This window comes from Lonchura striata, chromosome 1, assembly GCF_046129695.1.
Source record: "Lonchura striata isolate bLonStr1 chromosome 1, bLonStr1.mat, whole genome shotgun sequence".
NCBI lineage: Eukaryota > Metazoa > Chordata > Aves > Passeriformes > Estrildidae > Lonchura > Lonchura striata.
Window position 1 is genome coordinate 17,266,541 of NC_134603.1, and position 288,358 is coordinate 17,554,898.

Genomic DNA, 288,358 nt, shown 5'->3' on the forward strand with positions numbered 1-288,358 from the left:
AAAGTGATCCTATTACATGCCCAGTTATCTGAATCCTTGTCTAACTTGTGCAATCTCTTCGCAGTGTTGGTGATCTTCTCACTCTTATGGTTATCACAAAGGGATAAGACTGTCAGTGCCCTGAACAATGACTAACTATATAACTCTCTTGAGGCAAATAAAAAAATAATTATTTTTAATCTTTTAGCAGAGATGTCTAATTACAATATGAACTAAAACTGAATTTTAAACAGAGAGACAGAAAGAAATGTGTCTAATAGTCAGATAAAGAATTCAGATAAAACAATTAAAAATAATTAAAAACCCTTGGAACCAAATATTGCATTTCTCTTTCCTGTTGCATCTTACAAGACTTTACTCAAATCACTAACTTTAAATGACTTTAAAAATAGCAGTAGAAGTAGCAATAGCAGTAGAAATAGAAAAGATAGCAATACATTGTGTATATGTACTGGTTTTCACTGTGATAGAGTTATATTTTTTTCTATATACCTAGAATGGGGTTATGTTCTGGAGATGTGATGAAAACAATGTTGATAACACAAAAATATTTTAGTTTTGCTTAACAGTCCTTACAGAGCATCATAGCCCTTTCTATTTCTCACATCACCCCACCAGTTAGTAGGCTGGGAGTACACTAGAATTTGGGAGGAGACACAGTTGTGGGGAAGAAGGGGAAATAGAGGAGGTGTTCAGAATTAAAGGTTTGTCTCCCCAAGTCACTATTATGCAAGATGGAGCTTTGATTCTCTGGAGATAGTTGTCAGTGAATTCCTTGGATTTTCTTGCTTTTGTGAGAAGATTTTTTTTTTTTTTTTTTCATATTACACTGTCTTCATCTCAATCCTTGAGTTTTCTCACTTTTACCTTTCTGGTTTCCCCCCCATTGCACCAGGGGTGAGTGAGCAAGTGACTGTGTGGCACAGAGTTGCTCACCAGGGTCACATCACAACTACAGAATAACTTCTAAAGTCTTTAATTTAGATTTCTGATGCCATAGTAATGCGTCCCAACCCTGAGACACCTCATTTCCATGGTCACACTCTAGCACCAGGAGATTCTGGCGCTGTATCAAATCCAGAGGTTTTTCCCAGGTAATCTTTAATACTAAAATCTCTCAGGAGAGAATTAATGTCATTCACACCGACAAGAGAGTGTCCTTCTATAGCCTGCTTCTCTACTGTTCCGCTTATTATTTTATTGAACAAAGTTTAATATAAAACTGTACAGCAGATAGATAAAGAGCAATTAGGTCCTATTTGTCACAGGTGACTAGACTTGGATCTAGTCAAGGCAGGATCCTGCCTTGCCTGACAGGCAGGATCCTGACTGACACAAAATTAAGACTTTCTTCCCTAGTTATTCTAGTGCATTCTACCCCATGGCACACCTACCACACCTGAGAGAAACTAGCTACTCACACATCACGTGTTCTTGAAATTTGATATCCAAACAAAGGGCACACAAATATATATTTACAATGCTCACATGTCAGTAGTGTTCAGAAATCCTGTCATAAGTGTTTCCTGTTCTTGTCTCCAAATTTTTGCATAGAGAATCTCAGAATCACAGAATGATGGGAAGAGACCTCTGGAGGTCATCTGTTCCAGCCCCCTCAACAAGCAGATCCTCTAAAGCATGATCTCCAGGACATATCCAGACAGATTTTAAATATCTCCAGGAATGGAGAAGCTACAAATTCTCTGGGCTTCCTGTTCCAACTATATTATTCTTCTTTTATTTTGTTCTTGATATACAGATAATACAAAATTTAGATTCTATGCTGAGTAACACAATTTAAAATCCATGTATGGCAGTGCATAGAATTTATCAGCCAATTAAAAGCTTTGTTTCTTCTGAAAATATACTTAAGGGATCCTGAATCCAAACACATAAGTACTTCAATATTATTTGGGGGGTTATATCACTTATGTGCAATTAGGACATATTTAGAGGCTTAATGTTACAAGAATTAGTTACATAGAAACACAGAACCATAGCATCGTTTAGATTGGAAAAGACCTTTAAGATCACTGAGTCCAAACATTGGCCTAACATTGTGAAGTTCACCACTAAACCATGTCCTTAATTGTCTCAGCTACACATATCTTAATTACCTCCAAGGATAGTGACTCAACCACTGACCTGAGCAGCCTGCTCCAATGCTTGGCATACGCAATACAAATCTCCTCGGGTGCAACTTGATGCCATTTCTTTGTGAGAAAAAGGGCCATGGTCATCTTTCAAAACTGGACATATGAACGTTTTTAAAGTACCTCAAAATGTACCTTTGAGTACCTCAAAAATTATTGCCTAAGATTTTTTCTTGTTTGTGTCTAGTCTGTTTTCCTTCTATTTGTCACATAGTGCTGAAATGTAAGCAAACAGCCTCAATCATGCAATATTGTACACAACCCTGCTATTTAGAAAGTGCATTTTGTTAAGTGTTTGATTGTTAATAATGAGTAGAACTTGTTTTAATTTTCTCTGCACTCTGGAGTCATATAACTTACTCTTCTCATTCTACCAGGGACAAAAGTCATTCTTGCTTCAGGTGATATTAGAAGCTACTTAATCATTTCATATGCAGATTAAATACTGCAGTACAGCCTTCTTCATGCCTAGAATACCAAATAATTAAATGCCTAATCCATAACTACTGCATCCTCCAAATTGTCATGCAAAATACTGAGTTGCCCTGCCTACTACTTCTGGTAGTGCCTATCCATTATTATAGACTCTTTTATATAATTGCATTTGTATTATTGTTTATAATTACATTGAAAAAAAAAGAGTTGGTAATTATTTCTGACCTTTTTAGTGAAGATTGTCTAATTCTTGGAGCATTTTTGAGTGATTTTAGGGGTGTTTTTTAGTGCGATCCTTCTTTTCCAGATTCATATGTATGCTAAATGTCCAGCATTTTCTATCACCATTCTTTTTTTCTTCTAATCAATAAAAATGGATTATTAACTATAAAAAGGCTTTATGTTCGGTTTTCATTCAAATGTAATGCAAAACTAAATACAAATACCTGTAAGATTTTGACATTTATGTCAAAGTCTACAAAGTCCTTCCTAGGTGAATGGTAGTTCAACCAATATTAGAAAACATTGAAATGATGAATTTTACACTTGCCATTGTCCAGTCAAAGATATACAAAACAAATAGCAATCATTTGCTATGAAGTGAAAATTTATCAGCTGTTGCTAATACTACCTCTAAAATTTACAGTCTTACAGTAAACTTATTTTTATATGTTTTATTAATAAAAACATTTATACATAATATTGCAAAGAAAAATATTTTAAAAAAATATATATCATATCAATTCCTTAAGACTGCTGAAAGAAAAAAATCTCAATGGCACTCTGTGACCAGATCAGAAATCTCGCAAAAGTCATATGTTCTCTGACATCAAAATACTTTTCATTTGCAAGTATCCAAATGTCAATACATATATCTGAGTTTGCTCTTTTGGGAGTTACCATATTACTCTTAAGTAAATCAAACATAGATTTCTTTATCCTAAAAACATTTCAAAAATTATTTTCCCTGGAATGATTAAATGCACATTTATGAAAGAAGGTGATGATTTAGATTATAATTAACTCAGCATAGTGTAAGACACAAGATCATTTCTTTATGAAATCAGCACTTGGAATTTTATTTAATAATTTAGACATTCAGGTAAGTTCTTTCACATAATACTGCAAACCATTAAATACTAGAACTTTGGTTTAAAAAAAAAAAAAAAAAAAGAAAGAAAAAAAAGCTTTTTTGTTGCAGTTTGAGGGACAGTTCTAAAATTTCAGTAATATCCAGTGCAGTATAAAACACGCTGTTATGAAATTATGAACTTGTTTCATCTGAACAGAAAACTGAAAGGCTCAGCCTTACAATTTCATTCCCTAATTCAACCACTTGTTTCTTCTGTTTCTGTTAACTTGGCAATTAGGGAATTGGCTTAATTACAAAGTGCAAAACACTTTGGAAAAATTGTTTGGGACCTTTATGACCTTCTAGTGATATTTTCAACCTATCACTCAGTTATGATGGAGGAGAGAAAATCTGTTACCTTACTCTCATTGACTACTGGAATTTTGGAATAATCATATTACTAGATGCTGTGGTTAGAAAGCAATAAATAGCAAGAAAATATTAATATCTCTGTAGGCAGTAACTTGGGGAACACTGATTATTAAGTTTCTTTCCTTTTCCCATTTATTACAGCAATCCAAGAAATTGCTGTCCTTGTTTTAGGGGCTTTAGGTGCTTATCTGTACTTATTCTATCCCTTTATCACTGTTCCTCAAGGAATAAATAGATACAAGATACCATCTATTTTCAGTGAGAGGGATCTGCTAAAGCAGAGGTGAACAAAGTCCAGAATTCATTGGGAGAACACACTCCCAATGAGTGACAGTCACAGACACGCTTGCACTGACCCTGGACTGGGATGAAGGGTCCTCGGGAGGGCTGGGCTTCTTTATCCAGGCAGTCACATCTCACAGATGTTCCTGACCTCAGACTTCTGTATCTTCCAGGCTGCCATGTCAGGGACCTTCTGGAAGTTGGGTGCTGCCAGGTCGAGAGCTTTTTGGGGTGTTTGCCTTAAAACATCCCCATCAGACACCATCAGTTTTGCCAGTGTTGGACAGTTTCCTCCAAGCAGTGTAGCCAAAATTTCTGGCCAGCCCTTTCTGCTGATTCCCCCAGCAGTAGCCAGGTCATCCTCTACTCACACAATCAAACTACCCATCAGTTCCAGCACTCTTCGGTCATATGAAATTAGAACATGCTAGAATTTTCAAGGGTAGAAACACCAAGGGCTCTTAATGAAAATTGGACACAGAGAATAAAACTTGTTCATGAGACTGATCCAGCTGCTGCTGAAGTAAAAAAGAATTTCCCCATTGATTAAGAAGGGTCCTAGTTACTTTTATCCCTGTCTGGTAAAGTTTGAACATTATGTTTCCCTTAAATAGAGAGAAAATTTGTTATATATATGATTAAAACTCCAAGAAGGCACATTATTCAAAGGAAGGGACATAGATGGAGAAAGTTAGAAGAAATTATTTACTCATTCCTGGATACAAGTAGAGAGAAGAACACTTTTCTATCAGAGAGAAACAAATATGTTATTTTCAGTTTCCTCCAGACTCAGTGATCATGTATGCCAGCTCCCAAGACAGATATTGGTCCACCTCTGATTGACTCCTGAAACACATTTCATCTCTATAATGAAAACAAAAATGAAGCTATGGTGCAATCCATTTGTTCTGGTTCCCTTTATATTTTCTTAGAATTAGCCTGGTAAAATTGCCATGTTCAATATCTAGACAACCCTCCCTATAAGTCAATATCACTCACAAATTTTTGTTTCAGAAATTGTACTTTGGTTGCAGAAAAATAAAGCTGACTACATTGATCTTTGGTCTTGATCCTGTATCATTTTATTGAGTGCTGAAAGGAAATTATATTCTGACTTCCATTGGAAAAGTCTGAGCTCTGTGATGCTGCACCCAAAGTGGTGTACTCCCTTTTCAGTATATATCAATATACTATTTTCACTTTTTCCTTTTCTGATACTTTAAGTTCGTACACAGAATTTTATGTTCATACATTCCTCAAAGATTTAAACCTAGAAATGGTGCAGATTTAATGCAACTAACGCAAACTTCTAACAAAGAGTATATTCTTAATGCACAGGAAGAGTCATGTTCCAATGACAGGGAAATTATATTCTTAAATTCATGGTTGTTGTACTTACATGATTATCCAGTGTATATTTTCTCACTTGTATATCTGTGTGAATTTAAGAGTACAAAAAAATTGAAGTATGGTTAAGAAAATACAGCAATTCTTATTTCTAAATGAAGTTCATTAAGTTATTACTACATCTTATTTTGAGTATTCCTCAGTACTTTATCTATTTTCAATATTAGCCTTCATTTTTAGCATAAGTTAATATCTGCATTGTTTTACATTTTGTATTATTTTATCTACTTGCATAATTCCACAGATAAAAAAGAAATATGAAGTAAAGAAGGAGAGGTTTTTCTTAAACAGAGTTAGAGGTTATGCTTAAAGTTAGTACACAAATTCATGTGCTTTTTGCAGGCCCAACTGTGAACTTAATTTATATATATTTTATTTGTAATTATCTGTGTAGATGGGATAAATTGCTTTTGCATATAAATAGGCACTTAAGCCTACAGTTACCTGACAGGCATGTGCAATCAGGGTAACTGATCTTGCAATTGCATGCATCTACAATGCAGGTCAATAAAATTCAGTTAATTCTCAATAATGTTTTGATATGAGAATCATATACATATACTTTACTCAAGTAGCAAACTGCCAAAAATAGAATATACCTGAGCTGCTTTTTCTGCACTGCCTTGTAAGGACAGGCTAAAATTGTTGCCCTTTAGCAGCACAAGGCAAAATCAATCTTTTCTAAGAGTGATGGCAAAACACCCATAAAGTCAGGAATTTTCTTGATTTTAAAAACTACTTTATCTAATAAATAATTTGATGAACCACTATTTCAACCTTTCCCACTGAACTTGGTGGTAAAATCCACAAAATTTCTGTGTGTACTGTATTTCTATTTCCCCCTTCAAATGCTAATTGAGAGTAAGGGAAGTTTTAAATAAATGTCTCATAAACCTGCAAACTATTCTTATTGCTGTTAGCATTGATTAAAAAACATAAGTTAGAAAAATTAACTTTTAATATGCTGCCAATAGCTAAGAGATTAGCTACAGAAGAGTTTCTCCAAGATATTTCAGGTTAATAAGCATTTCATTAAAAAAAATAATAGGTTCTTCAGAAAGGAAATATAGCTTCAGGCTGAGGGTTCGTCTCCACAAAACTACATTTTTTATAGATTATGTTTTCTTTGAATAGTGTGCCCAGTCAGATCACTGGGGACAGATCAAAAGGAATGAAAAAATATGACTTGTAACTCACCTTTACATAATCTTCTTCTCAGAAAAGTCCATTTTCATGTTGTTTTTAAATAACCTAAGGGCTCTCCCTTCTGATGCTAGGCTGCAGAGGCCATTGAGGAGAATAAACATTGTTCAGCAAGCAGCACAAGATAAATGCAAACAAAATATGTACCTTTTTTTCATCTTAGATGCTGATAGAGGCAAGATCCATGTGTCATGTCAATCTACTGCATGAAGTATGTATTTTGGAGACTTAAGCACAAATAAATTTGATGAAACTACAGAATATTTTTAATATTGTGTATATATCTATCTATCTATATCTATATCTATATCTATATCTATATCTATATCTATATCTATATCTATATCTATATATCTATCTATATCTATATCTATATCTATATCTATATCTATATCTATATCTATATCTATATCTATCTATATCATCTATATCTATATCTATATCTATATCTATATCTATATCTATATCATCTATATCTATATCTATATCTATATCTATATCTATCATATCTATATCATCTATATCTATATATATATCATCTATATCTATATCTATATCTATATCTATCTATATGCATGCATATATATCTCTATATCTATATATGTGTAAGTCTTACCACACATTTTCTCCTTCCACAAAAATGTATGCACAAATATTCACCTGTAAAACTGTCTATACCCCAAGATCCATGTTGGAGCTTTAACTCATCTTTCATACACCTGGGAAAAGGTAATTCCTAGAGCATATGAACTCTGGCCACATCTAGACCTTCCCTACGTGGTCAGAGCTATTGTGCATTTCACTGTTATCACAGAAGTGAGAAAGGAAGGCTAAAACATCTGGGAAATAAGCTCATACACATGGGAAGAACAACATAGTGCACATACTTCCATTAAGGGGATTCTAGACAGAAATATGCTACCTCTAGTCAGTGAATAAACACCAAAAAATTACCAGAAGCATGATGTGCCTGAACCACTTAATTCTTTTTTATACATTTTAAGCCTTGGCGGGAGTCACAGCATAAAGGTTTGTTGGGCCAGAGACTAAACTTTTTTGCTGAAACATATGATGCCTTCGGTAGCATTTAATTTGGTTTTTTTTTTTTTTCTACAGGGTCTACTAACTTCATGACTAGTCATTCTGAAAGGCCACTTTCAAAGAAATCTATAATTCAAAAACAGATTAAAATAGTGTTATAACATGTGAAAAACAAGAATATGAAAACCATTTGCTAACTCTAAGTTCAACTCACTACTGCACTGTTGGATATAGCAAGAAATTCTTCCTGTTGTTCCCTGACACTACCACATGAGAAGTCTAATTCCACTTGATGTCTTCTGGACAAAATTTAAAAGTAAAACCTTGTTTCTTCTTTCCTACAATGGATATAATTTTTTTTCCCATCATAGACATTTTTTCCTCAGAGTGCTATTTCCTAGGGAATAACACTTTTCCCAATGTTCCAAGAGTCCAAAGAATCCAACTGAGTATATACTCAACTACATAGTAAAATGCCAAGAAATTGATATTTCATTATTTTAATGAAATAGTGACTTTATTAAGTCAATATTCCAGCTATGGGACAATATCTGACCCACTCTTCTTTCATGCCAGGACTTGCATTCATCCAGGATTAGTTTATTAGTAACAAACTGACCCATCTTACAGTAAAAAATCAATAGAAAAAGCATGTATGTCACACAAAGCACCAAGCATAAAGAAACAAAAATTATTTTGGTGATGAAAGAAGCTGCATATTACTAATTACAAAACAAGTACCCTGGCAACAGACAGAGGGGAGGGATGATACCTCTTCCTCTCATTTTGGAGCTAGTCATGGATCATCATTATATGTTGATCTTTCCTGTCTCACATGTTCTATAAAGGCCTGAAAAGGAAATGTGTTTGTACATGAATAACAATTAATTTATTTTATAGCCTATTTCACTTTGTTGTCAGCTAATTAAATTGTGTCACTGAACCAAATATGATTGATTGTTACCTGCAGCTGTTCCCTTTAAATCTGTCTACAAATAGCTTCTCCAAGATGGTAAGCATTCTGACAGTCTCTAAAATACAGTCAGCAACAGAAACAGACAACCATTGAAAATTTAATCTTAACAAGACTTCTACTAAACTCAGGGGGATTCCATTTTTAATTAGAAACAGAATGCCAGACTCTGAGTAGCTAGCTTAGCAAAGTTCACTAAGTAACAGTTGATTAAAAGACATAAGGTGGACAGCTTTATTTTCCCTCTAAGAAACCCAACAGCTACAAAAATTACTTCCTTCATAAGATATATTTAGTCATCAAAATGACAGGCTTGTCAGACCTATGGCAGATTACCTTTTTTTTTTTTTTTTTTTTTTTTTTTTTGAGTTTGTTTCCTACTGATGTGCCAATAAGGAGAACACACTGCCAGGGAATTTTGTTGTGAACAATATCTTTTATGATGGTGTGATGGGAAAACATGCACTCTCAGAAATGTTGCAATGACACAAATCTGAAAACAGTGATTCACCAGTGGTGGTGCTGCCATTCAGACAGACCTTGAGAGGTTGGAGAAATTCATATTGTAGAATCTCATACAGTTCAACAAGAACTACAAATTGAACAATCATAGAATTATAGAATGGCTTGGGATAGAAAGGACTTTGACATGGGTAGGGATGCCACCCACTAAATCAGATGGCTTGGGGCTTCATCCCAACTGGCCTTGAACACCTCCTTGGATGGGAAGTCTGTTTGAGTGCCTCACTACTCTCATAGTAAAGAGTATCTTTCTAACATCTAATTTAAATATCTCCTTTTTATTTTAAAATTATTTCTACTTGTTCTCTCACTACATATAATTGGAAACAGCCCCTCTCCATCTCACCTATAGGGCCCCTTCTGGCACTGAAAGGCTGCTATAAGGTCTCCTCCTATCCTTCTCTTCTCGAAGTTGAAGAAGCCCAACAAGCTCTGACTGTCTTCGTAGGAGAGATGCTCGAGCCCTCAGATTGTCTTTGTGACCCTCTTCTGGACCCAGTCTAACAGTTCCATGTCTTGTTCTTAGGACTCCAGGGCTGGACACATTATTCCAATGGTGCATAGTGAAGGAGAGAATTTCCTTCTTTGACCTGCTAGCTAACCCTCTTTTGATGCAGCTCAGGATGTGACTGGCTTTCTTTTTTTGAGTGCATGCTGTTGGCTAATATCCAAGTTATCATCCACCAGTACCCCCAAGTCCTCTGCAGAAATTATCTCAGTGAGATCTTCTCAAAGTCTGTACTCACATCTGGAATTCTCCTGACCCAGGTGCACCACATTGCACTTGAACGTGTTGAGCTTCATGAAGTTCTTGCCCACTTTTCCACTTTGTTTGGGTTTCCCTGAATGGCATCCCATCCTCCTGTTGTGTCAACTGAACTGCTCAGCTTCATGTTATCAGCAGACTTACAGAGGGTGCACTCAGTCTCACTGTCTGTGTCATTGATGAAGGTATTGAACAGTACCCATCCCAAGACAGAGCCTTGAGGGACATAATTCATCACCAACCTCTACCTGGACACAGAGCCACTGATCATAATTTTCTCTTTTGATTTTTCCCAATCCTCTTCATACCCTTCCTAATAAGGACAGGAGTCGTCTTTGTGGTTCATATTGACCTGTTTAAATTCTGAAAGATAGAGAAGTCGATCACACCATCCACATTTCGCCATAGCACAGTTTAGCCTTCTCTGCCAACTGTGGACAAACACGTACTGTTGTGATAGCCTCTGTGAAATTAGTGACATTTGGGGTAGGGAATGAACAGAGAGGTGATAAAATATATTGAAACAGAATTTTTAATTTTTGAAAATAACTATCAGATGAGGCCTCCAATCCTTGATACAAGTAATTGCACAGTTTGGACACCATTAATTGTTCACAATACCTAACAGGAACCAACTGGTAATATCTTTAATATGGAAAGGTGAAAGTTTCAAAAGTTTCCCTCTTAGTGCAGATACAAAACAGTATGATTCCTGTTCCATTTATTCTGGTAAATGTAATTCCTGTTTTCATACATTATAAATGATGTATGGAGACTGACTCTACATACCAGGAAATAACAATATTAGTAATGAAATGTTAATACTGTCATCTGTCTTCTTTAGTGTCTAGCTGAACTGGAAATGTAAATCAAATATACACATTGTTTCTCAAAATACAGAGTTTTCACAAGGTAACTATCTTAATTCTTGGTTATGTTTCTTCCGTATTTAGTTGAAGAACTCTTTGTCTATATATGATAGCTTTTACAAGAAAAAATTAGCTAAATCTCATATTGATTTAGAAGCTTGCTAGATCCTTATCTATCCAGTACTTACTTACCCAAAAGAAATTCAGACCTATAGCTTACTCATATTAAATTGTACTGTAATCCTCAAACAATTCCCAGTGTTTAGCAGTGGTATTTCCAGAAGAAATTATCACTACATAACTGAAAAAAAGCATAATCATGCCATTTTATGAATGCTTCTTTTACTGAAAATTATTCTTTTGTCAAAGTAATTGCCATTTATAATGTAAATAATTGTCTGCTGTCACTGAAGCAACGATACTCTGATTCAGAGTTGCATGTGTACTCTGTGTGTACAAAGTTATATCCATCTCTGCATTTAACAGTCTTTATACAATGTGGAGAAAAGGTAGATTTCAGGTCTGTGGAAGTAAACACTAGGTGTTGTAGATGTTTAAGCCATTTTTGAGGTGTCTTTACACATCTGTGAGCATGTTCATAATAGGAAGGAGAATAAACCTATCTTAGGTGCAGTTATGTAAACTTGTGAGATTGAGAGTAGTTTCAAGGCTGCTCTTTCTGGCAGTGAGAAAGCTAACAAAATAAAAGAACACACAGATTGTAGAAACAATGGTAAATTATTTCCAGACTACCTGGTTCCTAGGAATGTATGACCCTACTTACTCTATACTCTGCTCTGTTCAGTCCATGATTATGTATAAATAGCAATTTTTAAACAAGGAGTAAACAAGTGAGAAGCAGCCTCTGGACAGTTAAATAGATCATGCCACCAGCAATTTCAAAGCTGCGTAACTGCACTGGAGTACTTCTTCCCAAAATGCATACACGGCATCACTTTCAGTTCACTAGTTCATTTATTTGGTCTTGTATTTTTAACCTGACTTCTGTTTTTCTGTTTCATGTACCTTGAATTTGAGCTCAGATGTTCTAACACAGAAAACCTATTATCTTTTGCATGTACCTAAACTTCTGTAGGCATCCCCAGAATCAAAAGCTGAAAGAGGGACTCCATCATCCCTGAAATTATAGTGCAAATGCACTTTTCTCAAGACTAGTGAGCTTTTGTCTAGAAAAAAAAAAACAACATTGTTTTTTCCTGGGGAATATGAAGAGAGACATACCTACATAACAACTGAACCAGAAAGCTGTTTTGAAGATCACAGTATTTAAAAGAAAGATCTATGTTGCTTGCCCATCTGTGTGCTGGTTTGGCTGGGGTAGAGTTAATAGAGCAGTCTTAAGCTGCATCAGGGAATATAGGTTGGATATTAGAAAAAAAATTTTTACAGAGAGTAATAAAGTACTGGAATGGTCTGCCCGGGGAGGTGGTGGAGGCACTATCTCTGGATGTGTTTAAGAAAAGACTGGACGTGGCACTTCGTGCCATTGTCTAGTTGAAGTGTTGGACTTTTTTAGGTCCTTCCAGCATAGGGATTCTGTGTGATCCTGTGTAATATGGTTTGAAGTAGCTAGTATGAGGCTATGAGTTGGATTTGTGCTGAAGTAGTGTTGATAACACACTGGTGTTTTGTTACTGCTGAGAAATGTCTATATATCATCCAGGCCTCTTCTACCTCTCACATTGCCACACCAGTGTGCAGCAGAGAGGCAACACAGCCAGGAGAGCTGACTCCAACTGACCCAAGGGATATTTTATACCATATGTCATGGTGCTCAGCATATCAAAGTGGAGAAAAAGAAGAAAGGAAGGGACATTTTTAGTGATGGTGTTTGTCTTCCCAAGTAACTTCTCTTTCCTGGAGGTAGGACACCTGTCTGCCCATGGAAAGTGATGAATGAATTCCTTATTTTGCTTAAATTTCTTGTTTTTCTTTGCTTGCATGCATGGCTTTTGCACTACTTATTAGACTATCTTTATCTCAACTGCTGAGTTTTCTCACTTTTATTCTACCAATTTTCTCCCCATCTCACCATCTCAGCAGGTGAGTGAGCAAGAGGCTGTGTGTTGCAGGCTGGGATTTGACCACAGCAATCTGGTTTTAAACCTCTCTCAGAAAAGGTCAAAGATTTACACAGTGATTTTTGCAATCAGCTCATCACCCTTTCAAATAAAAATACTTATTTTTCTGCTCTTGGAAATACTGTTTCTTTCCCTGAAGGACCTGACAGTAGATTTTTTGGTCTGTTTTGTTCTTGGTATCCCCCAACATTTCTACAAAACAACAGGCTATGAATCTGAACCTATGGAAATGTCCTTCCACTGACTAGAAAATAACACTCACAAAATTATTTCCTGTGTGCATTTTTGCTTTATTTCAATGTGTCTGCATTTTGCTCTTTTCAGAGCAATTACTACCTTTTTCTTCTTTCATTAGTTAAAATAATTCAGAGCCACAGAAAATATGTTAATCCATATTGCATTTTCAGTAATCCTCTAAGTCTGTATTACCTCAATAAATATATATTTTATGTTAAAGTCCAGTTTTACAATGGCTGGCAGTTTTGAAGCTAGCGTTTCTACACAAAAGAAACAATTCAGTAATTTTGTAATTGTTTTAATTCTTGGAAATTTCAAAGCTGAAGATGACTCGTTTGTCTTTTTTTAATATTATCTGGGTCCAAAGACTAACTTATTTCTTTGACATCCTACAGTTAGTCAGTGGTGAAATGAAATAATTATGACCTCAAAATTTAATAAATTGCAATAATCTGTTCACTAGATAGCACTGCATCTCCTTTTAAACTCTAGATATGTTTTATAAAGATGGTCTTTGCTGTGAATGTTTCTAGATAATAAAAGTTCTTTCCTCTATACTGTCCCAATGACACTTAAAGATGCATCTGTGTCCCTAATTAAGCAATTATATCTCTCAGATAAGTTCTTACCAGGTCATTGAAAACCATGGCCATCTGATTAGGCACTGTCTGAAATGGGCTTATAATGCCAGTCTTAGAGACCTAAATGAAGAATTATGAATTAAAAATGTATTGGTGACATTCGGAAAATAATTAGGAAGATTATTGCAGGACAGATCACCATTTCCACATCAGTGCAGGGTTGCCTTATAGCAATACCAAATTTTATGTGGTCATTGGGATAGTGAAGTCAAGTAATACAGAAGAAGGCAGAGATCAGTTCTTTGTCTTAGCTGTGAGATTGCCTAACTCGATATTTTCTACTTGTTCACTTTGCCTTCTTTTTTTTTTTTTTTCTGATTTATTAACCTTTCATTTATCTGTATATTGCAAGTTCCCTTTTGTTTTGTTTGTTTTTTTTAACACTAGGATATAGAAACAAATTTGTCTTGTTTTCTAATTTACATTTATTATTATGTTTTATTGTCTGTTTTGTCTGTAACCCTATTTTTATTTTCAATAAGAATGAATTTATGCTGAACTGATAAAATCTGCATATGAATGTGCTGACTTTCAGTTAACACCGCAGTTTTGACATTTAGGCTTTGCAAGCGTAACCATATTGCTTATTGTTTGGTGTTATTTCTTTTTCTTGCATCCTGTAATTGGTTATTCCACATAATTTCCTGACCTTTTTTTCAATTTACATGAAAAATTGTGATCTTGTCCTAGTTTTATGCATCAAATACATGAAGTCCATATTCATCCCAAAGCTGGAAACCATAGAAAGAACTAAATATTAGATTCTAGAAATTTGTGGTTCAAATATACATTAATAATTTAACCTTTTATTTTAATTCCCTTTAACTAAGTGTAAGGCTTAACAGTTAATAGGTAGTTGATAACTGTGAATCATGTTTACAGCGTGGAATTATATAGTACTATTACATTTTCTTCAGTGGATGTAGAAAAGTAGCAGCTACAGTAAGAGGTAAATAATGAAGGAACTGTAATAAATCAAAATTCCATGATGCATGATGTCTAAGTGTAACCAGAATAATTCTTTTACTAGAATTACTTTTAAAAATCAAATAGAGAAATTTTCCATAAAATGTTCAGAAGATAAAAATAAAATATTCTTTACTCACCCATTTAAAATATTCTTTACTTATCCACAACTTACTACTGAAAGGTTTCAGTCTAAGAAACATAGGATTGACATTTTATTTTTTGCGTATTTTAATTGATTGAATATTGTCTGTCAGGCCATGAAATATGTTGAATTTATATGATTATATAATTTCAATACTTAATTTAAAGTTTTTAACATAGAAATGAAAGAGTTAATATTTTTAAAATATGTATTATAGATGTCCTCACTCTTGTTTCACCAGATTTCTATTTTGTGGAAGAGAGGCTTTTGAATCTCGTTCAGAAGCACTCAGTGCAAAATTAAAATTAGAAATTTCCCTTGGAGAAAAATTAATTCTATTTTTACATAGTGGCCTCATGATATTATTAAAATGTTCTAAAACTGTTTTGTTCTTAGGTTACTAATTTAGGTCTATTTTCCTAGGTGTATTACTGAAACTCTTAAAAAGTCCTGACTAACTTCTTTAAACTGTTCCACCTTGCATGTCTACAGGTGTATAGAAATTTTTTACCATTCAGGTCACATGTGTCTCAGTTTTGCCATTAAACTGGACAAAACACAAAGAGTTTTAGTGCAGAAACTTTGGTTTCCTTAACCTCTCTGTAACAGTGTCCTACTTTCTAGCCAGCATGCAACATTTCCTTCATCCTTTCTCCAAATCTGACTTCAGTTTCTTTATTGAACTTGATTTATTTTCTTCATAGTGGCAAAGCTTTCTTTAAAGAGATGGATAGTGTTTATTTATGTGAATCAGACTAGCATATATCTAAAGGTGATGGCATATTATAGAGGGAGAAGAGAACCAGTGCAATCTCCTTCATCTACTTTCCTGAGGTTGAATTTTAAAATAATGCTTTTGAAAAAAAGGTGTTATTCTGATTGCATTTTTAAAATGTAAGTTCTTTCAAAGGGTTATTACCCTTCTTTGATAAGTTTTGTGGCAAAAGGGCAGAGCACACTCAGGCTGGTTGGGATTAATTATCTTTAAAAATATTCTAATTACTCATAAGAGCGATATAGAGAACCGTATTAGATCAGACTTCAAAAACCCTAAATCCCAACATTGGATGATATGTTTAGGTTTAGGCATTTGCAATGGGCTGTGTAGAGTTCAAGGTATTCCAGAATCCAGCTCATAATTGGGATAATTTAATATATATCTCCAATAAAATATCTACATATTGTTTCTGAAATTTTAAAAAAAAGAAAAATAAAATGTAATATCATCATAAGATAATGCATCTGTTTTATTCCTTTTGTTTTATAAGAAGCCACATTTGATTGTTAAGTTATATCAAGACTAAATATTTCTCTAAAAAAGCTTTAGGTTCTGACAAATTTTTCCATTATACATACAAATATATATTTTTGTACAAAAAGATGAAATAATAAAATGCACATGGATTACTGAAAATAAATATCAGGAAAGCTCAGCAAAGGTTAGTCATGGCCCTGAGTGCCCAGGATACACTGAGAAATGACTCCTTAATGACATAAAACAGAAACAAAATTTCAGCCTTATTGATGTTTAACACTAGTAAGAAAAAAAACCTCAACATTTAATATTTCTCTAACCTGCTCATTTGAAAGACTGTGCAGACATCATAATTACATTGCCCAACTATAGGAAAAAAGCATAATTATGATCATGCTTATCTAGCACCTTTCTTCCAAGCATCTGAAGTTCTTTGTAAACAATAACTAATTAAATATGCCTATAACTTCCTTTCTGGTGCAGACAACAGAAACAGTTCCCTTTCTTTATAAATCTCTTTTATTTAATGGTGACAGGTGGGAAGTAGACAATTTCTTCTGATTAATGTTACATCAGCAAGTTCATCTTTCATGCTTTGTCATTTTAGGTGGCTACACAACCACTGTTTTTATGCCTTTAGCACATCACACACAAAAACATCTCTGGGACTTCCACTGTCCTTTGTAAAAAGCTGTTTTGCCTCTTAGACATGTAGCAATTTTCTGTATTAAATTCATGTTTTTGTTTGTTACCTCATTTTACAACAGTGGAATGTGATAGAAAATCTTCATTTGATCATCTGTGATGGCATTCCCATAAAAATCTAAGAAAACAAAACACAGTTTTAATGCAATATAAATCTGAGTATTCTGGGCTATTTTTGAAGCTCATTACATAAAAAAAAGAATTTTTACAGCAAAAAGCACAAAAGATCCACAGAAGATCCAGATGAAATAACAAATGTGCACCATGCCCCCACTTCAGCTTTGTGACCTTTCTACAGCTGGGCAGCATCGAACATGTCCAGAATATTTTCACCAGGCGACATTCAGTTGAGTCACATCAAAGAACAAAAAAACAGGTAATGACTGCACACGTGCAGTCAATAGACATTTTTCTCTCTCTGCTCTAAACCTAGTGAAGGCAACATGAGAAGAGAGAATTGAGGAGATATAAAGGCCTGGGAAACAAAGTAATGCAGTAAGTGTATGCAAACTTATGACAAATATATCTATATACACATATGTTTTTAGAACATTAATCTATGTCTATGAATGTATATAAACAGACACATACACATATGCAGATACAAATGTATAAATTTATTACTTTATCCAAATATGTAATTAAGAAAATAACTTAAAAAAAGATAGTTAAAGAGCAAGAGAAGGAAATATTAAAACGTCAGAAGTTCATTGGGTCACCTTAACAGTCTTATTTACCTTTCAGGGTGTATATTGTCTACTTACTGCAGTAGGTGGCTTACATTTTGCTCTGAAAATTTATGTCCTTTTAAAATTTCACCTTGATTCTTCTGAGATATGTTGTTTGTCCCTTTTGTGTCTTGGAACACACCTTTGTAAGTGCTGTAGCTATATTCTGTGAATATTTAATAAAATTGCTGTTTTCTTGAAGGAAAGTTTTGCCTTACGAGCTGATTGCTACTCTAAATATGCAACTATTTTCTTCAAGTCATTCCTGTAGGCTAGAGGGAGCACATCTGCTCCCTTGTAACTGAAAAAAATTCAATAAATGAAGCTTCACAACGCTATATATTTTCCCCAGGATTTGCATGAGATTCCTACAAAAGAATATTAACAATTTCTGGATTTTTCAAAAATAAAATATTCCAAAATGAAAGAATGCATGCTTGAAATATATCAATATATCTGGGTGGGTTTTTTTTTTATTATTATTATCTGTAATGGGATTTTTAATTTTTTTTTTTTTTTTTTGTAGGAAATAGTCAAAAGGAAAATATTTCTATTTAGTCTTGATGTTCTAGTCAACAGAACTAGAAGCCATAAAATGACTTGGTCAAATTTAAAGACTAAGCTAAAGAAAAGTTTAAAAGAAATGCAATGATTACAGACCAAAATTATCCAATGTAAAAAAAATTATATTGGCAGTTTGGTGGCTCACCCAGGCAGTGAAAAGCCTACCCGGCTTCCAGTGAACACTTGGGTGACTTGTAGGCAGGGTTTTTGCTGCAATATTCCACATACCAATCGTTACCAGAGGCAAGAAGCAGAGTAATTAAGACTTGAATAGAATCTTAAAATTGAAGCCTAACTCTGATAGATGTCACCCAGTTTGATAATTCAATCAGACAAGAAAAATAAAGGCAGTATAACCTGCTCTTCTGAGAACTGTTCTGATCCAACACACACCTTAAAAATACTATGAGTGCTTTCAGCAGCAGAATTCAGATCAGATGCAAAATTACTGCCCTTCCACCAGATGCTGTTAATACAGCACCATCATTACAGGAGTGCCCAGACTGTACACTAAATTGGAAGCCATTATGCTGACTACACAGTACATAGTACAAAAGGGTATTTGACTGCCTAAACTGATAGTCTAAACTGCCAGGAGGTGGAGGTAGGAAATAAAGGCACACAAAGAGGCCAAAGACTGCCTGATTTCTCAAATGTGAAAACACAAGAGGTGAATTCTGACCCAGCGAGAGAGATACAAAACAGTATTTTCTCAGGAGCAGAGGTACCACTGGGAATGGAATAAGTGATTGTGCAAATGCATCTCAAAAACTCTGTGTGTCTTCTAGTCTGTGGGTGGTTCACACTGAGCTTCAGTAAAACATGGACAAGGCAAGCTTCAGTTTTCACTGTACACACATTCCCCTGAGCTTCTAAGGAACCATCAAAGTATCCAAAATTACAGTACCTTATGTTCCAACTCAATGCAGGGATGACTTTCACATAATGTAAATGGCCTAAATATGTCAGAATAATAGACTTGGAAACTGACTAAAATTGAAAGATTTTTATTAAATAAGCAGAAATTAATAAATTTTTTATCATAAAATCAGCAAATGATAGCATCATTTAGGTTTGAAGAGACCTTTAAGATCAAGAGACCCAGCACTGCCATATCCACCACTGAACCATGTCCCTAGGTGCCATATCTACATGTCTTTTAATGACCTCTAGTGACAGTGACTCAATCACTTTTCTGCTAGCCTATTGCAATAGAAAATATTTGGTGAAAACATTTTTCCTATTATCCATCTAAACCTCCCCAGGTGCAACCTGAGGCCATTTCCTCTGGTCCTGTCACTTGTTACTTGGGAGAAGAGACCAACCTTCACCTCACTGCAACCTCTTTTCACACAGTTGAAGACAGTGATAAGGTTTCCCCTGAGCCTCCTTCTCTCCAGACTAAACAATTCACTCCTTCAGCTCTTCCTCATAAGTTCCTGTACTCCAGAAACTTTTCTCATTTTGTCATTCTCTCAACACACTCCAGCACCTCAATGTCTTTCTTGTGATGAAGAAAGGCCCAAAACTGAGCGCAGGATTTGAGGTGTGGCCTGACCAATGCCAAATACAGGAGGATGATCACTTCCTGCTCCTGCTGGCCACACTATTGCTGATACAGGCCAGGATGTCAATGGCCTTTTTGGCCACCTGGGCATACGCTGGCTCACATCAACCAGCACACCTAGGTCTTTTTCCACTGGGCAGCTTTCCAGCCAATCTTCCTCCCCCAAGTCTGCAATATTGCTTGGGGTTGTTGTGACAGAAGTGCAGGACCCAGCACCTAGTGCTGTTGAACCCAATTCAGTTGGCCTCAGTCCACTGGTCCAACCTGTCCAGATCACTTGTAGAGCTTTCTTACCCTCAAGCATATCAACATTCCTGCCCATCTGTCTGCAAGCTTACTTGATCTCTGCGTCTGGACCATTACCAAAGTTAGTAAACAGGACTGGTCTCAAATATTAGTTAATTCTGGTTAATTGCTTCTAATTCTAACTATTTAACTTTTCCCTTTTAATATTCAGCATGGACTAAATTACAAATCAATTGTCTGCCAGTGGTTTAAAACAGTTCTGAGGTCTTCCTTGATACAGGAGATATCAAAATAATTAATATATACAATGTTTTAATCTAAGAAAATTGACATACAGAAAGGAAAAAAAAATGTTCATTGTTTGTTTCTGTGGTTTTTAATCTAATGAAAAATTGTTTCAGTTTGCAAGTTGCTAATTTATCATACATGCTAAAGCTGTCAACTGCTAGACTTCCAAACATGCTTAGATTAATCTCTGCATCAATATATCCAAAAAGGTTATTCTAAGTACTTTAGAATGATAAAGAAATTGTGCTCTGCTTTGTTTTGAGAGAAGTTAAGAACAAATATTGTTTTCATAAGTTGAAAATGCATTAAATTAAAATTTGGAAAGCTAATGCAAAAACAAATATACATTCAGGAATTTCCCACTCTTCAAGAAAAATAATCAGTAATGAAAAGCTATGCATACTGAATTTTACTATTTATTATCTTTATATGTAAGCAAAAATGTAATGTTTCTTCCTGAAATAAAGCTTTTTCTACGTTTGAGATGTGGGTGTGTATATCCATTATATACATATAATGACTATAGCTGTTATAAACAATGTTAAGGACATTAAAGGTGAGATGGAAATATATAACTGTTATCATGCATTATAGCATGCATTAAAACTATGAAATAGCTTTATGAAGAATTATAGAAATGGTTGTTCTTTGTACCCAGAAGAATACCAATTTTTTGACCTATTTTGATTTTTGCAGAATTGGAAAGACATTACATTCTTTCAACAGTATTACTTTTCTCAAGGATACTGTGCAAACTTTTATATATGTATTAAGATTTTCCAAATTTTATTCTAGAATAAGATTCATATTTAGTGCTGGCATTTTGATTTTACTCTTGTACCTTATTCTCTCTGCAATCCCAAATTACTAAAGACAAGTCAGTGAGTTATATTACTTGATTTTATTTTTGCTGCAGATCACAATTTTTCCCATATTATCACATTGGCTGTATATTGTCACTACCACGTTGGAGTTGACCAATGCAGTAATATTTCACAAGTTATTTCAACTTACTTTAAATCTGTATGTATTTCTACCTAAATTATTCTTCTTGAAAGTAAACTTAGGAAAATGTCAAAATTGCTCATGTCTGTAAAAATTGTCATAGCTGAGCTCTTCTCAGGATAGGAAATTGATGCAGTTATTGAAAATTACATCTGAAGTGTACTATATAGGATCCTTTTATATGAGATCTTTAGTATGGTCTTTTATGCTAACAGGCAGTGGAATAGGAGCCATATCAAAAATGATATGTTCAAAGGTCTCTTAAACTTAATTATAAATTATTTTAATTTAAACTCTGATAGTATTCAGTGAATGATTTATTAGAGTATTATTAAATGTTCTTCTACATAGTATATAGTAATTTTCTAGTTCATTGCTGCCATTTGAAAATGACGTCAGAAGTTGCTTTACTTATTTCTTCTTCTTAATGATTTATTGTCATGGTTGAAAGCATTTCAGCTGGCTACTATAGTTTCCTCTTTTCTCAGTGCAGTTAAAAAACACCTTGGTGTTTTCTCAGATTATGTTAAAAAAACTATTTACCTTTTTAGGTTCCAATTGCTATAGTTTGTCTAGACAGCAATGGAAACTTCAATATAAATTATTATGATGAAATTTTAATATGTAACACTAATTATCCCTTAATCCTTAGATACATTGTTGACTATGTCACAATTTACAATGCTGGTTAATGTCAAAATCTAAACAGTGTGAGAGAAAACAAAACATTTGTAAAGGATTCTTCATACTCTTATCTTCAAGTCAGAATAGAGCTTCAGCTCCTAAATACTGAATCACTTGTTAAAAAAATCTGATTTTTGCATATTTCAATGCAGCATTAGCTCATTCATTGCAAACTTGATTTTCACTTTTTTCATAATTTAGCTATGTTACATATATATACATACATATACATTTAATGCTACTACAACACCAGAAATCTGCCTAAGGATGGGTATTAAGAATAACCTCTCCTGAAGCAAAGCCAGTCTAATATAGTACTCAACTATCCTTGCCTTTAAAATATTATTCCTAGTTTCTAACAATAAAGTCCTTTACTACACATTAGTTCTTCAGCAAGTCTGAATCAAAGAGAATGCAAACAAATAATCTTTCTTATAAAACATTAATTTAGTCATTAGAATTGTGGGGTATTTTGTTGGTTTCCTTTTTTATTTTATTCAAGAAACCTAAAGAGTGGCTTTGTAAAATGATCTAATGGTGCAGTCCCACCTGTCAAAATTAAAAATAGTCCAAGAATTTTTTGAGCACCAAAATCACAAGAAAATATAATAGACTTGCTAGTAGTCTTTTATAATAGACTTGCTAGTATTCTTTTACGAAAAGTTATACCTCTTATGCACTTCAATAAAAATGAGCATACTCAGTATGATGCTTATGTCATACAAAATTATGTGATTCTTGCATGCATAAGCACATCAGAATATAAAATTATGATGCTGAGTCTGAAAAATCTTCATATTTTGAAGACTAACCTGAGATAATTTTTCATATCATAGAATGTACAGAATAAGTTGTTAAATATTTTAAGATAAAAAATATTTTTCAGGAGGAGGGTACAAGAAAGAAAGTGGTAGAACCTGGTGAAGAGGAGGGAGGAGAGGGGACATGGAACTGTTTCTGCTTTGAGATCCTCCATTACTGAGCTGCTGTACAATTAATGTTAACATTGAAAGATACAGGCTACCACTCCCTTCAGGAACCCTAATTTCTTACCTTAAGGAAGATTAGCTTCTCCTGAATGATGGCATGATTTTTTTTTGTAAATTAAAGACTAACTACTGTTTCTGAATTACATCTGGATCTCTTCCAGGAAAAAGCAACATATCAGAACTGGGACTGATGCCATAAATGCCTGCCCGACATGGAGTAATTTACTTGCAAGTGAAAGAACAAGAAATAATCCATATGATTATAGATAGTTGATTAATCTTCATGCTGGAAATACTCACACATTTTGTTTCCTTGGACATATCTAATTTTAGGGTATTTAGATAGTAAGCAAAGCTCTACTATGTTTCAGAACATCTCCCATTTTAAGACGTGAGACTTTCAACCTGAGAAGCCTGGAAGAGATTCCTCGTCAGATGCAGAGGGGTACAGTCAAAAGATTAACCTGGAAGCATGCAGTTCATGAAATTATCTGAAAAATCCTTTCAAACTAGAAATTAAATACATTTTATTATGTCATTTATAAGTTATAATTAATTAATGAATTGCCAAGGAATAATTAATCTGAAAATACAGCTATTCCTCCCTTATACTTTAACTATATGTAAAGTAAATATAAGAAATATACAATTAAAAATAATATACTTAGCCTGTTGTCTAAAATCAGTACACTGAATTACGAAATGTAAATCAACAAGCACTAATACTAAGTAATTGCTGAAAAATTTCCTGTCACTATAGAAGATCAAATCACCTGTGGAAGAGCTCTTGTACTCAACAGGAACAGGCATTAAAGAAAAAGGTTGTTTTTTTTCAGCATACATTAATATACATGTCACTGGGAGACTTTGAGCAGCACATACAAATCCTAATCTTATTAAAGACTAACAGGTTCAGTTCTCTTGAGTGGTGTGGAGTGCTGTATGGAAACAGATAATTCTTTTCCTTGTCACATTCTTCATAAACTCTAGACTTGAATCAACCACTATAATCTTGCAGTTTGTTCTCTGGCTTAATGGGGGCCTAATGAAATTTCTGATATAATTTGTCAGTCCTGCAGCTGTGCTATACTAAAGCATGCTTTATTTAAATATTCTTGATATAAAAGTTCCCAGCAAGGGAGAAAGCAGCAGAATTTTTGAGATGTTATTGCATTGGCTTGGAAAATGTAGTTAAATTTTTCTGCCAAGTCTGAATTTATCTTGCTTATCTTGAAATGATAGAATCATACTATATGCTTGTGATCTAGAATGAAGACCTTTCTATTGCTTTTTTTATTTCTTCTGTAGGATTTTGCAGGCTGTGATCATGGCCTCACCCCTTCGTTTTCTCTTAGATTTACTGAATAGTTTGAATAGGTTGAACTTTTCTGATTTATTTACTCCGAGCCTAATTGACCCATCTTTAAAATGTGATAAAAATTCTCACATTGCCAAGTAATGCCCATATTTTTCAACTAATTTATAACCTGCTTGTCAGTAGATAATATACCAAAACATTAACAGTATAAAAAGTACAATTCAGTAATACACATGACAATAATTAATCCACATCTATATTTAAAAGTGGAGAAACAATCGAAACTCTAAATTATGTTTATGCATAAACACACCCCTCTACATCTTCTCGTGTATTTCTTCATTTTCCTTGCATGTATAAATATATATTCTTATATTTTCACCATACACCATATTATGTCATGGCACAGAAAACATTGTGGTGATTTCAAGTGATTTGTAGATGGTTTGAGAGGCAGCAGCAGTTTTATAACTTTATGGCTACATTTAAAAGTATCATGTAGGTCTCTAATCACTGTCCAGTCTCCCTATTCAGTCTCCTGAATCCTACTGTAGCAAAATAAAGGATATTAATCCCTACCTTAGCATTAGTATTTAGGTGTGCTAAAGTCTTAGTCTGCAAGCTGTGGTATGTTGAACTTTTAACTAGTTGACTTAAAAGAAGGCTTGGAGTTGGTTAGAGCTGGAAGATAAGGAAGCAAGGAAGGTTGCTACACTCATCAGAGAGGCTGCAGCCTTAAATGTAAGAAAAGAAATGGCCTGCCTACAGGTAGTGAAGGATTGATTCAATCAGGAATGGACTTCAGATATTCATACTGGTTGGAGCTGTAATGAGAGAGGTGGGAATTTAGATTGTATGGTAGAATTGTACAGGGATTTCTTTGTTCAGGATTCATTTCTGGAGAGACCCAGTTAGAGGTGTTTCTACTGCTATATTACTCAAATAAATTACCTTACTAGACTTAAAGCCTGAGACTGGTGCAGCATAGACTGGAGAAAATTCTTTATCACCTACATATTTTTGTCCCTCACAATTTCATCTAACCCTTGCAAATTTTCCACTTACTTTTTCATGTGAAAACATCAACATCTCTAATTAATCCCAAAGATATCACTGAAATTATTTAGCTATCTGTATACCCCATGACATCAATGAATGTGTCATAGCTACTGGGTTCAGGTGCATGCTCCATGTGTGATTGAGATCACTCCTTCCATTACTTGCCTTCCTTGAAAAAGATTTTAGCTCCCCTTGGCTCTTTACACCTCAGACTTTCTAATCTGTTGATTCTTTTTTTCCTTTTTTTTAGGTGTAATGGGAGATATAGAGTCTTGGAGAATTTAGCAATATGGAAGTTGATATTAGCAATATGAAACTATGGAAAGGGAATAGCAGACAGAAGGGCTCAAATACCTTGCTAGAGAGATCCATGGGGAAAAATCCATATGCTACAGCCTACTAGCACTTCTGGAAAAAGGACTTATAGTAGCACTTTGTTGGTACACTTAGCAGGGGATCTCAAGCGGAGTTACAACACTGAGAGAAGCCAGTATAATTTGGCAGAAATGTCTTTGTATTGTCTAAATCACCTATATCTGGATTTTATGCTTCTGCTATGCTACAAATTGAAACATTTTCTTTTTTCTTTACTTCTTTGTTTGATTAGAAAATGGATATTCCTGATTATGTTCTGAACAGCTAAAATTCCTGATGTGAGATTAACTGAATTCCTTTTATCCGAGTATAAGAGGGAGGGCACCAATCTTCCTAATATTAGAAAGCACACAATATAAGGGTATGCAATTTAAAACACATTAGCAGCTGGATATTTCCCAAACCTCCATTGAACTGTCTGTAATGGAAGAGCACTGTGTAATAACCGCTTTCACTTGCTTGTGCTCTGTATGACGGCAAATCGGAGGAGTGTTTTAAAGTGAGTCTCTGATAAGTACAGGATCTAGATTATAATCAAATCTTTTGATAGGAAGTTCAATAATACAGTTAAATGACATGACAATTATGAAGGATAGTTCACTTCAGGAAAAAGAAAGAATAAGTTTTCTTTAAATTTTGAATAACCTATGTTAAATCTTGGGAATCTGGTATGTATATTAAACAAGAGTTCATGAAAAAGCAGGCAAACCAGATCCTTTGACATAAAACTTCAGACATTATGTTTTTAGAGTTTTTCTCTTGCTTCTAATTATTTTCTCAACTTGCAGGTAACAAGTGTTCTACCAAGGCCCATCATTAATTATTTGAATTACAGAATGCATTTAAGAGATATTTTGAATGTTACCCAATGTTACCCATTGATGATTGCAAAGGCTGAAGCTTGTAACCAACAAACCCATTTTAGCAATCCAAGATCATTATCTGTTTTCAGAAAAAGTCACAGAATTTCTGTAGTTGTCTTCAGTTCCTGAGTCACAAACCAGAAATGAACACTAAAACAGGCAGCTAATATGACTTTTACTACTTCTGGGACATAAGCTAAGAAAGAAAATCAAGTGAGATTTGAATTTCTGTTCCTGCATGCACAGGCACCAGATTTACACTTATGGAACAGAGCCAACAATTCTGTGATGGAAAACAATTTAAAAAAATAACCAACAACAACAAAACCAATTAGGCAAGTCATCCTCACATTCTTAGGCCTTTCTTTAAAATTAAAGTGGCTTCTGATCATCTTGCAGCACCTAGTTTTCAATCATACAAAATTCTAGTGACTTACAGATGCCCTAGAGGTCTTACGCCATCATTTGTTTTTCTTGGACCTATTGAAGGCAGTAATAAAACTGATATTTTTGAGGAAATTTTTGGTGTTCTTCTTTGCACTTACATGTAATTTGAAGGAAATAGAGTCTTGCTGCCTTTTCTTCCCTCACCTATCACTTGCATGCAACTTTAAATCAATTGTCTCACTAACAGCCACAAATGTTTTTTCACATTAAACATGTCTATGTACTTTAAAAATAAATTAAAGCTCAACATGTCTTAACTTTATTCTTTCTTTTTTAAAAACTATAGCCTTTAACTTCATCCCAACACATATTCTTGCATGTAAAATATACATAAGTATTGCTAAGCAACGCTTAAGAGATGCTGTTTTTAGAAACTTCTGCTTATACAACAGTGACTCTTTAATATTAATCATGCAAATTGTAATGATGTTCTTCAATAGAAATGAAATTTTAGCCTTTTAATGACCTTTATAGACATTTTTATGTCAGCAGCAATCATCTGTGCATCAAGTTCAACCACATCTGCATAAGGCAACTTTATAAGATCCTACATTTAAATCAAAATTAAATCACCAACAGTGACTCCACTAGTATCACTCTAACATTATAATGCAGTGGCAATTTATTCCTGCTTGCCACTACTGGCAGAGCTAAGCAGCACAAAAATTATGAGACAGATGCACAAGTAATCAGTTATGTCACCTTATTGATGCATTCATGATTATCCCTTAATGAGGCAGAATTTCTTAAGAGGGAGTACTTGTCCCTAATTAATGTTTCTTCAGATGCCAGACTTGTTTGTCTTATACACCTGCTTTCCTTATATGACCTGCTAGCCTTAATTACTATTTATAGGTACAGTGGAAAAGCAAAATTCATGTAACAGCAGTGGATAAAAGATCCTGCATAGAGGAAAACAGACTTTGTAATAAAATAAAATGAGATTTTGAGATGTGACTGTGGTCTTAATTCAAACAAACAAACAATTAAAAAAAAAAAAGGAGGAAAATACGATGTAAGATTTTAATGTAAAATAAAGAATTGCCAGCCTTCTAATGGACAAGTGATGGCATTTGAAAAATCTATTTCTTGGTTTTCTTTCTCTTCAAAAGATGTAGCATAATCTACCATGTACTAAATTTGTTCAGCTCCTGTTAATACTGACTGGTTAGAAGTCTGATAAAATAGCCATGAAGTCTGGTGGGGTGGAGAGAGGGCAGTGGTCAACAGCCCACTAACAGACTGGAATCAGGAAGTGACTTGAATAGAGTGGAATCCAGAGTCCTGTTATATCATAGAATTCCCTATATAGTATCTCCTCCCATGAGAAGGGGCATATCTTGACATCTGAAATGAGATTCAAAACAATTCCTTATCTAAAAGAATGAAAAGTAAATTTGTTTTGTTTTGTTTTGTTTCAGTGCATGTGTGGGGACTTTTTTTTCTCTCCAAGATTTATAATATATCTATGGGTATGACCGTAGAGAAAAACAAGTTTTCATCTTCAAAGCCCAGGAGAGAGCTCTGTATTTCTTTTAGAAATGCATTTATTAAGACTGTGATCCCCAAATGCAGGAAACCAGCTCTTACTATTTTATGAAGCTGTCATGATAATTTAGTTGTAATTACTGTCTTCTCTTTATGCCCTGCCATAGAATGTGCAGTTTTGAAATACATTTTGATGTTTTTGTTTGTTTTTTTTTTTTTTAAAGAAATTTAAAGCTCTTTTGACCTTAATTATTTACTTGCTATGAAGGCTTACTGGTTTATCCAGTTTCCTATAACATGTCACCCCAACAATTTTATACAGATTTATACTTGCTAGACTATAGTATTTATATGATAACCTAATGAAAGCAGTGACAATTCATATTTCACCTCAAGGCAAAAGAAAAATTTTATCTGATTCCCTGCTTATCTCTAATGAACAAATTGGCAATCAATAATCTTTCTAATGTTCTCATAGAGTATTCATAATAAATTTTAAGTGGTTGTAGCAAAAGGAATTTCTGTCATTATTAGAGAAAATATACATGCATGGGATAAGGGTCTTGCAAAATATTTGTTCACAATAATTCACAATAATAGAAAAGCTGGGAACTGGATTCAAAAATCCTTGCTGGGTGTCCTTCAACTCAGCTTATTCTGTGATTCTATGAACAGTTGGCTGGACATTGGAGCAGCTGATCTGAGTGCTAGGTCATTCAGCCTTGTTTTTTTCTAGGCAACTTTTAAAAAACCTCTAGTGAGAGAAACTGCATAATCTCTGAGCAGCCTGTTTCTGCATTACTCTCTAGGTTTTCTTTCTGTTTGTTTTCATTTTTTAAATGTATGGTCTGAACTTCTCAAGCCACAGTTTATGGCTGCTTGCTCTTGTTATATCATCCAACACAAATTCCTATGAAAATTTGCACTGAGAATGAATTTCAGTTTTGAAATACAGACCTAACACTTGGATGGGCAAACATAAAAGAAGAATTCGTGGTTTTTTGTTGCATACAAATTTTTTAGAACTGTAAGGCAGAATTGCTTGTGGGTCTCTGTGTCAACAATAGGATTTTGAAAGTAAAAGTGCAATAACAGTAGAGTTTTAGAACACATTTTGACCTCTCAGGAGCTCCCCTTCTACCAGAAGTACAGTCTGATCACCCTCAGCAAGTTCCTTGCTCGTAAAAACAGCAATGAAATTCACACTACAGTGATATGATCAGTAATTAGTATGCACCTGCTGGCTTTGCCTTGGCAATTCGTTATCATGAAGTTATCATCAAAGTCATGGTGTGCTGATTACACATTAACTTTCATACATTACCAGTGGACTAGTGAATTGATGATATATTACTATAGAATGTCAGGTAAGCACCAACAGTAAAATATAAGAGATAAACTTTGTTGTTTATTGTTTTTGTCAAAACAAGATAACTTTATAACCAAGAAAGACACTAGCACAAGCATTATGCTCTAAACATCCTTCATCAATGGACATTGGATATAAAATTGAATATGGACCAGAAATGTGTACATTGAAAATAGTATGGCCAGCAGGTTGAGGGAGATGATTCTTGCCATCTACTCTGCTTTCATGGGACCCCACCTGGAGTACTGCATTCAGATTTAGGGAACTCAGCACAAGAAAGACCTGTTGGTGTATTCAGGGAAATGCCACAGAAATTTTAAGATGATTCGAACACCTTTCCTATGATAATAGGATAAGAGGGTTGGAGTTGTTCAGCCTAGAAAATGCTCTAAAAAGATCTTAGAGCAGCTTTTTAATATACAGAATGGGCTTGCAAGGAAAATGGACAAAGACTTTCACCAAGGCCTGAAGTGACAGAACAAGGGCTACAAGTTTTAAACTGAACTAATTTAGAGCTCTGAAGTCATGTTGCCTGGCATAGGTCTCTGAGAAACTGCATTTCATAATCCTAAACGGTTTCAGAGCAAATTTCATAACACCTTTCTGCACCACAGCACCAAGCCAGGGCCAATGGGGCCAGGGCTGCAGGTTTTGGTGTCCAGTGAATCTGTTTTCTTCCCCTCCAATGCAGCAACATCTGAGAACTTCAGCACTGATGCCAGCTGGAAAGAAACAGGGAAACCTACACTGCAGGTTTGGCACTGCCCCAGACAATGCCAGCACTCCCCATTCGCCACCAGAACTGCTTTGTAAGCTCCTCCCTTTCCATTTTTGTTCCACAAAGAAGGTTGGGCTGAGCAGGGGTTCTCTACCATATTGTTTTTATCTTCTGATCCATGTGATATTCCAATGCAGCTGCCATTTTGGGGAAGGAGCTTCGCTGGCATACTGCCTTTGTTGTCTTTTCCATGCAGTCAGCTGTGGTAGCTGCCATCTTGGGGGAGGGGCTTACCCGCCATCTTGTTGTCTTTGTTCTGGAGAGTCCATAGGGTTGAGCACCTTTGTATCTTGCCATTTTTACTGTTACCTTCTTGTTGCTGTTTGAGCTTTAGCAAACTGTTTTCACATATATCTTGCATTTTAAATCTTCTTGCCTAATTGATGAAAGGGAAGTGATTAAAATTGTAAAGGGGAGGTAACTAATTTTCAAGTGTCCACCCATACAATTGTCTTAAACTAAGACAAAGAATCAGGAATGAGCTCTATACAGCCTGGTCTTGAACAGCTCCAGGGGCTGGGAGTCTACCACTTTTCTGGGCAATCTGTTCCAGTGCTTCACCACCTTTCTAGTAAATGTCTTCCTAATATTTAATCTAAACCTTTCCTCCTTCAGCTTAATGCTGCTGCCTATTGTCCTATCATTACATTACCATCTGAAAAGGCCTAATCCAGCCTTCTTTTAAACTCCAGAGTTTAAAAGCTCTGGAGACTAGAGTCTCCCTTTCTTCAGGTTGAACAGCCCCAACTCTCTTACCCTGTCTTCCAACCCTGTAATCTACTTCATGATTCTCCTCTGAATTTGTTCCAACAGGTCAATGTTTTTCTTGTGATGAGGTCTAATATTAACCCAAAATACACAGATCGAGAGAGAGAGAGAGAGAGAGGGAGAGATGCGTGCAAAGAGAATGATTTATAAGCAGAAATGCAATCTTAGCAGTCCAATTCAAGAATCATTACTAGCCTAGATCTACCTACAAAAATTCAAGAATAAAAATCTAAATAGAAAATAATCAATAAAGGAAAATTTTCAGTAATTGTAATAATAACAATTAAAATTGTAACACACACTCAAAGTTTTTGTCCTTTTTTCTCAGTGTCCTCTTCACTATTCAATTGTTTGCCTGGGTAATGGAATCACAGAATTATTTAGAATGGAAAAGACCTCTAAGATCATCAAGTCCAATCATTAACCTAACACTACCAAGTTCACCACTAAACCATGTCCCTAAGTGCCACTTTTTAAAAATACCTCCAGGTACAGTAACTTGCCTACTTGGTTACTCAGCTACCTCCTTTTTATGTGTGTTCCAATGTTTAAAAACTCTTTCCATGAAGAATTCTTTTTCTGGTATTCAATCAAAACCTCCCCTGACACTTCTGGACAGCATTTATTCTTGTCCTATTTCTTGCAATCTGGGAGAAAAAAATCAACGTTCTCCTTACTACAGTCTCTTCTAGGTAGTTATGGAGAGTCATTAGATCTCCTCTCAGCCTCATTTTCTCCAGGCCAAGCATTCACAATTCTCTCAGCCAATCCTCATTAGACTTGTGCTTCACCATCCTTGTTGACCTTCTTTAGACATTATTCAGCATCTGCACTAGATGGGGTCAAAGTGCAGCACCTGGCACTTCACTTTATTGATCATATACAACTGTACGCAGCCCATCAATCCAGCCTCTCCAGATCCCTCTGCAGAGCCTTCCTACCATTCCAGCAGATCAATAATCCTGCCCCATTTGCTGTTGTCTGCAAACTGGCTGAGGGTGCACTCAACCCCGTCTTCCAGGTCATTGATAAAGGTATTAAACAGGACTGGCCCAAATACACTTGCGAACAATCACCTGCTGAATCTAACTCTTTTCACCACCATTCTTTGGGGTCAGCCATCCAGCCAGTATTTTCCCAGTGAACAGTAGACCTGTCCAAGCCAGTGACATCATTTTGGTGGTAATGAAGGAATCACAGTGAGCATCCAGAATTTATTGCTGGAAGGAAAATGATGTTCATAGTGATGGTTCCTTTTTCTTGGCATGGGATATACTTGGGGTCATGTTTGCTAATATATTTTTATACCTTTGCTTTTTCTTTATCATTCTGCAGATCTACTTTGCATTCAAGTTCACTAAATATTGTGTCTCTTACATCTGTTTTTTTTGTTACCCATAACACCATTTTGTCTAGCTCCATGCCTGCATGATATTAATGACCATGACTGAGTTGTCAAAGCTGTATTTTGTGCCTTGACTTCTGAGGACTCTGATATTGTACCTGTGTTTTTCTACACTGAGTCACTATGTTAGAATTTAAACTATTCCATTCTGTGTAAGGTGCTTGCTGCTGTTTTTTACTTAGAATGATGGTTGTACCACACTAAGGCAAATAAAAGTAAAACAAATTAGTTATAGACTCTCATTTGGACAAACTGTTGTCACAGCTAAACCAAGTAAAACATGATTGCAGGTGGATCATAGCATTAAAAAGCACAACTTTTAAGAATTGGCCCTGAGGCCTAGCAAATTCAGTACAGAGGTTAATGGCCCATTATGGCCATAGAAATATATAGTTACACTCTGTGAACCTGTATTTGTTACATTTTTATTTCAAATTAAGCTTAATGCAAGATTGCTTCATCAGCATGATATTTGTTTCTACAGTGGAGTAGGGAAGTTCAATAGTAATCATGCAACAAGGAACAACTTCTGACGATCATTATGTTTTCAGCTGCTGGATAAGGTGTTGGAGAAATGCAGCTTATGCAAAGAAGATTGCAACACTTCCAATACCAGAAGATATCATAATTCTTTCAAGTTACACCCCTTCCTTAAAGTAACAATAGCTGTGATCCTTTCTTCTTTATAACAAAAAGAGCAGTAGGTTTGTAGTGATAATAGCAGTTATCTTTACATGTCCAATCAATTAGCAAATATAACAAGAAATTAAAGGATTTCCTTATTTAAATATCATGGACAGGACTATAATAAGTTTTCAAGCAATAATTTTTCTGAACTATATCAGTGCAAGTCCAAAACATAGCAATATGGAAAGTCAATAGAAAAATGAACAGTTATAATTCATTAAAATTAATTTTGGAGAATTGAAGTGAGGTTAAGAAGATACTGTGGAAGACACATTTTCTGCATAGAGGGTCCATTAATATGCATTTCCTATTAAAATATCTCAATATATAGCATTGAGTACTGTTCAGAACAAAAGCAAGGTGCATTAAAGATGACAATAAAAAAAAAAAACTTGCATCTTCTGACAAATAGTCTTACAAATTCTATCAGGTTCTGAAGAATACATGGAGTATGAATGTAATTCCTAACACTGTCTGGAAAACTTAATACATATTAGTATTTTTTATAAAATTTTTGAAATAATTGGAAATATTTGTCTTTTTAACAGCAAAGATAGTCTCTTCTGTGGTACCTACTACTCTTCTGGGCAAAACATTTTGTGATACCCTCCTTACCCAAGCACTCACATTTATGTCAAAGAAATAAAAACTTATGTCCTACAAAACTGAGGACATAAACTTGCTTAAACCTTTCTGCAGTTTCTGAAGGAGATGCAGGATGAAAAACTCTGACCAAGTTCTACAGGATGCTGAAGACTTTGTCCCACCAGGCAGCGAATTTCCTTCTCTGCCCATTACAGCACATTATAAATTGATATGTTCAACACTTCATGTCACTCTCTCCATCAACAGCAAAATAAACTGAAAATTAATTCCTAACTCCCACTTCAGCTTTAATGTACGAAAATCTTTGCTTCTAATCAACTTGTTTTTGCAGACACAAGTATTACGTGAAGATCCACTCCATGCCAATTATATTTTCCATCCTTCAGTGAGACTACAGCTTCATCTGAAATTGAGAATAATTCAGAGGAATAGTTTATGAACAATATTTCTCTATAAAAAGTCAGAGAAGAGGGAAATTATACCATATTTATACTTCAAGCAACCCTAGCCAGTTTAAAGGACAGGTATTTAGTAAGCATAAATTATGGTTAATGAAGCAGCTTATTTTTTGTCTAACAACCAAACCAATTTTTAAAAATAGACTTTATATTATTTAAGACTTCAGTAACAGATAAGGCTTCCTAAATAATTTAGAAATAGAATTGAAATAATTTTACAAGCCTCGATGTTTTTACTGAAATCTACCCAAATATAATTATCTTTTTCTAATTAAAGTGTTTGAAAAGTGTAGATTAAGTCTTAGAAAAATATAGAATTTGAGTTGCATCATTCCTATTAGATGTCTTTGACATTTACTATGGAAAAGACTAATCTGATAACCCATTATGAAAGTAAAGTTTGGTTACAGCAAATCAATAGTTTGCATAAAAACTGAAGGAATTCTCTAGGAAATAGTTGAGTCTGTCTAAATTCTAATTAAAGCTTTTGTATATTCTTGGGGGTTACATGCAGGAACAAATTAACTGAAACTAAAATGAACCCAGCCTGGCATAAAATGCATAAATAAAAAGGTCATTTTCCAAAATCACAATTTAAACCAGCCAATGTTAGAGTACTTACATTAAAACTGTAAAGTTTAAGATCAGTTTTCCAATATTTCACATGAACAACAACATTTGCTATAGGATGCATAATTCTCCTCCATTTACTACTACCTAAGGTGTGAGTTGTGTCCTTACTTGCCGTGCCACTTTGCTGTTCAATTAATTTGTACTCACTTTCCCTGTGTTGGAAGCAGCTATGTGTCATGGCATGCCCATAACACTCTGGGTGATAGTGTTGGACCTCTCTGTAGAAGAAATGTATTCAAGAGTCTCAGTGACACATTGGAGTTTTCAGAAGTTTGTTGTCTTTAAACCAAGTACGTAATAATCATAAAGTCTGTGAATTAGAAGTGCAGAATTACACTTGCAATGTGGTACTAAAAGTTAAAATTAGACTATGGTCCAAGGTTACGGCCGCATTGCTTTAAGCCACTAACAGGAAAACTGCAATAAGATTTTTAAACAAAGGTCAAAGATTACATTTTTTCCCTGTTATATGTTGTCCACTGATGTAGTCATCCAATTATAGAAAGTCACTAGATTGGTCAGGCTGCATAATACAATATTTATTTATTTTACTTCAAGATTCAAATTAAGAAAATCTATGAAAAACACAAAGAAAGTTGAATTCATTAGTTTTAATAATAATATAATAACTTAAAACAATAACAGATAAATAATAACAGATAAATAAATTTATCAGGTAAATTTATTATTCTTACGAATGTTTATCTGTTTAAATATAAAGCACTAGGTTGCACCTGAGCTTATACATATTTATTTTTTACAATAAGTTAAAATGGTTGTCAAGTTTTTATGCTTTTCTTCTGCCTTAATGTTTTTAAGCATTGCACTACATTTTAGCCAACAATAATTGCAAAAATGGTGACAATTTGTAGCAGTTTTCTGTCTGAAACCACATTGTTCTTCAATCTACTTGAACACTTCAATGGTAAGAAAAACTTTTCTGGCTTTTTTTAATTTACAGATTTTGTTATCCCAAAAGGTAAGAACCATCCCTCTGAAGTAGGCAGAATGTTTTGAATGATACGTCAATCATAATCTTTTTTTTTTTTTTTTTGCTTTTTTGTGCTCTTTGGCTTAGTTTTTTTTTTGTAAGTATGAAAGGAAATACATATAATACACCATAGTTATAGCACTGTTATTTTAATTTGAGGGGCTAATGATGGAAAAACATACCATAGAATTTCCTATGGCATTTTTATGAATCTTTCCTTTAAATGAACTTTTCTTGATTTCTTTTATGCAATGTCAACTGATTTCCATTGTATTTTTAATATATTTTCTCACCTTACTGTCTTATACATGAAAGACTTCATGTCCTTTTTCCCCAAAATGCAATAAATATTAGATGACTGTCAATACCTTCAGAATAATGTAGACTTCCATTCTGAAAGACAATTCAAGCCCATTCCATATGATTTTTTTCAGAATTAGATTCAGATTAGAGAGTCCAATTTGGTTTTGCAAAGCTTTTTCTTTTCTATTATCTAACATTAGAATAATTGCAGTGTTTATTATTTGCCTCCTTTAAAAAAAGTGTTATCAAAAAATATTGTTAAAGAGCTGTGAACAGATGGACAATAATGTAAGTTTGATAAACACTGGTAAATGTGGATGCATTATTTTCTTTTGTTTACAACACAGAAAAGAAAAAAAAAGGGAGGTGTAAAACAAAATATTGCTTGGTTTGTTTGGTGTTTTTTTGCTTTTTCTCCTCTCAGTTTTAAGTTTTGCTTTTTAGTTTCAATTCCAAAACTATTGGTCCTCTTCTGAAACTCATATAAAATAGCTGGAATCTATTAGTGTATATATATTTACTTGAGTTTTAAGATACAGTAATTTATTTGTGGACTTTGGGAAGTGATACCAATTTTCAGTTTTTTTTCCTTCTAAGGACTATGACAGCCTTCATGCTTTTCCATTTTGTGACAACAGCTAAAGTGAGTTCATTATTCCTCTCTTATCACAGCTTTTAGAGGAACAACTGGGATTTCTCATACACAATAATATTCTTTTGTTAAAAGGCTATTTCTTATTAAGGAGAGTACATGTATTTTAATAAGAATGAAGAAGCTCTGACTTTGAAATAGCCTAAGGCACTGAAGTGCTTTGTGACTATTTGGGATGCCAGTAGCTTCACAGACTGAGAAGTGGAACAATTTCTGGTTTCCCCAAGGCTTCACTGTCTGAAGACTTGACCTTCTTCCCACCTTTAAGTCCTGCTGTCATTGTGTAAAACACTACAAAGTACAACAGTTATTGCCAAGGTGAGAAGCATTTTAAGTCATAATACCCCCTTGAAAAGTGATTCAACCCATATAATTATATTAAAATTACTGCCATTGCCTAATATTGATTCTGAACTAAAAGTCAGAAACAATTTATAGATGTTCTTTCTTACAATCTCTCATATCTTTTGCTGTAAAACCCAAAAAGCACAAAAAGGACCACTATTCTACCCAATGTCAGATACTATCTTGGAAGGCATTTTCACACGTCTAATGCTTTTTGCTGTCTGAACATGCGAATGGTTGAAAATAATGACTTCTAAAGCTGTTATTGTTGCTGAAAAACATCCTTGGTCTCACAATTTTTTTATTCCTGTATGCTCTAGAGAAAAAAAAAAAATTGCAACAAAACCTGTGTATGAGTCCCTGCGTATGCATAATATAGGCATGTTTGCTTATATATGTCTATATACTATATTATACCTAAGAAATTATTTACTAATACATTTCTAAGATTCAAATGAAGCATATTGAAATTTTAATATTTAATCTTCTTTCTGTAGTTATTGTTAACTCTCATGGTACCGATTAAAACCATTACAAAATAAACTAATTCTGGATACCCAATATAACAGGTTATATTGGGTATCTAGAACAGTGTGTAAATTAAATAAAGAAAACTGTGTGAACATTTGTGTGTATATACAAGCATATATCTCTATTTTCCCCTTCAGCTTTGTAAGAATCCCTCACTTAAACAAAATTTTTTTGGTAATATCAAAAACATTTTTTTCAAAGGTGAGCTCAGCTCAACTATTAGTACATCTCTCACAGAAAAGTGCAGAACAAATATCTTTTTGTAGTCTCTTGGAAGAGAGGAGTAAAGCCCTAAAGGCTTTTTGGAAGAGTTTCGGTGGAGAAAAGAGGAACATGACAGGCATCATCCTTTTTTCCTCAGTGTCAGTGTTTTTGTGCCCAAGGAAATGAGGCTATGCCTGGGCCTTGTCCGGAACGCTAATCACACGGTGACATGTGTGTCATTTCTGATAGACTAATATTGAGCAGAATTCCTTTGTGAAATTTCTAAATGAGACAGGTCGCGTCAAATCCCATTAATCAGAAATGTCATTTATTGTTGCTAGTATAGAATAGGGAAATGCATTAATAAATTATTTTTATGGAATGCACAAATCTTCACTTTTGAAACTCCTGAGAAAACAGGGATAGCTCTAAGTGCCTGTGTACTCCTATGGCCTTTATAAAACAAAAATCAGTGGAATCATCATACTTTTTAGAAAGAAAGCAAAGATCACTATTCCTTATAAGGCATCAAAACATGAAGACTCACAGTAAAAATGCCACACATTTGAAAGTTAAAGCTGGTTTTTGAGCTTTTAACTTTAAGAAAATTGATGAAATATAAAGGATGGTGAAATCCATTTACATTTCATTGAGTAATTTTTCATTTTATCATAAAATATTACAAATGGAATGTTGCTCTGATTCTTAAGATTTTCTAAAGCCTTCTGAGTTTACATTCTTGTAAAGAACTTTCTCACACAACTTTCTGTAAACAATCTATCGTTTTACATTCCTCCATAGAGGCAGAAAAATTTGATGTACTAGTAGTTTGTCCAATGTCATTGGAGAGGTGGCACATTCACCCTTCAGTCCACTGTCACCTTTGGAAAAGTATAAATGCTGGAGTGAGAAAATAAACTTCCTCTTATTCCCCTTTACAATAGCAGCAGCTTGTGTCGTGCTTTCACGTGTCCTATATTGACAATGGAATTATAGGGTAAAAATCTTATTCTTGTTAATATGGTGGATGATTTAAATACTAAATTACCTTTTATATCATGTTACAGAAAATAAGCAAGAATGTAATAAAAAGTAGAGTGGATGATGATTGATTCCATAGAATCTGCTAGAAAGATAAAATCATAGAACATGGAGGGGTTGGAATGGACCTTAAATTTCATCTAGTCCCCATGCCCCCTGCTATGGGCAGGGACAAATCCCACTAGACCAGGTTGCTCAAGGCCTTATGCAACCTGATTTTGAACACTGCCAAATGTGGGATTGGGGTGTCCACAACACCTCTGGGCAATTGTCTAATTACCAGTGAAAAATTTCTTCCTAATATTTATCCTAAATTTCACTTCTTTCAATTTGTACCCATTACTCATTTTTTTTATTTATGCCTTTTCTGCCCTAACATCATAAGGTAAACAAGATTAGAATGATAAAAGCTGTTACCATTTTTTGAAAGCCAACCAGGTGAATTTATGGCAGAATGACACATGATGTAGGGCTTCAACACTTTTATAAGTTTGGCAAATTAGAATAATTGTCAAGAATCCCCAATTAGAAGTACAGTTAATTAAGTAATATTCTCTCTTTCCCCTACTGAAGCCTCTGCCCTTGCTTATAGCCCCACACTGTTTATATCCAAATACAGGGGAAAGTGACATAGCCTTAGTCCACTGAAGAAGCAAGATGAGAAGAAGATTCCAGTAAAGTGTTTGTCTAACAGAATACTGGATTTAGCTAAGAAACTATATAACTATACAACAATAGTCTATAGAGCTAAGAATATATGAAAAACATATAAAAAGCAAAAATCTTTTGGCATCACTATCACTACAGTTCTTGATGAAAGTCCCTCTCCAGTTCCCCTATAGGCCCATTCAGACACTGGAAGGCTGCTATGAGGAAGATTTTTTTATCCAGGCCAAGCAGCCCCGACTTTCTCAGCCCATCTGCTGAAATGTTCTGCTCTTCAGAGCAGGGGGCTGCCTAGCACAGAGTAGATCAGGGACCACATGTCAGCCAAGCCAGTGTCTGGTTTGTTTTCCTAAACTGTATATTCAGTCACTGGATTAGAGGAATAGAGAAAAGAATGCCTGCCTATTCTTTAAGTTTTTTGTCTATGGCCCTTGTCTGACCCTTTTTTTTTCCCTTTTTTTTTTTTTGATCAGATAATCACAGTTCTAGCAATGGGCAGAAAATAACTAGATTTTCACCTTTCTTTGAATATGTAGTAATATGTGAGCATTTTCTTATATGAGTATTTAATAGACTAAGTGTTGAAAGAAACTAAGCCTGGTTTTCCTTCATTAAATACATTTTTATATTTCATTATCACTATGTCATAGCCTTCTTGAATTAAATAAAGACATCTTGAAGATTTTACAATGAGAATTTTAACATGTTTTATATTCACTCTTCAAACACTGACAATAAAAGGAGTAACAAAATATCACTATCTCAGATTATTATTAATTTTGTGATGGACTAAATTTTTCTTCTATGGCACTACATGCATTTCCACAAAATTATACAGAGATGCCATAAAAAAAAATGAAAAGGAAATTTTAAAAAATCTGGAAAATAATTGAGGTAAGAAAAACATATATGTCCCTTATATTCAGGTACTCAGTTACCCTTTGCTCTGGTGGATACAGCAGTCCCTGTGAAATTCAAGTCCTAAACTACTTGTGTCAATACTGTCAGTGTCTACCAGGTGGACTCCCAAAGTCTGTGATAAGTGATCAGGTAGTGTACAGCACCATAATGTTAAACATTTCTGTAACACATGACTTGATAAGTGACTATGACAATAACTTTTAACTATAGATTCTGGGGTTTCTTTTGTAAATATTTTTCAGCACGTATAAATAATGCTTCACCACACCCACCAAACTCTTTTACTTAGTGGTGAGAACCTAAAACTACTGAATATTTCAAAGCTCATGTCTATCCTCCTTTTTGTTAATATATATGCTGATCAATAGAATTTTGTAATATTTAAGAAAGGGCAGGACTATTCCTACCTATTTTTACAAACGCTTTATAGATTTCAGGTTTTGGCTAAGCTTGTAGAAGGAAGTAAGAGAGCTGTTCTCTTTGCACCATCATGAAGTATAAATTATTTTCTGAAAGATAAGCAAGTTTTAGTATTCTTCCAAGGTTTAACTCCAATGTACACTTTTGTCAGTATTTTTTCCTCTGCTTTATGAACAGAAAGAAAATGGAGAATGTTAAGGGAAGGCCTACTAATTTTTTTCTCTGCTTAAACATCACAGTACTAGATTGTTTTTTTCATTTAATATTTTAATATATGGTAACAGTTATTGTTTAACATCTCAAGAATATGTAAGGGAGCAAGGAGTACAACTGTCATAGGAATTACACAAGTGGAGGAAAAAAGATAAAGAACAGAAAAACAAAGGACACGGTAAAGAATTAAGAATTAAATGTGTTCATTGAAATCAATACAACCACCTATACCTTAAGAGATAAGAGCCTGTATCAATGTCTTCCTTTAAGAAAGCTAACTTGATCAAAGCATTGGAGTGGTGAGGGTTAAATGTTATACAAATACTACCTACTCCACCTGAAATTGTTTCTGAAATTAGTTTGAGTACGACTTGTACAATGTAAAGACATTTCCCTGTGGGCACAGACTTATACATAAGGACTGCAAACCAACAAGAGCAATCCATAGTAATATATGTACATCTCTTTATCTTGGTAAAAACAGACAAAACTCTCAATTTACCAGCTAGCTTCAAGTGGCACAGAAAATTATGCATTTCAAAGAAAATGTCTATTAGCCAGGGGAAAAAAATAAAAAATGAGAGGGAAAAAAAAGATAAGAGTGCTTATTTTAGATATAAGGAGTTACTATTATCAGGAAGCACTGTTGTCACTGATATTAATCTTTTCATTTATTTATTTAGCATGAATTCATAATCTGGCTGACATTTTAAGTAAGGTCTCTACTGTGTCTGAAATAATCAGTTTGTTCTGCATGGCAAAACTATTTACTCTTGTTATGTTAAAATGAATCACATTAAGAGAATCTGACTTCAGCTGGCAGTTAATTGAGATCAGGGATACAACACTGATAATCGTTTTACAAATGAGTTCCCTGTATGCATTCAGTTCTGGCTCTCAGCTCCTAGCAACTGTCAGGTCTTTTGTTAATAGATCCTTATCAATGGAATTTTTTAGACTACATCCCTGATTAAATGAACATATCTGTTACTGTGCTTACTAGTGGCCTTATTGAATGAACAGTTTTTGAAAATCTTAGCATGCTGTTAAGATTGCATTTGACCTGAGATAAAGCAATAAGATTTTAATAGCATTTTAACATTAAAACAAAGCATAGCTTGCATTTGATTATGTAGCAAGTAATATTTTATTGCCAGACTGATTAATAGGAAAGCCACTTGTCTTTTAGAAACAGTGTAAGTAAAACATTTGAGCACAAATTGCAGCTCATGGAGATCCATGCAGTTATTCTGGTTATTTCTGATTACAACAAGATTTAGTCACTTTGATCAATCAAGAAAGAAAAGACACCATCCATCTGATAGTTAGACTAGAACACAGTTCTAAGTCCCTTTCAACTATTCTATTCTATTCTATTCTATTCTATTCTATTCTATTCTATTCTATTCTATTCTTGTTTCATTATGTGCACATCAGTTGTATATTCCTTCTTAGTAGACTATATGGATCTGCAAGGGAAGTGTTTAACAATAAATGGCAACAGTACTACAGACCAAGCAATCATGGTCACATTAGCAACTCAAAATCTTTCCTTATATAGTGTACACATAAATTTAAGGACACTGATATTTGCATTCATAACATTATCTTTTATGCAGTTTGATATGCAGGAGTAAAAAAAAATACAGAATATGGTGTATCTTTAATAACCAATGTTAAAAAATCTTGAATTATCCATTTTAGCTCAAAAAGTAGCATTAAAACAGTGTTTACTCATAAAATAGCCCAATTCTTTCTAAAATCAGATGCTTGTGTTGAATTAATTTAAAGAGTTAGGACCCACTATGAATAGTCTGTCATTAGTTGTGGATGATTCAGTTGAATTGCTTTCTGCCTCTTCAAATGCAACAATCTTCAAGTATCTTAGAGTACTAAAAACTTGCATCCACTTGCAGAGCACACATAGAAATCCTCCTTTCTGTCTTCACCTGCACTATTAACTGCTATGTAGGACAGCTATATTTTACCTGTTACAGCACTATGGATGCTTTCTTGAAACTTTCTATATGATTTTGTAATATATTGTTTCATGGAAGTGCAAGTTGGTGGCATATTTAAATACACTTCTGTCACCCTGCAAAACTTTACATTCAATCTGCCATTGTAATGAAATACTCTACTCATCCTGATGTAGTCCTTGGGTAATATTACACATAAAAATATATATTTTGGATAAGTCCTTGAAATATTGGCACTTACCTGACTCAAGCATTCTTCATATTTTTTTAGTGTAGCCACTCCCTGTTTCATAAAATCTTTCATTTTATGTCATGAAACCTCAGGCATAACTCAACAGGAACCATGCAAAATGTTTTTATGGCCCATACTGAAAGATTTACTGCAAGACTATTAATAAAACCAAATTGCAGTTTAGCCAACTACTACTTAGTCATTCATATATGTTTTCCTATCAAAGTTGTATCATTTGGAATTAGATTTTTTTTTGGAAACAAAATTCCTCAGTATTAGTAAGTATCACAAAGATATATTGCATGACAAAATTCTAAGCAAAATTAGGTTGCGCATTTTCACAACAATACCCGGAAGTCTACTATGGTATAACACAGTTATATACCAACATTTCAGAACAAAACTTCCTCTCTGCCCCCTCTTTATTTCAGATGTGTGATGTCTTCATTTCAGTCTGAAATGTTCCAACAAAATTTATTACATTTATGAAAACCAGAAATAATGATAACCATGGATTTGTTTTTGAGATGATAAACAGCTGATTATATATTAGACATATATTCCATGTGCCTTTTTTTTCCTGTGCCATAACAATAACAAAAGAAAAAGAAAAAAAGATGTACTACTGCAAGCATCTATTACTTTTTTAATCTATCATTTTGTTCTTGGTTTTTAGATTAAAGTACAAGAATAAGAGTGGTTTTCCTTCATTTTCAGAGCACTAAGCATACCCAGTGCTACCATTTTCCTCTAAGAATCTGTATCCCCATATAAGTGGACTGATTTGGAAATAGAAGCCAAAGCAAATAGACTTAGTAATTTCTTGTTAATCCTCATATGAAAGTAGTGCCTAATATTATGAAGAATTTTTCTAGGGTTATTCAGAAAGGTAATTTTTATACAGGCATATTTTTAATCTTGATATTGTATATTACATATGCATAGAAGTAGCTTACAGATAAATAAATGTTAGTTTTATCTTGGCTTAATAGAGTAACAAATTTGATCTAATCCTAGAAAAGGCTGAGTCCCTATGTTTTCATTTGACCAGAATGGAAATAGAAAATGCTCAGCAACAGCCCCTCTGTATAAAGGATGTTTTAAGATGGTAAAACATCTACTAAAATTTCTCCTTCCCCTGCCCATATTTTTCAGATTGTTGGCATATAGTTTTAATATAAATAAGATGTTATTTTCTGAGGACATGCAAAAATGCAAAAAGTTTTTTGTTTCCCTGTTTAGAGAGTTATAATGTGAAAAACATTTAAACAGTATTTAATTAGAAGATTATTAATATTATGAATTTCAGAACATGACTGTTTCATTAAGTTCAGATTAAAGGAAAGAAAATTGATGTACAAATTGTGCTTATTTTTCCATAAAAACACAGTTATCAGATCACTACAGAAGTCATCACTGTGTATAACATGTCTGTGGCTTCCCCTCCCATGAAAAAAAAAAAAGAGAAAAAAGCCAGTCTGTGTTAAACCAACACAAGTAGTCGTATTTTTGCTGTTACATATGCAGTACAATTCAGAATCATCTGCAAGTATCTTGAAATTAGTTTTCATCCTCTGTTATGATGAAAGAACAAACTATCATTCCTTTAAAATTGACCAAATGTAGAAATTTTGCAGTTGAAACAAGTAGAATCATGATCAATTACTTGTGGTTTGCCTCCACATGTGCTGTGTTGCATAGCAATCCAGTTGTTAGAATATTTATCCAGAAAGATGTGTTTAGCTTTCAATTTGACAGGAATTATCCACTGAGCAGAACTAGGTTCTACTCACCAGAATGCATGCATGTTTTATAAATACCAACTGGATGAAAACAAAAAATAAAAACAATACTGAATTCCTAAATGTGAGATTATTCCCAGGCTAGGCTGAGATTGTGCAAAACACAACTACTGCATCAAAATAAAAGGCAAACACTCATTCCCCTTCCTCAAAGAAAGCTAGAATAATGTCATTTTACAATATCAAGGGGAAAAAAATACAATTTTTAACAAAAATGAAGTCATGTATATTGTCAACCATAATTAAAAAATCCTCTCACCCAAATCCAAAAACAAATGAACAAATATACAAAAAGCCAAAAACCCCCCCAAAATTCTAAACACCAATTATCTTCCTGTGATTAGCACTTACTGTAAGCACTTAATATCTGGGTTGATACTTCTGCTTTTTAAGACTTTGCTGAGGAGACAAATTTCTGCCATACTATTAAAATATGAATGTCTATTTCATATTTAATTCTGACACAGATGAGAAATATCAGAATTAATAAAAAGCAGGTAAGCTAAATCAATATGGCAGATATCATCAAATTTGTAAATAGGACAATCGCTTACATGCATTTGTTATCTAAATAAGAAAAAATATTTTCAAAGCCTATGTGCAAGGATAGAACATTTTTCATGTAATAGTGGCATTTATTATTTACAATTTGATTCTTTGATATGCATAAAAATTAAAAAAAAAAATCCTTAAGTCCCCTTGACAGTCCCTTTGTCCTACCAAAAATTACCATAACTTATAAACTCTGAATGTCTATAATAAAAATAATAAAAACAACAAATTTTCATCTTCTGATTTGGCTCAAAAATAGATTGACTTTTTGGGAAGTGTGAAAAAAGCAAACCTCATTTAAATAGCCTCTAGCATCTGGTATTTGTTCCTTATGCTAATTGCAATTGTACCAGTACAGAAGAATAACTGAAAGAACTTTAGTGCTGTGGTCTTATCAATGTTGGTCATATTTTTCTATTGTAGCAAATAGAAAAGGGTCTGTTCTGCTTAATACATATGCACAGATATTCTTATAGCCAGAAATATCTTTTAGTGAGGTAATTAGGTAGATTCAGGACCTTCTAAAAATGTATGGCAATTTATACAAGTCAACAAGCTTTCAGATAGTCTACCAAATTATATAAGTCTTTAAAAGAAAAAAATTATTACTTTAATTCATGTATCTGTGTCTGCACTGATGACTAAGGTTAATCATATAATCTTCTTTTAGCTTTTGCTTATCAAGTGTTAGCTTCAGAAATAATTTAGCTGACCCTTCAGTTACGTGGTTATTTTCTTCTCTTGAAAATTCTGTTGAAATGGTAGGAATTAAGTTAAAACAGCTGTCTTGCCTTTTTTAAACAGCAGATGCCTATACTGACTAAGGATATGGCCAGCAAGAGCCCACATCTTCCTGCACCTCATTTTCTAACTCATTTTCTCTTACCCTTAAGTTGAGACAGTGCTTGAGAACCCTGTTATCTTTCTATGTTTAGATATCTGCACATAGTTGTTTTCATGTGCCCTTGGTGTCTATGCTCCCACAATGTCAATGAATATTAGGGCTCATTTAAGTTATTTACTCATATGTGTGTAGTGCAATCCAAGATATTCCATAAAATCCACTGTGCTCCTGGACACTGCTGTAGAAGAACATTATTATCCCCTATGTCCTTGTACCTTTTGCCAGATATATCAATGTCTTGATTACTCTAAGTCATCAGAAGTGATGCTGGACATCTATCTTCAGTGAGCAGAATTGTTCTGCTCATCAATGCAGTGAATGAAACTGGGAGAAACTGCCTCTTTGTAGCAGAAATTGTAAGGGAAGTAAAAAAGCAGATTTGTAAGAATGAACATATGAACCACAGAAATTTTCTTTTGGGAAGGATTTTCTGCTTCAAACATACGAAAACTCAGACTTCGAATAAAGTCTGCTTTAAAATGATAACTCTGACCTTCAGTAATTATGAAAAGGAATTGAACTCTGGTTTACCATGAGTATTTTTTCCATCCAGTAGATCCATTTCTCGTATCATTAGAGTGTTTATACTGTTGTCAAATCAAGAGGAACTGCATCTTATTCACACTAGGATTTTTTAAAAATAAATACTAAATGCAATGACTGAACATTTTGTAAAATTTTCATTAATAAATAAGATTCCAGACAATAAATCTTATTTACAGCCTGATTTATCTGATTGAGCTTAAGCAGATGATGTTCTACATGTTCATTTGTATCTGTGATGGGTTGATCCCAACCAGCAGCCAAATACCCATCTTGCCATTCACTCATACCCTTCTACCAGGTGATGGAGTGATAAATAATGATCACAAACATACTTGGTTCAAGACAAGGAATGTTAATTGAACAAGCAAAGTCACTTTTGGAAGCAAAAGAAAATAAGATTTCTTTCACTATATTCTACTGGCAGGAAGATATCTAGCCATTTAACTCAGCACATGGACATGTTACCCAGGAAGACAAACACCATGACCAAAAATATTCACCTCTTTCTTACCCTGGCCTGAGTATAACATCACACAGAATGGATCACCCCATTGTTCAGTTTGGGTCAGCTGTCTTGGCTATGTCCACTCCCAGCCTCTTACGCATTGCCAGGCATCTGAGAGGATGCAGTGAAAGGGCCCAGAGGTAAGAGTGATCCTGAAATTAGTCACTGTATAATAAAATACAATAATTTAATATTTAACATTTAAATATAGTATCATATTATATAACATATCAATATATAATAATTTATTATATAACAAAAATATTTAATAATTCAATATTAAATATTTATTTCCATTTATTTTAGAAGTTTCATCTTTTCATATAGACAATTGAAAAGCTTATGAGCTATAAATTACTACCTCGCTTTCAGTCTTGTGAGTTAAAGTGGAAGAAGGATTGCTGTTGTTTCTACCTATTAATAAATTGTTCAAGTCCTGAAATTGTAGCATGCTAAATAGGAAAAGTAAGAAAATAATAAAGGTAAAGAGAATCTCAGGTAGCTACTTTAATACGCAACACAAAGGCAACTTAAATTGTGTTTGCTTGAATCTCTATCCCCAGGAGAGAGAAACTGAAGATAATAATGAATTATGTTTTCTTTTCTACACAGCTTAGAAAAGTAGGAAAGCATTAGCATGAAATCTTCCTAAGCCTTTAATTGTCAATCTTTCTCTTCATCTTTGTATTATCTATTGAATCATTAAGCTGTTTACAACAGACATCCCTTATCCCTTATCTGCTGGCAGAGAAAACTTTCCTGGGTTCTGCTAGATTACAAGCCTATGCTGCTGCTGGTATCCATTCCTGAATGCAAGTTATGACTTGCTCACTTGTGTTTGAGCTATTTTCATCCAAATCATGTGTCTAGGTTCACTTGTGACTTACCACTGTCACATTCATGTCACATTTTGGCAGAATGAACACATTTTTCCAGTGATCCCTTGTGTCTTCACTCCCACTTATAAGACTCTCTCCTGACATTCCTTCACCTGGTTTTTCTGCTGAAAACGACATGGGAATGTAGAAGTAAAGCATTTTTGTGGATTTGAACTTCAGGCAAATCTGTGGTAAGATAAGCCTGGTTTTTGGGCTATATTCTGGGAACAGAACCAAAGTTCATTCTAGTCTTGCTTCATCTCTGTTTCAGGTGATAGCATCTCGAGTTGGCAAATGAGTTGATGCACTCAAGTCTTTGAGTTGGCATACTTGTTTTGTGGACTGGAGAGCAAAATGAGGCCTTGAGTTAACATGCTACTGTAGACATAGCCATCTGAACTACAAATCAATAGAATCAAGCTATTTTCCCTTACTCTAACGGGCTTTAAAACATAATCAGTTATTCTGGTGGCTCTACAAGAAGTGATGCTATTTTTCTGTTTATTATGAAAGACAAAACACCTCGTGCAGAACCTCTACTCAAGGTAATTACATTTCTTCCATAAAACAGCTGGTCTTCTTAGTATTTTATGAACAGTTTAGGAAAAGTACACAATAATGAACAGTTGTCCAGACATAAGTGGTACTAGCTATATACATGCATGACACTAAGAATGTCTTCTCTATGAAAAATAGAGTTGATTGCTGTTCTCCACAGGAGTCTCTTCTGCGTTTCCTTATTGTGTTAGAATGAATAATGTAAAGAATCTGTCAGAATGATTTACGTGCTCATCAGAACAATCTGACTGTAGCTAATTATCTTGTGCCTCATTTCTTCTATTCAAAGAGAGGATGTGAGATAGGTATAGGGAGAAACTACAGAGATTTCTCTGCAGCAGAATTGAAAACCTTAGCTGTTAACATTTTCCCTTTATATTTGATGGTCTACAAAAACAATACAATTCCTATGTAGAAAGCTGTGTGTAGATTTGCTATAAACATATTAGATTAATTTTCATTAACTTTCTGGAACTTTGGATAGCTTTAATCAGTCTCCATTTCCAGCTCCTTGCTAGGTTTTCTATATAATTTTTTTCCTTTGCCCATTTGTTACACCTAAAAGCAGGAATGTGCTGCCACTGAACAATCATTAAGATAATGATTCTTCTATTTGTAGTGTCATTCTACTATTAAAAAAAAAAATGTAAGTAGAAGACCTGCTATATAGCAATATGAACAGCAAGTAAATAATTTCAACCTGCTGTGACCAATAAATGAATGTCTACAATAGAAGGCAGCTCTGAGGTAGAAAGATGAATTTAATACAGATATGACCAGAAAATGGCCTTTTTTCTAGATAAAAGGTTTCATCAGATGAGTGATCTACTAGCTGCATGAGATGACCAAATCAAGCAGTTATATCAGTCAAATGAATCAACCAGTTCTGTAACTGTTTGTCCCTGAGTTTACCAGAAGATTGCAAATATATTCCTGAGTTAGTGAGACCAGCATGGAAATGTAGATTTCTCTCTTAGATTTCTCTCATCTCAAAATGTAAGAAGTGGACAATGATCAAAAGGAATTTTTAAGAAAGCTGTTGTGGTTTAGCCTCATCCACAGTCACTTACTCACTCCCCTCTGTGTCAAGATGGAGGGAGAATTAGAAAAGTGAATTTTCTCATGGGTTGAGATAAAGACAGTTTTTCATAGGCAAAGTGGAAGTCAAACAAGCAAAGCAAAGCAAGGAATTCATTCACTGCTTCCCATGGCAGGCAGGTGCTCAGCCATCTGCAGGAAAGCAGGCTCCATCACGTGTAACAAGGACTTAGGAAGACAATTGCCATCACTCTGAATGTCCTCTCCTTCTGCTTCTTCCCCCAGTTTTAAATTCTGAGCATGATGCCATGTAGAATGGAATATCCTTTGCATTCAGGGGCGGGGGTGGTGTGACAGAAAAGACCTTGACTCTGTGTAAGCGTCAGTCATTTCCCACCAAGAACAAAAATACCCCCATATTATCAACACCATTTCTAGCACAAATCCAAAAAATAGCCCTATACATACTAACATGAAGAAAATTACCTAGGCCAAAATCAGCACAAGAACAATAGGACCAAGCTTGTTTCAACTCACTTCTTCCTTCCTGACAATCAGGCTGCTCAAACTCATGGCAGTGAGTTTGCAAAAGATAGCATATACTGGGTATCACATTTGTATAACAAATCAGCTGTATATTTCTATTCCTGTACTATATTAATTGTAATTTGTACTTGCATTGTGGTACAAGTACTTTGCTCTATCAATCATCTATATCCAAGTCCTGTGTAGCATCATCTAACCTCAGGAGAGTAAACTTGGTATTAAACACTGTCTTATGTAATCATACTCTTATCAGATCATAGGATCATCAATTTTTGGAATGGATCTTAAAGGTTATCTGGTTCCAACCTTCCTACCATGGGCAGGTACAGCTCCCACTAGGCCTTATCCAATCTGGCTTTAAACACTGCCATGGTCGGGGCATCCACAACTTCTCTGGGAACATGTTCCAGTTCTCACCACACTCACTAAAAACATTCTTCCTAATAGCTAACTTGAATTTCCTCTCTTTCATTTTGTGCTTATTACTCACTGCTCTATCATTACATTTCTTGACAAATACTTATAGCAGTTCCCAACAAATGTCTAGAAGAACCTGCTCACATAATATTAGACTCTGGCACCTGTTTGTTTTAAATAGTACTTACTACTGTCAGCACTAAATTAACAAAAAAGAGCACTGATCCTGAACAGCAAAGAACATATCACACATGGTTAATATGTAATAAACTGCAGTCACGGACTACATCAGTTGTAAAGGCAAAAAAACCTATCTTTGCCATACTTCTATCAATATCTGATTCTGGAATTTAAAAGTCTGATCTGATTTAAATTCTTAGTATATGCAATTCAGATTACAGAATTTCTGATATGTATAGTAGTAGGATTAATAATCAATATGATATACAACTGATTATATAAATATTAATGACTCTAGGTTTACAGAATTTGTACCATGGATGACTTTCAAATTCAGCTACCTACAAAAATTTAGCACTTACCTTTTTATGTCTCACAAATTGTTTGTAATTGTTTTGAATTAGGTAAAAATTGATGCTAAATGCAACATGACTACACCTGCCAAAACAAAGTTTAAGCCTTTACCTTAGTACAAAAGATTTACAGCAGGATATTTCTGTTGTATGATTTAACAGTATGAACATGGACTGCCATCAGTAAAATTTTCTTAACTTTGTCATAATACTTATTTTACTATATATAGTTTTTCATTCCCCAGTACTCCTATATTTTGCTCCCCAGTAATCCTATATTTAACTGATTAAAAAGTACACTAAGAGAAATTAATGGGGATAACATGAGTAATCACTTTGTCTTAATGAATATTCTCACTATTGAAGCTCACTTCTTCTCTACTGTGTTTATTGAGTCTGATTTGGCATATTTCATAGATGGGAGAGAAAGCAAAAATTTTTCTTTATGTTACCTACCTAGCATTGTGGCCTACATTAATATATTTCCTGGTTTTTACTAGTTTTAAGGGATCTTTACTGGAGTTAATTGGCTATTTGGAAACAATGACATAAATTCAAATTGCACTGCCAGATGGAGGAAGGATTGAGAATTGGGGTGTCTAAGCTCAGCAGATGATTCAGATCACCTACTGGTCGTATCTGCGAAATCCTTGAGGAGCAAAAGCCTCAAATTGAGGTGTCAGCATTTAAAATTTCCTTGCCATTGTTAAATAAGTTGACAATTCACTCCCTTCCACAGAAGACCCCAAGAGACAAAGTTCATTTGGTGTGTACAGACACAGCACACACAGTGGCAGGTAAACATTGAATTCAGACCAATATTCCATTTGAACTATCTATGCATTGGAAAGAAATGTGTAGACATACTCCAGGGACTTCTCACTACTAGCACCTGACTCTACTGCCCTGGTACTGTTCACCCTGACTCAGGGATGGATGGATGGTGCCATGGCCTTGTATATGCACCTGAAAATAAAATGTTCTCTCTCTCCATGTCTTCTTCCATGATGCTATTTAAAACACTGTCAGTGATTATAATCTACCTTTATTTGTGATAAAAAGACCAGTCCAATTCTAATTTATTTCTATGCTGTGGTCAGTCATTCTTCAAACCGTCATACATATGTATGCACATGTGTTATTTAATAGAAAATCTCTAAATATTAGATCTGCCCTACCATTTAACATTTTTAATATTCTGCTATTTGGATATTTTTCTTGTACATCCACGTTGCAGTTCCTGTTCTTGCTTCTGTTACACTGTATTTCACTTATTTGACAGATATTATATTTATTTAGAATGGATTGCAATTTTAACATCCATTAATTCTGTACTTTCATGATATTTGGTTGAATGTTGGACTTCATAATCTTGCTGTCTTTTCCAATCGGATTCTGATTCTTGAAAAATTTATGTCTGAATTTAAACATGTGCTTTTCTCCTTTTTAAGCATGAGTCATTTCAAGCTTTGACTAATTTCCTTTGTCCATCTCTGTCTTTTAATATAAATTAATTTGGCTGATTTTGCTTAACCTGCAGCCTTGTATTTGGATTTCGAATTATTCAGCTGCACATATATATGCATATATGCTGCATGCATATATGTATGTTGCCTTTCTTAATGTCACTTCCATGTCTCATTGTGTTTACATTTTTTATTGTGCCCTGAAATTTCTACTGTTTAATTAGATATTTTACCAGATCACATTAACAAGACTGACTTTGACAACCTCCTCTATTTTTTTTTCCATACAATATCCTTTAAACATTTTTTTATCTATTCAAATTCCTATTACACAGCATTTCTATCACCTGCATGAGATATAGATAATTCCGGCCTCTCTAAATCCCACAGAAAATTTTACCTCATTCTTCAGCTGAATTTTTCCTGTTTCTTATAATCAAATTGCCATCTGAGCCTATAGAAGTCTTATACAATATTTCCTATCATTCCAAGGACTGGTGAACTGCAGCAACCAATTGGCTTTAGGTTAATCGGAGTCTACTACCAAGTTTTTTCTTCTATTGCATATACTTGCAAAATGTTACTTCTCATTTCTTACAAAAGCAGAAATAATTCCACAAACAAAAATTGTAATAAAACTCTAAAAAAATTATCAAACCTCTTTTTTTTTTTTTTCTGTTTTTCAGTGTACAGTTTTCTACTAACACAAGTGTTAGAGCATACAAAAAGCATGGACTGAAGTGGTCCACAGCATCTTGCCTTTGCTTAAGGGGGTAGCTCTGATAGCACCTATCCTGACCACTGGAAACTTGTTCTCAATGCCTGTTTATTCTCTAATGGCTTTGGGTCCACATCTACATGGGAAAAATGTCCTAAATGGGATTCTGAAAGGGAAAGGATGGACCATTCTTAAATCTTCCTTGTAAAAATCATGTCTTTTTGTTGTAACAAAGCAAGAATATATAAAGCTGAAAGGTAAATAAGCAGGAGTGTTCTAGCATAGTTAAAAGGAGATGTCTTTAGTAGGTTTCCTGGGTTTTTTTTCTGCCATTGAACTGATATCTAAGCATCATCTCACCTATACATACTTAATCCTTATAGGCAGTCAGGGGCATGTTGTAATAGGATGAGAATTACCAATGAACTTGAATAACTTGCTATTGTGATTCAGAATCTGGTAAATTCAGTTGCCTAAAGATATGTATTTGGATAAATACAAACTGTATTTATGTTGCCTGATGTTATCCAAAAACATCTTCACACAGTTGGTAGATAAGAAATGAAGAAATTAATGAAGTCTCTGGACCACAGGCTAGAGTCCAAGCAGATACTATGAGTATCTCAAATGATGTGTAGATTTTGGCAGCTGCATACACCTAGATTTTAACCCATATACATATATTTTTAGATAAGTAGCTTTTAACAGCAGATCTCTGATTTTAGTGTTCTTCATAATGAAAATGAAAGAACCCCAGCTAAGAAATATTAATTTTGCTTTTGCAACAGAATACCCTTTAGAATTATGTCTAACCTTGACTTAAAAGGCTGGAACTGTGAGAATACATCACATCCCTACATCAGTTAAACAATGATTTATTACCTCCATGTTAAAAGCCTACTCTTGTCCAGTTTCAGACTCTTAACTATCAAATTTTATTAGGCCTATTTCTATCAATTTAAAGGAGAACCTGACAACAAAAATACCCAAACCAGCAAACCTGCAGCATATTTATTTCTAGGCTATCATCTCGAAAGTTCAAATGTCCATGCATAAAAGAGAGTGTGATTCCTTTTTTTAACCTCCAGAAAATTTCAGAACTGTTCATATTGTGAAGGAAAACATTTTCCGTAGTCCTTAGCCATATTTCCTTAGCAGTCCTCCTTCACTGCCTTATAGAAAGCAAGATTGGACTTTAGAATCATCATTGGACATAAATTTAGGACAAATAAAAATTGTGCACTTCATTAAGTAATCAAAATAAAAATCAATGCATAAAATGAAAAAAAAAGTATTCACAATTTTATAAAAAACAGTTTTCATAAACATTTTTCACATTATTCTCTTGAGAGAAAAAAATAAAATAAAAATTTTAAAAAGCAGTAAAAACAAATCAATCAAAAATACAAAACAACCTAATCAAACTGAACAACTCCAAAAAATAAAAAGGTATTTCAACAAGTTTTCATTAATTTTTAGTATTTGATGTGCAAAGGAATGAAGACTAAAATAAAAAGGACAAAACTAACGCAGGAATTTAAACACTAATGCCACAAGTTTGCCTTGGAGGCCTTGGGATCTAATTAATACTTAATTACATTACATAGGAAATCAACAGAGCTTTCCAAGGTGATAAAGACCAGAGCTATCCAGTATTATATTTTTATTCATTTTATCCTAGTCACATTCAGATGCCTTATCATGTTAGGTGATTTTTTCACTCACTAAAACAAAAGCAATCTGTAACAAATGGCAAACAGTTTAGGAATACAGAAGGAAAAATAGGTGGAGAAAGACTGATAAATTAATATTGGGAAATTAATATTGGGACTGAGGAAATGAAAAAACAATATTAATTACAGTTAGGTTGGCCTGAACAGCCTCAGAATGGACACAAGTACATTATTTATTATCCCAGAATCACACAGAATGTTTGGGATTGGGAGGGGCCTGTGGACACCATCCAGAGCAACCCTGTGCTAAAGCAGGTTCACCTAGAACACAGGTTTATGTCCAGGTGGGTTTTGAGTATCTCCAGAGAAGGAGACTCCACAACATCTTGAGCTACCCATTCCCATGCTTGGTCACCCTCAAACTAAAGTTTTCCTTCATCTTCAGACGGAACTGCCTGTGTTTCATTTTTTGTCAGTTGCCCTCCATTCTGTCACTGGACACCTCTGAAAAGAGACTAGTACCATCCTCTGGGTACCCACCTTTAAGATATTTGTATGCATTGATGAGATCCCTGCACACTCATCTCTTCTCCAGCATGAACAAGCTGAGCTCTCTCATTCGCTTTTCACATTGTTTGCTGGCAGTGCATAAGAGATTAGCTAAGTGTTTTGTTAGAAATTTTGAAGGAACATTCTTTTAGTTTTGGTTATTCCCTGGTTGAAGAGAACCATACAGTAAAGCATAAAATAAATACAGATATCAGAAAAATCCAAAATGCATCCTTATTTCTAAAAAGAAAAAAAAAAAATACTACTTTTACATGCAGACATTTTGAAAATGTCATGGAGGCACCAGTGGGCTCTCAAGATAGTTAATCTGTCCATTTTCCTGTGTTTATTTACTTACTGGATGTAAATGCATAATTTTATCTAAATATCTAAAATTGCAAGGTAACTACAAGGTTTTATGATTGTGCTTAACAGGATACAATCCTCTATAAAACAAATATAGAGCTAAAATATTTTCCAAGATCTGCATATATAATGACTTTATTTCAGAGGAATATAAATTATGAGTATTAATCAGAGTTTGCTCCTTAATACTTTAACTTATTAAACACCTACTTCACATTTCCTTAAAAACAACATTAGGATTATGCAAAATATTAATTATGGCCTAGATTACCATTTCTATCAAAGGTGAGGAATAATAGGATTTGTAGATATGTATTGAAATTAATTTGTTTCTTTTATGTTATTTTAGTAGTTTATTGATAAGACAAAAGAAAATATCCAGCGTATTCAAATAAGTTTTAATATGACAGGATCTGTGAAATATCTCTGAGTCTCACATTATTTTCAGTTCTTTGGGATTTTCATAGAGGAAGTGAGGATTCTGCTTTTCCTGTCATCATTTAGTTAAAAGCCTCTAATAGAAAAAATAAAAACAGAACCAAATTGTCACATTCTCTGGTTTTCTATACAGCAAAGATCAACTGGAGTTCACATTTTAACAAGGAGCAGGACAGACTATTGATCTGCTCTACAGGAAACAGAGTAGATAAGTGACTGATGCCATGGTGGAGCAGTGAGGATCACTCCATGGATGAGCCCAAATAATTTTGTTGTATTTTTCTCTTCTAGTTGTAAATCTTACAGTCCTGTTCTCTATGTCACAAGGTTACAACTGTTTTACTTTTACAAAGAAAAATATCAGGCCCTTAACTGCCTGAATTTTTTGCCATTTTAAGTCATTATAGTGCTCCTAGATCTCCCAGATCCAATTCTTGATTTTATCAATAAAAATATAAAAGCTTGCCACAAGTCAGCCTAACCAGGATGAGAGCATTAGTTTTAATATAATTATAAAGGATGTGTGGATTTTGTGTTCTAGAATATATTATTGAATTCTGGAGGGAAATAAATAAATGATTTTGACAAACTCATGGGTATCTAGGGAAGTACACTGCCACTGCACACCAATCCTTTTAAAGTGTTTGAGCATTTCAGAAGATTTAAGATTTTGTTAACTTCATATGACCTCTGAGCAAGATGCAATAGGATTTTTCAGTATTCATTCACAGGACTTACAAAAAACTATTTACTTCTTACTTGAAACTTAACTACTGAAATACCATTAGTATTTTGTAAGCTGGTGTAATTTTCAGTGACGGTCAGCAAGCATCACAGAATAACACAGCAATAATAACAATCTGAAAGGCTTGTTTGATGTTGGATGAGTTTTCAATTGCCCTGAAAGTTTCTGTCTATAATGCATATAATTACAGGATATTTGAGGTTGTAAGGACTCTATTGATATCACCTAGTCCAATAAACCAAGCTGAAGCAGAGTAGTTTCAAGAAGGTTCCTCAGTGTCATGTCTGGATGAGTTTTCAATATTTCTACTGATGCAGACTCCATAACCTCCCTGGGCATCTTGTTCCAGTGCTTAGTCATCCCCTCCATGAAAAGTATATTATTGTGTATATTCATGTTTTCCTAGTTTGTGTCCATTACTTCCTGTCCTGTCACTGGGCACCATTGAAAAAGTCTGTCTCTATCTTCTTTGGTTATTTAAATAGAGGGATGAAAACCCAGTGAGCTTTTCTTTCTTCAGACTGAATAATCACAACATTCTCATCCTTTCCTTAAATGAAAGATGCTTCAATCCTTTAATCATATTCTTGTAATGAGGAGTCCAGCACTGGACATAGTAGCCTGGGTATAAGATAATTACATTGCTTTAAAAATTATTTATTCATTAATCAATTAATAAATTAATCCCCACAGTCCATCTTTCCTTACTATATAGAATAATTCAACCTCAAATTAAAATGCTTCACAGGAACATCATATATGCCTACTTATATTCTTGTATTTTTTTTCCTTTTCCAAATAGATCTGAATGCCCTGAAATATCTTAAATGTCAAAAAGATATAAGTTGTTGTTCTAAAGCATTCATAAAATGGAAACTTCACATCCAGCAGAAATCCTTTGTCAGTACTTTGTTTTGGTTTATCATTTGGTAGGTCATGTTTGAACCATATGCTTACTTAGACATAGCTCTCTTAAAGGATAGCACCTCTTTTCACCAAATCCTGTCTCACTGACACTGAAATAGACAAGTAAATATCTTTGTTTTTCTCAAGGTACAAGATCTCCAAGGTGACAGTGGAGAGTGCAGTAAAAGTTAAGAAATTACATTGACATATATGAATTTATGAAAGCACGAAAATCTTGGCTCTTTTTTTTTTTCAATGTATTTAGAATTCTGATTTACAGTAGCATGTGCAAGCAGAGTAAATATATTAATTACTATATCTAATTAGTTGAATTAAGGGTGGGAAATAATCATGTGCTAATAAATGCAAGGATGTAAATTTTGAGGAAACCTGTGGAAAAGGATGCTTCCTCTTACATGAATTTAAATTCCAATACTGTGCAATCCCAGTCTCAGACATATCACAAAGATTTTCAAATATTTTTCCCCAGATCACATGAGTAGCATTAAATGTTGAAATCATCTTGACTTCAGATATTATTAAGTGAATCAACTGGAACATTTATCATTTCCATTTGTAATTCCTGATTTAAGGTAGTTCTCCTAATATTTTTTTTATTGCAGGCAGACACAGACATAGATATTTACTATGGGTATAGGAAAATAAAAGTGAGCATATGTAACAAGTTTTGGCCGTTTGCAAAAGCAATGTTATAAACACCTTTTAATCAACATTTGCAGAGGAAAGGCATAACAGCTAGTCAACTACAGAAGCCTTCCTAGGTATAATTCAGTATTTCCAATCACTGTAAAAGGCTGCCATCTACTGGAAAATATTTAATTAAATCTTAAAGCCATCTTTATGACTGTCCATCAAATATGAGAATCCTCTTATTGTCAATGAAAAAAAAGACAGTCCTTTGATATTTCAAGATGGCTCTTTTTGGTCCTTGAGATTAATGATTAAACAATTTGCATAGGACATGTGATTTCAGATGGTAGAATAGCAAAAATGAAGAACTAAGATTTTACATTGGCTTTTATCAGAGGGCATAACTTAAAATTAAATACATGACTACCTCATGAGGAAATTATTTAATGTCAGATAAATTCTAACTTCCTTCAACCTGAAGGACAGATAGTAATTTTTTTTTATAAAATGACTGTGATTAATTATAAAATGTTTAGTTAGATTCAATATTTTGCAGTCAGATAGTGAGCGTTAGTATCTTCCAGAAGTCTTTGAAAATGACATTTAGAAAAATTTAGACATCATTAAATGAGCAATATACAGACTTTTTAAAGATTACTTAATTGGCAAATATGTAGCACTGCATTTCCCCACTTTTGTTTTCTTCTGGTGAAGGAAAAGGTGGTAGTGTTCTGGAGATTCCCCAGGTCAGCTCATCAGGTGTACAGAGACAGTAGAACCATGAAGTTACTTGGTCCCTTTCAAGACAGAATTATTTCTGTGGGTTCTTGGACCTATTTATTAATAAGAATGATGCTTGGCTCTTTCTTATCATAGCCAGTGTCAATAGGGCAAAGCAATAATACCACATGCCACATACAGTCCTTGAATTACTCCAATCTATATCTGTCCCTAGACATGTCTATTCACAAAGGTAAATGAAAAAGAGAATTCTCTGGGTTGGGTACTCACTTGTTTATAGCCTCCTGTTTTAAAACTGCGGTTATCAGTGCTATCTAATAATTTCTTTTCCTAAAGCAGCTGGACACTTAATCCTGAACATACTTAAAAGGAAATTTATTAAACCAAAAAGCAGTACCAATTAGTTACTATTAAATGAAAATCATTTAGCAATTACGTTAAACATACCCAAGTTTTACAGAGTATAACCCTAAGTAAAACTGAATTTCAGTTTTTCCTTGTGTATCAAGAAAAGCAGATCTGGGGATAACTACTGACCATTTTAGGAAAAGGGGAAACCCCATGGGAAAGACCTCAGTTTTGGTGTTCTAGAATTCTTTTTTTAAATTATAGTGTAAACCTCTGTACTGTATTTGCTTTATGTCTGAGTCCTTATATATTGTTTTGTTTGAGTCTGACTATTTGCTGGATTAAGCAATCCTTTTCTCAATATTAAGTTTAGCTGATGAAAGAAGCAGTCAATTTGATTTTAATAATTTTTCTGAGAACAGATAAGTGTTTTTTCATGCTTAAGACATACCAAAAATTGAAGTCCTGCCTTTAAAAGAGCACTTTAACAGAAGCTTAAATATTTGCTTTGAAAACGTGCAGAAAATATAATTAGAAAATCACATCTACAAAGGTTTTGTCAGAGAATTTTTTAATGGGAAGATATTTTATCAAAAATTGTATTTTGTCATCAATATTAATGGTATTTTTGAAATTTATTCATCTTAACAAAGATCTAGAAAGAGGGAATTTACATGCAAAGGAATGCATGTAAATTGTCTTTTGTTTAAAAATAAAATTAATCCAAAACAATTAAACTCTTATCCAAAAATTATTGACTTACATAAAAATCAGAACTGGTTGAAAATATTGCATTATATAGTCCATTAAAAATGTAAATACAAAATATTTATAAACAAAGAATAAAAACAAGAGTTTTAAAAGTCTTTTAATAAGTGGTAGATTTCACACACACATGGAGAGAAAGTGCCACAAATAGAAAATATGATTTATGCCTAAGAGCTACTAATCTTGCATTTGCAAATATAAAAGAAAACATGAGAGTGAACAATGTTAACTATTCTCAGGCTGCAGCCTTAAACTTTGTGTTTTCTTTCGAGTTCTGTCATTACCCACAACTTCTTTGAGCAAGCTGTTACAGTGCCTCATCATCCTCATAGTAAAGAATTTCTTGCAATATCTCAGCTAAACCTACTCTCAGTTTGAAGCCATTCCCATTGTCCTGTCACTACATGCTCATGTCATATGTCTCTCTGTAGTTTTCTTTTGAGTTCCCTTCAGATTCTGAAGGCTGTAGTTATATCTCTCTTAAAACTGAAAAATCCAGACTGAACTAATCCAGTCTTTTGTGGGAGAGGTGCTCCAGCCCTATAATCAACCTTTTGGCTCTCCTTTAATTTTTTAAGGCCAGATTGGATGCATCTCTGAGCAACCTGGTCTATGGCAGGGGTTGGAAAAGTGCACCTATCAATGGCAGGGGTTTAGAATTAGGTGATCTTTAAGGTCCCATCCAACCCATACTGTTCTATGATTCCATGATTATCTACTGCTAGAAATTTCTTCAGAGGAAATATTGGACCATTACATGTAAGAATTACTAGGAAGAATGCAACAGAGACAATACAGAAAACTCTTGTGAAAGAAGAAAGTCTGCAAAAAATCCAAAACAAAACAAACAAACAAAAAGCCTGCCACTTTAAAAATTTTACATATGAGAAAAAATAACTGGAGACCACAGAGAACCAAACCTGTCAGGCTCTCAACTTTCCTGCTGAGATGGAGTGTGCTGACATAACTGCCTTAATATTTAAAGCTCTCATCTCTTCTGGCTATTGATTTGGAGAATAACTCATGCAACACAGATATATGCTGTAGAAGTCTGCTGAAGAGGTCTGCATACCATGTGGAAAATGTGACTTTCTTGCTGCTAACACTAACTGACACTGGTGACTGGGAGAGACTGATAAGATTCGCTAGAGGGAAAGAGAGTTATTATACCAAAATAATAGGATTCAATTGTTGGCTCACTTGAATCTTACCCAGTCTTGACAGAAGTAGCTCAACACAGTTTATAAACAGTTTAGAGGAAAAAACAGGGAAACAGATGTGCTCTTTCTTACAAATGACAAATACACTTCATATACTAGGAGATTCTGAACTAGTTGCAACAAATGCATCTGGATTCAGTTGCTGCTACTTCTACATTATGTTAGAGATATTAAAATTTTTCATCCTAATCAAGTGTCTCAGCCCAAGGAAATAAAATCTATATTTGCTCCTGTACTTTTATCCCTGATTCTTATACCAGTACATCAACATTTTTTTCACATAGGAGGGAAAAAAAAAAAGTATTGAAACAATACACTTATCCTCAGAAAGCATGATCGTTATATGAAGCAGACTGCTCTATGTAACAAAGAGATCAAAATGAATTTAGGTGTAGAAGGATTATATTCTAGGACAATTTACAGGCATATCCTTTCTGAATCTGTCTTTGAAGAAGGAACAATGAAGTCTGCTTTTCTTTTTGGTTTAGTTCCATTAGTCACCAGTATGGCAAGATCCACAAGCATAAGACTGCCTTTTTATAGCAGATGTGATAGTAACCAAGTGAAACCACTGTCTTTTAGAAAGATGAATTTTACAAAAGCCACATGAAATATCCCAGTTTACTGACAGTGTTAGTTAGTGACATACTCATCTGTTGCCTGATTATTTGGGAAGATTATTTATTTGGGATATATTTTTTCTAAGCATTGCCTCCTTCTCCCTCCCTTCAGCAAGTCCTGCTGATACTCTTCTTAAACCTAGTGAATATAGATACTTTCACAATCTGAATTCAAACCAGTTTGAATCATTATATTCCTGCTGATAATGGATGTAGCAGATGCATCTAGTGTACATGACAATTATTTTAGTTCCTCTGTAAAATCCCTCTGTATCTGGCAAGAAAAGTAATAATAACTTAAAATTCTAGTTAATATTAGTTTTAGCATTTTAACATTTAAATCTTCTTACAAACTATAAAACTCCACCAAAAACAAACTGCGAGATATAACCACTGTGGTCTAAAGAGAACAGGATGTGGGAGGTGAACATTCCAAATGCAATTACAAAACTAATGGCTAAATCAAAGAAATGTGGCCAGAGTATTTAAGAAATAATGCTGATATATGATGTTTGCAATAATAATAAGAATATGTTAACTTGCTTTGCAGACTGAAAGATATCACAAATTGGCCTTTACAGTCTTCCAACAACTGGATTGATTTTAATAGATTTTCCCTGTGAGTGCTGTAGTGACAGGTGTTAGATATCTTTACATTTTCATTGATATGGAGAAGAATGATACACTAAATATTACCTAAATTGAAATATTGCCTTAAAGTAAGGTATTTGGTAAATATCTCCAAGATATGTAAAGATTTTAAATACTTACAAACATGAAGAGCAAATGATCTAAAAAGAATTACACTGGAAGATCCTGAGGAAAAAATAAACAGAGAAAAAAAAGTAATTTTATGTGTGTCTGTTTAACATGTTAGTAATGTAGAACTGCTTACAAAAAAGCTATGATAATTCTAAGAGTCTTCTTGTTTAAGTATGAAATGGAAATAATAATAATGGAATTTGTAAATATACTCCTGCAAAAAGCATCTGAAGTTGAACTTAAAGCCCTTGCAAACATTTATTTGGACAATATTAATTACAGAAAAGGGAATGTCTAACTGCCTATTTTTTTTTTTTTTTTTTTTTTTGCATGAGGTCAGAGTGAAAATACTGCAAGAGATATTCACAGTTTCTCTTCAAGGTTAATTTTCCAAGTTCGTGTTGCAGATCACTTGGGCACCTGCACTCAACAGCAAATTACTTTTGAGCAATATTTCTCATTTTTGATATGCCAATTAATTGATGAAGCAAGTTTCACTACTACTAACTGTTCTTGACAAGGAGTGTTTTTTATTCAAGCCAAGACACTACTGTTTAATTTGAAGGGGCTGTGAAATACTTTACTCTCAAGGAAGACCTAGCTACTCATTTTGGAATTCAGTTCTGGATGAGGTTAAACCTAGTGGTTGAGTAAGAGAGCCAAAGGAGTAATTTCTTAAACTGAGATATTTTTGTGTGCAATTGTTAACTCGTCATTATTAGTTCCCATTTTCCTTGAAGAACAAAGGAAACAGAACTACGCAAAGGTCGTTATACATTAATGGCCTTAACAAACCAGATAGGAGGGCATATTTTATACCAAAAGTTAAGATGTGGGAGGACATTGTGACATCTCACTCCTAATAAAGAAGAAAGTGCCTAGAATTTGTAAATGCTCATGGTCAAAAGGAATGGTAGAAGTCCAAGGATCCAGAATCAGAAAGTTCTATTGCTAAATTACACACTTGACATGGAAATTGGCTCACTATACATGGGAGGGAGGAAGGGAGGAGAAGGGAGGAGAAGGGAAGGAGGGAGGGATCACCAGTCCTGGTTCCAGCATTACTCCTGCTGATGAGATGTCCAGCACCCTAGCACCACCTGGGCTTGGGGATGGATATTTTCTTATGAATGGGTTTCTCCACCCTAAGGATATGTTCCTCACTTTCTATGCAGACTAGTTATTGTGCTCAGTCCATTCTGGAAAAACGTCAGAAGTTCTCAGGGGTCTCTTGTAGTTTAGATCCCTCTCTGCCGTCCATGCCTGTTTCTTGGCCTCATTCCTGCTCTTGTATTATTTTTTTACTGTGTCCCTGTGGATTAGAACAAAGATGTTTGTTGTAGAAGTGCTGCTGTACATCTACCTGGCCCCCATCTCCAATCAAAACTCTGTTTTTTTATCATGTCATGTTAATGCCAACTGATCTCAGCTCTATTACCAACAATTCTTAACTGCTATAAATGTCCTTGATTGGATTTACAGCCATCTGGCTATTGAGACAAACAAATTAGTCCCTAATTTTCTGTGACTCTACAGACATGCCTCCAAGATAACTGGTAAAACCAAATATAACAAGAAAATTATTTTAGGTAAAATACCAAGACTCCACTTTATTTTAAGTTAAAAAATAAATTAGAGTGTTGCCTGGGAATAAGGAATTGGGTTCAATTGTTGAAATTGCTGTAAAATCAAGAGCAAGCAATTTTTTCTCATGCTACTTTTTCAAACTACTACCAAGCATTCCTGGGACTTCAAGAATAAAATTTTTTTAGCTGTTCAGTTTACTTACTTGTTTCAGATCATCTGTTGACTCCCAGGGACAAGATTGAAATAACTTCAGCACAGCAGGCACAGTGGGCAGGAGGAACAATGGCAAACAAGTTCAACATGTGAGAATCATACCTATAAAGTTCCTGGGGAGTGTTCGTAGCTACATCGTTTCTAGAAGATTGATTAACTGTGGGAAATGGTAAACTGCCTGGAAAAGCACATGCTGTGGAGGCAGGATTTTCAAAGACATATTTCTGACACCAAAGAGACTACTGTACCAAAGCACTGCATTGCAGGTCCAAAGAAAGCAGATTGTTTGAAGATCATAAGCACATAAGTTTGTTCCTGACAAACTATAAAGAAAGCATTCCATGGCCAGAAAATACATTTTTAGGTTTTTTCCCCCTTCTACTTTTTTGTTGTAACCTCATCATTATTTCCAAAATGTGTCAGTTATGTCATTTAGGCAAAGAGTCTGAACATTTCTAAATTCAGATAGATTTTCAAGGTAATGCTGATATAGAGAGGAAAATTATTTTAGCTTTCAGTTGTATAACCTTCATCTGTCTTTGTAATAAAGGAGTAATAATAGTGTTTCAGTTTCTGTTTAAAATAGCTGATAATATTTAAGAATATATATTCACATGTTCTGTTTCTTTCTATTGAAACACTTCTTAGTTATTTGAACTCATTGAAAAGTTTGTTTTAAAATAAAATATATCATGGGTTATTAAATCTCTTTTAATACCATCTTTAAACTCATATCTCAATCAATCATAATAATATTGTCAGTCTACCAAATACCTCAATGATAATACTGATATTTTCTAGGGCCATTACAGTTTTAATATTTCTCAATTTTATGTTCCAGTTGTGTTTTAATCCTAGTCAACAACTCAGTGCTATGCAACTGCCCACTCACTACCCTCCACATCTTATGTGGGATGAGGAGAAGAACTGGAAAAGAAAGGAAAACTCATGGGTTGAAATGAGAACAGTTTAGTAATTCAAAGAAAATTAACTACAAAAATGCTACAAGCAAGATTAATAAATATTAAAAATAATGAAGAAGAGCAAGGGGCAAAACCCAAGAGAAAGTGATGACGCCTGAAGCTCACCACCCATTGAGAGATGCCCATCCTATCTGCAAGCAGTGATTAGCCCCTCCCAGCCAACTACCCCCAGTTTGTATACAGGGCACAAATCCATGGCGAGGAACATCCCTTCGGTCTGTTTGCATCAGCTGTCCCACCTCTGCTACCTACCACCTTCTTGTGCATCTCCAGCAGACATGAGGCACTGAAACATCCGTGTTTCAGGGTAAACACTGCTTAGGAACCACTGAATCATTGTGTTATCTACATTATTCTCACACTAAATCCAAAACAAAGCACTGAACCAGCTACTAAGAGGAAAACCAACTCTATCCCAGACAAACCAGGAGAGTTGCTCATATATAAGAAAAAAAGAATTGGGCAGTCACAGACAACCATTTAAAGCACTCTCTTCTGTTCAGGCAAGGTCAATACAACCTAGATCACCTATAGAATGTTTTGTGATGTTTACATTTTTTACAAACTTGGTTTCTCACTCTATTTATCCTTTCTCTTTTTACTGATATCATTCAGTTCTGACAAACTTTTGCTATAAATTACAGTTATAACTACTTTGTTGATCTCTGTTTTCTCTTAAAAAATAAAATTATAATTAAGACATCTATTAAATTAGGCACCTTCACAGCCAATCTTCAGCCAAGTTTTAATCTACTCTGTTTAGCAGAATGTAGACAGATTGAGGATGCTACATGATTTTATGTCACATTTAATTCTTTCTATTTTACGCCTTTGTTTTTTATTTTTTAACTAATTTCTGGATGACAAAATATGTGATACCTACCATGTTGTAGTATTCTGTTGTACACAGTAAGAGAAACTCACTTCAAAATTAATAACACAGGCAGACAGTGAGAATTAAAAGAGAGTGAAGTAATTTACCTGTCAGAGGCCATAAATTAACTTTTTTAACACTTACCTAAAAACATCATGTTTTTTAACTTTTTTGCCTCTTAACTTTGTTTTTCAATTCTGAGATAAATTAAAGCCTCTCCAATTAAATCAAGTTTGTCCAAATAAACAGAAAATTGAATAACGTAGAAGTGAAAAAGCACAACAGATTGAAAACTGTTAATTTTTATCATTTCTTGAATAAATCATCATTGTAGTTTTAGACAGCTGCAGGGCAGCTACCCTATTGTGTTATAGTTTCGTGACCAGCCTCCAGAAGTGTGTTGCATCAGAAGCTCACATTATTTTCACAATGATGTCATAGTTTTAAAATTGTGAAATGCCATTATCTAGTAACAATAGAATTAAAAAAATTTGGAATGACTACACTATTCAGAGGTTATATTGCAAAATTTATTACAAATCAGAGAAGCAATTAAACTCTGTATTTCTGTGTAGAAAAATTTCTCTCCTGATATATGTGGGAAACACTCTTTCAAACACACGCCTGCTCGTTCTTTTAACAATTTAGTTTAAGTTAATGTTTTAGGTAAATTGTTTTATAAACATGAGACTAAACTTGATGTTTCCCCCCTCTCAGCCCCTAAATTATCAGGCTAGCCCAGAGATCCGAGGCTTTGAGGGGAGGAATATCAGGAGAAGGCAAAAATTTCCAAAAGAGGCTCTTACCCCAATATAGGTTGGTGCAGCTCTCTTTATTCTGTGATGTCCATGTGGAGAGCAGGGCAAAAGAGGACAAACAGGAAATGTCAGGGGTCTATATAGACTTTGGACAGGGTGGGCTTCCCTGGCTCTCCACCAACCCCGTTGGGGCAGGAAGGAGGGGTCCAGGGTTATCTGATCAGAGTCACAGGGCCCTGGGGAAGGGGGAACAGAGTGCCCATGAGCACACTGTAATATAAACTTAGTTTGGAAAGTTATGTTTTCCCAAAACTATGCAATTTATCTTTTTATTCTATGCTTTTTTCTATGAAGAATGTCATCATTCAAGCACTAAAAAAAAAAAAAAAACCATAACCCTCAACTGCCCCTTTTCCAAATATCATGAATGAAGAATAACAATGTTGTTAAGATTTTTGACTAGAAACTGATTAAGCATCAGAAAATTCAGGACCATTTATATAAATATTTAGCCATAAATCATGAAAAACCTCTTCTGTTTCTAAAAAATAAAATTTTGTCTTTTGATTTCTTTTAAAAATAAATACCCCACATGACTAACTCATTAGAAACCAAACTAAAGCAAACCCAGGATAACAAAAAAATTCTTAATAATACTCCAAACTGATATTAGTGTTTATGCTTTTTCTGAGAAACATGGTAAAATGGTGCATATGTCTACTTGTCTCACATCATCTTCATATAATTTTTTTTTTATGAAGCCATTTTAAAGGGAAGACAAGGTTAAGTTTGAGTTCATCTTGGGCACCACAGAGTGACACTAACCTGCTATCCCTTTACCCCCACCATCATTTACCATCTGTTTATTTGCAAGGCATCTTGTAACTAAGGAATGAGATTGTCCTTTATAGGTGCTGTGCTTGAGTTTTACCCGGCCCCTCAACCCATTAATGGCTACTATTCAGAGGCAGCTCTTCACAATCTATCCTTTCCTTAACATAGAGAGCAACATTTCCACCTCTCCTTCCCAGGCTATCTCTTCTGAAAATCTTGTGGCCCTAAATTGAAGTGCTCCCATCATGTAACTCATTCCACCATGTTCCTGTAATAGCAAATAAATATGAGTTTCCTAATTTCACCATGGTTCCCAGCTCCTGTTCATAACCCATCTGTGTACACTGGTGTGGTGGCACTACAGATAGGCTCTCGGCCTCTTCACTTTTTGGGAGGTATGCTCTCTAATTGGCTTGATTTTGAGTAATGATTTGTAACATATATTTTTATTTCCACATATACAGAGTATATAAAATTTTGTTTCAGCTACATAAAATTTAAAGTTTTAGAAAAGCTCTGACTTTTTACTCTCTCTGTCTTTGGAGAAAATATTTCAATTTGAGATGTAACAAAGGCACATTACAAAGAAATCAATCACAAGAAGGTAGATTTCTAGATTTGACTCTATTCACATCTCTTGTAATAAGTGTTTATTCTGTGCTTACTATTATAGCAAATCACTGACTGGTGCTAAAGTGTAGGTACTTAATGAACAGCAAAGTACAGTTCTAACTATAAGTGAGAGTTGTTTGAGATACAGGAAAAAAAGAAACACCAACAAACTAACCAACCAAAAAAAAAAGTGCCAAAATTTCCCAAACCAAAAAACTGAGAAACAAGAATTAAATGAAAATGAAAGAACAAATCAAATTGAGATCTAAGTGACATAAGAATTTAAGAAAGTTTTCTAAAATATTACAAAAAGTGAATTGCAAGAAGGCCGAATAAGCAATGCTTCCATCCTCATGCAGGCATAAGTATATTCCTTGCAAAAAAAATTAGAGTGCCCATAGAGTACCCTTGGCAAAGAGAAAGCTACATTTCAAATTTACAGTCATTAAGCCATCTTTCATTGTGTCTTTAGGGTATCATAAATATTATTTTAATAGATGTTTCACATGTAATTGAAAAAACAGTGATTCAAAAGGGATAAATTTCTACATGCAGCTCTCTTTTTAGTTTATTTCCCAAGCTGACTATGCTGCCAGAAAAAGTTCATGTAAGTTATATTTCTGTAATGAAAGTCAATCTTAAGAAAAGGATGCTTTTGTACTAAATTTAACCTTTATTATATGTTCCATCATCATGAGTGTTTCCAGTTCTCTAATCATCTGTACTGAAAGTCAGACATAAATCCAAAAAATTGACCATTAAAATTTCACCCTATTCCCTGTAGGCTGATCAATATTCTTATCACAAGCAATGCTATTTCTATACCCTTCCCAGGCATTAAAATTGCCCAGAAATATTTGTGATGTATAGACAGAATCTGCAGTATTATCCTGGTTCTGGAATGGTATTCTCCAATTTAGCACTCCTTCCCCTCCACTTCCAAGTGGAAGCACAAAAGGCAAAGATCACAGCTTGAGATAAGAACACAACTGGAATCAACAATGAGGGAAGACAAAAACAATGACAGCAACAATATTAATACAAAAGGTTTTAGACAAATTGTTTACATGGAAAAGCTACAACAATAAACAAACACTGACCTGCTCTTCACCACCTTTTCTCCTGACCAGTCAGAACACCCTTCTCCTCAGAAGAGAAAGTCCCTTCCCCCTGTCCCCATTATTGGCATGAGGTGATAAATGAATAATATCAGGGTTCTGGCCACTCCTGGCTATTTCAAAAAATTAACCATGTCCTTGCCAAAACCAGGCCAAATATTCACTAATCATTTTATTTTATTAATAAGTAAAATAAGAGTAAGAAAAGAATATACATAAGGAGCAGGGTTTTAGTGGTTGAGATTTTATGTGACAATGGAAAAATGTTTGAAATAGTCAATTTATTTTTATCAATCCTCTAAAATTCCCTGAGTCTAGTTGTTTAATTAATACAAACCATTGTTTCTATTTGCACTAAAATTACACCATTCCTTCTTTTATTATTGATTCCATAGATATTGCTCTCATTTATACAGTTTTTTTTTTTAAATATTCTTAATATATTTTATTTCTCTTCTATTATTGCAAAAAATCTCTGCATTTTTTCTTCCCAATCAGGTCTGGTAATTATGGAAGAAAATACAACCAACATTTTCTTTACCTAGTGATCTGGAAAAGAAGTTCTTCTCATTCATAGAATACATTTTGGCAACAGTGAATTTTCAAAACAGTGATATCAGAAACAAAATATTTTCATTTTAACCTGATTAATCTAGCATACTTCCTATTACCTAAGATAAATTATTTAATAATAGAAAAGAATTAACCCAATATTTTACAAGAACAAGGGAGATCTCAAATAAGTCTGTGAAACAAGACTCACACTAAATGATCCAAAACTAGTTGATATAGCATATATAGGAGGTATTTTATGCTGCAGTATAAAGCTGATAGCCATGTGCAAAAGTTTCTATATAAGAAAAAAGTGTTATCAGATACAGGGAAAGAATAGGAAGGTATGGATACCTAATGCTTCCTTATTTCTTTCACTTCCACCAGAAAATGAATGCAGTCATCAGAATTTAACAGTTTATTTAATTAAATAATGATTATGAAGCCAAATGTAAGGTGACAACAGTACAAATTATTTGGGAAAATGCTAAGGTTTATAGGCAAAGTGCAATTTCCAATTATTTAAGTATGTCTTCCACTACATAGCCCAACAAATAAAATAAGAGTCCAATGAAACAATTCCTGATTGCCAGTGGTATAAATGATTTTCCAGCTGACAAAAGGTCACTTCGCTGTAAAAGTGAAAGGTCAAAATTCCCAAGAAGAAATGTCATTCATGCATTGGAAGGACATCCTTAAATGGGAAGAAAAAGGTTTCTTCTCATCCACTTGTCATACTGTAACAAGTCATATAGTATCTCATAGATAAATCCAGCTCATGCACCAAGAGAGGTCTTAGGACATAATGTCAGTAAGGTTAAAAAGACAGAAAACTTGGTTTTTACAGATGTATTTTCCTTGAGTTCTGCCATACTCTACACAGACCCTTTCTGCCACCTAATTGATTTTCTTTGTTTCTAACGTCCAGCAAAGAAAAAGATCTAAAACATATAGCTGTACTTTTGTGCTGATGGTCTTGAATAACATTTGCTCATGATACTACAAGATGTGTAACTGCACCATGGAAATAACAGGAATCAGTTCTGCATGTTTAACCAAAACTCAGTGGTGTTTCTTAGAGCCTGATATGCATCATCAAAATGCTTTTGCTCCACTTATACTGCTAGCTGTGGTCAACTGCAGTCACCACCCACGTGGTTAAATTGCATGCTCCTTCAACATGAACATTACTATTTTCCCCTGGGAGATTCCTATTTTCTTTAAATATGGCAACATTCAAATATTTTGGAGCATATATTTTCAGAAAGAAAATGGCTTTTAAACTTTTATTTCAGATGTAGATGAGTCTTCTTTTAAAACTTATCACTGCTTTTTTTTTTTCCAGGCATAGCTCAAGTAATCCCTAGTAAATTTTCTGCCACACATAAGTTTTCCTGTCTGATTTTCTGATTCCTCAGGGAATAAAATCAACATGGAAATAATAAAAGAACACACACACACACACACACACACAATGCTTCTCTATATATATCTATATATATATCCATCATTATCTATATTTTATTTATAAATATATAAAAGCATGGATATATTTTATATGTATCCTTTAATACATATGTAAGAATTACCTACTTGTTATTAAAATAATTTTAATAATGACAGTGTGAAATGTACAGGTGTTTCACACTTTGTATTCAGCCAATGAAGAATGCTTAAAGTAATGGCATTTCTGGTAAGCTTAGAGTTTGCAGAACTGGAAGTCAGAGAGATAGAAGCACTCTCCCCACTTCCCAAAGCAGTGGTTCTCTAAATTAGTCAAGTAATTTACAGTCTCAGATTTCTGATATTTTTACTGGTTGTGTTGGGTTTATTTTTGGTTGAGTTTTTCATAGAGTTACTGTAACACGGAAGAAAAGACATTGATTTCCCCTACTGTACATATTTCTAAGTCTTTGTTATTATGTTATTATATGAAAAGCATTGCTTTTCATTTCTATTTTTTTCAGTTTAACCTCTTTAATTTTCATTTTTACTACTAGGTATTCCATTAGTTCCAGCAGCAGTAATTTCTCACATGCATCTTGATAAGCTACTAGCTATAATCTAGAAAAAAATATCAATAAGTAAATGATCAATAAGTAAATATCAATAAGTAAATGAGAATAAACTAGTTTATTTTAAAACAAGAAAAAATTGTATATTAAAATAACTGTTTTCCAGTTTCTACAGAAAATGAAATTTATTTTTTAAGAATCCCAAATAATCAGAAAAATGTGGGAACTCAAAATGTCTCTCAGACATTTTTAGAGGTTCCAGGCCTTGGTCAGAAGCATTCTAGACCCTGGCAGACAGCTGAAAAACAACTGTGATTTTGAGTTTGAGCCATGGAATGAATTACCAACTTTGGAGGTGGAACGAGCAGTCACAAAAGGTTAGATAGTATAGTAAAAGTAGTTACAAAGTAGAGGGGAAATTTTTTTAGTATTGTACAGGGGGGTTTTAGCACATGTACAGGGGGGTTTTCACTTTGTACATGGGGGTCAGAAGTTCTAAGATGGAGGAAAGTGGGCTGAACCCATCCTTCTTCCTTCTTCTTCCTTACCTCCATGTTCTTGGTGATGTTGGCACTCACAGATTGGTTTAGAGTAGAAAAACACTTGGCAACGTAGGTAGTAGGTATTGGGGAATAATTGTAAACATGTTATACGTAATATATCTTATAAAAGATAGCAGCAACCCTGGGCGGAGAGAGAGACGAAGAAGACAGCAGATAGAGAGGATGTCAGGGTGTGTGTGTGCCTCTACCCAGGCCACTGATCAAATAGCCGCAGTCCAAGAACATAATCTGTTAGATAACTAGCAATAAACTGCCTTGAGACCGAACAGCTAAGCCTGCGGAGTTTTTCTTTGGAAGCACGGGTTGGAGGAGGAATTTCACCACCACATGTGGCCCCAAAACAAGGCTGGGGTTCTTACAGAAAAATATTTCATTGCACTCATTCCCTAATAGTTTCATGGCAACAAAGATGAAAATATTTATAAAAACTTAGATTTATCCTTTAAAAGATCAGATTCAGGCCAATTTTGATGAAATCCTGTAATGTGATATTTGCATTCAGTCTCATTCAGTTAGCAAGAGCATTAGCCTTGCTAATAAAAATGATGCTTGGAAAACAGTGTAAATATTTGTATTCTTCAAAGTGTAGATAAAAAGTCACATTATGTCATTGCAAATACTGTACACACTTGTCAAAACCTGCAAAAAACTGAAATTAGTATTTACCCTGTTTCTTTTGAAAACACGACCATAACAAGAAAGAACGTACAGCTTTAAGTGAACTTAATGATTCTGAAATAATGTTTGGCTTAACACTAGAAACAATATTGTGCTTTTTGCTTGTTTGAATCATCTTTTGGTTTTAAATGCAGATTAAATTCAAAATATAGTTTCAGCTGTTACAGCTTGAAGTTTTTTTAGAAACAAACAGAAGAGGAAATCTTAAATGTCTGATGAATCACAATTTCTAATAATTTTCTAAGAGAAAGTTATGAAAGTATTCAAATAGGGCATAATATAGAAACTGATAAAAAAATCTCGATTAAAAAAATGCAACTCCCCATACAATCTCCAGAATGACTACTTAAAGTTGATTCATTAGATGCTATTGTAGATCCTAAATTCAAGTTAGAGGGTTGTAGAAGAAGAGAGATTTTTAGACATAATGATTCTTCATCTCCATGTGTGTTGTGTTTTGACACTGGCCAGATGCCAGGCATCCACAAAAGCTGCTCACCCACCCTCCCCTCCAACTGGGCAAGAGGAAATACAATTAAGAGTTCGTGAATTGTGATAAAGACTGGGCAAAAACACTCATCAATTACCATGAAGGGCAAACCTGGGTCAACTTAGAGATATAAAGTGAGAGTATAACTAACAAGATCAGAGTAGATGTCACAATCCGCTCATGCAGGGTGTTGTGATGGTTCGTTAACTGATCCCAAAAGTGCAAAAAGGCAAACAGCAGGGGACTCTAAGTTTAATCACAACAAATGCACCTTTATTTTGGTACCAATTGCAAATGTGATAGAGGGGACTGTTACAGTGCGCTCCAGCTATGCTTTTCCCCATTTCCCAGGACCCCTGTGACTCTGATCAGATAAGCCTGGTCCCCTCCTTCCTGCCCTGACGGGGTTGACAGAGAGCCAGAGAAGGTCTCCCTGTCCAGAGCCTAGATAAGTCCATGACACTTCCTGTTCGCCCTCTTTTTCCCTCTCATTCCCCCTGGATCTCATGGAATAAAGAAGCTGGACAACCACATCGGGGATAGAGCCTCTTTTGAATCTTTGCCCATCTCCTGATGTTCCACCCCTCAAGGCCTCATATCTCTGGGCTGGCCTAATAATTTGGGGCTAAAAGAGGTAGAAGCATCAGGGGACAGAAAAGAAAATAAAGAATAGAGAGTAAAGAGGGGAAAGGGAAATAGCTACCACTCATCAAGATGAGGTCCCCAGTGGTCCAGCCACATGGATTTGTTCTGCTTAACTCCAAATCACGGTCATCCATGGGGGTTAACCGAAGTCTTGGTTAATTCAGGTGTCATTTATAGTCCTCTGCCACGTGGGGCGAGCAGGTAATGGAGAAATGAGTCTATTGAAAAGTGGATACAGACAGTCCATGTTCTGAAGCAGGGCAAGTCAATTTCAGCAGTGACCGGCACCCATTGTTTTCTTGGTCCACCAAACACACCTCCAGACACCACTCATCAAAGAGCCTGCTTCAGTCAGGCCAGACCCCATCGTGATAGGGGTCTTAGTCTCAGTCCTTGGGAGGGAGCTTCAATCTCCGTCCATCATGGTGATTGTGAAGCAGATGAGGGGTCCTCCATGGGAGGTCACCAAAGTTACCCCAGAATATTCATTTGGCCAAGAGGTGGGAAAATTTTTGTGTTGAGCAGGTATCATGAAGCAAGTGCCAGCATATAGGGCAAGTCACCACTTGGCAGTCCTTCGCTGAAAACAGTGTACTGTGGAGGCAAATACAGGCAACCTGCAGGCTGGCAAGCATCCACCTCTAGTCAGAACTGCAGCTGGGGGTTTCTAGGATCTCATTCTCTGCCATTGCAGCTATCATGAGGCAAAGAAAATGAGGATGGGGGCTACAGACCATCCTCCACAGCAGGAAAATGAGAAGTAAAAGAAGTCCTTAAAATACCTTTTTACTCCCCCCCTACAACCCCTCTCACCTTTCCACTGATAGTGGAGAGAGAGAGGGAATGGGAGTTTTGGTGGTTTTTCTCACTGCTCAGGGAGAAGATTAATTCTCCTACTGCACTGTGGGGTCCCTCCCATAGGAGATAGTTCTTCATTAACTTCTTTAACATAGCTCCATCTCACAAAAAGCAGTCTTCTCAAAACTTCTGCAGAGGCCATCCCACAGACAGCAATACCTTTCAATCTGCTCTACTATGGGTCACTCTTCCACAGGGTGCAGTCCTCCAAGGACAGGCTGCTTCAGCCTGGAACCAAGGGCTCTCTCTCTCCACTGGGTCTCCCGCTAGACCACAGTCTCCTCCAGGCATCCACCCACTCCGGCATGGGCACGTCTCCATGGGCTGCAGGTGGATCTCTGCATCCCCCGTGGATCCCCATGGGCTTCAGGGGCACAGCTGTTTCACCATGGTCCGCACCACAAGCTGCAGGGGAATCTTGGCTCCAGTGCCTGGAGCACCTCCTGCCCCTCCTTCTCCATGGACCTTGGTGTCTCCATGTTGTTTTCCTTCAAAAAATCTCATTCCACTCTTCTCTAGCTGGGGAATTACAACTGTGCCACAAACTTTGTTTTGATTTCTTGTTAAATATGACAGTGTGTGACAGAGGCATTACCACCATCTCTAGTTGGCCCAGCCTTGGCCAGTGGCACATCCATCTTCAGAACCATCAGGGATAGGCTCCACCAGACATGGTGGAAGCTTTTAGCAGCTTCTCACCAAAGCCACCTTACAAAGAAGCCACTGGCTGTACAAAACCAACACAAAGCACCTTAGCTTAGCTTCCAGGAGGGTCTTTTCTGTGATCTTCCCAGGCACAAAGGTGAGACTGACAGGTCAGTAGTTCTCAGAGTCCTCCTTTCTACCCATTTAAAAGATGGATACAATGTTTCCCTTTTCCCAATCTCCTGGGCCTGCACCTGATTGCCATGACTTTTCAAATATCACAAACAGTGACTTGGCAATAACATCAGCTAATTCTCTCAGGACTCTGGGATGTATTTCATCTAGTCCCGTAGACTAAAGTACCTTCAGGTTCCTCAGGTGGTCATGAACCTGATACTAGAGGGTGAAGGATTTAGAGTTATACAAAAGCATAGGGAATGACATCTGGACAATGGAATATAGAAAAAAAACCCCAGTATTTTATAAACATTAGAAAGAATCATACCACTTTGAGACTTAAAACATAATTGTTTGAGATCCATTTATCCTTTCCATATTTCTGCCAAGACTAGGGAACACATGCCAAAGCCTCAAGCTTTTGTAAAGAGGATATGGACTTCTGTCTATTGGAATCTGCCTGATTTTTATTTCAATAGAAGGCTAAGGGTTTTGAGAATATACACAGAAAAATCACTATAAAGTGTCAGAAACTGCCTAAGTTAGAAATGTTGACAAAAAGGTGATAAAAAGGTGTCTTTAGTCACTTTACTGTCATCTTCAGAAGAAATGGATCACTGACATAATTCATAGTCTTTGCAGTCATCCAATGATAGGATCCATTCCCGTCTTTAAACTATCTTTTTAGTGGTTGCCACAACTGTTCAGACTATAGGGGAGTTTGGATTAATTTTTATCTTTTGTGTAACTTGATAGGATCTCATCTTCTATTTCTCAAGTATAGCAAATACTTTCAGTAGCCCAAGAATATCTTCAGACATCAACATAGTAATGAGTAGTACAGGATGGCATGTGGAAAAATTATGTTTGTGTAACTTTGCCCATGTGGTCTGGAAATCAGCCGTGAAGGGAGGTGGGATAATTTGTGTAACGACTTCTGTGAATGACATTTCCAGGTAGCAGCTGGAATTGCTCACCCCACTTCTCTTCCTGCAAAAGTTTCTGCTACAGAAGTTCTACACCTCCTAAGAAAATAAAGCTTCCCCTTCAAACAAGTGAAGAAACTTGTTTCTCCAAAATTATTTGAATTTGCTTTACATTAACTCAGTGCTTCCCTTGAACTGTCTTTCTCCCCTTCTCTTTGCATAGCAGTGAAGAAACACAGGAATGACTTCATAACACAATGTTAAGAGAGAGACTCATCTGCAAGAAAATATTTTTGCTCTATTCGTTCCTGAAGTGAATACTTAAACATCTGATGATATATATGCACTGGGTTAATGACTAAAATCCTTATGTCCTTATTTCAGAGTGAAGTGTCTAATTATAATGCTATATAGTGTTTTCTTTTGCTTGCTAAATGAATATTGAATTAGTTTTTCTTCTGAAAGAATAAAAGTAAGCACTCTTCCCACTCTCCCTCTGCTTTGGGATATTAGTTTATAATTTAGAATATATATCTGGCAAAAAGAAGATTTCTCTAGGCAGAAGATCATCTGTTTCTCCAGATGCTTTCTAACCACTGAACTATTGGATTAAGGAAGAAGTGCAGAGAAGTGGAAATAGGGCATTTTACATTCCTGCATTTTTATACTGAGTTCCATCTGATGGTGGTTTCTGAGAAAGCCTATGAGATCAATTTTTGGAAGCAAAAATGTCAAAATAGTGCTCAAATCTGATCATATTTAGGAAGACTTTGATCTCTCTAGTCTCTTCTTACAGTCAAAATGGTGAGATAAATGTCGGGTGGGATAGAAAATGGGCTGAAAATTGATGGGACTCTTATGATTTGTTCAACATTCAGTTGTCACACAGTTGGCAGACAGCACAGTGCTGGGGCTAGCACAGTTTTAGTTTATTAATTATCCTGGAGGGTAGGACAGAATGCAGTCTCATCAGTTTCATGGATGCCACCAAACTGGGGGAGGTTCTTTCAGTATACAATTCACTGAAACATAAGTTATTCTATATTCTGATTCTGTGAGTTCAGAAAACAATGAATGATAACATAGTGAAGATAATGTCTGACAGGCTTGATTTGTCATTTGGCAATGGCTGCATGCAGAAATTCTGGTACCAATTATAAAGGAATAAATTAATTTTCACTAATTTATAAGAAAATAGCACATTTACTAATATTAAGATAAAATACAGCACTCCCATAGTAATAAAAAAATGTACTGAATTACAGTTTATTTCTATTATTTGGTGGTGTGTCCTACAGATACAAGGCTCTCAAAAAAAAGCTTGGTAAACAACTAAAACTAAAAGCTTGGTAAAAACAACTATTCTACTCCCTTTTAGATTGGCATAATGGTTTGAATGTTGTCCAAATAAAATGTTAGCTATTTTAATTTATATCTTTGCATTAATTTCTTCCAATTTCAATAGGTGAAAAATCACAATGCATTCTGCTCCAGAAATGTGAATTTTCAGTTTTCCATGTGGAGAAATTGGAAGATGTCTAGGACATTCCTTACTGAAGAGTTCAAAAGTAAATAGTGTTCCATTTTACTCTTCTAGCATTAAAATTCTAAATAATAATAAAGTAAATCAACTTTCAAAATTAAATTTTATGTTTTTCCATATCAAGGAACATATAAACAATTGTGAAATAAATTCATTTAGAGGTAGAACTAGATATTAATCTAGTTTCAATCTATTAAACTAGATGCTGAAGTTCCAAACTTTAAATAATTTCCCTCCTTAGAAACTCTAACACAGTATTTTAGAAATATTTTTGTAAAAAACCCCCAATCTCTATGACATATGAAATGTAGCTTATATGGTTATTTTGCTTATTTGAATTTTTAGTTTGGGCCTATGGATTTACTACAGTATCCTTAAACAGAGAGAAATCACTAAACAGATGCTCTTTGCCAAATATGTTGGAAAAATATTAGCAATTCAGAAACACCTAAAGGCAGCTAATAATCCAAGCATTTTTAATAGCAATGAATAATTCCACATCTGATTAAATGCAGCAGGGACACTTCAATCATATTTTCAGCGTGTGTAATTTCAAACAACAAATTAGCCAAAACAAAAACATTCTGATGAGCAGAAATAATTTATACTTTAGGGGCTTTCTCTACTGTATCTTCACAATTCAGATAAATTGCTATGTAAAACTGTGCTGCTGGGGTGTTATGCATCCAACTGACAATACATGGGTTAGAAAAAGGTAAACCTTATGAACAAAATAATAGAAATTAAACCTTTGGTATTTCAGAAAACAGAAAACAAAAATAGAATTAAAACATAAGCTTTTTTTTTTTTTATTTTGGAGACCTAATCAGGGTTATTGCTATTGCTTTCATAAGAGACAGAAGCAGCCACTGCACTTCTATCTTATTGTGTTAGCATAGCTTGTTACTAAATCAAATATATTCTTTGGGCTTTTTTCTGGAATGCTAGAGTTGCAAAAGGCTGTGGGACCACTTGTGATGTGTTCATGAATTTGCCATAGAATCGATTAAAATGGAATTTTTTTCATAAAATCAACTGCAAAACCCCAAACACAGCTCTTACTTGCTTTCTGTAGTGATTATAATACAGGAGCCAATGAAGACTTACAGCTAAAATAAAAAGTAATCTTCTTAATACTTAAAATAAAGTCAAAAAAGACCCACTATTTTATAAATGTCTAAATTATTTTTAATTTTCTCTTCATAGCTAGGAGACCAGCCACAAAACATCTCACAGCCTTTGCTGCCTGTACTTGTAGCAATCTAGTGGCCCAGAATCTTTACAAGAAATCTGTTTCTTATGACTTTGTTGGAACTCCAAATGTCTCTCAGACATTTTTAGAGGTTCCAGGCCTTGGTCAGGAGCATTTTAGACCCTGGCAGGCAGCTGCAAACAGCTGTGATTTTGAGTTTGAGCCATGGAATGAGTTACCAACTTTGGAGGTGGATCAAACAGTCACAAAGGGTTAGATAGTATAGTAAAAGTTGTTAGTAAGTAGAGGGGAAAATTTTTTAGTATTGTACAGGGGGATTTAGCACCTGTACAGGGTGGTTTTTACTTTGTACATGGGGGTCAGAAGTTCTAAGATGGAGGAAAGTGGGCTGATCCTGTTCTTCCTCCTTCTTCTTCCTTGCCTCCATGTTCTCGGTGATGTTGAAATTCATAGATTGGTTTAGAGTAGAAAAGCACCTTGTAATATAGGTAGTAGGTATTGGGGAAAAACTGTGAACATGTAATACGTAATATATCATATAAAAGATAGCAGCAGCCCTGGGTGGGGGGAAAGAAGAAGCAGACAGCAGACAGGGAGGATGTCAGGGTGTGTGTGTGCCTCTGCCTGGGCCGCTGACCAAGCAGCCTCAGCCCGAGAAGACAATCTTTTAGATAACCAACAATAAACTGCCTTGAGACCGAACAGCAAGAGCCTGCGGAGCTTTTCTTTGGAAGCACGGGTTGGAGGAGAGGCTTTACCACCACATGAGACCCCAGACCAAGCCCGGGGTTCTGACATGACTTATATCATCCAGATAAGAATTGAAAGTTTCTATCTATAAAAACTCTCAGCCTTTTGAAATTCTTCTATACCTGACAGGAATGTGTTTTTAATTTTTTTCATTAAAGAAATTCTGCACCTGGTTATTGGAAAGCATCATCTGTAAGATACTTCTGTACCAGTAAGCGTGACTGTAGTACTGATTTAATTACATTACTACACATAGGTCTATTTCTGAGCATTCTTATTGTTCTGAAATAAATATAGATAGAGCACACTTGCTACTGGAAGAGAATCAACATCTTGTTTATCTAAAAAATGCATTAACAGGCTTCCAGGTTTTCTTAATATTTCTGAGAACATATTCTTGGGAAAAAGCTTCATAATAAAAGAATGTAGTTATAACTGATATCATAAATTTAGTTCAGTACCATCCGTAATGCTGAAAAAAGGCAAGGATAAAAGTGAAACAAAAATAATACAATAAGTTTCTTCCTAGTGTTTAAGAAAAAGAATACTTTTTACATCAGACCACTGTGGGAGTCAACTTCTTTTTGCCAGGGTCAGGATTAAATGCAGGAGACAGTATTTCATGTTTGGACTTAGATGTTTATTAATTCTTATCTATATTATAGGCTCATAAACCATGAGTTCTACAGCACTTCACTCTAACAAACTAAAAAGGAGCCATATCTCTCTCTCTACAAAGACTCTTAAGGATTATTTGTCCAATCAAGAAATGACACCTAATTTTTTTTTTACTTTTGACCCAATAACCAACCACCTATGGTCCACAGTGCAGACCTTTCTATCCAATTACACAATACCATCCAAACCCATGAAGAAAAAGGTGAAGAAGGACTAGCCTCTGCCCTAAAATCTCCATCTTGTTTTATATATATTAATATATTCTAAACACGTGGTTTTCCACAATGTGATATTACTAACTTCTATTCAAACACATACCTATAATCCCAGTTCTATCATTCAATTTTGGAAGCTTTCTCCATGGCCTCAGGTCAAATGCAGTGTTCTCCTGGGGGTCAGTGTCTGTCAGCACAGAAAGTCTAAAATTCTCAGCCAGGTTCTTTCTCAGCCATGGTTCCAACAGACCATGACCTGTAAAAATGGGTCAGACCTGAAGCTGTTCAGATCTTGAAAGTATTTAGGAGGTCTTTCAGAAGAAAAAGAAACTAGACTCTTTATTTTGTGAAAAATATTAAGATGTCTGAAAAGCTAAATTTCTAAAAAATATTTTAAGCTGAAATACATGGGAATGTTTCATCTTTTGAAAAGTGTGACTACAGGCTACATGTGGCTACAAATATGTGGCAAAAAAAATAGATAATAATTGTTTATCCTACATTTTTCCTGTGTGACTGTGTATATATGCCTGTAAAACCTTAAGGCTATTCTGCTGACTTCAGTTTCTCAGTATAGGTATCACTATAAGTATATTCTGTGTTTGACTACAACAGATGTCAGCACCTAGATGTACTCAAAACATAAGGCATATTTTCTGCAGTTCTTGGGTTTGCATGGTCAGAAGACACCTTACTATATGAAAGGTATTAGCTACATCTACTTTGCCGGTAATACTCAGAATTATATTTTCATTTACTGATCTCTTTTTATGTACTAGGATAGCAGCTAAAAAATGCATGTATTCTGTTCCACATGGGCAAGCAGACATGTTACACACTAGACACTGCGAGTTGTTTGATTTATATAGGCAAATCCCAAATACATAATGGTAAAAACAGTCTGCTTTTGTTTTGATAAGCTTAGTGATTCATACCAATATCACATAAGACACAAGGGCTAGACAATTTTAAAATTTCATTCATAAAGTTGTATTTTCTTCTAAAATAAACTAACATCTGATAGGATCATCCTATTGGACACTACAACATTTATTTTACCTAGTGTACAAATCATTTAAACATCCCCATTTCTTAAGCTTGATTGAATTTAAATATTGCTTGGGGTTCATTGTGTCTTCAAGACAGAATGTGTAATGATCAGATAAAAGACTCTCAAAAACAAAACTGAAAAGCCAGAAAGACTGAAAAGCAGAAACTAGAAAATAAACTAGCAACCAAACCAAATTCTGTTTCTGAATTAAAGGAAAATGTAATGACAATGGCAATTCAAAACATTACCTCATTCCTCTGAAAGACTGAAACAAATACCAACAAACATGGGAAGATAGAATAGTCTCAAGAATTTAGTAATGGTTCTGGACCTTAGGTAGCTTTGAGCTACAGAAAAACAATAATGACAGAAGAATATCAGCCTTGATCTCACAACAGATACAATTTTATGTTCAATAATTTTTTGTAAGTTTTATCATACAGAATGTAAGCAGATTTATTTGCTTACCAGCCTTTATGTGATATATTTCCTGACCTCATAAATTAAGCAGTTGGATTTTTTTTTTATATTACCCATCTCTATTGAATTTCAGAAGAGTGTTAGTAGTCTATAATAACCACATTAAAAGTTGGAAAGAGCTGGCCTCCTCCAGATCCAGAACATGGTCAGGGCAATTCCAAATACAAATACAGACAGAGCAGAAAATGGATTAAGACCATCCCTGAGGACAAGGACTTCTGTGGAGACAGTAGTGAATGAGAAGCTCAACATTACCCAGCAATGTGCACTTGCAGCACAGCAAGTCAACCTGTCCTGGGCTGCATCAAAAGTGGCATGGCAGAGGGATGTGATTCCTCCCCTGTAATTTGCTCTCAGGCAGCCCAGCTGTAGTACTTTGTTCAGCTATGGGGCCCCCAACATTGGGTGGACATGAACCTGTGGTATAGAGCCCAGAGGTGGGACACGAAGATAGTCAGAGGGCTGGAGCTCCTCCCATATGAAGACAGGCTGAGAGTTGGCATTGCTCAGCTTGAAGTTACCTTGTGGCAGCCTTCCACTAGCTAAAGTGGACTTTACAAGAAAGCAGGAGCGGTACTTTTTGCTAGGACACATTATGATAGCACAAGAGGGTATGAGTGCAAACTGAAAATAGGTATGCTTAGATCATATATTGAGAAGAAATCTACTGTTTGGGTGGTGAGGCACTGGAACAGATTGGCCAGAGAACCTGTGGGTGTCCTATTCTTGGAAATGTTCAAGGCCAGATTGATCAATTGGCTATAAGCCATTTGATCTAGTGGAAGATCTAGTAGAAGATGCCCATGGCAGGCAGGCTGGGATTAGATGAATCTTCAGGTTCCTTCCAACTCACACCCTTCAACAGTTCTGTAGAATAATGTTCACCTCTATGAAGATTTATCATATATAAACATGTACTTCTATGCATTACTTAACAACTAAAAAGAGGAAGTATTCATTAAATAGAAGTTACTCAGACAAAGAGGAAGTACAAACACTTCCATGTGAATGCAGATGCAGTCTACAGAGTAATATCCTTTTCTCAACAGCAGCTTCTGCTACAGATGCCTTTGTTTCTATGAAACACCTGTAAGATACTTCTATGTGTTCCCATCATGACAATTTAGAATACATTTATTGCTTATATAGATCTTGCCTATCAAGTAGTAGACACCTCATAAATATATTTATTCAGCTTTTCTTTAAAAATATCTGAGATAATTTTCATGTAGCTTTTTCAGCCACCATGTCAGTGTAGTACAAGTTCCATGACAGTGCTGTAATACAGCTTTCTGGGATTGCCTCATTTGCTGCTTGGAATATTGTGCTACCATACTTATACTGATAGCTGTACCTGAGAGATCTCATTTATGTCTGGTTCTGTCCACACAATATGCATTTTCTCAATTTCTATGTAGACAATACCCTCAGAGATACATCTTAATTGAGGCAGGGTACCGTGTTTGCTGAATTTAAGTATTCATAACCACCTATTCCCCCTGTAATACTGTAGTGTAGTTCTAAAAGCAATTTATTAAAGCCCTCAGGAAGAAAAAATATAGGCAAGTTAATATTCCACAAACCCATTCCTGTGACCCAGTCTTATGTAATGCAACTGTTCCTTGGGGATTATGAATTATTCTTCATGTATTCACTGACTTTTGATACTGTTTTTCAGTAAAAATTCCTTCTTTTCTACCCAAGACCTCTTTAATAATAAAAAAAATTCCATCTAAAAAAGAAATAAAATATATGCTTTAAAACACTATGACTATAATCTAAACATCTCCACATGATAGTGTAATGTAATTTGAAATGGAAATAGAGGAAAAAAAAACTAAACATGCTCATCTTGTATTAATCAATAAACTTTACTAAACAGAACAGTTTGTATATACAATAATAATATTAGCTTGCCAAGAAAGACATCTTCCTTAAAAAGTGATAAAATGAGGACATTTAATGGAAAGGCACTGAAACAATTTCTATAATTCTGTTATTGCTAGTAGAAATATATACTGTAAACTTACCTTCCACAGCTAACTTCTTGTCTCCATTATGTTGTATGCTGAAAGTCTTAAAAGGTCAGTCTGTGTTCATGCTCATTTGTCTTCATTCTCATTTACTTCTTTGTTTTACATTCTGAAAAAAGAGTCTTCAAATGTTTTCCTTATTTATTTGCTTTACATCATCAATTCCACAAAGTAAAAGTCAAGTGCCAAGATAATAGATAATCAAAGGTGATTGGAGCAGAACACTGTCTAAGACTGGTAAAATACAAGTCTCTGTTGAGGTAATAAAAGCCCTAAACATGGTTTTCAACTGGCATAATGTCTAGAAAAACTGAAGAAATAGAGGATTATAGTTATTCCGCAATAGCTCCACTCCACACTAATCCATTTTTACACTTTTTCCCTGTTCTGGTGTGGGTCCTTCATGGGTAATGGTTCTGACAGGATCCTGCTCTGGGTCTCCATTGGTTGCAGCTTTCTCCAGCCTGCTCTGGCATGGGTTCCTTTATGGGCTGCAAATGGATATCTGCTTCACCATGGTCCATGGGCTGTGAGGCAACAACTTCCTGCACACTGGTCTTTTCCATGATCTGCCAGGGAGTTGGCCCTGAAGATGGGAGTGTCTCACTCCCTTTTACTCCTTTGACCTTGGTATGTACAGATATGTACAGGACTGTTTCTCCCACATTTTTTTTCACTCTCTCAGAACTGGTTTCTTAAAAATATTATCACAGAGATATTGGAAGTATTACTTGAGCTCATCTGTGTCATGCAGAAGAGCCACTGGATCTGACTTTAATCAGATGGAACCGGCTGTACTGGGATGGGGCAGCCCCTCTCCTCTTTTTTCAGATGCCAGCCCTGAACTGCTGTCACTGCCAATACTTGGGCAAATAAACCAAATACAAAGGCAGGGAACAAAGACCACAGCTCAGCAACAGAATCTGCTGAGGACCCCTATTTCAGAGGAATCAGGCAGATGTCAGCCTATGACAGAGCTTTCCTTATTCCTAATACTTTGTTTTTAGGCTTAATTACATGTTACCTAGAGAAATGATGAACAGTAGTACAGTTATCCAACTTTTTTGATAAGATTCAATTAGGGACTCTCCAGTAATGGCTCTAAAGCTCCAGAAATCTGTCACTGAGTCCTTAAAAGTGGCTTACATTTTTGTGGGTTTTTTACATACCCTGACTTATATGCAAGAAAGAAATAATGACAGGATATTCTCAAGAGATCAAAACGACAAAAACTTTACTAGCAAACTTCAGAAAATCAGGGAACTCTGGCAAAAGTTTAAAGCAATATTCAATCAACATCAAGTATTTCACAAAAGATTAATTTAGTAAGCTCTAAGCCCATTCAATTTAGCAAGTTCTAAGCCCATTCAATTTAGCAAATTCCAACCTACCTGAATTTAAGTTACTCAAACTTCATGAAGAATGAATTGGAAGAGAGATAGAAAAGAACGAATATAGCTGCCCCTCATGTTTCAGCTGATGTAAAATCCAAGGGAAGGTTGGCTCAAGACATGCTTGTACTGTTCTTCGGCTCAAATACCCTTTTCGGCTCAAATACCCTTTTGCTTTCCTGGGCCCTTCCCCGAGGTGGGACTTCTGGTCTGGTGTCCAGTCAGGAGCTGGGTTAGATGCTCCAGGGGACGGTGATGAGCTTTGCTTGCCAAAGAGCAGGGCTTGGTGACCATCACAGAGGCTGGGATGAAGACCCCAGTGGGGTGGGTTCTGTGGAGAAGACATGAACTCACTGCAGCAAGACCCAACATTCACATATGTGCCTGAAAGGTTTCAAGCCCAAAATCTGCTCCCAAAATCTCTTACAATGGTAGATCACCAAAATTGTTTGAGCATTAAAATATAAACCATGTCTGAATTCAGAAGTGCACAGCAAACACTATTTATTTGTGAAATTTGTCTTTTGCCAAGTCTTGCATTTCTGATGATTTGGTAACACAGCTAATTGATCTCAGAAGCATTTCAGCTCTCTGTGAAGTTCATTGGAGTTGTTTAAAGAAGGAATATGTTGAGACCATTTTTTAATTTTATTTTTTAAAACAAAGATTTATCTCCTTCCTTCCTTCCTTCCAACCTTCCTTCCTTCCTTGAAAATGACTCATTTTCTTAGACAATCTTTACCTGAAGTTCATCTTCCTATGAACTGAAAGGATCCAGCAAACAAAGTAAATTCATACCTTCAACAGAAGAAGAAAAGAAACTATTTTGAGGACTGACCAGGAGGCTGCAATGGTAATGTCTGATTGCACAGAGTTCAGCCATGATTCTTTCTCCTTACTAAGAACTAGACTGGGCAGCACAGAAAGAACACAAATGTTTCTTTTATTTCAGTTCACAAAGCTGTAGTTATAAAGTAAGTACACCTGATTTATATTTAATCAGCTGAATTTAATTCTTTCAGTCAAGAGTCAATGATATGGCTGGAGGTTTTAAATAAGCTTATGCTTCTTAAATAAAACTAAAAGATGCTATATATTGGTTGTCCGCAAGAATACCAAGTTTTAACATATATTTCAGTCATACACAGGAATATTTGTAATCTATTATAGTGGATGAGAGTCAATGCAAATTTGACACATTTATTCACCTAAATTTTGGATTTGAGCAATTCAGGTCAGTTGCCTTGGTAAAAGTTATTCTCATTGGAGATTTTATCTGGCAGGTTCTACAGAAGACGGATGCTGTCCTGGACTGCCAGCTGAAGTTCAGTACTTTCAAAGACAATAGATGCCTACCTTTTGTTAACAGGGTCTGCATCTAAATAGGAATCAGAGCCTTAAGTCAGTTCATGTCAGTTGCTTAAAGACAAACATAAATTGCCATTGTAACAGCAGCAGAGTATTCAAACCATCTAGATAGATGTATGAATATATAAGTCAAATATGGTACAAAAAAGAGATTCACACTAGGAAGATGCCTAGAATTTTTGATCTACATTTACAGACCAGATAAGAACAACTGTGAACATTTAAATAGTGACATAAGTCTGTGTTTGATACACTGAACATGCAAAGCAATTGAGCTCATTTTAAAATACACATCACTTCAAATTCCACACTTAATTAGCTGTATTGAGAAATACTGTGTGTGCTAATGGGATTAACCAGCTGAGGAAATACTTTCAGAACCTTCACCAGCTGGTTCTTCAAGGAGATGAGGACATCTCTACACAAAGGGCAAATTACCTATTTTAACTAACAACACCACTTTAAAGCCTAGCATGAGTGACATGCAACATCGCTCAAAGTGAGACTAGTTACTGCAGAATTTTTCTAGTTAGATGTATGTCTATTATGGATAAGATAACAATGTTTATGTGAAGTTTGATCAGCTGTGGTACATGTTGATAAAAATTCTGAGTTCTCAAGCTGTTTTTCAGGCCATGATGTTGTTCCTTAGTGCTGCGCTATCACTTGTTGAGGTTAGATTTGAATTTTCCTTTCCACTGCTTTCTTCTTCCCATATTTCTACAGGGCTATTCTTCACAGTCCTTTTTTATAAGATCTCAGCTTTTATGAAGAACTCATTTCTATCTGGAGCTGTATCACTCACACCAAGTGCAGGTGACTCTGAATTCTGTTTTAACTACAGTGGCCTTCAATGCTGCCTTAATCCAGTTAATATTCTTCCTGCTTTAATACTATGAGTGACAAAAAATGTAACAACAGAGAAGACAATCAGCCTTCAGAAGAACTAGCTGCTAATTCAGAAAAGTGAATTTGACTTAATGGAATTATGGCAAAGGATTTATGTCCCTGATAAAAATACAGCATGATCTTAAGAATTTGGAATAAAAGAAAATCCCAGGATATCAGGGGTAAAAATGTTTAATCTTTAGGCTTCTCTTCTAAGTAATTTAAAATTTCTACTTTCTTTTGTAGGGTCTTAGGTAAATTGCTCAAGAAGCACGACTGATATTCAGTCTTCTAAAAGATGCTTAGGAATTGTAAAGAACATTTATTTTCAACTATCATGTCTCTATTGGCTCTGTAGTTTCATTCAGAGCTCTTCCCTTTTTAATCTATGATAAAATATCAGTAAGACTGATCCCATAAAGATAGTGAGTTTCAAAATCTGTTAGTCCATAACAGCTAGTGCTGGGGCACTCAGCTTTATGTACAGGCACTGGTGCAAAATAAGAGAAGGAAGCAAAAATTCTTCAGTCTTTTCTTTTGAGCTATGTAGGAAGACTGATCAATAATCTACCCTGTATAAGCCACAGCTCAGTGTTCTAGTCTAATTAAAAGACAAAAAAATGTCAGGCAGACAAAAGCAGGAAATTGACTGAAACACATGCTAATGTTCATCAAGGGAAAATATCTTTTTAAAACCTCTTGCCAGCTTTCTTCTCTTTACTCATTTTCTAATTAGGCTTCTATCACAAAGAATAATGTCTGTAAATTTCCATGGTGCCAGAAAAACTGCAGTAAAGATGACACAGAGAAACATAAACATATTGTCACACTATGCAAAAAAGTCAATAATCTCAGAAAATATATTGGGGAAAAGCAAATCCAAAGAAAAGACACAAGTTAATATCATCTCTCTCTATGACCTGGAGACCATAGGAGCAGTAGAACAAAGGAATATGGGAAGCAATGAACACAGGATATCATTTTTGTAGAAAATCTTAATGGTTAAATTTTGAAAATATTTTAAAGACTCTTGTCTATTTACAAGAATGGTAGTTTAAATAACAGAAGTTTTTGATGACAAATGCTGTATCATCTAATAAGAATCCCACAAGTACTCTTACCGCAATCCAAAATACTATTTTGTACCTAGCCTAATGATTATTTTTCTTCTTTGAATGTTTCATTTTATTCTTTGATCCTTATATTGTACATTCCTGAAGTCAAACATGGACAACTTGTTTCTTTGATGTCTTTACCCACCTATAGAGCAGCAAGCTGACATTTCCAGTAACCAGCAACCTGTATTTTCCAATCTAATACACACAGTCAGAATATTGTGTCTATGTGACTCAGTAAAGAGATCAGCATTTCATTTTGTAGCAGGTGCTGATTTTATTGATTCAATTGGTTTATCTGTACCTTTGCAATGTAAGAAATATGAATGTCCTGCTACACTGTTATAGTTAATGAGGAAGCTGAACTCTACATCTGTTTAATACACTTTGGAAGCTGCAAACTGCAGGGCTGAGCAGAATCACAAGAGATAAAAATATTGAAGATGTTTGTATTATTGTTGAAGTTTCTTGCCATCTGAATTTTCAATATTTTTTGGGGATTCTTATTATTCATCAGTTCAATATCCCAATCAAGTACATGCTTCATATTTTTACTATATTATTGTATCTGAGTTTCATAGTATGTTTGAACTATAATAGTTTGCAAAAATTTAGACTGTTCATCTAGTCTATTTAGAATAAGTCAATTTTAATTTGTATTAAACAGGTCTTTGATAATGAGATCCTTTTCAACATGTCTTTCCATTTCCCTACAGTCCTGTAGTGCCTGACAAGGATATTTTTGGCAATTATGATTTAATTAAATATTCCCTAAAGAGTTGTTATATACAGCAAAGTCATATAAAAAACTGACAGCCCTTTAAAATCAATACTCTTAGAAGACATAATTCCCACAATTCTCATCAAAGTCTTGAAAGAAGGCTTTGATTTTGCATGGATTATAATGTGGGATGGAAAGTTAAATTTCGTTGTTGTTTTCACAGTCTCCAAAAATGTCATTTATAAAACTTATCAAAACTTACTATTATCAATAAATGTAATCCTAAAGAAAGTTTATCTTTCAACTGTACTTGTATTCAGCCCTACGTTCTTATAGGATAGGAACTGTAATATCTACTTGTTGACCAAACTACACCAACTAAAAATATTTGAATACTGTCACCCTTTTTTCACTGAAAATACATTTTTGGACCATGAAAGAGAAGGTAGAGCAGAATGAGTATGAAGTATCAGTCTCATGTAAGAGTGTAATAATCTAAAAGTGAAAAACACCTCTAGATTTTAGTTAATTCTAAAGAGTAGTCCCAAATGATGACTAGCCTTTGCTTTTTCTTTATTTCCAGCGAAGTTTGTCCTTTTAACTTCTCTCTTCCAATTTCCCAATCCATTTTGTAATTTCAATTTCTTTATACTGATACAATTGCTTTTCAAAAAGACAAAAATCATCTGAAACTCTAAAATGAAAAATGTATGTATTCCTCTTTAGTGTGTAAATACAAACAATGTATGGGAAACAAAATGGGGAAAAAAACTAACTGAAAAGAAAAAGGAAATTCATAGTCTTAAACTGTGGGCATACTTTTGTATTATGTTGGGAGTTTCTGCTTATGAAAATTCTACTTTAATTTAATATCAGCTTTTGAGTTTCCCATTGTTAATCTTTTCCCATCTTTTAAGATGTGGTCTTAATTTAAAACACAATAAGCTAGAAGGATCACAAGGATTTGAGGAAGTTCTCAAGAAGACAAAAAAAGTCTTTGCTGGTGAAGTCTAGAAAAACTTGCCTATCAGGAAATTGTCTAATTCCTTCTTAACACTCTTGGGTTGGAGTATTGGGAGATTCCTTTATATTAGTTTGTAATCCTTCCCAAACTTTTGGGTTTCATTTTGCTGAACCCTTGATACAGAATTTCTTGATGTTGACTTAAAGAGATTAATTGCTTTAAAAAGCATTTTTTCAATCTGCTTCAAATTTTATCTTCCAATGTAACTGAACACCCACAACTTCTTATGAACCATTTTGAATAATGTTATTACACCTCTTCATCTACACCACACACCAAACATTCCTGTTCTCTTCGTTACCTCCTGCTCTAGCCTTTGCAGGATCACTGCAATTTTAGCTACCATTTCAAGCAGAAGGTTGCAACGTCACATTTACTGGGGATCTTATATGTTATCCTTATTTAGAGCAGGTGAAAAATGTAAGCAAATTCATGCATTAAGTAAAAAAGGGCAGTAAACATTCAATATCCACACTGACATATCAACACACACAGTGCTTTATGAACTGAGAGGAGTTTCAGCTGTGAGAAAGAAATGGAAGAGAAACAGTAATATTTTCCCACATAGAATCTTCAAATTGCATTTAAAGCACTGCTAATTCTAACAAGAAATGTGGAAGGCTTGGGAATACCCAAAGCTCTGCAAATCATGTTAACACCAAAATATGAATTAGAGATATCTGACAGCTTCTTACATTCTTGTCTATGAAATGTTGCTACCTTAACTCCTGTGCCATAGGTGTATGTGAGGAAGAAGTAAGGACTTTCAAAGGTAACCAGGATTGTGTCTAGGATTGTGGATGGCTCCCAATATCAGGGAATATCTTTACTTCATGGCATAGAAAAGACATCAAGATTAATAATGTTAGTATTGGTATTTGCATCATTTTATGGTGGAGATGAGAGCTGACTACATGTAAGTATGAAGTTTTCAATGCCAAAGGAGAGAAATTTTATTCATAAATTGTGTAAAGTATTAAATATTTTAGTATAAGCATTTGAATAATATAAGTGTGATCCATCTGTCAAGATGCTGAGCTTCCAGAGAGGAATGTAAGATATGTCTAAGCAGACATCTTTAACTGAGATAGTTACTGAGTTTCCTGCCAGCAGAGAGAAATAGGAACATATGGGAAATAAGTCAGCTTAATAAAAATGTTTAAACTGGGTCAGAGTAACTGTCACCTGAACATAGTCTCATTTTACATAAGCCTTTTTTGCATTACTATTTTAAATAAAGTACTGCTGGCTAGAGAGGAGAAAATTTATTTGATTTTTGTGACCCATCAGTTCCACAATTGAGAATTATCACTTGGAGTTGTCTGCAAGCTATGGTAATTTTGCATGAGTCTCTCAAGGGATAATGGACATTCTTACTGTACTGGTATATTTTTGTGTGTTTTTCTGAGGTTTTGCTTAAACCTCAAAAAGCTCATTCCTAAAGTTAGGAATGCTTTAAGAACAACTGCAAGCCTCTATCAATATTTAAATGCTGTTAGCTTCAGCAGTTGAAACTAGTCCCAGTGAACATGTGGATGATGACAGACACAAGACAATCCTATCTCCAAGAACTGAATTTTTATCCTCTTGCCAAAGGGGAGTCTGCATTGGCAGCTTTTCTATGCCAGTGCAGGTGTTTTCCCCTCTGCCCACAGCTGTTGTGCATGACAGATGGATCAATAATGCAAAAAAAGCAAACTCTGAACATAGAATTTAAGCATGTTTGATGGTGATTTCTGAACAGAAAAACAGTTTGTTTATATTATTTTGATTATCTGCAATTGCTTGATTTTTCTGTTTAAGGATTTTAAATTAGGAATAATGGTACAATATAGACTCAAAAGAGGGACTCTTCAAACACTGAGTCGCTGTTGTGCAAGATTACTTTGCTCAAATTAAGATGTACACCATCTGGCAGGTGTCTTGTACCTGTCGTTGGGGATGGAGATCAAAATAAAGACAAGGGTGTCTCAATCATGAGCTTTGTCAGTTTACGTATAACTAATGATTCTCTTGATCCTGAATTTACAATACATTCCCCCGATCACAAAGTATTTTTAAAAAATTTACATATATAATTTATTCTGCTGATCAAGACATTGAATAAAGCTTCAAGAGAAAAAAGATTCCTACTTTCACCCTTTGAAATCCTGTGCATTAAAGGAGACTGCAAAATTTATGACCTTTAGAATATATCTGCATATATAACAGGCAGCTAAATTCTTAAGAAAGTATATGTTCATATTTTTTCTTCTCTCATATCTGAAGATATTTAATAAAAAAAGAGGTAGGAAATTTGTTTCAAGGCTGTAATTTTTCTCGTCCCTCAGAACTCACCTCTACTATTGTAGGTATCAACTATCTTGTTACACTAGTTGAATAAAAACAAATGCATATAATCATCTTTTATGCTTATAAAAACATATGAAGAATACAAGTTATATTTGAAAATCAAATTCCTCCCTCTCTTGAAAGATTGGCATTGCTAACAATGATAGTGTTTCTTTTCATAGATCCATTTTGATTTTCTTTAAAACTGATGTGTCAGGACTAAGAAAAAAGCCAAATATCCCAGGAGAAATGTCAGTAACACTTTATTTCTGTAAAAGTGTTCAGTAACACTTTTACTTCTTTTATTCTCTTTCTGTCTTAGTTGGTTAAATTATAGTTTGATTTTTTTAAATTCTTTACTGTTCTAGAATTAAAAGTTTATTTGACACTAATTTTATAGTAAAATCTTTGCACAGTAAAATTTCAGTTCCTCTCCATATATTTACTATTTTCATTAACAGGAGAATAGAAAACCACATGAAATTCCTTTTGTTTGATGCTCAAAAGCAGGTCCTGATCTTAACCAACAAATGCCTGATTTCAAACATAACCAATCAAGGAAAAAAAAATATAGCTGTTTTCCAGAAATGTATGCAATGCTTATCCTCATCTATCATTAGTAATTTTGTCTTTTTATTTTCACTGAGAAAATATTCTTGATTTCCATTACTTGTGGCTATCCCAACTCATGATGCCCCCAGACATGGGTACTGTATTTTACTTTCCTCCTGTGGTGCTTTAAGAACATTTACTTCATCACCCTTTGCATCTTGCAGCTCCTGAGTGCATCCTGTTCTTTTGCATCCTGTTTCCTCACAGATGTTTTCTTAATATCTTAGTTTTTTAAGGCTTCTCGTGTTCTCAACTGTTCTTTGTCTTCTATATTCTTCTTTAGCTTTCTTTTCTGCATTCATAACTGTAGAAAAGTTGCAACTATCCTCAATTTATCAGTCTTCCCTATTTGATTTCTATGCATATTTATTTCATATTATTTTCTCTTTTTGCAGGACCACTGCAACAGCTTCCACTGATTTAAATGTTTGTAAAAGCAAAATAATTTGGACAATATAACCAAGTAAAAGCATTTCATGATGTCAAGAGAAGTTTTCTGTCAGTTAGTTTATGGGGTTTTTTTCCATGGCAAATTATGCCTCATAGTTGCATGTATTATTGTATTTCTCACTGACAAAATCCATATTCATAACAACCTGATTATAGACAGGTCGACTAGAGACCAGCTTCCATCTCAAAATATAGTGAAAAATGTGAATAATTTTTCTAGAAAAGTTCCATTTGTTTTACTTCAACTATAAGTTTAGGTGTGGAATTTGCTGTTTAAATAAGCAAAAGATGCAAAAAAAAAAGGTGTCATATCAACTGAAATATAAACCAACACAACTAGCATGTTATTAATGATAAAGTGACTTGTGTGAAAAATTCTACCAAAGCTACCACTAGGTTATCAAATCAAAGTAATGTATAGACTTTAATGATAATGCCTTTGAACTATGTGTGCTAAGGATAAACAGAAACCTGAACAAACCAAGCGTGCTAAAATCATGCTTGTTCTGCTGATCTAAAATTAGGGAGCATCAGCATATAGACCCATGTTAAATTTTGGGAAAATAAAAAAAAAAAAAAAAAGAAACAGTACTGTTTTATAGTGCAATTAATAAAATATTGGATTTTTATCCAATAGTCAAAAAGAACCAGATAAAAATTGAAACAGCAATTCATGCAAAATGACATATGAGTAACAATTCTCAAAAATAAAGAAATGCTTGAATACATCACTGAAAACTAGGAAAAATTTACTCATATAATATTTTATGTACTACTATAGTACAATAACATTACTATGTACCCAATCCTCTGTGTTTCAAATGTGGAAAAAATTTCCAAGTTATATAAGAAATCACATAGACCGAAGGTTTTCAAGAGAAGGAAGAATGAATATATTCAAAATATGAATACACTTTGAGCATCATGATGTTGAAACATAAATGCATCTATTGAGATTACAAGTTAAGTTCTTTTGATGAACTATCTTTGCATTTCACTTAAGAGGGAATAAGAAATAGCAAAAAAAAAGAGCTAGAACTTCTGATGTAATCACAGTTCTTTGTGGTAGAAATGAAGAATGCCATTGCTGATCAAAGGGTGAAAAGAAACAAGCCCAAAAGACTACTGCTGCTTGAAGGTTATAAAGCTGCCCAGCTCCCAAAGACAGGCAATTGATGCAGACAATAGCAGAAATGTGATCTTACACATGTGATTTAAGGCTGAAAAGACCACATGTAAAATGATGAATATCTCATTGTGGAATCTCTAAGCTGAGGATTATCATGACTAAATAATTGATCACTTGTTCATGTTCTCTTTGTAGTGAAGGAATCCATGTGAAGTAACAGAATGTCACCAGAAGAGACTAGGAGAAACTTATCACAGACTATCATAGTCAGGTTAGACCATTTATGTGCGAGCTGTAATGCCTAATAAGTATATTACATCTAAAATGTTCAGAGTGGGTATTTGTTCAATGCATTTTAAGTGTCTGATTATTAGGTTCTTATGTGAAGATAATGCCTGGATTCCTTGCATAATCAGCAAAGAGTAGGAGACAAACCAGAGTGAATTGAATCAGTATATTGGAAGAAGGATAACACTGTTTTCAGGAAAACCTTAGATAACTAAAATCTACTAGAACTAACACAGGATATGACTGAGGCTTCTTTTGAGAATTTTTATTACCACTTCAATGTTTGCCTCAGATTTCCTAAATTACAATAAGGTGCATGTGCTCCTTAGTGAATTTAGCCTTATGGCTTTAATTAATATACAGATCCTTCACAACAAATTCCATACATAGAAATATATAGGGTGTAATTCCAGCACTTCTACCTGTAGCAGATAGTGCTCCTACTAAATTTACAAGGGTGCTTTAGATGTATAATTCCAAGCACCCATGTAGTAAATTTTGTTGAAAAGTTATTTCTGTATTCTCTTAGAAGAATTTTGATGCTGTCCTTTACCCACTTTACACATATACTTCCAATATATCTCAAGGCATGATGGCTGTGAAGTGTGTACTTCAGAATGGCCAGTCTAAACAAGGAGACACCTGAGCAGTCACACAGGATAATGCCATTTTAGAGTACCTTATTCTCTTCATTCTCAGTTTGGAGATGCCAGAAGGGGGAAGTTCAGTTGAGCACTTTTATATTTTTATACAAACATTATACAAGGCTTAAAATTCTGCTTGTCAGCTAGTTAGAAATCTACGTGTGAACCAACATGCAAAAGTAGGAAAGTTAATGGAACAGAAAATGGAGCTGAAAGATATTAATGCACAAAATGCCTATACTTAACATTCTGCTCTCATCTGCTCCGCTACCTCAGAATTTTACCTTTAACTTTGAATTACAAATATCAAATGTAAAATTGCACAATATCAATCAAACTACAAAGGAGCAACCCTTTATAAGCCATTACATTTTCATTTCTAGGTAATTTTTCAGAACACATTCAGTCAATTGCTTTCTTTACATTTTGCATACTGTGAAAGCAGTGATTAAAGCCACAGACAAAAGAAATATATTAAATTTCATTATGTTATGCGTCTTTTCAAAACTGCAACATTATAGCATATAAGCTAAGCTGAATGTGAGCCAAAAAACATTTAGGATCTATTTTTCTTAATGTTGTATGAGGACTTAACGAGGCAATATTGACTACCTCTACTGTATAAATCAATGCAGACTCAGTAAAAACTCACTTGGAACTACTACCAATAAAACCAGATACTATAAAAAAATGTTTTAAATTTAAAAATTTTTAGAGGAGAGACTTATTCTTTCCTCTCTTTGGCTGTCTGTTTAAATTGATTAGCCTTCATAGCAGAAAAATGTAAGAAATTTAAGGAGCTACTACAAGAAAAATTGTTGCAAATGGAAAACTGCGAAGGAAAAATCTCAAAGAAAAAATGACAAAATAAAAAGTGAAGATTAATCCATTAGTGAAAGACACAGAGAGGTGCACACTGAAGTGATAAGTGAAACTTTGTATCAAATGTGATCAGCTCCCAATTATAAAACCTTGGGGGTTTTAATGGACTTTTCACTTTTCCAAATGTCTTTCCTGAATTATTTTTTTTCTGAATGGTTCTTTAAATTGTAACTATAAAATTATATGTTTTTGAGGACTTTACTGAAAAGGTATGATCATTGCCCATTTTAAAAGGAAACTACAAGAGTGTTTCCAGTGCCTAAGAAACCACAAAACAAAACATAAAAAATTATTTTGCAAAGAGAATATTAAATATTGCACCTCTTAGTTTTTTATCCATATTTTGCTTACATTATAAATTATAGCAGTCATATTCTGAGGTAAATTAAATATTATCTTAAGAAAATAAAGATTTTTAGGCTGTCAATTAATGGGTTTTTTATACCACAGCAAGAAGGAAATGAGAGAAAATTATAGTTCTATCCCATGGAGGTAGTCCCTGGTGCAGACACAAAACAGGATAAAATCAGTCATCACTACAGCAATTGTCTCATTTGAAAAGGATCAGTCAAAAAGCAGCCGGCTGTCATTCAGGCAAAATCTTTGTCATTTTAATCTTGAATTTCTCTATATTTACATTGTAGTTGTTTGAATTTAAGCCTGTTTCATTAGTGACTTCTTACATATGCCAGCTCTAATGAGAAAATTCAATGGTTAATTACTTAATTTCTGTAGTGAGAAACAACATAAATGAGTGAAAACTGGCCAAAGGGGCATTCCAAGACTCTCAGAAAGGGTATCTTCAGCACCTAGACTGCATACTGTGTTTCATCAAAAAGAGTGTGACCAGAAAATCAAAAAGGGTGACTTTTTCCATTCATACAGCACTTGCAAAACAGCTGAAGAATCAGATACTCTTTTGGGACACCTTGTACAAGGCAGGTGTTGACAATCTGAAGAAAGCCAAGTGAAGAGCTTCCAAGGTGATAAGGAAGTCCGGAACACATGCCATAAAGGCACTGATTCAACCATGAAATTAAACCTGCCTTAAGCAAGAGGTCAGACACAATGAGTTTTAGTGCTCTCTTTCAGGAGGAATTTTATTGTGATCCTATTATTTGCAGAATGAAAATCAGATTTCAGATCTTTGTAGACCCTCCAGAGAAAAATATATAGTACCTTGGAGAGAATACTTGCAGGGGAATCCATTCAATGTAGGACAATTCTCCTTTATTACAGGCAAACATTACCAGTTTAGGAAGACTGCAAGTACTGCATTTTGTGTAGTTAATGCCTGTGAAATACTTGTACAAATCATTTAGGCATACTGAAGGAGACTCAGTTCTCCTATGTTCCCAGCATTGACAAGTGCTCATGTATTTCTCATCTGACTTTTGTTGTGGCTCTTATTTCCTCTTTGTCACTCATTTTCTTATCCAGCTTAGCCATGCTTGCAACTTTGACAGTCTGACTGTGCCCAGTCCAAGTTGAACAAGTGAAGCTTATCAGAAGTTACCCCTTTTTTTTTTTTTTTTTTTTTTTTTTTGTGCCTCTGATCACAGAACTTGAACTTTTGTCCCTCTATCTTTTATCTAAACAAACTTCCAAATCCTTTGAAGAACAGCAGCCTCAAGAGTGCTGGTATCAGCCTTCCTCAATCACACATGGCCATAACTATTTTCTCACTGCTCCTTTGTGCATGGTGTGGGAAAGCACTGCTTGAATGAGGCAAATAGAAAAATGTTACAATACCCCTTTACAGGAGAAGCATAAAAAAAAGAAGAGTCTGCTGAGACTCATGCACTTGAAAGGATGTCCTTGAATGATTTAAGAATGGTCTGACATTATGGATACAGCACAATTCAAAGATGAATTGAAGTTAGGTATTTAATGGAAGCTGTATCAGAACTGTGAATAGACTTTTTGGATGAAATCTTGTCTCATTTGGAGTGCTCTTGCTGTTTAAATTGCATATAAGGTATAATATTTTCTTCTGTTTAGTGTTTCATCTTTCAGAATGTGTTGTCAGGCAGCATCTGTACTTCCAAGGTGAAGGTAAACTGCTGTGGACTGTTCATTATTTTCATAATGCCCAGCATCTTAAAGAATTGGCCAGGGCCCTCCTGGAAATGTTCTTTATTTTGATGAAGGGAAAAAATTATAATCATGCATGCAGAAGAGAAAGTTGAACCAATCCTGTCTGTTAATATGTAGTGCACAAAAAAAATCAAAGCAGAAGCATATTATGGGCATCTAAAACAAGGAATATCACTCAAAGAGCCATAGAGGACAAAAACTGTAAAGGTACTGAGGGGAAAAAAAAAGAATAACAACACTGATTGGCAATCTGTGACATGCCAAGTGAACAGCAGGGGTGTGGGAAACAGTGCATGCTTTTTAGAGAGAATTTACTATGCAGATGTAGACCTTCCAGCTGAGCAGGAATGGAAGCAGGAATGTGAGAGATTGATGCAGAGAGCATTACTGAGGATTGCTATCAAGTCTGAAAAATACTGGTAAAAAGAAAGTAAGGAAAAGAACATTTATATACAATCTCAGAGGTCTTAGGACATTAAAGTCATTGTTTAAACTGTATTACCAGATATTACATTTTGGCACTGTATTTATCTGTTAAATCAGTATTTTTGTGGATTGAGATATAGTGGATACAATAATAACAGACATGAAGGTAAATTGAAAATTGCTTGATGGAGGAAGTCTGTAAATACTGTTCAAAATAAATTACTCATAACAGGATGAAATGTAATGAAGTGTTTTGTGTGATCATTTAAGATAAATGAATAAGTTTTAATCAAGATTAAAACATATTCTCTTATTCCTCTTCTTAAGAAAATACCTTATGCTTTTCTTGTATTGCTCATTTTTAGAATTCTCACTTTGTTTGTTGATATGCAGCTTTTCATGGACACTAAATTAAAGTCATAAATATTTATAGCCTTTATCTGATCATACATTCAGCATTAAACTTAATGGGTCAAGATGCATAAACCATTAACATACATGTCTACACAGATAAAGAAAAATTCCACTACAGATATGTGAGTATGCTAAAGATTTTCAGAACACATGAGAAAAAGGATTCATTCTCATTCTTTGCATAAATGAGAAGAAAAATGAAACTTTTTCTTCTGCTTTGTGCTATTCTGAGATAATCATGCCTCTATTTAGTTTTATTAAACACTTATTAATCTATTTTCACCAGGGTGTTATGAAGATATATCAATACAAGGGACTATGTGAATCCAATTTTGTTATTATAAAAATTCAAAGCATATCCTAGAAAAATAGAAGAATATTTTTCTCTGTTTCAGTAGTAGAACTGCAATCACTGCAACCACAAGGATCACTACAGAATATTTCTCTAGTGAGACGTGAGCACAGGTTTTTCAGGGTTAATAAATATATTCACTACAAGTTATTGTCCCTTGATTCCTGTCACAGAATTGTATGAGTCCAGGTCTTGTCTGATTCTGAGAGACATCATGGAATGATTTTGTGTCTCTCTACTTCTCAGGAAAACTTTATTTTCTAGGTACTATTGGACTCAATAGTAGTAGAATTTAACGTGTTGATTACATTAGCAGACATTTGAATGTCTCCAGTAAAATCTTGAAAACCTATCTTATCAGTTACAGCTATTTAGGGTTATCTGGTTTTGTTTGGTTAGCTGTTTCCTGACAATGAATTTAAATATTGATAGCTTTTGTTTCACTGAGAGATATTAATAGATTGTAGATAAAGCATTTTGGAAGCCTACTATTAGATTTTTATTTTAACAAAATATGAATGTGAAACATCTATGAGTTTATATCCAAAAATGAGTAGCTATTCAACCATAGACTGACATTTGGTGATCTATCTAGCTAGCTACACAGTCAAACAATTCATATAGCAAAGTAATGAAACAACAATGGCAATCATAATTTTTACATTTGTGAGACAAACACATACCCATTTCCTGTCAATATTTCAAAGCTGGAAAAAGGTGAGACGTGACATTTCTTACAACAGATTTCCACTCCAAACTTGACTGTATAGTCAAGTTCATCTTATGATGAAATATATAAGGGAAAATCCTATAACAGAGAGGTAATTCCATGTTCCCTCTAACCTCATTTATTGAAGGCATTGATGTAGTGATTTCTGCAATGAATTTGACCATTCCCACAATAGATTTAACCAGCTGTGTCCAGCTGATCAACAATGAGTTGTGTTCCATAGAGGTCTGTATTAGGACCAGTATTGCTTAATGTCTTCATCAGTGACACAGACAGTGTGATTGAGTGAACCCTCAACAAATTTTGCATGATCTCATGCGTAGCAGAGCTGCTGACATTCCAGAGGGACAGGATGTCATCTAAAGGGACTTGGAAAAGCTTGAGGAGTGAGCCCATGTAAAACTCATGAGGTTCAACATGGCCAAATTCAATGTGCTGTGCCTGGATTAGGGCAACCCTCAGTATCAATCCAGACTGGGGGATGAGCAGATCAAAAGCAGCCCTGCTGAGAAGGACTTGGTGGTGCTGGTGGATGAAAAGCTGAACATGAGCAATCACATGCCTGTGTACTTGCAGGCAGAAAACCAACTTCTTCCTGGGCTGCATCCAAAGCAAAGTGGCCAGCAGGTTGAGGGAAGTTGATTCTACACCATCTGGAATACTGAGAGAACACCATCCCCCCCACGTCCGTCCCCCCCCTCCCAGGATACTGCATACAACTCTGGAACCATTAGTACAGGAAAGATATGGATCCTTCAGAGAAGAACCAAAAAAATTATCATAGGGCTGGAGCACCTCTTCAGTGTGAAAAGACTAAGAGAATTGGGGTTGTTCAGCCCAGAGAAGAAAAGGTTCCAGAAGATGTCATTGAAGGTTTTTAGTACTTAAAGGGACTTACAAACAAGATAGAGGCAGGTCTTTTAATAGGTCCTGTAGTGATAGGAAAACAGGTAATGTTTTTTTTAAAAGAGGGTAGATTTAGACTCCATAATTTTTTATAAGAAGAGTGGTAAAACACTAGAACAGGTTTCAAGGAGGTGCCACCCCTGCAAACATTCAAGGTCAGATTGGACAGGTCCCTGAGCAACTGGATCTAGATGAAGTTGTCCATGGTAATGGCAGGGAGATTGGATGAGGTGACCTTTAAAGATCCCTTTCAACCTGAATCATTCTATAATTGTATTATTTAAGTTCAAAAAAACTAGGCTGCTACAACTAGTTCTAAGGCAAAGAGCATATGGGGACAACCAATAATTCCAGAAGAATATAAATTTCCAAGTATGCAATCAATTCAAGAGAAACATTAAACTCTCTGCTTGCCCAGTGTAGGACAATAGAGTCATGTTAACACTGTAACTTCTGCAGTATTCAAGGGGTGGTGTTAGACTCGAAAAAGGAAGTTATGATTTCCTCACTGAGCACAGTCTTTCCTGTACATTTTCTGGGTAATTTTCCCTGTGGCACTCTTTACAACTCCTTCTATTCTAGTTCTTGCCTTTCTTCTCTTTGTCCTCATCTGTAAGGTCACTGAAGTAGCAGAGTATTTTGTACATCTCCAGCTCTATTCAATAAATAATAAAAGTCAGAAAATGGACTTTCTTTTATATCCATTTGCGGAAGTCCATAAATACTAAGCTTTATTACAGGAAGTTGTGGATGGTTTTAAGATTAGAGAGAGAGAGAAAAAAAAGGATATCTGAAGTCTGCCACAGAAACTCATATGTAATCAGAACCGAACACTGAATGAAATGAGTGAAATCTGTACACTGACTTTTGTCATTGACTATAATATCATATACTTCTCAATTGTCTTATTGCTTTCAGGAAGGAGAAGGAATAGCTTAAATTTTTTATAATTCACAGAATTCACAGAATCACTAGGTTGGAAGAGATATTAAAGATCATGGAGTCCAAACCATGCCCTAACATCTCAACTAAACCATGTCACCGAGTGTCACATCCAGTCTTTTATTAAACACATTCAGAGATGGTGACTCCACCACCTCCCTGGGCAGACCATTCCAGAACTTTATCACCCTTTTTGTAAAAAACTTTTTTCTAATATCCAATCTGTATTTCCTCCGGCACATCTTGAGACTGTGTGCTCTGGTTATATCAGTTTCTGCTTGGACAAAGAGACCAACCCTCACCTGACTACAACCACCTTTCAGGTAGTTGTAGAGTGATAAGGTCACCTCTGAATCTCCTTTTCTCCAAGCTAAACAACACCATGCAGAAACTTACAATGAGAGATGTCTAGTTTGGACATGACAAAATGGCATATAAAATAGCAACACAGTTGCCTGAAGATGTACAAAGATGGTATATTCCACAAAGGTGGATTTTTTCTTTTCCCATTTTTTCATTGTTTTTAGTGCAATGACAGCCTAAGAAGTCTGAAAAAAAGTCACTGGTAACTTTTAGCAAGTGCTGCTATTTACCAGTAATAAAACCATGTGGACTATTTCATCAGGCTACCTCCTCTACATACTTATATCCTGGAAAACTCCTGGGCAGAACTGCTTTGTATGTCTGCTGGCTTTGTGGCCAGAGGTCAAGTCTGAAAGCTGAACCTGAAGGATTTCAAAGAAATCTTCTCCTGGGAACTTAACACCTTAATATTTAGGTCTCTTTCATGAATTAGCATTTAAATGTGGGTCAATAGTTCACATCTGAGTCAAGCATGTGCACCATGGAGAACTCGAACAGGCTCACTGCCCCCAGTCATGCTGTTTTGCTTGTATCCTTCATTGTCCATTTTAAGCAGAAATGCATACTCTTCTTGCTGCCTCAAGTATCACAGATTTAAAATAAAATAGCATTAGAATATTTATATCTGTTAACATCTTTAGTACATAATTACCTAATCTCTGAGAAACTTCTGAATAGACTAATCCCACACAAGTTTAAGTGGTATGTCAGTTCTAAAAGAATAAGACCCTTTCATGGCAAGTGATTACTGGTCTTTATAGGGATATTATAGGAATACTACCTTGGGTCCTGGGTAAAATCAGATAAAGGATAGCAATGAAAACAGAGAATAGGCATTAAATGCATGTTAAACATACTTATGTAGCTATTTTCAAATGGAATGTAGATTAGAAAAACAGTGAAGATACAGCAAAGTGCAGAGTATGTCAGTCAAAAGTAAATCCTCTATTTTTGCCAAAAGAAGTTCCAAACTTCCCAAAACTTGTCTTGGCAAAGTGAAGTACAGATTTTAAGAAACAGTTAAATATATCCTAGAATAAAGTGCATAAAAATTAATTTTTAAGTCTGTACCTATCTGTAAATAATTTTGTTTCAATACTCATACATGTATTCTACAGTCTATTTCCCCAATATGTACCAGGAACACTTTGTAAAAGTCAATTAAAACCCTTATTTTCTTCCAGTATGACCAGTTTGGAATTTCCTACTAGGACCAAGTAGAAACCCCACAGCAAAGTTTAGCAAAGGTCACCCCAGCAATGGGAAAGTTTAAGATTTATACTGACACTTTAAGGACATTAAAAGGAAATGGACATACAATAATGAAGATGCTTAAGGCAGCAGAGGAGAAGCCTGCAAAGCCAAGGATTGGGTTGATATATCTTGCACCTAAACAATTGTTTCATCCACTATTTCACCCAAAGAATAGGGTTTTAAAAACCTCAGAATTTAGACTGCATTTTTGTTATTTCAAAAATTAAAATATTAGGAGAAAGATTTAGTGAGAAATACTCAATTGAAAGATCATTATAAGCAGTAATGAACTCTGGTATTTACCAGAGTTTAAATACCTTTTGTTCTAAAAAATTTGTTCAAAACAAACAGGAGACAGAATCCATTTAGTGCAGTTCCCTTCTTATATAATCACCATGCCTGCAAATTTGTTTTACATTTAATTAAATGATTGCAAATTAGAGTTAAAAAGAAAAGTAATTGCCATTTGATTAATATTAAATTAATGGTCTGAGGGAATTCACCTTTGTTTAGATTATGATATTATTAAGAGAAAAATAATTTTCGAAGAATGCTTGATTTACTAGGCATAGAAAATGTGAAAATATCTCATGTAATTAGATGATAAAGACAAAGTAGTATTAAATTGAACTGCAAAGCAAGTCAAGTGGGATATGCAGTGATATTAGTCCAGTGACATAAATTCACTGTTGCTAGGAGCTTTTCTACCAGCCAGAAATATGCTAAGAAAATTAATTAGAGAAAAATCATTACTGAAGACATAATACCACTGATCGTCATTACCAATCACCTAAAAAGGGACACACATAATTTGATAACTTTTGTTATTAATGTGGAAACATGGAGTAATGTTTGCATAATAATGGTATATTTCACCAGTTGCTGTCAGCATCCTTTAAAAAACCTGGAAATGTAGTAAGTTATGAAAATCACTGTCTAAATTAAAATAATTTGCAAAGACAAAATATTCAGGTTTTCCACCCTAGTTTGTTTATTTTCGGTGTGAGTCTGCTTAAATATTTCTCTCATTTAGGTGTGTTTCTTGTTTGCTTAATTTGCTTTTATTAACACACTAACAATTACTTTACAATAATTTCATCTCTGATGTCTCTTTTGCTGTCTTAGAGCAAGATTTTATAACTATTCAAAGTTACAAAGGGAATAAAATTTATTTCCTATTTCTTTGGAAAACTTGGCCCCTATTGACAGACAGGAGTGTAGAAAGTCATCACTAAGGGTTAATGGACTTGCAGCACACTCAATCTGTTTGAGTATAATAAGCTAAATTGTGAGTGGTAACAGTGCACCTACATGATCTCTATGAAAGCTTGTCACAGCAATGGTCTCTGTACTGGAACAAAAACAAAGTCACTAAAGACATTATTCTCAAGACGGATGAAGAATAATTAGATCATAAATAACACCACAATTTTTCCAGAGCATGCAGCAAGGCATAGTAAGAGCACTATACATGTTTTCCTGTAGATTTTTTTTTCCCCATGTGTATACCTCATTCTACTTTTTGAATAAAAGGATCATTATTATCTCTTAGAAACTGTATTCTGGGCTACCATTGCAAACAGTCAGTATATATCCAAGCTTTCTTGCACTCTCTCCAAGAAGGTACTACTATATAATCCTAGAAAAATAAATTATAAAAGTCATCTAGTTAATTCCCTGGAAGTCTTATAGGCCCAACTCCTAGTCAAAACAGGGCTAACTGGAAAATTAGATTAAATTGTTAAAGATCTTGTCTAGCTGAATTTTGAAAACCTCCAAGGATGGAAAGTCTAAAAATTCTTTGAACAACCTGTTTCATGGTTTAACCACTCTTCTTATGAAATTATCCTTACATTCATTGCAACAGGCTGTGTTTATTGCTTGTGGTAATTTCCCTTCAAGTTCCTAAGATGAACAAGGCACTATCTTCTCCAAGCACCCTCCTTCTGCCAGATCGGCCCGTGTCTCACAAACGGGATGGGACCCTGACTGGTTGCAGACTCAGGATTTATTATCTGTCTGTATCATACAAGTAAAATACAAGAGACACAGAGAAACAACAACATCCATGCAAATCCAGATCAAAGACAAGATAGCAGCACTTATACAAAGCCTTTTTCTACATATTCTTTGAACCAATAGCATAAAAAAAAAGGTGTAAAGTCATTATACTCTAACCAATTAGAAAGGACCCACGTGGGTTTAACATCAACAAAAGGAGGACTTCTATGAACCTCAAACAATACACAATAATTTATAATTTAATATTAAAACATTTTCTATCTTTGCAAAGTATATATCTAGGACTTTTCAGATCTTGAACTATCAATAAGTTCTTGTTCTTTCTTGTTCCTTATGATAAATATAAATGTATTCACTTGGTTCTTAACTTCCTAGCTTCCCATGAGAAGGTTTTGAAATTTCCCAGCCTTTCTCAGATTTGTGTCTACTTTATGAGGCCTTTTTGCACTTTCTAGAGTATTTTATCTTTTTATATTCCTAAGGAGAATACATGACACCTCCTGTCCTCCTTAAGTCATGGAAGACTGCAATTGGATTCATCAGGATATAGCAAGTGGAAGCAGCATGCAAGGGCAGCACTAGGGGAGGAACAGACAGTCATGTCACAGGCACTGCCCAGCAAGGCAAGCAGACATCTGGTGATGGTAACCAGGTTCAGCAAGAATACAGGTAGCCAAACAAGTCACTATTGAAAAAGCAGACTTGGAGCCAACTGAGGAAGTGGAGTTCATGAGTAAAAGTCAGGACAGATCTGGAATAATTAACCAGGATTAGAAACCATACATAAATTGCCATGAAAGGCCATCACAATGAAGCAAGTCTGAGGTCAAATCTGGAAGTCAAATCTGTAAGTTAAAATCAGTGACTGAATGAAGGATCTCTAAAGTTGATACAACAAAACTTGGGCCAGAACCACACAAAACTTCAGGTTAGAAACAGCTTTCACATGAAGAAAGGGAGAAGACTCTGATGAGGCTTTTTAGCAGAGGTATTTGAGGCAGCTAGTCTTCTGATCCTTCTTCCAGACTTTCATTGAAGACCTCTAAGGACATCTGAAGCTTCTCAGATAGCCTTGATTTTCAGGGAGCTGGCTCTTGAGTGTAGACTCCCAAATGCCCTTAAGTACTGCCAGTGAAAACTTTCCCGAGCTCCTTACTGGTAAGGTCTAAACAGCATTTCACACCACTACATGAATTTACCAGCTTGGAATTCCACTCACTAGTGCATTCCTACACTTTTTGTTTATTACATAATGGAAACAATTTGAGAGAATGCTTTTGGGGTAATGCTTGTAATGTGGAACTGGTAATGCTCTGGTAATGTGGAACTTAGGATATGCTCTTTTCCTACTCTTAGACCCCCGCTCAGTAGTCCTTCGTTGTTATTTGAGATACATACTTACATAAACAGATAAGCAATCTGTGTTAAGATATGTATTAAGAAATAACATTAACTAGTTTTTTGATCTATTTTATAAATGTAGATACAGTCATCGAAATGGACTTAAAACATCTCAACCTAAATCAATAAATATACAAAGTAATACAAAAAAAGTATTAGTGGAATTTTGAGTAGAAAATGAGGCAAAAGTTTGGCATAATCTGTTTTTCTCCTATAGTTGCAGATCTTTCTATTCCTGTTTGATGATTATCCCAATAGTGACCAGATGTCTCAATGCTAAATGGCATGTATGCACATATACGTGCTATTAAACTTACACAAGAAAAAGGAAGAAATCTGTGGTTAAAGGCACCAGGCAAATGGATTTTAAGACACTTTCTTACAAGTATTAGATAAGGAGAGTTCAGACCACAAAATTATATACCTGTGCATGCATTTTACATAATCATGTGTTTTTACATCTTATAGATATATGAACTTTTGAAGATTTATTTAGGTGCAATAAATTTCTTAGTTAATAAGTAGCAAGAACAATACTGACTCTTTTCCTTTCAAGGAGGTATTCTTTAACATTATAATATTCCATCCAAAAAACAAGCTTATAGCTGGGATACAGTGGTATTTCCAACATTATAAAGGAGCTTTTGTATGGTGTGAATCACCGGTTTATGAGAAATTATTTTTAAATTAATCATCAGCTCTACAATCTTCCTCTGCATACTAAAAATAACTTTTGCCACTAGTGGATTAGGATTATTTTCCATATTATTCCTGTGATACACACAGGCCATGAGAATTACAGTGACTCAGCTGACAGAAGTTGAGGTTTCTCCCCAGTAACTTAAGATATATCTGATCATGTTCCAATAGATTTAATCTAAAACCTTTTCTCTAAGATGTACAAATGACAAATCTACAGGAGGCATTAAAGGCACATCTATATGCAATTATATGGCCCACATGTAATTAAGTGTATCTAACAAATTGATTAGGCAAATTTTAGAATTCTAAGTAAACACTGACTTAAAAATGGTATTTCTACAATGTCCTGTATTGTTTGGGAACATGTGAAGTTTTCATTCTCATCATAGCCAAAAGGAGTGTTTCCATAGATATATAATGGCTAATTCAGTAAACAAAGTACAAATTTAACCTTTATAACATTTATACCTCTTTCTCTCAATTATTTACATAAGAACGTTGCTTAAGACAGACTTCTGAGGCCCATTGAGGGAGCCCTAAAAAGGAGTATTCATAGTTCATTTCTGAATGATGAATGCTGCATTAAGAGGAGGTATTCTTATGGTTTTCTTGTAGGTAGAAAGTGCTCTTTCCTTTCATCATATACACATATTGTCAGTATATGTCAGACTGACATGGACATCTTTCCTTATCAAAGCAGATGCCCACAGGCAGGCACAAGCATACAAGTCAATATAGAAACTTTAGTCATTCAGGAATAAACCTGACATTTTACATTTAAGCAAGATCACCAGGGTCATCCGAAGAAACTAAAAAATAAGTGGAATGAAAACATATATAGGTTTCCTTCTTTTGTATTATAAAAAGTAAACAGTTCAATAAATACATTAATGAAACAGGTAAGACTCCTCTTCCCCTGATGTCTCAAAAATTAGCCACTAGTAATTTACACTTTTAAAATATGCATGCCTGAGAGAAAAGAATATTATTTCTACTTTGTTTTTAGATTTCAGTGCGGTCTGAATTAGAGATTCTTTTCAGCCATGCTAATAGCCTCTGCACTACATTTTACAGTAAATTTCTTCAATTAGTCCTTAATTAATTAGAAAACATACATTAGGGTTGACAAGCATGAAAAACTTCTGTGAAAAACATTCCTTAATGAAACCATGTCCTTATAAGAAGAAATGGTCAGTTTTGCACATTTCTAGGCACTGGCTTAAAAATTCAAATATATGAAAAAATAATGTTTGATGTTCTTAATCTTTATATGCAATTTTTTTCTCAGATACTTTAAGACACATTCAGCCACATGATAAATATAATGCTCATATAATAACTAAAGTTTAAATTCTAATTCTCTAACATTTCTACTTTATTGGAAAGGGTCACATAATCAAAACAAATGTTGATTCCCTCATTCAAAACTCATCTTTTTTTTTCTTACCTATTGCATGGGAAATAAAAAACTACCCTGGTATTATTTCAATGTGTAATTTTACATCATCAAAAAGGTTGCAAAAAGAATGCAAAAAGAAAGGTCAGTATTTTATGTTAGGGTTCTTCAGTCTAATATTTTCAGATATATTCTGGTAAGACTGAATAGTAGAAAGCAGCAATGAAATTGCCACAGAAATATTAGGAATATTGTTTGCCAAATCCATTTTCAGCTGAATCTTTTTTCTTCTCAAACCACAATGCACAAAATATATATTATTGATTTGACTGATTAATATTTTAAACCACTGTGGAAGCTTTTCTGAAAGGCAGATCCAAATAAGAGGTAAGAAAATTTTTAGCTTAACTCTCAAAGATATTTGTTGTTCTAGAGAGATCTAGGAGGGCAAAAACAAACCATGGATCTAGTTGGGAGAATGAGGAACAAACTGCATTACAAAGCTGACATCATAAGCTTTATGAGAGAGAATTGGAGACATAATCAGACATGATGGTAGTTAATCTTAAGATGAGGACAGAAACACTAAATGCAAACAAAATCATCAGAAGGAATAAAAAATGTTTTCATGTAAGAACAAAGTACTGAAGACTGCAAATTTGTTCCCATTGCTTTATCATTTTATTTCTTTGTGATTCTTTTTGTCTCTAAAGTTTGAAAATATTGCTGTCCGATCAGTGAAGCCTTCTGCAGATAGCCAAGCATAATTTTTCCTCCTTCTAAATTTACAGACAGATTTATACTTATTGATGCCAAACAGGAAATATTATTAATAACTCAATGCAGAGAGTGGTTTCACATGTGAATGGCTTCTTTCTTCTCTCTGGGTTGAATCCCTGCTGTGGATATTCTGTTCATGTGACAACAATTTCCTTGATTTTTTTTCCTGTGATATAAGCTAAGGTAGTTGAGTGGTAGTAGTGACATTCCTGTGTAATTTCCTCAGAATTTATGAATTCCTTCTTCTACCAAACCACCTGTAACAACCTGTTAACAGGCTGGCAAAATGAGAGTATTTTGCCTGTTAGGTCTCCCACGTCACCACACTAACTTCTGGTTCAATCCTTCCAGAAAAAAAAAAAAAAAAAATAGGCAGAAATTGGGGAAGGCATGAAAGGAATTTACCAATGATCTAGATGAGTATAAGAGGGAATTTCATGCTGCATCTTCTTTTCCTCTGAGTGTGAGAATGCAAATAACTTAAAAAATCAGAATGTAGACATGGGGAAATTTATTGATAAAATTTTCCTACAGCCTATCTTGTATTGTGTTAAATGTGTATGGTTATTTATACAAGTGACAAAGAAAAATATTTAGAGTCAATGGAAAGACTGTGGCTTTCTTGAAGAATAATAAAGGTAGTATCTTTGTAGATGTTTTGGAAGATTCATATCTAGAAGCTTCACTAAAAAGAAGAGGTACAAAAAATAGAAACCATCTGATATAAATCATCTGAAATATTTGCAGAAAACAATCTGCTTATGAAAGCCAGTTAAACAAAAGACTAATAAGCCTGGATTTTTTATAAGCTTACTATTTTTAGAAAAATAAACAACAAAGTAAACCAAACCAAAAAGCAACTAAAAAAGTCCTCTCTGACACCTATGATGAATAGATACCTAAAACCAAATTTATAATCTAATGTCATGTTTCATAGATGGGAATAAGGGTACTGAATTAAAATGAACCACATCTTAGCATGATGGATAGAAGAGAAATAACTAAAGGTATTAAACTGTTACAACTTTATAAAAGAAACTGTGTTTAACAATACAAACAACTAATTGATCCGTGATGTGCTAGAAGGAGAACAAATTCAGAAGATCAGTTCTGTATGTAATACAGAACAATTGTTTACATGAAACTGAGGGTATCTTCTGTAAGTGTAACTATATTCACTGATAAAAGCATGATTTAGTAGTTCAGGTATCAGATGAAAGGAATGTCTGTACTCTTCCCTAGTTTATAGAAATGGCCTGAAGTAGAATTAAAGTAGGCACAAGATGACCTTGATAGAATACTTTAAAATTCAATATAGGATCAAATTTAAATCCATAGACTGAAGGGCTTATGCTCTGTTACTATTATAACCAAGAACACAGATTCTAAACACTTTTATTAACACAGAGCTTGTTTTGATCATGTGCTGCTTCTGTCAACTGCTTTTTCTCAATCTCATAGCTGAAGCTCTGAGAGCACAAAGCACTCTTGAAAATCATATTTTAGCAAAAAAACCCCAACAATTTAATATATTTTATCTTCTGTAAACTCTGAAGTAAGGACTCTAAAAATATCTTATCTGAAAAACATTTGAAGTAATCAGAAAAATATAAATTCCTGTTACCAAATATCATATATGAACTTGCTGAGCTTGCTACCAAGCCCCAGGATTGACTGACATGGCTTCTCTCAATCAGATCTCTTATGAAGCTGCAAGCATTTCACAGATCCTGAGGGGGCATGGAGTTCAGACCAATGAGAATATCCAGACTGGGTCATTCAAAATTCCCTATATAAGTGAGGGGTTGGGGAAATAAATCTCTCTGTGCCCCATGAACATCTGGAGTGAGTGGTCTCTGTCTCCTTGCCCCTCACTTCCCACACATGACTTAACAAATCACAAATACGTTATTGCTTGAGAGATGTAACATCATTTCCTCCCCTTGTTGAGTCCAAAATTTTTCTACTTTTCACTGTCTTCTTGAGTCATTGCGTTTTGGTGAATAAATTGTCCTCTGCCACTTTTTGCTATGTGATTGCCTGGTAAGATTTTGTCCAGGTCCACCCATGCAGAGAATCTATTTCCCTCAAAATATGAGATACTGGCTAAAACTCATCAAACATTAATAAATCCTCAGACTGCATCTGAATAGTGACTTTGGTGATTCTTTGAAGAGCTACTTACTCCTTTGCTATGGGGAAAAGTTTGAGCCACATCATGGCCCTCAGACGATGCTGCAGATACCTTGCTTCTGCTGTGCTGCTATCGCAAGTGAGATGAGAGTCATAAAGACAGACAAGGAAATACTCTGGATGTTTAAATGAAAGCAGACCTTAATTTTGAAGCTCAAATATGCCTGACTTCTATACAAAATTCTTTCCTTTGAGAAAGTTCCAAGTCATTGGAAGGGTAAAGCCTTAAGTTACCACAGATGGGCTGTGCAATACAGTGGTTGTGCTCACTTAGACAAGTTCTCCCCATATTGTCTTGGAGCCATGGCTAATCTAATCTCATGTCTGAAATTAGATTAAAAACTTGTTGCCAGTCAGCTAGAACCTACAGGTAGCTTTCAACAGATATGTCCATCATTGTAATGTGGGTGTGAGGACACAATAAAAAGATATAGTGTAAAATAGACTGCTCCATTAAACCCAAATAATTGCCATCACCTAGGAAGACTCTGCCTCTACATAGCTGAAAGACATCACAGACTGGGGAAGAAATATCTTGTCCCTTTATTGTTTGGTAGTTCTTAAACATTTCTAATGGTTCTCAGGTCCTTGGCTACTCCTTGGAAACCAGAGGATGGTAAAAACCCAAAGGCATTTGTTTAATATTTTCTCTGAAAGATATTTCCTTTTATTGAGATTGTGACCTTGATGTGATTATCTATGCCTTTGTCACATACTTGGATGCTTTGGCAATTGATGGGCACAGAAAAATATTTCTTTTGTGTTTCATTTGGGCTTGATCTTTTATTTTTTTCAGCTTAGTAAGTGTCTTGAAGAGTCTAGCAATTACCTTCTGATTGATATCCATCCAAATTTCAACATTGCAGATGACAGCCTATCTCCTACAGAAATATCCTTGTTATGAATTGAAGTGTCTAATGGAGTCTAAGTGCATTTTATTTTTAAATGTGGTGAAATTTGGTATACAACTGATCTGTGTACATAAGTATTCAGCAACTAGGAAGTCGAGGTAGATGGCATTGGTCAGTCTTCCCTTGCTGACCATTGCCATCACTCCATCATAGAGGACTACTAAACTGGTCAGGCACAATTTTCCCTTAGTGAAGCTGTGCTATATCTTTTGGATCACCTCCTTGTCTTGCATGTACTTTAGCATTGCCAGGATTTGTTTCAATGAGGAGATTCAATCATGAAACAAGTCATGAAGCAGTTGTCTTCTGGGAAGGTGGCAAAGAACATGGAAAAAAAAAAAAAAAACAAACAAAAAAAACCAGATGCACACATTTTTGCATTCTCTTTGATTTACCTGACTGATTTATTAGGTTAATATACTAATTAGGGAACTCTGCAATATTAGTTAAAAATGGTAAAGACAGAGGTAAATACAGAGGTAAAGTATACATTCTCAAAACATGTGTACCATAGTTAAAACAATTTTGGCAGGCTTAAATTTAAAATAGAGAAATAGTGAAACTCTTTGGCAGTTGACTAAAAAGCAGAGTCACTAAATTGTTTTCTAAAGAAAATGGCAGATTTTAAAATCATGTAGAGCTATATAGTATAAAGTGGTCTTTTTAAACTGCAATTTGAGCATCATAGCTCACAAGATATAGCACTACTTCATGTAAATGTAGATTAAACCTAGACAGCTGTTTCCATAAAGGCTTACAATAATGTTCAATACTTTCATAAGAAAGAAGGAACATTTCACAAGTGATGTCTGAAGCAGAATTTTGGTGATGGTCCTGAAATGGTGGAGGCTTAGCTAAGAAACCTCATTTTAGCCCCTTTACTAAACAAAGCAACAAGCAGATAAGATAATTGGCAGCTACAGTTATAGTGCAACACTTATACTATCCTAAAAAACATTATGACTGTTGCTCTTGACCTTGGCAACTTTTTTGTTGGTGGAGTTATTACTCTGTAAAGACAGAAAAATACATCTATTTATCAACAATTAGAACTTATTATATTCTCTCTGTGTAAATCCCTCCAGTTTGGAGCTGGATGAAAATTGCAGTATTGAAATGTAGGTAAGTAGAAAGGAATTAAACCACTAGAACTGTCAATCTAACACTTCTCACAAATAATACTCATGAAAAAGTAAAAAAAAATTCAGAAAAGGTACACTTTGGTAATATTTTCAAAATAATTTGCATCTGAAATTCCCATTAATATTGTGCTTGATATTAAAAGGTTGATTAAACCCCTCTTTGAAGCCTGTATAGACTTAATGGTAATGTATGTTATGTAATCCATAATTTTAAAATATTGTAAGTAATTCTTATCACGATAATTGATTGTTACAAACATAATCCTCAAATGCAACAAAATAAAAAACAGTTCTTTATATGATTGAAGAATAAATTAAACTGTTTTGTTGCAAGGACACTAAAAAAAAGTTTTTTCTATTTTGAACACTATCAAGCATCTGATCCATCATATGATTTCTTTTTTCCAATCTGCATTTTGTAGGGCATGTCAGACTAGCTTGGTTAACTGAAGGATAATAGCCTCTTCAGTATTGTTCCTGCTGTCAGATTGAGTGACTTGGCTAGAGGGTTGATGCTTTTAGCTCATGTAGTTGATGAGAATGCAAAAGTATTAGTATTGACTCTCCTCCAGAAGCAATCAAAATTTACCTTCCAAATTTAAAGCTATCTTCACTAGACTGACATAAAATGATCAGTGTATATCAAGATGTAGCAATCGTTAACAAAACCTCCATTTTAAAGACTGTGTATTAAAATGTCAGGATCTAAGAGTCTTACTCACTTGGCACAACACTTCACTCCTAAAGTAGACCATGAATAGGCTTTTCAGCACTGCTGAAAAATCAAGTCAGTTGCAAGCTCCTGGCTTAGGAATTTCTATTTGTAAATCTAGTTCATATGTCATCAGCTGGAATTTGACATCCTTCAGGTGAGACTCTACAAATGTGCTAATGATGTTTGACAATGTCTTTGGGAATTGCAGTGCAACTACTAGAGTCTGGATTTAGGCCCAGTTTTACAATTTTGGCCATTATATATCTCACTTTTCTTTAAAGAGTTACGATAAACATTCGCTTCTGTGTAAATACCTCTACATTTTTTACAGTAAAAAAGCACCTTCTTTGTCAGAAGAATTATTACAATTCAAAGCACAACAGCTCATTGGACTGAAAGTGAATCAACAAAGGGAAAAAAAATCTTCAAAACAACCTTACAGAAAGTAAATTGGGTTGCTCAGTTAACATTTTGTATTGTATGTAGGAGTAAAGGAGACATGACAAGGTAAAAATGTTCATCTGGAGTAAAGAAAAAGCTAAAATGACCATGACTCATTTTTCAAAAAGTAAAATTTTAAGAAAAGTTGAATATTGATTTAAAGATTTTGGGGAGTTATCTTAACACCTCTGGTATTCCTTTAAGTCATGTTACCTGCAGGAAGTTTTTTTATGATTTTCACTGAAACAATCACAATAAATTTAATTCAATTATGAAAATATGGGAAAAGCATCCTGAAACATTTTGATATCAATTATTAGAATAACCAGCGTTTGTTGAGAGATTGAAAAATTTATTACTGTGTTTTGTAGTGGTCCTTTTGCTTAAATAGTCCTTTTCTGGAAATTTGATTGTACTTTAATTCAAAATATTTAAACATCTTAGTAGAGAAATCCCTTTAAAAAAGTAACCAAGAAGTCACTTTAAATGCATAGTAATTCACACTTGTTTTCTGGTGATTAAGTTGCTCAACATTTTATTGAAGGAAATGCAGAGAACATATAAAATTATTTTTCTTACAAACTTCACACATTAATGGTTAAGGTTTTGAGTCTGAAACATCAAGAAAGTCTGGTCCAACTTGTTCACAAGTACTTCTCTATAAGAAAGCTGACTACAGTAAAGCTTACACACAGAACTATATTATACTCTATGCCTCTAAGAAAAAAAAGTAATTTTTTTCCAGCTGTCTTTGCAGGTGATTTTTCGCTGGCTTGATGCTCACACTAGTGGGGATGTGATAATTTTTGTTTTTATTTTTAAAAATACAGCTGAAAAAGGGGAAAAAAAATTGTTTTTTGAAACAGCACCTCTCATGGTTCTTCTCTTTCAGTTCTCTCCCACTGAACTTGGACATGGACGGATGTTATCAGAGGCTGGAGACCATTCTTCCCACTGAATTTAGATGTGTCTATGCTGTTTCAGCATGTTTGAGAATATGAAACAGTGGGTGTGGGCTACATTGTGCAGCTTGGTCATCAGACATTCCATGAACATTTATTTTACAGATTTACAGATGCTATTTCAAGTTCTTTGTAGTTCAAGAATGGTAGCTCTTAATCCACCTCTATTTGTCAACTGCCATCAAAAGGAATCCATGCTAGCTGTTCCAGATCTGTTCCAAGACAGAGGTAAAACTATGCCCACCTGCAGCTCCTGCTATCACTGATGTGGTCTGATTCTGGTATGGAATCAGTTTGGTATGCCTGCTTCTAATCTAGCAGGGACTACCTGCCAGGTCTGCACATTACAATGAAACCTCATAATGCCAAATTTAAATTTTTTGTAAATGACTTCAAAGGAATTTGCTATGTCCTCTGTCTTTGTCCTTTTTTTCACCCTACATTAAGGAAGATTAATTTTATTCATCTAACTGTGCCAGAACTGCATTTGGCATTTTACATTTTTACACTTGCTTAATCCCTCTTTAGGCAGCAAAATCTTCTGGTCCTTCCTTTCTGTTTAGAGCCTCTCCATTGTCTGTTCCCACTGCAAACAACTGGAGTTTTTTCGTTGACTAAAACTGTAGTTGTTTTGTGCCCCAAAATAGATTAATTCTTGCATAAGATTTTTAAGCAGTTTAGTCCATAAGAAACTGTCAGTCAACTTCATGTTTTTGCATTGTCTAAATTAACTTTTATGTAATAATAAATATGTGATTTTAGCTGTTCAATTTTATTACAAATTTTTCAAATTTATATATAAAATATTTCTCAAAAATGCAAACTGTTCTGGTGAGGTAAACTCTTCAGTCAGTCAAATTTCATCTTTTCTATTTTTATCCACTAATGGAAATTGTTCACAGTAAGGGATGGTGATATCGCAGCAAGTATGTAAATTTCACAGTACCTTGACCTATTTGCAAAATTGAAAAGTCTGAACAAAATTTGATTAAACATTTGTGGGAACTGACCTTCTCGGGTGCTAATGTTTATTTTTATGATGGCAGCTGTAATTATTTCTGAGATACAGCCACCAGAATATTGCCATTTGCTCTGTGTACAAGAATAAGCCTTTCTGCACTGCAACTCCTATCATAGTGTGCTAAGCATAATGCCAAAGTTTTACCTGAACCTATATTTTCTTTCAGCTAGGGTTAAGAATACCCATTAACTCTGCTCTCATAAATGATTCTTACTTATTATTACGGAAATATAGTGTGGCACAGGAAAAGAAAAAGTCCTACAGCATGAATATAGAGATAGAGTAGCTAAAATGTAGAGAGAACATGTTCAGGATTCTAAATACATATTTAAAATAAATTCTTCACTGACTTGCTGTGATTTCAGCATGACTGCTCTGAATATAAGACAAAGCAGAATTTAGCTGTTGAATTTAGCCATCAGTCTCTTGATAACAGTAGTCAGAAAGCCTAATTAGGGTTTCACAGAAAGGGTGATGGGGGTGCAACATGGTGAAAGAGCCACACTCTTTGAATTTCATATTTAATCTTATTTTTTATATTTCTTAACTTTAATACCCTTGTTGAAGCCTGGTTCTGAAATCTTCTTCATACACTATATTTCAATTTTCTCTAGTCTCTTACTGTAGCTCTCTACCAAAGATCATTATTTTAAGCATTTTTAAAATTTATGGTTGCAGTTTTGATTTTCTTGGCTGGTTTGAATATGTTGCAGTACAGAAGGTTATGAAAACAATGTATGGATAGTGTACATATACACACATATAGTTATTGCATAATACTGATAACATCTGTGAAGGAAACAACAGTAAGAACCAATTTTTTTCTTAGTTCTAAAGAAAAAAATCAAGAAGCAAAACCTTCATTAGCAAAACTGATATTAAAGTTTATGTCTATTTTCTTTTGTCTAGTGCATGACTCATTCCATCTGTCCCCTTTCTTACCTCTCTCTGTTTACAAATTTAGTGTCCTTTTCAGAAATTTGCCATCCAACTATTATACTTACTAAGCTAAATAAATACTAGAAGAATGGCAGCAATACAACACTTTTGTGGAATTTTTAGGAAAGGATGCGTGCAGTAACAATCAAACTGTCAACACTCAATGATGCATTGGTGTGGGAGCTTGTCCTGGAGCAAGCCCTGGGAAAAGAGGCCATGGGTGATACCCAGACAACTTTCAGTAAGCCTATCATGGAGACCAAAGGACTCTGGGTCTGATGGGGAGTGGCCATGCAGATCAACAGCCAGTGATTGGTCAGAAGGCTTCTGGAACTTTATATGAGAGCCTATATATATATATATATATATATATATATATATATATATATATATGTATGTATGTATGTATGTATATATATCTGTGCCAACCCTGCTTTGAGGTCTTCTGATGCAGCCTCTTTATGTTTTGATTTGCACCCTCGTTTGTACCCCTTTTATTTATTTAATAAAGATCTTCAGTTCTGGCACCTCAGTTGCACCTGTATCTTCTCTGTTGCTGCACCATGCAACCACACCACCATCATGCTCCCGAGACCAGTTCCCCATGTGCCCCAAGGATCCCCTGGGGTCTTGTTGCTGACTTATCTCCGGCTGCTCCTCTGCTGGCCACGTCAGAGACCACCGGTGTCCAGAGGCGTGCAACACAACACGTTAGGAATGTCCAAGAACCTGCATAGCTATAATACAGCCCTCTCTTGCACAGCTTTACTTACTGTCTGCTCAGACTATTACCTTTGTAAAGAGATGACATTCTGGGTGCATTCTTTACTTTGTGTCTGCAATGGATGTCATTGCAGTCAACCATGTTAGAGCTTAGATGAGGCTGACCGATCACACAGTGCCTTGTGCATCACCACTAGATTTATATTTACATACCAGTCATTTGGAACTTGTACAAAGCTTATCCTTAAAGTACGCACTACTTTGCTTCTCAAGAACTTTAGAATTCTATTTTAAAATATTTGAATTACTCTTCTGTATTTGTTGCATGAAGAAGCCAGTCTGAAACACTGCTCAAACAAAGAAGACCGGGACTACATCTGTCCTGTATTTATATACATATCAACCCTAATTGATTAGATTACTGCTATAAATAGATTGCTACACGAAAAAGCATGGATGGGTTTTGCTGTGCAACTGTGGCCAGATTTGCATTCTTCTCAATCAATTGGGACAGAACTAAAGGAAAATAGTCACAAAGGTAACAGTAACAATTTGGCAATATATAATGGGAAAGTAAGAGAGATCAACTTGAAAATACCTAACTTATGAGTAAATTGGCAACTAATGCCCACAATCTGCTTTTAAAACAAAACAAAACAAAACAAAACAAAACAAAACAAAACATTGCAAAAGAAACCAAACAAACAGAAACAGAAGCAGAAACAGAAACAAAAACAAACCAAAACAAAGAGCAACTAACTAAAACTATCAACCCTAAAACTGAGACTGTGGCCCTGTGTGGGGAAGCATATTTATCTGATATGTGACACTTTACTGAAGTCTAAACCCGAGATGAAAACACTGTACATAAAAGCCCAGACCATCAAGGATGGGGACACAGCAGGCAATTGATGCAATTATTCTGCTTGGTCAATGGGACCAATGAACAGGAGAGGCTTGGCACTTATTTGACATGAATGTGAAGTGCGTGAGTAAAATATCATTATGAGACAGAAAAATTAACAGAGACAAGCACAAAGTTCTGCATCTACCAAGGAATAACTCGATGCACAAGCACATGCTGGAGCCAGTTGGAAAGTTCAGAAAGGCCCTGGTGTTCTCAATGGGCAACAAGTTGAACACAAGTAAACGAGGTGCACTTGTGATCAAGAAGGCCAACAGAACCCTGTGGTCACTCAGCAACAGCACAGACAGGGTGGTGCAGGGGGGTGATTCTTCCTCTCACTTTTGGTGAGACCCCATCAGAGTTCCGTGTCCAGTTCTGGCCTCTCCAGTACAAAAGACATGGACAAACTGGAACAAGGCGAACAAGAAATCATAAAGATGATTGAGGGACTGGAACATCTTTCATAACAAAAAACAACAGAAGGCTCAACACTGCATAGTCCAAAAAGGAGAAGGTTCAGGAAGAGTTTCACAAATGTCTGAAAATTTCTGATAAGAGGAAGCCATAATCAGAAGCCAGACTTCTCTCAATGAGGGAAGGGGTAATTGAAGGAAATAAAAATACAGAAATTTCCTTTTTTTTTTTCTTTTCTAACTGGAAAGATTTACACCCTAGAACATGCTGTCTAGGCAAGTTGTGGCAGGTTTATGCTTGGAGATGTTCAGAACCTAACTCAATACAACCCTGAGCAATATATAAAAACTGAGTCTGCTCTGAGCAGTGGGGCTGGACTTTGTGATCTTCAGATAATCCTTCCAGCTTCAAATATTTTGTGATTCCATGACAAAAAATAAAAATATATTTTTGTCTCAAATAAAAACTTCTATTCAGTCACTTTGCACATCCTGCTTAGGAAATAAATTTAGGTTATACATTACAATGTGGTATGGTCTGGCCCTTGCATGAAATCTTCAGTGACAGTGTTCCATAAATAATATTTCCAGAATTTTTATTTTAGAAGAAATCTTTTTGTTTTTTACATAAAAGTTTGGTTTTCTTAAACTGTTTCCTTAAGAATTCTCTGAATTAACCCATGCCTGGAGGAATCTGAAGTTTAATAATTCTTGCAAAATTGCATGGCAGATTGTGTTTCTTATGAAATTCAATTTCTCATAAATAAAATAACCTTCTGATTCCTATCCAATTTATATCTCTGTCTAGTACAGGACTTCAGATTTTTGTTATTTTACAGAAATAGTAGCAGAGTGCCTCCAAACTATAAACCTATGAAGGTTGAGCTTATCTGTACAGGCAGCACTTGCATTGTGCCAATTTTGTAAAGTATTGCAATAGCATAAGAAAGCCTATTAATCACAAGGCTTCTATGTGGATTGAGTAGATTTATACAAACTCAGGGCTTTGTTTTCCAATAAAAATAAAAGTTAATCCTATTGTGTTTTGTTTTCAACTTAGGAATTTAAGCAAAATTTAAAAAAATATGTAGCAAATACTCTCTTTACAAATGTTGGTATGACTTTTTATCTGAACTCTACTAAGTGACCACTGGTTATAAGTCTTGTATACAAATCCTCAAGTGAGGAATAACCCATTTGATTATTGACAGGTTATCCTTAAAACACGAAGGACATTACCCAAAATAAGAAAAAAATAATTTGAATATGCTGAAAACTGGAAATCCAGAAACAAAATGATAGAGAGAAAAAGAAAGACTAAAAACAACACCTCAAACGCCTTTCAAATTTAGTCTTAATTTCTGTGATTACCTGATTGCTCTTATCCCACTTATTACACAGTCTTTTCATCTACTCCCACTGACAAACCAGTGGTATTGTTAATATCAGGAACAGGTTTTTCTGCTTTCTCTATTGTCTTGAGTACATCATAGCAAGTGTCATGCTCTTTATTCTCACCGTAAAAATATTTCTATTCATGTTGATCCCATATGTGGGTATATGGTCCTAGAAATTTTCATAATAATTTCTCAGTAGATTCTCAGAAATTCAACATGAAAAATCTTCTAAACACCATTATGGATCCACTCTGTGGTCATTTGTTATGTTTGGAATGTTTTATTATTATTTTACTTGCATTATTCACACATATTTTGACGTTTTAGAAATCCATCTTTACTGTGAATCACAGAGATCAGTCATGTTTTCAGCAGCCATGTCTCAGTTGATGGTAATATCATTGTAATTCATTAAATCTATACCTATTTCTTTTATCTTAGATAAAATTAGATTGCTATAGTAATTATAACTCATATTTGTTTATGTTTAATTTCCATCATTTTTGTAATAAATGAAAGAAAAGCTTACAAGAAAACTTAGAGCTAAACTCATTGCTATTACACATACAGAAAAATTTTTAATGTTGAACCACTTCCAAAAAAAACCCCAAACTAATTAAATAGAAACTTTTATTTATCAATAAACCTGTGAATATAGTTACAAAACTTTATTTACCTCCTGTGATTTGCCGTAGGGTTTTCCTTTGAAAGATGTATTTTGCTATGTGGAAAATAAAGAAAAAGAAAATATGTTCACTTTGGAAACTGTCATGGAAAATATTTTTTTTATAAGTCATGGGATGTAAAGGAGTCATGCAAAATATTTTGTTTATAAATGCATGCTCTTAAAATATTGTTTCAATTATTAAGAAAGCTGGAATTTACTGGATTTATCCACTGACTTTTGCAATTTTCTCCTGTTATGAATAGTATTTTCATAATAGCTGTTTTGCTTCTCCCTGCACATGAAACTGGGGGAAATTCCCCTCCTTAATGAACTCAACTGGATACTTTCTATCTTCTCCAATTCTTATTTTGAACAGAATGTGTCAGAACATAATTTCCTTCTCCAGTTAAAAAACCTGGGCTGACAAAACAGTATTCCCAGTATCTTACACTAAAAAAGATGCCAAAAATCATAAAAGAACAAGGTTGCTGAGTATTCAGAAGGACTTTGAAGCTAAAGGCGAGTTCTCATGCTTAGTCTATATAGATGACTGAATATTGTGGGAGACTAATTCAAGAACTTGAAGCTAAGAAATCTCTAATATTTTGTGTTAAATTAAGAGTGGGTTTTGTCTCTAATTCTTTATTAAGTTCAAATTACAGACATTTCCATTCTGAAATGTTCTTGTTTCAGAATGCAAAATATTCTTATGCTGCAGTACTGAGCAAAGATAATACTGTTAACATTGTCAACAGAAGAAAACCTTTCTCAGTGAGTAAAAATCAGATATCCCTAAGACACCAAGCCTGTATGAAAAAATAATAATTAATATTTGCATTGAGTTTCTTCCTACTGGATTGTGCTTTTCACTACTTTTTTCATATGCTCTTTTAATTTTTCTTAGATTTAAAAGAAAAAATATAACAATCATATGCTTGTTTATTTTAGCCTTAATTTCCTTGACTTATATATAAAATGTGATGAGATATATCAATATGTTAATTTATAAAAAGAAGGATTGATAAAAATACTTTTCTTAGTGAAAAATTTCCATGCAGAAAGAAAGTTTTATTTTTACCATTTTAAAAATTAGGCTTTTTTTGTTTTAATTATTTTTACCATAAAAAATAGAATTTTTTGTTTTAATTCTGTAAGAATAGCACTTGGCGTACAAGTGATAACAATATAAAAATAACCTTCAGAAAGAAAGACATGCCAGCTTGTTGAAAAACAGAGAAATTGAGAAATTCTTCATTTTTTAGATGGGACTATTTCTATAGCTGGAAAGTCAGTGAAGCAGAAGCATTTCCTCAGAAATGTCTTTAAGTAACTTTTCTGTCTTATGGACAGCAGTCATGTGAATCATACATGACAAGCATCGCATCACAGTATGTCAACAGAGGTATGATCAACTTCTGATAAAATAAAAATCTGTTGGAAAAATATATTGAAAAAATACAAATGTATTGAGCCTCATAAAGCACAAGATAAAAGTAGTTATATTTTGAGAAATTTCATGACATCTTATTTATAGTAAAACAAATGTACAAATTTTCCCTTAAGAAAATATATGCAGAATTCAAGGCAGAATCATATTTTTACCAAAAATATTGGTTAAATAAAAGTCCTTAACAGCAATGTAGCATTAAGAAGGAGGCATTTGTTATTCATCCAGACCCACAATAAAATGATTTTTTTATTTGAGCTTGGCAAGCTTTGCTGTTGGTACATACTAAGGCTTTTTATACCTCTGTGTTGTTTCTATCTATGTGATATAGAATAGACTGTGTATTTTATAGCAACTCTGATAAATAAATTCATTTCTACTTTCCTACTAAGACCTTCAAACCACCTCCCAGTTTTCTACTGGATTGAAACAGAACAAAAAAATCTTTTCAGAAACATAGAAAGATCACACACATTTGCCCTTCAGAACTGGGAAAATTGGTACACAGTCTCCCCAGGGAAACAGTCTCATTAAGTTAATGTCATTTTTAGTGAATCAGAAACAATTCAAAAAACAAACACAAACTATTTAAAACATTATCATTCTTAACCTGAGACAAAGCAGTTATTGGAGCTTTAATGAGCATGGATTTGGAACAAATTTCCCCTTTGTTTTGGTTTTTGTTTTTTTTTTTTTATAAAATTTATTTCAATTTACATGCTCATAATCAAGATAAACTGTAAATTCATATGTTTTGAGATATGACAGGTATCTGGAAGATACTGCATTTTGGACCATCATTTCAATGAAGTAGTGGTAGTACCCAAACCCAGAATGACTGAGTTGACATTTCTTCCCTTTTGAAAAATAAAAAATCCTGAGTAAATACTTTTAAATTAGTTGGATATAAGACAACTTGAAAGAAGTGATCAGGGACAGAGGAAGAATGATTTGAAAATGTAGAAAATACAGAAACTTGATAAGAATCCAGGATTCCTTAAGCTTTATCTACTATATTCCTGAAGTTAGTTTATCATTAATTTTGCTGGAAAAAAAAATTGTCTAACTTTTCTTTCATCCAGAGAGAAATGTCAATCCAAACTGGCTGTGCACAAGTGTCACTCAAGCACTGAAGCAGATAAAAGAGGTTATGTGAAACCACATTCCTTCCCCAAACACAAGGGTTGCTTTCTTTCATCTGAATATTCTTGAAATATTTTCATTTCCACCTTATTTGATGATACTTTTGTTTGACTTCAGCTGTGTAAGCCCCCAAAACACAGACTTAAGTTTTAGATTTCAAGTTTTGCTGTAAATTTATTTTACATCTTTTTTTTTTTCTCCTATCCAAAACCAGTTATCTTTTCCATGTCGGTGATGGTGTTGGGGAAATAGGAGAATTAGGAGGATATTTTGGAAGCTTGTACCTTACAAACACATGTTTTATGCAAGCAACAACAGGTTTCTGAGTACTGGCACAAGTACTGTGGATGCCTGGGGCACATTGTCATGTGACAGTAGGACCACAAGAAAAACAGCTCAAATGTTATCATTGAAGTCATTATGATTTTTAAAAAGAGGTGAAGAGAAAAAATGTGGGTGCCCTGAATGTGCTAAGAAATGTCAGACAACTAGATATTTCAAGAAGATGATACATAAACAGAGCCCTGAGATAAATAGTGATCTAGTTCAAAGCTGAGCCTGTAGTATTTTCCTGCCTTAAAAGCTAAGCCTGTATATTGCCAAATGTGTTAAAACCACCATGAATTTCTGTCATATGGATAAAAAAACATATCAATGTCACAACTGTCAGTGGCAATTTCAAAAACTTTACCTTCAAGTCTCGTACTCTTGACTTTTTCATAATTAGGAATTTACCTACCAGTGATTTAAGCTTGACTGCACTCTCTCTGTCACTGTCTATTATTCTCTACTGTTCAAGGAATATTTTGACAGAGGTCAGAGGACCACTCTTGGTTTGTGTATGCATGTTTTTGTCCCTTCTTAAATAATTTTTTACAATTCCTTCTTAAAAGTTTTTTCTTCTCATTTGCTTTGTTATATTTTTTCATCTAGTCCATGTTTAGGATTACCTTATTTCACAGTAAAATTTGAATTTATGCATTTCCAGGGGAAAAAAAAATGTTTACTGCTGTCAAAGTGAGAATTTAGAGAAGCAAAATGAGACACTAAGCAATCATGTCCTTAAATGTCTTGATTAAGCAAGAATTCCCTGTTCTATTTTTTTTTGTGCAGCACAGACATTGGATCATCCTGAGCACAAATTACTGAAAAGAGATTTTCAAAAATGGGATTCTCAGTGTTGAACACAAAATTATTCTCCAAAAACTTGGAAGTGTCCATATTTTTAAAATATAGAATTACTTTTTTTCCTCAAAGTATTCCACAAAGATAATTTTATTAAATATCAGAAACAGCACCAAGCCTGACAGAGTTCAGAAGTGTTTGAACAATCCTGTCAGGCACATGCCGTGATTCTTGGGGATAGTGCTGTGTGGAGCCAGGAGTTGGACTTGATGATCCTTGAGAGTCCCTTACAACTCAGCCTATTCTGTGATGCTGCAACTCTGTGTAAACAAAAAAAAATTAAAAATATTCTTATTAAATATTCTCTCTGTCCATAGAATACAATTTTCCTTTGATAACTTTTCTTAAAAATATTCAAAGTGTTGGTTTCTCACTGTACTCTTGAATGATTTGCATTTAATAAGTCCATTTTTTGATTAACAACATGAACTATAATTTAACAAGCCAAAGGAGGGAGTCCTGAAATGTGGTTTAATAGAATGAAACTGAAAATACTTTCATTAAAAGTTTAAATTATATACACTTGTGTTAAGAGTTTAGAAGAATTCATACTTGAAAATCACAAAAAAAGAGGCCTGTGATGACCTTTATAATGACCTGAAAGAGTAGACATCAAGCTCAGTGGTGCAGTATGTGTGCCTGAAGAACAGGATGCTATCCAGAGGGCCCTGGACGAGATCAAGAATTGGGCCCTTGCAAACTTTGTGAGGTTCAACAAAGGCAAGTGCAGGTACTGCATCCATGTCAGTCAGGGCAACCCCTGGTGTCAATCCAGGGTGAGAGATGAACAGAAACAGACACAAAGCAGCCCTGCCCTGAAGGATCTGGGGGTGCTGGTGGATGAGAGGCTGGACATGACCTGGCCACCTGCACTTGCTGCCCTGAAAGCCAAACATCTCCTGTGCTGCAGCAAAAGCAGTGTGGCCAGCAGGGCAAGAGAGAAAATTCTACCCCTCATCTCTGCTTGCATGGAACCTCCCTTCCAGCTCTGGGTACCCAGCACAGGACATCCACTCGTTGAAGAGAGTCTAAAAGGTCCATGAAAACAATTAAAGGGCTGAAACGCCTCTGCCATGAAATAAGGTTGAGAATTGGGATTGTTCAGCCCAGAAAAGAGGAAGCTCTGAGGTGACCTTTTTTTGGCCTTTCTGTTCCTGAAGGGAGACAACAAGAAAGGTGAAGAGCGACACTTTTCAAAATGCTAGAACAAGGGGGAATGTTTTCAAAATAAAAGAGATTAAACTTGGATTAGATATTAGGTAAAAAGTCTTTACTGGGAGGATAGTGATGACACAATGGACCAGGCTGCTCAGAGAAGTTGGGTGTCCCATCCCTGGAGGTGTTCAAGGCCAGATTGGTCAAGGTGCTGAACAACCTGGTCTAGTGGAATGTGCCTATTCCCATGGCAGATGTCTTGGAACTTTGTGATCTTTAAGTCCCTCCTAATCCAAACTACTGCATGACTCAATGATTCTGTGTAGGATTGGAAAAGATCATCTGAATCATTCAATAAGTTTACTGTAACCATCTCACTCTCCCACAGGCTTTATCTGTTGTTTGTTATTCGGTTAGATTACTTAGGACAAGCTGCCTTGGAGTGAATGTTTTTGGTGCCATGGGGTTAACAATGGTCTGGCATCTCCAAACTGTCAACAAATACCTAGTATTATTAGTTGCTATATTTCATTTTACAGTTAAAAAACAATGTTGCAGGTACCAACCAGATAGTTTCTTTTTATAAGGATCTGCCAGTATGGACAAGTTAGAAAAATACTGACTCTACACAAAGAAACTGATGATCCAGAGTTCCATATCTTTGCCATATAGTGACGAAGGAACCAGGTTAGCTTGGGTCCTGTCAAGAAATAAGAGTTTTCTGGACTGAGACCATTTCATCCCAAGTCTCCAGGATGGGCCCTACAATGCAGATCAAGTAACAGGAGATTTAAAATGCTTAGAACTCCGCTAGTGTTAATGTGTCTAAGAAGGTCTATGAAAAATGCATTAAAGTCCAATAATAAGTAAAATACTTCCTTACAGTTACATTGCTAAACACAGAACCAAATGGTGGTACACAAGAATGAAAGCAACACAGTAATTTGGGGACAAATACCTGGATGAGAGTTGTTTTGAACAGAAAAATGTGTTGAAAAACAAAAATGGGAGGTCCCATTTTAAAATTTTTGTCTCATGTTTCTGAAGCGAGGAAAAGTTGAATGGTGTCATTCAGCTAATCTATAGTTACTTTTGGTTTGTAATTGTCTCCTAAACCTTTAAAAACATTATGAAGTCTGAATACTAGAAGATATAGTGAGTATTTTTATTTCTTGAGAAAGCACAAGGAATGTTTTTGGTAGAAAAACTCTACAAGTCTGGAATTCTATTTGACAGTTGAAGCTGTCCCTGCCACAGCAATGAAATTACAGTAATTTACAATATTGCATTTTGAGAACTTCTCATCTATTTTACTGTAACTCCCACTCAGCTGCTCAGTCACTCACACTCCTTAGTGAGGCAGATGGCACAAATAAAGAGAACAAGAACATGAAAGCCAATGGAGATAAATAGAGTAAAGCTGCTTTCAGAATTGACTTTGGCTAAATTAATTTAGTTATTGCCTATTCAAGGAAGATTCAGATGGGCAAACACTGGAAGAGGCCCCAAACCTGTCAGAGTTAAAGATGCATTTGGACAATGCCCCTAATAGCATGCTTTAACTTTTGAACAGCCCTGAAACAGTCAGGGATGATGTGGTCTGGTAATAATTGTACATCACTTCCAACTGAAAATATTCTATTCTATTCTATTCTATTCTATTCTATTCTATTCTATTCTATTCTATCCTAATAGATTAATGTACTGAGAAAAAAAAAAAAAGTCTTGCCTCCACCCTCCCCCAAGGCTCAGCTTCACTCCTTTGATACCCATTACTCTCTCTTCTCTCTCCTAAGGGACACAGATGGTATGGAGAGGTTATAGTCAGTACTCAATGGTTACTCGCTCTCACTTCTTCCTTTTCACACTTTTCCTCTACTCTGGCATGGGCTCTTCTGTGGGCCACAGGGGAAGCTCTCAGCTTTGGTGCCTGCAGCATCTTTCTGCTTCTGCACCTTGGTGTTCCCTCTGCCATTTCTCATTTTCCCTCTTTTCTCTGATGAATTTGATGTTTCTAGAAAATGTTAACACAGATGTGCTGACAGCTTGGCAGGCAAGATCAGCTGTGTCCTGTGCTGGGCCTTTGTCTGGCGCCCATTATTAACCCCTGACCTCTTCTCCAAGCACCCATCCCTGCTAAAAAATCTTGCCATGGACAGCCAATTCTCATATAAATTTTCTTCCATAAAATGAGAATTATATACAGTCACAACACTTAATTACATCTCAGATCCCATATTTCAGTTCAGATTCAGAAAGAATATTTTATATTAAGGGAAATATAGAAGATAAAAAATGTAACACATCACATAGGATGAGAGAGCAGAATTTAATAGAGAGCGGAATTATTACCATACATCCTACAATCCCCCTTCAACAGCAATAAAAGTAAGTTTTCCATGTCTTCTATAACTTCTGTCTCTCCTATGTAGACAAAACATGTGATGTACAATTGCCATTTTATGTACTTTGACAATGTCTAGAGATGTTCTTGAGGATAATCCTCCCTTTTATATAATTTCGTAGTGGTTTTTTGTCCCATTGGAAATAAGGTCACCTATTCCAGCCAGGAACTATAGGAAGAGAATGTGGTGTGACTAGAAGAGACCCCTTATTGTCAGGGCAGAGGGTAATAATGGTCTGGTATGATGCTCCTATTGTTCAAGAATTATTATTTATAATTGGTTAGAATAATGTCTACTTGAATACAACCATATCAGAAACTTAATTTGGTTTTAGTTTAGTTCTTAAATTCTTATGCAACTATCAAGATGTGGACAGTGTCTGTATGACCTTGATTATAACACTGTATTCCTCAACCCCTCAGATCATGGGTTTTTGATAAATATGTAATGCAGCATTAGCTGAAACAAAGCATGCAAATCACATTTCATTCAGAGTATCTGCTAGAACAAATACTGAAACAAAACACTTGAAAAATTTATTCAAACAGTCATTGAGTTATTAGGAGGTAAAGGTTTTCAGAACAAAGAGCGAGCAGAATACATATTTTATTCTTTGGTAAATTTCAAGACCCATGTGAATTCATATTACTTCTTCAGTGGGATATATATTTACAAAAATGCATTAGGAAATTTTGTTACAAAATAGTGAGATTATGATTTTTTAAAAAATGTGAATACATATTTATCAGATGTCTTAGTTACTATCAGACAGCATCTGTAAACAAGGTTTTAAAAATAAGGACTAAAAAAGTTTATATTAATTAATATTAATTTAAACTATTATCAGAAAATAACAATTTAGAATGCAATCATCATATGAGTTGTACTGCACTCCTAGTGAGAATCCAAATTAGCTTTGAAAATAATATCTGGTTTGGATTTAGAAAGTAGTCAAGATAAAACTGAACTAATAATATAAGTGAGACTCTATCTGATATATGAAAATTTGAGAGTACTAGTTATGAACAGTAGCAAAAGAAATTTATTCACATTATTTTGTCTATGGCATAAATCAGCTTATAAAGCCATTAAAAAAAGCATGTGTCCTGTTATCATATTTATGTCAGCAAACAGTACATTTTCTATCAATTTATACAGTGACTGTCATTGACTGAATAACATAACAATAAGTTCAATACTAAAAGCTGACTAAAGAATTCCTAAAATATACTAAAGCATCACACATACTTAAACGTGCTATTTAAGCTGGGGCATGCTTTCCAGGTTTTTATTTCGGTTTCCAGAGTGGAGCTTGATTCAGAAGCTGGTAGGGTTAGTGGGTCTCACTTACTGTAGTTCTTTGGTGTTTATTTTCTAAAATAAATTTCCACTAAGGCAAATTACGTATACAAAGTACTAGGTTGTTATGTTTTTTCTCCATTTTCTCATTATTCCTAAATGTAACCATTGCTTGATGCTGTATTTTAAGTCATTATGTTCCATGAGTTCTCAGAGAAACTTCTAGCAAAATTAAAGATCAGTAAATAACAGGCAAAAGCATGGTTTCAAATAATTCAATGACTCATCATTGTTATTGACCACAGTCTCAATGGACTTGCCTCCTTTATGTTACTAGCCTCCATTTCTCTTGAATGGAGTGCCAGGGAAATGGTGAAAATACAAGTTCCATTACAAACTAAAGCTGCATGAAGCTATAGATTACACTTAAGATTTGGGGAAGCCATGAAGACTCTTTTGTGTCCTTTAGAATGAATAAAGCTCAGCTAAATTTCCATTGCCCTCAGCATTGCATAGAAGTCACCATATGTTTATCCTTTAATAAAAAGTGTTGGAACTAAATTCATCATAAGTAGCAATGAGCATTTCTGAAGTAGCACAGTGCTCTACATTAGCATTTTCATGGTTTTTTCTTTCTTAAGTGGAGAGTGCAAGCTGGAGAAGGAAAGAAATTGCTTTTGTTGAGCATTAAAAAAGTTATCAGTGAAGATCTTATTTCACAGCCTGTGATATTATGAGATTTGAGAAGGATCAGAAGCAGCCTTTAGTGTATGTAGGAATAAATCTTGACAATTTTCTTGTTTGTTACCTCTTTGAATTCTTGTAGATTATAACAGCCCCCAAACCAGAATGATTATAGTGACTTGTGACCCATGTTTTCAGGATTATTGAATTCATAATTAATTTTTCAAGATAATTGTATAATTGATAAACACATTTACCTGGGTATTGACAAGACCATTCTAAATGAGAATTCCTGGAGGTCAGTAAATTTTTGTCAGTGAGAAATACAACGTTGATGCGCACAACGCTGCCAGATAAATGGGTACAAATATTTTTTTTCTAGATAAAGGGAACTAATATTGTTGCTGACAAAAGCATATGCTTCTAATACCAAAAGTGCTTTGTTTCACTTCTTGGGAGTTACTTCTAAGCTACATGAGCACACAAGAAGGTGGACTGAAAACTGGCTCAATGATTTTCAGAGCAGCACAGAGGCTACTGATGAATGGTTAGAAGACTGGTTAGAGATGAGTCACCAGTGGTGTGTACCCCATGGGGCAATACTGATCTACTGTTTAACACCTTTATTAGTGGTACCTGTCACGATCCGCTTATAGCGGGGTGTCGTGATGGTTCGTTAGCCGATCCCAAAGTGCAAAAGACAATCAGCAGTTTAATCACAACAAATGCACCTTTATTAAGGGCCAAAACAATAAATGCGATAGTGGGTTCAGAAAAGAAATAAAAAGGATAGAGAGAGAGAGAGAAGGGGGGATGGGAATAGCTACCAACACAGGCGGAGTCCTCACTGGTCCGGACGATGTGGATCCGTCTTGTTGTGTTGGGGAGAGTCTCCAAAGTTCTACCTATCCCAGGGGTCCAGTTATAGTCCACAGAGGGAAAGGGGGGGGAGCAGGCAGAACAATGAGAGTCTATTGAAATTGCTGTGGGGGAACAAGTGTATTTACAGAACATCATCTAGGCTGAACAAACACAATAAGGGATAAGTCCATTGAAGTTACTGGAGAAGAACAGGTCAGGTCATTCTCTCCCTTCGCCCACTGTTTGTGGTAGGAGTCTCAGTCTCAGTCCTTGGGGAGAGGGTTCTTGATCTCCGTCTGTCATGGTGGTAGTGAGGCAGATGAGGGGTCTTCAGTGAGAGACCACCAGAGTCACCCCAACAGTTCATTTGGCTTAAAGGTGGAGAGTGAAGCAGGAATTGCAGTAGGCCGCTCGGTGCTGGGTCCACGCTGGGTCTTCGCCAAGTCCTTGCCAACTCCTTGCCAAGTTCTTGCCGGTCCTCGTTGGGAACAGCACGTAACGGTACAGCGGCTACACCTGCACTGTTGCCTTCTCCAAGCCGGAACTGCAGAGGGGGAAGGGAAATCCTGCTCGTGGCAATCGGCAGGCAAATGAGTGAGGGTCTTCAGACGGCCTCTTACACCACCCCGTGACTGACGATTGCCCTCGAGAGATGTTCAGCAGGGTTTCGTAGTGTTGTTGTGAAGTCTTCAGGACTCGTCTAGTGTTGGCAGCATATCCCAGAGAAGGGAAAAAAGGAAAAGGAGAGGAAAAGAGAACAGGGAAAATACTAAAACAATAATTAGTATTAATTGAAACAACAATAAGCAATATAATCAATATTAATAATAAACAATTTTCTAATAAACCAATATAAAAATTCAAATCAGGTTTTCTAAGTGACTAAAACAAATCATCTTCTAATTTTATAATTGCTTTGTGTCTATAGTCTTGGGGATGTCTACAGTATAAAGCACATTGGCCAGGTGGTGTGCATTAATTATAGCTGTCAATTTTGTTAATCGTTTTATCATTCTCCAATTTATGACAAACAAGATTGCTGATAAAGCAAAACCAATCAAAACTAAAATCAAAAGGACAACAATGGGATGACACAATTTGTTCAGGATACCTGTAGCAGTAGGTGACCACCCAAAAAGTGTATCCCACCACCTGTGTTCAGCATCACTTTTCACCCTTTCTATAACCCGATGTATTTCTTGTACATCATGATGAACAGTTACCAATGTTTTCTGTCCGTTCTCCTTGATTTTTCCTAAGATTTCAATTAAATCCTGGTGAAGCAACAATTGCCTCACCAGAGTAAGATTCATTCCAATGGGGGTAGGCAATAGCTTATGAATCAGCGTGTAATTGGACTCTAAAAGTTGATATGAAGTAACTGGAGTTTCAAACGAAAAATCACATCCAGAAATTTTAGTGAAATTACAAGCACAAAAATTTGAATGGTTTTTAGTATCTACTACTGTGTCTTCTACATACACTGTATTACAAGCAGTTCTAAAACATGCACATCCATTTCCTATATATACAAGGAATGTTTTAGAAGTTTTGTTAGGATGGATTTCAAAGTGACAGATATTTTGTTCTGTGTCTAAACAGATATCTTGAGCTATAATTGCATTGCCTTCACAGATGAACCCTTGTTGTTCTCGGACAATACAGGATTCTAAATTAACAGTTTGCCATTTACCGTCAATTTGTCGGGCCCATTCTCTATGCTCGGAAGGATAGAGAGTGGCTCCATCATGATTTAATCCTAATGCAATAATGGGGAATATTGAATGCACCGAGGCATTGCGAATGGTTAACACAAAAGCTGTGGCTAAGTTTGTGGTGGGATCATAAATAAAGTTCACCAAATTCCACCAGGATTGGAAATCTTAATACTATTTAGAATTCCCAATCCTGTTCCCACAACTCCAGTTATGTCTCTTGGCATCCGTGTTTCAGAAGGGTTCCACTGTCGCAACCAGGTCGTCCAACCGTGGAAAGAAGTTTGCAAGAAAGGTGAACAAGCTGGCTGAATTTCAGAGACATTGCTTTGCATTAGCAATTTAACTTGTTTAAGAGACCATGCCGGATTGAACAATATCTGTTGTTGGCCAGTTTCCCTAATTATATATGGTCCAACTTTAGAAATTTTCGGGGTAAGCATAACTGGTGGTTGGGTTTGAGTGGTGGTGGTGGTATGAATAAATTTAAAAGAAAGTCCTTCAGTATTTTTGAACCGAAGACAAACTACTTCTGCAGTTTGTGTTAATGTTAAATTGTGCCAACAATCCTGTACGCTTTGGTGCGTACAAACCTTTTTGTGCTTAAAGAGATCTTTTCACTTTTTCTGCATGCTACCACAATTATTTCAGGCCACAAACACTCAGCTGATTTCTGGCTCTGGGGTTGTGGTAGGATGCAGGAAAGTATTACCAGTTTTATCATGGATTAGGTGGTCTTCATGTCCCTCAGAGTTCTTCTGTAAAAGTAAACACAACAGACTCCTGCCAGCGAGAAGCAGAAAAGGTTAGAATGATGGAATTATCCAGCATGTATTTATCCAATGTTCTTTCCCTAGAGCACCAGAGGCTTTCCATGCACATTCATTCCAAGGGGGTTTTAGCACAAGTGGTACCAGCCCTGTAGTAAGGGATATCCACCAGAACAGTTTGGCCAGGGTAATGTGCTGGATTATCAGGATCATTTGGTGCACAGCATAGGAGTCAGTGTAGATAGAGACAAGAGAGATGTTCTGTACCTTACGTTGAAAAGCACTCCAAACAGCTATCAGCTCCCCAACCCGAGCACTGCCTTCTCCCTCAGTATTAATTAGTTCAGTGAACCAAGAACTTGCCAATTGTTTGGGGGAAAAAGGAGGGGCCATTTTGATTACAGAGGCAGGTGTGTCCTGGCTGCTATCCAAGCTCTCAGTTTCTTGTATTGCCAAATTTTTCACAACTCCATCTGTTATTGAGAAGAAGTGACAGTAATGTTCAATCTGAGCATACCACTTTCTTACCGAGGCCCTCTGGGCCACCCCATCAGGAGGGAGGGTCCCAGTAGTGACTGTCTTAATATCATTGAAAGGGCTTCTCAATACAATTGGTAGTTGTAGTGCAAGTCTTTCCACTTCAATGAGAGCCAGGCTGACCACAAACAATCCCTTCTCCCAGGTAGCGTACCTTTTCTCAGTGTCTCTGAAACCACAGGAATCTCTGCTCAGATTTTGAGGAAAAGGCTGAGAAAGAGATGACTCACTGCCTGGATTCTGAGAGAGAAACTGGGAGAATGTTAATTTTGGGTCATAGCCTGAGTTCTGAGAGGAAAGCTGTGATATGGTTAGTTTTTGTCCACTGCCCCTGTTTTGCAGGAGGGACAGTGAGAAAGTTGTTTCCTTACCCGTGTTCAGGAGAGGAAGGAGAGGCTGAGGGAGAGTTGGTTCGCTGCCCATGTTCTGAGGAAGAGAGGGTGCACTAGGGTGTGTACTGGGTTGAACGGATGGATTTGATTTTCGATAGCGCCAATTAGTTATTATTTTCTGTAATTTATCAAGGGGCAGACCATCCATCACTTCTCTGGGGACCCCCTTTTGGACTCCCAGTGACCACCAATGCTGGCGGTTAGGGTTCTGTTTTCCCTTTTCTGGATTTTTACTGTAAGGAGTCCCAATAGACCGAATCTCTTTTGTTTTCTCTGATTTTTCTGGTTTCTCTTCCGGGGTTTTTACAGGTCCATATTTTCTACAATAATTGATCAAATCCTCTGCAACTTCACCCCATGTCCAAATTTTATAATTACTGCCAGGTGAACTAGCTTGTGAATTTACAGCTTGGAATGGAGAGCAGGATGGAGTAAAGGTAGGACCAGTAGATCCAGTGCGATTAGTGGGGTTACCAAGAAATCTGTCTAGTTTTTCTGTAGGGCTTAATGTCATGATAGTTTTCTGTAAGGCTATGGCAGTAGGTTTGAGGGTTTCTGGAAGCCCACGAATTAAAGGAGTCATTAGTTCAGGCTTCACAGGTAATTGCATTGGGGATTCAAAGCCAGGAATTAATTTCTTTTCATGAATCATTTTCAAACAGGCGGCTTTGTGTACACTTTCTAGGAGTTGGTCGGGGGTGCTGATTATAGCTATAGGATCTCCCCTTTCCAAGGGGTTCGTTCCCCCGGCCCAAAAAGCCGCACGCTGTGTCAGGGACCATGAGTCATGTTTATCTCCTGTTGTTAAGAAGACACCATGTCCCCAGTACCCACTGGCTTCTTGTTCAGTTAGTTTAATTTGATCACCACCAGTGAGGGACACCCGGAAAACATATTCTGTTTCTGATTCGTATGGGAGGCGTCCATATTCTTTTTTAAGCTTAGCCAATTCAGTGGCGGTGTATGGTATGTGTTTGGTTGTGATGTGGGGGTCAAGATCATCATCACTGAGATAGTTATATTCTGTTTTAATTAAGGGTCTTAAGTGAGAGCAGCAATGTTCCCCACAATTATTTACTGCCTCAAGTTCTTTGTGAGGATAAATTTGGTTAATGTGAGGAGTTTCCTTTCCCTCAGGATTTATAGAGGAATCAGCATTAGATGATTTGTTAACGTGTTCCTCTTTTAAGGCAGCTCTTAATGCATAGTTCTCATTTCTCAATGAATGTTTTTCATTCCTTTCTTCATGTAATTGTTTTTGTAAAATTTCAACCAAATTTTGAAGGGAGTCTATTATTGTTTCTTGCTCACCTCTTCGCTGGAAGCGAGTTTCTACAGCTGCCGTAAGACAAGCTCCCAAAACTGAGCATAAGATAGATTTATTTCTGCCGAGTTTGAATTTTGTACCATGTTGTAAAGAACATATTCTATCAACCACATTATCCAAATTAAACCAATTACTTTGTGCCCATTCTTCTCCTCCCGGAGAAGGTTTGGCATTGTATTTAGCTAGTAAAGCATAAAATTCAACTTTACCCTTATCGTTAAGGTTATCACTCATTTTGTGAAGGGACCAAAACCACAGCAGGGAGGTACAAACTTAAGTTACTCAAAGCACACAGACTTCGCTGTGTCGCCCTTCACTTCCCTGGGTGGGTGAAGAGACAAAATCTGCCTGGGAGGCTCTGCTTAGTTTCTTCAAGTTGTCTCTTCCTTCCCAGACAGTCCAAACACACACATAAAACAACAGTGTAAGTTACTCAAAGCACACAGACTTCGCTGTGTCGCCCTTCACTTCCCTGGGTGGGTGAAGAGACAAAATCTGCCTGGGAGGCTCTGCTTAGTTTCTTCAAGTTGTCTCTTCCTTCCCAGACAGTCCAAACACACACATAATCACAACAGTGTCCCGCCTAATGCACTAAGAGATCTTTTGCAATTTCTGAAGACAGTGTGGGTGCTTTTTCACCTAGGCAATGTGCAGTCTGTGGGAAATCTGAATCTTACCCCTTGCTCTCCAGACCATGCTCAGTCTTTTGTACTGGCAGGCTAGGTGCGGCTGGCAAGAAACGTCCTTCCCCTGTTACAGACTACACAGAACCTGCACCCTTCTGCCTAGACAGAAATCCTGTCCGTGACGCCAATTTTAATGTCACGATCCGCTTATAGCGGGGTGTCGTGATGGTTCGTTAGCCGATCCCAAAGTGCAAAAGACAATCAGCAGTTTAATCACAACAAATGCACCTTTATTAAGGGCCAAAACAATAAATGCGATAGTGGGTTCAGAAAAGAAATAAAAAGGATAGAGAGAGAGAGAGAAGGGGGGATGGGAATAGCTACCAACACAGGCGGAGTCCTCACTGGTCCGGACGATGTGGATCCGTCTTGTTGTGTTGGGGAGAGTCTCCAAAGTTCTACCTATCCCAGGGGTCCAGTTATAGTCCACAGAGGGAAAGGGGGGGGAGCAGGCAGAACAATGAGAGTCTATTGAAATTGCTGTGGGGGAACAAGTGTATTTACAGAACATCATCTAGGCTGAACAAACACAATAAGGGATAAGTCCATTGAAGTTACTGGAGAAGAACAGGTCAGGTCATTCTCTCCCTTCGCCCACTGTTTGTGGTAGGAGTCTCAGTCTCAGTCCTTGGGGAGAGGGTTCTTGATCTCCGTCTGTCATGGTGGTAGTGAGGCAGATGAGGGGTCTTCAGTGAGAGACCACCAGAGTCACCCCAACAGTTCATTTGGCTTAAAGGTGGAGAGTGAAGCAGGAATTGCAGTAGGCCGCTCGGTGCTGGGTCCACGCTGGGTCTTCGCCAAGTCCTTGCCAACTCCTTGCCAAGTTCTTGCCGGTCCTCGTTGGGAACAGCACGTAACGGTACAGCGGCTACACCTGCACTGTTGCCTTCTCCAAGCCGGAACTGCAGAGGGGGAAGGGAAATCCTGCTCGTGGCAATCGGCAGGCAAATGAGTGAGGGTCTTCAGACGGCCTCTTACAGTACCCCATGGAACAATACTGATCTACTGTTTAACACCTTTATTAGTGGTACCCCATGGGGCAATACTGATCTACTGTTTAACACCTTTATTAGTGGTACCCCATGGAGCAATACTGATCTACTGTTTAACCCCTTTATTAGTGAGGGGCAGAAGGTACCCTCAGCAGTTTGCTAGGAGTGGCTGGAACACCAGAGGGACCAGTGGCTGCCATCCAGAGGGACTCTGACAGGATGAAAAATGGGCTGACAAGAACTTCATGAAATTCAAAAGCTGAAGTGCAAAATTATACCTGGGAGATCACAAATCCACATGACAATATACACTGGGGGGCACAGAGCTCGAGAGGAGCTTCTCAGAATAGAGCCTGGGAAACCAAATTCAACGTGATCTGAAGGAATTGTGCAGAGTTGAGCCCTTTTTAGTGGTGTTCAGTGACAGGACCAGAATCAGTGGTACAAACAGAAACACGGGGTATTTCTTCTGAACCCCATGAAACATTTGTAAGCATGGTGGGGCACTGGAGCTGATTGTCCAGAGACACTGGACCATGTTGCTCCCTGGAGATATTCAAAAGCCATCTGAACCTTGTCCTGGGCAGTCATCTCCAGGTGGCCCTGCTTGAACAGGGAGGTTTATTGGACCAAATGAATGGCAGCATCTATTCCAACCTCAACCTTTCTATGATTCCGTGTTTCTAAATTTATATTTATGTGGGCAAGACAAGACTATATAAATGTTTGCATTAATTTATTGTTGTAACAGGTATGTCTAAAAAATCCCTTAAAATAGCACAATGCTACTCATCCTAAGTGAAATTTTTCCTCAAATTACTTATGAATATTCCTTTAGAAAACAAAGATTTAAATAGGAAGATGAAAAATTCTGAGGTACATTGCTAGTTTTTGGTCATGTTTTGTGCTTCAGCGAAGGATTTTTCTCCTTTCTTTAAGTAACTGCTATAAATTTGCTCTCTCACCTGTCCCAGCCACATGCTCTTGTCATTCACTGGAAAGTCTTTTACTTTACTTTTTTTTTTACACATGCTTTTACTGGTACTTTACTCTCACAGTATGGTATATTTTCTTCTGTTTTCTTCTCGATTATATGGAGTAATATAAATTGAAAGCAGAATTTCAGTGTGCAAATTAATGCATTATCTGTGCTTCACAACACAACATCAATGATTAAACCTTGATAGAATGCTCTTGGCTATAAATGTCCTTAACTGAAACTTTAAATTATCAGTCATAGTGCAAATTAGGTGCTAGATAACATGGGTGCAGTGTTCACTCATTCATTATACTCAAAAGATAATGCAGACTCAATAAAAAAAAAATTACTAATAGGTGCAATTAGATATATTTACAAATTAAATATTTACGGCTTTTTTGCTTGACAGAGTCTTGAGATATACAGCAAAATACAAAAAAAAAAAAAAAGGATAAAGCTCAACGAGAGGAAATCCATCTTAATTTCTAAGTGACCTGATTTTATAAGGATTAACCTTTCTCATGCAAGTGAACTTGTTATTGACTAGTGTCAGTAGCATATATAGTGGTTAAAATGGAAAATATTCATGTCAGTGCATACATATGGATCAAGCTTCTTGCTATATTTTGGCTATTTTGCTTTACTGAAATATTGACAGGGCAGTTGAAGCTCTTTCCTACATTTTATTCCCTAAGCTTGTACATTGTCCATCACTTTTACAGTCTGTATTAATTCTTGGGTCATTGAAAAAACAAAATCCAAATGTAAATGCTAGAGGTCCCAGTGAAGGGAGAAGAGATTCTATTTTTCTTTTCTTCTTTCTTGATTTCCTTTTTCTTTTCTTCTTTCTTATTTTTATTTTTTTTCCTTATCGTCTTTATTATTCCTTTTCTATATTTTTTTCTTATATTTTCCTGGTGTAGTTTTTCACTTTCCTGCTGTAAAATTTTCTCAAGGGCATGGGCTCTTAATCTCTGAGTTGCACCTTGTATTTTAAAAATAAAACATCCCATTCATTGACTGCTTTGAAAATCAGTATTTTTTCTATTTAGCACCATTTAATAAGAGCAATCATTCAGTTCACTCCATGTTTCTCCATTGCACAATGGCCTGTCTTGAGTGACAGGCTGTCTGGTTCCTTTCTTCATCTATTTTCCATAGTTTTGTTTTCTTTTTCAAGCAATTGTGGAGATAAGGAGTTGATGAATCACAAATCTGATAATTTAGCCACAATCACACATTTTTTCTTAACTATATCTTACCTAAAATGTTTTCAAGAGTCATTTATGTGGGGGACATAAAATGAGTCTGATTTTTCTTATGTAATCCATTCTACCCTGCCAAATAACTGATGGATGTTTTCATAATACTGAAAATTTTGTGCTTCGTAAGTATGTAATTTACTCATTAAAACTATTGGTCCAAATTTTTACTAGTTGTGAATTACCTTGAATAAAATCTCTTAATTTGCACTATCTTTAAGTTTATTGACTAGCTCACTGACTTCACTAAAAAGGACAAAACAATTTTAACTGAAATTTAGTTTAAATCTTCTTAGAAAATCAAATTGTATGAAGGTCCATAGTTTTGCGATTTCAGTATTTTCACTAAAAGGCTAGAGAAAGGTGTCAAACTCTCAGTGACATTCTTCTTGCCATAAAGTGGAGTAAAATATGTGCATGTTTTATTGCAGTGTTTGAAACTTCACAGCATGACAAAAAAAACCTGGATAATTTATTAATGAGGAGATTCAGCTTAGAGACAGAGTATGGCTGTGCAGTGTACCTACTTTATGTGTGCTTTTGCAATAAAATGTAAAACTATTCCTGTGGTATTTTGTCCTTTGCTATTTTTTTTACTACTTTTTTCCAAGTCTTCAGCTTTCATTTATAACCATAGTAAAAATAATCAAACCAGTATCTTGTATGAGGTAACATTCAGGGTGTTCTGGTAATATACAGAATTCTTACAGCATGCCAGATTTTACCCTGAATGTCTGGTGCATGTGTATATGTATGATTGCACAGAACACATCAAATGATTGAAAGACAGCTATCATGTATAGATTTCTGTTTCTGCCTACATAAATCCTTTTAGTCTTCCAAATTTTTTGTTCCTTTTAATTTTCTTTTTATTTCCATTTCCTTACAGCATGACTAAGACAGTTTAACTTTCTCCCTCTTGGATGATCTATTTTGCTATTATCACTTTGCCAGAAAAGTCAGTACAGGTAAGACTGATATGACTCTTCCACAATCAGAGTACAGGTCTTAAAATGACTCAGACATTTCAAATTGCATCAGGCTGAAGTTTGATAAATGAGCTGTTAGTATAAAGTACTTAAGAAACAAAACCAAAAGAAAACAAAAAGCCACACGACAAAACAAAATCAAATAATGTAAAATTAATAAGCTGTATAAAAATATGAAAGAACAAGCATCTAATTAGAGAGCTTCAATTTACCCATACTTTTGACAAGCTATAGAAGTATTTCAGACAGCAGTTTTTAAGCATCCTATTTTTAAGTACACATTTCTTTAACTATTAACAATAATATATGTGAAATTAATAAATCTTTAGAATTTTGAAAGGCTTTCAGTCATGTTTCCTTGCATGACAATTGTGTTTTCTTTCTTCAATTTATGACTTGAAAGGCAATGATAGATTAAAAAAATCACTCTTCCACTTAACAGAGTTCAGAAAGGGCTATTGAATTCCTTAGGAGCCTCATAAATTCAAATTCTTTTTCATGAACTCTATGAATAATTATCTGAATTCTTTTAAAATCACTGTGTATAAAACAAACAGGAATTGCAACAATTTAGAATTATTTCAGTGTTATTATGATTACCTTGCTAGGTATATAGTATTTATAAAATGCTTATTTTCTGGATCATCAGAACCTGCCTATGTCTGATGCCTTAGAGATCCAAGATCTGTGTAGTCTACTAATAAATTCATTGCATATGCCCAAAACAGTTTCCAATAACTTATTCAAGTTTACACTTTTTTTCTATTTTTTTTTCTGTTTCACTGTAGAGCAGTAGATTTCTGTTGCCTCCTTAGTTTTATGATATACCCTTAAGCAGCTGCTAGTATTTCCTATATACTTTATAGAAGGAAGATCAAAGACTTCTTGAAATCCTGAATATGGCCTTGAAAATAGAAACTAATCAGCATAATGGAAACGTACTTATTACTAATATATAGGAGGTAATAATTTCTTAAACAATATTGAAGATTACATTGAAATTTCAAATGAAAAAAATATACAGCTGACTACAAAATATTTATGCATTTTCTTATTAATTTGTGTTTCTATTAAATAGTAGAAATTATTTCATACATAGAACATTAAATGGTAAATTTTACCTATGCCAAGACTCTTCATAGTGTCCTCTATAAATTCAGCTTTCTTTACCTCCCGTAAGATCTTTTCTTTTTGCCTCCCTAAGAAATTTCCTATTTTCCTTAAGTCTTCAACTTTGTTGTTAGCTCTATTCAGCTGACCTCAAATAGCCAATATATCTCTATAACATAAGATTACATAATTTCTTTACTATGAATGGATTCCAAAGAAAATTATTCACAAAAGAAAAATATAACTCATAATTATCTATTGTGCTGGGTGTATGAGCATGTACTAAATCAGAGTAAGCTGCAAGAAGTCTCTTGTTGGGAAGAATGGAAATAAATTAATGACTGAGCTCAAGTAAGTTAATTATAAATGTAGCTAAGTATCTCTGAGAAATTTAATTTGTTCACATTGCTCTTAATCTTATTTTTTCCTACCAAAATTATTTGAAATATTCATAAGGTAACCTGCTCAAGGTAAATTATATACAAAGAATTACCTTCAAAACATAAAAAATCTGGGACTGCTAATCTCCTGCCTAAGAGACCCTTCAGAATCAAACGGTCACAGCATTGTATAAAAATATTTTGTTAAATGGCTGCATTTTCTTTTTAATGCCCAAATTTCAACAATTTTGTGTCTTGCATGACAATACTAAACTTTTACCTCAATGAATTAATGTAATTAATGTAAATATAAGATATTTAAAGTGATAATTGAAGGTAATAGGGATTTGGGATTTCCTTAAATATACCAAAGGCATTAATTATATCCCTTTATTTTTAATGGCTATTTCCCTATATATTTAGTTAGATAATACTCCTTAAATACTAAGAGACACTGCAATAAAAACCAGGGTCCCAAACTGCAGAGTTTTTGGTATGAATTACCAGTGTGATAGACTGATTACCATATCCAGATCTATATATGCGCACTAACTAATTTTCCAGTATGGATTGATTGATTCCAGCAGGATCAGAACTGTATCCATAATTCATAAATTAAGTATAGTGTAAAGTATGTAACAAGAAAATAATTGAGTAATATAGATTCAAAATCCTAGGTTTGGTTGTTAGTTTTCCTTTAAACTGATTTTCAAGAATATTTTGTTAGCATCTCAGAGGAAGAATCAATAAAAAATTTGGTAAAAAAATTTGCTTATAATTCTCTGAGCAATTTGATGGCACACACACTTTTGTTGCCAGCCATGTGTTCTGTCCAGGGAAAAAAATATATGCTGTGAAATCAAACTTCCTTATGCAGAACTTGAAGGAAGACAAGTAGCAGACATTGTAGAGTGGGCAAAAGCCTGTGCTTTGAGATGTTCAGATTAACTGAAAACCATTATTCAAATGTTATAATTAACAAACAATAGTAATATATTGTATTTTTTTTAAATTATTGAATTAAAATTAATGTTTCATATTTTTCTGAGAATTTTTTGCAAAACTTTCATGGCTTATTCAAGAGTTTATTCATGGTATTGTATAAACAAAATTCATTTGATCTTCAGCTATACCTAAATCAAATGTGGTTAAAACTAACCACTTTTTCATAACAAAAAACAACCTTAGAATAACCTTAGTAGTATGCAAAGGTGATATTCAGGAAGGCCAATGACAAAGCCTAATAGATTAGTGATCATTATGTTAACAACACCACATCAATAATTGACACTAAATGAAAAAAAATGAAGTTAGAACAATTTAAAATCCACAAACCTTACAAGAATCTTGGTATAATTGCCATAGATGCAAATATTTGTTACAATCTACATTATGTAGATGGTAACATCTTAATTATGTAGACCTGTGTACTGCATTAGAAATATTTGTCCATTTATCTAGTAAAATTGTCTCTTCTATTACTCAACAATTTTTATTTTGTATTTTTCCCTTGATACTACTCTATAAGAACTAAAGCTTTGCTATTATTTAAGTGTTGCTTCCCTTGAATTACATATTTATTTTTTTACATTTTGTGTGTGTTTGTGTATGCATACATTGATGACATATGACATATACATTGATCTGCATATGACACAGGATTTGTCATACATGGTCTCTGACATTTCTCTTTAATTGCTTATAATAATCTCTTTTCAGAGATTTAGGACTGGTCCTCAGGGAAATATAACTTGACACTTTAGTACAAAATGTCCATCGAGAGATGCTGCCAAGATTCATCTTTTTTCACCAACATTTTACTAATGAATCTGCATGTAGAAAGTCTGAGAGCAATGCCTCCCATCAGATAAAACCCAAATTTGTCCTTTTGATTTTCTAATTAAGTTCTCTATTCATTTGACTGTGATATGCAGATACTGTACCTGATTTCTGACAGTATCCTGATTAAATATGGTCCATCAGCACTGCCTTTCTAAGTAACTACTGCAGTCATTCATATATGCTTCATTAACTTTAGTGTGCTTGTATTTGAAATTTCAGGATGAAAAGAAACCAGACTAATCATTTAGGTATAGTGAATTTTGCCTTAGCTCTCCTCTGTGCATAGTTTAATAACTAAATCAAAGGAAATGGAAGCAGAAACAGCAGTCTTCTGGGTCACTTCCTATTATTTCTTCTTGAGAAAACCATTTATATCATATATGAGTACATTTTTAAGGTCAAGTGATGAGAAAGATGTGGCCTCAGAAATAAGATCATGAGTTTTAAAAACAATCCCTAAATAAGAGGAAAAATAATTAAGACAATAATTAAGAAGAAAAATCAACAAGACTTAGGAATAAACACAAGTAAATTGAGTATGTACAAATTAAAATGGAAGAAAAAATACATGGAAGCTACTGAAGTGAAATTATGGGAGATAAAATCTACAATAAGTCATAGTTGGAATGTTAAATTTATTTTAAAATACAGACAAAATAAGAAAAACTTTAAGTCTGATACTATATGATGTCCAGGCTGTATGACATACAGCAACTGATAAGAACTAGATCATAGTAATAAATAGGAAACAAAGAAACTTTCATTATTTACTATTGTTCCATGTACAAATGAAGTAGACCAATATATTCATATTACATGTGTATAATAAAGCAACAATTAAATACTACTTGAAAGAAACATACAATATTCAGTTATGATTTTTCAGGGGAAATAATGTGCTTATTATGATTTTCAAAATCAAAAAAAGATTTTCAGTTATTTCTCTGTCTTTTACATAAGTAGACAGAAATTGCAGGTGTTTAGTCTTGCCCTTAGTAGTTGATTTTTGTTGTAGAAAAGTGTGAGCTTTTAAGACATGTTACTAGGATCTTTTGCTTGGCTTTTAACCCAAAATATTCCAAAGTATATTCTTTTTATTCCAGACCAGATAATAGAAAAATATCTAACACCTGACTGCCTTTTAAAACTTGGACTCTTTGTCTATTTAGCCACTCACTGTGATATCATAGAATTTCTGAATCATTCAGGATGAAAGGGATCTCTGTGGTCCAGTGTCCTGCTCAAACAGGCTCAGCTGTAAGAGCACACCAGGGTGTTCAGGCAGATCTTGAAAACATTCAGCAAAAGGTGCACAACTTCACTAGGCAGCCTCTTTCCATGTTTCATGATCTTTGTGGAGTAGAAGCTTTTCCTTGTAAATCAGACTGTTTCCATTTCAATTTATGACCACTCTCATTCATTCTTCTATTCCTGCTTCCCAGTAAATAATCTGGCTCTGTCTTCTCACTAACTTCTTCCTAGGTACTGGCAGGGCTACACTGGGTACCCCAAAAACATCCCTTCAGCCTGAACAAGCCCAGCTCACCCAGCTGAGGGTAAATTCTGTAGCCCCATCCAGACTTGTGTCCTTCTACTAAACACACTAGAGTTTATCTAAAGTGAAAACAATTTCCCTTATGTGGTCTGTATCTGAGATTAATAGTCTGAGTTTGTTTTCTAGCCTGAGAACAACTATTTCTACAAAAATTTCTGCATTGCATAACTGCTACTACAGAAACAGATGTAATAAATATCTGCTATGACCTTAATCTGATTCAAATCCATGTAAAATTCTGCATTCTGTAATTAATACATTTCTCTAAGGACAAAAACCTTAGAGACAGCTTTTGCTTCAAGAAAGCCCAGTGCATAAAAAAACAAACATTGCCTAGGAAAGGACATTCCTTATCTCTAATCAGTAACAAATTGTGTGTTTACCTGAAAGACAGAAGCTCAGAGTTATAGAATATAAGGTATTTTATGCTTTTTTATACACTGAATTTTACACTTGTAATTGAGGTAATTTACTTATAATAAGGAACCCTGTGGGGAAAAAAAGGGTAATATGACTATTTTGAACTGATAATGATATTTAAATTCTCCCTCTTCTTAAGAATAATCTTTGAAAGAAATGTAGAAATATAAAAAAAAAAAATTGCCTGATGTGTACCTACAATATTATAAATTGCTTTAGGATGTCTATTTAGACCTTTTTACTGTCTTGCTATTCCAAGACGTTAAAGCCTTTATTTATGGCATTTTTATTTTAGTTTAATTCCTTACTTTGCAAGAAGAAATTAACAGAAACTTTATAAAGTATAAGAATCTGAAAATTAAGAAAGTAGAAAGAACTCTTACTTGGAGACCGGCCAATTTTCCACCTTGAAATTCCCCAATAGAAATGCGTCATAAGATTATGTGAACAAAGCATTAAGACACACAGTCACAGTAGATTTGTGATTTGTAGACTTTTATGTTTATTTCTGTTTTTTTTTTTAAAGCTGGATCAATTCCTTGTTATGATTTAGTTTATAACAATGTGTGCTGGCACAAATGAGATGATGAACATCGAAGAGAAGGGAAGTCAGCATTGTCACCAGCACTTTTTCCTTCTACCAGGTGGGATTCAAAGTTCCCTAATGGTGGTTGTGACAGAGATCATCTGCCTTGGAGCAAATAGGCTGAATTGTCATAGATCTTTGTTTAAATGAGCTCACAGGGTGGAACTGGGAACCCTGGTGGGCCAAAAGGGACATTGACAAGAGTCCTAAATATGGGCTGTAGGTCACTGATCACACCAATTTGATGTTTCTCCTGAGAAGGGATAATGGATTTTTAAAAATTTCATTGTTTCCATGGAAACGGAAAGAAAATCTCTTTCCATGCTTTCTCTAAAATCCTCTCCCTTGCATTCTTCCTTCAGTTCACATACCTTCAGAAGTCTTTGCGCACACTAACTCATCTTTTTCTCTTTCTTCTTTAAAGTAAAGTTTTTGGTCTTTTTAGGAAATGTCTATATTTTCCACCCATCTTTAGTATTTGAGTATACCTATATGTTAATACATACTCTTTATGAGAAATCAATGGGTTTAGATCATGAATCTCATTTGATATCTTAAAATGGCCAGCCCTCAGGCTGAAGACTTTCACTACATACTAATTTACTTTTCATCTGAAACTCCCAGCACGGTGGTCATAACATAGAGTTAATCTAAATTTTTACTTCAGTGTGTAGCTGTTGATACAGAGCTTCTGGATGTAACTATCATTTTGACAATTTTTGACAAATTTTTTGTAGTTCCAGTTATGCTGTCTTTAGTCTATTGTTTACTGTGTATTTAAAAAGCAGCCTTTCAGGATATTTTACCCAATAAAATTAATCAATTTGTATTCTAAAAAGACCCAAATGGAATGAATGAATGAATGAATGAATGAATGAATGAATGAATGAATGAATAAATTACATCCCCATTCACAAAACATAGTGTTATGCCATAAAGCTGGAGGATGTACTTGAAGTGTGGGTTATCTGAAGTAGGTATTTATATGATATTAGTAAACTAAAGTTCATTTTGTCTGAGTAGAAGCTGAGGAGAACTGAAGGAGCCAAACACATAAATCAAAGATTTACTGTCTTACATCTGCTTTATACTGTGAGATATACCTTCCTTGGCTCCTTTTCTATCACAAAAGTTAAGAGACAGACGTGATGATTCAGAATCACCTTGATGCTTTCACTCCTGATTAATAAGCTCTCCTGAGAGCTCTGAAGAGTACAACAAAATAGAGTCTTATGGCCAGGGCTAAGGTCACTGTGGGCAAATTTGTCTGTGAGCACCACAGACTGCTCAGGATGTTGTGGCATGCTCAGGTTCTAGTCAGCATAATTGAAAACTGCTGTAGACCCTGCCTGGATGGTTTTTGTCTAGACAAGGCTGCATGACTCTAATGGGAAGCAGCAGTTAAGACATAGATATGAGCACAAATATTGCTGCAGTTGATGGTCTCAGGACAAGTCTCCAACAGAGAAGTCCAAATTAAAGAAAAAAAAATAGAAATAAAAATCACATAAATCAAATAATTTTCCTATTGAGATCCAGCCTAAATATCAGCAGGTTGTCTCAGTCAAGACAGAAGGGCTTCAGACTTGTCTGAGTAAGTGACACCTGAATATAATTTTGTAAAGTTCAGACGACCAAATTTCATCAAAATTATGTGCCTTTTAGTTGGAAGAATAGTATTTTTGAAGAATTGGATTTAAATTACCTATTAAATCTAGATCTCAGACAGCTCTATGGGGACATTAATCATTTACATCCTCCAAGACAACTTCCAAATGGTCAGACAGAGTTTTGATGCAAACTCAGGCAAAAGATTTTTGTAGAAAAGTGTGTGCTTTGTTGTAGAAAATGTGTGTCATTGAACATTGTATCACTTACAGATAAAGAAAAGTTTTCAGTTGCTTAAATTTGCTTTATTGACTTTGGGTTTACTCATTTTTTTTAATTTAAAAAATGTGGCATCTGAAAAATGTTAAAACTATTTTAGCACAAAAAGAAAAATGTGCAAACACCATCTCATACAAATCAGGTTTTATTAGCTACATGGTTAGAAAGAGGAAAAAAAAGATAGAAGAGGACATTCCAGGTTTTATTACCATGCGTTCTCACACTCAGTCTTTCATATGATGTGTTTATAGACATGAGAAATGCAAGTGAATACATGAATACCACACATCCATATTTTAAAGATGTATTTAAAGTCATAGATGTTTCTGAAGGTTAATACAAGTTATATTCATTTGACTATCAGTTATACATGGTATAGATTATGTATCATGTATTTATATAAATATTTAAAGTAGAATATTTCCTTCTCCCTCTTCTTGGAAACATAGCAAGAATTTTTGCTATTAATGTGTTTACTGAGAAAAAATACATAATTTAAATGCTGATTTACTAATGGAAATCTGTGACACCTTATGGACAATAACAAGTCAAAGGATTTTTTGAATCAAGAATATTATCAATGATTTATTTGATAGAGGCATCCTGCAAGTGGAAGATGAGCTCTAGATGTTGTTACCATAGATTAAAGGAATGATGAAGCAGAACTTTTCAGATAAGGGAAGGGTAGGAAGAAGGCACTAGGGAATGGGAGTGAAAACAGAACTGAGCAGTAGTTCTGAAGGTAAGAGATAAAGTTTTTCTGTTTTCCCTGTCTGTGCTTAGTCTTCTTAAAATGTGAAGTTTGAAATAATTTTACTTGTTTTTTAAGCTTCCTTAACCTTGCACAATGCAATAAAACTTCTGAACCAGCTTTTTTACCCCCTTTTTATCCTCCTCCCCATTCTAAAATAAGCATTCATTGGGAACATGGAGATCTTAGATTTTTGATCTTCAGAATTACATGAATATTGCATTGCTACTGTAATCTTTGGATCACATTTCCAGACCAAAAAGAAAGGAAAAAACCTCAAGAATCAATACAAAATAGAGAGCATACAGATATTATGTCTCTGTAGGGGTGCAGCATGCCTTGTCTGAAACTACCATCTACCACATGAAATAAAACAGGGCAGCACAATTTCAGCAGTCATTTTCAGGGAGGAAACTAAAAGCCTGCCAACAGTAAGTAAGGACATCCATGACACCTGGATGCAATTATATCACCAGAGATTAATCTAAATTAAAATCATCCAAAGCATTGAAAGTAGATCCTAGAGCAAACTTGACAGAGGGAAAATATTTTTTAAACTAATGGTACTTTAATGGAGTAATCTAATCCAGTTAATGTCTAGAGGGTTGTTTCTGAGCCAATTATACAGAAAATCAACAAGAAAACAAAAATTCTAATGAATCATAAATTACAGAACCAGGAAGGATTTCTCTCATTGCACGTATTGATCCTCAGCATTTTCTGGAGAATTTATTACTATTTAATGTGAGATAGCTCTGAGTGATCCTGATGTCCCAATTTCCTTTGCAATCTGAGAGTATTCTTGACTACTTTCCATGTTAATGTCTTTCCCTTTCTTCTTTTTCTTTTCTTTTTCTTTTTTCTTTTTCTTTTTGTATAGTCTGGACATCATTTTTTGTATTTTACCATTGCTTTTTCTCTTGTCATATTCTAAGACTGTGAATAACTTCTTTCCTTGATTTATATTGCTATGATTTAGGATCTTAAATTTCAGGCATTGATCATATCATAATATTGATTGAACCTTGATGAAATGCATCATGTTCTGATCCTTCACTCTCTTTATATTCACAACGTTTATATCTCTCTTTCAAATCTTTAATTTTATTTCCCACTATAGCTGTCATATACTTCAAAGCATGAAACAAAGAGCTCCATATGTGAACACCAACTGTAAGCATTAAAATTTTGTAATATATCATTTTTACTTTACTGAAACACAGCATTGGTGTTTACTTCATGTCAGCATCACAGTGAACACGTGCTTTTTTTTGTTGTTATTGTGGAATTGCTGCTGGATATTTCAGGCTTATTAGGTGTGTATATTTGGCTATGCTGTTTATTACTTTCCCTCTTACCATGTGGTGATCTAGAAGAGAAAGATTATGCAGAAAGTATCTGGCTGTTTTGCATCAGGGCTTGTAGTGACTGCTGCTCTAAAAAGAAATAATTCTCACATCCTGGCTCTGGGACACACTGGCTATGTAGGAATTCTGCCACAGTCAGCTGTCATTTTCATAGAAACAATAGAACACAAGCAAGAAGTCATTCCCATCTCCAGTTAAGATTCAATTCAGAAGGAGGAATAATGGTGCTTTGATATGTTATTAAAAACCTTAATTTTGTTGTTTTTTCTGAGAAAAAAAATCAGGGTTTTAGTAAAGAAAAAAATTCTACTTGAGGGGAAAATTATTTGCTCTTCAGAGAAAACGTCTGTTATTACTTAGTGCATAAAGTATTCTGAATTCAATTATCAGCATAGTTATAAATTTTATAGCATAGAAAAGAAAGAGAAAATATTAAAGGAGGATAAACCTTCTTTTCATATTTAGCCACCTGTTTTGTTTCTTCAAATATGTACTTTTCATGATTACTTGTCATGGTACCTAATTCAGATGATTCACTCCAGATTTTGTATATATTTTGTATAATTATTTTTCTATATTGTTTTGCAATAAAATACAAATAGATGTTTAAGTAACAGAAATGCAGTTCAGAATGTGTTTTGAGGTTAAAGAAAGTATGCACTAAGCAACACATGAAATAAAAATCTAACTTAAAATACAGACTATCAATGCTTTGCTGGAAGAGATATAAAGTATTACTAACAGAAATTCAAATATAATTCAAGATTAACCTAGTGTTTTATATAATAGTATATGCTTGAAAATGTTCTTGGATTTCCTAGAATCATAGAAAGATTTGGGTTGAAAGGGACCTTAAAGATCATCTAGTTCCAAATGCCATGGGCAGGGACACTTTTCACTAGAAAAGGCTTGTTAAACTGAATAATCTGAATCTGCAGAATATACAGATAAAGCTACAATCCCTGATTTTCTTTGCTAACATTATCATCTTTTGAAGATTAGGGAGACAATGTATATATGTTTTCCCATTTCAAGGCTAAAAGAATACATATCTCAAACTAGATCCCTCAAGTTAAAATATTTGGGTTTGGGGAGTTTTTCACAAAAGGGAATCCTAGCAATGTGGGTCTGTAGCAGCTCTGCCTATTTGTGCCTTTTAAAAGATGTGCTTCAACATCCACCCAGCAGGCTTTTCATCCTCTACCACACTTGATTATTCAGCATAGGCTTTACTTCAACCCAGACATTATGAACTGGAGTTTAAAAAGGGGGATGTACAAATCTGTATGTGTGTCTGTGTCTGTGTGTGTGTGATTTAAGATCAGAGGAAGCCCAAAGTAGACTCCTGTTGGTATGCTGAGTGGGGTGAAGTGACTAGACATCCCAGAAGGTTATCCACTCTGCACTGCTCAAATTACTACCCATAGGAAGAGACTATTCCCTTGGATAAATGCTCTTAGCAAAACAAATGAAGTCAAATAGCAACCCTGTTATCATATATAATAATTTTCATGAATATGAGTGTGCTCTCAGTGCTGAGTAATGATTATTTTCATCACACAGATTCTCTTGAAACTCTCCCATTTCCCTTGCTATATTCAACCCTCTAAAAAATAAGATAGAAGCTGTATTTCCATAGCATTTCTGTGTCTCTTTAAAAGCAGCATTGTGATAGCTACCTTCTCAGAATTTGGGTTATGAAATTTTAATTTGAAACATGAAACAGAAGTATTTAGTGTCTAAGCAGTTTTTGAAACAGATTTTTTTGCAAATATTAAGATTAGATTTATGCGTTTCATTAAAAACCTGTCATAAAGACTTACAAAATATTATTTCTAGAAAGGAAGCTGTTTGCCTACTTTTAATGACTGCTAATAATTACGATAATATATTCTGTAAACAAGCAATGATTTATTTTTTTAAACTTCACTAAAAGCGTAAAAGACAAAAATATTAAAGGAGATTACAAAAGTTATTAATAGTTGCTTTTAGATGTAATAGACAATCATGAATCATTTTGATGATTGTTCATTTTGCCTCATGATAAACTATTGTATCTCTTAGAGGGAAGTGTATCATATGAAGAGATTTTTTTAAATGTAATAATAAACTACAGTATAATACTGATGGTCTAAGATACTTAATGGCTCTTCAGCCAACATTTACAAGCATTTACAACCACTTCATCTTGATTGTAAAATCTTAATTGTTTTACAATTTGTTAAGATGTAAAAGAGATATATTGTGTATCTTTGATATGAGATCTTCATTGGTTTGTATTTAGCAGTAACAGAACAGGCCAAAAAGGGTCTAGTTTTCCGTCTTTCTGTTTTACTTTGATTCTTTTTCCCCCACTAAAAAAAAAAGGAAGAACCAGGTCACTTGAAAATAGAAAATTTGATGTTAGAACTAAAAGCAGACTCTATTTGACTAACTTTTCCTGAAAAAAAAAAAAAAAAAAAAAAAAAAAAAAAAAAAGATGACTGTTCTATCATTATTTTTGTTCATATTTCCCAAAAATTCTCTTTCACTCTTAGTGGAACTCTCTGATTAAGCAAAACCTTTTAATGTTTAGTGTCTTTAATTAAGCAAAACCATATAGGAATGCTCATTTATATATCTGAAGATCTTATCAGTCCTGGCAGAATATTCCAGAATGAAAATTAATTTCTAAATTAAAACTTGCTTAATGTTTTCTAAAATTGCTCTTAATTTTTTTTTAATGATGTGTGATACCTAGGAATCATTTTCATTTCAGCTAGAGGAATGTGGATTACTGAAGGCATTTTTATTACTAAGGCGTAGGTGAGGAGGCAGATAACTAATGCCTCAGATTCACATCCTGATTAACACTTCCAATAATTTGGTGACTGAAGCTATTCCAAGCCAACACTGTGGTCTGTAATACAGAAAATTTGGATTTTCCCTGCTCATACTGATATTTTTAAAGGAGTTTGGAGACTTCCTTAAATGTAAAAAGAGTTGCAAGGAAACAAAATTGTCTTTTTATAGTTACTTCTACAGCTTGCAAGTGTAATTTATCTGCAGGGAACAGGAAAGTAGGAAGGTTATTTGATTATCATATCTACTTCCATATTTCCCAAGGTGGTGGCAAATATCAGATTGGTCTATTGAAAAGCACTCCTTTCTCATGATCACTTTGTCTATGACAGTAGGGCTTCCAGCTTTTCTTACTATATTTTCCACCATGTAGCCTTGTATTTCAGTAAGGTATTTCTACATTTTATAGACTATGCAACTGAATTCAGCTCAGAATTTTTATTTTTATATACTTTCTTCAATTAGCCTCAAAGCTAACTCTTAGAGCTTATGGCTTCTTTGACTCAAATAGGACTGTAAGTCCTACAGACTCTTGTAAGACTGTGAGTCAGAATGCCTCCTTTTATTTGCTGTACTGTAGAGGGATTCAAATTCACTCTGAAGAAATTGAGAAGTTCAGCTGAACATCAGTGATTATTTCTAAGAAATAGGTTTTCCCCCTTAAACCAAATAATCATTAATTGCTTGGGGAATTACAGAATGAAAGTTCTAAGAGGCAAAACCAACCCAAATAATATTTTAAAACTCATGGAGGCTTTAAAAGTCTCCATGGCTTCTGGTGTCTGCATCCTTTTTCTCCTGCTTTTCTTCTTAAACCTAGTCTACATGCTTCTTTTGAAATGCACTCCAGGGAAGCTCAGTGCTAAAAGTTAATGGCCACTGGCTGAGGCTTCATACTGTTTCAGCAAAGACAACTCTCTAAAATATGTTGCCTATTCAATTCTAAAGTTTATGGTTAGACAGGCTCTGTTTTCTTCTCTTTTTGCCCAAAGCAAGACTTCAATCCATTCTGCTCACATCAAATGTAATTTGAAAATTTGGAAAGAAAACTGCTTGCATGCAGTAAATAAATACTAAAATTATTTTCCCATTTCCTATATTCTACATTTCCTAAATTTATTTGCAAGACTTAAATAAATAATATATACATCTATATATGGAAATATCTTTCATGGTGCCTTTTAAAATTGATTTTATACTTAAGCACAAAAGTATATATTCGAAAATTAAGAAAGAGTAGTTACATAAAATCATAGAATAATTGCCTGTGTTGGAAGGGACCATAAAGATCATCCTTGAGAAAAGGACACCTTTCACTAGACCAGATTACTCAGACATAACATGAATCTCACACAACCCTTCAATGTCTTCTACTCAAACTGGCAAAGATAAGACCTTTTTTAACATGGAGCAGATACACAACTCCCTTCTGACTGGTCCCTATGATTACAGTTTTGCTGCTAAATGAAGTATGAGGAGGCATTTTCCTAGACACAAAGGCCAATGCCTTTAAGAGAAGTGAACATATAATTTTATAAGATCTCTCAGCCTTCAAAACCAACTAGGAATGTTACTGTCCTAAACTGTGACTGAGAAGCATTTGGGGAAGTGCTAGTTTACACAATCCCAAAGCTGTAAATGTCAAGAACTATTCTGATCATTCATTAGTAAAGAAAAAGTAATTGCTCTGCCCAGTAATTAAGCATGGCTCTGTTTAATTCATTAACCCAGACATAGTTCAGGGAGACAGTGGTACCACCTCTGTTACCCCAATGGGTGTAACAATTCCAATTATGACTGAACAGGTGGACCCAGCACAGGCACCACTTACTAAAGTAAGAACACCTCAGTGACATTGAAGCCAGACTATTTAGCCTGGATCAGCAACCTTAGTAACAAACTGCTGCAGCAATTCATCATATAGGCTGTCTTGAGTCTGATTTACAAAGGAAAGCCTCAGCAGGGATGCTGGCACTTGGCGCTAGATAAAACAGACTGAAGGTGAGTTTCCCTAAAGCAAAACTTCAGAGTGTGAAACTATCCCTGCCTAGCCATTGTTCTCTTCATACTCTTCAGTTCATTAACAGACTTGAGGGTTCACCTGAGCTCTCAATGAGGATGAAGTATTTAATAAATTAAGAAAATTGCAGGGTTTTTCAATTACTCTCTTTTTTTTTTTTTCACTGTGATATTATAAGCTTTCCAAAGTTAGCATCTTGTGTCCAGATATACAGAAAGTATTCAGAGGTGACACTTCAGTATTTTATATATTTATATCTCTTGTATAAAGGAGCTAGATATATGAAGATGTTAAGGGGGTTATTACAGTGTTATAAGGAATAAAAAAAAAAAAGTTGTATTTTATGATTCTTAAGGTCACGCTGGTATTAGTTATATTTATTGGGGAATGTCCCCAGTGGCTGAGGCTGACAGTCACCAAATGGCCTGAATTGATGCTCATGGAGCATGGGCTGAACCAGGGGCTGGCTGCATGCAGCCTAACAGGAGTGAACCTTGGAATGGTCTGACTCCTAAACTGTTTCCAGGAAGATACTCTCTGAAATGTAAAGCAGTTGAATATTTCTCATGTTACAACATAAGAGAGTGAGATGTAGGTATATACCAGTGTACATCTTTACCTGCTGCTACTACTGTTAATCACATAGCAACAGGACATAGTCTAAAACCAAGTAATTTCTCAAGACTCTGAACATGCTATACAGTAGCATTATGGCTAAACACAGAACTCTTTCAGTAACTGAGATATTGTACTTCATGCAATGATAATACATTGCAATGCATTTTAATGTATGTAAACTGAAAAAAATCTCTGCTTTGTTTGTGAGTATAATTTTGGGTGCAAAATAATTAGCTAATATAATTGTCTAGTAATAAAATATTAGTATTTTTCACCTACATTCTCTAAAACAAACAAAAAATTCCAGAAGGAAACAAATTTTAGAAAGGCTAAAATCGATGCATTTGCTGATATCTGTAAACATTTACTTTGTATGAATATATATCCAGTTTTTAAGATTTCTATGTAAAAATATAAACTTTGTCAAATTGAATTTAGGGATCCTAAAAAGTATTTTAAAATGTATAATTTGATTATTCTGAAATACAAACCTAAAACTTAAAATGTAAAATAGTCTAGGTTCATAATCTCATGGGTTTTAAACTGCAAGTATTACATTTATGTAGATCTTCAAGAAGAAAATCTGATTCATTGAACTGAGCCAATGTGCTCAGCTAAACTTCTTATGTTAATAGACTCATCTTCATAGCCAATACAGAAAAATGAGCTTTTTCTAGAAATCATTATAGATTTTCTGCTCTTTCAATGTGCTGAACAACAATTAGCGGGTGAAGTTACCTGTTAAATCCAATCTTCAAGAGAAACACTCCAAATTTATGTTCCTTTATTCTATCAGTAGAATCTTCTTTGGAGAATGTCACCAAAGAAGGCCAGATCCTTCCCACCTTCTGTCTGTAGCAGTATCTTCTGCAGTGTGACTCAGTGGAAGTTGATTCTTTTTCTTCCCACCTTTCCTGTTTCTCACAGCTCAGCCCAATTCTGTTCTTTTACCTGTGATTGCTACTGAAAAAGACTAACTGGATACAGACTAGCAGAGCAGAGTCATTTCTCAGTAGCACCTTAATAGTTCTGATCAACATTATCCTAACATGTTATCTTGACCCTCTGTACAGTTGTCAGTTTGGGAGCACTTTACATCCTCTGTGAAGAAAATTGTTCTTTGAAAAAATTATCATGTGGGTTTTGTTCAGCTGTGTATCTCATTCTTTTCACTTCTTATTGACCCCCAGATCTTCTTATTATAACATCTTAAAAATTATGTAAGAGTTAAATAAACACTAGATATCGTGATCTGATTTCTCTTCATCATTGACAAAGACTACCAGTTGCACAGTAAATGGCTCTCTTTGGTTAGGCATAAATCCCATTTCTTTTTCCAAGATTGTAATACCTACGAATTTAGGAATACCCAGAAGATAATATTCCTTGGAACCTTGCAAGATCTTAAGATGAACCATAAATTTTGAGTTATGTTTTTAAGCCAATGAGTTTGTAAGTGTGTAGGATATTGGATCTAAAAGATTAAGCAAAGGGAAAGAGATTATTTTGTTTAAAAATCTTTTGTCCAAGAACATAAAATAGGAAAAGGAAATAGGTGAAGAACGGCAACAATTAAGAAGTGTATTTTCAGAAATTGAAAGTTGAGATCAGTGATGAAAAGGACACTACATTATTACATTTGCTTTACAAGTAGCTGGTGTCCAAAGTCAAATAATACAACAGACTGAAGATATGGTGTAACCCCTTCAGCTTTTGTAACATCCATGATACTCAGGCAGTTTAATATTCCTTCAAACCCCCTGAAATCTGGGGTGTTATTTCCAATATAGGAGCAATATAAGATTATTCATAATAATTCTCTTTATCTTCATAATGATGAAAAATAACTGTTCTGATATTTAACACCTTCCCTATCAGCTGAAATTTTCCAAGAAGCACTCAATTCAAAAACTGGAGCAGACAATAAATCAAACTGTTACTGGCAATCTTGGTGGAGAGCTGGGAAAATGGAAAACACTTCCCCTTAGTAGTTCCACAAGGTCAAAGTCAAAGCACATTTGGAATATTTACAGAAAATATATCTGAGTACACATTTCCAAAGTCAGATATTTTACAAAGCATTGCTTTCCAGGCCAACATACTTCCCCAAAAAATTTATAATACAAAATAAGCTATTCTCAACTTTGCACAAAGAGTTCTTCTATATGCATGGTCTTTTTCAAGTTGAGAGATATGCCTGAAAAAATTACTCCAAAAAACCAAGTTACATACAAATTCTTTGAGTAAATTTAAAAAATAGTCTGTCAATTATCCTAGTTATTGCAAATAGTTATGAAATTTCTGAATAAGTCACTGTTTTCCCTAATGAGCATAAAACAAATTGGTAGTGAAAATAATTCCATGCTTATGGTAATGAATGAGTTTTCAAAGCTACTAAGAGGTGTAAAAGTAAATAAAGGCAAGTAGGTAAAGTTAGATTTCTTAGAATGCAAAGTTCAGCCCTTTTCACCTTGTTACAGAGAAGATGTAATAGAAGTAGATAATACTTTCTATCCAAGCGTTGATTCTGATCAGGATTCAGTTCTTTCATATTTTACCTAAATATGTTTGAAATGTAAGATGAGAGTTCCTAATTTTTCTTCCATAAATGTGCAGAGAGGAACACACAGAATGAACAGAAAATGGATACATGTTTTCATTTCTGAGAATAGCTATTCATGATATGCCATAATAAGTAACAGAATGTACTACAACAGAATATTAACAATGTGAAGAGACTAACCAAATAATTTATTATCAGAAAGGAAAGTGGCTTCCCAGGATTAGGAAAAAAACAAATGAACTAAAAATTGTATAGTGAGGCCTTTCAGTGTGCCTTCTGAATATTCATCTGTCTCTAAACATTTAATATTGGCAGCATTGAGGAACTGGACCAGTTTGAAAAACTATAGCAATTTGAATATGTTTTAGGCCAGAATACTGTCAATTTCTGTAGTACTCATACATGTTTCGCCAAATATATTTTTCCAATTTTTTTTGCCCAAGTAGAAATGTTAACTGTACTGTATTTAAAAAACAGAATTTTTTTCTCAAGAAATATGTAATAGCAACAAAATCAGAAGAAACAGGTCTGAAAATAGCTAAAAGATGCAGTTTCCTTAGCAACAAAATTTCTCAGATATCCTCTAAGTTCCAAAACCTTTCAAAAACTGGATAAAGCACCTACTGTGTTCATATTCACCCCTCCCTTTTATTCTGAAGCCTTGCTTTGTAATTATGGGTATTTATACAGACAAGTGAAATACTCTCTGAAATTAAGTACTTCAGCCCCTAATAATTTGCCTTACTTGTATTTTAGAGGAGGCTTATAAAAGTGTACAGATTTTTACACAATGGCTGGGAAAAATGGAGGAAACTAAAGAAGATGTCATTTTACATAGGTGCATACACACACAAACACACACACATGTATTTAATGCATATACATATATACATACATTATATCTATATATATTAAATACAGCAAAAATACCCCACAGAAACAAATAAACAAACTAAAAAAAAAAAAAAAAAGAAAAACAACAAACCCAAAGTCAAAGAAATTAAAAGACAAACAAAGATTGATTATCAGAAGATTATGTAGGGCATGGAATAGTAGTAGTAAGGGGCTACTTCATGGCACAATTTTTGTGGGAAAGGACTAAATGTAGCTCACAGGAAACAATGCACAGAAACAAGAGAATTAGCACAGATAAAAATAGGAAATAACTATACAAATAACTCACAGGCAAAGGAAGTAAGATTTTAAAAACATAAAAGGTAAAAGTGATTAATATAAAGTTGATAAGAAAATTCAAGCAAGCATTGCTTTTCTTTTGTAGTTTCCTGCATGTTTTCTGCAAAGTTTGGCTACAAGCCTGTGCTGAACTACAGTTCTTATATGAGCTTTCAGGGAAGACAAGATGAATCTGTATAAGTTTCTTCTGGTATTATCCAATAGTATCCTTACCTCCAGTGCATTGGACAAGAGATACCATGTAAGCCCAGGTTTCTTCCAGGAGGAAGCTCTCTGACAAACAGGCAAGGAAGATTTCCAGGCAGCTGCCTATGTATAACCACAGCCACCACAGCATCCCCGGGGATTAGATAATGAGCAGGACCTGAGGATACTGAGCTCAATCAGTTGACAGTGGGACCAAAATTCCACTTCTTAGGTTACTTGTCAAAGTAGGGTTATTTTTTTTTTTTTTTTGAGAGTGGTATTTAGTTTAGTATTAGATGTCTCAATTTCAAAATATTATGTACAATAAATACCAAGTGATCAGATTAAATTTTTCTGACTCAGTTTAAGATAGAAAATCCCAACTAATATCAGAGATGTGACTGATAAAGATATGGCATGTCTCTTGCTTTCAAACCCTTTCCTGCTGTAGTCAAAAATTAATTGGGAATATTGAAACAACTGACTTGGATATGAGATTTATTTTCTTTCTTTTTTTATCATTTACCAAGATCGAAATGCTTCAGAAAACCAGCTGAATGTTTGTTTCCTTTTTTTTTTTTTCTCTGAATTTTTCTTTAAAAATACCATTAATATTCATCAAATATTTAATTAGAGACAACTTTTTTACTGTATGTGTATTTTTCAGCTCAGAAATTACTAACCCTGTGTCACTTTTTCCCTTTAGTCATTGTATGGAGCCTAATTCATGAAAATTCATGCTGAGGAATGAAAAATTGGCATATTTTCTAGAAATTCTAATTCTACCCAATACCCAGATAATCCTCCTTTTATTTCCAGGATGATTTTTTAAGTATATATACATGGTGAAGCAAATATTTAGGTGGAAATTTTATTGTTTATTGTTTTCTACCTCCTCTCGTCTTTCCCTTGTTGACCCCATGTTTTGCAGAAATATGTTTTCAGTAAATAGTCAGAATTCCATTAATTGCTAGTTGCACAGTTAAAAAGAAATGTTTTCCTAACTTATTCATTTGAACATGTCAACTTGTATTATTTTTAGAACATTCAATCAAAATTCCTTAAAACCAGACAAAATTCAATTCTTTGTAGTCACTGGATAAAGTTATGATTCTTGATGTTGCAATAGACAAAGGATGTGTCTGCACTTAAATAAAACAATTTTGATTAAATCTGTTCTGTTGCAATCTCTGTGACTATTGTAGGAAATGGTTTAACCACTTCGGTCATTTTTTCAGTGACACTGTGAAGCTCAGTTCAGTGCATTTATCCTGTTCTGTACAAACTAAAAAAACCTCTGAGCCAGGAGACATTGACTTAATCCTTGACTACATGGTATATTTATTAGATTATTTTAGGTGGCTTTTAATGAGAAATCAAGAATGTAAAGGGAACTTTTCAACAACATACTTCACTGTTGAAAAGATTTGTTTTATCACCAGTTAATTGAATTTTTATGGTTGAATTTTTTCCATGTCCAAGACAGAGTTTCTGGTCAGAGGAAAAACTGGAGGCAAAACCAGACCTATTTTTAATCTTAACAGTTTCTCATGTATTTGAGCAAAATACAGGTCTGTCTTCCTCCAATGTTGATCTCTTGCCATGTGAGTACTTAGCAGTATCAAAATCTGAAAACGTTTTCTGAAACTATATTCATAATTACCTGATAACATTAATCAGCATATTTATTTTCCCTCATTTTTCTTCTCCTGTTTCTTTGGACTAAGCAGTTGAGGAGCTTAAAATGGGGGCTTTCCCCAGCTGGTACTTTGACTTACTCTCATAGAAACAATTGTCTTTTCTCTCACTTGCTGTTTCCCTTTGATATGTCCCAGCTTTGTTCACTTCAAAGAAAAAGACATTTTAAGCTATATGTTTTTTGATGGGACTGTGTGGCTTTATGAAACAAAGACACAATAGGATAAATTCATCAGATGCTTTCTCCAAGTCAGAGGAATCATATTATTTCTAGTAGGAAGAATTCTCCTGCATAATTTTGTAAGACCTTGACAAGCTTTTAAAGCCAAGTAAATCTTTTGAGAAAAAGTTATGTTTTGCTGCAGTTTTTGCATGAGTTTTACTTTACTACAGGTGGCTGTTACGTGCTATTTTTTTCTTTTTCCTAAGCACTCCTGTGCCTAGACAACAATTTCCTTTATCCCAGAGCAGGTAAATAGAAAATCAAATTAAAAACCATTAGCCTTAAAAATATATATAGGGTTTGCTTTAAGTTTTTATCAATAATATTGGAATGGGTGAAGCCTGTGCTCATTAATGACTCCTTTTAGACCTAATTTCGTCTCTGTTCCTCTCTGGCTTTTGATTTTAATAGAACTTCTGACATAAACTACTGTTCAGCATGAAGAAAACAAATTATGTTTATAGACAACTTTTAATATTTATTTATTTATTTTATTATTGTCCTTTTCACATTGAGCCAATAAAATATATCTGAAAAGCCCCTAAAACATACCTAACTCTATAGCAGCATACAATAAATACATTGTGCACTGTAGATAACTGAAATTTGTGTAATGGGTAGCATCCTTAATATTAACAATGAAGAATTTTCTAAGAGAAGAGAAGCCTAATTGTCTGTGCTGGTTTTGGCTTTGGATAGTGTCAATTTTATTCACAGTACCTTGCATTGGACTGACTGTTTTTTGGATTTGTGATGGAAGCAGACTTTATAACATCAAAATGTTTTTGTTATTTCTGAGCAATGCTTACAAAATGTCAAGAATTTTTCTGCCTCTCGTCCTGCCGCAGTGAGGAGGCTGGGGATGCACAGCTAGGACAGCCAATATCGGTGATATTCCATTACCATACAGTGTCGTACTTATGCATTCCTCATTTTATTTTGCTGGTGTGCACAGATTTTGCCCGACTTATTAAACTAGCTCAATCCATAGCTTTTCTCACTTTTTCTCTCCCAGTTCTCTTCCTCATGCCATCAATGGGAGTGAAGGAGTGGCTATCTGGATCTGAGTTGATGGCTGGGATTAAACCCTGGTATTGTCTGAATTGCCTAAACTTGATAATCACAGACTCACACAATGGCTGACATTGGAAGTGACCTATGAAGTGATACTGTCCAACTCCTTGCTAAAGCAGGCCATCAAGAGCCAGTCACACAGGACCATCCCAGACTTCTTTTGGTTTTTCCTTGGTTTTTTTCTTTGCACACTCTTTTCAGTTTTTTATAAACATTGCTAAGTACTCCCCTGAGCCTTCTGTACTTGAAGCTGAACAGTCTCAGCTATCTCAGCCCTCCTTATTTGAGAGATGCTCCAATCCCTAATTATCCTTGTTGGACTCTTCCATTTGCTCATGTCTCCATTATGGGTCATGAAACTTATTTTTGTGTTTGAAGGATACATCTAAGGCTGACTTTTTTTCCACATTTCCGTAATATTAACTAAAGTTCCCCCTTTAATCAACATTGAAACATTTTCTTTAATGTAAGCACAGATTCTTGTAACTTAGAAGTTGCAATGCTATAACATAAATCTTCTTTTCAGATGTCTTTCAAAATCAAATGCAATACTTGCTACTCTCAGGAATTGCAGAAATCTCTGAAACTTCATAGTAGAAAAGAAGGGAAAGAACTGCGTGTTCTTTTACACTCTCATTAACCACTTTCTTTACTTACCAAATGAATAGAAAAAAAGGGGAAATAACTGCAGCAGTTGGATTTTCCCTTACATTGGAAAACAGGAAATAAACATTGACAGAATTATAAAGAAACACCAATTTGTAAAAGTAAGATTCCTTTCTGAGTCTTTGAACTCAAGTGTCTGAATTTTCAGACAACTCCCAAACTCTCTATATTCTTCTTTGTTTATTTCACTTTCTCTTTGAAACAAGTAAAGAGAAAGAGAAATCTATAAAGAAGAAAGAAGAAAGATAAACTTCAAAAGATTTCCAGTTCACAACATCTGAGTAAAAAAGTACCTGAGGAAGAATCTGAAGGTGGTTTTCTGATGGTGGAATTTTTGTATGTGTTGTTGTTTCTTTTCTTGTAGTTGAAATTCTAAAAGATATACTTTTGTGTTTAAAATATGAAGATGCATGAGGTAAAAGTCATATGACACAATGCAGATTAATATAGCTATATATACATATATATGGCCATATGAGAAGGAAAGTTTTATTTACGACATTTTGAAGATTTACGTTTCCAATGTTTGAAAATACAAATAGGAGAAATGCTTACATTTTTCAGTCTTTGTCTATGAAATATATAGCATTTCTATTTAGAAATTGTTTACTAAAATCCAACATCTATAAAATTTCATTTACAGCATCTAACTTTTTATAATATTGTTAAAATGTAATGCAATTTATGACAAACATCTTCCAATTGGTTTTGTAGCCTGGACAAATAAGAACAAATAAAAAAATTTCCATAGCTTCTTTTGTCTGTGGTGTACTGATCATCAAGTCTAATCTTCTCCCTTAATTTGAAAACATTTTCTTCTACAAATAATATCAGTCATCAGTCAGCTACTATGCCCCTGAGAAAGTTCTGACACTCAATTAGGTTACGACAACATATACATTCAACTATATTATGTAAACTGTTAATGGTTATTCTTGAGTAAATACTGGAGAGAACAGATTTTATGTTTAATTTACAGCACTTCTATGTAGTAAATGAAAACACTTTTCTATTCCAAATAGCAAATCCAGTAATTTTCAGAGTTTCATTCTAAAACAGACTGTGGTTAGCAATAATATTTCACATAAAAATTTATATAAAATATATTTTTCTGAACATCTGGAGCATTTCAAATTTTTAAGCAAACCTCAGCAACAGACAGTCACACTTTTGAACTAAATTGTGCAGGGAATGAGGGAGAGGCAACCCTTACCTACAGCTTGTGAGACAAGGTTATGCACACTATATGTATATTGGTGCTAAGCAGAAAGGGTCAAATGGTTCTAACGCCCTCTGTGATATTCCCCAAATCCCACAAACTCAATGGAGATTCATACCCTTAACTATTTTCTCCTTAAGATTTCCCTGCTGTTTCAATGATGTTCAATGTATTTTGTCTCTCTGTAACTGGAAATATGGGTATCTCTACAGAGGAGGAAAATAACCTCTCTTAAACAAAGATCTCATTGCCTGGATAAGGAGAGATAAACAATTTATTTCATAAGTATTACTCTCCTGAGAAGGCTGCAATTTAATTGACAAACTTAAATTTCTCACATATTTTGTAGGCCAAATAAAAAACCCATAAAGTGTGAGAACCAAAACTTTCATTATTTGTAAGTTTTTTTAAGAAAGAAACCAAAATGGAGAGTTCTTTCATTTTTTTTTCTGGTCTAATCTACAGGTTAGTTATAGAATCCATTAAGAGAGAACTATTTTCACTGTCTGCTTAAAAAAAATGTTTGTTTTTCACTGACTCAAGTATTTGGCAAAATGAAATGGGAAAAAACTTGCTTAATTGCCAAGGAGAAGGAAAAAATAAGACAAACAAGGACAGTCAAGAATTTGTCTAGTTATCTCTTTGGGGAATCCAGGACCTCACATTATACGGAGCAAGCTCTGAGCAGACAAAGAAAAGAAAAAATTTAATTACAAATATCAACCAATTATTTTCCCTCTTGGGCAATAATTTTTGAACCATCGTACTTGTATATATGGGAACAATGGCAAACAGGTGACTTCCAGCCTTTATTCATGCTCCAGATATAAATATATTCCTTTAATGTGTGGAAAGCTGGAGGAAGTAATTTATTTTCCAGCCAAAAACAGTCCTGGCAATTCTTATTTGATTAGTTTCATTAATTGTTAAAAGATAATATGAAGATCAAGGGAAGTATACTAATATCCTAAGATAAATGAGGGAATAAAAATATAGCTTTGGTATCTGAAAACATACCACGGTCTAGTTTATGAAAATATACTTGTGTTTTGTTTGGGGATTTTTTTTTTTTTTAGTTGACTGGGTTTTTGTGTGTGTGTTTGCTTAAGATACAAGGGTCTTTGCTGAAGATATGACTACATAAGGCATCTAAAATATCATTTTTTGTCTGTTTCATAGGATCATTTAAAACAAAAATCTGGTTTTCAAAATTTTGCATATTAAATTAAAAAGTCTGCTTGCTGGAATGTTTGATCTCAAATCAACTGTTGATGATGTTCACAATTATATAAAATTTGAGAAACAAACATTTTGATGACTGAGTTACTATATTTTTGTTTCTTATTAGCTATTTTAGACTGGCAATTAAACATATTTTTTTTAAAAAGCCAGGAAGCACAATAGCTATATGCAAAAGAAAATACACACATGCAAAAAGGGTACAAAAACAGCATAACTGATTCTTCTCACTTGTCATGACACAAATGTTATAATAAAAATATATAAACTATTATACTATTTTATATTGCCTAGAAAGAAACATGATTCCTTGATCAATTAAAATAAAATAAGCACTACACAATAAGTTTTGGAAGCCTAAAATATTATGTTTTTGATATGTAGCCATTATTTTAAAATGTAGACATATAGGAAATTACCCCGTTCTGGCTACTTTACACACTCAATTCACTTATTCTCTCTCTTGGAAATATTAGATGATATATTGCTTTTTGCTCTTTTTGACATCTAAATAGGGACCTATCTCCCATAGTTTAACAAATCTTTAAAACTTACTGATACCATCTCTGTCCACAGCCTTCTGCACTAATGAAATACAGAAGGTTTCATTGGCTTCTAAATAATTTCTATCTTTCATTCTTTAACTGACCTCAAATTAGCATAAACAAATGCCTTTTTTGTTCTTATATTGCAGGATTTAATGAATAACAGTTCTGCACTCACCTGCTCATCACCTTGGACTGGTTGATCAAGGTGGAATTTTGTTCATTGCAGCACATACAGTGTTATGTTTTGGATTGGTGACCAAAACAGTCACAGACACACACCAGTGTTTTCTCTGTTGCTGGGTTCTGCTTACACAGCATCAAGGCCTGCTCTGTTTCTCTTGCTGACCCATAAGCAAGACAACTAAAAGTGAAAAAGAAGTTGGGAGAGAACACAGCTGGCACAGCTGATTCCAAATGACCAAAGAAATATTCCATTCCATATGTACTGTACTAGGCAATAAAAGCTGGAAGAGAGAAGGAAGAAGGGAAGGATTGTCAGAATTATGGTGTTTGTCTTATTACAGTGTTTCTAAACAAGTGGCTGTGCCAGGCTAAGCTGCTGACTGAAGTTCACCCACAAAACACCCTTGCAATACTGTATATGTAATTTTTTCTGTGTTTCTTTCTAAATTATTAAGAACAATACTTCAGTGAAGAGCTAAGATGTTTCAGGCATTGCAATAGCCTGCCCAAGGAAGTGGTGGAATCATCATCTCTGGCATGTTGGATGGGCACGGGGATGAGGCACTTTGGGATATGTATTAGTAACAGAGCAGTGCTAGACTAACAGTTGGACTCAATGATCTAGGAGGTCATTTATAACCTTAATAATTTATGATTCTTGAAGCATTATTTCTCATGTATTACTCTTCCATCCATTCATTATATATACATTTAATTATACATATATATTATTCTGTATTTTTGAATGATATATATCCTGCTTTTTTATTGTAAATGGTTGTTTGCATCCAAAATGTTTAAAGCTCATAAATAATTATCAGATTACAACCATAAATCCTTTAAATTAGAGAAGACTAACATAGGAACAGGTTTCTTCTAAATCTTAGAAATTTTATTGTCCCCACCTCCTTACATCACCTCAGTGGCATTTTATCAGCATGCCACTCTGCAAAAATTCAACATTAATAAATACTCTGGTGATTAAAGCCTGAAATAATGGACTACTATTTATGAGCATGCTGGAAAGTGTCATTTTGCCCCTTTAAACTTTGCCGACACTCTGACTTAATTTTCATGGCTGCTGCAGGAATTATAGCAAGATTGTGAGAACACATGATTTCACATCTTATTTTCAATTAATTGCTAAAAATTAAGATTAAGCCTTTTCACCTTCATCTCAGCTAAAAAAAACTGATAAAAAGCCTCTCATCAATTTCAGTGATGTTCTTCCAAGAGTGTGTCCTTTCATCTCTTCCCTCCTCTGTTGTAACTAAATATATGTATATACTTAACAGCAATTATGAAATTAAGATATAGTCATAATGGGAGTGTTTAAAATACTGAGAAACCAATCCTCTTTAAAACTGAACTTTGCACAAATCTTTTGTTAGCAAAGCACTTTCTTTGAATGGACAATTCTTGCAAAATATTGATCTTTAACACTGTGTGTACAGAACAGTTGGCCTCTAAAACTTAACTATGAGTATACATTATAAAGATACATTATAAAGCTTATGATATATATTTAGAACTGGTGACTGGCTTTCTTGGTAGTTATTAGCCACTGAAGTTAAAATGATCAAGCCTAGGAGCTGGAGAAGTTAGAACTGAAGTAGGAGAGCTACTTTCTTCCTGACACTCTACATATTATTCAGATTTTATAGGAATTTTGGTAGGATGTTCTGCTTATTTGCTTTGTTTTGTGCTTTATTCTTTTGATTTTGAACAGTTTTTGTTACTTGGATGTCTACTAAATATAGGAGACAGATGTCCATCTTTTCTTTACTCCTTTGGAATCCATATTGCTCACTTTGACTATGACTTCACAAAGTCATCATGATTATTGCTAGCAATCTCATAACACCAGTACTCTAGTATTGCTATTTGTTTGGTAAAGTACTTGTTTAGTGCTTCTGTAAATTTATATTTATTTTCAATGCAATCTAATATCAATTAAATCTTGCATAATTCATTTATACGTCTCATGGGTCTCTGTCTTGGCTACACTTCACTCATTCTGTTGTTGGTATGTTTCAGCAATGCTGATTTTTATGCTTGAGATATACAAATCCCTTACTGACTGACAGAAAGACAAAGAATAAATTGTAGAGTTTAAGAATGTATCATTTCCCAGCCAGCATTTGAGACTGAAATACATGTTATTCCAAAGCTATCTTGTTAAGTAAATCTTATTGTAGTCACCTTTCAGCTGCTAAGATAAAGCAGCAAGGAGATACATTAGTCTTACTTCATAGACACTAAACTTTATGACCAGACATCAGATATCTTTCTTTATGTGACATTTTGCCTTCATGTTTTGTTTTTCTGCTCTAAATAGAAGGAAACTTTAGTAGTGAATATTAGTTTTACTGCCATGGTTGCTGCCCTTCTGCTATAGCCTTTTCTTGTGAATTGAAAGACACTTAAAGCAAATTACCTAATGACAACTCTTGGAGTTTCACAATAAACACACATCTTTCAAACGGAGTGCTATCAAATCAGGTTTCACCTCAGAAAAAAAAATTGTGGTAAGATGAATTGTCTATCTATCAGCCTGACTCTTTAAATTAGCTTCTTATTAGTAGAATTATAAAAAGCTGAAAAGTGTTGAACAATTCAATTATGGGTCATGTATCCCTAATGACGTCCATCTGGAAAGAGTTATGAGTTGAACTGTATTAACTGCAGACATCTGTTCCCAGGAAATTTTTTTGTGATTCTATGATGCTCTACCTTTTTCATCATACTCCTTTCTTCTTTCAAAATAACAGCCTAAATTTAAAAAAAAAAAAAAAAAAAAGAAATAAAAAGGCATATTTAAGAAAAAAAAGTCCTGGTGTGTTGAAGACAAACTCTTCCCCAAAGGCTGGTGGAAGAGGAGGAATGAAGCATGAAGAATAGTATCAACTGGTTTCATTTGAATACAAACAATGACAAAACAAATTCATTAATTCAATTTGATTGATAACCTGCAGTTCACAAATTAGGAGGCTTAGAATTCCTATGTGTTTCACCACCATTCTGCCAAATAGCCACACTCTGCTGTGTACTGAAATTATCATTGATGGAACCCCAGGACTTTTACATAAATTTTGTTGATCACAATAATAAAAGGCTGAGGTCCTTTTGATAAAAGAAAATTACTCCAAGAAAAAAACATGTGAGAGAGGTAGATCACCACACAGAAAATTATTTTTAATGCTTTGTTTCAATGCAAATCTTCACAAAAATATTTGTATGTTTATACAGGCTGTGGGATAAGATGTCACTTTTCCTGCATTTTCACAGTGTTGAATCTGTGCAATTCAAAGGGAATACAGCTCCTTCAGAGTATTAAAAATCACATATACACTCAGAAGTCTCTCTGATAAAACTGATGGACAGTAAGGAAGGTCCACAAGACGACACAGATATCTAGCAAAAACATTTTACAACACTTTAAACACTAGAACAACAAAATTTAATTTAACAACCTCTTGAGGACATACTTGTTTTAAAAAATTGATAGAAATGTCATCCTCTAATACCCAAATACTGTAAAAGATAATGGCCCCAGTTATGACCTGCTTTAAAACAAGTGCACTGAAGCATTTCCTGTTGCTGCATGAAATATTTGTAGATAAGCACCATGACTTGTCTATAGTCCCAACTAGAATAAGTCAACAGAGCATTCTCTGATCAGCAGTTCCTGATTTTGTCTTTGTTTGTTCCCCTTCAAGTATTTCTTCTTCAAATTGCATAGGTCAAGGTTACTCAGTGACTCAACTCATGGAAGCCATTTCACCTTTCTTACCATCTTTTTAACCATTAGTTCTCATTGAAAGACTGTCATCATGATGGCTTAGGTACTTAAAATATTTTGTGTCAGATTGTATTCAAGCTCAGGAATGATGGAGCACTTGAAAAATGTATTATGTAAAGGTGGTAAGAGATGTACACATATTTATATAGTTCACTGAATGAATATCAGAGACAGAAGCTGGGACAAGATAAAAACCAGGGCTATTAGAAAGAAACAGCAGCACAAGCTGTGTTGGTTTTGGCTGGGCTAGAGTTAATTTTCTTCACAGTAGCTTGTATGTGGCTGTATTTTGGATTTATGCTGGAAAAAGTGTTGATGATGTAGATCATATAATATTACTGAGCAGCACTTGTGCAGCATCAAGGTGTTTTCTGTTTCTCATGTCATCCCACCAGAGAGGAGGCTGGGGTTGCTCAAGTAGTTGGGAAGGGACACAGCTGGATCATGACGCCAACTGCCTCAAGAGATATTCCCTACCATATGTCATCATGTTCAGCCTGCAAAGCTGCAGGAAGAAGGAAGGGGGACACAACTGGAGTGATGATATTTATCTTCCCAAGTCATGGTTACTCATAATGGAGTCCTGCTCTCCTGGGGATGGCTGAACACTTGTCTTCTTGTGGGAAACTGTGAATTAAGTCCTTCTTTCACTTTGTTTTACCTGTTAAACTGTCTTTGCCACAACCCACTAGTTTCCTTTTACTCTTTTGAATCTTTTCCCTATTCCTCTGGTGTCAGAGTAAGCAAGCAGTTTATTGGGGCAAAATTTTCAGAGTTTTATGGGGTTGAACCATAATATAAGGATATTGCTGAACACCAAGCAAAGTGTGAAGGGAAGTAGCAGAGACAGAATGCAAATATTCAGGAGCATGTCTAGATCTGGACAGTTCAAGTAAAAAAGACTCAGAAGCTGATCCTGAATCAGATGAAAAAATAGACCAACACCAAGAATAAGGTTTAAAGGCTATTAGGTGCCCCAAGTCCTGGAAAGGAGCTTTCGACAAAGTTTCTGCTATGTATTATTATTATGCTGTATTCCATTAATATTATTATTATGCTGTATTTTATGAATACAGCTAAACTCTCTATTCATGGCAACACTAATAACAATCCCTGCACAAAGAAGGAAAGACTCACAGATCCTTTTTCTAAAGATAGCAAAGAAATACGTATTTTTGAAGATAAAATAGTGTGATTCCTTTACTAAGTCTGTGAATGGAGCAAATTTCTATTGCATTATTTTCCCAGTCAAATAGTCAATAAAAAATTGTTACTCTTTCTAAAGAATTCTAACACAATAATTATGCTGAGTGTTTACTAAATAAAAAATGTTAAATATCTATCTATAAAACCATTATATATGCTACAAACTCTTACAGAAATTTTAAAAGTACAATTTTTATGACAGATGGGATAACTGTATGAAACAAAAATATGATTCTGAGATATAAATACAGGATTACACAAAAACAAATTCATTCCTGGCAGAAAGAAGGTGACTGAAGAAAGTCCTGGAACAGTCCTGGAACTTGAAGAATATCCAAGTACTTCTGACTAGGCTCAAAACAAAAGATTTTTTATTCAAAAACTCTATAAAGAAAAAACATTTTTATTGTTATTCTTTCATATAATCTAGAGAAACTTTTTGTGTACTGCATGTTTCTATTTTCTGTCAAGTTCTGTTAATTTATTCTTCACTCATCTACTGATAGGTAACTTGCCAATGCCATGATTTGACCGTGAAAACATACTGGTCTCATTTGCTTCAACATCAAATTCTCAGTCCCAAATCTTAAAACATGTTAAGTAATAGTGACATGACAGAATAATATCATAGTTTAGTCTTAGAGTTTGTGCATAGGGAAAGGTTGGCCTCTGTTTTGGTGCTATTCATCACAGAATTCACCCAAATAGGAGTTCAGTATCAAGTCAAAGTCATTTAAATTAATGTTCAAAATGCAATTATAGGACCAGCTCTATGGTATATGTGTAATAGTAATAAAGAAGAAATCTTGTGAAGGTTATTCAGACCATGAGCTTAAATTAAGTTGTGTGGTTTCATTGCTGCAGGTGATACCTCATTAAATTCAGCAAAGGAAATGAAAAATCCTGAACCTACACAGTAGACTAAGTGCCAACAAGCAAGAAAAGAGCTTGTCAGGAATAGGCCTGAACATGAGTCAGACCAGCAATGTCCCTTTGACACAAAGGTCAGTAGCCTCCTGGGCCACAGTAGAAGTGTTACTAGTAGGCCAAGGCAGATGATTCCTGCTCTCTACTCAGCACAAGTGAGACGTATCTGGAATTCTGTCTTTTGCTGAGCTCCCCAGTATAAGCAAGGCATGGTCAAGCAAGTCCAGTGAAGGGACATAAAGATGACAAAGGGACTGGAGTAACTTACATTCAAGGAGAGGCTGAGCTGGGACTGCTTAGCCTGGAAAAGACTCAGGGGGATTTTATCAGTATCTATAAACCGCTGATGCGAGGGAATGAAGAATGAACCAGAATCTTCTTAGCAGTGCCCAGTGACAGGACAAGAGGCAATTGAAACTGATTGAAACAGAAGAAATTTTATTTAGATGTAAGGCCCAAATTTGTACTGTGTCGATGGTCAAATCCTGAAACACCCTGCCCAATGAAGTTGTGGACTCCACATCATTTTTATTGTTATTGAAAACCTGACTGGACAAAAACCTGAATTCATCTTGCTTGAGCAGGAATGTTGGATTTCCAGAGATGCCTCCCAGCATCACAGATTCTATGATTTTATGAAAATTCATAGGAAAGTTTTGAAATTGCTGCTCTTTTGTATTTTATGCACTTCTCTTATTTTTCATGAAATTTAGATTTTTCATAGTAGGCCTGCAGTGGCAATACATTTAACCTGCCAAGCCAATGCATTCCAAATTCAGGAACATTAAAAGCTGCACTGCAAAGTAATAAGGGCTTATTCTGCCTGACCTCCCTCAAGATCGCTAACACAGAACTAGATCATAAATATGCACAGCATAGCAGATGTCAAGCCTTATGAATACATATAAATATTCATCAACTTATGGAATTTTTAGCTATCCACTCAGAGTTTTTACATTTGAATAACACCAAGTTGGGCAGAAGTGTTCATCAGTTCATCAGCCCAACAGTAGGAAGGCTCTGCAGAAGAATCTGGAGGCTGAATCTATGGGCCAAGGCCAATTGTATGAGGCTCAACAAGGCAAAGTGCTGGGTCCTGCACTTGGCTTGCAACAATTCCATGCAGTACTACAGGCTAGGGAATGAATGCCTGGAAAGCTGCATGATGGGAAAGGGCCTGAGGATGCTGGTCAACAGCAGCTGAACATGTGCCCAGGTGGTCAAGAGCACCTATGGCATTTTGGCCTGTATCTAAAATAGTGTGGCCAGCAGGACAAGGGAAACAATTGTCTTTCTGTGCTGGGCACTGGTGAGGCTGGACCTTAAATCCTGTGTTCATCTTTGAGTCCCTCTCTACAAGAAGGACATAGAAGTGCTGGAGTGCATCTAAGGAAGGGCAAATATGCAGAAGGGTCTGGAGAACAAGTCTTATGAGGGGTGTCTGAAGTTAAACTCCAGGCTAAACTGGGGTTGTTTTGCCTGGCGTAAAGGAGGTCCAGGGGAGACCCCACAGGGATACCCCACAGGATACCCCAACACTGAAAGCAGTCAAGGTGATGCTGGATAGAATTATGAGCAGCCTAGTTTAGTGGAAGGTGTCCCTGTCCATGGCAGGGGCTTGGAACTAGATGATGTTTAATGTCCCTTCCAACCCAGGCCGTCCTATGATTCTATATCAATCTCTTAAAGGAGGTTGTGGCCAGGTGGATGGTGATCCCTTCTCCCAGTTAACAAACAATAGGACCAAAGAAAAGGTCCTCAAGTTTTGCCAGAGGAGATTTAGATTAAATATAAAGAAGAATTTATTCACAGGAAGGGTTCTCAGACATTGGAACAGGGTACCTAAGGAAGTGGTTGTGCCACCATCCCTGAAATATTTCAAAGATGTGTAGATGTGGCACTTAGAGACATGGTTTAGTGGAGGACTTGGCAGTGTTAAATTAGTGGCTGGAATTAGATATTTGTTTCATGTTTGAAAGAGAAGTTTGAAATTTTTAAGATGCTAGTCTAAGCCAAGAACCAAGCTTTAGCCAATTCCTAAAATCCGTTCCTGCATCAATTACAGTGGCGAACACAGAACTGAATCCAAGCAAAAACAGTCATAGCCCATAACCATGAAGTAGATAACTTTCCAAGTACTTTAGAGTTAGAGAGTTTATCTAACAATTGTAGAGGACCTCAGATTTGTGCCCTATACTTAAAGCTATCTGGCTGCATTGGCTATGCATGGCAGTTTTGGTAATGGGGGTGTAATAGGGGTGTTTTTTGAGAAAGTGCTGGAAGCTTCTTCTGTGTCTGACTGAGGCAATGCCAGCTGGCTTCCATGCACATGGTAACTTAGTCCAGAGAAAAAAGGTTATTGCACACAAGCAATTACAGCAGAGAAGAGAAGAGCAAGAATGTCTGAGAGAAATAGCTCTAGCTATGGTTTCTAGCTCTGCAGAAACCAAGGTCAGTGAGGGAGGGGGAGAAGGTGTCCCAGGTGCCAGAGCAGAGATTTCTCTGCAGTCTGCATTGAAGACCATGGTGAGGCAGCTGTTCCTTTGCAGCCCATGGAGGTCCATGGTGGAGAAGAGATTCACCTGCAGTCCCTGGAGCATCCCACACGTAAGTGGATGCCCAAAGTTGTGACCTCATGGACAGCCTGCACTGGAACAGGCTCATGGCAGGTCCTATGAACTCATGGGGAGAAGAGCCCACGCTGGAGCCAGTTTGCTGGCAGGACTTGTGATTCTGTGGGGGACCCATGCTGAAACAGCCTGTTCCTGAAAGACCCCATGGAAAGGGGTCTATGCTGGAGCAGTTTGTGAAGAACTGCAGCCTGTGGGAAGGAAGTTGTAAAATTTATGAAGAACTGTCTCCCATGCAAGGGACCCCCATGTTGGAGCACAGAAGAAGTGTGAGTCCTTCCTCATGACAGAAAGAAGAATCCTCTCTGTGATGAGAAAGGAGAACCAGAGACAATGTGTAACGAAGTGACAAGAATTCCCATTTCCCATCCCCCTGCACTGCTGAAAGGGGGAAGAACTGTGAGTACAATTAAGCTTAAGATATAAAGGACAGATGGAGGGAATTTGGTTCTAAGATTTTCTTTTACTTGTCATCCTACTCTGATTTGATTGGTAATAAATTAATTTAATTTTCTCAAATCAAGTCTGTTTTGGCCATGATTCTAATTGCTGAGTGATCTCTCTCTGTCCTTGTCTTATTCCACAAGACTTTTGATATGTTTTTATTTCTCTGTCCAGCTGAGGAGAGAGATAGAGTGAAAACTGCATCTGTACGCTTAGAAGCCATGACACACCACCCAAACTACGCTTTTTTCAGGATCCAAGGTATATATGGAACATTTTCTAATCAGTCTGTCTGGAGTCTGATGTCTTGAGAAATTAAAGGCCAATTATTTTCTTTCCTATTCAGGCATCTGGATGATTGTGTCTCTGCCTTTTTGTGCATTAACAGATTCACATTAAGTATTGTGTGAAATCCTTATATATTGCATGGTCTCTGGCCTGCAGAGCCTTCTGCAGAAACCATCAGAAGACATGATTACACATTCATCAGTAAGAAACTCTCTTTCTCAGTCCTCTGTAAATTCTAACAGCAGTTACATTTAATATAACTTGTGCTGTGAGTTCTCAGGCTCCCAAAGGACAGACCTCATAGCCAATGTGTACTTTGTCAGCTATAGGGTTATATTCCAACCCTGTCCATGCATCAGATTGAGTCGCAGAACATTCAGATATGCATCACTATAATATCAATATAAATAAATTGTATCTCTCAATTGGTTTAGCTACTCTTTTCCAAATATTTTATTTTAGACATTTCCTTACTGTTCTGTGCACAAAGTAATAAATATCCTTATGAGAAATGTCCCAAAGAAATGGAAGGGGTATTTATGTGTATAGTACTGAAAAATCTCTTCCACTTATTGACAAGAGCTAATAGATGAGGCTCTACAGGGAAGAAGTCTTACTTAAACTTAGCCTGCAACCTGAAGTAATTCTCTAATAATAAACTGAGTGCTTTCTCAGAATGAGAAAGCTTCTAGATCACAATTACTTTAGGAGCTGTCCAGTGCACTTAATCTCATTCTTCCAAAGGGTTTGGAAATGTGCCTATTCTTCAAAAACATATATTCTTAGACAAAAAAATTATCTATTTATTCATCCTGAAGCAATCAAATGTCTGAGCACAAAGAAATGTATCATTTCTGCTGTATGACCGGCATGTTAAAAGCATTTTAGAGGGGAATATGTCAGAGCATATCACAGTTTTAAGTGATATATGTCAGCTGCAGAATATATTTAAAGGTTCAGTGGCACCAACAGAACCAAATCTAATACTGCAGGACAGAGAAGGGACACAGATTTTTACCTGTAGGCAACATTATGAAGATGACAATTTTAGATTAGACTTAAAAATGACCCATTTAGAAGAAGATTTTTGTATAAGGAAATTCTTGATGTGCTTAAACCAAAGAATAACTTAGACACACATAAGATCTGTTTCATTTGGGATCTGAAAACTATTCCCACCACTGAAAATTTAATCAAGACATTTTCTTTTTCTCTGAAATACTTACTATGTACTGACACTCACTTGTGTGCTATTAGTGCAGTGAGTAATGTTCATCTGGTGTACATTCGTCTCACAGGCCTCTGCCTCACCTTGCAAATGGAGTTCTTATTACATGGTTAGCTACTTTCACATAACCTAGTGGGTCTGATTCTTTTAAGAGGTGCTTGATACAAGATAAAACAAATTATTGATAATATTCAGACTGGAATATATGATTACAGACCATTTCTGCAAAATTAGTCCTGATGTCTTCCTGATTTTAATATGAAAAAGAAACTCTAAAGAATGATAAATACACTGTATAATCAGTATTTTCATATGATTTCCAAATTGCTTAAAATGCACATATGTATTTTGTAAACAAATTTTAAATGTAGAACAAAAATTGAAAACAGAAAAAGTGATGCATACATGAGAATGTACTGAGGTAATTTTTATAATCATCTTCTAATCTTTTATACAGTGTGTATGTATAAGACATTTTATTTTATGTTAATAGTGAAAATTTGTGAGTAGATACAATGTGAATTTCTGGAAGAACTTTAAGAAGTCCAGAGAATAATAAAATACCCCCAAGAATAAATTAGTAAAACCTCCATTTGTTTCAATTGTTCATCTGTAGCTCAAGAACAAAAAAAGTATTTTATTCAGATCATTAGAGTTACATGGTAAGTCTGGTAACCCATGAACCATGCACTTAAAAAGGAGTATTTGACCTCCAAGGAAGAAAAAAAACCTTGCCGTCTTTAGACAGATATTTGCCTATTGGAAATATCATGAAGCAAAGAAAAACAACTTCTTAGTCTCTTATGCAACTTCTTGAAGACTCACTCTAAGTTAAAAAACAGCATTTGGTGGACATACTAACAATATATATAATGACATCCAGACTGAATTAAGATTTGATTTAGTAGTAGTTAATTATAACTACTGGCATTTAAAAATATTTGTGTAGATGTTGATTGTGTTGTTTTAGCTTGAAACACAGATGTTATGAAACTTATACTGGTAAAACATTCTCCTTGTGACTCTGTTACAGAAGTTCTCAGATAAAAACACAATGGATTTTTCTGCCTTTGTTGAAATGTTCTTAATATATTCTCTTATTCTTAGCAGCATGGGCAGCATGGGAAAACGAAATATGAAAGAGCTTTTTCTGAAGTCATACTCCGATATTGAATTTAAAAATTATCTTCTCTGTATATGTGTGCCTGATAATACACTGATTCATTCCTACCAATTATTACTATCTACACAGCACACTTTCAAGAAACATGAAGGCTTTTTATGTAAACAAACTTATGTTTTAAAAAATGCTACACATTATGGTACTTATGTACTAAAACAAAAGCTTGTCTATTATCAATGGTTAGTGACATCACATAAGGCCCAATATTTTTTATACCAAATAAATATTTGAGGGGAAGTGGTTTACATTACAAAAATCCTTAAGGCATTTTCAGCAACAGTTCTACTTACAGAAATCACCAAATAAAATTTCATTGCCATGAGACATATCAGTTAGTTCAAATGTAGTGAAACACTGGAAAAGCAAAGTTGTTGAGATATAGGAGCCACTTAAAATCACAGAATTAATGGGGAAAAAAAAAAACAAACCCAAAAAATCAAACAAAACAAAACAAAACAAACAAAAAAAAAAACCCCGCAATTCATGTGTTGGAAGAGATTAATTCAAGTCCCTCAAAAGAAGGACCATTGTAGAGGTAGATCCCATTCCCAAGTTAAAAGTGCTTGGGGTTGTATTCACGCCCATTTTGAATATCTGCAATAAGAGTGATTTCACAGGCTCTCTGAGTAACCTGTTCTAGTGTTTAAAAACACTCATTGTAACTACATTTTCCTAATATCTAATCAAAATCTCTTTTGCTGTACCTTGTCCCAATTAAATTTCATTTATTGTCTTTTATTCTCCTCCTGTTGCTGAAAACCACAGTAAAATCCTTCCTCAGCTTGTCCTTCCAAAAACTGAAGAAACAATTTTTTTCATTATCTTTCTGTATATCACATATTTCAAGCCTCTAATCATCTTTGCAGCCCCATGCTAAGCTTACTTTGTTGGTTTTTTTCATGTGTGTTTTCTGCTGGGAAATAAAAACTTGATGCAGGAGTCTGAATTTACTTTTAGAGTTGTCAAAAGCAGGATACCTGCTGTCTCTACTATTGTTAATACAGTCTATTATACAATGGACTTCCAAGGTGAAAGCTGTCCTTGACAACTCATATTCACCCTGTTGTCCACAGGAAGCCCAACTCCTTTTCTGCAGAGGCAGTTCTCAGCCATTCAGGCCACAGGTGCATGAGATTTTTCATATATTTGCCTTTGCTGGACTTCATACAGCTTCTTTCAGCCCATTTGTGAATCCTGCAAAGGTACTTGATACCAGTCCCGTTCTCTTCTCACAGCCTTTGTTGTCAAAAACACTTTCTAAAGGTCTTACTGTCTGAGGAGCACCACTGTTAATAGTATCCAGGTAGATTTTACACATCTGATCACAGCCCAGTCAGGCCAGCCCTCCTGCCACTTTTCCAATTTGGCTACAAGGAACATATGTGAAACACATGACTAGTCAGGATAAGCAGATTCCACTGTTCACAGAATCAGTTACTAGAGAAAGAAGTCAGGCTCTTCAAGTATAATTTGCCTTTGGTAAATATATGCTGGCTCTTCCCATCAGTCTTTGGTTTTGTCCAGTCATCATGAGGAATGCACATCACTCAAAAGAGAGAAGCAACGGCTTTTTTTATTGAGGGAAAATAATATAGTTCAATAAATTTGATGAAATTTAAGACAGCTTAACAGCAGTTACCAAGATTCCATAACTTTGGTAGCAAGGTTCACCCTATTAATTACTGCATCAAAGAATGATACAAAGGAAAATGAAGTTAGATTTGAGTTAGAAATATTTGCATACAGACCCTTCTATTGAGTCACAAGTTTGGGAGTGGATCCCTCTACCTTCTAAACATACAGAGCATAGATGCAGCAAGGTTCATTCAGTCTCAAACTTGGAGCATGGTTTATGATGAATTGAACTATCTATACAAGGTTTATAATACTATTGAGTAGCTACGTGAATTAGCAATGTTTCCTTAATTCAGCATGGTATCAGTCACTCACCAAGGATCTGTCACAACCAAGGGATCTCTCTGCCTTGCGCTAGGAAATTTCATAACCTCAAGTAAGGGATCTCTAACCATGAGAAACATCCCTGCCCAAGGACAAATTTACCTGGTATGCAGTACAGTTGCAATTCAGGAAGAACTCGAATAATTACCATCAGGAAGGCTTCATCCTGATGGCAGTATTTATAGAATGAAGGAGTTGGATATTAGACAATAGTATAGACAGATAGATGTCTTTATTTTAGCTTTTGTATTTTATTCTGTGCTTCAGTTATCTTGTGGTTTTGGGCTTTGAAATGAACTTTCAAAATATTTTTCTGAGGCATCTTCACTTCCTTGTATGTGAGCCAGGATCTCTCCATCTCACAGATTTATTCCAGGGCATGAGTCCTTTTGCTCATTATTCAATCCAATCCAAAGTATGGCTATGGATCAGGTATATCTATCACAAGCCTCTAGTGACCCTATTTTAAAGTCCTTCTCAATAGGTTAAGAAGCCTATTAGCAAACGCAGTATTTCTCTGCCCATCAGGTGTAACCTATCTTTCCCCAGTAATCCTAATTCTTCAGAGAGAGAGACAGCTATAGTCAGAAAAGCCAAAGTGTGGTTTGAAATATCATATAACCAACCAGGCACTGACTCACTGGATCCATCAGCTCATATGTAAGCCCTTCCCTTTGATGGAATTGAGGCGTTCCTTGATCTGCCATGTTGCATGCTCTACAGCCTATAAACTCCCTTGAGAATATCACTGATGTCAATGTAGATGAGCAATAAGACATAAAACAGAATTCAGATTAACAATTTCTCTTCATTACCCCACACTGAGCTCATGACAAGCCTTAAACTTCACAATACAGAAAATCTGTTTGGGAGATAAATGCTGATCCCTGCAGAAAAATGTCTTCTGCTACTATAATTTGCTACTTTCATTTGGTTCTGGTACATGGATTAGCTGGTCCAAATGTCTTCTCTGAAACCTCTTCCCTATAAAATATCATAGCTCTATACCTGTTTTAAAAGTGCACATCAAGAAGTGAAGAAATATCTTTCTTTTTGCCAGACATCATGACACTCTATGACAGCCATTTCAGGAAAGTCAATCCTCCACTTGTTTAGTGCAGCCATAAGATGTCCATCCTTCTGTATGGTGTGACACATCCTCACTGGGTAAAGCACTAGGCACAGCCCATAACCTGAGACCAGGTCAGTTCCTGCAGCCAGGCCAGGAACTGTCCATTGTTACACAGGACTGCTGTAGTGATGCCCACTCCATCAGTCCCCTCGAGCCTCAGGTACTACCAGCACTCTGTTCCCTTTCTCACAAGCTGTTAAGGGCTTACTTCTCTTTGGCAGCCCTGTTTGCTGAACTCAGTATATCTGACTAATTCAAGAACTACTTTAAAATTTTATGTTAGATGCTTCATTTTTGGCCTTTGTATGTGCTTGTAGTGGACTGACCTTGGCTGGCTGCCAGTTGCTCACTAAGCTGCACTCAGTCCCCCTCCACCAAAAGGACAGAGGGAAAAAACATGACAAAAGTCTTGTGGGTAGAAACAAGGACAGAGAGATTATTTCAAAGTACTACCACAGGCAACACAATCTCTTTAGAAAATTAATTCAATTTATTCACATTAACTTGCAAGAAAATAAGAAAGTGAGAAATAAAAAAAAAAAAGCTAAAATATTTTCCCATAAACTCTCCTTTCTTCTCAACTCTTCAACCTCCTCTCCACCTGGGCAGCCCATGGAGATGGAGAATGGGGACACTTTGTCTCTTCTGCTCCTTTCTTTTCACATTCTTCCCCCACTCCAATGTAGGGTATTTCCCATTGAATGCAGATACTCACAAACCTTCAAACAGGCTATCCTATGGCCAACAGAGCCTCAGTAACTGCTCCAGTTCAGGTTCTTCTCACAAGGTACAATTCTTCAGGAACAGACTGCTCCAGCATGGGTCCCCCATGGGAGAAGTGTCCTGACAAAAATCTGCTGTTTGTGGCCTACTTTCCATGGGCAACAGTTCCTACCAGAGCCTTCTCCAGGATGGGCTTTTCATGGGGTCACAGGGAATATATGTCAGTTGTGTGGGGCCCTTCATTGTCTTCAGGGCGGGTATCTGCTCCTCCTCAGTTCCCCACGCACTGCAGGGCAATCTCTGCTCTGGCATCTGGAGCACTTTATCCCCCGCCCCCACCTTCTTCACCGACATTTGTGCCTGCAGGGCTGTGTTCTGTCTCCTCTTGCACAGATGTTACAGTATTTTTTTAACTTTTCTTAAATATGTTAGCATGGAGGTACTACCAACACCATTGATTTCTTCAGCTTTGGACAGCAATGGGTCAGTCTTGGAGTCAACTGAAATAAGCTTTGTCCAATATGGGAGAGCTTCTGTCATCTTCTTACAGAAGCTGCCTCTGTAGCCCCTCTAAATCCAATACAGCATCAAGTATTCCTGTATCTCTCAGATACCACATATGGACTAGTGCTCTCTTGTTCACCTCAGCATAAGGAGTTCAAACCAGGAAAATAGATGCTAACTGAAATAAGAATCTTTACTGAAATGAAAAAAGCCATTGGTGAATTTTATTGGATGTGCATTCTATGCACGATGCCCAAGTGTACCAGGGAGAAAGACCAGCACTGAGATGCTCTCTAAAGTTACAGAAGTTGCAAACACAGAAAGAAAATTCTACAAACACTAAGACTTCCAGATGTAGGGCAGATGAGTAACAAGATGCATAAACTAGCAAAAACTTGAAAGGCTGAATATTAATGTCTTTAAAGTAGCTTGGCATTCAGTTCCAGAAGTTTAAAACTTCACACACACCTATAGAAAAGTATGTCCAAATGACTTTTTTATTTCTTGTTTTCCATATGGACAGGAAAAACCCACTCTGCCTAAGACACTGTTATCAAGCATAATAATTAGTTCCTCTCCAAAACAATTGGAGATGATGCAAGGCCTGGAAGAATAACTTTGGCTATGTATTGGTAAAATTTAAATAAGGATTGGGAGAGAAAGTTCACAGTGATGACATTTGTCTTCCCAAATAACTATCACTAAGTATCTGTGTTACGTATCACAGAGCCCTGATTTTGTGGAGGTATGTGCTTACTGATAAGAAGTCATAAAGGAATTATATTTTGCTAATTATCATAGTGATTCCTATTATGAATCACTTAAATTATTAGGCAACAAAATGCATTTTTTCTTATGAATATGATTTCATGGAACAACATATTGTTGCATATTAGGAACTCTTGCAAAACCTTGCATAATAGTTTCCTTCTCATCTCTCCCTATTATTTTTTTGTTCTGTTTCAATATGCTACAAGAGGTACATTCCCAATTTTATGGCATTAATTTCTGAAGTAGAGTAATGCATGTGGAAGTTACAGAGTAAAAATGTGCCCAGACCATGAGACTTAAACAAAAAAAGAATTTATACTTTCTTAGACTTCTAAAGTGTTTGAATAATTTTGATTTGTTCTATTCCTTATGCAGCAGCATTTTTCACAACTACAGTATGTTATATCTTCTACTTTGCTACCAGAGGAACTCTGATAAGAAACGCATTAAAATCTAATATTGTATAGGAACAAGGAATTAATAATTTGCATCAAATTTACATAATTTATAGTTTTAAAATCAATATATAAACTATATGGAGTTTTAATAACAAGGAAAATAATCAATTCAAGTACCTTAAAAATTTTTCATGTAGAAATTTGAGTTAGCTACTGATTTAGTTAGGTAATGTATAGACAACACTGTAATTTTAAATAAAGAGAGCCAATAAAAGTACAGAAACTTCATATTACAAAGAGCTAAATAATTGTTATTTAGTTAATTCAGCAATTAAATTACATTTTTAAATTAACTCTTTATTTTAGAATGCATACCAGATATCAATGCAGGATTACTGAAATTTTCAGATGTTATTCTGATTACAAATTCTTTGGCTCTGCTTTGCTGTGGTACATATGGGGCTTCTCTAGAATTAAACAAAGTACTCTTAATGACTTTGAACAGAAGGATAGTGAGGTGCAGTCTCCCTATTTCACAAAAATGCCTATTACACAGCACTAGCATATTATTCGCATCATAGCTTGCTAACCTACATTTCCTTCTGCACCTTTTCTTTAAAATCAAAGCTTCTTTCACTACAACATTGTTATAGTATGATTCCTATTCTTGTTGCATCTTCTTTAACAAGAATGTGTTAAATGAATTCTGAAACATGACTTTTTTCCAGTTACCATTTAATTACTTCTCAGATCTGTATGCATATTTTAATTTACAAACTTAATTCATTCTGAAACTGACATTCAATGATAGGATTTCTAGATAAATTAATATATCAAATCCATAATGATGAATTTCATGCCAGTATCAAAAGCATTTGGAGCAAGATATTCAAATAGATATTTCACTGAAGTAAGAAAGAAACAGAAGAGAATTTTAGATTATTTTGTTATCAAAGACCATTAATTATTAGGTTCAATCTTATTCAGGTTTAAGCATGAAATTTGGGAACTTCTGAGTTTTAGGGAATCACACTTATCCTTGTGGAAGAATTCACTCTGCTAAGATAAGAAAAAAAGGGAGTTGAGAATCCAGATAGGTCTCAGCTGACTGGAAGCTAGCAAATGATTCCCCAGTTTTCAAGAAGGACATGGAGCACTACAAAACCTAGAAGCCTGTTGGTCTCGTTTCAGTGTTTGGCAAATTTATAGAGAAGATAATTCTATGAGGCATTGAAAAACACCTAAAAGGCAATGCACACAATGTTTAGCACAGCTTCATGAGAAAGAAGTTCTGCTTATCAAACCTGATTTCCTTTTATGACAAGGTAACCACTAAGTTAATCAAGGGAAGCCAGATGATGAAATAATTTTGGATTTCAGTAAAGCTTTTGATACTGTTTCTCACAGTATCCTTCTCAACAAAATGTCCAGCACACAGCTGGATAAATATGTCATGACATGGGTGAGCAACTGCCTCACAGGTCAGGTACAAATGGTTATATTAAAAGGGATAACATCAGGCTAGCTAGTCACTTGTGGGGTCCCATTGGACTCCAGCCTCAGGCCAGTTCCCTTCAACATCTTCATTAACAACCTGGATGCAGGACTCAAAAGAATACTAAGTTTGTTGATGACACCAAAAATAAAGCTATTGACTCACTTAAGGGCCCAGAGGCCCTGTAGAGACATCTCAACAAATCAGAGACCTGGGCAACCACTACCAGTTCAATAATGAATTTTAATAAGGGAAAGTGCCAGATTCTGTACATGGAATAGGGCAATCCCGGTTGTGTCTATAAATTTGGGAATGAGATGCTGGAAAGCAGCGCTTTGGAAAGTAATCTGGGGGTCCTGGTCAATGGCAAAATGAACGTGAGCCAGCAGTGCCCCGGCAGCCAGGAGGGCCAAGGGTGTCCTGGGGGCATCAGGCCCAGCATCACCAGCTGGGCAAGGAGGGGATTGTCCTGCTCTGCACTGGGGCAGCCTCACCTCGAGTGCTGGGGCAGTTTTGGGTGCCGCAATACAAGCCAAGTATTAAGCTATTAGAGAGCATCTAAAGGAGAGCAACAAAGATGGTGAAGGGCCTTGACGGGAAGCTCTATGAGGAGCAGCTGAGGTCAGTTTCCCTGTTCAGCCTGGAGAAGAGATGACTGAGTGGAGAAGATTGAGGGGTACTCTTCTGTGTCTGTGAGAAGTGAGAGGACCCAAGGGAATGTCCTGAAATTTTGTCGGGGAGGTTTAGGCTGGATATTAGAAAGAGTTTTTTCACTCATGCAAAACAGCACAAAAATGTGGTTGTGTTTTGTATAGAATGGAAAATCTTTTTATCTGGAGTTGGTTGTAAAAGGGAAATAAAAACCCCCATACCTTCTGAAAATGCATTATTTCTCAAATAATTAGTTTCTGTCAGACAAGAAAATTCAAAATTAAACTCTGATGTTCCTGTATAAACCATGCAGTTTTTGTTTTTGTTTTTTTTTTTTCCAAGTTAAATATTGGCCAAGGCAAGTAATGCTGAGTATAACACCTTGAAGAAATTTACTAATCTGGCATGGGCTCTTCTCTAAGAAAAGCCTTTCAGATTTTGAATAGTTTATGACTTCACAATGGGACATGATACTAAACATCTTTACTTGTGACTTCTCTCATAATGGGTCAATTGTTGGCCTTGTCCATTATTTTGGGGAGAATATTTTCTAGAAAAGATATATATATATATATATATATATATATATATATATAATTATATATCTTAAGTAAAACATGCCATCTAACTTATACCATCAACAATGAAGTTATAAAATGAGAAGCAAGTTTACTGACTGGATATAGGTTCTTGTTTTAATCACTTGATTGACAGGAAAATGTCCTAATTTTGATGATGCTGCGATTCTGTTGTGGACATTATATTTGAAATAAAATAGTTCCTTAAAAATAAATTGTTTCAAAACAACAAATATGATGCCTACAAATGAAAAAAATCATTAATTTTGTAAAAAAACCTGACTAGACTTGGTAAAAAAACTAGACTTTAAATTACTTGTAAAAGGTTACAGAAGGAAAGGAGAATAAGAACAGAGTAGAAATCAATCTTCTGAGCTCTCAGAAACTATAACTTCTTTAAATAATGTTTTTTCTCTTTGATCTAAAAGAAAAAACAGGAAATCATGAAGGGCAGGTCAGCTCTGTTAAAAACAGAAAGGGAAATAAATTTGATCAAATGGGTATTTCTGTTGAACAGGAAGTTTCTCTCAGGGAAATTTAATCAAAAATATCCATGAGAAATCAATATGTAGCTGGAAGTATTTAAATTAAATGAGTATTACAAAAATGTAGTTGACATGGGGAAAGAAAATCTGCAAGTATGGAGGTAGATGGCAATAAAAGCCTCTTGAAAAAAGAATAAATAATTGAAAAATCTTTCTTTTAAGATGATGATAAGCAAATACAATAATTCACATAAATGCAAATACTACAGTATAACGTTAAATTTTGGTACAGTGTTATAATGAATTATTTTATAATATGACAATAAAATATTAAAAATATTAAATATGTTAAAAATATGACAATATGACAATTTTTTTTTTTAAATGACTGCAAGGATAGTCAAATTGAAGACAGAGGAGAAGACTTAAAATAATTGAGGATTGCTTGAGAAAGCTCAAGTTTAAAAGGAATTTAATGAAATTATCATCATTTGAAACATTTTGCTTAAATTGATTGTTTATTCTAAAGAGAAATCTTTAGAATGGCTTTTATATTAAAATTTAGTAGGATTTAAAAAGATAGCTAATAAAGAAAGTTTCTATGATCAATTCAAATCAGTAATCAAGTATGAATTACAATTAAATAAGAAATAAATCTTAAGAAAAAAGCATATCTGTTACAAGCATTTACTAGTGGAATTTAAAATGAGTCAAGATTCTTTTGATTTGTTCCTTACAAATAAAAGACAGGTACAAATTCAAAATTAGACAGATGATACTGAATAATTATCTAGCAGAAAAACCCTTTATTTCTCACCTGAGTCCTGTTATGATCAAATTATTGAGAGACATTTCTGCCTGAATCAAGGTGCAAATGAGGCCATATATTGAAGTCAATAATATGAATTTTATTTACCAGTAAATGTGTGGTAGAGACATAGAAATAAATGAGGCAGAGTCAGGGAGAGGGAGGGGAGAGAGAGGAGGGGAGAGAAAGGAGATTAAGCAGAAGATAACTCCCACATGTAGACCCAGAGGCATCCCCTTGGTCCTCCTTCACTCTGAGCTTCTCAGTGCTGGGGGTCCGAGTCCATCTGCTGGGGCTGCCACCTTTATGCAGTCCCCATTCCAGATGTCCATGGGGTGGTCACAGATGCACTTCCCATAACTTTGGGTCATCTATGTTGACTGGTGATATTTACATTAGCGATTGTTTCCTTTCCTGCAATGGGAATTTTTGTCCAGATGCACTAACCAGGAGGTACTAACTAGATCTTAGATCCATCTGGCCTGAAATAAGCTCCTTCCAGGCAAAAATGTCTCGTCTGTGATTATTTCAAGTTGCTGCTGTGGTATTTTATCTTAACGCAAGTTTTTTCTATGGCCTTCACAGTGCTTTGAGACAGGGAGCTGGATTTTTTATAGCTCCACACAGAGCATTTATGCCAATTTACACCAAAATCTACACTATAGGTAGTCAAAAAAAAAACCAAAACAAAACAACAAAACAAAACAAAACAAAAAAAAAAAACAAAAAAAAAAAAAACCAAAAAAAAAAAAAAAACAAAACCCAGGCAAAAAAAAGAGACATTAAAGGAAATAGGACTCTTAGAGAAGATAATACACCTGTGAAGAGGTTTTGATTTTTTTAAACTTGCCTATTAATTAATAAAGCAAGAATTTACATGTCGTATACACACATTTCAGACATACAATGAAGTTTAATTTAGAAGAAATATCTCAGAAATTAACATCACATTTAATTTCTTGATAATAAATTTTTAATAAAAAGAACTGTTATGAAAAATAGTAAGTTATTGATTTTGTTTTATATGGATGGGGTGATGAGGAACCAGGAGAACTTTTCTTAGGCACAACCTTATTTAATATGCTCATTTATGTTCCAGAAGATTTACAGGACACTGCATGAATGTGATTCATAAGTGATGGTAATAAAAGGCAGAACACTTACAAGAAAGATAAATTAACAATTCCATAGAGATTAGACATATGAACACAGATTTCTTATGTAAGTAGGACCAAGTGCAAAATATTAAACTAATGTAATTCATACCTCACAAAATTAAAGAAACTATAAATTATTTAAGAAATTATTCAAGAATGTAGAAAGGATATTCAGACAGTAATTTTAAGGATTTAAGAAAAAAAGACATTAACAGAAAGGCATTGACAATTTTAGCAGTGGTTCAATGGACTGAGCTTGAAAAGTGGCCTGTCAGGGGATGGCATTTGAATGGAGACCAGAGGCTGACAGTGGCCGAACCCAGAGTTTCAGGGATGAGCTCTGGTTAACGGGAACACCCAGGCTTCTGGGAGAACAAAACTGCAAAAGAATATGTCCTCAGTTTAGCACAATTTTCCACCACCGAGGAGAAAGATAGCGATTTCACCACCTGAGCCCGGAGGGTAAGTTGGGTCAGAGCAGAGTGGGACCCTGGCGGGCGGCTGAGCTACCTTTTTTTCTTTTGAGTTTTAACCACTGTCCGTGTCCAGATGAGGGCTGTAGGCTTGCATGTTCCTGGCAGCTCAGTCTTTTTTGGGGTAACACATACTGGAAACCTCTTTCTCTTTCTCAGAAAGCTGCCTTTTCCACCCTTTCCTCCCTATAGGGGCAGGGGGGGTCGAAAGGACACCAATGGGACAGAATTGTAAACGGCGACACGTCAGCTATGGGAGAATTGTTAACATCCTAAGAGACGCCCTTCACATCCACGCATTTTGTCGGCTTCCAGCCACGTCAGGCCCCTCTCCTGTAGTTTTCTCCCTCGGCTTCTGCGAAGCTTCCTCTTCCCTTTTCCCCACAGACTTCCCCAAACCTTCTCCCTTGGGGATGGCAGCGGCCGAGCCTCCCCAAGCGCCCTTCCGGACACTGTTATCCTCCCTTAGGGGCGGCATTGGCCGTGCCTCCCCGGGCGAGATGCAGTGCACCCGGCACCCCCTCCCAAGATGGCGCTGGCCATGCTACAGGGATCCAATTTTCCCGCCTTGATCCTTCTCTTCCGCCCCTGGTTTCCCGCCAGCCCCACCCCTCCCCCAATGGCCCTGCACCATCCTGCAGTGAGGCCAGCCCCTACTGGGGGGGAGGTGAGGTTGGATTAATCCCCCAGTCCTTCTTCTGGCCCTCCCTCTGATAGGAGGGATTGACGGAGGGGCCCCTGTGTTAGAGGACCCCCCTTTGTAAGAGAGCTTTCCCCTTTGCTCTTGGGGGGGCCCCCTTAGAAGGGAGTGGAGCTGGAAACCCAGACCAGAGCTCCACTGTTTTTCTTTCCCCTGAAAGGGTGGTGCCCAGGTTCACCCCTATCCCATCTCCTAAATGTACCTTTCCCAAAGTTCCCTTATTATTTTAATACAAGTTTTCCCCATTGCTTGTGATAATTTGGAAATAACTTCTTGGATTGAGTTATATCTTATAGAAGGAAAGATCATCCTCTCTAATTACTGCCCACAATGCTATGCCAACTTTGCAATCAAATAATCAAATTGGAGAAACCACATCGCTGTTCGCTGCCTGCTTCTGCTCTGCTAGAATTTGAAAACCACAAGCTTCGTGTCATGAATCCTGCTTTCATTCTCGATACAGAATGTGTTTATGATAATTGTGTACCTTTTATCTTAAATTGTAATGTGGAAAAGATTTTTGCCCCATTCATTGTAACTATGATTGGTGTATCACTTTCTGATGTCTCTCGACTTATGTTTTCTCAGTAATTTGTAATGTTGTTAATTTGTTTTCACCTCAGAACTCCCTTTCCTTTATGTAAATTCAAAAGATTGAGTTGCGGGATTTGTAACTTTTTCTTCTTCCCCCCACTATTCCCCCTCCCCCCTTCCTGCGTGTTCCCCCTTTGTCCTGTGACCCAGCCTGCCCTTCCCCCCTTCCCCAGCGGTCCTTTGTCCCGATGCTGCATTTCCTTATCACTCCCCCTCCCCCTGCGGTCCCTTGTCCAGATCCTGTGTTCCCTTATCACTCCCCCTCCCCCTGCGGTCCCTTGTCCAGATCCTGTGTTCCCTTATCACTCCCCGTCCCCCTGCAGTCCCTTGTCCCGACCCTGTTCCCTTATCACTCCCCCTCACCACGCGGTCTATCCCTGCCCCCCGCCTTTCCCCTCGCTGTCCCCGGTGTTTCCCTGCCCCTGTCCCCTGCCTCCCGTCCCATTGGCCACAGGTCAGGTTCCCCCCGCCCCGGCACGGGGTATAACCGACCCCCGGTCGGTGTCCCGGTGTCTCGGGGACACGCTCCCACAATAAACACGTGTTTGCACCCGAGCCCCGTGTCACCATTTCGCCTGTTCCCGTGCTAGAACTGAGCCTCGCAGAGCTGAAGGGGAAAAGCGGCCCTGCCTCTCCCCTCCTCCTGCTGTGCTCCCACAGCGTCTGCCTGGAGCTGGTCTTGCACGGCAACAGACAATGAGATCTACATTCCTGGTGACATGATAGAAATTCCACCACTTGAAACATTTCAGAATAGCCTAGGAAGAATAGTAATGAATGTACAATTAAATAAAATTAGTATTTGTGAGGTGAAATTACTTAAAATTACTTTTTTTAAGCTCAAATTGAAATGACGATGTATTGTGATATGAAAACAAATTAACTGATTAGGTACTTCCTTTTCACTCTCATCTACATCTGTCATATCACTAGTCAGTATAATGCTTACTTTGGTAGACATGTATTCTTTTGGTATATATAATGTAAAAATAAAGGCATTTATCCAGTCAGTAATTCACTGAAATCTTATTTTCTTTCTTCTGTCAATTAACTATACAACATTTACTACTTTTAAACAACATGGCTCAAAATTTTCAATCTGTCATTTATCTACAAATATGCAAGATGTCTAAGTCTCAATATAGCATCATAAAAATGTGAACTTTGTCTCTTATCAGAAATCTATTACTGCATAACATCTTGAAAGCTTGGAGTTTAGTTAAACATACAGAATCACAGCTTGTCAAAATCATCAACTACCACCTGGGACCTAAAGAAGAAAGAAAAGAAAAGAAAATGTAAAATATGTAAATTTTACTTCTACTCAGAAGTTCTTTTCTGGTGATACCTTGGTAGTTTTAACTTTGGATTACAAAATTTGTTTAGCATTTTTAACTGAAAATAAAATACATTGAGTTTTTGTGGCAATGAAAAATTTCTGTTGGGCTGAATAATTAATATGTTGTTTATTTTAGGATTGTAAATACAACTGGAAAGTTTTTCTTCACATCAGAAAATCAATCAACTTGCCAAACCTAAACCATAATAGACTTAAAGTTTTGGAAACCATTTTTTTGAAAGGACAGAAATATATCACAACAATATTAGCCAAGAAGGTGAAGGGAAAACAAAAGATTAAAACCCAAGGACCACCTTCAGTTATTGTGATGCAAGATGAAAATAACATCAAGAATCTCACCAAAAGTTTGCCAAATATGTCTTTGCTGTAATTGAACAAAGGAAAAAAGAGTACATCTCCTGGCATGCAGTCTCTGAATGTGAAGTAATATTTATTTATTCTTGTAAATTATTTAAAAAATATTTTACATGTAGCAAGTATTATATTATTTAAAATTTGAGTGAGAAAAATGATAAATTGGATTGTCAAGTGAGAATTTTATGCTGCATAAACACAGGACATTGGCTGGCTAAAATACTACTAGTCCTTTGTTCATGATGTACAAAATGTGGAATCACACTGAAGAACAGATTTTTAGCAGGTACAGTATAGAATACTGTGGTTTTGTCCTGAAAAATATTTGGAAAAGTACATACATGCAATTGATATCAAAATCATTAAATATTGAGAACTAGTAAAAGGTCAGTAAAACAAAGAGCTATTCATTTAATAATGAAACAAAAACTCTCACAAAACCTTTAACTAGTAATGGATGGCAGGAGTGAGAACAGCTTTGTGAGTTGTGATGGAGAGGATGATCTGATCAGCCTGGTGGCAGAGCTACAGGAGTAGTAAATATATTAAGGAGCAGCAGGGAGTCTAAGAAGAAGATTAACTGGTGAAACCATTTTCTACCTCTCCTGAGAAAAAACAGGAATAACCATGAGAAAAAAAAGCCAAGATAAAGAGGATCCTGTATCACCTCCCCAAGAAGCAGAAGGCTGTATCTTAAAGGATAGGAATGAATGGAAGCAAGTCCACTCTTGGAACACAGGCAAACCCTAAGTCTAAGTCAAAGCACCAATAAAAAATATGTTGAAATGTATCCCTGAAAAAAAAATAGCCCCACTCATGCAAAGCATCCATAGGACCTTCTATCAAAAGAGAATCTTTGAAAGTTTTTGTGTTGACAAGTAGCTGAATTCAGGTGAATGAGACAAGATGTATATTGCAAGCAACCTTGCAAATGAGATCTGACAGTTCATTTATCTGTCACTTCTGATCATTTTATAAGTTTATTGTCAATATTCAGTGTTACAGTTGCAATTTATAACAATCACAGACAATGGATAGAACCAAAAGGAAAAGTACTTTACTTCCCAGATATTTCAATGAGATTAAAAAACAACCATAAGGTTTTTAGATAATGTGTTCCAAGCTAGTACTCTTGTCACTTAAAATAACACATCTTTTAACTAGATTGATGAACAGTTTAAGAGCGATCAGTCTTTATAGACAGGGTGTTATGTCAATATTGAAGAGCATAAGTATGATTTAACAGTCATTCATAGCATCCAGCTGTATAGAAATTATATTTTTAGAATATATGGACAAATGCAAATAATGCATATATTTTCTATGTGACAATATGACCAAAGATATTTAGGCAAATTGTTAAAGGGCCCTCAGTTAATCATCTGGTTTATATGTCTTACATCCAGTATCAGTGATTTCTAACATAGTGGGGTTTTTTTTAATACTCTACAGCAGAAAATATAAACAGGAGTAGTATAATCGTACATCACCAAATATATGAGAGCTTATTTGGATTAACTGTGCTTTGTCAAAAGTCATATTTAAAGAGTCACTTCAGCTCTGATGCTGGAGCAGTATTGCTCTTTCTTATACTGTGTCCCCCAAAACTGCCCCCAGCACTCGAGGTGAGGCTGTTCCAGTGCAGAGCAGAGCAGGACAATCCCCTCCTTGCCCAGCTGGCCATGCTGGGCCTGGTGCCCCCAGGACACCCTTGGCCCTTCTGGCTGCCGGGGCACTGCTGGCTCATGTTCATTTTGCCATTGACCAGGACCCCCAGATTACTTTCCAAAGCGCTGCTTTCCAGCATCTCATTCCCAAACACAACCAGGATTGCCCTATTCCATGTACAGAATCTGGCACTTCCCTTATTAAAATTCATTATTGAATTGGTAGTGATTGCCCAGGTCTCTGATTTGTTGAGGTGTCTCTACAGGGCCTCTGGGCCCTTAAGTGAGTCAATAGCTTCTCTATTTTTGGTGTCATCAGCAAACTTAGTATTCTTTTGAGTCCTGCATCCAGGTTGTTAATGAAGATGTTGAAGGGAATTGGCTTGAGGCTGGAGCCCTGTGGGACCCCACAAGTGACCAGCCAGACTGATGTTATCCCATTTACTATAATTGTTTTTGTGCCCAACCTGTGATCCCGTTGCTCACCTATCACATAACATGTGACATTTGTGAAGGATACTGTGAGAGACAGTATCAAAAGCTCTGCTGAATTCCAAAAAGATTATGTCAACTGGTTTTCCTAGACCAACTCAGTGAGTTAACCTATTATACATAGGAATCAGGTTTCATAAGCAAAGTGAAGAAAGAAAAATATTTAAGAAATTCCTAATCTTCATCTGAGATACAAGTTTCTTTTCTAAACTGATAATCCTTAAGATTCCCTGGCTTCCTAAAAACATTAGTTCAAACTGTCCCAACAGTCTAGTGTACAAGTCAGTGTCAAACCCTTAGGTGCACCAGTAGCTCCCACATCTCCTGAGAGAGAGCTTCATGGCCAAAACTTCACATGAATGAAGATATTACAATGGAATTAAACCAACTCGGACAAGAGTCAAGGTAGCCAAATGAATTTAAAGCTGACAAAGATCTCAGGTCAAGCCAAGGTGTCAAGTTTTCCAAGCAAGGTCTAAATTCAGGATCAAGGAGGTGAATGGCTAGGCACCCTGGAATGAAGTTCAAGCAGTGGTCAGCATCTAAGGGTAAGGGCCTGAGGAGGGAGGAAGCCTCAGATGAACCGTCTCACATGTCCCGGAAGAAACACAATAGGGCTGGCTTTGAGCACAGCCAGCAAAACAGCTCAGACTATGATTTTAAAATGGTGCAGAGCCTCCTTCATGCAGTCACTCTGTTGTCAAGAATCCTGCAAGTTCTTGGAAGAAAAATCTTATTCATTTCTTGAAGACCATTGTTCTGTCTCACTGGTAAACCAAATCTTTCGTCTCACACTAAGTCATCAGAAAAAAATCACAGAAACAGAATATTTGAGTTGGAAGGGAATCATAAAGATCATTGAATCCAGCACCTATCTTTACACAAGGCAGCCCCAAGAGTCACACAATGTTCCTGAAAGTATTCTTGAACTCTGTCAGGCTGGTGCTGGAAAGCCTGTTCCTATGCCCAGCCAGTTTCTGGGTGAAGAACCTTTCTCTAATATCTAAACAAAATATCCCTGACACATCTTCATGCAATTTCCACAAATTCTGTCACTTGTCACCAGAGAGAATAGATCAGTACCTGCCTTTGTTTCCTCTCACAAGGAAGTTTTAGGCTGCAATGAAGTTTCCTCTCAGCCTCCTGGAGATACCGAGTGACCTCAGCCACTTCTCATATGGCTTCCCCTCACAGCCCTTCACCCTTTTTGTTGCCCTCTTTTGTAAACTCTCTAACAGTTTAATATTTTCTTATATTGTGGGTAAAACTGCACACAATACTCAAGGTGAGGTTGTACCAGTGCTATCGCTTCTAACCTCTCTCACCTCTGTATACCGAGCATTTGCTAACAGCAAATTGGTGAGCCAGAAAGAGTTTTGGAAATTCCCAACATGTAATCAGATTCTTATAGAAGGGTGTCTTCATGAATAGTCAGCTACTATGAAATAGTCTTAAGAATAATGCAATTTTGGTGGTTTGTAAAAGCAATATCTTATGAGTAACTACCCTGGAATTACAGTTAATTCCTGAATGAATCAAAATATTTTAATATAGAACCATTGTTAAAAATTCTGAGATGTGCATTAATAAAACAAAGGCCTTTCAGGAAAACAGTCTTTTGCTATGAGTAGTATTAAAAAGATAAAGTAGGATATTGTGAGTAATCAATATGCACAGTAAGTTTGGAAGAATATGATACAGAGATATTGCTACTATGTCCCCACATTGCTGAGGGAGAGCATTATTAAAAAGAAAAAGAGAACCATTTTGCAATTACTTAAATATATGATAAACCAATCTTCTTTTTTCATACTTTAACCCCAGATGACATCTAAGTACAACACAGCCACTTGCTCACTCTCCACTCATATGGGGTCAGGGAGAGAATCCAAAGGGTAAAAGAAACCTCATGGAATGAGGTAAAGACAGTTTCCTAGGTAAAACAAAAGCCCCCCACAAGCAAATCAAAACCAAGAATTAATTCAGCACTTTCCTTGGGCAGGCAGGTGTTCAGCCATCCCAAAAAGCAGGGCCCTGTCACACGTAGTGGTGACTTGGAAAGACAAACACCATCAATTGGATGTCCCCCGCCTCCTTCTTCCCCCAGCTTTATGTATCGAGCATGGCGCCATAAGGCCTGGAATATGCCTTGGATCATTTGGGATCAGCTGTCCCAGCTGTGTTCTCTCCCAGCTCCTTGTGCAACCCCAGCCTTCTCACCAGTGGTACAAGAAGAAAAGGCCTAGATTCTGTGAAAGAACTGCTAAGCAATAGCAGAAACATTCCTACATTAGCAACACTGTTTTCAGCAAAAATTCCAAACACTACCCATACCAGCTATGGTGAAGAAAACTAATTCTACCCCAGCCAAAGCTATCACAACTTTGTTTTTATAAATTAATGAAAAATGCTTCCTTTAAAAAAGGAATGCTTTCTTTAAAAAAAAAAAAACAAACTCTTTTTTTTCAGGTTTTTTTTTCCCTAACCTATTGAACAGCAACATTTTTTCATGTGTTATTATTTGCAAGTTTCTATTCAGGCATTGCAGCAATGTGACTGTTATATTTAAATATCTAATATGAGCTAATTCTTCCTCTGTGATTTTCTTTGTCCTGATTTCCATTATCTCAATGTTTTCAAAGATGTATTATAAACAAGCAAATTGCAAGTGCATATTTTTGGTAACACTTCTATTTAATAAATGGCTATTGCTGCCATTGTATAAAAATATGTTCAATTGCTATAGTGTAAAAATATGAGAAATTATAAGAAGTGAAGATAAAACACTTCATTTTGTACAGTTTTGAGAGTCTTTTCACTACTATGGAAAATTTTCCTCTCCAGTTTGAAAAGAAGGGCACATCCAGTCCATAACCATATATATGTACAAAAATATTTTTTCACTCACTCTTCTGCTTTTGCCTTTGACAGAAATGGAAGGATGAAACCTGGTTTAGAGTAAGAGACACAGAAATTATTTTTAAAATATATTTTTTCTTAAGAGTAGATAAATAGACTAAATTAGACATGATTTTTTGTGTTTCAAACAAAATCTGTCTGTCTTAAAAAGCCAGATTTGTTTTAAATGTAGCATTTTACAGAAATATATGAAGAAATAAATCCAGTACAAATCCCTCTTTCTTTTTTGCTGTATTTAAATAAACTAGGTATTTTGTTAGAAGGTTTTTTTAAAAAGAAATCTAGTGCACAAGAAAGAATCCAAAGGACTCTCCTGAAACAGTAGGTCAATTAGCTCACATCCAAGACTAGCCAGCACTATACACCAAGGCTCATTTATACCAAAGGATCATGCCACTATTCACAGTGCCTCATATAGATACAACTTCATGCTTTTCTTTCTTTTCTCTCTAAACCCAAGGAAATTTTTCATAAACCACTTTAAATTTTCTTCAATTATCCCGGACTATATTGCAGACTTTATGCCTCTGTCTGGATGTGTGGTATGCTAATTGCTGGTGTCTCAATTCAGCTACTAATCTTATTTGTAAAAGTTTCTGCTTACACCAGAATTTAGGAATTAATTATCATTTATATATGTTAACATAGCTATCTTACACCAGAATTTAGGAATTAATTATCATTTATATATGTTAACATAGCTACATCCTCAAATAAAACCAAGAAACACGATAATCACTAATGCATTTTTAGCTTGAAACACAATCTCTCGATCTGAACATCAGATCTGTTTTGTGAGTGATTTAAGATATTGTGTTGACATGTTTTTATTGAGATGATTAGTATCTCAAAGATTTCTCAAGTGATTGTTATTTAAGCTTTTCAGTGACAAGCTGAAAGCCTTCAGCTCATATTTTATCACAAAAATAACACAAATTAAGCTAAAGTGCAGTAACTGAACACAGTACAAACATTTTATGTCTGAAACTTTGGTGCCATATATACAGAAAAATCATTTGATTTAAGTAAATTATTGCCTTTGCAAAGTGCTGGAGTAGGACATTCACAGAGATGGGCGTTGCCTAACAACAGAATCTGCATGATGTTGAAGTATTCAATAATTTTTACTTAGTCATGCAAGTTTTATGTAAATATAAAAGATTTGGAATAGTCTATAGACTGTCTTTCTTACAGTGACTTTGTTATATGTGAACCCTCAAAAATAACATTATTTCAGTCCAAACACAGTCAAATTCTTCATGAACACAGGTTTCAGTAGAATTATATTTTATTCCATATTAAATTGAATTGAAAATGTTTTATTGCCAAGGTCTGTCAATTCAGTGATAAGTTATGCAAAAGCTGAGATCCCAAACAAAGATTTAGGTTGTCATAAGTAACAATGATCTCTTAAATTGAATATCTCCATCGTTATTGATATATTATATAGCAAGTACTAAACAATGAAGCATTCTGACTGAGGAAATCTATCTAATTAATTATTGCATGGAAAGAAAATATTTCTATAGCACAACAAAACTGTAAGTTGTAATAACAAAAATCTAAGTTGAATCTCTAGTTTCATTAGGCTCAGTCAGGTTGTTCAAGGTCAGAAATTAAGAAAGGTACAGCAATCAATCATTTGGGTGTTGTTTTATGAAAGTGAGGGTTCACAGATTCATTAATGTTAACAAACATTCACATATAAATATATACATATACACAATTGGATGATGTAGTAGATTTTTAAAGCTGAATTTAAAAGCACACAGTCGAATATATCTAGTTTTATTTCCATAACCATTTTTCTGTATTGACCTGGAGCAATCAAGAAGCAAATTTATTTTATTCTACTTAGCTTTAAGCTGAATTATTTTTTCTTCCAAACTATTTGAAAGACAAATAATTTTATATTTTCTGGCATAGCCAAAATAATTTCTTTAAATGCAGTATCAAATTACCTGGATTTTTAAAGTTTTCTAGATACCTTTAGGACAACATTTTATCTAAACAAAATAGACAGGATATTTAATAAAATCTGAAGCCATTAGATGAATATTTCCTTCTTAAATTTGAATTTTTGTTGTAAATATGACCATTTACATTCACTTTCTATGCTCAAATTACTTCCCAGGATGAGGTTTCTTTTACTTATGCTTTAGTACAAAATATGTTATTAGGAAAGTCAGAAGAAAACTCATCTTTAATCTATTTGCATGCATGAACATTTTTTTTCCATATCAGGTCACTACAAAAGAAAATTTAAGACAGACATGATTTTGTGTAAATATTAGTGAGATTTAAGGACTAAGATGTGCTTGAAAAATTTCTGGAAGAGCTAAAATTTTGAACAGGTGTGTAAAACTCTGTACAGGTTGCTTACAAATGAAAAGAAAACCCAAACTCTCCCCACCCTCAAATCTACCCACATGCAGATATCAAATGTTATAATATTAGAAACTGAAGTAAGTAATAAAGCATTGAACAAATTATATTTGTATAAAGGATTATAGGAATTGTGGTTTCAAAAAAAAATATAATCTATAGTTTTTTGGGTTTTTTTTGAATGTTTGTGTTTTTCAATCCTGGATATTACTCTAAATTATGCCATAATTGCACCTTATCCCATAGTTATAATTATAAAGAATTAGCATTCTCTACATGAGGAAATCTGTTTATGAAGAAAAATATAATGCAGCAACATTATTTTAATACACATAATTTTGGGAAAATGAATACACCATGAAGGCTCTCAATGGTTCCTCTAATTTTCCTGAAATGCTTGTGAAACAGCTCATTGGGATGCAATTCATGCCACTTTGGCGTGACAGATTATTTGTAATGAGAACTGGGAATCCTGAGTCACTAAATGGCTAGTCAATTTTAAACTTCAAAGCAAAACTGAATTAAATTAATTTATTTTTTATAATTTACCAGGTGCTCCCATAGCTTCATCTACTATCACTGAGACTCTGAATCTCATATGTCTTCCCACCATGAATTTCTCTACCTAGACTAGGATCTCACAGGTGTCCTGCTGTTTCCCCAAATGAAAAGGGGTAGACTTAATGGCATGAACTTGCTCCACTCTGTGGACACTGCTGTAGAATGTGCTACTGTAATTCACAGCCCTTGACTTCTCAGCACGACTTTTCTCTGCACAAAGCTATGTTACATCTTGTGTCTGCCAAATTCTTCCCTCTATGATCTGTAATCTGGTTCTGACCCCATGGATTTTATGCTTGTGAATACATTTCCCTTCTCAACTGACTCAAATGCCCCATCTGAAAACATGGGCAGGTTGGACCTTCAGTAGCTGGTAATCTGTCTGAAAATCAAAAGGGATATTTATGCACTTCTACATCTAGAGGAGGGCAAATTTACTTGAGCAAGATAATAAGGAGAGATGAGAAAAACCCTTCTACAATTTTTTGCCTTCTTGTCTAACAAGAAGTCAGTGGCAATTATCTCTGAGGTTGGGACTTGAATGCTACTAGAAATCTTGCACTAGAAATTAATGTTGTCCCATCATGATGGTGGTGCAGCTGCTACAAATCTCTATGATACAGCATGAAAAAAACTCAAAGGAACACAGCAGTTCAGGTATTGCATGTTTATTTTATGTGTGATCACTGAACAGTATGGATTATGGTATTAATTAAAAAAGAAACAAGCCTAAAAAAGAATAATTTTTCTTTTGTTTGGATTCATGACTGAGTTGAGCTTGTTCACCATTATAAATGTAACATGTTGACTTTTAGGACTTTTAGTTTCATTGTATACTCAGCAACTGGAGTAAATTAACTATTTTTGGAATAGTAACAGGTGATAAAAGATAAACTGGTTTGTTCCATAATTACAATTAATTAATTGCTTCTGAAAGCATTAGAAGTGAATGACTAGAGAACTGAGGAAAAGAAAACAGTAGACAGGGACAAAAAAGGAATTGTCAGTGTAGACAAAAAATTGTTTATTTCTCTGTAACTTAGGGATCAAATCAACCAAGTTCAACATGTGAAATAGATTAATCCCATATGAAAGTCATGTACAAATATAGAAGTGCCCAAATTTTTGTTCTAAATTATCATTACAAATAAAAACATAAAGAAAACAAAAATTAAGCTCACAAGAAATTAAGACATTTAAATAATTTTTGGAAGTTATTCAGAAAAAGATCTATCAAAAGAATACTAAAAACACTTAGCTATATGAAGAATAAAAAAAACCTTTCAAAATTAATATTTAATGAACCAAAAATATTAATATTTTAAACAACAAAGACTAAGAGGAAAAAGTCCCTAAGAAATTATAGCCCATTTAGAATACAACTGGAGACCTGAAATGCAAACAAAAGATGAGAGCACCATAATGTGAAAGTCCTGTAGATGTGTATGATGTGAGAAAATTCTCTGTCATAAGACATGGCATTAGTAACAAAAGAATAAATAACAGGCTGATGGTATAATCAAGGTTTTTAAGGCTGAAATTTAGAGTGATTAAAAGCATCTCTGTGAATTTGATTCTGCAAAGGTAATGGAAGTAAGGAATATGTTGCCACATAAGAATTCCATGTGATGTTACACTGTGTGAGAAACTGATAAAAAAATTATACACTTAAAAAAATTATCAGACACTGGCAACTCCTATTTAAAGATAAATCTTGGGATGGAAGAAGAAGTAAATTCTCAAAATGACTGACTTTGGTCTTCCCTAAGTTCCTATATGCCTTTAAGAGATTTTTGTCTTTCATGGAAAGTAAAAATATACTTCACGAGGATAAATTTGTCAGAATTTAGTATATAAGATAAACTGCCTGAAAGGCATATGTGATGCTCTGTTTTTGTAATCTGAAGAAAAACTTGACACTGATTAGTTAAAGGGGCTAAAGAACACCAAAAACTGGAACCTCAGACATCACGGAGATGACAAGCATTATAGGAAGGTTTCTTTGTTAACAATTCTTGTCCATAACAGGAAGCTTCAAGATACAAGCAAAATTTGCAGACAAAAATGTTGTGATTTTCAATGGACAGGTAAAATACATCTTGTCCATCCCAACTGGCATATTTAAAGAAACTGTATATCCCTGTAAGGCTGTGATAATTTTTTTTACAAATTAACTATTGAGTAGTTTCCCCCAATCTACCTTTGTTTTCAACGAATGTGAAAAATGGTGAATATGTGTTTTTAGATATCAAATTGAAAACAATAACAACTTTTGTTTAAATGAGAATTCTACTAGGGAAAAACACTAGCACTGTTGAGCCTGTTATAAGAAAGATATTGTTACAAAGGATAAATGTATTCCAGCATCCTAATTCAGATTAGAACTGAATTTTTTCACATGTAGCTAAACTAAAAAGGCAAGTAAAATGCTCAAAATTGTTGCAATCTTCAGTTTTAATTGGAGCTAAGGCTGTTCCAGAGGAATTGCTACACCTTATATATATATGTATACTTATATGCATACGCATCTGCATATATATATATGGATATTATATATACACAGACAATGCATACAGAAAAAAGGTTTGGATGTTGGTCTTGAGTCCCTGTTTCACTCCACAAGTTCATTCCTGGTGGCCATGGTACTCATCATTAAAGTAGGTACAGACAGAAGTATTTCATTAGTACTCTGGAGCCCTGTTATTAACACACTTCATCAGTCTGAACTTCCGTTTTAGCAAGCTTTAATGTCTGGAAGTGAAAGGCTGCTGAATATTTTTTCTGCATATTTTTGCATCAAACTTATTTATACCCACAGCATTTGCAGCCAAAATAATTCTGAGCCTCTGGATGTTTGAAAAATATAATATGCTAGTACTGATATTTCATATATAATATAAATAGTACATGTTTAAAGGAATATTGCAGTAGATTAATCAAATAAATATAATGATGAAATTATGGTGATTTTTTTGGATACCTTATATAAAGTCTAAATTCAACCTTAAATTTCTTGATATACTTGTTTTTCTTTGTTTGAATTTAAGTTGGGCTATGTCAGGATGATAAAAATGTTGCAGTCTTCTGCATTTGAGAAGTCTGCTACTACATCTTCATGTTCCTGTTGCGTTTATGTTCTATCCCATTTAGACTATTTCTAATACACAGTGATTATTACTACCGAAATATAAATCTCCAAAATCTGGATATGCTTTCCAATTATTTCTCAGCATTTTAAAAACTGTCTTTCACCTGTGTTCTAAACAACCCCTGCCAGTCTTTCATCTTCCCCATGGACAATTGTGCTTTCTCAAAATTGAATAATGGAAGAATAAAAAAGTATGAGTAGTTTATAACTTCTTTCTCTAGACAATAAATTAGCCTCAATGAAAAGTGTATAGTAGGTCTCAGAAAACAAAGCAACACCGAATTCTATCACAACCCAAAAGGCACCTCAAAGCTTAAGACACCAAGAAGAAGAAAAGAAACTTGCCACATTTTCACTTGTAACAAAAGGTTAGACAAAGAAAATATTTTCATGCATCAAACTAACAACTTGATTTTTAAAGCAAAATAAATATATAAATGAATTAATCAAGGGTGAAATTGGCAGTGATCCAGACATCCCTGGACCCAAGATTAGAGAAATCCTTCAGCATAGTCTCTGTAATATGGACAAACTAGTCAGTGGGGGAATAAAACTGGAAGTTATTTTCCTAGGTGTTACATTGAGGTTAAAAGCTTTGGAGGACAATCAAAAGAAGGAAGACAAGGTTAAAGTCTGTAGCTCTGTTTGTGGAAAAAAATATTATTAATCTGAATAACAGATTACAATTCTATTTTACTAAAGCAGAAAAATCACAATTATGCAATTTAGTAAAAGATAAAAATTCAGAAGTAAGAAAGTGTGGCATGTTTGTTTTTGTTCAAGAATAAATTAAAGAATTCATTTATCTCTAAATAAATGTACTAATTTCTAATAGATTAATATATTTTTATTTTCAGGGCTTAAAAAAATCCTCTAGAACTCACAAACATATTACAAAGTAGAGGGATTTAGAAATAATCAAGCAAGTAATACCTACCAGTAATTTCACCATATTGTTCTGTATCTGGCTCCTTAAACATCTGGAAACAGGTCAGAGCAGAATGGTCATCATGCCCAGTCCTATAAGGTCCTCTTGAAACATTTTTTCAAGGGATCCCTATCTGAAATACATTTGTTCTTTAGAAGTTTTGCAGTGTTATCCAGTTTCTTGCTAGTCTGTAGACAGGAATTGTGTTTTCTCTTATGCAGTTATTTTTGCTAAAGCAGCTCCGTAGCTCTTATATGATTATGGTATAACAGTAAAATATGGGATTGAATTCAAATTAATTCAAATTCTTGCTTGAAGACTGAAACAATTACACTCTGCATTAGAGAAAAGACATTCCAGGAGTTTACATAGCTAAAACCTCACTGGAATGACAGTGAATTTATTCTGTTTTTTCATCTTAGAAATTTGAGTTCTGGTTTAATGTTGATTGGTGCCACAACTTAGTGTAAGCATATTTGCTTTTGTTATAGGAAACAAATTACACATTCCACCTTAAATTGTACACTTTGGAGATGCCAATTTTAAGTCCTTAAAACAGTCATAAAATAACAAAAGCTGTGAAGCAGAGAAACAGTCCAGTCAACAGTTATAGTTAAATAATATTGACAAAAACACCACTGCAACAGAGCTGTCAAAAATCACTGTTGTAAGCAGATGGATTAGGGATTGAGAAGATATGGAATACGTTCCAAATAGAAACACCAATTTATCAGATTCTGACAACACTGAGTCTGCAGAAAACAGTAAAAGGGAGGGCAGCCAAGGCTTAAAATAAGAAGTGATAATAAAAATAAAATAAGAAGCCAAAGAAAGCACAGGGTGGGAGGACAAAACCAGAAGGGTTCTTTGCACTGATGTAAAGTCCAGTCAAATGCTAGTCAGTATAAAAAAGCATAAGGAAAGACCCATTAATACAGAAAAATATGACTAAAGAAAAATTATTTTCTATCACAAAGTAAATGTTTCCCTTGCAGGATATTATATGTTAAAGCAAAACAAATTACATATCTTCTTGGTTTGTGGTTGGTTGGTTGGTTGGTTTTTTGGGGAGAGGGGGGATTGATGGGGTTTGGGGTTGCATTTTTGTTTGTTTGTTTATGATATTTTTTGTTTGTTTGTTTTTTCAGCTCTGTGTGAATGCTACTATAAACTGGGAATTTAATCTCTTGAAAACAACTTGATGTGTTTTTAAACATAATTTTAAATCACTTTCAATGTGCTTGGAACACATCCAGTGAACTAGGCCTGTCTTATCTTTAAACTAAACTATTTTATAAGATTAATTTTGTAAGCATGTCTTTAAGGTGAAATATCATATATAGGCATTTAAACCAGGATTCAGTGTAGGAATCTACAGAGGAAGTCTATCTAGGCTTGTAATTGATGGATGAAAAGAAGGGAAGGAAAAATACTGTTATGGAAAAAAGGGTTAGTGTTGAGCATCTGTACATATATTATCAATTGTAGTGCAGGTGTTTCTGAAAGGCAGACACCCACTCATAGCCTGTGTTTGTGAGACACATAGCACTAAATTATGCAGTTCTCATTCCAAATCCATTAAGGGTACTCTAAGGCTTCAAGTAATATCAGTAATCCAAGTCAATGTTTACATAATTTTACATCAATTGTTAGGAGTCTGCATTTTAAAAGGGCAAAATCAGAACCTAAAATCACAGTTAAATGGATAAGGAAATAATGAGGGGCCAGCCAAAGAAACCTACAAAGCAAATTAAAAAAGCAGATCTAAAAAACACTGCCTTCCTGGCCAGCATCACGTAGTCAGGAAAGTTGAAAGCAAAATGCTTGTCATAAAGAAAAAAACTCAAAATAGGTAAAAATTTTAAATGGTTTACACTTCTCAGAAAAGAAAAGTGGGTACCAGCATCCCCTGAAACTCAGGTGTGAAATAGTGATTGTGGTTGGTAGTTTGGTGCTAAAAATGAAAATATAAAATAAAATATAGAGGATAAATTAATAGAATTATCAATATTGAGATTGACCTTTCATTTTACATTAAAAAAAAACTTTAGATTAAACCTTTTGAGTATACTTAATGAAAAATGAAGTCAGTGCTGCTAATTCTTGTTGATTTGAATTTTTTTGCAGTACTGTATATTACAAGTATTCTAGTTTTCTAATAAAGGGTATTCATGGTCCTACCGTGTGCTTTTCATTCTTTACTCACTCCCTTAATTAGGATGCTGTACCCTGAAGTGCTAAGAGGCAGCTGATCAGACCAACACTGGGAGCCCTGTGTTATGCAGTCTCTCCTCTCTGAGGAATGCAAGAAGGATTCTGACTCTCAGACAATCAACTCACCAGCTCTTTTCAATATTTTGAAATCTTCCTTGAAAGTTCTGAAGCAAAAGAGCTTTTAAAAATCTTGCCTGATCTAGTTTCTGAAATATTAGGCTGAAACTTTACATAAGTATATATCTGTAGGGGATTTTTTCTACATTGCATCCTTTAATTAAAAAAAGGTTTGATTGTTTTCCAAAATAACTGTCTCTTATTTCTCATTAGCAAGGGCTAATATAAAGGAAGATAATCTAGAAGTGGAACACTTTTTTCATTTAGCAGCACTTAGACACTGAAAAGTCTGAAGGAACTTATCCTGCATGAAAACACCTATTTTCTCTAAAAAGTTAGTTTGTGTTGGTTTTTCTGAAATGTGATTTTTTTTTTTTTTTTTTTTTTTTTTTTTTTTTTTTTTTTGGAGGTAGGGTGGAGGAGGTTTGGTTGGTTGGTTGTTTTTTTCCCAGTAATGTTACTTAAATGTTACTTAGGTTTTTGGCTGTTGCCAGGTGGGAGGAGGAGGGATTAGGGTGTACCACAGAAATAAATATTCATCTTTCTGCTTTGTTAGTTAAATTATCTTTTTTGGACCCATAGCTTTGACTGCTTCAGAAATGCAGATAAAAAAACAAAGGAAATAACTGAAATTAAAGCCAGTGGACAAAATTATAGAAAAAAACAAAAAAATCTTTAAAGAATTTGTGCATTGCTTGTGAGATTCCATTCATTTTTTTATTTCTTGGAATTAAAGAAAAATTAATCTTTTGCTAGTGAAGCACACCATCATTTACAAATAAACCTTCCATGTGAATGCCTTCCCTTCTTCCTCACCACTTTCAGAATGAGCAATATGTTTGAACAACCAAGAAAACATACCAACTTAATCAAAACTGGGTATATATAATATCTGTAAACATGTAAAAAATCAAAACCTATGGAAAAAAGATTTTAGAAATTTGGCAAAAGTGCAGGAAATACCCATTTGTAAAATGTTAGATGATGAATTGACTACGTTTTTTACAGTTCAATAGATATTTTATTGTGTATCTGCTCTCTTCCAATCTGCTTTGATCGTTCTGCTGCTGCAAACATGAAAGAGGAGCCCTTTTTATTAGTTATTGAATTCAATGCCAGCAGCTCTTAGAATTTAACCTCAAGGTTAGTAAGGAACTAATGTATCACTTATTTTGGATAGTTTCTTTGTAGCATCCTCTGTTAATAGGACCCAAGAGACAACTGAATAGGTTTAATCATATCAACAAAATGTGCTGTAATACTGCATAAACATTACTACAAACTGGTCACCCTTACGAACATATCCAAAGGGACTTCACAGCCTTTGCAGCATTGTCAGTGATACTCATAAGAATAAGTTAAGGGGGAGAATAATTCTCCCTATGACAGTATGTCTCCTGCTGTTCTCATGCACAAATGCTTGAGAAGCCAGAGCTCTAGCTGGTTTGGAATTTTGTGATAAGGTCTGGCACATTTAATTGAGTGTATTCAAAAGTAAAGCTCAGGGCAGTCCAATACAAGCAGAAACACATAGCAAAATGGTCCTTGATTTTTCTAAAAACTCTGCAGAGTTGCTCCACAAAAAGTCTCGTTACCTTACAGTAAATCTTACTTTTGGCATTCATAAGGATAAATTATAGAGAAAGCATAAGGTGGTCAAATAGTACAAAAACCTCAGAGGCATATTATAACACTGATGTTTTCCTCTCCAAGTTCTGGCAGGTCATCTTCATGCTGGCATTAGTGAAATTTGAAAAGCAAGTTACAGGTTAAGGCTAAGAGATACACAGTGATGAGGTTGATTTTATGGAAAAAAAAATATTATTAAACCAAAGGAACTTCAACCCATGGTAATGATTGAACCCATGGTTACTAAATCTTCCTCATTAGAAAGTATGTCAATGAGCCTGAATTCTTAAATAAAACATATCATTAGAGTTACCTTTTGCTATATTTATTTTCTTCCCTTAATAAATAGTGAGTCATCTCTGAACAGCTGGTGAAGTTACAAGAATCATATAAATACTTCCCAAGCTTCAACTTGGCTACAACAGAAGAACATGACATGAAAAATAAATGAGCACACAAAAATGTGTAACACCATTTCTGTGAAATCTACCATACTTCTTCCTTTGGAACTTATTTTTCTTCAAAATAAAATCTGATCTTGAAATAGAAATTTAGAGAATATGAATTTAAAATATATTTTCTAGACTTCATAAAATTAAGAAATATGAACATTTATACATTTATACTTTGGGTAGATCATCTTTCAAATTGAAAATCAATAGGAATATATTGGTGTTGTACCATTATTCAAACCATGGTCTTCTGATGTCATGAATTAGATAGATTATTGACTCATGAAAGTAGACCAATTCTATTAGAACTAAATGAAAGACAGTAAAAGTAGAACTACTACTAAATGATCTTAAAAGTTGTTTGTTGCTACTTGAAACTAAGTATCTCTTCTCTCAATTGGTTTGTGAGGACCTCAACAGTAAAAAGTTTCAAGATACCACTTAGCACTCACAGTTAAAGAACATATGAGTTTAAACATATAAAAATAAAACAAGTTATTCCTGAATCAATACTACACATGCTGCATCAAATAATCTGGATGCAAAAAGGAATGGTTGGTGCTTAATACCAAAACCACAAATCACAGTTGGAAGTTCAGTCACTGGAAAATTATTTTACTGTCTTGATTGTATCTCAGACCTCAGAATACAATAGGTATAAAAGGATATAACATTTATTTAATATATGAATAAGTATTCTATTGTATATTTTAACTAAATAATACATTCAGGTAATGAAGTAATGAATTTATCATGACAAATTATGTGGAACAGAATTTCTCAATTATCATTGTTGTACTTATTTGGTATCATTCTTAAAAATCTTTAGCTGTTATTTCTTGTAAATGTATATTTATTTTTAGGCAGCATGCCATTTATCTGTCAAAATATAATCCCTTCCACCAAAACACTGAAGACTTTAGTTTTATAGTACACATAAAGTAATTTGATTTGAGGTCATTCTTTAATTCTATTTTAAAAGTTTAAAAGAGTTCAGAATCTAAGAAAACCGGTTTTCTATAAAACAAATGGGTTTTGGTTAATTGATTGGTTTTTACTTTGTCTTTCACCATAATTTTAGAGGAAAAAAAATCCTTTAAATTGTTGCTGGAAACATTTTGTTTTTCTTTTGAGACCCTCCAGTGAACTGAAAAATCCATTATTTACTCAGCACTTCTCTTCAGCTTTGCTTTTTTTGCACAGGTATTTGGCTGCCTGGGCTGCAATGACCATGAAATGGTGGAGTTCAAAATCCTCAGGGCAGGAAGGAGGATGCGCAGTGAGCTCACTAAGTATTTTAGGAGAGCAGACTTTGACCTCTTCAGGAATCTGCTTGATAGAGTACTGTGGGATAAATACCTGGAGGGAAGAGGTAAACCAGAAAGCTGGTTGATATTCAAAGATCACCTGCTCCAAGTTCAGGAGCAATGCATCCCAACAAAGAGGAAATCAGGCAAAAATGCCAGAAGGCCTGTGTGAATGAACAAGAAGTTCCTGGACAAACTCAAACACACACACATACAAAAAAAGCCTACAGAGAGTGGAAGCAAGGATAGGCAGCCTGGATGGAATACAGAAAAATTGAGCAGTTGGGGACCCAGTTAGGAAAGTTAAAGTCTTGGTAGAATTGAACCTGTCCAGGGCCATTACAAGCAATAACAAACACTTCTGTAGATACATCAGTTATAAACCGAAAACAAAGGAAAGGAAAACACGAGCCCTGTACAGAAGGAAAAAGGAGACCTGGTTACCTGGACATGGGAGAAGGCTGCAGTAATCAATGACTTTTATACCTCAGTCTTCACTGGCAAGTGTAGTCACACTGCCTTAAACACAGAAGGCAAAGACAGGTAATGGGAAAATGAACAGAAACCCACTGCAGGAGAAAATAGAGTTTGAGAATGCGAAAGTACACAAGTCCAAAGGGACTTGATGAGATGCACCCGTGGATCCTGAGGGCTAACCACTACCCATAGTAATTGGGAAGTCATGGCAGTACAATGAAGTTCTCCCTCATTGGAAAGGGGGAAGTCTAAATACCATTTTTGAGAAGGGGAAAAAGGACGATCTCCCCCTTTCCCACATCTATCTCTCCCTCTCTACATTTACAGTTAAAGGTTCCACACTACTGGCTTTGGCATCTGGTCTCATTTGCACCTCAATTTGGCCAGAGGCACCTTTCTAATAATTTTAATAATATTGTATCCGCTGTTAGGATTCTTTTCAGCTTGTTCTTATGGTAGCTTTAAATCAGCTAAGTGCTTTAGCGTCAAATACTTGAGATGGAGTCATGACTGATGCATTGAAGAATTTTAAAAGCTGACAATATACCCAATTATTTGCACTAGTTAAGGCTCTCTGACATTTTTATGCTCTTAGACTCCAACCAGAACTTGTTTATTCTCTCAGAAGTTACTTGTTAGTGGAGATTTTAAACACTGACACATAATATTGACAAGAAACTACAAGCTGTATCCCATAATAGCTTTTAAAACAAATTGTATGCCTCACTGTCTTATTTCATATATCATTATTTCAGTAGTCTCTCAGGAAGGAAAGAAAAGAGAGAATATTAAATACAGTCTTAAGGCACAGAATTTCAGGGGGGAAAACAGCAAAAAATGAGGGAAATACAATCAGATGGAATTAGATGACACTGTTACATAATGGTAGTAAATACCTCAGGTATTGTATCCTGTTTCCATAACACAGGAAAAACTTTATCCTGTTAGAGCCAATCCAGAGAACAGCCACCAAGTTGATCAGAGGAATGGAGAACCTCCCCTATAGGAAAAGGCTGAGACAAATGGGATTGTTCAGCCTGGAAAAGAAAGCCGTTCAGGGTGACCTAATTGCAGCCTTCCAGTTTCTGAAAAGAACTTGCAGAAAAGATGGGGAAGACTATTTACAGGAGCATCTGCAAAAGGTTTAAAGTGATAGAGAAAATGTTTTAATTAGACATTAGGAAAAAAATTTTTTGCTGTTAGGGTGTTGAAGCACTGGAACAGGTTGTCCAAGGAAGTTGTATACACCTCATCCCTAGAGGTATTCAAGGCCTGGTCTAGATGATGAAGTTCCCTGTCCTGGGTAACCCAAAATGTTATCTTAATCCATACTGACCTATGTCCAAAATTGTAACTGTCTCTTTAAGAGCTGTTGCTATGGCTGGATATGGAGCCACTAGGGCTCAGGTTTGCCAGTTCCATTCAAAAGTCGAGGTACACAAGCCAAGTTCTCTTTTGACTGGTGGCTTCATCTCAAGGCAGATACTTCATATATTTTGGGGTTTTCTTTTTTGTTTCTCCCTTGCATCTTGAACTGACTCAAGATAGATTCCAGGAGTGCCTGCCTGAAGTCGTGGCCCCATGCCCAAAAGAACGGAGTGCCTGCTCCATGTCCAAGTGCCCACAGTTCTCCAGCAAGGAGAGATGGCACCAAGCCTTTCCAGCCTGGCTGCTTTGCCTTTCCTTGTCATCTCCTGCCAAGAGAAAGGCAAGAGAAAATCTCCTGATGAGTTATAGCCCTTGACTGAGTACCAGCCACCAGAGCGTTCCAGCCACCTTTCCCAGCACAGCTGCTGCTGCCAGGGAGATAAGTGAGGGGGAAAGGCTGATGCCCTTTTCCCTTTGTCTCCCTACATGTGGTTGCCCATGGCAGCTGCCATCTTAGGAGGGGCTGCTCTGCCATTTTAAGTTTCTCTTTATTCCTGTGGGGAGGGGTTTATGAGATCTAGCAGTTTTGTGTCTAGTGATTATTTACTGTTGGGTTTTTTTTGCCTGTTGCTGTTTTGCTTCTTAGTAAGAAGTACAACTTGATAAACATTCATTACTGTGATACTATCTTATTCAAATGTAATATTCTGGATTCAGAATAAATGCCTCTTTCTAAAATAGATCTAACGTCTTTTGCTGCTAAATTTCTATTTTTTTTTACCAGATATCTTGATAGAACACTGCAAAAGAACAAGAGAAAGTAGAATAGTATTTAGTATATAATGCCATATATCTATGGATGTGCTTATTTACAAAGCAAACAAACTAGTAATGATATGACAATGATATTTTAGTTCTTTAGTTGTCAGTACTTTCCTAACACAGCAGACCTTTTCTGTATACAAAGTGACACTTTTGTTTTCATCCTGAAGTCAAGTCATAATCTGAATGTCTGAAAATATCCAGATTGTCAACAGATTTGGCAAGAAATAGATACAAAGAAATCTTCTATTTCTCAAAAAGATGCTCATGTTTCTCAGCTGGGAAAGAGAAAATGCTTATGTCATTTGAATGGATACACTTCAAAAAGTATACTTTTGGAAAATAAATCTGGCACTGTGTAGGAATTATCACATAGAAATATGTATGCCAATCTGCATTGTGATACACATGTGCATGCCACCAAATATGATATATAGGAATTTTTAATTAAGATATTGAAATGTATGGTTCTTCTGTGTCTAGGACCTAAAATTCACATCTTACTTTCATCTCCTACTGAAATACCTAATTAATTCAGCCTATTTTAATAACTCAGTGACTTTAGTAGAAATTCTAAGATAAAAAAATCAAAACAGTTGCACATGTAGAAGAATAATCATAGAATATTTTAGTTTGGATAAGATATTTAAGATCATTGTATCTATCCATTAAGCCAGTACTTCCAAGTCCACATCTAAACCATGTCTTAACTGCATCTTCTACAGATCTTCTAAGTATCCCCAGGCATGGCGACCCAACCACTCTCCTGATCAGGTTGTTCCAGAGACTGCCAATCCTTTCAGTGAAGAAAATTTTCTTAATATTCAATATAAACCTCCCTAGTGGAACTTAAAGCCATTTCTTCTTCTCTTGTCCATTGCTACTTGGTAGAAGAGCCTGATCCCCATGTGGCTACACCCTCTTTCAGGATGTTGATGAATCGAGAGTCTAAAGGTATTGAAAGTGTTAAAAGTTTTGCTAGAAGGATAGAAGAAATATATAATGATTAATAATTTAGCAAGAAGAGTAGAAGCATGTAGAAGGGTTATCTATTAACAGATGAGCTAATTAGAGCTAAGACTCATAATTTGCTTGACTTTGTTGTATTTGTAGAAGCAGAATGGGAGGATGGGGTATTGTAAAAATGACTGCACCTTGGCCTCACAGCTAGCCAGAACCAGGCTGGGGAGCTTGGACTATGTCAAAGGGACCAGAGAGCCTGCCAACAAGACAAAAATAAAAAGGTTATTGTGAAGAAGACACCCCTTACTTCATCTCAGAAGACTGCTGGCCCATTTTGAAACCCATCAACACATTTTAAATTAAGCACTGAGCAAGAACAAAAAGAATTTGAACTCAGTTTAATACATTTTAATAGGAACCAGGGGTAGGCAGGGTTAGGTAATGTATATATATATAGGTGTTTTGGGTAATTATATGGATATATAAGATTATTGGAAATAAATAGAGCCAGAGCTCTGTGAATATCATGTGCGTCTTTGGGAAGCTACTGTCTGTGTGTCCAGTGATATCAATAAACATGCCACTTTCTAACTTTAATTAGCTGGAGAACCTGTTCCATGCTTCACTGACAGGAGAGCGATAAGGTCCTCTCTTAGCCTCCTCTTCTTCAGGTTGAACAACCCCAGCTCCCTCAGCAGCTCCTTGTAAGACTTGTGCTCCAGACCCTTAACAAACTCTGCTGTCCTTCAATGTACACACTTTAGCATCTCACTGTCTTTCTTGTACTGGAGGGCCTAAACGAGCCCAAGATTCAAGGTGTGGCCTCACCAGGCCAAGTATAGGCAGAAAATAATTACCCTGGTCCTGCTGGATGCTCTTTTCTGATAGAGGCCATGATACCATTGGCCTTCTTGACCACCCAAGCTGGCTCATTTTCAACTGTCTGTCTGTCATTGTATTTACTAGATACAATTACAATAGTACAAGGAGTTCTCGAGCATATACAATCTTTACCGATATATACGAGCAGTTTTCTGATCAGTGACTGAATGAATCTCAAAGTGGCAGATGAACAGTGGCATAAACTCCAGCCAGCAACCAAGCACCACACAGTCTTGCTCATCCCCTCCTAGTGGGATGAGCGAGACAATTGGAAGGGCAAAATTTACAGAACTCATGGGTCAATATGAAGAAAGTTAATTAGATAAAGTATAATCCGCACACAAAGCAAAACAAAACAAGGCCTTCATTTACCATTTCCCATCAGTTGGCATGGTGTTCAGCCAGCTCTAGGACAGCAGGACTCTGTCACGCATGAATCCAAACATCTCCATCTTCTTTCTTATTCTCCCCTCTCTATATACAGAGCACAATATCACAGAGACTGGAAATCCCTTTAGCCTGTTGGATCTATTTTCTTGGCTATGTCCCCACCCAGCTTCCCACTCACTCCCTGCCTTCTTGCCAGTGTGGCAGTATAAACATTAGAAAAGACATTGACATTGTGCAAATGTTACTCACCAATAACAAAAACACTCTATCATTTACATAGTTTTCAGTCCTTTTAAGATTGAGTTATTAAAATTGTTAGAGATATTTCTGCCTGAAATTGAGGTGTAAACAAGACCATATGTTGAAGTCAAGGGTATGGATTTTTTATTTAATGGCAAAAGTGAGTTAGAGAGAAATTGAAAGAAATAGATAAAAGCAAAAAGAAATAAGAGTAGAAAGGTGTATGATTTCCACAACAAGACTTGATTGCTGAAATTTCAATATCTGTTGGTCAAGTTTGGTCACCATCTCAATCCATCAGGGTGGAGAAAAGGCACCAAAACAGCAAAATTCCCTGGGTTATATTCACTCAGGTTTGGATACCTCCTATGGGGCACAGAGTTTCACACTATATGATGTAACGCTGTAGATCACAGGACACTTTGTGAGTTTTCCACTACAATTTCTAAGTTGTTACTGCTGCCTATTAGGTCAGTGCAGTTGAGCCTATTTTGGCCCATCAGCAGAGATGAATACCTTCAAGCTACAGTGTGAATGTACCAGTACTTCCTGGCAAGGGAGTTATCACAGCTGTCACTCGTGAAAGGACAGAGGTAGTACCTTTCTTTATCCCTTTTCTTATCTCATTCAACACCCAGCTGTAGCCTGAGATGATGAGCGTGCTCACTTTCTCCATCTGGGAGAAGAATTTCTAGTTCCACTGTGAAGAAAATTGTCTCAGCCAAAGCCATCTCACTGTCTACCAGCATTCTCAGGTCCTTTGATGGACAGCTTTCTAGCAGGATACAGCACTTCACCTTGTTGAAACTCACAACACAGGCTTTGGTCCTGCAGTCCAGCTGGTCCATATCCCTATGAAGGACCTTCCCATCCTCTAGCAGATCAGTGCTCCCACACAACTTGGTATTGTCTATAAATTGACTGAGGATGTACTCAATCCTCTTGTCTAGATCATTGATAAGGACATTAAACAGGAATGGCCCCAGTGCTGAGCCTGAGACACCACTTGTGATCTGCTACCAGCTGGATGTAATTTCCTTCACCACCCATATCTGGGCCCAGTTATCCAGCTGTTTTTTTACCCAATGAACAGTACATATGTCCAAGCCATGAGCAGCCACTTTGTCCCAAAGGATGTGTACAAAATGATACAAAACGTTTTACTAAAGTCCAGGTAGACACATCCACAGCCTTTCCCACATCTACTAAGTGGGTCACCTTGATATAGAAGGAGATCAAGTTAGTTAAGCAAGACAATAAGGGTGGATGGATGATTTTTCTCTCTGTCAGCAAAGTTCATTAAAGCTTTGAAGGGAGAACATACTAGCAGCCTATACAAATCCACAATCCTTGGGTGAAATACTCTACTTGCTGGTAAATTTTATGGGCTCTCTTTCAACAATAATTTTCTCCTTACTCTACAAGAGTAGGCTACTGTCAATATGGTAGAAGTTCCAATAAACCACTCCTTCATTTTTCTTGATATATCATAAAAATCAGAAGCAGGCTGAAATGGTTGTTGTACTTGCCAATAAATCAAAAAGGACGTGATTTATAACTGAAGTATTTTTTATTTCAAAGGTTTTCTAAAAAATGTAACCAAAGTGATTCCACTGGCACTCATTTATAAACTGTTCTGATGGCACTCAGGAAACTATAAATATGACCCATTATTTTTAAACCAGTGATAATTTTGAATTAGTAATAACTCCATTAGTGATTAAGATTACTTTATACCATAGTGCTTACTTTATACTGAACACCTGGATTCTTGCAGATTCTATCCAAAACACTGCAGTGTGTGAGTATAACAGCTGTTAATAAGAAGAAAGCCAAACAGATTTAAAATGGAAAACCAAATTTTAAAACACCTGGACTGTTCAAAGCCTTAAAAAAAGACAGCAACTTAGCAGCTAAAAATTAGTTTATAGTCAACCCATAGAAATGTAAGCTCAAGTAGGACAGCACAACTGAGACAACATGTCCATTTGTGGCACCAGTTTCTAAACCAGTGGTGGAACAATTGAGAAGTATGCTAAAAATAATACACTACATCTATAATTTGTCTCATGATGAAAGTCTATGGAGGCTGAATTGGAGCTTAATGTTTTACTACTGTGCAGTGACAGTATTAAATAGATTACATTCTTGTTAATTCAGCACTCCAGCACAATTTTGTCATTAGATTGAGATGGTTTTGGCAAGTTTTAGCTTCCACCTGGGATATTTCACATGCACATCACAAATTACACATCTTTTTATCTCATCATACTGCTCACTGTGGCTTTTTTATCATTAATCACTATGATCAACAAAAATGGGAAGACTAAATTGATAATAAAAATGTTTATACCAGTACAATCAATTTTACATGCAAATACTCAGCCTTGCACTCAGTAGGAAGCTAGGAAAATATCTGGATTGCGGTCAAGAAATTTGGTGAAACTATGGTTTATGCATTCTTAATAGTTAAGAACTTTTATTTTCTTTTTTTTCCCAACGAATGTGAATTTCAATACTAAAAAGGGCGTCAAGCATGAGTAAATTACAATTTTCTTTTACTTTGAGGGTTATTAAACACTAGAACATCTCACCCAGGTCATGCTGCAAAATTTACACTGGCAAACATTTAAACCACAGATTAGATATAGTTCAAAAAGTAAAGGCATAATACTGTAATTATTAACATCTATGACTGACTGTTCTGCAGTAGACATGGATAATTTTCCTTTTTGGCCTTAAAGTTTGTGAATCTATCAAAATATAGTTAGGAAGTCTTCTGTAAAGTAATTGTTGTGATTTATTTGAGCAGAGAACTCTACACATTCAGAGAAATCAAGTAGACCTGTGATTTACACATAAGAAAAAATGTAAGAATGTCACCCTAGAATAAAAGATCTGGTTCAAAAGCGGGAGGTTGTACAGCACAGAACAAAGAGCATGAATTATAAAAAAATCTGTAGGAAGTGAATTTAAGTGGTGATTAATCAAGATCACACACCAGGGTATTTTGCACTTTATAATCTCGTTCTGTTCCATTTAGAAGAGACAGTGAAAGTCTCTATCAGGTATTGCTAATTACAGGGGTATTAGCTTTGAAATTTATGGGAAAAAGGAACATGGGAAAAAAAATTGCATGCGACTCCTGTTCATTTTGCTTCACTTGGTGTGCACCTACATAGCAAACTGCCATGGAAACTCCAGTGTAGTTTTAAATGAGGACATATGGGTCCCACAGAAATCCATTTTTTATTTGATCTTGGTTTAATTTACCATCAAGACATAGTTACTTATCATCAAGACAGTGAGCACTTCCATTAAACACATTTCTACCTGTCAAATCTCTTGGAAGGCACAGGGAGGCGATTCAAAGACTGAATTGATACACTGAGCACTTGAACTTTAATACTGAGAATACAGATAGTAGAATAATGAATCTACCTCAGTAAAGTCTATTTTCTAAATCTTCCTTGTCCAGTAAGGCTCCAGAATCAATGTTTATGTATTTTTACTTGAAAAAATTAATTTTCAAAAATTCCAATTCTGCAAGCTCCATTAAAGCTGTTTTTCATAAGTTTTAAAAGCAGCCACTGATTAGAAATGTTTCAAGAACATTTGCTCTATGTAAACCCATATCATTGCATAAAAATATCTACTTTGAAGGGACAGCATCAAGGGACTATCTGGTGAATTTCTCTAGAAAGTACAGGGTTTGCAGCCTTTATGGCCAACATTAACAATTTAAGTGAGCATTAGACATGTACAAACAAATACATATTATTTATTTAAATTCTAATATCAAAATTAATTTTAATGAATTATAGAACCTCTTCTAAATAACAAGAGTAAAATTCTAGTCACTTTACTGTAAATTCTACAGTCTCAGCTGCTAGAGAGATAATTTGGTCTCTTTAGTTCCTTTCAATCTATTGTGAAGCTTAGAAATTAACATGCTAAATTAAGCTAAAAAGAAAGTTGCTAGTCCTAAACTCAGAAAGATGATTCAGATATTTCCTAACATGAAATGAATTTATGTAATTAAAATTTAAAATAGTTTAGTAATTAAATTTAGTAAAACAAATATGTTGCTATTGAAATTTACTAAATATATATAAACCAAATGTTATAATTCTAAAGTTATTAGAATATTCTTTCATATGCAACAATGTTTTGTTAAACAGTTATTCTAGAAGTATATATTTTAATTAGTTTAAAGAATACATGACTGAGGGTAGTAGGAAAAAAACAGTGTTTCTGCTACATAAACCTGCACTTTTCAAAAAAGCAATTTACTCTTTAGTTGAGTGCTTTTCCTTATTACAGTTTTATATCTAGGATTCCTCTGGGAGTAAAAACAAACCTTGCTTACAAGGAAAAAGCAGCAGGTCAAGAGACAGCATTACCAGCATGTTCAGCATCTTAATCATTTTAGGAAAAGCTTTGTTAATTCTGGAAGACAGTCATTAAAAGCAGAACTGCATAATGTTCAAGATAAACATATGCCTTATTTTCTGTGAAGGGAACATAATGTCATAAATTTCTTCATTCTAGTTGTGTGAGGATTTTTATTTATTTTTTTGTAAAAAGGGTTGTTGCATTTACAACATCCCATTGGACATCTTCTAATGCCAGATTTCATTCATAACAATATCCCAGAAGATGCGTCTCTTCCATTGTTTTTCTCTCCACAACCATTTTGCTAAATACCACTCTTGTGAACTTTCCCTTTCTAGGAACATCTACGCTTTCCCAGATCTTTTGGACACTATCCCATTTGTTCCTCTTCCAACTTAAATTGAAATCACAAGTACTATAGCACATGTAGTTTTGACTTAAAAAAAATAATTCAGTATGGTTTTTATCTCTTTTTCTTTTCTCCCTCATTTCCCTGTACTAAAGTATAAAAATCAGGGAAGTTATTAATAACACTGAAAAATTTGAGGTTTTGTTATTCCACTTCACTTTATATATATATATATCTAAGATGTAGATATATTTGACTATTAACTCATTTAATGTATATATATACAACAATATATATATATACACAATATATAGAAGCTGGAATATCTATATATATCTTTGAGGAATCAACTATATTAAGCTGTATGATGTAGACAACTTGGGCTGGATATCTTACTGATTTTCATCTGTAGACAATTCCATTTGTGTGCACTGGCTACAAAATGGTGAAAATGACTACTTTTCTGATTTAATGAATCTTTACATCTTCTTTGTTTTGATGTAAAGAAATAAAACAGATTACAATGAAAAAATGGGATCTCTGATGTGGAACTTAGCTTACAGTTGACTTCATAATGGAAAAACATGACACAGGCAAAACTGAGACATGGAAAGTGGGAGGAAGAGACATTCCATGTAGTATGAGAAGTTGTACCACTACAACTGTCATGAAAAACTCTTAGAACTACCTCCGAATGGCTGAATTTTTGGAACTATCTCTTTAGAGTATTCTGCTCTTAAAATGTCACACTTTATTACTATCTAGCTTATTCATTTACCCTGATGTGGAGTGCCCTTGGGACTCACCTGTGGCCAGAATAACAACAGATGTTAAGACAGAAATATGAATATACACAATGTGTGTCAATGGGACTCCCAAAGTTGTTTGTGAGGATGTTTACCCACATTATGTGAAAGAAGACAATGATCATCAATCAGACTAAAAAGTAGTTAGGGATTCATAGGATTATTTGAAACAAAGACTTCAGCTTGAAAAGAGGCATAAAGAAACATCAATATTTTTTAACCGTGGGCAGAGACCTTGGGCTGAAAGCACCAGCACCAGCTGCTCCCTACCAGCATTGCAAACTATCAACTGATATGAAGTGCCTGACCCCAGATACTGCAATAGGAAAGTGGGGTGTGGCACACAGAGACCCACACGCAGAGGATGTGAGCCTGAGCTTGTAGAGTGCTTTCTCACTGGCATGGAGATCAATAAGATGTTTGGATATGCATAGCTTTGCTTAAAACTGGGGAACCTTCAGAAGAGCTGTGTAAGGGCAATAAGTGTGTATGTGCCTCTCAGAAAAACTTTTCAGGATTAGTAACACGAGGATATTCGCAAAATTGTGGGTAAATATTCCAGAAGAGCCTAGTAAGTGATTTTCCTTTTGAATTGCAGATAATGGTCTTGAATCTATAGTTCACTGCTGATTCATTATATGTCATTAGTAAATCAATAAACCACTTGCTATAGTTTGAACTATACAGAGACTGTATTAAGCAGGGGGAAGACAGAGAAGGGGGAATAATGGCAGTTTTCTTCTCAGTTCACTGTTATGTATGATGGAGCCCTGCTTTCCTGGGGATGACTGAATACTTGCTGGCCCATGGGAAGGGGTGAATCAATTTGCAGTGGACATTGTCTACCTTGACTTCAGCAAGGCCTTTGTCTCTCATTAAATCCTCATAGGCAAATTCAGGAAGTATGGGTTGGATGAGTTGTATGGGTAGGACAGGGAACTGACTGAATGGCAGATCCCAGGGGTTGTGATCAGTGCTACAGAGTCTAGTTAGAGGCCTGTCACTAATGGTGTCCCCCAGATTTCTATACTGGGCTCAATGTTATGTAATTTGATCATCAATGACTTTTATGAGGGAGTAGAGTGCCTCCTCAGCAAGTTCAGGAAAAACAAAATCATGAGGAGTGACCAATATCTGAGAGGTCTGTGCAGCCCTTCAGAGGTACCTTGATATGGAGAGATGGGCAAAGAACTGTCTGAAATTCAAAGAAAAGGCAAATGCAGGGTCCTGCACCTGGAGAAGAATAACCCTATGGACCAATACAGGCTAGGGGCTGATCTGCTGGGAAGTAGGTCTGTGGAGAAGAACCTGGGGATCTTGGTGGAAACACATCATCTGTAAGCCAGCAGTGTGGCCAAGAAGGTCAAAGTAATCCTGGGATCCATTAGGAGGAATATTGCCAGCAAGCTGAGGCAGCTGATCCTGCCCCTCTACTCAGCCATAGTGAGGTACATCTGGAGTGTTGTGTCCAGTTTTGAGCTCCTCAGTGAAAAAAAAAAGGAGCTAGAGCTACTGGACCAGGTCCAGCACAGAGTTACTAAGTTAGCCAAAGGTCTGGAGAATCTCTCTTATGAGAACAGGCTGAGGGAGCTGGGCCAGTTCAGTCCTGAGGCAGTGGAGGGGGGACATCATCCATGTCCATAAGTGCCTGAAGGGAGGATAGCAAGAGAATGGAGCCAGGCACTTCTTAGTGGTGCCAAGCAGTAGGACAAGAGGCAATGTGCAGAAACTGATACACAGGATGTTCCACCTGAACATGAGAAAGAACTTTGCTGTGAAGGTGACGTGAACTTGAATAGATTTCCTAGAGAGCCTTTAGAGTTTCCCACCCTGGAAGATATTCAAGAACCTTCTGGATACAATCCTGAGCCGTGTGCTCTAAAATGACCCTGTCTGAGCAGGGAACTTGAACCAGATGAGCCACTGTAATCCCTGACTGATTCTGTGAATTGCACATTTTTCTTTACTTGTTTACAGGGCTGTGCTATTGATCTATCTTCTGAACAGAGACTTAGCTTTCTCAGGATTTTTCCTAAGAGAAGTTATGAGAGAAGCAGAGAAATGAATAATCAAAAGAATTCTTACCTCACTTGCTGCTGCTCCTTGTTGTGCACATGTGGAATGTGATATGGAGATTGTTTACTTAAGGTGATTGCTTGATTGGATTCTAGTGATGGCCTTTTAGATTGATTGACCAATTAGGTCACTGCTGTGCTGGGACTCTTAGCAGAGAGTCATGAATTTTTCTTAGTAGTGATATAGTTCTTATTAGTATAATATAGTGCAATATAGATTTAGTAGAATACAGTATAATAAAGTAATTAATAAACCTTATGATATCATAGAGTTCTGCACATCACTCTTCCCGCCAGTCGGGCATCGTAGCACCAATACAGGGCTTTCACTTTCCCTATTCAATTGTCTTTATTTCAACCCATGAGTTTTCTCATTTTTATTCTTCTGATACTCTTCCCAGTCCTGCTAGTAGGGGGAGTGAGTGAACTGAAACATTTATGTTTCAGAATGAGTGAATGAGTGAAAAACTTGGGTTTTAGTCTGAAATATGAAAAAAAATATTGTAGTTTTTCTACTCCTTGCTGTTCAAATCTGTCAGCTTACTTATCACCCCTTCCAATCACTATCTGATCACTTACCCTCAAAACAGGCAAAACTAACCAGAGAGCAAGTGATTATAAAAGAATGCCAGATTAATGCTTAAAAGGAATAGCTATCACTTTATTCTAACTTCAAAGAAAAATTTAATATTTGTTACCATGACTGAACCCTGAAATAGCACTAAGATTTGAAATTTCAATATGAGGTTTATATCTCAAATAGACTATTGTTCTACGTTAGCTTTCTTAAACCATGATAAGTTAACTATTGCTTAACAAGAAGGTTGTTTTAAAAGTACCATAAAGATCAAATGTTAGCAAGAGAAACGTGAAAAGTATAATGCTCATGCTAACATTTAACACCTTGTTACTCTATAAGTAGCTTAAATGAGGTTGTAGCGAGGTAGGGGGCAGTCTCTTCTCCTAGGTAACAAGTGACATGACCAGAAAAAATCATCTCAAGTACCAGGGGAGGTTTAGATTGGCTATCAAGAGATATTTCCTCACTGAAGTTCTGGTCAGACAATGGAATAAGCTACCCACCCCTGGAGGTGTTCAAAAGATATGTGTAGGACTAGGGTATATGGTTAGTGATGAATGAAGTGAGGCTGGGTTAATGGTTGGGCTCAATTTTGGAAGTCTTTTCTAATCTTCAAGATTCTATGAGCCTATGTTTGATTCTCCAAAGGGAAAGTGCAAACCTATAGATGGGTTATGTTCCTTTTGTATTGACAAATAGTACAGCCAACACAGACTGCATTCCTTCATTGCCTCTCCACAGTGCCTGACAAACGCAGTGCAGAGGTCCATGGAGCCTCCCCTACCCGTGTACAAGACTGAAAATAGTTTTCCTGTATTGACTTGACAAAAAATAGTGTATTTTACAAGCTGGGTCATCATATTTTCATCTTTAGCTACTTTCTTTTCAGAGCCCAATGCTCTGCTGAGGGACATAAGAGTCCATTCAGTATTAACTGCATACTTATTTCTGAAAGTTTAACCATTTGTTAAATAGACATGAGTTCTAGCTGCATTTTCGCCTCTACTCAAGTTTTTTTAAAAAGGGAAAAATATTTCCTAAGACCTTCAGGAAAAAACTAGCAAAAAAGAAGATCAATCAGCAGGCTGTGATCCCTGAACCTCCCTAGCAAAATTCAGGCCAAAAAACCTCTTTGTCAAAATCATGATATTTCCCATGTTTCACAAAAGTTCTTAGCCATACTGATTAACCATCTATTTATAAGTGTCCAAATTCTGCATAAAAAATTTAAGCTATTGCTGACAGCTATAGAATCCATTTATCTCCATACACAGTAAATGCAGCTGGGACATTCTTAATGTGAACAAACCAAAAAGCTTGAACTGAGATGTTGGAAAGGATGGACAGCCTTCTGTACATGAGATCCTCTGGGAAATATTTCTGAAGATTGATTCAAGTTAAAAGAAGATGCTGAGGCAAATATATATATCTTGTGGCTTATAAATAACAGCAAATCCCATTCTTCAGAAGAGTATATGCATTGAATATTTACCTGTACTGTTTTCACAGCATGAAAGAAACTTCACTTGCTTAAAATCTAAGCATGTAAAGTCTTCACTAATAGCATTTTTGAGCCAATTTAAGTGTTTGCTGTTATATATCTTAAAAATTTTAGCTTTTTCTCTGTATCAACTCAATGAGCCCTTTTGAGGAGGGAAGATTACAAAATATATAACAATTCTTGACATAGTGTCTCTTCAAACTCAATCTGCCATCTAAATAAAGTGTCCAGATAAAAAGATGCACTCTTCATTGATATCACCTACCTTGCTTAGAAAGAAATCTTAATGGCGCTGATATTCAATGGACATAATTTTTCAAATGTATTAATCTGGAAAAATTATCATATTTATGTTAATAGAATTCTGTTATTCTACTATCCATCATACTGCAAAGAAGTATAACAATTCTCCATTGACAATGTAAGAGCCAGTAAACATTAAAATTAATTGCGCTTTCATATCTTAGAAAAGTCAAATTAGCATCTTACCAATAACGGTAATTGCATGTTTTCTACTGCACATGAGTTTATCACCTTTTCCACAAAGAATAATGCAGTTCAAACACAAAATTTGCTGATTTCAATGGTTCTTAGAAGATAATTGTGATCAGAAATTTCATTTTTAAGAAAACACTGGAGGGTCAATGATAATTACTCATAAGCTGTCAGAGCAGTTGTTCAAGGACATTGCAAAACTGAAACTACAATACAGTAAAATTCCAGACACTACAAATCTAATTGGGTAGATAGGTTAATTCTACCTTGCTGTCAGAGTAAAATTCTTGGTCCATACCTAATTTTTATCTTTCATTTCTGTAATGAAATCAGAGGAAGAAAAACAGCCAACAGTTTTAGGTACAAGACAGTTACATTTAAAAAGGATACCTATGTCCAGATTGTAGCTAAGTGTGAGCCAAGTGGAACCCACATTTACCTAGTGTTGGTGGACGTGTCTCTTTCTGAACTAGATCACTCACTGAAAAGGAGGTGTTTGGATTTTTTTCAGAGAGTAGTGGTAGATGTTTTTTTTCTATTAGTTCCAATAAAATGTGAAGATTTCTACTAGGATTTGACCTTCCGTCTGAAGTTAGGTCTGACATAGCAAAGAAGAGATATTATTAAGATAATATCTTTAGGTTTTTTCTTTTTTTTTTTTTATAATAATAGTCTTATTAATTTCACCATCATAACAATGTCCAAAGAATGTGCTAATGCACAAGATAGGTGAAATGAATGGTTTTTATGTCATTCCACTAATTGGGAAGAAATACCACTGTAATCAGAGCTGTCTAAGTCTAGGTACCCAAGGGTAAATGCTGACTAACACTGCTGTTTAAGGTGAGGTTTATTAATTGTGATAAAGATTAATTAATCTCTACCCTTTTCTCTTTTAAAATAATTTTTATGATGAGATCATGACAATTATTAATCCATGTCAGACTTTTAAATGTAGAAATAGTGAAGGGGGAAAGTCAGAGAAGGATTTCAAGAACAATGTATTAGAAAAAAATGAACTAATCTAAAATAAATTCTACTTTACTTTGCGGTGATCCACTGATTTATCTGGCACTTTTAGAAAGAAGTGTGCTTGGAACATGACTAATGGCCATAATAACATATATATCCACAAGCTGTGATCCAGTCTTACAAGGCTCTGCTCAGACAAGTCTCATTGCTAGCAATAGTGACTCACTTTAACAGAAGTTGAAGGTACAAGCCATCTAAGTATTTCAATGGAAGCTGCTTGCCTAGACTCAGATGACTGAGGCAGGGATTCCCCTCTACCATTTAAGCTCTTTGCAGTCTATATATCCTAGAAGACATACAAAGAGTATGGCTAATAGCATGACTAATTGCACCAGTAGTACTGTCAATCACAAAATCAAAGTGTCTTGGAATAATTGGATGGCAGAGAGATCAAAGAGATTACAGAAAGAAGAAGCAACAAAATCAAAACCAGAATTAAAAGAAATAAAACCACCATAAAACAATAACACAACAAACTCACAAAACCCCACAAAACATACAAACCCTCGAAATCTATAAATGTTCCCCATCATGCCTTAAAATGGAGTTGTTCTAATATATACACTTGAAACCTGACCACCTATGGTAGGGTCTGCCAGTAGAAAACAATGATATCTGGAAAAAGTAGCCCAATTTCATGCACTTGAATATTTAGAACAGCAAAAATGGGGTCTTTTTCCTATACATGGCAGTTATGACTACATATTTTTCATATACACTTATACAAGACTATGGAGATCTTCCCTGCTCAAAAGCTGCAGTAAAAACCCCACCAAATCCACACTCACATCCCTTTCCTCCCAAAAAACCCCCAAACAAACCACAAAACCCAACCCCAACCTTTTGGAAATAAAATGTGAAAAGTAATGTCAACTAATTATAATTTTACATCTTTTAATTTTAATCCATTTTTAATAAAGAGTGATCAAGAATCACTTGAATATTTTTGAACGATATTGTAATTACATAGTTTAAGCAACCTGTGATTTCACAAACTCTGATACTTGCTGCTACTTAGAGCTACGTGAATCAGCCTATGAACTTCAGGCTTGAGAAGAAAGTAAAAACTTGAACCAACAGCAATTGAAATATATTCTCAGTGAAAAATAAATAATTCTGTTTAGAATATGGTACACATTTTTGAGCCCATGTTAGACAGTACTAATATCTCTTTAATATCAAATAAACAACAATGAAAATATGAAAAAGAAGAATACTCAAATATGAAATTTCAGGAATTTGTATTTTAAAAAACACACTTAAAGATGAATATATTTAAAACCGTTCTATTAATTTGAATTGGATTTGAACCTATGATTATAATTTAAACTTCCCAAGCAGCTCAGTACTATCTTTGGAATTTTACTTTTGTGTCCTCTGTACAGCTGAGCAGCAGGTTGCCAGGGCTCCGTGGGGATGGCTGCTTCCAGGGAAACACACAGTGGGACCTCAGGGTCTGTCCCACCATCCCAGCCAGGAGCAGGCAGCTGGGGGCAATGGGATAACCCCAGCCCCAGGATTCTGGCACCTCCTTGGAGATGCAGATGTGCTGAGGTCAGGAAAGGATTGGGCTCAGCAGGGCCTGGGGGACTGGCAGGGGGACTTTAACCTCAGGCCATGTGAGGGAGTCCTGGGCTGGGCAGGGACAGGTAGACCAGGCAGCTCTTTCAGGAACTGGACAGGAAATTCACAACGCCATTGTGCAGCAAATGAATTCATAAATTTCTTACCTTTTAGCATTTTGATTATAGAATTTTTTACCCTTCTTTAAAACAAAGAATATGCACATTAAGAAATAATGGATATTCTAGGCAGACTTTTGTCCAAAGCTACCAAGAAACTGTGTACAAAAGTGGGACACAGATGTGCTGCCAGATGCTGCGAGGCCTTTTTGTTTGTCAAACGGAGAACATTTACATGTTCAGTATGCTCACATTTTTTGCACAGTTAGAAGGTGAACTAAAGAAAAATGTCAGAAACTCTAAGAAGTCTTTCAAGTTTACATGTACAGTGTTTGAATAAGATGAAATGCAATTCCATTATATATATACATGTACACACCCGCACCGATATATATATTTATATATTCCAAGTCTTATTTCTAGTTGTTCTAAAGGGAAGAATGAGCAGTTCTTCTCTAGAGCCAACACCTCACAGGGTGGAGTGGGTTTAAAGTACCTACTGAGTAGCTGACACTTATGAATTCTCCAGGCATATGTGAAAACAGTATTTAAAATGCTAGTTTTGTATAGATCCTTGCAATAAGTAGACTACACTCTCCTGGTCTCTGCTCTCTTAATGACATCAACAGATCAAAAAGTTCATGCCATCAATCCAATCCAGAGCCCATGATCCTTTCCCAACATCAGATTTCTCTTTTTATTAACTCTTATTAAAATAATTAAACAGATTTGTTGGGTACTTGACAAATATATAAATTTCACTTCCAGAATGCATTAAACAAACTTTCTTAACTGTTCATATCATGTTAATGTACCTGCTTGGTGGAAAGCAAATTTCCATTTTAATCTTTTCATAATGAATTCCACTTTTTGGTTCCTCAAGAAATGTTTTTAATTTCATGTTCAGTTTCTGAACTTCCTGGTAAAAATACCTCAAGATGAAATCTTTTGTCATGTGCACTGAACATAGGAATATTTCCTTTATTAGAGACTGTAGGAATGCAGGCTTTGTTACTTGTTTGTGCACAGAGTAAGACATATGTCATTCATTCACAAAAATAGATAATAGTCTACTATTGAGTAACAATACATCTATTGTTTTAAAGAGATATAAAGCAGAAATAGCTCTTTAAGCCCACTTAAAATAATTTTAACTGACGTAATTATATTTCTATGCATCTTTTTTCAAGTTGCAGTGGTTCTGCACTACAAAACATTAGCATGTGACTGTGTGGAGGATGGCATTTAAAATTAACTTTTTATTCTCTTAATTACCTTCATTTTTCTTTTAGTAAGATGAATTCCTATCACTTAATTACTTCAAGTGCACCAGCTGCATAAACATATGACTTTACCAGAGGGCCCAAAAAAGTAATCCAGACAGATATTCTGTTTAGGAAAGAAAGAAAGAAAGAAAATTCTCCTTATGTGTAATTTTGGTAATTATGGTAATTTTTTTTTCAATAGAAAATTACTTTAAAAGGGAAAATATTTTTCTTAAAGTACTACAAAATAATTACATTTCTAAATTCAATATACATAGAATATTGCTTCAATCTAATGAAATGTGGCTTTTATCATTTAAATAATAATTTATTGCTCATAAACTGAAGAAAATTTACATAAATCCACTCCTCACCTACTCCCAAATGCTTGCTTTCAGACTGGAAAACAAATCAACCAACCTACATTCAACTTTGTTTTCTGGACCTACACAGTTTCAGTTTTGCAAATTGTATCCTAAAGATCTCTGCCTACTATTGCAAAAAAACCCATAGCATTTTCAATCAGTAGAAACTGGTAAATTAATCTCTAGAAATGTAATGTTATTAAAAAATCATATTTAACTTTTCATGCCAGATAGGAAATTCTAACCATCTGACAGGAACAACATTAACTGGACTGTGTAATTAACCATAATTAAATTACCAGATGGATCAATATCCTACAGCTCTGCTTGCAGAATGTGTGCTTGGACTACAGACCAACTGCAGTGACAGTAAACTCTCCATATGTCCCGATGTCCTAGTATCTTGATCATTCCTACTGAGATATGTATTTGGGTGCACCTACTTTCCACATGCAGTTAATTTTCTTTGAAAAATAACCTGAATATAAAGAGCAGGTGGGAAATAATTCTGCCTACTCCTAACCTGAACTCATATGTTCATACCACTTCTAAGATAAACAGGTCCAGTGTGCTTTACAGTATTACTCTGCAATGTAGGTGCTTCCTTTCTTCATCCTCTCCTCTTTCAAGAAACTTAAGGAGGTTAATTATACTTTTTCTTTCTACCAGCGATAAATGAAAATTTCAAGTATATGAAAATTTCACAGCTTTCAGACAAATTATATTAAATGGAGTAGTGGCGAGCCAAGAAAGGATCTTTGAGAATAAGATGATGTTTGTAGTCTATTGGACAGTCAAAAGTTATATTTTGATTCCAATCTGGTATGGAAGATGTGCAAAAAACCCCACATCTCCAAAAACATTGCAGTCATGGCACAAGGTGACAGAAGACTACTAGCAGTATCTTATTTCAAATGAACCATGCAAACATGGACATGACATAATTATCTGATCTGTGTTTAGGATAACGAGTCAAGTTGGGTAATGATGTTATGCCTACTATATGGGTACAAATGCTATAATAAATTATATCCTGTCAGTGAAAGTGTGCATACTTATGCTAAATCATCCTGAAGTAATTACTGAGTGGTATTTTACAACTCTTATCTAAATGGTCTTTTTACCTCTGAGTGCAGTATGTCGATGCTGAGTAAGTCATTGCTGTATGGTATTAAACTGGTAGAATTCTATTTGTTTCTAAAGTACTTTGTGATCCACTAGCGTAAAACACAAATGCTATCAAGATGTCTAGATGTTCCCTATGAAATGAAAATAAGGGCATGAATTACATATTGTGCAATTCCTATCTGTTTATGAGAAAGCTTTAGGACAAAAATCCTTCTGATACAGTGGCAGATGGCTATATAAGGCACAACAAAATAAACACAATGCTACTGTGCAATGGAAGATTTCCCTTGAGTGAAATATATTCAGAAAAAAAAGACAAAAACAATCAAACAACTAACCAAAAAAAAAAAAAAAAAAAAAACCCAGCAGGTTTTCTTTGGGAAAAAAATTACTTGAAAAGAGAACTTGAGAGTAAATGAAAATTTGAATTTATCAAAAGCAGGCTAACAGAAGTCCTGCAGACAAAAAAACCTAAATGATACAGTAGAGGAGATTTACTTTTTGCTATACATAAAAATGGGAAACAAAGCACTCCCCAAACTCTCTAAAGTAGCAGAGAATTAATACAGTTTAGAACTGACAGCACTCTGTTCTGAAGAAGCCTATACTGCAGGCAGTACTTCATGGTCCTCTGCTCAATTAGAGACACTATTGAGACAGTTGTGCAACTGTCAGACACGCATTATTTAGTTTGTCTTGTAGTTAGCTGTTGCAAGGAATTCAGTTCTATCCATGTAAAGTCAGTGAGATTTACCCTTGACTACCATGGTGAGAGCATCAGGAGTACAGATCACTGAATCCCTGAGTTAAGTTGGAAAAGACCTCTGGGATCATTAGGTCCAACTTTTTACCCACCACCCCTGTGTCAACTAGACCATGGCACTATGTGCCACATTCAGTCATTTCTTGTGCACCCTCAGGGATGGAGACTCCACCACCCTCCTGGGCTGTCCATTTCCATGTTTAGTAAGGCTTTTCTGCTTATGTCCAGCCTGAACCTCCCCTAGCACAGCTCCATCTCCGCTTGTCCTGTTGCTGGTTGCTCCTTTCAGGGAGTTGTAGAGGGTGATAAGGTCTCCCCTGAGCCTTCTTTTCTCCAGGCTAAACAATCTGTTTCCTTTTGGGGAGATATATATCTGATCCTGCTACAACTGGGGACTAATGAAGTGGTTTCAAGAAAAATTTGAATATAATAGTTAAAGACCCATTACCTCTTTTATGTCTTATTTTGCTGTTTCCCCATGGGAAAAAAAGAAAAAAAAGATTGTAAAGTGAATCTTAATATTCATAGAAATTTCTGATACAATTCCTTGCTCTCCTAATATACAGCTAATTCTAAAAAAACAGGGATAGACAAAGCCATGTAAGTTGCTCTCATAGAAATAAAGTTCTCTCAACATTTTCCAAGAAATTAATTTGTTACAATAAACAATACATTATCATGCACACTAATAACAACTATAAAATCACAAATCTCCTTAATCTTTTGTCTATTACTGTGCATATGCTATTTTATAAGTAAATTTCTTATTTAAAAAAATAGATATATATTTAATGTTAAGCCACAGCCACTGCTTCTCATAACAACACTAAGAATGCTCAAGGATCATTATATCTGTAAAACACTTTTGTTTAGTAGCTATTTTAGCTATTTTGTATTTCTCCCATATGCTGAAGTAATCTCCACTGAATCAACAATGTATCCTCCTGACCCAAGCTCATGCTTTTCTCATCTTCATGCTTTAAAGAAAATTGTCTATGAACAGCTGCTCCCACAGTACTTCAGTAACAGGACTTTGAAATAAAACCACTACTCTTGTGCACTCAGTCTGTCAAGCAGAAAGCCTAGAAAGGATCAGGAGTGGAGGGGAGAGGGAGGAAAAAATCCTGTCAATTCTGAAATTACCTTTACAATATTTTATAGCTATTTTAATATAAATGCTGAGGCATGCACAATGGAATGGACTTAGGAAGGAAATCTTATACTTTAAAAAATAATATTTAAAGACTGATATTGTCACCAAAAATTATACTGTTTCCAAAAGTATTGCCAAGTTATTGATCATTTAGAAGATATAGGAAGTATACCTCTGCCTTTCACATTGTCTGCCTGTGAAGGGGACATTTAACATGCAGGTCTTGCACTGCCTGCAGCATTGTTGAGAATGAGTAAGAAGTGAGCATCTAAGGAAGATGACATCCAGTATGCATTCTACATACAGCCACTGCTGATATGAAATGACATGGAATCTGAAGCCTGTTCATATAACTCTCTTGCTTTACTGAGTAATGTTTCAGGCAAAAAAAAGAATGTTGCAACAGTGTTCAGAGATCTCAAATCATAACTATTTTTATTAGAACTGAACATCAGAAAAAAATAGACAAGTAACTATATCTTTTTTCCCTTCACTGGTATTCTGAAACACTACATCTTATCATGTCAATAGGACTAGCCATCATAGTCCTATTATTTTGAAGAAAGTTTTTTATAGCAGTGTTTTCCCCACAAATGGTTCTTGGGTTTCTGTTTCACTTTCTTTTTGATGATGTTTTGATCAATTTATCTTTTCTACTTTTTTTCTGCAGAGGGAAACATAACCAGTGTTTTCTCTGAAACATGAAATTATAGCATTTAATGAATTCCAATCCAGCACTTTAAGCATTATATGTCCCTCTCTCTCTTTGATGCCTCATAAAGAGAAAAATGTTTGGCCTGATAACAAATATATTCATTCTAGGCTATGAAGCACTATGATCCACTTCAATAAGTCTTTCTGGATGTCTGGAAATGCTTTGAGAAATATTGGGTAATACACAAATGTTCACACATTATGGTTTCATTCATACCCATTATCAAGATAGAACAGTTAGTTACAGTCATATTTGACCTCTGCTTAGATTCACTGATTTTATCTGAGGAATCTCAATCATAAGTTTTCACGAGATTAACAAATACATACAATGTTGTTTTAAAATACAAGATTCAATTAATCAGTTTTGTTATAATGAATACATAAAGGGGAAAATGTTAGCGCAAAGAAAGTGGAGGAAAAGAGAATAGTAATCTATTGCTGAGTTGTTGGCTTTAAGGACTGTGGAAGATGGCATCAAATCTACCAAAGAGGTGAAAAAGAGATTGCAAGAGATTCTCTAAATAAAGGAAAATGAAAGTAATTTTTAGAAGAGAAAGATAGAACCTGCAGGGTGCTCTTGTAGCTGTTAAAAAAACCCAGAATGGTTAGAAATGTTAACATCCTTCAACATATAGATTTCATTCAGAGAAATGTAGCCTGAGAGACAGGGTGTTCAGAGAGAATCAATGACAGAAAAAGGCACCACAAAAGGTCTGTTAAATGGAGTATTTAGGTTTGACTCTTGTAGCTTTTCAGTTTTTTCTTTAAGCATCCATGCCACTGATAAACATTTGAAGTTTCACTTTCTCTATCAGTTGTTGAAAGCTAAAATTTTTACTAGAATTTTTACTTGTTCTGAAAAATAGACTATTCATATTCATGATGACTGTGCATACCTACTTGGGTAAATCCTCTTCAGTTCCTCACTCCAAAATACTTTTCCTTGATTACACAAAGAAAAAGCAAGAAATGAGGAATATGACTCCTCAATATTTCACCAAATGTTTCTCAGTGACTTACTCTTCAGGGGAAAAAAATTATAAAGACTTTATAGATATAGGGAAGTGACATGGCTTAGGAATGGTATTCCTGACTCTAGTTCTCCCACCAAGACCTCTTAAACCACACTGTTGCTTGCTCGCTCCCTCACCCCCCTCTTCTCCCTTCTCCACCCCCTCTTCCATCCTCCTGCACCCCTGAAGGTGGCTGGAGAAGAGCACTGCAGACACAAAAGGCAAAGATCACAGGTTGAGATAAGAACAATTTACTGAAAACAGCAATGAGATAAGAAAATAAACAGTAACAGCAACAATATTATTAACAGAAGTATACAAAAAGAGAGAACACATTCTCCCCCATCCACTGCCAGGCTTTGTTACCCTAGAAAGTGATACCTCTCCTCCCCAGAAGTGAGATCCTCCCTCACCCCTGGCGAATATGTAATGTGGTATTGAATAATAAAATGTCTTGGCCATGCTCCCTCCCACTGATCTGGGCTAGAACCAAGACTAGAAGCAAATTTAAAATTCCTAGTTGAGGGAAAACTGTATATGTTAAAGCAACCAGTTCAGATTTAGAGTGATGTTGTATTTAATTATAAGTAGTACAGAGTTCGATAATGTTCAGAACAGTTTTCCATTATTCTGTCAAGTTTGTGCAATCACAAATATGATCTTGCAATTTTAGATAATGAAAGACAACAACATTGCATGTCTGGACAAAAGGTTGGCACTTGATGGATAATTAAAAATGTATCAAAATTTTAGAAGCAGTCTGCTTAGCTAATTTTCCTGGTCCAAAGAATTACTTTTTTTATGAAAAATAAAAATCTGTAATTTCCAGTTCTTTATCAGGAGGATGGCATATCCTGGAACTGGTTTGTTAGCAATGAAACTCCAATGACCTTTATCCCAGACAAGAAGTTTATAGGACTGAGGATACCCCACACTACCATTCTACATTTCCACTTAACATTTTGAAATAGTGAGGTCTTTAAACCCACATAGTAAGGTATTTGAATTATTGTTGCAGCCAGTTCATAAAGAGACATTCAGAATTTTCTGCCATAATCTAATCTATTAAATACTTCCTTGAAAAGGACAATTTGACTAAAAAAAAAATCTGAAACAAAACAAGGAAATGGCAATTACAACCAAAAATCACCACTCAAATCCCCAACTACAAAAAAAAAAAAAAAATTAGAAATTTTCTTTAATTAAGATGAATTGCATTCTATAATAAGTGGATTACCTATAGTGCTAATACAGTGAAATATCACCATCTTCATAGGACTGAAAAAGAGTAAGGAATGATATGAGTCAAGTAAAACCAAAAAGCACTTTTTACCACTACTAAATTCTCTGCAGGATCTTCACGTAAATCCTCTCACTCTTTCAGATATGAAATATAAACAGAATTTCCTCTGCCCAACAAGTAAATTCAGCCTAATTCTTACCAATTCAGAAGCCAAAGGTCTTTACAGAGAAGCCTACTGGAAACTTGGAAAAGTATAAGCAGTAGTAGTACTTGCTAGCAAAAAAGGACTGAATATCAATCCCAAAAGGAGGAAAAGCAATGTGCCTTCTCTTTCAACATGAAATAGCAAGGGGTATTAGGGAAAGAGAATATGCTTTTTTATGTTTTAAAAGTATTATTATTGTTGTTAATTTTCTGGTCCCACTCTAAAGAATCTCATGTTAGCAGCAGGAACAGTACTCTATAAACACAATAATTTATTTTATACCCTTTAATTCTTACAGAAAGTACATAATTGCACTAGGCATCTCATTTTGTCTTATACTTTACAAGCTTGGAATATAACATAGTGTAGTGGGATGTATTTTTAATCAAGTGAAACATCTGCATCCAAATCATTGCACTGACAATTTCTAGTATATAGTGTACAAATTAATTTACTTTTAATGGATTAAAAAAAAAATTGTTCAGCATTTTTGTGCATACAAACACATCTAGATATAGAAAATACTGCCATTTAATATTCTGGTCTAAAGTTTGTAAATTCAAATTATTTTAATGTAACAGAAGAGCTTGAGCTGAAACGTATTAAAATATAAGACATTTTTGACTCAGAGTAATAACCTGGAATAAAGAAAATAATTAATACTGTAGTAAGCTAATATGAAGAATGGGCATTTGCCAGAGGATAAATTAGACTTTAAGTGGGAGACCATTTCTGAGGAACATGTCATGAAACATAGATGTAGAAAGACAGCACATCAAAAGTGATGGAGTGAAACAGAAAGACAAGAGTCTATACTATTGTTTGACCGTAAGTTATTTATAAAACTTATTATATAATAAAGCTGAAAGACTAATCAAGGCTGCTGAATAATAGTCACTTAACTGAATAAAGTTACTTTTAATTTTTTCTCTGTTTCTCATATTACTAATACCTTACACAATAAATAATTTCTTTCAATGAATTTACACTCTTCAAAGTAACAAAATTATTTTTAAAAAAAATATTTCAAAGCCCCTACTTTGAAGACAGCTACATGCTATTGATTTGAAATTATGAAGTAACCATATTATTTTTTCCACCAGCTCCTACTCTTTCCATAAACTCTCAGCAGTGGTCTTTTTAGATCCTATTTTGCTTTCCCTTTACACATCTTACATGGCTGAAATTCAGTCATGACAATAAAAAGGATAGTACTCCAGTCAACAACAAAGAACATATACAAGTTGTCTTAAGACATTATATTATTTTTTAAGCTTAATAAGGTATTCTGCCTCTAATCCATCTGTTGTTTTTCTGTCATCCTCCTTCCTTCCCCCCTAACAGAATCTGTGATATTTAGATGATTCAGAGATTGTAGAAAGTCTCTGTCTTTGAGCTGCGGGTGCCAAGGAAGAAGTTGTAACTCATCTGTGCTGGTTTTCAAGGTTGTTTACTCTGTTTATCTCTAACATGTTCTGCTGCCCTGCCGCAGGTCTCTCCTGCAGGGCAGCGTGTGGGGCTCTGCCCTCAGTGGGATGTTACAAACATTAAATATCAGAAACTACGTGTGCTATATTTACAATAACGTGTCAATATCTGTCACCTACGTTGAACAGTGTGTCCCCAGCCTAAACCAATAGAAAAATGCCAACACTACAGTGAAACATGGAGAGCATGAAGAAGAAGAAAAAGGACAAGACACACCCAATTTCCTCTATCTTGCCCCCTTTGTACCCATTATATAGAATCCTGAAATTTTACTTTTGCACCCATGCCACACTAATTATTACTTATATCAAACACTCAGAGCTTGTAATTCATCCTGTAAGATTGAAAACTCTTTTCCAAGGACAGAGATCACAGACAGTGTCTCTTGGGGCTCTGTCCAGGGGGGTTTCTGACCCCCTGCCAGGGTCCCAGGCCTTCCAGGGCAGCCAGAGGGATGCCCTGGATTCCCACAACCCCCTGCCACTCCTTGAAAGAAATAGAAATATCAAAAACCAAGGAGTCAATTCATAGCTAATTTAGGAGATAAGATGAAAAAAAAAACTTTATGTTAAAGAATCGAACTGGAATTCAGAATGTATGAGTGCAATCCCTGCTTTAGTAAGCCATCCATATACTTCCAGCATGACAAGGCGCTTCTCTGTACTCTAATTCCAGCCATCTTCCTTCACCAATTTTAGGTTATTCAGGAAAGACTCGCTTATAAAGGAGACAAAATTGAACTTTCCAAAGAACCATTGTAATAACTAATATAAATTCTTCTACTTGTGAGATATGAAACCAATATCTGAGTGATAGGGGATGTTTGAGTACCAAGAACAAGATGAAGGAAAGAGAAAAAGAAATTGAACATCACTTAGCATTACAATATTCTTGTCCCAATTAGTGTAAATTGATACATGACTCATTCCTAATTTAAGTCTTTTAAACTGAAACAGCATCAACCTGAATGACTTTATAATGATTTCTAGGTAAAGACATGAATCTTACAGGTAGAGGAGAAAACTCATGTATGTATCCTACTTTGACACTGTAGCCTTCAAAAACATTTTATGTGTAAATAAGGGAATATGATTTTCATGAGACATCAAAATTGTACTGCTGGTCTCTTTAAAGTTTTAAAGGCATAACTAATTTACACCATTTTGTATGGTTAGTTCAGTTAAAATTATGCTAACATTCATAGTCTAAATTATGGAAATAACTCAGACCAAACCTTATTATTAATAGACTTGGAAATTATTGTATATAAAATTTCTAGTTCTTCCTCTCGTCTGCTGTTAATCTCTACACTGTTCACCTGTCCATCGCCTGGAGGACAGTAGTGTTAATAATGGGATTTATTTTGCTTTGCCAGGAAGAAATATGCAATTGATTCTGATGGTTTCTTCTCTATTGTTGTTCCACTTCAGACTATTTTTATATCTTCTATATATTTGTATAGTTAATGCATTGTAAAAATATATATATATTTTTTAGATAATTACTCTTTTTTCTTTTAACTACTGCAAACTCTGTTCTGTCCAACTCTCAAATCTGCACCACAATAGCTCACCACTGTTGAATTTTTCATAGCTTCAATCTTAAGTGTACATTTTTTTTATCATCTCATACTTCTCTGCACCATGGGAGTCTCTGTCTCACTTTTATCAGTGAGGCCTCATATTTCATTCTCTACAGAAAAATTACTCCTTATTTCTTCATTAAAAAATTATGGTTGTAGCATAAAAAAGTAAGCAAAAGCGCTTAAAAAAAAAATAAAAGAAATACTGCTGAAGGCAAAGAAACTTAAAAAAAAAAATCAGTGCAGAAATCAGTGGCCTGTTGCTATGAATGGCAATGCTGTATATACTGGTCTGCAGGCTGTAAGCCCGAGTATTTTAGTAGGAGTTACATCAAAAATTAATACCTCTTCCTTGTGCTTTTAAAAGAAAGCAGAACCATCACTGTATTTTTCAGAGGATTTGGTCCTGATGTCATGTTTGACATGATCCTAGAAAACCTTGTAGATTGAAATCTTTCAGGAAAATTAAGTAGAAGAGCAAATAGTACCTAAATCCTGACTGGTCTTAATGCAAGCTAGATTCTGAGCCACCCAGCTCTGTCAAAATTTATGTCAGCTGTCAAAAAATCTTCACAGAAGGGAAGGCTAGGGACTTAGATTCAAGGGCATAAAAATTTCTTAGAGAAGGAGGGAGATTTTTGAATTCTAGTTATGAATGAAGTTGAAAATATTGCACAATCTGCACTGTAGGTCTATATGAACTGAAATTAGAGGAGTATAACAACGCAATGAAGAAGAAAAATGCAAATGAGCAACACCTAAAATAAAAAAATTAAAAACTACAGAGTTTAAGTTTGTTTACATTGTTTAAAATATTTTGACCAAAGCGAAATATCATATTTTGATACACAAGAGGACACATTGTGCCATCTGTTTCTCACCATGCACACTGGGATATCAATAAAATAAAACACAATGAAATATATTAAAAAGAGCATTTTTCCTTCATGTTAGCTCTAGAGATACAGGACTAGTGGTATTTGTATGAATGCTCTTCAATCAGTAAAGGCTTCTCATCCTATAAATCTTGTCCTATTCTTACTGTGGCCCTACATTTGACATCACTATATTGAGAGCAAAGCTATTAGTGCTTAAAACTAAGTAAATTGTGTCTGAGCTTAGAAACTGATGAGTTTGGCAAAGAAAGATAACAGTCTAAAAGGTGTAGAAAATAATCAGTTAGGGGAGATTTATCCAAAATCTAATATGTAAGGATTTCTACATTCTGAAATAAGACACACAAAAATATTAAGAATGGTTGAGAAAAGAAAATTTAATATAATGTTTGCTACTTAAACCAATAAGCAATACTTGTCAATAAGCAAGACTAATCAGAGACAAGTGTATTTCCATACCAACATTAAATGTTTATGGGCATAAGGTGTCTCAGGAAACAAGAAAAAAACCCTGACATATCTTGCTCTAGATAAACACATTAATGAATTAGGTGCACCAGAAATTTGTTGACAGCACTGGGATTGTAAATGAAAAGATGAATGTGAGAGCCCAATAATGACAATAAAGAGAATTTCAATTTAAATAGGATGGACATATTCATAACAGAATTTTAATGGTCCAAAATAATCAGTCTTAAATGACAATATACATTTGTGTAACTATTAGAGAGTGTCTGGCCAGGATAATGATACTGATTACCAGTTTCTCAGACAAGTGAAAACAGGCAATAAAGCTTTTCTGGATAGCATCAGCATCTTTCTATCAATTAATCAAATGTCCCTGTGGGAATTAAGCAGATAACATTTTAAGATACTAAGACTATGTTTGTTCTGGGATCAGTTAATTAGGAGGCCCCTGAAGTAAAAATGTTACTACTGATTTGATGCAAATAAGACTGTTCAAAATCCTGTAGAAGTATACAATTTCATAATTGTAATGATTCACTTAGATTCAACAGCTCTACAGTAGAATAAAGGACAAAAATAAGATTGTAAACAAAGTCAAAAGTAGGAAGAAATTTCAATAAGCAGTTGGAAAAGAGACAGGAAAATGGAGCTAAGAATAAATGTTCAGTTGTTCATCCAGCATTGACAGTAACCAGAAGTCTTCACTTGGCTTTGTGTAATTCAGCATAGATATGAGTCATTAAAACAGGTTCTGTGAGTAAAAAACAAACTATGACTTGAACAGTACATACACCTCTGAGTCACTGGTCAATGATATAGCAGGTGAAATTCAAGGTGTATGGAGTTAAAAAAAAACAACCAATCATTTTCTGCACACATGCAAAACCAGCGTGACCTGAGTACAACTACTTGGGAGCAAAGTCCTTGGCTGAATATTAAATCCATGAAAATATAATCTCAACATGCAGAACAAGTCAAAAAGAAATCCAATTGTTAAGAAGCATTGAAAAAGAAAGCAGGGGAGAGAGAAGAAAATGTCATTATGCCACTATTTAAATACATGGCTTACCCTTAGCTAACAGCACTGTTCTTCAGGGGTTGATGCAAGGTCTGATACTGTTTGACAGCACTGCTGATCTCCATGGTGAAGAAATGCAAGCACTCAGATTTACACATAATACCAAACCAGGAAGAGTAGTTAATATTTTAGAGTGTGCTATTCAGAGGGATTTCATCAATCTGGGGGAATAGGATACCTGAAGTTCAAAACTGGCAAATGCAGAGCCTAACTAGTGCAGATTAATAAAGGCTGGGGCCTGACTGGCTGGGGAGCAGCTTTACAGAGAAGGAAAAAAGGGCTCCCGAACAAGCTGAGCATGAGGCAGCTGTGTGCCCTTGCACTTCTCACAGTAAAATGAAAGGGAGGGAAAAATGCATTGATGCTCCTTTAAAGACTGTAACTATTCTTATTCAATGGAAGGTGACACAGTTATTAAAGAAATATCATAGCCCTAGTTTTGATTTTCTTTTTTTTCTTCACAGGTCAAGTGGAAAGTTAAAATTTATGGACACACCAAACTACAAGTGAAAAAAAAAAAAAAAGCTGAGTGGTTCAGGGGAAATAATCAGAACAATCCCTTTTTAGGACTCAAAGTTGCTTTGAAGGAATAGCAAAAAACAGCCATGGATTATGTCACCTAAAACACTTTTTAAAGAGGTAGGAAAATGAGAGCTGATTTTTCTCAAAGCTTATTAAAAAGGGTACATAAACTAATATTGTTATCACAATTGCCTAAAGAATTTCTGTGTGACTAGCAATAATTTTTACAAAGTATAAATTAGAACATCTATTCCATTTACTAAGTCGAAGCACATAATAAATGTTCAGCAACATCATCAGGATACTTGAACTTGTAAAATTTACCATGATTTTTTCCTTTTGTGTGTTACTATTGAAATCTCTCTTAAACATAAGCAGTACTTATTGGAAGAATATATCTGTGTGGTTTTGACTGAGATTAAATCCTCATCTCAGGTCTTCTAGAAAATGTTTGGACTGAAAAGGAATGTCATGTCTATTGAAACACACGTGTACAAGAGTCAAAAATCTACCTGCAGTAAGTATATAATAATCTATTGCATATCTTAGTAACTGAAATCACCTAAATTCCAGATTGTTCACTAAAACTACCAGGATAAGATATAGTCAAAGACAAAAAACCCTTGTAGTGATGCATCTTGCATCCTTCTCCCTGCCATTTTCTGCATATGCTTTGCCTATGTACTAGGCTGTAGAGTGAACTTGCCAGTGAATTCTGTTAAATCACACTTTCACAAGTTTATATTAAAACCTGTTTTTTGCCAATACCTTAGACAGTGATTATTTAATTGGCTTGTACCACTCATTCACAACAAACCATTATATACATTAGAAATATAAGGGGATCTGGATACACATATAAAAGAAGAAAAAATGAAATAAAAATTATATTGTTTTCATCACTGCTCTATCACAAACCTAAGGTATTTAGAAAGTGGAGGTAAAAGGTAAGTTCCACATGTTTTTCAGTATCTGAAACATGAAAAAATAAACTGGTGATATGGCCTAAACTAAGGTGAAAATTGCTTTACAAGATGCAGACTCTTTCTGTCTAGAATAATATGTGGAAGTATATATGATGCTTGTTGAACAGTAAGAAACTAGATTATTTGTAAAGCTTTAAAAAGTAGAAATAAAAAGATTGATGAACTTTGAGGAAAAACTAGTTGAACCATATATCATTAGGGTTAAAGTTACCATAAGACTGTAAATAATATATTTGCATTCAAGAGCACTGAACAAGAAATAGAAGTTACAGAAGACATTTCAACAGGACTATTATTTCTACTAGATATTGCATAATTATATGTAGTTAAAAGCATAATACATGTAAGAAATCACTTGATCAAAACTAAATCGAGGTCAAGAAGAACTGTCTGACTGTTACACAAATAATTGCTGACATTTTCATTACTTGAGAAAAACAGGTCTTGAGCAGAAACTGAAATTAACAAAGAGAGAAAAATATTAAACAGAATCTGGCTAACCTGAAGTTGCACTTTATTTGTCTTAGTAAGAGAAAGTGCCTCAGGTCATACTTCTGCTGACAAAAAAATGACAAAACTGTGATCTGAAAAAATCATAAAGATTCTCAGGCCCATAAATATGTCAGAGTCAAAGAACCTGAAGAATAGTGCTGGACCTCCCTAGTCACTTGTGAAAAAAGAATAAGAGCTTCTGAGCCAACTAATTTAAAGTCATTGTACAGTAATGGATAGAAATACAAGAAAAGGCTTTTGAAGAAGTAAAGAGAATAATTTCAAATTCTCCATTAATGAAATTTTATAACTCAAAAGAAAGTCTAGTGTTAGAAAGTGACACATTACAGAGTAGTCAGGGAACCACATTAATGCGGAGAGAATGTCTAAAAGCACTTTTGAGCTGTTATTTTGTAGTTAATGAATGAGAAAGAATTAGCACTTAACATTTACAAAACTGTCTAGAATCTTTCACAACCTCTTTCAGGACAAAAAAAAAGCTGTATAGTGTCAAGTCCCCTCAATTTTGCTTACATTTTAAATATCTGAAAGCATTAATTTAAATGGAGAATGGAAAATTAGTTCATCAGCATCACCATCTAACAGAGTGTGGCACAGTTTGGGTGTCCTGCAATGCTTTGCCAAATCCTACGACAATGCAATTGTCAGACCCATTCCTTCCATAGAGTTAGTGTCCCCCATAACCAAGGTTTTTAAATGTGAAAAGCCATATTGCATTTTTCTTATCAGAACCACATCACCTTTTCTCTTGAGAGCCTCTTCAGTTTATATATACTTTTTCACCCAAAACACTCTGTACTCCAAAAAGCCCATGTTAAGCAAACCAAATTTGAATACTCACTGTGGCAGTGGCTCTCTGGCCACAGAGAGCAGCCACAACTTTCCCAGGCACTTTCCCAGAGAAGGCTGTGAGAAGATCAAAGAAAAGAATGAGAAACAATTCTTATCTCCACTTGCTGCACCTGCTGTTGTCCACATGTGAAATGTGTCATGGAGATTTATTTACCAAAGGGTGATTTCTTAATTGGACAGTGGATGCTGTTTGGTTTGACTGACCAAATAAATCAAAGCTGTATGGGACTCGCTGTAAAGGTTACTGAGTTTCTGAATAAGTATAGTGTAATATAGTATAATATGATATAATAAAGCAATTGATCAGTCTTCTGCAATCATGGAGTCAGTGCTAAATATTACCCAGCTGGGGGCCTGTGGTGACAACTCAACCCTTTCAGTACAATTGCAATTCCAGAGTTTGCTTGAAGTTTAACAAATTTCACTTTTAAATTCTTGAAGTCAGGGTGCTTAATGGGACAGCTGGCCTCTGGGGTTTGGGGTCTGCCGGAGCTCACCCTAGGTCGGGGGTGGCTCCGTGTGGTGGAAAAATCTCTCCTCCAACCTGTGCTTTCAGAAAGGCTCAGAAGTCTTCTGTTGTTAGGTCTCAAGGTAGTTTATTGCAAGTTATCTAAAAGATTTTCTTCTTCAGCTGCTGCAGTTTGCCCAGCAGCTCAGGCAAAGGCACACACACACCCCTGACATCTTTTCTGACTCCCGTCTTCTTCTTCTCTCCCCCTGCCCAGGGCTGGTGCTGTCTTTTATATGATATATTATGTGTTATATGTTTATAGTTTTTCCCCAATGTCTATTACCTATATTAAATGGTGCCTTTCTACTCTAAACCAATCTGTGAGTGCCAACATCACCAAGAACATCAAGGTAAGGAAGAAGAAAGAGGGAGGGCAGGACAGGCCCAAATCCCTCCATCTTAAAACCTCTGATCCCCATGTACAAAACCAAAACCCCCCTGTACAAGACTTAAAACCCCCCTGTACAGCACTCAAAAATTCTTCCCTTTACTTTGTGACTATTTCTACTCTAGTATCTAAACTTTTGTGACCTCTTGTTCTTCCTGCAATGTTGGTAAATAATTCCATGGTTCAAATCCAAAATCACAACTGTTTCCAGCTGCCTGTCAGGGTCTCAAATGCTTCTGACCTGGACACGGAACATCCAAAAATGTCCGAGGGACATTTTGAGTTCTGACAGGGGACAGCAGGGCCTGGCCAAATCAGCAGAGCAGGGCAGGCTTGGCATCCCGGGCCATCCCCACCAGCTCAGCCAAAGGGAAGGCAGCCAGGGGACACTGAGGCAGCCCCAGCCCCAGGCATGTCCTTGGGCACAGGATGAACCTAGGCAGGGACATCAGCCCACATAAAGGGATGAGGAACAGGCCCTGTGAGGGCAGCCAGGGTCAGACATGGTTCCAGACTGGCCAGGAAGGGAGTTTCTGGAGGGTTGGGTTTGGTTATGCTCACTCAACAGCTGGTCACAGACAGATATTTCTGAGCAAAAGCTTTGCTGCACACCCAAAAATAGTTTCTCTGGGTGTTCCCAAGAAATCTCTGATCACTGGGAGATCAGAAATAACAACTGAGCACCCAGCTTCTGGTTTGGTGGAGTACAGTAATTCAAAATGATTCTGCTTAAATCTCAAATCTAACAGATGGTCTCACAATCCAACTAATAAGTCTCCAATTAACAAGCAGGACCCGGGTAGCAGCTGTGTTGAATAGGGTGACTGAGTCACAGAGCAGCAGAAGAGCTTCTGCTCTGTGACAACAAAACAGCAAAAATACAAGTGCAGGTACACTGGTTGATTGGTGAGAACTTAATCAAAGACTTATAAAATTTTAGTATTTTTGTGAGATAGAAAATATCTTAATTATTACATCTTCTAGGTAACATGTGTATATGTGTAAGATACCAATTTCTGATTGTTTTCAAAGTCAGATTCTGATTGTTTTATGGACAGAATGAGTTTAATTTGTGATGATACTTTCTTTTATTAAACTCAGAACAGTGTAATTTCAAATAGCTAAGATGGCAAAAGGAGAAAGATCAATTTAGTCTTTCAAAAACTCCAAGTAAAATTTTGCCTTTTTATAGCTATTGGTCAGGAAAATCACTATCATAAAGGATTCAAATCCAAAATACAAAATGGATTCACCATATCTATAATCCTCCTTGACTTTGTGTCTGGAATTGTTGACCTTAGCAATTGCCCCAAAGGTCCTTCCAGGAAGAAGTCTAAATCATCTTCTCAGTTCAGAAATGGTTATCTATGGTAGTTATAAACAAGCAAGCACAAAAAAATAAAATTAAAAAAAATTGCGTGGTAGCCTGGTATATAATGCCATGAAACATACACATTTCCTGGGAGTGGATACCTGCATATTAAGAAATTTGAGTTTATTTTTAGCTGTATCTAAATGTGCCTTGTTGTTTGAGGTTTCCCTTCACATCCAAAGCAGCGCAACCTTGTATCAGAGCTAAACACAGCTTCTACCAGCCTTAAATAAGAATGAGGAAAGTTGGCAAGTCTGGAATTCAGGTTTACCTCAAGTCCACACTGCACTAATTAGCTTCACTCAAGACTTCATTTTAGCAAATAATGTTCCAACCTCTGAACACTTAATACAGGGTGACATTATTTGACAAGAACTTTCTCATTTCTTATTCAGTATTAGCTAACCCAAAAGCAAGCAGGACATATGAAATGCAAAAAGTCATGCAGGAAAAATGCTGAAACAGTTTATTTCTTCATGAATATTCATTAAATTATTTTGGAAAATCACTTTTTTTTTTTTTTGTGATCATTTTGTTACAGTCTACCTTTGCACTAAACACATTACAAAACATATATCTTTAAGCAGATAAGGATAGAAAAAGTAATATTTTATGAATAGTCTCTGTTGCCAAGGACAACCTTCTCTGAGAACTTTAAACATTAAAATAAAGCACAAGAACTGAGAAAATGAAAAGGTTTTTCATCTATATAAAATTACATGTCTTCTCTGTATTTCACCCCAAGAGAGTTTAAGCATTGGAAATCAGTAATTTTAATCAGTGCAGTTAGTAACTTTTAGTACAGAAGTACATTGAGGTGGCAGAAAGATATAAGATAAGAATAAGAATTAAAATGTTTCACCTGATTACTCATAGTACTGTAGCCAAACCCAGCAGAAGCTGCTAAATCAATTTGAGCAGATAGTACATATGATGCCTTCTTTTTCCGTAGATACAATAATGACAACACCACCCATACACAAGTCCTTTCAACTGCAGGGTAGGCACATTATTAGAGCTACAACCCACATACAAACATTCATCCACTTACTAGTGACAACTGAGTTCTGATTATGTTATATAGCTGAACGAAAGACAAAGAGCTGCAGGCATTGAGTAGCTAACAGAATAATTCATTTTTCAGAAGAATATTGAATGTGACAAATAATAGGTTTCAAATGTACCTAAGACATTTTTGCATATTCCCAAAGCTAGAAAATTCCACATGACAAAATTTGTGGTTAACAACTCCTTGAGTCTGCCTGCAAGCATTTACATTGTCATCTTTGAGCACAGTAGGAACAACTGAAAAATCAACAGAGTTGCCCAAGGTTTTCTGAGAAAATTACACACTGGAGAAAATAGACTGTGATTGTGCTGTAAAATCCCAGCAACTCTCAACCAAAGGCTGCAGAATGGAAACAAAAAAGTTCCCGATGTATTCAATGACTGCATCCAAACATGTAAAAATAATCTGATGGAAGAATCTCTCCTTTATTATAACACTGATATTACTTCAAAATATTTGCACAGTAATCTACACTTGGTGGAAACACTGCATAATTTTCTTACTGTATTTGCATCGAATTTCAAAATTTGGCATGAAATCAAATTTTGAGAGGCCATTGTTTCCTTTCCACTGAATTGATGGCTTACTGATATTCTATTAGACAGCAATATAAAATCAAAGCAACAGTTAGAAAATTAGAGAGGCACTTGTCAAAGTCTGTTAGTGTAGAGAAAATTAGTATAACAAATATCTTAAAGAGCTGCTCTTTAAAATTACAACTTTCAAATCATATTTAGATGAATTACCTTATTGAACACCTACTAGATTTGGTGGGCACAGTGAGGACACCTGAGCACCTGAGAACTTGGGCTGGAGTTCATGCGAGTGACATATGTTGGCTGGTTCTCTTAATCCAGACATAAATATGGACATAAGTATCTAATTTTAAACCTTAGGGTCTGAAGGGCAGTTAAATATGTTTCTGCTTGAAAATGGTACTTTGTATATCAATAATAATCCACAAAGTTGAGATCTTCCAGAGGGAAAAAAACATGAAACTACCTGGTCATGCTGAAGATATGAATATCTCCAGATTTGCTTTAGGACTAGAGCCCTCACATAAACAATATTCTACAAATGATGAAGTGCTGCTTTGCCAACAGACACCAGATGGTTGTTAAATGACAGATGAGGGTCTACATTTGATAGAGTCAACAAACCAGACTGTAACATATGTAAAACTAGAAATCCATATGCATGTTTCAGAGACTAGGAGCTCACTGATGATTATAAGAAGTTGGTTCAAAATCACCCCGTTTTCAAGATTCACTTTGCCTCAGCATTTTCCTGGTTGTCTTTGTCACTTACCTTCAAGTGGTAAATGGTAATAGTCTCACATGTGATGAGAGAGAGAAGTGAGAGGTCTGATTAGGAAAGGCTTTCTCATTTTACTGAATGTTATCCTCTCAGTAAATGAAAAGAGGATCATCCAATTGACTCACATAAGAATTCTGTTTGATATTGCAAGAGATGATGACTGATCAGCATTTTCATGTGGCTGGTAATCAGAATAAGGCACAGAATGACAATACTAGAGCATGTACACCTACATCACAGTGTTACCCTGATCTGCTCTTTCATGGGTTGTTGGGAAAAAAAGGAACAGAAACAGCATTTTCATTTTTAAAATATATATTTCTGGCAAGTATTAGTAGAAAGAAAATAAAATCAGTCTTCATTTTTATAGTCAAGTAATATTTTATTTAATTAAGCTGCTTTAGTAGCAGGAGATACTATCTAGGAAGATGTATTTTTATTTCTGCAAGAGGTAAATTCTGGTATTAATTAAAAGCTCTTTTGCAGAAATTAAGCCCCAATAAGGAGCTGAAAAAAATGTCAAGGAAGGATTTTTCCACTATGAAAAAGTATTTGGGTTATTTTTTTCCTTTTACTCATCAGTAGGATGTTATAAAAACTGTTTCCTTTCTCAGCATTCTGAATATGATTTTGTGTTTTAACTACTGTTAAAATCTTTATCTGAAAACAAGCTTGTGAAATTTCTTATTTTTCAGTTATATCTTTCAGCTTTGCTCTGGGGTTTAAAATACCAGCTGAGGCACAAGTAAAAGTCTGTGCATACAGACTAGTTTCTAATATTCCAGAGATTAATAACTGTGTTCCATTTCAAGAGAAGATTAAAAAAGGTCTTAAAGATTACCTTGTCCAAAAAAAGTACATGAGTAATTACTTGTTTCTGCCAGAACCCTGGTAAGTGAAGAGAACATTATAATGACTGACAATATTGCAGAGAATATGAAAATTATATACTGGTTTTGACAGTGGAACCCCCAGGCCTTTTCTGGTTTATTTCCAGATTGATTGAAAGTCCATTAAATTTTGATTGTCTTTTTTTATTGTGTAGTTTAGAAATAGGAGTGTGCAAGATAGTTTTGTTTGTATATGGTTATTAATATTGACTGGATTTTACACATGCATGTGAGTATGTGAATTTGATGTGGGATATAGCTTTAGAGAGCTTTTCATCTTTGTATTGATGTTGAATTATTTTAGAGCCTTTTTTTTATAAATTGCTCATGCATGAAAATACAATTCTTGCTGTTCCTTCATTTATCCCTGATAGTATTTCTTACCTGTTTTGGGCCCAAGAAGCTTGGTACAGTCCTGTAGGGAGGACAGACTAATGATCCCAATTAATAACATATAAAAAAAGATAATAAAGAGCAGGGTCAGAACATGATAATGCCCTTCCTTAGTCTGCAATGTGACCTCTCTGCACATCTAGTGAAAACACTCAAGGAATACAAGCCTGTAGCTTTTATGTAGTTTTTTTTTTGCACAGTGTAAGTAAACTGGAATAGCATAAATTAGGATCTCAAGAACTGAAAGAGGCTGAGAATTTAGATAAGTATTGTATAGCTTCCTTTGTCACTTCCTGTCTCCTTTGTAATCATAGTTGTCATCATGCCCTGGGGAGTAGGTAGTGTCACCAATGCATGCTAGCAATTTAGGACCAACAGGTGTGTAAGGAAATATCCTAAATTCTCATGCATCATTGCAAATGTAAAGATGAGTCACGTATGGCAAAGCCCGAGAGGAAACCTGGTTGGAATGAATATCACAGCTGAGGATAAGGATTAGAATGCTTCTTTCTGACATCATATAAACACACATCAGCTGATGTTAACACTTTTCCTTCTGGCTATATGATATCAAGCTTCTGTGATAGGTATAACTATACACAGAACATTTAAATTCTGGGTGTCTGTAAACATACATGTTCCAGATCTAACTTTCAGCAGGAGGAAAAATATGGCATCTGAAAATGAAACAAACAAGCTGAATGTAGCAAAATTCTAGGAGAGTTCAGTGAGGCATAAAGAAAATTATTTTGGAAAGAATGTCTACTTCACTTTGGTAAAAACTGGGAAACCTTGAATTTTTCTAGCAGTTTTCAGAATGAATACAAAACCCACAGGAACATCTTACCACAGCAGTGTGGACAATAGTTCAATACAGGCTGAAATTAATGCCCATCATCAACTAGGTCAAGGCTGAAATTAATGCTCATCATCAGCCTGTGAACACATCTATTCACTTTTGAAACTCTACAACCTGTAAGTTGTAAGTATGTCTCAGTAAATTATCTCACTCATAACTTGTCTCATCATGGTGACAAAAACATTTCTTACATCAGTGGAGTTGGGTGACCATAAAGACCTATAAAGGTACCCAACATTCCATAAGCAAGGCAGAAGTATCTAAATATTTATTTCCTTTGACATTTTAAAAAATGTGTTCTTGTATTATTAGCATAAGCTTCTTAATTTCTTGATTTTTAAATGCAGAGTTTAGTGGAAAGTCAAAATTATGTTTTCATTTACTTTCAACTTGACATCTAAAAAGCTTTAATGTGACTTTGAAAATCCACATAATTAGAAATGTGCCACTCACTGATATTGGCAGAGATCATGAAAAGTGACAAAACCACATTTAAAGAACATGAAGGTTGCACAATCCTGCATGCAGAAATGTGAAGTCTTCACCTCAGCTCAAAACTGAGTATATGTAATCATGCTCTTTATTTACCTCTCTGTGCTCCAGCTGAACTCTCCCTCCATTTCCAGCTTCCTTGCCTGAGCAAGGCAGGGTGCTGGGAACACCAGTGCTCTCCATCTTCCCAGTTTATGCCTAATGCTGCATGCCAGGCAGAAGCAGCAGTTCAGAAGAAAGCTGATTTGTAATGTGCTTCACCAGGGATAAATCAGCTGTCTATAAATATTCAGATAAATGAAATATGCAACTACATTTTAAGATGGCCACAACCTGGTCAAATATAGCTGGATTTTGTATAAGCAAATATACTTTTCCTCTATTAAGCACAATTCCTTTGAAACACAGCCAGATATGCAAGCACCTATTTCAAGCGTGTACCTGAAGAATCCTTCTGGAATCTTTTAATATTTCTTTTACATGGGAAAATTTTTCCCAAATTCAATCTAACTGAAAAAGTTTTGCTGAAATTAGGAAAATTAAATATATGTTCAGAAAAATATATATCCCATAGAAATTCTATCCTGAAATGTAGCAGAGGTCTTATCAGCTGAAGAAATGTCTTAGAATGGAAGGTGTCAGCAATTTCTACATGCTGTCCTTATCATAAACACAATTAAGTAATGTTGCAGCTCTGAAAATATTAGTGTTTGCAAAGCGCAAGGGAGCAGGTTGCAAGTACAAACCCTGATAGTCATCTACCAACTACCACTGCTATCAGGTAGCTGCAGCATGAAACTGCAAATGGATTATTACACTTACAAGATACCACCCAAAGTCTGGTAGGCACATCATAGATAAAACAGAAATAAAAATATTTCTTGGTTTGACAGCAATTTTTTCAAGATATATCTTGTAATTTTCCTGTCTTCCAGTTTAAGCAGAGGAGAACACAGGAAAGTATGTATCTGCTACAATAAAAAGTTTTCCTTGTTCATGGTTGCTACTAGTTCACCCCTGATGATCTGAATGAAAATTGCAGAGGGAAAACTCAGGCCGAAAACTACATCTCTCAAATTGTGGTATTCTGACTGGGAAATGTGAAAAATATGCAGTTTCTGAAAACTAAAAAGGGTAGTTAACTGGTTTTTTTTCATTTTAGAGTAATAAAAAAGTGCCTTTGTTTAGCATTTTTCTGAACACAAGTCATGATGTTTTAAGCTGTTAAAGTATTTGGGTTTTTTTCCCGTTTATACCACTTACTCCTAACAAAACTACAGTCCTGGGGTGCTAAAAAATTGCATTTCCTTCCTAGGATATTTTTGATCAATATTTATTTAATGTGCTAAATAATACTTGCAAAGGCTTCCTCATCCCAAAAAAAAACAACCTCAACAACCCAAAAACCTCACCCTGCATACAGTTTCTAAAGTGCTTCCCATCAGAACAGATATATGATATTTGATGCAATATATATGTTGGATAAGGGTTCCATAGACTGCAACCTCTTTTGGAAGTTGGATTTTTAGTTAACATTTCCTGTTTGATTAAAGAGAAAGCTCTATTGCTACTGCAAAAATTACATGGCTTATTTTTTGTGTACTTTGTTTTCTTGGTTGGTTATTTTTTTTTAGAAGCCTCAGTTCCTTACTTATTTACAGATATCCTCATCAGTTGCTCATTTATAATGGTTAGCGCTGTAGTGGCAGATCACAAGTTTCTACCTTAGACTCAAGAGCAGGCATATTTACAGCAGCACAAATCTTACCATGAATTCATTAATACACAATACCCTAAATACTGTTCGTTCTTTTAAACATTAAATAAATACTACAAAAAATTAAATTCTAGTTTTTAAGAAAAGAAGCTAAATTTCAGGAGACAAAAGAAAACACTAATGTATATAAAGTAAATATTAATGTAAATATATGTAGGAAAACACAGGTCTTAAAGAATAGTGTTTAAATATGCAGTAGTATTCCTTCAGGGCTTTATTTAATATATGTCACTTGCATTTTGTTAATCAGAGTATTGTCAAATAATTTCTCTTGATATAACTACTACAGAGCTTTCTCCAATATATTAGATGAAAATATTGATTATTTAATTCATTAGTTTAATTATATCTGTTTAAAAAAATAACTTTACAGCATACATCTAATTAAATCAATATATTAATAGACAAGAAACACATGCACATTGGATGTATTACTCTTCTCAATGTCTGAAACACTGATACATTACAAATATTTCTGAATTCAGTCACAAAAGAAAGGTACTTTAAATTATACCTGTCAAAATATTAATTACAAAATTGATCACAAGAATTCTTAATTGAAATTTCCTCCAATTCTACAAAATAACCCTTCCAGTTGGATTTGATTTGTTTTGCTGCTAACAAAATCTTGCCATTTACTTGGAACAAACAGGAGATACACAAATTACTTCAATATTTTTAAAGATTTATGAAAAAATTCTGTACAAAGTTTTAAAGAGGTAATTTAAAAATAATTCTGAAAAATGTGTACTACTAATTATTCTGCAAAAAATATATGCAACAATTAAAAATTTTAACCAATATGCAACTTTAGTATTTATATTATTTCCTTGTCAGAAAATAATAACATTCTAGTAGAATTCTGTTCTAAAGATATCTGTGACAAACACTGGTGTCACAGAATTATTCAGTGCATGGCATGGTCTTCTAATATACTTCAATGGAGTGTGTGCCTCCACTTGAATTCTACTTTTAGATTATATTTTTGTAAGCAAAGTCAAAACACAGAGACAATGATCTATTACTTTTTCAGAAGAGAATGGTTTAAATGTCCTTCTTAAAACTTCATGCAATATTTCTTGCTTTGATCAATTTCACTTTAATGTTATTTTGACTCTACTGTTTCCTAAAGTCATGCAGAGAACCCTTTTCTTCTAATTCACAGAATTATTCCAAGTACATTTCTAGTAAATTCCAAATCACCTTTACTGTCCTGATGCCTCAATGTCTGATCAATTTTATAGATAAGCTTAAGGACTTAACAGAAGTAAGATTTTTTTTTGATGTTCGGTTTAGCTAGAGGGGAAGAAAACAGATCTGCAGAAGTTTATGGCTTTGGTACAATTGCAGGTGTTCAGGTAACATTTCAGAACTCAGCACAAGAGACTAATTCAGTGTTCAGCAGACTTTGAGGAGAACCTCAGAGACCAGTTTTTGTAATTATCTTATTCTACTTTTATGACAATGTGAAATGCATAGGCATGATTTGGGAACTTCTAAAAATGAAAACTCTTTACATGGACAGATTCTAAATAATTGATTGAGGGATCAAAACATAGCATACATAAGCTTCTAAAAGAGATATCAGCTGGATTCAAGCTGCAAGTTTTAAAACTAGGAAGTTTCTATTAGTGAATCATAGAATAATAAAATATCCTGAGGTGGAAGTGACCTACAAGGACCATGAATGTCCATCTCCTGCACAGCACCATCCCTAGGAGTCACACCATGTGCCTGAGAATGTTGTCTAAACTTCTTAAACTCTCTAAAGTTTGGTGCTATGACCACTTCCCTAGCGAGGCTCTCTCAGTACCCAACTCCCCTCTGGGGGAAGAATCTTTTCTAATATTCAACCTAAACCTCCCCTGACATAGCTTTAATGGGAATCCATATTCCTGAGATATACAATCTTTTCTAATCCAAAGTCTTGACTAAACATCTTATCTAACTTTAGCACTGAAAATATTATTTGGCAGCACTTTGTTGGGGCTTTAAGTCTGCTGATTATGTCTTATTTATATATTGAGCCAGGAACTGCAGGGTTCATTTTTTTTGCCTGTTCAGCTCTTCATGGCGTTTTTTCATGGAAGAAAGGGAGGAGTTCTGCCTAAAAATTTATCTTTCAGTGGAGTTCCAATATTTGATTGTTTTCCATGTACTAGAAGGACTTCTAATATATTTTTCTCCTGGGCAGATGAATAAAAGCAGGATATTGTCCTTGCAAGATATCACTTCTTCTGAGTGCTATATCAACATTGTCATTTTTCTTTTCTATGATAAAAGTGGTTAATGCAATGTTGTCTGTCAGAAAGCTGCCAAAATTGCTTGTGAATAGAAAAGAAAATAGCTTTATTATTTGTAGACCAGTCTTGAACATTAGAAGGATGTCCTCTTCAGCCTCTGTTGCTTTGCTTGTATTTTTTTTTTTTTTCATTTTCTTTTTTCTTACTAATCATTGCATTTTTCTGGATGACATTCATTCTTGTTTTACTGCTTTCTTTGCTTCCATATGCATTAAGTAATCCACCTCCATTCCAAGTTTTCGGAAATAACATATAGACAATTTTCAAGGAAAATTCTTACATGAAGTTTGTGAAAATGGAAATAATGTTTCCTTTCTTTCCTCACAGCTTTCTTGCTACTGAAAAAAAATCACATTGAAGAATTCTAAAAAAAAGTTCTGAAAGGAAAAGAAATGAAAAGAAAATGGAAAAGTTAGCAACTAAAATTATCTCCTAGCCTTTAAATGATCATGAGGCAGCAGTTTATCAAGAGAAGAATGATCAAAATGAAAAATAGATTTCATTGTATCATTCTCTGTAAAAGGGAATTTTAAAAAATTAACAAAAAAGCCAAGCAAACACAACAAAACCACAGTACAATTCTATGTAAATTCTTTACAATTTTCTGGCCTATTATGGATAGATTAAAAATTATGTAAAATAGTATAGTAATTCTTTAATTCTAAGTATATTCAACAAAGCCAGCAAAACCCAACAAATTGAACAAGATAATATAAACATAAGTAAATAAAAAACACAATGGAAAAAGTTAAAACAAAAGGGGATTTGCCCCAACACTTATATCTCAAAAATAAAATTAAACTTCCCATGATTTTCATAATTCATGAGAAGTGTTTTCTAAATTCTAAAATACAAGTATTGTAGCTCCAACATGTTTATTTGTTTAATTAAAAAGGAAAGCTGAACACACTGCTTGGGATGAAGATAACTGCTAGTGAATTCCACTCATAAATACTATGAAATAGCATCTCAAATTATTCTTATATTTATTCTAATTATCAAAATTATTCTTTAATTATTATAAGAGGAAGTTTTTTTTATTTTTTAAATTCATCTTTTTGCAACCTGAAGATTTTTTTAGAGCAAAATTCACATTATCCTTTGAAACAATAGAGTATTTAAATTCTTCCAAAAATGTGTGTATATTGTGCTGTTAAAGAATTATTCATTTCCTGCTCATGAATGTCTAAAGACTCAAGATTCTGTCTGAAAAATATTTATTTAAAATAAAAATCCCTATTTATCAAAAATGACAGTTGCTAGAAATGCCTCTTGTACTTGAAGGTAGTAATTTATATTGCAAAAAGACCATGGTTCCTCTCATGAGAAAAAGCAACCCACAACAACCAAAATGGACACCATCATTGTCATGATCTTTTAAAAATCCAGAAGAGAGAAATAAATGATAAAAATATTTTTGGTCAAGTAAAAAAAACAATGAGAAGTTTCTGTCTTCACAGAGTTAGACATGTAATCTGCTGGGTAGATAAAAGGTGTTTTAATATCTTATAATTATAATTAATTATTATTGCTGCTAGATAGGATGTTACAAGTCATTGAGACATACTAATGAAGGTATTAATTTATCAGAAGAGCAGATGGAATTGATCTATCTCTTTTGAGAAATATTTTGATTTGATACTAGATGATTTTTTAGGCAATAAAAGCACAATATGATTACCACAAAGTTGATGAAACACTAAAAAATAAAAAATGAGTGTGATAGCAGAAAAGTGAGTGATACTATTCTGGAAGCAAATTGCTAATGGAATTGAATAAATACCCATGTGATATTGTCATCATTCACCTTGGCACAAAAAAATAGAATCTTCTCAAGACTGTTACAGAAAATAAATAATAATAATAAAAAGGACCCAAAACATAGAAGATGAGTGCCCCATTTTTAAAAGAAATAAGGAAGAAAATTCAGTACCTGAAATCAGATTAAGTATAAGAATAGGTTTTATTGGAGTTAAAGAGATATTAAATATTTCTTATACTGTATATTTTGTAAGCCTCTTTATCTCATTATAACTTTTTATGCATTAGCCTAGCCCAAATTTCTTTTCAAAAATAGCAAAAATTAAAGTATGATTTCATAATGCATATTATTTGAACTGTTATGAATAATGTAGGTATGGGGTTTTTGTAAATGCTTAGTAGATCTCAATACAACCATGAAATATTAACACTCAAGGTTGGGATATCAAACTCAGTGCTTCCTAATACCATATCCCATAGTACAATTTCATGTGAAACAAGCAGCCACACCAAGGGCAGCCAAACAGCTCACTCATATCCAAACCTACATTCCCACACGTGGCAAGGAGCATTTTTGTTTAGCATTTCTACTAGAATTCATTATCTCTATTGCATAATTTGTACATCTCCTTTAACATTACAGAAGTCTGCAGTGTGTTCCTGTATATCCCTTTAATTTTCTCTATCTGAAAAACAGCTGATTGCTGGTTCTGGAAAGAAAACATAAGTCAGCAATTAAGTTAAGGGTAGGATCAGCTCTCAGATGTGCAACAACCAATAATTTCTTGTTATCAGCCTGTGGGTCATATTTCAGACTAGTAGTAAATAGTTATGAAGATCCACCTCTGAAAGAGTGGTACCTCTGGGGCAGGGAAAAGCTGAAAATACTCCAAAATTGTGGCTTCACTTAAGCCAGCCCCCTTCATGCATTCAGCCTCCTGAAAAATGATTGTTCTTATCATGTGTTTAATCCTAGCACACTGGTCCTTTTAAGAACAATGTTTTGAGCTTCAAAAGGAAAACTGAATAATAAATTTTACTCAAGCTACCCAGTACTTTGAAGATTAAAATATCTATCAGTTTACTGCAAGATCTGCTAGTCATGTCCTGCCTTGTTACCTCCCAACAAGAAGAGTTAAACAGTTTTGCAGTGGAGCGGCCACACACTGAAACACACATTAACAGGACTTTCAGTCAGTTATCCATCTACATAAATTTTTCTAGAATATTTCCAGGCTATTGTTAGGCTAAATCTGATCTCCCATGAACCAACTTCTATAGGTCTAAATATTTTGTGTAAATTGAAATCTAGTAAAAATGTTTTCATATGAGTAAACATCACAGAAATCCTTTCTAGAGAATATTCTAGAAATATCCTAGATAAATATGTCCAAGCAATGATATATTTAATTACCCAAAGCACTTGCAGGGAAAGATGTTACCTTCTGTCTTGACTTTTAGTTTGTTTTCAATGTCCTTCATTCTTGAATTAAGTCCATGCAGTCAAGAGTCTTCAAAAGGTTATCTTGTTGCTATGCCCTCTGTGTTTTGGCTTAGATGGATTTTTGTTTGGGTTTTTTGTTTGTTTGCTTACTGGTTTGCTTTGTTGGGGGTTTTTTGTTGTTTTTTTGTGGTTTGTTTTGTTTCATTTGTTTGGGTTTTTTTGTACTTCATTCTACTATCAGTTGCTTTTTCTTTTCCCTTAGAGGTGCAGCAATCTGGATTCATGGACCCGATTCCCTTCTTGCTGCCTACATGCGCTCTGACGTTACAACCCCACAGGCTGCAGGGCATTTCCAAGGGAAAGGCTGAATTCAGCAATGGTTCCTGGGCAGTGACAGCCAGCAGCAGTGAAGGCAAAGAACACAGACATGTTCTCTTTGCTGACCAGTCCCTGTCCTTTGCAGAAATATGTAGTACTTCTGTAACAAATTGTGGATGAAAAAAGATGTAAGGATGCCATTTATCACAAATGCAAATATTTTCTAACCCCTACCTCCCAGCAATCAGTTCAGTATTCATAAAGAAGAAACTTACTGTGAAACTTCTGAGGGACCTGGCTGATATTGTTGCCAAGTCACTCTCCATCATATTGGAAAAGACATGATGATATTTAAAAAGGGGAGAAAGGAAAATCCAGGGAACAACAGACCTGTGAGCCTCACCTCTGTGCCTGGGAATATCACGGAACAGATCCTCCTAGAAGATAAGCTAAGGCACATAAAAGCCATGAAGGTAATTCAAGGTAGCTGGGATGGTTTACTAAGAGTAAATTGTGCCTGAACAATCTGGTGGCTCTCTGTGATGCAGATGGCAATGGATGACAAAGGAAGACTGGTGGATGTCATGTATCTAGAATTCTGTAAATTTTTTGATAAGATTTAATGTGACATACTTATCCAAAATTGGAGTGACATGGATTCACTTGATAAGGAATTGGCTTGATGGATGTAGCCAGAGAGTTGTGGTCAATGGGTCCATGTCCAGTTGGAAGTAAGCACCAGGTGTGTCCCTCAGGGCTCTGTCCTGGGACTGGTTGGTGCTCTTCACTGTCTTCATCAAGGACACACAGTGAGACCAAGGGCATCCTCAGCAAGTCTGCAGACAACGCAAGGCTGAACAGTGTAGTTGAAGAAAAAGATGGCATCTAGAGGGACCTGGACAAACATGAGAAGTGGGCCTGTAGAAACCTCATTTAGTTCAACATGTCAAAGTATGCTAAGCCTGGATTGGAGCAGTCCCAACCATGAGTAAAGACTGGGAGTTTAGTCATTGCTTTTTAAGCATTCCTTTTGTTTTAATCATTGTACAAAAAATTTGCAAGACACAATCCAGCTGATGAATATGTTAAATAAAAAGGTACTCCATTTCATATTGAATATTAACTACAAAGTTAGCTGCTGAAGTAGTTATTTTCTCTCTGTCTGAATAAATGTAGATATAGATAATCAATGTTCTAAAGGAAACTAAATACAGTGTCTATTCAGCTGTGGAAATAATGTCTGCATGTAGTGTATATGTTTTTACATTCACATCTGTACATTTAAAGACAGCATATATTTTTCCTATTCTAGATTATTTAAATTCTACACAGCCATTAAATACTGGTTGGATCTCTGGTTTAAGAAAGCCGTGGGACACTTATAAATAACTAAGAATAGAATTTTATAGATTTGTGACTATACACATAATAGCTGCATAGGGTTCCAAAGACTTGAATGCTTATTTGAGAGGTTCGATGTTTTAACTACTTTTTTTTACCACAATGTGAAAAGAGTCATCCTGCCTGAAACTTTTTCTGAAATATTAAGAAAGATTTATGTTCACCTGTTTTAAAACATAATATATTCACACTTAGCATGAAAATAAGGTTATTTTGTATCATTCTAGCAAAAATATTTCCATAGAAAGTAATAATTAGGATAAATTATATTTGAAAATTTTTACTTTCATTTAATGGACTGAGTAATAAAAGAAACAATGTGACTATATTCTAACATATGCAGTAATTTAAGATTATGATTTCAGGGTCTTCTTTTATTTTGAAGCTGTCTCAGAATCTAACTCAATTGTTAAGATGAGACATTGCTGTATAATTCAAGAGGCAGTGATAATTCCAGTTAATTATCATATGGGTTCATTAGGAGCTTGTATGTGATTCTGAATATATAAAACCCAGCTCACTGTAAATCCAAAGAATATTTTTTGTTATAATAAATATGCTACGTATTCCTAGTAGCATTTATGATAAGCTGAAAATATGAGAATATTTTATATTGTTACAGAGCCAGTCAAAATCAAATGTCAGCAATACTAGGTACTGATAAAAATCACAAGTTCACCAAAGAGAACCTGAGAGCTCAAACTGAAGCAGTTGCATTTCTGGTGGCAGCAAAAATATTTGACACTTCATGGAACAGTATCACTGACTATCACATTATTTGATAAATGTGTTATGACTTAAAAAGACTGAGTGGACTTTAAGGCTCCACTACTTTTGTTCCTAGATATTGCAATTAATTGATCCTGAGTCTTCTTCCTTCCTTTCTTGTTTTGTGTATTGTTTGTTTGCTTATGGTGTGCTATATGCACACATCATTTAAATTATTTGTGCCTCATGTAATTAAAATGCTAAAACTTAGGTATTTAACATATAGATAAACATAGTTGTATTTAAGGAATTTTTATGTTTGTGTTTCTTCCTGATCTTAGTTATAAAAAAAAAAAGGGAACTAAAAAAAAAAAGTATATAAATGGCTTCACATATAAGAGAAGCTAAGAATAAGACATTTTTCACCAAAATAAAATATTTAAATTAATTCAGGATGTGATTTTATGTAAGAGGGAGATTAGGTTACATTTTGTACTTTGTACTCTGTCTTTTATCACTGCTGATTGTTTGACGTTTTGCTTTCACTGTCCCATATCAGTAACAAAGTGTTGGAGACAGTAACTGTATGCAGACCTTATCCTGGAATACTCCCTGATTCAAAATGCCCTTTGAGTTCAATGGCATGCCCAAGCACCAATACAAATATTTAGCAAGAGCTCATATATTTAATTTATAAATATAATATCCCTGTTTTCTTAGAGAAAATTGGAAATGCAATGTTACAGCATGGATACTATCTGGGGTATACTTTCTACTCAAGCAGACTACTTCTAGGTAGACAAAAGCAGATGTACAGAATAAAGGGAAGGGAAAAGAATAGTGCTGCCCTGAGCCTCAGTAGGGTTTTTGTATTATTTTTAAACTGCCTCTTGATGTTTCATGCTGCATCAAGATACACTTAACCTTTTTTTCCCCAATATAAGGTCTGCTTCTTTTTTTTCCCCTTCTTTCCCCTGTAGTTTCTAAAAGTATTTTAGATTTTCAGGGGAAATATCTGATGTAAAAGAAGCTGAGAAAGAATGTAGAAAAACTGCATTATTGTGCTTTGGCCAGCTACATTAGGACTTTCAACCATGCCTATTTAGAACAAAGCAACTGTGTTCAATTTTTTTTTTTTTTCACTTTACGTTTATTAGTTCTTTTTTTTTCATTTCTTGTAAAGTAATGATACATTTCTTGACACTCTTGGTGTCACTGAGTGCTGCTTCTTGTCCCTTCCTCAAACAGAATTTCTTCAGAAGAGTTGTGCCCTTATCATTCCAGCAACTCTTTATTGGCACTAAAAAGAAATAAGTTTTTCATAGAGGTAGTGTAAAGATTCAGTAATTATGAGTATTCTTAAGTCATAAGGCCTTTCTATGTTCAGAGAACTTTATCAAAGCTTATTCTTTGAAAGTCAAAAATATAACTGCTGATGATCTGCTATGTGAAAACAAACTAGAAGGAGGCCTTGGAGATGAGTACGTCCCTGAGGAGAGATGTCACCAGGTGTGGCTTTGGTACACAAGCCTTCTTGAGACCCAAACTTCTCCTTAGGAAACAAGGAATAACAGGAAATTCCAGGAAAACAATCCAAACTGATTTGCTTAATATTTATAATCCAAATGGAAATGGTAATAATACTGTAATAAAAATGACATAACATTAATTAAACCCTTTACTTCCCATAGGAAAAAAGTAAGATAGAAGAGAAGAACCACAGTATCTGCTTTTCTCTGTAAGCTTCACGTGGCTTTTCCAGATTTGAAATGCTGTAGGCTATGTTGTGGTGATGCAGGGCAGTGATGGTGGTTGCTGTGGGGTGTGGTTTGTGTTGGTGGTGGTGGTGTTTTGTCATTTTTGGTTTGGGTTTATGTTTTTTAACCTCTGGAAATAATGGAGCAATAGAGACACCTACTGGTATTTTTCCAACATTGAAAATTAATAATTCTCTTGGGAAAACACTAAAACATTTAGTGTCTGTTATACTATTTTGCTTTCTATTATAAGTTTCGAGTTTTTTTTTAAAAAAGAACATGAATCTAGGGAATAAAAAAAGTTACTGTTCACATTAAATTCATAATCTTCTAGAAATGCAATGTCCTCCTGAAATTCCTATTTTTTGATCAGAATATATTAATTAATTCTTAATTAAGTTAGATTTACTTTAGATTAGGAGAACTTAATCCTTTTATTTCTTAATATATAATTTAAATGGCAAGTGACCAATTATATATTGAACATAGTGTGGAATAAACTCATTATAATAACCTTAGACTCTTTTGGACACCTAATGCATTCTCCATTTTTTTCCAGTTACTGACTTAACTTTTGAAACTAGCATCAAAATCCTGTATTTGCCTTTCATTCTTGGGAATAAAAAAAAAAGATGCATACTTACATAATTACTGTCTGCTTCTATTTCCCTTTATGATGTTACTGACAGTTCTTGAGGGAAAAAGCTCAGTTTTTGCAACTATAGATTTCTGAAAGATGTGGATAAATACCATATTTAAAGAGCCTGAAAAAATGTTAGATATTTCATAAGCAACTGGTGGCTTTCATTTAACAGACAGAAGACCAGTTTGATCACTGCTCTCATTTTTTTTGTTTTATAAGGTTCAAGAACAAAAACATTTTTTGTTGTGATTCTTGGCTACCTGGCTTTTACTCAATTAAAACCACAAACTGATTATGTACTAATTATGATTCAGAACATTTCCCAGAGGGAGTAGAGGCACAAATCTGATCTAATATGGTGTGACAGCTGGCTGCTATTCCTTTCTTATTATTAACATCAGTTCTCAAGATGGTCTGTGCCATAGCTTGTTTTATCTGGGCAAAAAACACTGGGAAATTTGGAAAAAATGTAACATCCTCAAATTGACCAGAGTCCTAATCAGGGATAGCTGAGTTTAACTCAGGCTGTTGCAGTACATTCTCAGAGTGAAGAGACCTTGTCAAATCTTCATATGCGCCACTGGTTCCAAATACATGCAATTTTACAGAAAATACTTTTATAAAGAATGTTTTATTTGTGATTGTCTCCTTGTATTTGACCCTGGTGAGACTGCATCTCAAGTATAGGGTTCAGTTTTGGGTCCCTCACATTTAGGTGCTGAGGGGTGGCCAGATAAAGAAAATTAATCTGGCAAAATGTCAGGAGTACAACTCTTATGAGGAGCAGCCAAGGGAGCTGGAATTGTTTAGGCTGGAGAAGGCTCAGGGGACACCTTATCACTCTACATTTCCCTGAAAGGAGGTTGTGGTGAGGTGGGGGTCAGACATTTCTCTCAAGTGATAAGTGATGTGACAAGAGGAAATTGCCTCAATTTGTACCAGAGGAGATTTAGATTTGACATTAGGAAACATTTATTCACTGAAAAGATTGTCAAGCATTGGAACAGTCTGCCCAGGGAATTCACCATATCTGGAGGTATTTAAAGGACATGTCAATGTGGCACAACTGGGGACATGGCTCAGTGGTAGACTTGACAGTGCAGGGTCAGTGGCTGAACTCTATGATCTCTTTTCCAACCTAAATGATTCTAGCTGGGTCAATAGCTTGAACTCTATGATCTCTTTTCCAGCTTAAATGATTCTATTATTCTATGATAAAAAAAAACCTGTCTAACAATTTGTGACTAGGGATTATGCTAATTTAAGTGAATCTTAATAACTCCTTCATGTTCTGAAGATTTTCAGGCTTCTAAGCGGCTTTGACCTTAACTAGAAGTTTTATCTGCTTTTCAGTTTTTATTGCAACTGTACTTTGATTATTTATTTCAATAAATAAATTCAGGAATTTAATTTTCATTAAGATCTCTATGAAAGTTGCATATTAAAATTTGTTGAGAGATAATAGAAAACAGTATATCATATGATATATAGATATATATATATCATTTATGTGTTTCCTATAGAAAGTGTTCCCAGCACTAAAAGTAGTGATGTCCAAATTCATCAGAGAGAATATTTTCTGTAGTGAATTGGTCATACAATATAGTATTTGATTAAAGGTTTCTCCTGCATCTGATATGGTCCTCCTGGGGTCCTAAGAAATAATCTGTGTACACACATGTGTGTGTACAGTATCTGAAATAAGTGAAAGGCTGTGTTACAGCCCACCAGGGTAAGTCACAGGACGCAGGGTATCACATGAAGGCAAGAAAGAGACTGGTACTTCAACTGCTGAAACAGAACTAGAGACCTCTTCCGGGTAAAGACATAAAGTCTGGTGGATACTGTTTACTAGAACCCTCAGGTCTGAAGCATCTCCAGAAGCATCCTGAAGAAGACATATTTAAGGAAACTGGTTGACTTGTACCAAAAGGGAATGAGACATAGCATTATAAAAATAGCCAAATGAAGGACCAAGGAGTGAACTAGGTAGATAAATAATCACATGTGAAGATGCCATAGAAATAACATGTGAGATTTTATAAATTTAATCTCTGTACAATATGGACATGTCAGTCTAAAACACTAGATGTTCTTCAAGTTTCCATAGAACTCTTTTTTTCACACCTTAGGTGTTCAGCTGCTGTGAGCAGGACATTTCTTCCTGTAGTTTCCATATTATTTGCTTTGATTTTCTTGATGTTCAGTAAAGTCACTAAACATTCTTTAGTACCAATTCTTGACATCCTCAAGTCTAAATCAATAAGTTTGTTGAACCTTTTAGTAGGAAAGATAAGCTTTCAAATAGGAAAAAGGGTTTAGGGGGACAAGAAAGAGATTTTTGTATCTCCTTTGTTCATAAACGACTTTAACTTGGCTATCAAAGGCCACCAAGCAGTTGTTGCCAAAAAATGCTGCATTTCATCTTGTGTCATTTACCCCTAAAAATGCACCCCAGCTTTGCCCCACAGTATGCCAATTACAGTATTTCTGTATACTTTGTGACCCAGCTTCATTATTTTCCTTCTTATAAGTGAGAAACAACATCATCACAAGAATCAGAAAAAAATTTAGTCTTAGAGTGGAAGAATTCAAGAACTCCTTTTCTTCCTGGTTAATACTGAAAATCACACTGATAGATACTTTGAGATTTAGGATTAGTGTACAACTGAAAAGATAATGTCTTTTTCAAACCATAGAGATATTAAAATCATTGGATATCTCAAAATTTGAAGAAGAAATTCTTACTTTGTTTCCCCCATGTATTGAAATATAACTTCAGAAATCCCTGAATTCTATAATTTTTTCATGAGTGCTCCTGCCATAATTTTGTAACCACACCTGTTTCTTTCAGACTGCTTTCACAGTTAAAAATTGCCTTTTAAATTCTGCAACTTACTCTTCCAGAAATAGAAGAAATTGTAATAACTACAGCTTCTGAAGCTTTAGAGAATACTGTAACTCTTATCAAGGTCAAAGTATAAAAGCCCTTGATTTCTTATCCAACCTTTTTTGCTTTTATACGTCACAGAGACATTGGAACCTACACAGAATTGGAAAAGACATGCTGCCAGTCAAGGAAATGAATCCTGTATTTTAAATGGTGTGTGTAGAATCTCTTTCAGAACTACTGGACACATTGGATATGGTTGATTTAGAGTCCAGATATTTTTTTAAATTTAATCTATTTTTTGCTTCAGTGAAAGGAAGGTGACTATTTCAAAGCCACTAATATTAATAACAAGAAACTAACAGGTATTTAACTTTCTTAATTTAATTTATATATCTATTTGTTCCTCAGCTTCGTTTACATGTGGCTTTAAGCATACAGCAGCATATAATCAAGCAGAAGCACCTGAAGCTTGGAACATTTCATGATGCAGGTAATGATGACAATTAAAAATAAAGACACATCTGTCACTTGAAGAATGGCTCGAATTTTTGAGACTTCTACTATGTAGCTCATGTAGCCTCACAAACTTACCATATGGTTACCTCTTGGGGCATGTCTACACTAATTGGTTTATCTGAAACTGAGATGCATTGAAGCAAAAGCTGCAGTGTAACTGCTCTGATGCAATTGCATCTGAGATAACTGCCAAACCATGCTACTTCTCAAATTATTACTTCTACATGAGGGAAATTTATCTCAAAGCATGTGCTTAACCATGGTGCATACATTTGTTATGTTTTTTGAACTGATGTCTTTTCCTGTGCACTGTGTGATATTTGCTGCAGAAAAGGAAGAATACTCCAATTATACTACTCTTTTAGATAGAAATCATATTACCATTTTTATTCATGCCATAGGCCTAAAAATTCATAAATGAGATTTCCTTATAGAGTTATTCAAGCACTGTGTAGGACAGCTGAGGAGTACTACAACATTTTCAGGAAAAGTGTTTTATATAAGAACATGGAGAAGAGGGAGTAAGGATTCCTTTCTCTTTATTTAGAATTCTCTACCATGTGTACTGCAGCCTTGTACGTAGTACCTGATTAACAGATATATTTGAGTAATGAACAAACCAGCAGCTGTGGGGTGACAGTGCAGTGTACCTTCAGGAGATGATTATCTAGCAGGCAGCGAGGCGGTGGCCAGAATTAGTGCTCAAGACAATAACTGTTAGAGGAAAACTGAGGACTTTGCAGAAAACTGAATCCTTTGCTGAAATCTGGAAGGCAGAGACCAAATAATGTGAGTATCCAGGGAGCAGCTTGCCTGTATGTGACATCCCCTGAGGGCAAATTTTCTTCTATGCTTTTTACTCCACTGAAGAGTGAATATTTTGTCTATGGGAAGGTACATTTGTATGCTGTACCTGTCTTCATGACTTGAAAAATTTAGATAACAGCATATCAACAATTTTTTCCATGAGGTCAGTAGACCTTCAGAATTTGTTTCTTATCATCACTGAGGGACCTTATGTAGGTTTAGAGAGACCTCAATACTATATGAAGGGTTGTTATGTATTTCACATGAAACATTCTTGTATCATAGAAGTCAAGGCTTCCTGTCAGGAAGAGAAAAGAATTTCTTTGCCTTTCAATAAAAAAAAAATATCAAAACAATAAAACCCAAGACCTAAAATCAACAAATGTAAATAGACCAAGTTGTAATTATTAATATTTTTCCAAATAAGATTTAACACAAAAAGTCAGTGCTCTTAGAGATTTTAGAAGAATGACAAACTTTTTTCTAGGTGCAGGTAGGTTCCACATTTGTGCTAAAGAGGAAACACAGTACCTTATCCAGTTAGATTTCTGTAAGAAAAAAACAGACTTGAATTTGTCAGAAGCTGGAGTTAAGGAACCACTTCCCTAAGTAAAATGAGGATTAAAGTAGAAGTGAAATAAAAAGACAGTCTGTTTAGTCTGACATAAATTAGAGAGGCTAAAACTATATGTTTCTCCTTGAAAACTGTTTTCTTTGTCAGGTAGGACTCTGGAGACCAAAGCCTGATTCCATTCTGTTAGACTCACATGAGTAGTATAGGAAGAATTGAAATAAGAAAAGACAGATGATGGTTAAAAACACTGAACATGCATTTCAGGTATACTTGTTTTTCATAATCCTGTTCATCAGATTTGTGTTCTTATCCCGATCAATCCTGCATCTGCCAGTTAGGATGTGTCTAATTAAAATGAGGTCCTATTCTGTCAGATGCAGGGTAAGATTAAATTCCAATCTTATTATTGGAATATACATCCTTGTCCCATGAATGGAAAAGGTAGAGATATCTCCAGAGGGTTATTTTGACAGGGACATAACCATCAGTTTGGAAGCTAGTGAAAGACCGTTTCAGCCTGTTATTTAAGAATAGTAACATTTGCAAAATCTGAAATTCCAATTTTCATTCCCCTTATACTGTATTACAGATTATTCAATGATATGACAGTAATTTTATAATGAGATAGAGAAATGTATGTAGGACAGCAATAAGCTTAATATGATACCTGTACTGCTGTTTCACATCCAAAGAAATACTCTATGCTCAAACTTGTGTTTTTCCCTGTGTCTGCCTTGCTTATGTCTTCAGACTGATGAGACTGAAATAATAATAATAATAATAATAATAATAATAATAATAATAATAATAATAATACTGAATTATGAATTCAACAAATGAAATGAGGAAGCTCACCACAAGGACTGGAAAAGTGCAGCAATGTGCTCAGGCATGTTCTACATGTATCGTCATGGTTGGTGATAGCTGATGCGATAACTGATAACTTACTCAGGTATAAAGCATTGCAAGTAGAATGTTACAATCCAAGATTGACAGGGGAATTCAGCTTTATATTGAAAAACATCTTTTGAGAAAAAGTTCCGTTACATGCAATTTAGTATAATCTGCTGTTGAAAAGGGCATTTGCTACATTACCTACTGCTGTTTGCTAATTTTTATCACCTCCCCTGCAACAATCTAAAGGGCATGACATCTGGAAAGTTAGCCTGGCCTATTTTAAAAGTAATAAATTAAAACTAGTTTTCTGTTGAATTAAGAAACTTAGCATCAGGGAGTATGCAGAGTTGGAAGGGAACTCTGAGCATCAAATGAAGCATCTGTCTTGACTTGCTCACCCATTCTTGTTTGATACAACACAAGTGAGAGGCCTAATATATGCAATCAAACTGTGAATCAGGAGCAGTTTGCATATTTTGAAAAATTTAATCAGCTCTCAATAATTTTTTCTGGATCATATTTGGACTGGACATGAAAATACAGAATAGAATAGAATAGAATAGAATAGAATAGAATAGAATAGAATAGAATAGAATAGAATAGACCCTTCCAATTGGAAGGGACTTTCAGTTGGAAGATCTAATCCAATTGCCTGACTGATTTAGAAAAAAAGTTAAGGCTTATTACCAAGAGTGTTGTCCAAATGCCTCTTAATCACTGACTAGTTTGAGAGTTTGACTCACCACTTCTAGGGAAAGCCTGTTCACTTCAAATTGAGGCAGCAACAACATCGAATCACGCCTTTAGCCTGGCTGGTCATGCAGTGTTTGATACACTCCAGGATGCAGTTTGCCCTCTGGGCTGCCAGGGCACTCTGCTAACTTCTATAGAGCCTGCTACAGCACTGTCAAGTCCCTCTCTTCAGGGCTGCTCCCCAATCAATGTCCCAGTTTATTCTTTAGTCCAGCATTACTTCCTCCAAAATTCAGAATTTACCATCCTATCAAATATCATGGAATTCATCTCCACTAATCAAAGCCCAGTGTACAAACTATCTAGACCCTTCTTCAAGTCCTCTTGTATCTCAAAAGGGACAGTAGCACCACCCAGCATAGGATTATCAGCAAATTTATCAATGGTGCTTTCACTGCCTAAACCCTGCTGTTCAGTTACTTCTTCACTGAGTGCACCACATACAAGCTCATCCTATAGCTGGATAACTGACTAGAAGGATGCTGCTAGAGACAGTATTAAAAAGCCTTACTAAAATCCAGAAAAACTACACACACTGCTATGTCCAAGTGTGACCTTATAATAGAAAAATATCAAGTATAGCTCAGATTTTTTTTAGACCACATCTTGACAATATCATATTTAACAAAACCCTTTCTATCTGGCATAACACTGGTCAGTCTCGTCACTTAGATTGGCCTTTGATGTCTTTTCCCTGCATAAATGAATCACAACTCTGTGCTCTTCCTGTGAAGCCTTGCCTTTCATCCCTTGCTTCCCAAGATCATACAGTTTCTGTCCCTTGAGCTTCAAGAGGACTTTTCTGGCCTGCCAAGCAGGTCTCGAGATCTGCTTGTTTGACTTATGACACAATGGAATGGACTGCTTCTGTGCTTCTTAAATTGCTTCTGAAAGACTGACCAGAATTTGTGGACTCCTGATACCTCAAAAGCATTCTCCTTGGATACTCTGTTAGATTCCTGGATAGCAACAGCTTAAACTTTGCTCTACTGCAGTTCAGAGTAGCAACTTTGCTATCCTGGAAGTGAGTGGAAATTTCCAATTTTGGCAGATAGGAGGAATCTTTTGGCCAAAATTGACCATATAAAAATAGAAGGGGTAGTAAGCAAAAACAGTAAGAATGTCTGCAATTGTATGTCAGATGTTATGACAACATGATTATTCCATTTTTAAAAAATGGATAATACTTTTGTCTGGCAATAAAATGACTATAAAATGAACTGGCAACCGTCCCAGTCTGCACTTTGTTTCCTTAGGATTTGATACTCTCTTGCTCATCAGCACCAAGAGGAAGCTCTGTGCATTTCATAATTCTGTGATATTTCTCTTACTTTTACTATGCATTTTTTATTATTTATCCATATAATCTTGTGAAAAAATGTGAGACATATCAGGTAACTGAAAATAGACACGCTGCTCAGAAGTCATAGGAGCCAAATTAAAGTTCTGCAAAGACCAAGTAGTAAAGGTCTTTATGGAGCAGAAGTTTTGATGAGAACATACAACACCACAGGTGAGAACTATCACTGAACACATTTCTTCTGAACAAGGATGGCTTTTTTTGCTTATGTGTATATCACCTTCCAGTGAATTTAAAACTGTAAAATTTAATGTCTGAATGCTACGATTCATTGGACAGTAAGACTGTGATTAACACCACTTTAGTAGTGGGATCTCACTTTTGTACTACCAGCATGGTAATATGTTCAAAAATTCCTGCTCACTAAGAAAATAAAAGAAAAATAATTATGGCAAGATAAATACAAATTATCTATTTGCAGCTAAAAGGATCTAAAACCTTTTTGCACAAACAGGATCAGCTAAGCTATGTTTGAAAGAATATCCATTGAGAAAATTCTTACTAAAGCATGTAAAATATTATTTTATACAAGAAAATTCTCCAAAGTTAATTTCAAATAGTAATTTAATTACTACTAAGGAAAACCAAGTGAACAAGAACAATATTGTTCTAATTTTAGTTGGATCATATGTCTCACCTTAAGATTTGTGTTGCTGTTTTCTTAAATGCAATGGAATTAAATTGAATAATGGTATACAGACCAAAATAAGAGTTCACCTTTCTTTAAATTTATGCTGCAGGGTTTTGTTCCACCCCATGAAACCTACCAAAAAGCCAGTGAGCAGTAACATCTAACCTTTAAAATAAATTATCATTGAATTATATTAATATTAAAATGCCTTTTATGCTCAAGCAAAGTACTTTTTTTTTTGTTACAAAGCAGTGGAAGCACAAAAGAAAATCAAGAAGTAATCTATAACCATAGTTGTTTTGCAAATTAAGTAAAATGACACAAAACCTGGCAATACTTAGTGTATGATATTTTTCTCTATTTAAAAAATATGCTGATTAAAAAATATACCTAATAAAATTAGAATACAAATGTTATACGTCTCAATGTAGATTGTTTAAAATATAGAATTGCTTAAAAATATTTTTTGTTGATGAAGCATATCCTTAGATTAAGTTTTAGAGTCTTTGCTTTCTTCTTTGTTTTCAGTTGAATAGCCTGTATTTTGGGAAAAATGTTCTGGCCCCACTGAAGGCAATGTGAGCTTTTGGAAAACCACGGGAGTTCCTACCCTACAGCTCTGTAACGAGTTCAGTGCAGCTGAAACTCTGCATCTCCCCGAGTCTCAGCCAGGCCAGTGGCACTTCAGGTCAATGCAATGGACCAGTACCACAAAGGATATTTCAAGATAATTCCCAAAACATCATTCCTGCAGCGAAACTCAGATATACTTAACTTTAATGCTGACTTCAACAGGACAAAGAATATTTATAAGCTTGCATGACTTTACTTGAGGTTCAGGAGAGAAAATAGAACATCTATAAGAAACTCTACTTTTTGCAATGTATAATCTAAAGATAAAAATTTTATGAAGTAAGGAAATGTATATTCAATGACTCTCTAGTGTTTAATTACATATTTATGACCACACTGGCCATACAAATACCTATTTAGTTAAAATTTAATTAAGATAAATATTATTTACAACAGTATAAAGTCTTGAATTCCTGATTCTGATGCCTCACACTACCACCCCCACAAGAAAAAGAATAAAGAAAACTTAACCAAAAATAAATAAACTCCCAATCATCTGATACTTTCAAAAAATTCTTAGCTTTGGATTAAGATGAAAAGCTAAAAATTGTACTCACTGCTGTGTTATGTTTCAAGTTAACTTAAAAGGAACAATTTTTTTCACGTTAAACTTCTGTCATTTCTGTAAAACCTGACCATATAAAAGATTAATGTGTTACAGGACTGTACCATGAAATATAACCATATTTGTAACACTGTCTTTCATGTTTCATTTTAGTGCATTTAGCACCCTGGCCTAGTCATAACTGCTTTTGTATGGAATGTTATCATATATGTTCTGTATAATGAGTTCACCTTGCCCAAATATAATGAGGTGGTATCACAGCTAATGATGCTGAGAATAACACTTTTGTTTTCCAAGTGAGATGTATAATTTAAAATTTTAATCTCTTTCAGCTCCCTCTACAGTCAGCAGAGATGTTGTCAACTCCAGACAGTGATGTCTGTTCTTATTCCCTGGCTTCACTTGTCTTATGAAGTTAGCTGGTGTGAAGGCATTCCCTCATCTCTGAGTGCCAGCTTCTTCCAGAAAAGAGTGGCTGTAGGTCTATCTTGTATTTAATATATTAAACAATAAGCAAAATAATTTTTAAAAGATGGATCATTTTGTTATTACTAAGTTGTTTATTTGTTGGTGTGGTTTTTTTCTTGCAACAGCTGATTTGACCACAAAGATACATATGAACAGTTTTGGTTCAGATCTACCAGGAAAGCTTAAGGGAGCTTTTGTTTGGTTGGTTGGTTGGTTGGTTTGTTTTTTTTTTTTTTTTAATTTCTCTTTCAGTACTGTCATTAATCTGCTGGTTTCGAGGCTTAAAAGAAAAAAAAATTATTGTGAGCAGCTTTGTTTTTCAGGCTGAGTTTCACATGAGAAATTTCACTGTAAGCCAAAACCAATGCCTACTCAGTGAGCTGTACAGATGTCAGGAAAGTCAATAAGACTGTTTTGTCAAATTTTGAGGGTTTTTAAGACAGCAATTTCAATACAGCTAACATCCCTGAGACTATCAATATAGTACTCTTTGCAGACCTGGAGGCATCTACTAAGAGCAATTTAGTTCTGGAGCATTGTTTTTGGACTTTTGAGCATGGCACTTATCACAGTATGTCTCTGGTCTAAAGAAATCCATGAGACGTGCATCAGTAAACTATAATTTCTTGTCATGGTCTGAGAGCATGCCCCTTGCAACTTTATTTACACAAGCCTGATCTTGGAATGGAAAAATAGGCTACCACACAGAAGGAACATCAGGTTAAAGCACAATGTTTTAAAAGGCAAAATCACTTTTCTTCAGTAAGACTTTGGTTTATATTCAACAACTGATTGTAAATTTGGTACCTTGTTATAAGCATGCTATTAAATAAGTGCAGAGCTAGAATATACCCAAACCCTGACAAAGTATACCTTTATATTTTCAATGTAGAAATTCCTGTAGAAAAATTTAAACTTCATAAAAATTTAAGTATTTTTAAAATGGTATAACAAATGAAACACATGCTTTCAGAAATTTATTTGTTTTAGGAAACAGATTTAAAAAATAATGTAGAATTTAAACATACATAAGCATATACATGCACTTATTTTCATAAGAGAGTGGTACTGGAGTTATGCAAATAGAAACCAGTTGATAATTTTGTCCTGTAGGCTCATCATACATTGACACTTATGCAAATAAAACTTCATTCATAAACTTGGATTTACTCCCAATTTATATTTGTGCCTAGTGAAAAGAGAATCAGACCCATTGATTTTGTGACAAACTGCTACTATTAATGTTTTTTTAAAGGTGTCCTGCTTTTAAATGAATGTAAAGGTTGATTGCTTTCATATTGCATACTTACTGTTTCCTTCTGTCCTTGACCTTTATATGAGAGACAAAATTTCAGGATGACTTGGCAAGAGACTTTTCAGAAAAACTTGCACCTGTTATTCTGCAATTTTCCTTTGATTTATATTTCACAGGGAAAAAAATTAAAAGACAACAACAACCCAAAGGAGATTAGATTAATGATATTATCATTTATATATATATATACGTATGTTCAATCAGCTTCAATACATGTATACATAAAAATGACAAAAAAAAGGATAAATTGGAAGTGTTTAATTCAGTAAAACTTGTTTTATTTGATACATCATTTTCCTCAAAAGATTATAAATCTCTGTCATTGCACTGGTTTTTAAAAAGTCAAAAAGATAAAAGCCTTGATCTCTTGTCTAATTTGCACAATATTCATTGTATATTTAAACAGTATAAGCAAGGGAAGAAGGTTTTCAAAGTCCACTAGTGGTTTTATAGCTGTACATTTTGAAATCTGTGATCTCATTCATAGTATTGGATCTTATACAGTGTTATGATAACCTGGAACTTGTCAGGAGATTCACAAGAGGAATCAGAAAGTACACAGCACCCATGCAATGCATAACCTCTTACTGGTAGGAAAAATTAGGGATTCAAGTTTCTGGCTTGTCAGCCCAGAACAATATGCAAGTCACCACTGATCTGCAAGTCTGTCCATCTTTCTCCAAGATTTCTGATCTGACCTACCTCCCTTGTACTTAGCCTAAGCTATTTTTTTCCTCTGATCAATTAGGTTCAGCCTCTAGGAATGGATTGCCATTAATTTTACAGTCGTGTTTTATACTTGCTCCTAAAAGTCAGGAGCAAATGTTCCTTAAAATCCCTGCATATTTTCCCAACATATTTTCCTTCCTTCCTTTCAGTATATTTAAGAGTAATATATTTTTTTACTTTTGTCCAAACCACTATGAATCCTTGTACATTTTAATACACAACATCCGTTGTTGCTGCTGTTTAAAGAATTGTCAATGGGTTTGATTTATTTTTGCAAGAACATAGCTTTTAATTATAAATATACTATGAATTTTTATCATGAACAAATACATAAAATAATCAAAGGTTAACCCCCTTACCCAAGAAATATATAAAATCTTTTAAATATAATTGCTCCATAGAAAATTTCCAAAGAACATTTGAAATGCATAATTTTTAGTGGAAAAAGGTAGAATTATATCAGATTGGTCAAGCATGATTTCCTTTTGAGTAATCTGTGTTGAGTACTCCTTATGACCTTATTTTCTACTACAAGTGTTGTGATAACCTCCAGAATGACCTGTTCCATCACCTTTCCAGGGGTGGAGGTGAGGCTGACTGGCCATTAGTTTCTTAGGTCCTCCTTCTAGTTCACGTACATTGCTGACCAGAACATATTTATGGAGTTCCTACCCTAGAAATTTACCGTTACATTCTAATTTCTCTTTCAATCATTACTGAAAATGCTTGCAATGACCAAATCTTTAAGTCTTTCTCCAGGCATCATCTCTCTAAACAATATTCCATGCAAATGTGTTATTGCTTTTGCTAAAATACTGAGGTTAAGACTGGCAAGTCAAGACTGATATGCTGTATTCACTTTCCTGTTTTTATTTTGTGAAAACCTGTTAGATTTTTTCCTGAGATATATGTTTTAGATACTATGTATAATTATTGTACATTAAGGTGTTACAATAAATATTCTGCAAGTTAACTATTTATTGCATTTCTTTCACCACAGCATAAAGAAATCATGTGAAGGAACAAATGTGGGATAATAAAGGCAAAAGGGGATAAAAAAAGGTCTGGCCATCTGTAAACAGTGTGCTGGCCAGAATGCTTGTCTGACTGTGCCCTGCCCTGGTTAGTGCAGTCTGTCCTGTTTTGTAATTAAACACTATTTTTTGACTGATTTCCTGAGACATATCTCTCCCCTATGTACTTGGGCATTTATGGAGAGGAGCCAGCCTGTTGTGCGCCCAAGGTGCCAGCAGCTGGAGCGAGCGTGGGTGCAGAAGTCAGGCTGTGGTTGCAGATGGACAGACTGCCTGTGATCAGGCAGGTAATTCAGCAAAAAAGTGACATGGCCTGGGAGCCAGGGGTGTGAGTAAGTCTCTTGGAATGAGGCACCTGGACAACAGGGACACAGCAGTGCCCAGTCCATCTGCCAGAGACACAATGGAATCTGGTGGCAGATGGAGAGACCTGTTCACATGCGTGTGTAAATTGTAAACTCCCTAAAAGCACTGCAACAGCCTATTTTTAGACATGATCCTTTAAATGCTGTAAGTTTCTCTTGAGAATTGTGGAGAGAGATAATCTTCTGTCAAGATAAACCACAAGAACATGTTTCCATATTCCTTTGGGCAGATTGTCTGACTTAAATTTAGAGGACCACATCTAGTAAACTCCCTAAGGAGGTTTTTACCACAGCTACTTGTAATGTGGTTAGATTTAGAATACATGAAGCATTAAGGCAATAAGAGTTTCAGAATATTATAAAGTGTAGGGGGAAAAAATGTAAATGTATCAGATTTATCTGATACAAACAGAATTTGCAATGAGGAAAAAATATCCTAGAAATGTCAATTAATGATGAGTCTTTCTTTCAGAGTCTAAGATTTATCAGATCTTTAGAGAATTGTTGGTATGATTTGGCTTTCTATATTTCAGATGAATATTTTAATCAACAAGGTATGATCTCAAGCTCTCTAGAGTAAAATTCATGCTTAACAGTTTTATAGACATTCCAGTAGACAGGAGAAACTGAAACAGAAGTTGACTAGCGGCTAGGGAGTAGGGATGAATCTTACTCAAAAAGAGAAAAATCCTACACACTATGAAAGCCTTCCTAGTTCTTGTTAACCTAATATTTAGAAGAAAGAGTATTGAATACTCTCATTATGACACATGTATTGCAGGGGGTGAAAGCTTAATTTTTCTCTAGATTTAGTTTTATATTTGAAATTATAATTTTCAAATATAAATTCTCACCATTGCTACATAGTACATTCCTACTACTGAAATATTAATTTTCCACACATTAAGATGTCACAATAATTTGGATTCATTATTATATATTATTTATATAAAATGCACTGAATCCTGAGAGTTGACATAGTAAATGGATGTCAACCATAGCAACATTATGAAAGCTGTTTTGGGAAACAAGGCTGAGTGGATTTATTTCTTAAAATTCCTGTACTTTTTTTCTTCAGCCCAACATTCTGATGTGATGATTTATGTCTATGTAAAGTCCATAAAACACTGAACACTTGTAAATGGCTTTAGTGGTATTAGAGAAAGAAAAGTAAAAATAGTTATCTGCTTTCCTGAAGATGTCTATGATGCCAAGAGATTTTTGCTTTTTATTTATTTTTAATATATTAAGAGCTCTGCAAATTATTAATGTCTAGTTATATAGTTTGTTAGCTAACTTCAGTATTTTTTTAGACAAATACATTCCTGGAATCCTATTCTAATCCTACTTTTGCAGTGAACCAAGGACATTCCACTTTCCCATGTATTTAGACATAAACAATGTGGGGCTAGGAGCAAGGGGAGTGGCATCAGTAGGGGGCTGAACCAAGAGAGGGAATTACTTCACTAACTGTACTTCTCCTTGGGGATTCTTATTAATTATGCTAATTTGCTAAACATAAAAATGTCTAAACCCTACATCATGCGTGCATTCTGCCATCAATGCACCTGGAGGACCTTCAATAAATGGTAACCACTTCTCATTTTAATCTTGTTTGGCTTGTGATTTTAGGGTTGATAAAGCATCTGCTACAGTAAGGAAGTGGTTCAATAATATGCATCGTGTGTCACTTCAGAACTGAAGAGACATATTATCCAAAACTAGGTTTGATTTTCCTGCTCCATTTTATTTACGTTCTGAATTCCATTTATGTTTTCATGTTATTTAAATAAATAGTTTCATTACCCAGAAGAGTTTATAGTGCTCAGGTGAAAATGAGTATTCACTGACAAAGGAGAGATTTGAATTAATTCCTAATTGACACAATGCTTAACAAGTCTCAGTTAAAGTGAAAGTTACTTTCTGCAATGAATACTTGATATTTTAAAAAGTCTAGCAGTAGAATTTTAGTGTGACTATAGGAGTGTTCTTAACATTTAAGTTTGCAGGCTGCAACCATTACCAGTGGCACAGCATGATGTGTGCCTATACATATGTGCCCTTAGAATTTTCATCATGTCAAGGGGAAAAACCAATTAATTGCTTTATTAGAAAAAAAGTGGCCACTTTGCCAGAAATGTTTATATTCAAATTTGTTTCAAGTTCAAGTTTACATCTTTCCTGTCACACAATGCATAAGTACAAGCTCACAGGGATGCAACTCAGGGTAAGAGAGGCTTTTCCATTACTAGCAAGGCAATGCAGGAATGATCTAGAATTGGGAACATTGTTTTCCCAACATTTATAATTGACATCATATGCAGACAAAAATAACATAATTATGAATATATTAATATATGTACGTTATATATATATATATATGTCTATATATATATATATAATGGATATTTTTTTTTTAAATGTTGAGACTTTTTTTTCCTCTTTTAGCTTTACAATTAATATTCCTATCTACAAAGGTTTTGGACACACTGTCCTTATTTCATCTGCAAATATATGCTGATTCTAATAGGAAAATGTTGAATGAAAAGATGACATTAGGTGTCTTCTAACTGAATGCATCCTGCCACACCATGGAAATTTTTATGTGATTTCCAAGCTATTTCATCTTAATGAATAAGAATTATATTTTTGTAGCAAAAGAATATATTTTAACCCCTGTACTGGCCCAGAATTTAGGATAAAAAATGTTCAAGAAATACCTAAAAGTTTATATGGAGCTTATTAAAAAAAAAAAAAAAAATGTCAGTGGTAAAGCAAATGCCAATAGAATGGCAAAGGCTCATTGAGAAAAGCATAAATATCACATTTAAATGGTGTTTTCAAAGTAAACCAACTCTTACAATCACAACACAAATTTTGGATAGTCTACAAGATTTGCTTATATCTCTCTTCTTGCTGTTAATTGAACTCCAAAAATTCTTTCTTCATAGTATATGTCATTATGTATTACATATTTCAATTTGAATTCCATTTTCTTCAGGTATAGTTGATACTTTATTACACAGATTTGCTCTACTTTGAATTAAATGCTAATTCTCTTGTCATTGTTAATTTTCTGATTTTTTCCCCTGCTTTATGTCCTGAAGTAGTGATCATCTTTTACAAAACAAACTTATCAAAAGGACCGGGTCATTGTGGAGATGGTTTAGCCTTCTCTTTCAGCAAAAACATGGAAGAAAGTCTGATTTAACATAAAGTAGATTTTCCTTCAGCTGCTGAAGTAAGACAAGAAATACTACTCATATATTACCTGTTTTATTTTAAATTACAAATAGCAAAAAGATTATTTAAATTGCAGAGCCAAAGAGGAAGTTAAATGAAAATTTTGCCTTTTATTCATACTAATTTTATAATTCTCAGTTTCAGATTTCTAGCTTTGCATTGTTTCCAATGTTGCTTCAAAATTTAAATTGATATCCCCCAGAAAGCTATTTTCTGTTGCATTTATTTGTAATTTCATATAAAATACACAATGGATTATTTGAATAGTAAGGGTTTGGTTAGCAGGAGGGGACTACAAGGGTTGACTTCTATGGAAGCTGCTGGAAGCTTTCCCCACGTCCAGTAGACCCAATGCCAGCTGGCTCCAAGACTGATCTGCCACTCTCCAAGGTCAAGCCCATCAGCACTGGTGGTAGTGCCTCTGGGGTCACATATTTATAAGAATTAAAAAACCCTGTACAAACAAAATGGCTGCAACTGCAGCCAAACAAGGGAGTGAGACTATGGAGAAAAATGTCTCTTCCAACATGAAAGAGGGACTCCCAGGGCTGGAGCAGAGATCCACTGCAGCCCATGTTGAAGACCATGGTAAGGAAACCTGCTCTGCTGCAGCCCATGGAGGTCCACAGCGAGCACTTGCAGCCCCTGGGGAGTCCCACTCTGGAGCAAGTAGATATGCTTGAAGGAGTCTGGGACCCTGTGGGAACCCCACACTGGGACCCCTGGGGAACCCCACACTGCAGGTAGATAGATGTGCTTGAAGGAGTCTGGGACCCCATGGGAACCCCACGCTGGGACCCCTGGGGAACCCCCCACTGCAGGTAGATAGATGTGCTTGAAGGAGTCTGGGACCCCATGGGAACCCCACACTGGGACCCCTGGGGAACCCCACACTGCAGGTAGATAGATGTGCTTGAAGGAGTCTGGGACCCCTGGGAAGCCCACACTAGGGCAGGAAACCACTTCTGCTGCCAGGACTTGTGACCCCCTGGGGGCCCTCTGCTGGAACACAGGTTTGTGGAGTCTGTGAGAAGGACCCATTTGGAGAAATTCATGGAAGATTGTCTCCTGTGGGTGCAACCCCAACACTGTAGCAGGGGAAGAGAGTGAGGAGGAATAACAGCCCTATTCCCTGTCCCCCTGAGACAAAGAGGGGAAGAGGTAGAGATAATCAGTAGAAGGATGGGGGAAGGTGTTTTGAGATTTGTTTTTACTTCTCATTATCCTACTCTGATTTGATTGGCAATTAATTAAAATAATTTCCCTAAGTCAATTCTGTTCAAACAGTTCCTAATTGTAGACCTTAAGTATACAAGAAAGCCCTTTAAAAATCTTGCTTTAAATTTGCTAATTTTTTCATGGAGAATTAGTATTCTTCCAAAAACAGTGACCAGTTCAAACTTCAGACAATTAGAGCATGCATGACAAACCAGAGTGACATCTGTGAGAAAAGACCCCAGGATTTACATGTTGTAGCAAAATTATTTCATCCTTAAAATAAAAGAAAAATCTCTTCATTTCAATATTATATAAATACTATGGAATAAATGAAGTTAAGTAATTATTGGGTGTCTCCTCACATCATAGCATGGCCTAGGGGGCAAGGATGTCCACCACAGTCCACCCCATGACTAAAGAAAACTTCTCTGGCCTTGTATTTGTTTTCCTTTGAATGAATCTAAATGACAATATTAAAAAAAAAAAAAAGCCAGATAATTTATTCTACCATTCCTACCTGTTAATGCTTTAATAAGAGTGTATATGTATTCCACATTTGGAGCACCACAGCTGGAAGATACTTGGAGAAATCTAAATGTGGGGAGGCTGTTGATCTTCTCTAAATTACTTGAATGGATGGATTGTACAAGTACATTCAAGAGAGAGATAAAAATTCTGCTACAAGATCGCATAAACAAGCCTTGTTTTGAGATATTATCTCCCTCCCAAGTTTACCCTGAGAAAGTAGGAAGGACCAAATTTCATTAAAGACACTGAACTTAACATTCCAAAAATGGAAGCCTGAAAAATAATTTCCAAAGCTTCTTTTTGGAAACATTCCAAGTGTTGGTCGACTTAAATACAGTGGTTCTTAGAGATAAGACATTAATTTAAAAAATCATTCCCCTGGCAATTTTGGGATGTTTAGGATCTAGAGAAAATATTGATTTGTAAAATTATAACTTTTCCAACAGATTTTAGTATAAAATCAAATTACTGGTCCCCCATATTTGCCTTAGCATTTATTTTACTAATATTTTGGATCAGACTCATGTCTGGTCTCTATAGCAGACATGGAACAGCAGTGGTCAAAGGCTGTTCAACTTCTCCCACATCTTAGAACATGCTCCTCAGCTTTGTCATACACCCTCTGTTCTCACATCT